Source organism: Ctenocephalides felis, unplaced genomic scaffold, assembly GCF_003426905.1.
Source record: "Ctenocephalides felis isolate EL2017-DRISC unplaced genomic scaffold, ASM342690v1 CF-g0.4_SCAFFOLD_00845, whole genome shotgun sequence".
Classification (NCBI taxonomy): domain Eukaryota; kingdom Metazoa; phylum Arthropoda; class Insecta; order Siphonaptera; family Pulicidae; genus Ctenocephalides; species Ctenocephalides felis.
The window spans coordinates 38,112,006-38,400,363 of record NW_020536999.1 but is presented as its reverse complement, the minus strand read 5'-3'; the positions used below and the strand labels follow the sequence as shown (position 1 = coordinate 38,400,363).

Below are 288,358 nucleotides of genomic sequence, written 5' to 3'. Positions count from 1 at the left end.
AACTTAGAACAAAAAAATAGATTTTTGAAAATTTAAAAAAAATTTGAAAACATTTTACCTTTCTGAAAAAATAGAATTTTTATATAATTTGAAATAATTTTAAAATTCTGAATTTTATTTCAGTGTGCGCCGCGTCGTAGTCTAACGGATAAACATTGGTACGGAACCCAGAGATTAACAAAATGTGTCCTTGTTATTAAAATATTTGATAATTTTATGTACATATGTCTAATGATCATTTTGTCCGCAAAATGGCTTTTTTAGGTTTTTTATTGGATCTTCTGGATCCAGATCTTCATTTCATCAATACAAATATAATGTTTTTTTAATCATTCAAATCGGTCTCTCCGTTCTCACAAAACTTTAATTACCATTTTTGGCACTTTTTGCCTGGTATCTTCTTGACGGCCAGCCTTTGCCGAAATCTAATCAGCATGTCTCCACATCAATAGGAATCGAATGTTTTTCGTTCGAAATCGTCGGCAAAGAAATGTATCCACGCATACATATACACACACACACATACATAATTTTTTTCAAAGTGTGCCAAAATGTTCAGTAACCTTTAAAACGTAAAGATATATAAAAATTTCCAGTTTAGATTTTTTTTGCAATTTCTATAATTCATGGTATGGGAAGTTAATAGGTATAATTTAGTTGTATGTATGTAATTGTATAGCGTAGTTAGTAAAAAAACAGATAGATAGCCTACGTCTGAATGGGTCATGTGTAATGGGTTTTACCTGAAAAGGTAAAAATTATAGTAGCCAGAATGATTTTAAATCACACTCTCTGATTTCTTTGCAGTTTCGATGCACGCAGGTCGTCCATCAGTTTTAAGTCGTCCCTACTATTCGCCGAGTAATTGCATCGAGTCGTCTTAACGCAAAGCATGTAATATACACACTATCCCTCGGAGCCACAGACCATAAAAACGGATTTTAAAGTTTAACTCAGGATTTGCGTATGTACTTATTTAACTTTATATTTTATTCTTGCAAAGCACAGCGGAGATCGCACGACGCTCGCATTTTGATATACTTGCATTTTTAATGCGTTCTTGCGAAAGCTTATATTAGAAAAGCTTGCCGAAGGTAGAAGAGGTACTTTGTTAATGTTGAATAGTTTATCATTTTAAATGAAGCACTATTCGTTATTTATATGCGGTTTCATTTCGAACTTAATGGAATATATTTCAAAACGTGAAATGCACATATATAAATAATGTTGAATAGAGCGGGGTTGAGGGTCTGCGGGTAAAAAGGCCCATTACCGATAACTCAAAACCAATTAATGTTAAGAATTTTTTTAACAACAATATTTGTAAGTAGAGGGAAAAGGATGTATAACTAGACATCAACTTCATTCTTTCCATGTTGGTATTAAGAGATAAAGGACAATGTTTGGAAATCCATATCAAAAGTATTTTTTTCTATTATTAGTTTTTTTTGGCCGTGAGCACTGTGGTGTACTTTACGAGACCTTAATATAACTTTAAGGTCTACGGTATTCAATGTTAAGATTCAATCGGTTCTTTTCATATAACTTCATAAAAACTTACATATGATTGAAGTTAAAAGGGTCATCGGAGCCATAATCCTGGCAAATGTGTAAACAATAAAAAAATAGTGAATGAAGAAGTGAATTAAGGTAGAAAAAGCAATTTTACAAGAGTGGTTGAATGAATAGTTATTCAAACTCTGCTGATGATGATTTCTGACAAAATATCAGATCCAGTATGTAGAGACGGGCTTACCATATCCAAAGCCGAATCGGTTAGGATTTGACTCCGCTTCAAAGAGGAGTTATATCCACTTAACAACTTCACAACTCCGACAACTTTAAAATATAATACTTGACACAAATGTGTTCTCTCTTGTGTTGTTAACATATCTAAGGATTTATTGAAACTATGGAAATAGTTCAAACATTTGTGTTCATTTTATTATAATAATTACCATTTATGCATTTCAATATGCATACAAATCTCAAATTGACAATAAACTTGAGAATCAAAATCAATTTTGTAATTATTATCGTATACAGAATATAGAATACAAAATAGAATTAGTTTGATACATTATATACCTGGAAAATCCTAAAACTGGCTGTGAGACGAGAAAAAGACCACTTTTTTAACCCAAATCTTTGTATTTGGTAATAAATCTCAAGCATATATTTGCACATATTAATAGATTTAGTACCAGTTTAGGGAAGTCAAATATAAGACATTGGACCTGTTGCCTCCTGGTTGCCCTATTTTACCCTGTCTATGGGGTAAAATGATCAGGTGATAAAATTATGAAAAACAAACAAAAAACACATTTCTACTATGATGAACTTGGAGTTTTAAAGAACATAGTTAGATAGTTGTTTAATTCATATGTGTTATTTGTTGTGATATGATTGATTTGAATAATATTCTTACCCTATGACAAGTTAAAAATATATCAAATATAGATAGACAAACCGTTAACTTAATTATAAATATATAAAAATTAACCCTGAACATAGCCCTTATAAAAAAACACCAATAAAGTTATGTTTTGTAACAAAGGCAGATACGCAGAATTGGTAATGTTGATTGTAACTTGATTGCTATTGAAAAATTAAACTAACATTGTAAATCAAATATTTTGGATCAGATTTGTATTAGTTTTGGGTAAGTTTTGCATAAGTAACCTATTTCTCTAGTTTTGGTATTATTTGTGTGCTCATTGTACTAACCAAAAGTGAAATATAATCTTCGAAAAATCTGCGAAATAACATAATTTAGCTTTGTCTAATTTAGATCAATTTTCAATACTAAAAAACAAATGACATGACAAAATAAATTGAGCAAAACCTAAACAATTGCGCATTTATTTATTATATCTCCTACAAAATAATTAAATGGCATCTAACATCCGTTTTCATAGGTATCAATAGTCTATAATTACGAAAGTAAGTCCGATGATTTAACGGATTCCGTTTCCTCATTGAAATTCAACTTGGGGCGAAGTCCCTTGAATCGTCCAATACGCCCTAATGTCATTTTAATCATGGTCGAATCGGCAGTCACGTCAATAATTTTTCGAAATTGTTAAATACTTCGTATAGGCATCATTATATACCCATCAAAAATCGTCATCATCGCAAAATGCAATGTGACAACGAATCGGTTAATGAAATATCGTTTCAATGGACGTTATTCGACACTTTTTGGATTAGGGAGAGGTCTGATGGAGAAAATACTCAAAATTTACTTAGAACATTTTGATAATTTTAGTAATTATTTATTAAGGTATGTATTCAATAATTTCGTTAAATATTTATCGCTTGGACATCAAAGTTTAGATTACCATAACTACTTTGAGATAATATTCTAAAGTTATTCAATTTTTTTTTAAAATACTTTTATAAGTTGCTTGCTTTATCGTTTTTTTTTGTTGCTCCATCTCTATGTGAAGAATTTTAAATATTACATTTTCTGCAATATGAGAAGTGGTTCAATTATAAAAATGAATTGAAGTCGCAAAAAGTAGGCCATAAACGTAAGTAAAAACCTATGTTTCTACTGCTTGACATCAGGCTGCAAAGGAAATTTTTATTATTACTATCTAATTATTTAATAACTTAAAGCATTTACGGACAACTTGATCTTTTTCTTCCAAAATCTATATTTGCCTAATATTAATATGAAAGTAATTATACTTGAAATATGTAAATAATGACTTAATTATTATTACGGGTTTAATTACGTTTTTATTATTTATGTCAAATTTTAGACAAACAATTATTATACCAATCTGGACCTACAGAATTGAGCTCTGGGGATGTACTTACAAATCAAATATAGCTATAATGCAGAGAACTCAGTCGAAAATACTTAATTCTCCATGATACGTGACAAATGAAACCATTCTGAATGTCCTATGCCGAATAATAAATTATGTAATAATTTATTCAATTTAATTTTCTCAGTGTTTGAATTTGGAAATTTATGAAGAAAAACAATAATTGTCTACTGCTTATTAGTAATATTTCATTAGTAGAAATAGTAATAGTTGGTATGCTATACAAAAAATTTAAATTTCTAATGGTACAGTACAATTTCAGATTAATGTTCTGTTATGTACCGGCTCTAGATTTTTGTGTAACAAAGTGATTGAAATAGTGACTATAATCGTATAAATATTTTTTAAAATTTTAGATGTCATATATTCTTTGCTACTTTCTATTGAATTTTTTGAGTAAGGTTTCATCCCTTTGAAAAACATTATTGTGCATATTGTTTTACAATCTTTCAATTTACTTTATTTAATAAGCTTATTGTTTGCAAAATTCTAACTTTATCTGATTTCAAAAACAAATATTCAAGTTTCATGAAAGACATAGACGAAACATAGTAATTCCAACCGAAGTCAACAATAGTTTAATCTAGTTCTTGTCGTAACTCGAGCTAATTTGATTTTAAATTTCAGTAAATTTCTACAAAATAATCGACATGCAACACCAGGTCTATTTTTTGCTGACGAGCAAACAGTTTTTGAGTTACAAATGCGTTTCATTTTCTAGTTTGACATGTAATTAAATTACGGCGCGAGCGTTGCGATGCTTTTGTACAGGTTTTTGCTAACGAGCTTCGCTTATATTAATTATGTTTCGGGTTAATGCGTGTTTTATACATGACAATTGACATCATAAAATTTATAAAATATACTTCTGTGATGATGAACATGCCAGGCGATACATACGAGTAAGTATACTTTTGTACTGCAGGATGCATAGATACAATATTGATATTTCACATTAATGATTTTTGGAAAAAAAATTAATTAATACGATACAAAACATAAAATGTTATTATTCGTCCAATTATTATATTCAATTCGTCCAAGATAAATTATCACAATTTGCGACATGCAATAGATAAACTGAATAAAATTCAGGATCTTGTCAGAAATCTTGTTCATTATTTAAGATCTGTTTTTTAATAATCATGTCTCATTGGTTTTATGCAATAGAAGTATTTACAATTGATACTGAAAATTCTGGAAGAACAATTTTGGAACCAGATCTGTAATTTTCATTACCGTCAAAAAAAATATGTTAGTGAATTGTAACTATTTTTAAATAAATTACAGATTTCCTGATAGTACAAACCTATTTTCATAAATATAGGAAAATCAAACAAGATTGGCATTGGCTGTGGTGAATAGCCTCAAGTTTGAATTTGTGAATTTACTGATACGTTAATTATTACTGAATTGTTTATTTTATATTATGAATTATGTTTTCTGTAAACTTATATAATATTTCCCTCAAGTTACCTAAGAACTACGTCACCAGACCAGTCTATTGTTATTTTATTGAAATCAGTTTCATCAGGACCGAATTTGCCGCATAAAACACCAATGTTATGGCAAGGCTTCTGTACTAATTCGTATTGTTGACAAAAGCCATGTGGTTGATATGCAGGAGTTTTCTCAAGTTGTCAAGTAGAACCTCTAGCCCAAAAACCTCGCAAATGTCAAAAGAAAACGATCTTAGATAACAGGGTTTCTGAAACAGCTTCATAACACACGAGTGACTTTGCAGTTTATTTGTAAAACGCCTGAATGGACAGAAAATACATGATATTTTGACAGTACTCAGTATGACTCAGAAGCATAATGCATGAAATTCGGAATGTTACATGGCCTTGTCGTAATATTGGTCTGTTGTGCAGCAGAATCGGAGTTGCAATAAGTCCTAAACCTATTAAAACCATGCATCTAAATAATAATTTGCCAACTTTGATATGATTTTATATATCAAAAGCTTTTTCGTGGATTTTTGGTAAACACTTTGATCTTTTCGGGGTTCCAGGTTCGATTCTTGATTAAGACAATTTGATGTCATGCAGTCGTAATATCAGTTTTGACATGGAAATATAATAGAAAATTAAGAACAGTTAGAATATATAGTATGCAAAAAATCAATGAAATCATAATTGTTTTCGTAAAGTAAATAATATCAGTAAAACCATCTTAAATCATTGAACTAAATTTTTATCTTGAATCTATTCTAGTATTGCTATCTATTCCCATCTATTCCGCCTTCTATTTATAATGTTGCATAAATCCTTGACGGTTTATGTATATAGAATATCAAAACATAATTGAAACATATTGAAAACGATATTGCATTGGAAAGCTTTAACGCTTCAAGTGTTCCGCAGTCCTCCGGCGAATGCAATTCTTGTGCGCAGAAGTGCATATGATGACGTTACAGGGAATTTATCAAGCCGGACAAGCAGAATCAGCGCTCTGTCCACAATCGTATGTGTAGCTTCGAAATAGTGTTGGGTCTGGATTTATAGAATTCGATATTGAGGTGATTGTAAACTAGTGGTATAAAGATTTCAGTCATAGGACAAATTCAATACAATATGCTGTTGATTTTTTGAAACCGCGTGCAGATAGTATAAAACTCGACTTTTGAATACTGACTTAAAAAAATTATAACTGATTTGTCCATACATAAATATAACAAACATTAGGGCTGTCGTTAACTTTCCGAAGGAGAAGTTTATGTTTTCAAAAAAAAATCCGATTTGCTAATTTTATATTTTCTCGACGCTTCAAGCCATTCTCAATCGAATGAGACCAAATTTGGAAAAAGTATGTGTGTGTGTATGTGAACAGATTTTTTGCCGTAAATCGACGTTTAAAAAAACTTAGAAGCCATTCGATGTATCTCAATGAGGATTATCGTTTGTCAGTTTTATGCGACGATCTGCCAAGCCAAAGTGTTAAACGTTTCGTCCACATTTAAGTTCATACTACCAAATCGAATTTGAAAAATCCAAAACAGTTCGAAAGATATTAGTTGGGAATGATACTGATTAGTTTTAAGTGAAAATCTACCGAGCCGTTTTCTTGTAAATAACAGTTGAAAAAAATTTAAGCCGATTTTTATGTAACTCTTTTTAGCGATATATATCATGGTCTTATAGAACTTACTGAAATATTACAGCCTTACGACAAGAAAATTAATCAAAGTTTGAGAAAATGGCTAGTTTTCTTGACGTTTGTTAAAATTAACAGTAGAAGATTTACTTAGTATAACGATAGAGTGCTTGGTCTTAATGAACATACTAAATCATTAAAGTCCTATGGAAACTGGTTCAATTATAAAAATTATTGATTATTGCAAATTTGCTTTTAGAAAATACTCCGAGTTAACGTATTTGTTCGTTTTTAATTATGTATAAAAAGTCCACTCGGAATACTTTTAATCACTCATAAATTCATTCATTTTTTATTGATACTTGCCTCAAGGCAAAATACTAATACTAACTAGTAAAAGAAAAGATTAAGCTCCAAATATAGATAGAGTAAAGATGAAGGTAAAGGTAAAGCAGAATTCTTATGTTCAGTTTCAGATATTGTATATTTAGATAAAGACAATAAAACAATAATATTTAGATTAAATGATACGATGTTAAGATTGATATGTTACTTCATTGTTGTTAAGATTATAAAGATGTTGCTTACTAAAATGTTGAGTTTCGTAATACTTAGATGAAGTTTGAGATAGTACCGATCTTGCTTGTTTGAAGTTTCAGTTGAACTAATTTAAACAGTTTTTCTAATTTTATGATAATTTTTGAATGTTTTATTTTTGGGAACAAGAGACTGCCCATTACATGCTTAATCAATCAAATATTGACCTACAATTTAGTTGGATTCAAGGAATCTAATTTCTTAGAAAATGTATAATTGATTAATTGACTGTTCATGGACATGGATGCATTACATGATAAAGGATTATATGACATTTTGAAACAGTGCTTTAAATGGGATTAGTTTTAATTATTGCTATCATGTATGAAGAGAATTAAAATATTTTAATACAACTTCTCTAGACCAGGATTGAGCCTTAAGCGTTAACAGCCACATTCACCGAAATTAGCAAAAATAGATAAAAGTAATAAAATAATGAATGATTTTGACCTAGTTTAGTTTAGGTTGCAAACGCAATTTTTTTCTTACTAAGCAGTAAATTATATAAACTTTTTTTATTTTTCGCAGCAAACTACACAATAACTACATTCAGCTACTGCTACAGATAATTTGATATGATAGCGTGTGAAGAATAGCTATCCTGCAATAACTCCTTCTGTAATTATAGCACTAGATTTCAATGTAATAATCAATTACAGTTTCTTCCCTTAAGTCGCTTTGGTGGTAAAGGCTTGAGCAGATCACACGCCAGTTGATTTGGATGTCGACTTAGCCGAGTCTTGTATCTGGAGCAAAATGGTTAATTTCTTCTTCCACAGATTATTTAGGTCTTGATATACTAGCCACTTTGGTACATATTTTGGAGCATTCACGATTTGTTTCAAAATTTTGTTCTGGAACCTATGTAAAATTGCTATGTTTGATTTACTGGCCGCACCCCATAGTTGTAGGCCGTAGGACCATATTGGTTTAATAATTGTCTTGTATGTTAGGAGTTTATTTCTAACAAAACTTGTGATTTCCAGCCCATTGACCAATCAAAATGCCTACGTGTCAGTTCGAGCAATTGGCGCTTCTTAATTATATATTCATGAATAAATTATTTTGATGCTATACCAATATAATATGGCATAATGTCGTATATTTAAGAACATATAGAGCATTTAAAAAGTAATACGATTTTCAAAGGCCTAATTAGATTTATTAAATTTTTATTGAAAATTTTTATTTAATGGAAAGAATAGAAGGCTGATATGTTTCACATCGGTCGATTTTCATGGGCAACCCTAACACCGATCTGGTTGTCATGTTAAAGTGTAACACTTCATATACGTCTGGCGATGTGAAATAACGTTGATATGCATTGCATACGCCATGTCATCGGGCTCTAACGCGTCCGACTCCAACATACAAGGTTTATATGCAAACATTCATAACACGGCGATAAAATATTGTTGCAATAAATGCATTTCAATAAATGAGAAGCAGTTAAATTAAAATAATTGATACGCAAGAGCTAATGGAAGCTGTTGACAAATGGAATTGTTTCTTCACGGTATTGAAAATAATTAGATCTGGATAATGCAATACCGCGTCTCAAGAAAAATTTAGTCATAGGGTAGAACGCCTTAAACTCCTTAACCCAACTAAATCACAGATCAGTTATTGTTGAGTAAGAATGAAATGGGGAGTCACTTGTATCCAATAAACCATTCAAAAAATAATGTAACAAATATATGAAAACTTTTTAAATTGGTATCAACTGAATCTCCTACTAAGTGAGATCAGCAATATCTCAATTTTCATTTAAGTAGAAAGTAACTCGAAATCTAATAAGCAAAAACTTTATAATCTTAACAACAAATAAGTAATATATCAATGTATCAATCTCAACATCGTATCATTTTATCAAAATATACAACATTTTAAACCATCTGTAAAAAATGTACCTATAAGATTTATATTTTGCATTGGTTGAGTAGGTAAGAAGCTATTATTTCGTAAATTTCATTTGAAATTGAAATATACATTAATTAATACAAGTAAGACATTAAATCTGTTTGCCCCCTAACTGTCCCAATTCACCCCATCTATGGGGTAAAAAGGACCAAATGACAATTGTTTGAGAAACAGCAGCAAAAAACATTTCTACAATAATAAATCAGCTGGGAGTTTTACTGAACATAATCAGATAGTTTTTTGTTGATACGTATTATTTGTTGTGATATAATTTGTTTGGTTCTTTCAATATAATTCCCAAAAGTCAAATGGGGTACTTCTGCCTCGTGATACCCTATGTTAGGTGAACAAAGATGCTGAAAAAAGATATATATATATATATATATATATATATTTACCACTACTCGAATGTTTTTATCATTGTCCTATTATTCCATAGGTCTAAGTTATCTCTGGCAATAAACTCCCGGAAATAGCAAATAGTAACAATATATAAGCATAAGGTCGACATTCCCATAAGGTAAGTCCCAAAGTCCTGGTACAATACTAACAACCACTTTTCTACACGCGCCCTTTACGTGAAAATTCGATGAAAAATATTCACAATACTTTGGCCGCCAAGCAAGGGAAAAAGTAGGTCGATTGAAATTTGATTGTGGAAATGTGATGCAGTAGACAGATCTATGCTGACCATATAAACTTCAATTTTAATAATTTGATAGCTATTATAATATATCGGGTAAATTGCAGTTTATGCTAAGAATAAATTATTTGAATGAGGCAAATTTGTAAACTACACTGTAGCAAAGCAAATGTCCAATGGTTCTATCCAGCTATGACGAAATATTTATAAAGTTATGAAAAGCTACTAAAGACATCTCAAAAAATAAATTTATCAAATATTACAATGACTTTGGTTTAAATATATTAGAATCATCAAATATATTAATACCCAAACCAGGACTACTAATACACACAGAGTCTAAAAAAATAAGGTAAGTATTTATTTATAGTTTTACAGCTACTAATATTTCATTCAGGAGCTTCATGAGAAAACATAATCTATAAAAATTGCAATGAACAAATGTACTTTGTCCTTAACAGGAAGCCTAAAAATGATATGGAACTCACTACAAAACATCAAAAATCATTACATTCCTTTAAAAAATAATATATATTCTATGATCTAAGCTATATTCGAAAAATAAATTGTGAATACTTATTTTCAAAATCATTTAAAAAATGGTGCAGTACAAAATCAAGATATTTATTTTCCAGACGTTTCGATTTGCTTTTTGGAAGCTTCCATATACTTTGCATAACTTTCTTATATAGTTAATTAATTATTGTAATATTCTATTTAGAAATAGTGCACAATACGAAGTTATTACAATATACGAGAATTCGAAAGAAAAGTATTATACAGTATAAAAGTAAGTCTTATTTTTCCTATTGAGAATTTTTTTTTTTTGCATCGTGTTGAAAGTGTTGGTCGTCCACTTAATTCCTCTATTCCCCGTGCGACCGACCCATGCTCGCGACCTTTTTAAGATTAACAGACCCGATAATTTTCTTGAATCTTTTCCTTTCGCTACGTCCGGACATAGTAATAGAAAAATAAAGGAAAAACATTTTACCCAGTAACCCAAAAACGAGCAGCTGAATGTTGTAGATGCAGAGCTAGAGAAATTTATTTTTGGACCAATTTAAAATTCTATTCAGGGTGATTTCCTAAATGCTTAAATCAGTTTCGTCATCAAACTCATACATAGATTAAATTTGTATGTAACTAGTCCAATTCATTTTAAACCTACTTATAATACTTATAATGAAATAAAATTATAAGTTGCTTAATTGTAATATCACTTTCACTTTATTATATTTTACTTCTTATATTATTTTATAATATTTTATTTTGAAAATAATCAGACAAAATTCTAACTAGTTATGAAAGGTATTTTGTTTGAAGACCAATTGCAAGAACATTCCAATATATGTGAATAATCAACTTATCAATAAGAATCTAGAGTTAGTTATTAGGTAAAATGTTAAACTTTTCATTTCAAAAAAAAATTTTCGTTTTCACAAAAAAATACAATACTGTTCAAAAAATGTAACAATCAAACAATTGACAGAAAGTAATGGCCTGACCGATCTTTGCCAAAAACAGATCAGGAACCCAATATCCGATGATACGAATGACTGTCCAAAATTGATCAAATTTTTTTTTTGCAAAAACTTTGACAAACAATTTTGAACTTTTTTTGCAAATTGTTTTGAAACTAATCAAATAGTTCAATTGTTTTTGAGAAAAAGTCGACAAAAAGTCAAAAATTTACTAAGATATAATTTGGAATCAAACGATTCAGAATAACGCCGAGAAAACATAATGTTAGGCAATTGGAGTTCCCTCGTCTTAAAAAAGTTGATGATATGTGAAATTGCTTTATTTTGTTTATTTTGTAATAAATACTGAATAAATATTCGATTTTATTGACAATTGAGTGCTGATTCTAAACGTAGACCCTTATTTATCACCAGCCCTCTTACCATAAGTGAAATTTCCCAAGGCGAAAACATAGGTGAATAGATTTTCTAGATTTAGAAGTTGTTTTCAACGAACTAAGTCGTAGGTACGTATATTTATTTGAAGGTTTACAGAAAAGTTGTTTTTTCTCTACGAAAATATATTTCGGATTTTGAAAGACGCGAAAAGTGGATACTATAAAGAGATTAGCATGTCTAAAGGTAGAAAACGAGGCTATTCATGTAAAGTTTCAATAGTATGGAGAAATATGCGCATTTACAATAGATTTCTAAATTTAGATGTTTCTTATATATAAGATCAAAAAAACTTAAATAATTTATAGTTCAGAAATATAATCAACACAACACGATATATTTGATTTAAATTTTTCTTTAATACTTTTTGTGTTTATATAAGTAAGTCTTTATATGAAAATTTACAGATCAGTTGTACAGTATAGTTTATATTAAAAATTTTACCTGTTATATGACATGTATAAATCTTTGCTGTGCACAATTGTCTTACCTGCAACAAAAAAAAAAACATTTAAAAATTGTGAAAAATGCTTAACTTAAATATAAATGTATCGAACAGCACTTTTTTGAAAATTCGCGGACTTCTTAATAGCTATTCCTAATATTTTGGCTTATAAACAGGATTAATTATATATATATATACATATATATATATATATATATATATATATATATATATATATATATATATATTACAAAAATTACAACACCACATTTTTACAGCATAGTTAATGTATATTTGGTGTTACATATAGCATACTAAAATATAAATATTTTGTTGTTAAAATAATTTATTCTAAGTAAACTCTCAAATAAAATTTAAATATTATGCATAATTATTCTAAAACAATATGGGTTTGTAACATTAAATAGCTGTAAAATGTAAAGTAGAATTATGTTACGGATATTAAAATTGAAACATTAAAATACATTAAAATTATACTTTAAGTTTTCTTCTAGAGCACAAAAACCTTTTTCCGCTTCATAATTGCGAAGTATCTATATATAAAGGTAGGTGAAAAGTTGGAGAGCTCGAAACGATTTTACAGAAAGATGGAACAATCACAAAAATATTTAAAAATTTATCAGCATAAAAAACATATATTTAGAAAAATTTGCATAATTAGGTATTTTATTAGGTAATTAGTATTGGCGACAAATAGCAAAAGAAAACGTATGTTATATGTTGCTTTTCAAATAAAACTAGTTATAATAACTATTATTTATTGCAAATATATATATATATATATATATATATATATATATATATATATATATATATATATTACCACACACACACATATATATATATATATATATATATATATATATATTTCATAAATACATCACACAAACATTTGAAAAATATGGTACAGATGAATATATTCATTTTTTTATTAAGCAAATATTTCTCTGATCTATTTAGTCAACCAAAAATATATTAATAAAATGGTATGATTTGCCGTGAATTATATTATATTTTTATTTCAAAAATAGGATTCTGAAATACAAAATTTATATTATATTTAATTTAGTAATATTTCATAAAATTTGATTATATTTGGTTATGAAAGGTTACCTTCTTTACATTTACTGTAATTTAAGAAATTAACAAGATTTTTGAATCCTTCAATTTATATGCAAAATAATGTTGCTCATTAATTCTTCAACATGTTTTTATAAATACATATTTATATTGTTTAGCCATTATTTATTCGATGAAAAAAGTAATTAATCAAAGTAATTACAAAAAAATAACTGTCTTAAGGCATTACTATAAATTCCAATGCAATCTGAATATATCATATATGTACCATAATAATGAATCTGTCAATGAATTATACCGATTATAGATATCTACTAAAAATAATATACTCTTTTTGTTAGATATGAAGTAAAAACAATTATTTTTGTAAAATTGATCACTCATTCAAATCATCGGGTTTTATTTTTTTTCAAATAATTTCAGCATGGATTTTATAATATTTTTCTTAAACATTTTCTCAGAAAGCAAAAAGTATGTTTTATAGTTTCAATAGGTCCTGAAATAGGCATTGTACTATAACAGTTTAAAAATTAATTTATTCATTATAATATTCCTCCATCTACTATTACAAAGCCCCACGTCTATGGAGGTAGCAGTCATCTAAATAGCGTATTATAATTTTTACACAAATGAAGTAATTTGCTCGAGCAGTGAGATGCGAAACAGTTTTTCACTTTTTTCCCATTTTCATATCCCACCCAGCGAAATAGATCTCGCGAAACTTCAACTAGCTTATTAATATTTGAATAGCTGAAATTACACCGGATGCTGCAGAATTTCAGATGGATTGTATTTAAATACTCTACTTTGTTGATGATGCATTATTATTAGATTTAAAGTGAAACTTAATTACTTCGTTCGGAGCCAAGAAATCGTATTAATTTTTCAAAGGTGAAAAAGTTTCGTTTGAATTGCCGTTACGCTTCTGAAATCGTTGTTTACGAGCCGTGTAAAATTTACAGAGTCTAATGAGAATAATTGAAATATATTCTGTGGTAATTAACTATTTTAATTTGGATTAAAATGTGAATTTGCAACATAGATTGTTCAATGATTGATGATTGAATGCTTCTTTGATGATTTTCCAAATGATTTTTTGATAAAATAATACTTTGATATATTAAATTAAATAAAATGTCATATTTCTTGAAACTGCTAGCTTCTAAAGCATGTCAATTTTAAATATCATAAAAAATATGTATTACTATGCATAATATAAATACTAGTTGGTATTGGTATTTTCCCTTGAGGCAAATTACATGAACTTCCCGATATGTGTCTAATAATCGACTTAATCAATAAAAAATATAATTTATAAGTGATTAAAAGTATTCCGAGTGGATTTATACACACACACATACTTTTCAAAATTTGGTCTCATTCGATTCAGAATGGTTTGAAACGTCGAGAAAACATAAAATTAGAGAATCGGATTTTTTTATGAAAACATAAATTTCTCCTTCAGGAAGTTAATAAATAAAATCAAATTTTATGGGAATATTTCTTGCTTAATTTTGATGTAAAAAGTAGATTATGTAGAGCTTTTTAAAGTTCCGGAAGAGCTTTTGCCACAAATTTTCAACATACACAATTCATCTATGAATTTCGGCGTATATGCCTTTACAATATATAGAATATCGCTATTTATGAAATTATGATCAAAATTATCTAAGAGTCATGAAGCTGTATTATGAAGTTTAAAATTCTAGCTTCACAAACATGTCAAATAATATTGTCAAATTTTATGTATTATCATGTATGTTATTAATATTTCTTGCTTAGTGATAATATGGAAACTAAAATATTTGAAGTTCTTCAGAATATTTTATGGAGGTTTTAGAAGCGATTTTGCTACGAATTTCTATTTCAGAGACAAAATCATCTATGCATTTTGCATATATTATTACTGAATATTTCAATATCTGAAAATCTAATCTATATTATCTAAGAGCAAGAGCTCTCAAACTGAATGAGAAAGTTTGAAGACTTGAAGAGCACATGTATTTGCAATTTGTTTTTAATAATTTTACTAAAATAAAACTCGGATGGAATCATATTTCAAAGCATATATGCAGTATAATGGAGACAAAAATCATTTTTTGATAATGACCACAGATTTGACTGAATAAATAATCAGTGAATCTCACATATATTCTTACAAAATATTGAATATTACTATATTAACAATTATAATCATTGTCATAATAAGTGATTCTAGTTTTATCCAAATTTCCAAGAAAAAAAATTATTTGCATGTTGAATTTTTCATTAATAAAACTCATCCAATGCAATTAAGTCTGACAAAAAATCCTGCGAAGATTGGAAAAGTAATTCCCATAGAATAAATACAGTTATCAAAAGTGAAACTAGGGTGGAACCATATTATGAAAAACGCATTTGCTGTAAAATACTGTTAGAAGCAGTCCGATATGAAAAAAGTATTTGCTGTAATTTGCTGTAAGTAGCAAAAGTAAAATCTACATTGACAAAAATATGCTAGGAAAATGAGAGAAATTTAAAGTTAAATATCATCCAGAGATGATGACAAAAGAGCATGTTGCATGTTGAATTTTTCATTAATAAAACTCATCCAATGCAATTAAATCTGACAAAAAATCCTGCGAAGATTGGAAAAGGAATTCCCATAGAATAAATCAGTTATCAAAAGTGAAACTAGGGTGGAACCATATTATGAAAAACGCATTTGCTGTAAAATACTGTTAGAAGCAGTCCGATATGAAAAAAGTATTTGCTGTAATTTGCTGTAAGTAGCAAAAGTAAAATCTACATTGACAAAAATATGCTAGGAAAATGAGAGAAATTAAAAGTTAAATATCATCCAGAGATGATGACAAAAGAGTGTGAGCGGAATGAAAAACATAAATCCTCACAATGTTTTGGTGCAGGATGTATATTTACTGTCATTATTATAATCAGTGCCAAAAACTTTGTTAAATTACAACATACATTTTATATCTTTCACATGTATTTGAAAGATGAAAATATGTAAAACAACATGACCAATTTAACAATTATTACAAAATTACAATATACAAAATTTATAAAGGATTTCTTCGTTTTGGTGCCAACAATGAAAGCAAAAAATTGTATTGTAAGTATAACATTTTCACATATATTTTAATGACACATGTTTGTAAAACAATATGTTAAAACATGCAATAATTGCATATTTTTTAATTTACTTAATTTTGTTCATGATCACCAGTCAGTCAGAGGATTTGAAACTAGGAGTCTTATTCTTAGAGAACCCAACAGTTGCCCTATATATATTTTTAAAATTTTTTACTATATTTTTTCTAATAGTCATGATATTAATTAATAATTAAGTAATTTCAGAAAGAATTACTTGCATTAGGAATCTTATTTTCCTCTTTATTTTCAGGTAAGAAATGGTATCACTACGCCATGTCAGGTATGAATATGTTTTTAAATAAATTGAAGAAGTTGTTTACCAAGACCCTGTCTATTACCTAAGATGAAGATACGAGTATGTCATGTGTGTATGTTTATTAAAGATATCACCTCGTGAGACAGGATAATTCATAACATAAAGATTTGCGCGTTCTGTCAACTCACCTATCTGGTATCTTATTCGGAGAACGAGATGCTGAGAGCAGAGAACGCTCTGATGCAGTAGGCTGATAGCTACAATTAAAACTCGGAGAGAAATGACTTAATTAAGAAAATTTTAATGCAAAATAATAAATTCAACTTGTTTTGACATCAATTAAATAGTATCACTTGGATATAAACGCAAGGAGATAGTTAATAAAAAATAAATAAATAAATAATCATTTTTGGTTCTATCGCAGAATTGTACTAATCAATAATTTATATGTTGTCTGTGTTATAAATATATACATATTTATAGAAAACACTTGAAATTATGATATCTCATTGATTATATTTGTTCAATGTATTACCAATACTAAATTATCATTTTTACTAAGAGACTATTATCAATGGATAATAATTTAATCGATTGTCCGAAATTTGCGATAAAATAGTCCGTAACAGAGTTGTCATGGCAACGCTATTTTGCGATCCTTTCTTTATATAAATTTGTAGTAATCCAGCAATGCAATTGATCAGAAAACATGCTTCAACGAGGAAGCTAAAAAATAATGGGCAAAAGACCTTCTAACATAATTGTAGCACTGCTTCTTTTCTCTAATCTCTAACAGAGATTATTTTCTACAAGTCGAAGAGACTTCTAAATGACCTTTTTAATGGATCACATAAATTCATAGAAATTTGTATTTATGATTGTCTATAATGAATAAATACAAAAAAATTGTAGTAGGAACTGCCAAAGTGCTATGTATCTGCCATAACAACTCTGAGTTACGTTCTATTTTATCAGAAAATTGGGTCATAAATCATCATTGTTTTGATCTCTATCGGGAAAATTATAGAAAATTATGGAAAATTATATTTTAGTATTTATTTAAGGATATTATTTTATTAATTATCATACCTATATAACTTATTTATATTTTAATCATTGCAGGCAATTTTATTTATTACCTAACTTAATTATTTTGTTTTCAAATTATATTAAGATTCATTTTCATTTAACTCGTATTTCAATTTCATCAATTTATAATATCACGATAAAAAACTTAATATCAAATCGTTTTGAATTTATAACATTTTCTTGAGACTGTAGCTCAATTCGCAAATTTCAAATAGTTAATTGAATTAAATTAGGTAAAGAGTTAGTGAGATCTAGATTCCAAATATTTCATTAAATAGTTGAAGCATTAGTACGAATTCTAATATAAAAAAATTTTCTTTAGGTATATCAACATAATTGATTTACGCTTAGTTTTCTAATTAGATAATTCAATAGAGTTATCAAACAAGATTAGTTTGTTATATCAATCAATCGTGATTTATATATAATTAAAAGGAATTTTATTTTATGTAGACAACCTGCCGCGCGAAACACATAACTGTGTTAAGCTTAATTGAAATATCTTTGCAGAAATGAAAATTTTCAATTCATTTTTTACGATGATGATTAAAATTGAATTATAATGATAAAAAGTTGCAAAACAATGTTTCTTAGTATAAATGCAATGCAATTGTTTTAAAATTTCTTATTTATAAATATATCGAAATAACTTGCATTTATTGCAATAATATTAGTTACACTTGTGATAAGTAAATTACTTAGAGGCAACACGGAAAGTAAAAAAGTAACAGTAAATGTTGAAATTGGCAATTTTAATAAAAACCAACTGATCCAATATTCACAGCTTTTCTAATAAAATTTGAAATCTAGCTCATTAGAGAAAATAAAATCTATTTAAAAATCTGCGGATTCCGTGTTTCTATGAAATTTATTTATACATACTTGAATACATATATATAAATATATTTAGAATTTCATAAAATGTACATTATTATTTTTTATAAAACTGACGCATAAATCTCATTGAACACACAAATCGATCACGAGAGATCTAACAAAGATTATATTAAAATACTAGTATATCAAGACTTGTCTAACTTCTTTAATGTATTTCTTCATTCACTAATTAAATGAGTAAGAATTTTTATCGTATCATCTTTGCAATAGTGACAGTTAACGATCTTGCGATCTCTTAATCAACTAAGAACTCATTCTGAATCGTAGAAAAACTTGTTCTAATTTTATTTTATTTATAGTGATCGATAACTCTAAATACTTTAATTAAAATCAATCATTAAATAAATGATGTTGGAATAGATCTTTGATTGTGAGTCAGGGGTAAAACTTAATAATAATAGATAAATAATATTGAATATGAACAAGAATTTAGGAATTTTGTTCTACTAATGAATTTAAAAAAATAGTATTGTAGAGATATTTCTGGTGATTTTGCATTGTGTATAAGAATTGCATCAATTTTTTTTATCAAATTTTGATGAATTTGTTAAAGTTTCAATTATTATTTATAATTATGTATTTTGTAGATACAATTGAGAAAACATTTTAAAGCTTATGCATTGAGCCTCAAATGGGATATGTTTGATAATCATTTTTTGTCAATTTTCATTTGCAATTTTATTCCTTCTTGAAGTTATAACCATATAAGTTAGATGTATTCAATTAAGATTTAATATTATAAATATTGGTTAACAAAATTGCTTAGTAATTATGTATCAAAATATGCAAGCAATCTCATGCATTTCGAATTGAATATATGAAGTATTATCAATTTATAGCAAATGTAACAGTGTACAAGTAATGAATAAAATCGCGTGAGCAAGTGTTTCATCTTCACACTGACATGTTTCCATGTCTTTAAACCCGCGGAATTTTAATGGTCAAGATAAAACGACCAGAAACACAAAATAAAAGTGAACCAATATACTTTTTGTTCAAGAACGATGCAATAAATTAAGATTTTTAAATAAAATCCCGATAATGTGTGAGACGCATTAATTATCTTCTGATAATCCGTTCAAAACACGTTGATATCAGAAGTTTAGGACGAAATGTCTGTGTCATTGGACTAGTTTTAGCCTATTTTTAATTTATTCTTATAAATCTTATGTGATATAGATAATATTGCAAATATGATCTTTTGGTTTCAAGTTTTTGTTACAATGGTAAAAAAATAAAATACTGTACTTATTTTAAATATAAATATAAAATACTGTACATATATCATTGTATTGTGATAGCTCAGGTTTTTGTGAGTAAAATCAAATATGTTTTGTAATCGACGAAATTATGGTCATGGAAGTTATAAATAATATTTTCATTTGCTTATATAAAGTACAATCTGTCATCATAAAGACATAACAACATTCTATAATTTCAAAAATCCGAGTCTCTTCTTTTTACTGATGAATCTTTTAGGGTGTTATTAGCAATTATTTTTAGTATACTTGATGTAGAAGTTGGGAGCTATTCACCTGTAACAGGGTTTAATTTTTTTCCTGGCCTTGTAATGCTTGAAAATAGTATTAAGTCATTTTGTCAAAAAATTGGACCAATATGAACAATTAAACAAAATTCCATCGAACACCTGCTGTGCAATAAAATTGATCGCAATCACTACTACGAGCATAAAGTTAATTGATTTTAGATAAAATGGATCCCCGAAAAACATGAAAAAAAAGATCCTCAAAATAAACTTTTCAAGGCGCGTAAAACGTTTGAACTGATTTTTGCGACAAGACTGTGGCAATGACGCTGAACATCTGACAAGATTGTTATTATTGATGTCTTCATGTACTTCAGTCGTGGAAAAGTGATAAAATTAACTAATTTTTAACTAAGGCCACTGTGTAATTTTGCATATATATTATTGTATTCGTGTTTCCCTAATAATACGAAATTAACAATTGTATATTATAAAGTACGTTCTTGACTAGCATTATATTTATTTTAGAAAATCTTGAGAATCGAGCACCTCATCGACTGTACAAGAGCCGAGAACATTAAAAAAATAACGAGCAAGTGCGTTTTATCTATCTGGGACATTTAAAAAGCTTAAAGGTTTTGATTGTCTTATTTATGTTCGACTGTTACGCCGACGTCGCATTTTTGTGACTTAAATTACGGTTAGAGGATCTCACGCATTATGACTCATGGGGCACCTTGGGTATTACGATGGGCTTGTTGATTTTCGAGCTATAAAGGCGGCCAATTTAAAGTTGTGAGCTGTCTAAATTGATATGATATTTATGGTCACAGATTTTTATTATACACAGATTATGAGGCGTAAAGTACCTACTTCAGTACTACGAATTTAGAAAAAATATTTTAATATAAAGTGAACTTAGATATAATGATAAATAAACCTTAGAAACACATTGGCATTAACAATTCTAAGCAAAAAGTGATGTCAGTACTTGTTAACATCAGGCTACAAGATACTGGCATTGTACTTTTGTTACGTAGTTATAAAATTTGTTAAAACTCTCCTTCGATAGTTCAGGTGGTTGGGTTATAATTTAACCCTTGTAGCTGTGGACTGTTTTAAACACTGATTTGTTTGTATATTATGTATTTGTTGCAGTTCTAATTACAATCACTGATTTGTTACTAAGTAAGTTATAATGAAAAAAGATATATTTATTTTCATTGGTTATTTACATGTTGTTAAGCGGACTTTACTTTTTGAAGTGAACAACTAGTTCCATTAAAACACTCCGATACTCCCTCTACCAGGGGTTGCAACAAGTCCGTGTAAAGCTTAATGCCCTGAAGTTTGTCACCTTCATGGCCAATATAATGAAACGAAAAAACGTCCGAACAGGCATTGACTTTTGATTAAAATCCCATAGCTCTAGCCCTTAATCTACGGATGTTTCAAAATTATATAATTCATTGATAATTGTTTCGTCTTTATTCTTAAGCTGCAATACCTATTTTTTAGATTGCATATTATATTATATTTGAATTATATTATTCTCAAAATTAAATGCTCTGAAATTGAATTAAATATATAACCTTATATTATCTTTGTTGGGTATTCTACATTCGTTACATCATCCTACATTGTCTACTATTAAATAAATAAATAAGTAAAAAACCCAATACTTTTTTGCTCCAGTATTTATGCTCACAAGTCAGTTTGATATTCGATTTACTGCGGTCAGTGGGTTAGAAGAGAATATGTTATATCAGTCTACCTTTATAAAACTAACAATAACAATTTCTTTTTATTGTCGGACTTGTAACGTTTTAATATCTCGTCCCGCTGACCACATGACGTTTCGCGAAGTGTGCGAACACATGCTCCGAGGAAAAAGGAATGCAAAACGATATAGATAGACGGAGGTCTCGTGAATATATTTATAGTTTCATCTTTATTTTGCGAATTATGGAGGAATATTATAATTTTATCATTAGTTGATTTCTCAATTCACACATTTTTTAACAAAAAAATAGAAGAAATTAATAAGTTGTTGAAATTGTCTTATGTTTTCAAATTTTCTGATGACTAAAACTATTTACTACTATAAATCAATAAAATTAAATTAAATCATTATGAATATCCACAATCAAAAAATAATCTCAAAGAAGTAAAGAAGAAGTTGTTTTTGCATATATTTATTGCCGATCAAAATTATACATTATTTTTTAAGACAATATGCTGGTATTTATGCATTTAAAGATTATATCTCCAATAATATATCTCCTTTTATTTGACATTTTATTTACCTTTTTTTTATTTTTGAGTAGGATTTATTCAGATTTCTCACTCAATTCTTTTAAATATTTGTTTGGGTGACCTGGTAATATTTCGTGGTATTTTCCTTAAATAAGTTAATATTGTTTTGTGTATTTATATTTTCTTAGGACTAAAACAACTCTTCGCCACAATAAGAACTTTAAATTCAAGTATATCCTCTACTAAGAATTTTTTTCATCGACATTACCTTGACTTCAGAAATATAGTCTGAGAATTGTCCCCCCCCAGTAATTTTTTGGTGATATTTATTGATCAATCGTAAATGACGTTTATCAAAGAAATTATAAGCTAGATGCAATACAAGTTTTAGAACAATACAGTAGCAAGTCAAATTTTAGAACTTTACACCTCCCAGGGACGGTTGTAACTAGCAAGAAAACATGTTAAAAACAATAGGTATAAACACCAAAATGGGTCATACGACATTTATTGTCGTAACAATAATATGTAACATAACACAACATGAACATTTAAACAAAGCATATGAATGAAATATAACAACATATAACAAAAAATATTTTTTTAAACAAAGTTAATAAATGTTCTTTGCAAAGCCTCTTTTTCTTGTATTAAATGTTCCTTTTCTTTTTGTTTTGTATTTTGTCTTATAATTAGTTAAGTTAGATTTTTTATCTGTTAAATATTCACCAAAAAAGGACAAGGAATACATGACACAACCATACCCACAACATTTGTCACAACCGTACCCACCGCACACCTTTGAAGAAAAAAATCATTAAGACCGATCTGAATTAGCTAAATTCCTGGATAATAACAAAGCAAAGTTACTTACTTTTGACTCTATAGAAGCAATGAGTGTACAGATCATTTTAATTTAACCAACTGCAAGCAATAATGTAAACTTGTTCAAACAAGCATACTTTATATTTCTACCTTTGGACCCTATCTTAAAATCAATATAGTTTAGCTGTAATGACGACCCTCTTCGCTACTTACATAAATATCATAGAATGTTATTTAAAAATCTGTCTTAAAAGATAAGTAAATTCAGTCTAGATGTAGAAAAGTCGCAGTTATATAAAGAAATAACAAACTAGGTTTCAGATCACTTTCTAGAAATTGTGCACTTGCATGTGTAAATCCAAAATTTAAGCTCTCTTTTTAACTGAATTTAACACTGTAGTTAATAAATATTTCCTATGATCTTAATATAAATTATGAAAATATTTCCTGAACATGCACGTTCAGAACCTGTACAAAGCAGAACAATCCATTGATAAATATGATAATAAACTAGCTATCAGCCACTTCTCTACAATAAAAAAATTGCACACTAAAAATTACGGTCCGCCGGTATAAAAAATCCCCAAAAAATATAAAACAAAAGCGATAAATGAAAATAAGGCGAGTGCGAAACAAAACAAAAGCAGACATCGTTAAAACGCTTTATCGCTCATAAGGCATAACGACACCGACGAGCAAGGTAGATTTTTACGAACGAAATCGAAATTCGGAGAACATCGCACGCGGAGCTGAGATCAGCTCGTTTGCGAATGCTTAAAAATGCCATGATGTTGACATCCGCAACTTTTTTAATTAAAAAGTCAATGAAATGAGAAACAATGGAATGATTTCGATGAGATAAGTGAGAAAGAAAAATTAAAAAAAAAATAATTTTCCAACCGAAAGAGTGGACTTTATCAAGAAAATACATATTGGACTTTAATGAAATTTACAGAAAATAAGACAACAGAATTTCCTTAAAGTTGCAACAAAAAGTCAATGATATTCGCATCAATATCATGTTGGCTCTGTTAGTGGATAATTGACTATGCTAAATTATATGCTGCATACGATTCCTTCATACGACTCAAGTTGTGCTTTCTTATTCGGGTATCTGTTTCCAATAATTTGATTTTTTTATAAGTTTCATGATTAATCAGTAGGTTGATATGTATTACGTAGGTATTTAAGTAAGCGCGGTTTTCAGCTTAGATGGTTTCAATTGGATTGGATCACGTGTCTAGATGTGAAATGCCTTTCATTAGAGAATTGTAGGTAGATTACATTCCTATCAGTATAATATAGTTTTTTGATTCATTGCGTAGTTTTGGTTTGGCGTTCATAAATATATGGATAATCAGATCGAATTTTTTTGTCATATTTTGTTTTTTATTCGTGCAAATGTAAGGACTCATCTTGAGCTTGCAAAAAATTATGAATTGTTTATGGTGACAAAGCCTTAAAAGACGGCCGCGTCAAAATTGTTTTGCTAAATTTCGTGCTGATGACTTTTGTTTCCTTTAGCATGAGATAATTTGGTGTATTTTTAAATATATATTCACTTCTTCCACTAATTAGTATTACATATATAATGAATGAACTCAATTGACACACAAACAGAATGTCATCTAAATAAATTACTAGGTAAGATTATAATCAACTGTAATGTTACTATTAAATAGTTACTATAAATAGTGGCTAGTAATTTTATCTTAAAATGCATTTTAAGCTAGGTGTAATTCAACGATGAAAATCGCTCTCTTCATAGAAGTTGACTAAGAAGGAATTGTCTAATTGGAAAGTCGAAACGGTGATTTTGCTATTTTACCATCATTTGATTTTAGTCAATTATTCGATCTTGATTAGGATGCTTTGCCATATGCATAGATACAGTCCTATACTTGCACTTTCTGATTACTTTTTGTTTCGATTTTTATAAAATTCTTTGAATTTTAAACAATTCAATGGTAACAAATTGTACGGTAAATAACGGTAATAAAAACCTGAAGTTTTATGAAAGTGAACTGATGTGGCTGCTTGAAAGATATTGATCAAAGGTATTGATCAAAAATGACAATACATTACAAATGATGATATTTAGATCTATGAGCGAAATATTTTTGATTTCCTAGCAGAAAGTGGTTGACTACTAGGTAGCTTAATTGACAAAGCTAATCAGCACGATACCCAACCAATATCCTTGAAATGGTTTTTGAATTTTCAAAATCGATTCAGTATGGTGAACTAGAACGTGGAGAAAAGATTTTACACTTTTTTGCTAATTACATAGAAATGGCTCGGCCTACCGTCGCGCAAAATATATAACTGCTAGTCCTCATCGAGGTACATCGAATAGCTTTAAATTTATTTATTATTTTATTGATTATTTCTGAAATCGGTTAAAATCGGTTTTTGAAAAAACATCGATGAAAGATAAAAAATTGGCTCACATACACACACAGATATCCATACATATACACACAACACATACACAGACTTTTTTAAATTTTGTTTCATTCGATTCAGAATGGCTTGAAACGTCGAGAAAAAATTAGCAGATCGGATTTTGTCGCGAAAATAATAAATTTTAGTAGTAATTTTTAAGAAATTTACTAATTAGTAATTTTTAATTTCACACATGTTTTATCTCCAGTGTATTTCAAACTAATGTCCCTAAAATACTTGCAAAGTACCACGTTTGGAACAAGCTCAAATTGCGTAATATGAATAATTATATTATTACATTTGTTGAAAAATAAATTTAATTTCTCCTTTACAAAACTTTCGGAAGCTCAATTTTCGAACATTTACCGCATTGGCAGCCGGTCCGTCCGCAAAGATCGTTTTGTTCATGATGAAACGAAAAGGCGAATGCTCGCATTTACGAGCAGTGCGCTCGATTATGTTATGAGTCGAATAATAAGAAGAAATAAAACCAAACAAAAGGCAATAACAAAGAGATTTCGCCTGCAAAAAAAATATAAACTCGATAACCCGAACTCGCGCCAACCACATGACTCCTAAATTGTACTGAATAAAAAAGAGAGTTTTTATAAGATTCGCTGCTTGGGGAAATAAAATGATGGAATGAGGTTTGAAACTTCTAAACCTAAATTGGTAATGAATCCAGTTTGTATTTCAAACTAATGATTTTAATTAACCCTTTGCTCTCGTATGTCTGCCTTTAGCCACCACGGCATATATGCATTCTTATATACAGAAGCACAGATGCATATAAAGTTAAAAAAAAAATTACATTTTGTTTACACATCTAATACTTTCGTAATGTATTCCTGCTGCTCTATCAAAAGGAATTAGTTCCAAGTTTTTTAGTTTTTTAGTTTTTATGAGATTTTTTATTACATTTAATATTAAAAAATATATACAATCTATAAATTGAATTAGTTCCGAGTAGTATGTTACCCATCTCCAAATTCCATTAGAGTTTAGGGGTTAATATTTGATATATCACATGACTCCATATCATGAGTATCATATTATATAATTTAATGTAATTTTTTTAGAATTATCAGATATTTAAATATTGATTTATTAGATTTTGCCATATTTGGATGAAAATGTTCCCCATTAAAATTATTCAAAATTGTCAAATGCTTAGTTCTCAAATTGTTCCATAATATAATGTTATGAAGTGATGAATTATTTCAGTTCACCAAAGGATGAAGATAATCAAATAATTCACAGACATAGACAGAAATCTACCGCTAATGTTTTTAAATCCTAATTATCCTAATTAAAATTGCTTATTAGGTTTTATTGAACAGGGTGGTGTATTGATAAAATGTACCATAAGTACTTTAAACAGCATAAGGTCAAATATCGTTTTAGATAGTTACTTTAAAATATTGAAATTAAATTTGTATATTTTCCATCATTAAAATGATTTCAAATTCTCAGTTAGTACATATTTGAACCGTTTTCATAAGGCCAAAAAATATAATTTAATGTCTTGTTATTCTTATACTAAATAAAGTCAATGAAGTAGTCGAAATTAATATAGTAGAACATTATAATTTGTGGTAACAAAGTTTCCCGAATATTTTTTATTAGAAAATATTTTTTTTGTGCAGCAAATGCAAACTTTATAGTCCTTGATATTTTATAGTTGAATGCAGTGGAGTTTCATTACAGATCCTTTACAGTTGACGAATAATAAAAACCTTTCTAAATTATAATTAAGTATTAGTTGATAATTTCTATTTTGCGGCCTAATATTATTCATTACAAAAAAATTAAAAAAAACATTTACTATGATGAGCATCATTGTTTTCAGTGTTCAAACTACTATTAGCAACACCCTCAAATGAATTTAGCGACTACCCGGAATATTTACAGCTTCATGATTTGCAATTTAGCGTGCTCTTATATTTCTATGCGCTGGAATAGAACAATACATTACGCTCTTTCCTAATTACTAGCGCGCAAAATTTATAACTTGTTTTGCCGATAAGAAAAGCGCAACTCCGTGTCGTATAAAATCCTTTCTGGAGTTTTATCAACAAAAGAAAATGGCAAGGAAAAGGGAAGGAAAGCTCGAACCAGTCCTATAAGGATTTGGAGAGTTGCGAAACATTTTGCTCGTTTTGTAGAGCAGAGGTTGAGCGTTAGAGAAATTGATATTGAAGAGTTATATTGGAAAAAGATATAAAAATTTATTATTATCTAAAAAAGTTATTTGTCTAATGTAAATACTACTTGTCTAATTCTGAATTCCTAAAAATATTATAAAATAAACTAACTAATATATAATTAAATAAACGTGATCTAGTGATCTTACCGTTTAGATATTTCTGTAAAGAAAACATGTAAAGTATTATACATCGTCTCAAAATTCTTAGTTTTTTCCCATATATTGCAACTTCGAATTCCGCACGGTGCGGTCTACAGGTAAGTTGTTATTGATAAATTCCAATTTTTGAAGTATAAATACAAAAATAAAGAAGTTTTTATAAATCAGTAAAAATCTTTTGGTCTTTACGCTTTGCTGTTATAAATTAATTTTTGAAAAACTTAACTAAACAAATGTATTATTAGTAAACCTTTTCAAAATATTTAAATTTACAAAACTTCAATGATTTTGAACATTAATTGATATTATATGAAGTATTGTTTACTCAATTTAGAAGTTTGCCTTTAGTATTCATGGTTGTTGACTTTATTTTATATATTTAATAACTATATTTAAAAGAGCATGTATATCTGTTTGTCTATGAGTGTGTCCGCTTTTCATGCATTTAGAAACTATAAATCCAATCGCCGATAAAATCTGAAAATTCTGAGGTATATCCCCGGAGAGGTTTCTGCATTGATTGAAACCTAGTGGGTTAGATTGGGCACAACAGCGACTTTTTTTAAATTTCCTGGGTCAATTTTTTTTTTACAAGGCGCATATAATAAATATATATAACTCTAATTTTCACACTATTACCACAAGACCCGACTTATCATAGAAAGAATTATAATATTAATTACATCATTTGTCATCTCGATTTTTAAAAAATCATGGAACCTCCAATTTTTACTTTTCTGCCACATTTCCCAATTCAATTTTCAACCAGCCGATAACTAGTCAGCTAGTATGATCTATTTTCAATACATTTTTCTTTAAAAAACAGGGCAGATTTCGCAAATATATATACTAGAACTTGTGCAATATAAAATCTAATTTTAAAGATTATACCTATTGTTAAATGATTTAGTGATTTTTATTAACTTCCCATAGGGTAAGTTATTGTAATTGTAAAAAAAAATGAAATTGAAAATTTTTGCATATTTTTGCCTTTGAACGTTTCTGAACATTTTGGCCCACCTTATAAAAAAAAGGGCTGAGAGCCAAACACCACTATTTCAATTAACTTTTCGATAACTAAAAAAATGTAAAAATAAATTTTAATCTTAAAATTCTTAAATTCTTTTCAACTGCATTTTAAGAATTTTCAGCCCTTAGTCTATTTTCTAGAATATCGCGTCGCTCTGGAGCATGTTCAAGCTCTTCGGTCCATTACACGTGCACATTCATCACTTGGCCTACACGCGTTAGCGGCCATTACGGATCCTAAACGGGGCCAATGAAGACAAACTAGCAGAGACCCTGCTAGTAACTCCTCCAGGCTATACAAATGTACTCCGCGCGTTTAGATACATTATATATAAACGTCTCCGTGCATTCACGCCTTTTTTTACATACACCTTTATCAAAATTAGAAAGATCCATTATTTAAGTAAATCTACTGGAAAATGATCAGAAGATGCAGTACTTTTTAACTGAAAATGGCTCAAATCTACTCATTTAGTTATTGATATGAAATATTATTATGATATGTTAGATAAATTATGAAGGTATGTTCTATTAAGTTAATAAAATTAAGATGACTATATTTTTTCAACTCAAAACCGGGACGGTAATTTTTAGTTATGCTAATCCGGGACGTAGAGGGGAGAGTGGTGAATGCTAAAAAATTTAATATGATTATTAAATATGATTACTATTTAAAATTGCAATGATAATCTGTATGAGTACTATATACAGAAGTACTATATATACAAAATACCGCAATGCTATATATTTCTTCAAGAAAGCACAACATCTATTATTTTAGAAAATTTGCAGAAAAGTTGCTAAGACTTTTAACCATGTAGTTTTTAAATCTCAAGATAGGTCTTAATTAAACCATCAAATCTCATCGTGCTTTCCTAAGACATGTACTCTAGTCTAGGGAATGCAATACCGGTATACGGAATTACCGGTAAACCGACCAATTTTTAGACGGTAATTTTACCGGTATTTACCCCGAAAATATCGGTATTTTCGGTATTTTTACATAAGCGCTATTTGATACAGAATACACTAAAGTATAAATTTCTCGGAACAAATGTATCTTTAAATTCCATATTCGCATAAACAGCTATATCTTCAAGTGATTCTATAGGATAAACAAATGTCAAATATTATCTCAACTCATCATTAAACTGAATATTTATTGCTTTACTAAGGACTTCATATCGTGTTACAATAAATACAATTAGACTGATAGATAGATGTTTGTTTCATCTTATGTAAAAATGTAACTGTTTTTTTAAGTAATATTTGCGTCAAAATATTTTATATCATACAGATTACCTCTGCGTAATCTTTATTTTTTTAATAATAATGTCAATACAAAACTTGGTATAAATTGCAATCGAAAATTTCAATAATTTGAAAATCAAAAACCACATACTATCAAAAAAATTTGTTGTATTGATTTTACAAATTGTTAGAATTTTAATATGCATCACCCAGTCTTTGGAATAATTTATTGCTTAGATCTGTTCCCGTAGTTACGCCGGTAAGTAAAGTCATAATTTCAAACCCAAGGTAATAAATGCAGCTATAAAGATGTCTGCTGTCGATAATTAGAATAAACCGAAAATGCACGCTCAAACGCCCTTAACATACCTTACCCGCGTTCTCGCACTATAAACGCCTAGAATAATATGCATTCTGAACCCTGAATATTGCTTTAACAAAAAGCAGGAAAGTTTGCAATGAGTAATTTAGATTATGACAGATTTTCAATATTTAGTCGATATATGAGCAGATAAAGCTTAAAGTACACAAAACAGTTCAATTATAAAGCCTTTTGCAACGTTATCTAAATGATAACTCTGGAGTATTACATAATTGGATAATATAGTCAATCAATGCGCTGTACAGTAACCTGGTTACATTTTTTATGAATTATAGTTTTGGTCTAATAACAGTATTATAATATAAACATGAGGTATTTCAACTTTGTCTTTCGTTAAAGATTAATGCTGAAACAATTTTATTCTAAAAAGAAGAATAAAGATAAGTTGAAAAGTATATACGAGAAGAAGAATAGGATTTAAATGATGAAGACGAGAAGAAGAATATAATTGTGTAGAAGTAATGTCGTAGGTGCCTGAATGCTAGAGCAAGCGAAGCCAAAAAAATAAAAAAGCACCTTTTTTTTAGGAATAATACATTTTAAAAATGTAATCTGTATTACATAATATCTCACTCCAGTGAGATGTAATAACTAGTAATTAATGCAGTTTGAGATTTCTAATCATTGCTAACTTTGTGGGCACACCATTATAATTTTGCTTCATGACCTTACGCTGGAACAATTATGTCACTTTTTCACACACATTTCATGAATCTTACACTTCTTGCCCAGCTATTTCAAGACCAGTATTCAAACTTTTATTATTTGAAATAAGATTTGCTTCGTTTCTGCATGATTGTTTGGTATTATATGGTTATACACAACAATGGGAAAACCCATCTCAAATATTCCTACTCTGAGATTTTTTTATGCATTACTGCATCAATCGAGTATTATTTAAACGATATTTAGCAAAAAAAAGAAAATAAATTATTAACTAAATATTGAAATATTTATTGAGGGTGTATGTGGTATTTGTGAACTTTATATGCACTTTATATGCACATGAATTTTTTAAAGTTGAACGCACGAAAATTTTGAGAGATTCTTATAGCGATTTAGCTTTGTCATAACCTGAAATATATATTTTTTAACTCTGTTCTATTCAGCAATCAGAAATACATAAGGATTCCTATAAGCTAAATTAAGAATATTTGAGAGAGATGTCTGAGAAGAACACCTGTGAGATCTTTTTAGTTTAACAATTGATAAGATAATGTTATATTGAAGCTAATCTAAGACTAACTAAAATATGTGTCATAATTTTGTCGAGCTCCTATTAACCACAGAATTATTAGACAATTTATAATCAAACAAGCATGAAAAAATAATCTTAAATAATCTTTTGAGTAGTAGTTTTATATACGTTTCTGCACCAAGCTAGTGGAACGAATTATATTTGAATAATATTTAACAAAAAAATCAGATAATAAATTTTTATCTAGTTAGTGCACAACCTTTTATCAAAAACCTAGAGTTTTAAAAATATTCTAGTGTAAGTATCTGTAGAGATTCCGACAGCTGTTCGTTTCTACTAGGACCTGCGATGTATGTCAGAATGTTCCCAAGTTTCCAATGACCCTTTGATAATTAGGCAATTATTAATTTTATTAAAGTCGTACATCGCATCCTCGATAATAACCATTCAGAAATCAATATGCATACAACGCAGCATTACGGGGAAAAGCGGTGCACCGATCCGATATTATATGTGCGGAGCGTATGGCGTATCGGAAGATTACGGGCTCTTAATCCCGTAAGCCGGACGGCCCTTATGCTTATAGGAAGCACACGGTCATCGATATTGTATAATATGCAGAATCAATGATGAACAATCAGGGGCTCACTGTGGCCACTTACGGCTAATACGAGGACGGGCAATAAGTTTTAGGCAGGTTAACATGTTGGCAAATATGGGATAAATTTGTTATTTGTACACACATCACGCACAAGGCGGTAACACTGATTAAAACTTGTTTGACGCTTCCTCGAGAATTAGTAGCAATGGGCTTCCAATCAGATGCTTCAAATCGGACTGTCTAGTACATTAAATGTTAATTTAAACATTTGTCTGCATGGAACTACTTTAATACGGTCCTTAAATACGATGATTTAGTCACAAAATCAAATCATAAAAGAAAAGAGCAAATGTTACAACCGACCACGTTGTAAGGTCTGTTGTGACAGGCATAAAAATAAGTTGAAAAATAATAGCTATAAACACCAAAATGGTTTATAACGACTTTTATTTTCAAAAATATATAACGCAATATACCAATCATTTAAACCATGCAGAAAATTGTTATATTGTATATAACAATATATAGCAAAGCATTTTTTTTAAAACTAGTTCTACAAGAAATCTTTGTGAAATATTATTTTTCTTCGTATTGAATTTTCCTTTCTCTTCCGTATTTTGTCTTAGTTATGTTAGATTTTGCTTTATGTTTTTACTCTTTACCGAAAAAGGACAAGACCCACAACCACATGCCACAACCGTATCCAACGAATAATTTTGGAAACAAATCAGTCATAACGATGACCTAAATTAACTACGCAATATATTATGCTAGTAATTAACAACTAAGGTTCAATTTACAGCAAAATAACTTACAAAGAATATTATTTATTGATTCTTTAAAAGCAGTGCGGTCTACAGACCTTGTTAACGTAGCGCTGACTCAATAAAATAATGAAAACTTGTTCAAACAAACATACTTAATCTGTCTTTCGTTCGACTCTAAATCAGTATAGTTTAGGAGTTATGACAACTGTCACTACCGTACACTGGCACAAACGTACCCAGTTTCCCCTATATAAAAAATTAATTTACTCCCTCCAGGTTCAAAATTCATCATCACGATCAACATGCTGTGATTTTTTTTTTTTTCTAATATTTTTGTTACTAAGGTGACAATACGTCCCGGTTTGGTCGGGACAGCCCGGATTTCCACCGTGGGTTGTCCTAAAAGCAATATTTTTTCCGAATTTCGTTTCTTTTCCCCCGGATTGTCGCGGGTTTTAAAAATATAGGTTTAAACTAAGTTACAAATATCCATCAAATATCTGAAAATAATATGAATAGAGCAGATGCTCATATGAAACAATATGTTATGAATGAGAAAATTTCCGAATGCAAAATACCGAAGTGTTAAAATAGCATCTCATATTAATAGTTTTGGACTTTTAAGTTCAATTTAACGAAAATTAGCAATTTTGCGCTTCCATTTTCAATTTTTCGAAAATTAGCTACCCTCGCCCAAAATAGGGCAATTCCAAGTTGCCGTCCCGCTTTTGACTTAGGAAAATATGGTATTACATGTTAATTGCATTTACATTTATATATTTTTGTTAATAATGTGTACCTTGGAATTTATTTCCCGAAAAATCGCTGATGTACTATACGACGTTACAACATTAAACGATTTTTCATCAATCACTAAATCAATAAATCAGAATCAAAATTTTTAGTTAATTAATTCTTGCTCAGTATTCTCAATATTTCAACTATTTAATATCAAACTAGTGCATGTGCGGCATCTAAATGCCATTAGTTGTTTATTAAAGACATATTTATATATTATATTTTCTCGAAAAAGTAATAAAAACTGCGGTCTCTGAACAAAATAAAAGAGGGCTTTTATATGCTCAGTAGCAGGCGCGCATAAATCGTACCCGTAGATATGTAATATGTAAATATTCTTTTTCGGCAACGAACGGGCTTGGATATCAATGTCCGCAGTTTTATTGAAAACTACTAAAACCCCACGGTAATAGAATTAAGTGTCTGGGATAGTATAGTAATGCATTCTACATGTTAATTTTATTGGCGCGGTTTCGTTCAAATCCTCTCGCGATATCGAAGTTCGAAAGTCGGATCATAGACGCCATCTGCCGTCTGTTGTGACAGATTTTGAGGGAGAAATACCGAGAATTATTATTATTATTATGTAGTAGTGCGTCCTACGAAATTACATGGGATGGACTCTGTATTACGGTTGTGTACAAACGGATTTGATGGCCGATTACTGTTTGACCGAAGCTGTTATTATGGCCTATTTATATATAAATCATGGATGGAAAGGAATGGATTTGGCACATGCAGAATTAATTGCGTTGATGTTCGACCATTAGTATAAGAGCTTTTGCATATCCTCAGCGTTAAAACTAGTAGGGAATTTAATTTGTAATGCAAATCTAATTTTTCAAATACATGAAAATATTAACTCGTTTAACTAAATTCCAACAAATGTATTTCTAGTCAAATTGAAGAAAAGTACATAAGTAGTTTTATAATATAGTTTATAACATGGTTTATAATAATAGTTGTGCAAATCTTTTTGCATATTATTTTTTATTTCATCGTAAATTAGTAGTTAGAGCTATGATAGTCCGAGATTTGATATCAAGCAGCAGTGGCATCGATTTTTACTTGGACAATAATTTGTTCTTGGTTTTGGCTTTCCAATGTGAGCAATATTTTTGACAACCTTTGAGAGTTGGCTGTTCTTTTGTTCGGATATGTACAAGCGTTAATGGCTTTATGAAATTTTAGGTTATTAATCATAATGTTCACAGTTCTCAACCTTAAGGGTTTTTTACTGTAGGTATTTTGATCGTTTGTCTTGACAATTATTTATCATTTGGCAATACATGTAACATAACAGAGTTAAATTATCGGTCTTGTGTGTATTTGCAACATATGCGTTTAACTAACAACTCATTATTATATTTTTAACCTCTACAATTCATAAACGCGCGTATATTTCGGCGATTTTCATAAACCGGCAACGAAAATATGTTAATAGAATTAATGGGTACTGTTTATTATATACTCTTATAAAAATTTTTTTTATAAAATATATAGGGTAGGCACAAAGACCAATTTGACTTTCAGTAATCATATTGTATAAATCATATGAACAATTTCTCAATACATAAACAGTTTCAATATTTTATTGTATGACTCTATATGTTTTTGATCTAGTATTTCGTCAGAAAATATTCATTAGCATGCTTAGAACTACTAATAATTTAACTTATTTCTTGTAAAATTGCTTAATTTTTTACCTGATTTGATCTTCCATTCATTATTTTCTATTTATCCTTTTGCAAGGGTAAAGTTTTTAGTTGGACCTTTTTACTGCACCCACCTTTTATAGACGTTGTATTGAAAAACTATTGAATCTAACTTAAAATAACAATTGTTATCAGTAAAACGTATGTAGTTATTAGTTAATTCAAATTAGCACAATAGTTTATAGGATCTTTCAGTTCAGAATTAGAAACTGTTTGTGTTTCTCTATCTACCAATAAAACTAACGTAGTTAGGTAGGTCAATTAAATAATTAATACAGAAAGAATATAATTCATAAATTCTATGTTTTAGGATCTCTGATGATTTTTATTGCGCATTAAAAAATCTTGCCTATTTAACTAAGAATTTTTTGCATCAATTAAGTGAATTAACTATTTCTCACCATTAATCATCAAAATACAATCCATTAAATTTTGAATAGATAAGGACAACAATTTGGATTGTTTTATTACTAACAAAATAATTTACTTAATACAACTAAATGCATATATTATAAACTAAAGTTACAATTTTGTGAATGGTGTATCAGACTATTAACTATATCGATAAGCATTCTACAGATTTTTTTCATAACTAACAAAAAAAATCTTAATACAACCATATAAATCTATCATTTAAAATTAGCAGAAATAAGTGAATATAGTATTTAGACTAACATTCTTTAAACCAAGGAGATAATTAAGAAAGGGCTGAAAATAATTAAATGCAGTGAAATATAAGTACTTCAACGTTTGATTTTAATAATTATAAACTTAATGTTTGACATTGTTATTAAAATAGCTTTATCTCATTTTCAATAATGAATATCTATTAGTTTTTGGTAATTCATTTTAACACGTGTTATTGATTGCCATTGATATGTGCTATAATGGTCATCTTTTCGAGCCATGGTCCAATATAATTCGGTACTGCCAACAACGTCCAAACGGCATAATTTTCGCATAATTCACGGCGGCATATTTCCGTGGCCCGGTTCCCTATAATAACGCGGATAACTCAATAACGCGTATCGCACGACCGGCGACCGAGGCACGCAATTTCGTTGCGGACCAACGCCGGTTTATGATAATCGCCGAAATATACGCGTTTATGAATTGTAGAGGTTAAAAATATAATACTAAGAAGTTTTTATTTAAACACATATGTTGCAAATACACAAGATCGATAATTTAACTTTGTTATGTTACATATATTGATAAATAATTATCAAGTTTACCAATCTAAATATGTACTTTCATATAAATGATGATTATTCAGATTTGTTTTATCGTTCGTTGTGATTTCATTTCGCAATTAGCATACTAATTAATAAAATTTTTACCCTTGCTGATTGAATAAAAACTAACTACACTTATATGACTTGCAAAATTTATTAATTGAACAAATCCAAACCCAAGGGTGCGCACAAATCCCTGTCCTATCCATTCATGTATTAGGCATTGTTTTCTGGTTGCGTTGGTAGATGTATCGTCTGCAATTATTAATTATTTTGCGGATGTGTTAGTCTGCAATAATTATTGTGTGAATATTCTTAATGGGCATAAGATATGAATGCAATTTGGTAATTAATCATCGCTTTCCACAATTTGAATACAATGTGCGGCTGCATCCATTAAATGAATGCGATTATGAATGATATAGAATAAAGTAAACAATATAGGAGGAAACATGCTTACGCGCTCTTAAGTGAAGATGTGTCAAGGCAAAGGGTTGAAATAATGAAATAATTCAGAATACACAAATGCACACATACGTATATATATATATATATATATATATATATATATATCTGTAGGCATTTGTCATACAAAAATATCTTGTCAAGTCTGCCGAAATTGTACAAAGGACACTGGTAAATTTTAATTGGTAAAATATATATATTTAAATAATTATTATTTATAATTTATTAATAATTATTATTTATTATAATTTTGGATAAATAATATATAATTCATTATGATTTAACTATTGCGAGTAAAATGCGAACAAATGTATTTTTGAGTTTTATGAAAATATATTTGAAATGTTTGTATTTATAATTCTAGAGTTATGACATAAGTTTAGTTGTAATTTTTTTATGATACATGTACACAGGTACATTAAAATCATTTTTAAGTATGCAATAAAACTAGAAAAAAATATTAATAGTTAGGCATAACTATTAAGAAAAAAACATGATTTTTTATAAAAATCAATTTGTTTCGGCTGAAGTTCTAGCATTTATACTATCGCTATAAATGGTTATAAAAGATCCATTCTAGATTTGTATGATTATTCAAATTAAATATACCCGCTTCAAAAAAATCTATAATATGTTTCATGTAATTAAAGTCGTTTTAATATTATATATTTTGGCTAGTTTCTCCAATATAAATTGAACTGCAATCTAAACAATTTGGTAAACTAGATTTATAAGACGTTGGATGTCAAAAGGATGTTTTGCATAGTAAAAAATTGCATAATTTCTACTATAATATGTTAAAAAAATCTATAATATGTTTTTCAGATGTCAGAAGAATTTATTTGATTAATAAAACAATTGCATATATAATACTATTATTAACTTCTCGTAGGGTAAGTTATAGTAATCGCAAAAAAATCAAAAATAATTTTTTTTATACATATAACTTTACCTTTCAAAGGTTTCTGAATATTTTGGCATGCCTTAGAAAAAATGGATGTATGTGTGTGTGGGTGTGTGTGCGGATACAAATTTTCGTCGACGATTTCGGGAACACCGATCAACCGATTTGAATAATTAAAAAAAACATTTGAAACGTATTAACAATGAGACGTGCTGATTAGTTTTTGACGAAGACAGGTCTAACCGTTCCGAAGATACGGGGCAAATAATGCCAAAACCGGTAACTCAGATTTTGAGAGAACGTAGCGTCCGATTTTGATAATTCAAAAACATTTTACTTGTATTAACAAGATGAAGAACTGATTAAGAAAGCAGGTCTAGCGGTCATAGACTCTCAATAAAAATAAATTACAAAAATGTCGTTTGGCGGTCAAAAATGTTTATAGGACATATGTACATCAAATTATCAGATATTTTATTGAGATTTTAATAATGTGTTCACATTTTGTGTAAATTTTTTTGGGTTCCGTACTCGGGTCTGGGAAGTTCCAGCAATTTGCCTTAAGGCACAATTTCATGCACCCCACTATTTGTTTATATGTTTATACAAGGAAATGATCCAACTTTTTATTATAAGTCACAACGGTGCCATACACGACTAGTTCCTGTTTGCCATCAGTCAGCCAAGCTGACACAAACAGTTTCGGTCGTTGCGTTGCGTTTATTTCGAATTATTATTCCCGACACAGAGTTCGCTGCAACACGACACATACAACACAATGAAACAGAGTCGTTGGATGTGTCGTGACGGGTATAAACGTCAATTGCGTTTACGGCGGCGGAGTTACACACTCGGCGTGATTATTTGAGCGGTACGTGAGCGAATTATATATCTAGAAATTATTATGTGCAAAATTGTGATCGACGAAGCTCTGTCCTTTTACGTGCACATAGTTAGGGAATTACATTTCTTCCTAAATCGTTGGAGGAAAAGATATCACTGACCAATATTAGACAATAATCTTAATAATAAGCTTAAATAAAAATGTATTCATGGTATGATTATTATTTTAATAATTACAGTTTAATTTATAGATCAATTATTTATTCATTTAATTCATTATAGACAAATAATTATTATTTATTGCGTGGAAGTGTATTTAATTTATAATTAGTTATTTTCAACTTATATAAAAATATATTAAAAAATATTGTTTACAAAAAAAAATAAAATGGCATATCATTAAATTTCCGCAAAAAGTCCAGGCTGACTTGATCGTCACATCACTCCGTGCTCAGTGTTGACGTCAAACCTGTTCGAAGGTGATCGGAAACACGTTGTATTTAATTGTATAAAGATTTAGTGTAGGGGAGTTGATCACTCTTACGGGGAGTTAGATCAATGTGGAAGTATATTCAATTTCAAATTATTTGTTACCAAACGATACAAAAAATATATTACAAAATATTATTTTCAAAAGTATATAAATATACGTAATATGCCTAATATTAAATGCGTAATATTGATATGACAACTAAAATTAGGCAATCAAGTCATTCAATTCAAGCCCTTAACACCCTGATCCGAATCATATTTTGCTTGATTGAAATCAACTCGTACCAAGACGAGAAACATTTACTTTGGTACAAAATGTATTAATATAAATTTTAATGAAAAAAAAAACAATAGAATCATGCGAACCATTCGTAAATAGATGTGGAAATACAACAATAGTTATTGCATTCTGATTATTTCATAATCAGGTCAATCACATTTTTTGTGATTCGAATCAATCGAGGCACTATGTATTTAGCTCCATAACTACATTTCTTGTTAATTTGTTGAAATGCAATTGAAATGCGTTGAAATAAACAAAAATGTATTGCTGCTTCAATTGAGTCCTCTAGTAGCCTTAATAAAATACTGAAACGCTTTTGGTACTTAGTAATTTGAAATTTGAAACATTTAGGATAATTTCACCGTTAACAAGTTAGTTGAAAAAATAAAAGCGTAAAACATTTACTAAGAATTTTTGTATATATTAAACTCCATCCATTACCATTCATATAAAGCACATAACAAATTACTTCCAAGCTCCGCCGTTTTCAAAAAATTATGTATTTCATTAAAACCGTGGAACCGGGTAACATTTCGTGTCATTGTGCTTTTAATACGCGAGTTAATTTTTCCATCCCGCAACCCACGGTCCACGGCAGTAGTTCATTTCTGATGTTTTATTTCTAATGACGCCGAGTCCTAATGCGCTTCTAGTTAAAGCAAAGACTTTTATGAACTCGTAAATATTTATTATTGCGTGTAATTACGAGGAGGATAAATCCCTTTTCGTAAGAAAGGTTGGTGCTTCTGAAGCGTTGTACGTGAGAAGTAGATAATTTGGGTAGTATATTCAGTCGTAGCTGCAGGAGCTGTGTTAGTTTCTACTTATATGACAACTGTATAAAAACATAAGCAAGGAGATAATGAAGGCAAAAAATATTAAACGAAACTCTCACTTATTATTCATATTACACTTTTCTATTTATTCAAAATATACGGGCTTTTTCGAGTGTTACGAGCTTTACATCCAAAGGTTTTAGGTCTGATACCCACCTTGGGCAGTGTAGTAGTTAAAAAGTATCATCACTACAGCTTATATGACTATTTTTTTAAGTAAAACTCCTTTAGGCGCGACTAGGATGTAAATCCGTACAAATGCAACGGAAGTGCGTTACGGCAGATAAGATAAGATAAGAGTAGAGTGCCAATGATTCGTCATTCGCCTCGATGATATCATTTCTTTACGGGTCCATCGATTAAATGTCGCGTATGTGAATAGAGATCTGTCGTTGTATGCGTACCGGCATCAACGCTGTATGCGTACCGGCGTCAACGTTGTATGCGTACCGATATCAAGAAGGAAATCGGCATAGATAAATTAACACTTTAAATGTAAATGAAAAAATGCCTGAATCAGAAGAATATTTTACTTTGTCCCCGGAAAATATTTAATGAAAATAATAAAACAAACGCAGCATTTGTGCCGTTTATGAAACATAAATTTATTGAAATAATTTCTATATTATTCGTAGTTTCTATAAATCTTGGAAGTTACTGAAATCGGAAATATTTTTTAAGCAAAACAGATATTACAGCTGTTCAAAGAATGAGATAATATCGCCAGTGAAAAAGTAAAAAAAAACTATCAGTCAATGAATGTATGTTAATTTTAATTACATGAAGTTCTTCAAACACAATTATTACACGATGAGTAAAGTTGCAAAAACAATATTTGTTTAGGTGTTGTTTAACATAATCCACTGTGTGAACACAAATAATTTATTAATCAGAAATTACATCATTTCTCTAATGAAGGTTTATTTCTAAATGCTAATTACAATGACAAACCGATCATGTCATATTTGAAGTGTGACTTTAATTACATTATTGTTTTTAAATATTACACAAATTTTTAATGATATTATTAATATATAATCTATAATTTATGATTATATAAATATGTATAATGGTTGACACTAATAGATATGTGCATCACGAGTGTTACCAAATTACTAATAAAAATTATTCAAAATTGTTATATGATGTATTTATTTTTACATAAATGCCATCTTGTACAGCAGCAAATAAGTTTTACTCCAAAATCGTTTTTTATTAATTAATCACATTTTTATTATTGACTTACCTACTATATAATCTTTAACTATCTTTCTTTCTATGTTTTACAACTCGGTATCACTAAAAATTCAAAAACAGCTAGAATTTGTCATCAATTATGAATCACCTGTTTGTTTATACAAATGAGTACATGGTAAAATTGTAAATTAGCTTCGTTAAATATTCTCGAAGCGTTTTATGAGGTTTTGCGACGTGTTTTCGGAAAAATAATTATTCGAGACCACAACACATCAGTATTCACAAAATTTGCAAGTGTCACATAGGTTTTCTCAAATGACGATTGCTTTGTTTGAAATACTGATTCATTGCAGTACTATTCAATGAAAATTAAAATTCATACCAAGTACTTATTATAGATCCAAGAGTATCAATATTCTAATTGTGAGTAATCAATACTTATTGTAATATTCGACAAATCAGGATTTCTAAATATATTTCAGTATATACCAGGTCAGTACTATATAAATGCAGAGAATGCAGACGCCAAATATATGTATATTTTAATTGAATTTCATAGTAGAACGTGCCGATTAACTAGTATGCTAATACAATAGGTATTATGTGCTATTTGTGATCCAATAACATATTACAAAGCCAATGTTCTAATTATGAAATGGAATGGATTAAAATCCCAGATGATTTCTTTATATTCTGTGGCATTAGTCAGGTTTATTGACTAATAATATATTAATTTTTATATTGTATTTTCATATAATAAAGCATTGAAAATATATAGTTTTTATATAACATAAAAAAGTGATAAGATTTATGATGATATCTTCACAAAAAATGTTGACCACAGTTTGTTAACAACTTGCAGAAAATGTTTGAAAACAGGCGTAGAACCAACATTTTTATTTTTAGATGATAGCCAAATCTAAACAATGGTTAATACAAATTATATCTATTAATTAACAAATTGCTTACATGTAAATAATATATTAGGTCCTTAAGTAAAATATTTATAATAATATGAGACTAGGTATAAATGAGCAAGATTTAAAATTATTATTGTTTTAAGAAAATCATAACAAAGCACCATGGCCTTAACTGTGGTGCTATAATAAACGAAATATTTTTTAGTATTTAATGATTTTGTATGTTTTTATTGTATATACGTAATTTAAAAAAAAGTCAGTAACTCTATTACGGTATAAGGCCAATTCGATTGAAATTGATACCCGGATTTAAGAAATAGCTAACATTTTGTTTAAATACTGTCATAAAGAAGTAATCCTGAGTAGAAGCAAATAATATCATATGAAAGTAGACCAACATCCTAATCCAGCAATGAAATTAATCGAAAAACAAGGTCCAACTAGAAGGCTCAAAAATGGCCAAAAGACCTACTAAATTTAAGTACTGTTTCTTTTACTAATACAGATTATTATGTACAAAAAAATCACTTCAGTGGGGGAGAGTTCTAAATGAATTCTAATATTGATTGGATCACAAAGGCTCATAGAAATTTGAATTTCATGTGTCATATTTTTTAACATAACTGTGTTTACATTATTATATATTTATGTAAAACAATTGCTATATAATATTTTTAGTCAGTATGGCTTACAAATATGTAAACTATAGCTTTCAGTCAGATTTCCGATAATAACTAATAAAATAACTCAGGAAATACTATATTAATTCCAATAAATGATTTTCATGGTATGTGTTGCTATCCTTATTATTTCCACATTATCCAGTTAATATTTTTAAAATATTCTCTGTGCATTTTATTTTTATAAATAATAATTTATCAATTACATACATCTGCATTCCATTTACTGCAAATCGCATCAATAACTTTCCGCAGTGACGTATGTAATAAGTTTAATTATCTGACGAGCGTTGTGACGCGAATTGGACATTCAATTCCCCAAAATGTCGTTGTAACATTAATATTGCAACAATGTAATTGTTGCCCGAGGTCTCGCGGGAAATCAAATGCGCGATTATCAGGACGACCTCAAATTTGCCTCCCGTTGTTGCACAGATAACACATGCGCCGGAATCGATTAATATGCACGGGTTTGCCATTCTAAGTGCATTCGATTCCAATGAGGAAATTAGAGAAATTAGGTCGTAATCACAATAATTAGGATGTCATGGAAAACATTTGTTCCTAGTTAGAATATTCGATGAATATTTACAGAAGAAAGAGAATACATTAAAACTACTTGATAAAATAACAAGAAGGATAAAGTTACAGGTACATGTACAAGAATGGGCTGAAAACTTTCCGACCTAAAAATGATACAAGAATTTTTTTCTTAATTTTTAATGTATATTTGTGCATTTGATCCTTATAACTCTAGACATTTCCCAGTTGTGCCGTTATTTCTGTAACCCATCCAAATAGTACTTGGCAAATTTCTGTGCAAAAAATGTCCACAAAATACAGTAGCCTCGCATGACAAAAATCTATGTCCTCCAAAGGCTGCTTTTAAATAAAAAATTGAAAGTACCTTGGAACCAGATGTAATGAGTAAGGTGGATGTTCAAGCAGTACCAATCGCAACTGGTAGATTTTTTCCACAGCAAAGACAACGGCGCGTTGTCTTGGTGAAACAGGATTTCTTTTTTTGGAAATGTGGTCATTTTCCGCAAATTATGTCTTTAGCTCGTCAAGTAATGATGCGTAGTATGCTTTTGTAATGGTTGCTTTTTTAGAGAAATCATTTTTCTAGGGAATATCTTATTGACAATGTCGTCATCAAATGTTACTGTTATTGAACAAAAAAATGGAGAATAAAAATAAATGAGAGCAAGTCTAACCATATAATGTTTATGGCCAAGCAATTTCAAGTACTGATTTTGCCAAATACAAATTGACAATATTAAAAATTAAATACTATAAAAATTCGAACCTCTGAACTATACTGGCTTCTGGAACACTAATCAACTTTATCTATTGACATTAAGCTAATAATTTACAAGATGGTAATAAAACCAATATGGACTTATGGCATGCACTTGTGGGACTGTGCGAGCAAATCAAACATAGTGCTAATGTAACGTACCTAAGCTAAAATATTAAGACAGCTTACTTATGTCCCATGGTTAGTTAGCATTAAGACCTTACACGACAATCTCCATATCGAATTTATTAATAGAGTTATAAAAAGCAACAATGTCCAGCATTTTCATAAGTTAGAACATCGTTCAAACCTTATAGTCACTCAGCTTCTTGAGATACTAATTTCAAACAGACTGAAGAAGAAGATTTAAGCACTTTCCTCGAAGGTATATAACTTATCTTTTTCGAAAAATCAGAAGCCAAAGAAGATATTCTTAATGATGAATGTGCAGTTAATCATTATATATCTGCCAAGTGACTACGTAAATTTTGCAAGTAAATATATATTGTGTTCTTGGTCAAAATAAAAAGAATTAACAATATAAGAACTGATGTCAGTGAGCAATATTGAATGCAGCTACCCTTTGAAAAAATCATATGAAAACGCACTGTTATAGCCTAACTGCCTTGTTCTAACTTAATAGTTATAAATCGACTCTTTTGTATATTTTTGTTAAAAATCTGAAAAAATAGTAAATCTATTTTTAAAAATTGAAGAAATTCATTCAAAATCTTGCATGCTTTCTACAACAATTTTAAAGGTGTTCGATATTGTTACGTTAAGTTATACGTTTAGGTAATACAGTCAATTTACCTGCATGTGATTTTTACCAAATAAATACATTTTATCACTAAATTGGTAAAACGCAATTTCGGCGGTTTAGATTTTAAATGAATTGCTTCAAATATTAAAAATGATAAGATAGCTATATTTTTTGAATTCTAATAACAATACACAAAATAGTCCACTATTAACTATTAGGATAGGCAATTAGACCGAGATTGCGTTTTGACAAGCTGGCGATTAAATTAATTTAGTTAGTGAAAACCAAATGTCAGGAAATTGAGTGCAATACGTTAGTGCAACAAACTCGTACATCATTTAAATTAATGAAACTAAATCTTTTCCAATATAACCAGTAAAATAATCCCATTTGCGCCAGATCACCTTATTAAGTATTTCCTACTATAGAAGTTGATATTACTCAGCCAATAATAGTAACAATAAGTATAATAAATGTTTTCAACACACGTAAAAGATTATGTAACTGCGTTCAAATTATTCGACTGTCGTTTACTTACGGCTGCGAACATAAATAGCATATTTTAGATTATCGTAATGTCTTTAACGACTTCGTGTTCAAATTCGCAGTAGATATTCAGCTCGGCTATCAGCAGGCATTAATCTGTGATGCCATTATATAGAGGAGAGTCGAAGAGCCGAAGAGCCGAGCCGTCGTGTGTGCACGGTCGTTACGCGTACAACCTAACCTAGTCTATTGCTAAAGTTTTGCTCACTGCGTTTCTGATGTTTGTTACTCCCAGATCTCGATTAACTTCCTTTATAACAAACACATACTAGAAATAGTGAAGGATCTGGAGACTTCAAGACACTGCCGATGATCACGTTTTCTTCTAAAAAATTTCAATGTAAAGATGACCATTAGCACTATAAAGTACAAGTCCTGCACAATTAGGCCACTAGTAAATTTTTAACGATCAACAGACTATAATCATCTGAAGTCATTAAAAATGCTCTTTTCTACAAAATTATGATTAGAGTACTTTAGACATATGTTGTAGAAATTTGGAGCTATGTAAGTAAAATTGGGAAATTGCTATCTCCATAAAATATTGTCCAAATCTCTGACATGAATCAACCGAGACGTAGCCGGTAAGAACGTGAACTAGCACAAACTATTATGAATTAGATCTAAACCTCAATTATTTACCTAAAAAACTATTATGAATTAGATCTAAACCTAATTATTTTCGTTTTACTATATTGGCCATGAAGGTGACAATCTTCATGGCATTGAGCTTTACACGGAATGGTTGCTACCCCTAGTAGAGGCGGTGGCGGAGTATTTTGATGGAACTAATTGTACTCCTTTATGAGTATTCACAAAATTTGCATGTGTCACATAGGTTGTCTCAACTGACTTTAGCTTTGTTTGAAATACTGATTCATTGCAGTACTATTCAATAAAAGTTAAAATTCATTATAAGGACTTATTACAAACTTAAGATTTTCAATATTCTAATGGTGAGTGATCAACACTTATTGTAATATTATACAAATCACAATTTCTAAACACATTTCAATAACGGTGGTTATACACCTAGTCAGTATTATACAAAAGCATAGAATGTAGTAACCAAATATATGTATTTTTTAAATGAATTTCATAGTAGAACATTCCAATTAACTATCATGGTAATACAAAGGTATTATGTACTATTTGTGATCCAATCTGGCCCAAGTGTCCTAATTTTCGATTGTGTTACTTGTATTTTTTATATTGGAATTGCTTGCGCACGCCCATAGCTCAATGCCGTATGTCCAGATTGGGATAATTATTGTTTTATAAAAAAATGAGTTTGTTTTCATAACACATATTTCAACTTTTGCCAATTAGCCAATACAACTCTTTGAACTTCTTCTCCATCTGTTTCCTTTTCATTTCAACCTAACGTGGCCTAATTTTTTCTTGTATTATATAATCAGATAAAATTCATGTGATATATATTTCTATTTTCTGTTCTTTATAATTTATGAAATCTTTACCAGTGTGTATCTTTTATATACGTTCAAATAATTTTCCACCGACTCCTGGTTTATTATATGGACATCCCAAGAGCTTGTCCAAGTTTCATTGTTTTGATAATGCTTAACCATTCGGTGAATCGATGGTTTTTATTACTAGTCTTGATAACATATAGCATCCAGGTAAATGAGATAAGTTGTTTCGGTTCAATTACATCAAATGATGTTTTGCAATAAGTCCGGATTTCGGTTCGGCTAATAGAGATTTTGATCAACTTAGTGGGAATTGATACTCATGTTAATTTAATTTGAATATAGATAACCGCGTGTTTTTGAGTATACTAAGAATTAATTAATGTAATTACTTCAATAATAGTAATAAAATGATAGAACGATACAAAATTGTCCAAATATTAATAATAGATCTATAAAATACAATTCTGAGTAGTATTGTCCAAACATGACCACAATTTGCAGTTCTAAAATTGCAAGAAGAAATAATTATTGGTTATGATTGAACTCAATTAAAATCTTCAAAATGCAACACAGCTTATGGCGACGGAGTATACTATTATTTTTCTATTATTCTAAGTTACTTTTATTTTTCTCTAGAAGAATTTACCTTTTTTAATTCATTTTGGAAAAATAAATAGGAATATTTGCAACTTACCACCACTTTAAATTGAGTTTCTCTATAAACATTGAATTTATCGGTTCGATTCAAAATCTTTATGGGTTAGAAGCAAAATGAATCCAACCAACCTCTGGTACGTGTGCAGTAGTTTTGTTCGCAATAGACATTACAGCAGTCAATAAAAAATAAATTAAAAGCGGCAGTCTGAATCATATTATATTACATGGAAATCCGTGATCGAGGAACGGAATATTGATACAGAAAGAAAATTGCATTTTGCGAATCCATTTCATTCCGAGCGAGCTGGATACGTTCTAATTTAAATATTTTATGGTTTTGTTCTGTGCCAAGATAGCGATTTTTTTTAATTTAATCGTAATGGGAAATTGGAACGTATTTTAAAATTGGAACTACGGAAGCACTGGTCACCTGGAAGACTTACTTGTGTTCGGTAAACGTACACACTTATAAAATTAATTGATTTTTCAAAACGATTTTAATTAAGATACATGACCAGGTTTTGTTTAATATACGCAATTTCAAACTCTACTAGAATAATAATCACATATTATTACCATAGCTGATTCATTTAGCTGAATAAAATTATTCTAAAAAGTACAAAGTTAAATATTGTTCATTACGTAAATTTTTTTCATAATGATTGACCATTAATTGATATGATTATAACATGTAAGTGACGTTGCAGTTTATGTGTAAAACGGCTGAATGCACAGCAAATTCATGGCATTTTGACAGTATTCAGTATGATTCAGTAGCATAATGTACGCAAGTTGGATTGTAACATAGCCTTGCCATAACATCGATCTGTTGTACGTCAAAATCGGCCCATGAATTTTGTTAATAATCATGTTTTGGTTATATTTGTGTACATATATTTCATTTAAAAATAAAAAAAAAATTCAATCAAATATAAAACATAATCTTTACTACATTATTTAAGTGACTGTTAATTCGGCTGGTTTAATAAATTTATTAGGTACTCTGCAAATAAATGATTGCAGTAGTTTCTCAGAACCAGATAAAGAAGATTAGTAATTAACCATAACTTTTAATTAAACTATCATGGAGAATTTAATTTACGTTCTAACTGTAACAGTACTTCAATAGACAACACCATCAAGATAAACGACTTTGGAACATCAAGATCTTGAGGCCGAAATTAGTTCAATAGTTTTATAAAACAAACTTTTTTAATTATCATTATAAAACCTTAAATATAGGGATCTCTTTGAAAAATTTAGAAAAAAATAATTATTTTATTCTAATAAAATATATGGCTTTTTTAATATATAATCTTACTGTATTTAATTCAATAAGCTTAAGACTTTTGAAGCTTTTGTATCTAATATTATTTACTATTTTTTGTAGTTATAGAAAATATAGCTCGCCTGTGAATTAGTGGTTATACTAATAGCTGCTTCCTATCAGAAATTACAGGTTTAATATCTGCGGAGACAGAATGACATCAAGTAGTAGTGCCATCAACTTTTACTTAAAAATATAGGTAGCTATATGTTTCCAAGTAAAAAATATTCCTTACCCGATATTGTTGCATCTAATAAATGAGCTACTACTATTAGACACATTCTAGCAATAAATTCATCAAATAATAAAAGGTCAACTTATGGATTGCTTCTGAAGCCAAGTTTTTAAGAAGTCATTACAAACAGTTTATATGATTACAATATTCTTATTAATATTTTTTTATTTTTTTTTAACAGCAATCAGAACTTAAGAGTCCTATGAGCTGTTGGGCTGATTTGTTTTTGGGCCATCTCTGTGTGAAAGATTGTATTATTACAATTTCTGTAATAGATCAAATATTTTATTGATGCAGAATGGCGAATGAGAGCTATTTTTATTTGGCAAAATATCGATTTCTATATTTTTAAGTGAAATCTGTTGTCACAGTTATGATGTCACCACTGCTGGACATCAGAACTCAACAGCAATCACAACTTGAGAGTCCTATAAGCTGTTGGGTTAATTTGACTGTGTCATCTTTTTGTGAAGGATTTTATTCTTACAATTACTGTAATAAATCAAATATGTTATTGATGCAGCTATGACAAACGAGGGCTATTTTTATTTTGAAACATTTTGATATCTAAATTCCCAAGTTAAAACTGATGTCACATTTATGATGTCACCACTGCTGGACATCAGAACTCAACAACAATCAGAAGCTGAGAGTCCTATAAGCTATTGGGCTAATTGAATTTGTCTCATCTCTGTGTGATATATTTTATTATTACGATTTCTGTAATAGATCAAATATTTTATTGATGCAGCTATGGCGAATGAGGGCTAATTTTATTTGGAAAAATATCGATTTCTATATTCCGAAGTAAAAACTGAAGTTACCACTGCTGGACATTAGAATTCAATAGCAATCAGAACTTGAGAGTCCTACAAGCTGTTGGGCTAATTTGACTTTGTCTTATCTCTGTGTGATAGATTTTATTATTACAATTTCTGTCCAGCAAATATCTTATTGATGCAGAAATGTCGTATGAGGGCTATTTTCACTTGGAAACATAATGATATCTATATTTTCGAACCCGGAACCTCTGATTCAGATTTATTCGCTCCAGCCGCTCACCTACGAGTTAGCCCTAATAACAAAGAAAATAGAAAACACTAGCAAGTTAAATCTAAATATTTAAAATGAATAAGCATGGCAACTTTTTTTTATTAGTTACAAGTGTGTATCAGTTAGAAATGTCCAAAATCAGTTAGAAATGTCTAAAAATGTTATCAGTTAGTATGTCTAAAAATCGATTTTTCCGTATTTTACCCCCCTGCATTTAAATTCGTAAGCTAGAAGTATGCGCTGCGACCGTTTTTCGGGCTGCAGTGGCTTTAACCTGTAAACTGAACAAATTACAGTGATTAAAACCTGAGTTATGCCGGCAAACCGAGCGTGAGAGGGGTGGCACCGAAAACCGCACATACAATTTACCCTACTAACCAAATTCTAACGACGGACACCCAAACTTTGCCAATATTTTTGAATTTTGAACATCGCATATGGGAAATAGTCTGAATTGCAGAGAGTTTAATCCTGTATCCGCACTGATGTAAATAAAGATTTTATTGGGTTCAAGTTTTAATGGTCAGTCAGTATGTTTAATATTCTTATATTTCAAAGTTTTATTGCATGTACGAGGTGTGTTCAAAAAGTACCCGGAATTACTAATAATTAAATTTCGCGGGTCTGGAGTGTCTGATTGTCAAAATTTTTTTTTATTGTGTTGGTATACATGCCCCTAAAGTATGATGAAATTTTCAGCTATATTCACTGTTTACTTTGTCTGTGGTAGTCGCTAAGGTTCGACGTGTTTTTCTGAGCTCGGCGATTTTTACAATGGAAGAATTGAAAAGTCAAAGAATTTGTATTAAATTTTGCGTAAAAAATGAAATAAAGTGTTGCAAAGTGCAAAAATTCACCAGATATGGCTCCGTGTGACTTTTTCCTATTCCCAAAGTTGAAGAGACCCATGAAAGGACGGCGGTTTTCCTCGATTGAAGAAAATCGCTGAGAGTGCTCAAGGACATATCAAAAAGTGAATATCAAGGGTGCTTCGAAAATTGGAAAAAACGCTGGCATAAGTGTATTATATCTGGGGGGGACTACTTTGAAGGGGACCACATTAATGTAGACGAATAAATAAATATTTTTTTGAAAAAACGAAAATTCCGGGTACTTTTTGAACAGACCTCGTATACATATGGTGGGCTATATTCATTTTATCCAACCTCAAAAGTCTAAATAATAATAATAAATTACAAAATAGTTATATACTTTATACACAAAAATATTGTGTACAAATAAGTTCAAATAGAAAAATGTAAAAAATATATACACGAAAGAAATTGAATTTAAAAAAATAATGAAATATACTGAAGCAAAAAATATTCTGATTTCAAAAAATTGGAAAAAGTAATAAATCGTGCGATTGTATTAAGAATATAAAGAGTATCGTTTTTAATTGCATTGAGTCAGCGCCCTACATTAAAATGATCTATAGATCGCATTGCTTTTGATTTTTATGACTGGTAGTATGATTAGATTAGATTTTATCTTATTTAATAGCTGTAGATAGAAAACAAATTCTACAAATTTTAGACGCTAATGGTTATAATTTAAAATCTTGCTATGTGTTACGGCTGGGGGTTGATTAGACCGTTTTGGAATAGCTTATTGTGTTTTGACTCAATAGCTATTCCCAGAAATTTGTAAAAGTAAGTATATTGAGGAAACAATTGAGATTATCTGCTTGGAAGGCGTCCCAGTCGCTCGCTCTAGGAATCGGATGCTGAAAAATGAATTGACTCCAAAAGCACAATATAAAACACTGATTGGTTCACACACAGATAACGCTCCGAAAATACAACAAACTCACACAGAAAAATAAGCGAACACCATAAATTAATAAACAAGAGAACTCAAAAACGCTTATGATTAGCGTTTATATACAAATCTTTTTTTTTCGGAATTCCCAGAGATTTAATATTGTCCCATTCTTACAAATGTAGTTTGTTCATGCCATCTACCGTCGTTCTGACGCTAGACTATGGGCAACCTGGCATCGGGCATCAAAAATATGTTTCCAATTGAAAATAAGTCTATTTTGGCCACTGCTTTGCGAAATGGCAATTGAAACTTTCTCATACAGATCTTCCGTGAATCGAGTTGGTGTTCAACTCAGCTTTCGGACCTGTCCTAGGGCTGTACTACCCCTTATTTAAATATACAACTTTAGGGATTAATTAACAATAATTCAAGTAGTATCGATTAGTAAAGCGTTCAATAAAATGGCTTTCATATAAAACAGAAATCAATTACAATAAAATCTTGTAGTAACTTTTGTATTCATTAGATATAGGTTTTTAGAACCATTGACTGTTTCCGCCTCTATTATAAACACGATGGTCTCATGGAATAATGCCGTGAGGTCGTTTGCTCTTCAAATTTACTCCCATTTGACGTCGCTCCGCTATTTGACTCTACGGCCGTTTAGCGTATCATTAATACTTATACTCTCGTACACATGCTCTACGCTGTTTTCCGACGTACACCATATACCTAGTCTGCTATTTTGTGTTTTCTCTTATTTTAACCCATTCAGAGTTGATACTTTGTTCCCGATATAAACATCCTATCTAGCTTGCACCAGGGATGGCCATCGTGTAATGAAAATCGACATTTGATAGTAAATTATTTATAATATTTATAATTATTTAAATAAAAGTTATGAATGAACTATAACAATATATAACGGAACATATGTTTTTAAATCTTTGTGAATTTTTTTTCTCTTATACTGAATTTCTTTCCTTTCTCCTTTGTATACTGTCTTAGTCAAGTTAGCTTTTTTATCTGTTTAAATTTTTACTTAAAAAGGAAAAGAAATACACGTCACAACCGTGTACATGAAATTTGTCACAACCGTACCCATCGCACACTTTTGAAAACAAATAACCATTATGACTGAGCTATATTATCTAAGAAAAAACTACTTAAGTAAATAACTACTTAGGTTCAACAATTAACGGTTATTATTAAAAGAATACCAAATTGAAAACTCACTTTAGACTTTTTAAAAGCGATTAGGTCTACAAATCATGTTAATGTAATGCATTGACTGCAAGCAATAATGAGAACTTGTTTGAAAAATCATACTTCATCTTGCTTATTTTGGATACAATCTCAAAATCTCTAAAGTTTAGCTGATATGACTACTTTCACTACTGTACTTTGACACAAACGTACCTCGTCTCCCTTACTTGATTTCTACAAACATTTTCTAATTTTTTGGTTGAAAGTATTTTTATTTATATCAGAAATATTTAACACGTTAATCGCCACGTTAGTCATACCCAGTAAACATTGTGTGACCTGAGCGGCGATAGGAATCTGAAATCCACAAGCTTGCCTTCAGCGCTACGATTTCTATGTGGAATTTATGTGGATTTCAGATTGCTACCGCCGCTCGGTGTTTACTGAGATATATGCCTGATGGTAAGAAGTTGTACATACTCAACTGCAATACATTGGGGAAAAAGCTCTAATGAATGATGTCAGTATATTTGTGACTAATTAGCAGAAATTTTGAAAAATATCTATAATACATCAAGTTTTGTTTACATTTTGCACTAAATTATCTAATATTAGTTACCAAGGCACATGTCAAACTTTTTCTGATATATTGTGGCGATTAACTTGTTGGTTATAGAAAGCTTCAGATGTTATGGATATAAAACTGTCTCTAATTTGGTGTATCTAGAAATGTAGTTATTCAAAAAATATTTTTAATAATCAACAGACCAAAACTTCTACAACTGATAATCGTCAGGAACAGGTATAATGGTCTCCTGCAACTGCGTTTCCACAGAACCATGCCTCTTGTGTTTTTGAGTGTGAATATAATATGTTGATATATACGTTTATATATATATATATATATATATATATATATGTATATATATATATACATTATATATTATTCAAATTATAATGGGACGACGGAACGAGCGGCGGCTAGTTTGCGAATCTGTGAAATGTCTCGGACGCGATGCTAAATGAGGCGAAAGGGTCAAGGAAGGCATTTTGTTTAGTCGACTGTATGAGTGGCGTTTGTTTGCGGCATTCAAACGAATTTGGATGCTCCAATTCGATGCAAAATATTGACCCACGCTGTAATATATTAGAGCAATAAAATCCAAATTAAATTGGACACGGTACAAATAGTCCAGTCACTTGGTCATTTTGCCGGTACAGTACTCCGGGAATTCTGAAAATTGGTAATCTTATAGATTTCGAGGTGCTCTTTACGAAAATCAACTTTGCCACCTAAAATTTGAACGGCAAGTTGCCGCCATATTGAAAAAATGGCGTCAAAAAACAGTTTTTTTAAAATATCTCCTTTCTGGCTCATTCTACGATAAAAGTATCTATGTACGAATTAAACTAGATAAAATTTCCTACAATTCTTTAGGAAACCGTTTTTATGCAAAATTGATAGTTTGAGAGTACGGCCCACTCAAAGTTTTTGCTGCTCTCGCCGTAGTATCAAATCTGTCCATACATGACAGCACTTTGAACTTGACCACATTTCTTCTAATAAATAAATATTTTCAATGTTAAATTAAGCGAATAAGATCTAGAAATAAATTAATTCAAATATTTTTCTGTTTTTTGGTGAGTTTTTAACGCTTCAAGCTACTTGAAGCTATAAGGTGCTATTTAAGCTGTAAGTATACCTATAGCTACTTTGCCATTGAAGTGTTAAAAAATTAGCAAAAAAAACGAAAAATATTTGAATTATTTTATTTCTAGATCTTATTCGCTTAATTTAACATTAAAAATATTAATTATTAGAGAGAATGTGGTCAAGTTCGAGGTACTGTCATATATGGAGAGATTTGATACTACGGTGAGAGCAGCAACGACTTTGAGGCGGCGGTACTCTCAAACTATCAATTTTACAAAAAACGGTTTTCTAAGGAATTATAGGAAATTTTATCTAGTTTAATTCGTACATAGATACTTTTATCGCAGAATCAGGCAGAAAGGAGATATTTTGAAAAAGCTGTTGTTTGACGCCATTTTTCCAATATGGCGGCAACTTGCCGTTCAAATTTGAGGTGGCAAAGTTGATTTTCGTAAAGAGCACTTCGAAAGCTATGAAATTACCAATTTTCAGAATTCCCGGAGTACTGTACGGGCAACAGCCTTTTTTTGCACCAAATGACTGGACTAAAACTAAGAAAACCCTTCGAAGTTTGACCAGCTCGTTAGAGTAATTAATTGAAAGTTTACATGAAATAAAATTTAGTATAAGGAAGTTGGAAAATTTAATATATTCTATGCATGTATATATATATATATATAAATGTATGTGTATAATAAATAAACAATAAATATCACACACTAAGTGTTGTTGATGTTTTGAATTGAATGAGAAAATGAGTGAGAGACTGCGATATAAATTTATTACCACATAAATGATCAAATAAATAAATGAACAAAATATTGAATAATTATTTGAATTAATATAAAATGAATAATTGAGTCAATAAGCAACATAATAATTATTAGTGAATAACTTATGAATAACAAATTAAATATGCAAATGAATTGTGAGTAATGAAATTAAATTGTAAATAAATAAGGGACTTAATAATTTGATGACTATATTAATACGCTTATTTAAAATTTAAATCAATTATCAAATATATAACATAAATAATATAAATGAATCAATAATTTTAATGAGAATTAATTAATTAGTAAATTAATACACAATTGAATATAATTAATAAATAATATAATTCATATACTGAGTGAATAAATCAATAAACAAGTGCATTTATAATTATTGTAATTTATCGAATCATAATATTTTATCATATTTATTTTATCATATTAATATTTTTATCATATTTTACGAATAATAACTTTAAATTCACACATATATATTGTGACGATAATCATAATTATCGTCGTATTGATAATTATTGTCGCCTGATAGTCGTCAATCGCAGGGTACACCATTCCCACCACTACCCCTAACTACCTATTGGTTCTTGGGGTTCATCAGTGAGACGCTCCGGAGATCCTGGCAATTAAGAAGTAACAGCCATCTAAGACGTATCCCATAGGCGAACGCCTTGGGATACGTTAGTGTTAGTTGTGTGTGTGTTGTGCAACAAGACAGGTCCAGCTTAAAGGTCAGATAATATAAATTATAAGCTATAGCTATTCTCCCCCATACACTCATATATTCATATAAGCATAAGATGTAAGAATAAGAAGTATTAGTTAGGGAACATTGACTGTATGCAAGTACAGTCAAGTTCCACAAATACATACGCAATGAATTATTAATTATTTAAATAGAGTTAGTTATGAAAGTAATCTTGGTTTCATTCGTATAGTAGCTACTAACCCCCACAGGTAATTACAGGTACTTTAGCGGGCGATTGGAGTGTTGAAGTAAGCCCTTCGTAAGGGGTTGCAAGGCTAAGATATAGTATTTGGCAGCCATTGCATACCCCAAGAAGGGGGGCTTCAACCCCCATTCGTCACAATGGTGGAAAACGCATTCGATCCCCAACTTACAATTTTTTATTTTATATTTAAATAATATTTAATAAAAAACCAAGCGAGTAGCTCCCACTGTATACGTGTTTCGGTTGTATTTTTAATGCGTTCGTAATTTTTATAGAAGTTGATAGAAATAAATCAAATTTTAAACGTCGCGAAAATTCTTTATGTGTGTGTATTTTTGTATGTGTATCGCTACATGTGTTTATCTGTAGTTTTGTTTCTTAAAAGCGCGCGTATCCCGATATTTTGAGATTACAAATCATTGATTTGTTTCTAAATAAGGCTGGAGTATTAAATTTTAATAGATGGTGTATTCTTATGTATTTGTTAAACATTATTATTTTTTTTTCGCGTTTTTTTTTGGTGCGTTGTAAATAGTTTTGAATATTCAATAGTATAAAATTTATAAAATAACAAAATTGTTTTTTTTTTCTAATCGAATTCAATTTATATTCTTGCTGTATTAAGTTAATTTTATTTTTTTTTTCCCAATTTTGTTTTACAGTATTACAAATTAATTAATTACTATGTTCGAATAGTAAGCAATAAAAAAAAAGAGTGCGCGTAAGGATCACACGCGATTGAAGTAAAACTTTTAATATTGTATGAGTAGGCAATTAAGATAAAAATAAAAAAAACATCATATTTGAATTTTAAAAATCATCTTTTAATAATCATATAACATCAATAATAATAAGATCTCCTGAGCATCGGCACAGCTGTCCTACTGATATTAAGAGTTTGAATATGATGTGAAGCTTTCTTCCTAATTTTGTTACCTATCTTACCGGGAAATTCAAACCATAAACGTAGAAGTTCATCATTATCGCCACGTTCTATGTACACTAATTTTCCCACACAACCATTAGCTAAGCCATCACTTACATCAATATTAGTTGTTATTATGTAAAATTTATTCAGAACTAAAATTATTCCATACGGCAAAGCCCCGGTATCAATAACCGATTTTTTTGAAACTGCTGACGAATGTATGATTGTTGATCTGTCGCATGGCAACCTACATAAATATCCGTGGCAGTAGATATTATTTTGTCTTCAACGAGATTCAATATAAATTTATTATATTCCATGGCACATTTATTCTCTAAGAAAAGTCTTATTCCATGAGGACATAATACAGCAACCTCTTCTTTTGTAAAAAAAACGTGATTCAATTAATGCAAGTTCATATAGGGTTTAGCGCTCGACTTACGCATGACATGACGGGAGTGGATACTCGCGACATCAGCGCTTACGGCGTCGTAGTGTTCAACTACACGTTGGCATTTTCGTTGCATTTGTACGGATTTACACCCGTGTCGCGCCTAAAAATTTTTACACCCATATCGCGCCTAAAGAAGTTTTACTTCAAAAAATAAATAAATAAAAATTATAAATTCACATAATCGTAGATGTAATTGCATTTTTTTTTCTTCATTTTATTCTTTCTATTATAAAAATCGCAATATATCCACAAAAATATTTTCAATTTTATAAAATAATATTCCAATCGTCGAATATATTTTTTCTCGTAAGCTCAGATATTTTGCTTTTGCGACACTTCAGCCAGCGCACATACGCGTGTACCACGCAAAACACATGGCCATTTTTCGGAGAAATTTAACTTTCAGCCTCTTTTCTAAGTGATTTTGACCTGTGCGCGAGTATGGGGTTCAAAATTTCATGCTCACCCTCAGTGATTGTTAAACGGTTTCGAAAATGTTCGCGCGCATAATGCATTTGTTTGTCATTTTTAATAAATTTTTTTAAACATAAGTACGGATATAAGTACAGATAAACACAAATAGTTATAGCGGTTTTCTTTTATTTTTGATTTAGTTTTCTTTTTATTCGCGGTGTTAACAAACCCTGTAATTACCAAATTTTTCGATTTTAAAGACGAATGAGGCAAGATTACTTTTTACTTTTACGCGCTATAAATAAAATAGTTAGGATAATTTAATTAAATTAAGGTCTACCATGAATTTTCTTAAAAAAAAAGTCTGTTTCTTATTTGTGATTTTTTTTTTAATTATTGGTTCAGAATATTATGTAGACCTAAAAGGTTGTAAAAAAATATTAAGTTTTTCTCTACTTATATAGATTAAATAGTTAGGATTTTCTAAATATGTTAACGTTTACTAGAAAAGAACTTGTTTTTCTTTTTTATGTTATCGTTGGCAAATTACTTAAACTCTTATGAGAGTTTAGCTAAATAAAAAATTTGTTAACTTTTTTTTTCAACTAGATTCATAGGATAAAAATTTTTACTTTTTATTTTATATAGGAAAATTTAATTTAAGTTGAAAATTATTTTATAATAATATTAATCAGTTTAAAAGTTTTTGAAAGTTATCTGAATAAGTCAAGTTTTTGTCACTTTTGTTAGTCAAGTGTAAGATTAGCAATTTAACACGGTGTAACAAATTGCTATTATCGTTGGTTTTATTTTTAAGTAATTTTACGGGGGAGAATTAGCATAAAGACTAACGTGCCTATGTGTAAAAGTGTAAGAATTTTGAGAAACTCACGGGGTGAGATGTTTGGCGCGTACGAAACGCGTGCAGAGAGTCAAAGTTTTTTTGAGCCAGGCAGACAGTGCCGAATCGGATTTGTTAGTTTAACAAGGACTTAGTTTTTGTTTCAAATAGTTGAAACATAGGCATGCTATTCACATCTGACCAGCTGGAGGGTTGTGTAATATATTTGTATTATGTAATTGGTTTGTAGTATTAGTATGTTTTTTATTCGTTTTTTTTTATATTGTAATGTCGTGTATTTTCGTGTTTTTTCAGTAGGGTGATGCAATAATGAATTTAGTTTTATCGATTTTAATATTGTACTTTTCTATTTTTTTTTTTTTTCGTTTTGTTTCTTGCGCGTATTAATGGCGTTCTCATTCCCGCCGGAACGTCATTGCTTAGTGCTCAATTCGCGGCTTCATCTAATTGATCTTATTTATTAATTAATAATAGGATACGACTTTTCACCATAATTCATAATGGCAGCTAAGGCGATCAGTTCGACCGACGATTATGCGGCTTGGAAACCAAAGGCCTAGAAAACCTTGGTTAAATAGAGCGGGTGGGCAGGTGACATTTCCCTTCGAAAAGTCGTATTTCTACGAACACAGAGACAATTGCAAAGGTAGAACCCGGATTTGCAATATACGTATTTGTAGTTCGGCAATTAGATGAACGTTCATGTATTGTTCGGAATGATACGTGAACGGCTAAAGGCATTTTCTTCGCTTTCTTTTTTTCGCTTTTTACTAACTATACTTTTTCATTGATCATACTAATTTATTTTTTTTTTTATACTAAGTTTTATGTTGCATTTTACTAACTTTAATATTTTACTATTTCATAATAAATTAGTTTTGTATCATACGCGTAACTTCGTTACTTTTACTGTTTTTATCCTACTTATCATTATTGCATTATCCGCTGTGTTCGCCATTTTTAATATGCTAGAATTTTGTTTTTTATATTTATATATTTATCGTTGTGTCGTTTTTTTCTTACCGCGCGTCGCGAAAGTTTTGGTTTGGTTTACGGATAGAGTTTATGGCCTATGTTACAAGGCGTTGAAGATAATGAGAGTATTGAGGGCAATTGTTAGTTGAAATGTTGAATATGTTAAGGTGCCCAAATCGTTTATGTATTATTTTTGTCGTATGTTTTTTTGTTCACTGATAATGTTATCGTAAATCAAACCAAACGAACGTTTGTAGTGTATCACCGCGTTTATACCGTCGGCGTTGTGTTTAATTTTCGTGACGCCCTTTTATATGGACAAATTACGATTTTATTTTTATTGAAAATACTTTAATTCTGTCTCGTCAATAGTTATTGGCTCGTGTTTTTGACCGCCCAATCCAGATTAAGGGATCCGATATGGCAAAAAGAGTTAATGAAAGGAGGAAATTAATAAAGGAAACAAGCAGGTACGAATTATTAGAGATAGGGCAAACTTGATGCTAAGAATCAAGAATAGGTATGTTTAGATAAACAAATATGTAAATCGAAGGATCGTGTCGTAGCCTTTACCATTTTTTTTAATTACTTATTTTCATTTTTTTTTCTTTTTCTCTTTACTTTTTATATGAATATCCCGGCTGCCGAGCGACGTAGCGCTAAGTCGTGGAGGGCCGAGGTATGCGATAGGGCACTCGCGGTAAACTAGTTAGACTCGACTCGCGAACGAGTACTACAAAATATCGCGAGAGCTCAACAAAAATGCCGAATTTGTAGTAGGCCAGTGGGTTGTTGAACACAGACGTTAGTTAAGATAGTTGATAAAGTATTATTCTGAGTTATAAAATTAGGCGTAAAGTTAGAAATAAGTACAAGTACGACACGGTCCACGTTAGCAGAATAAAAGAATATTTTGGTCGCAAACCAAGCTACTAAAAATATTTCTTTCACTTCGATTTTAGTTTTTTTTTAAATATATATAGGTACTTATATATAGATGTACATATGTAAATAATTAAACATAATTATAGTAATAGATTTAGATTTAGGATTCCACCCCCCCTTAGATAAGTCGTAAAATTAAGCGTTAGAATATAAGAAGACATATAAGGAAGCTATATTGGGATTTTCGGTTGTTGAGTATAGGTTAGTTGCAACAAGATATTATAAATATAAGTCTGCAGGCTTATATCGGGACGCCATATCGGATTTACGCTTTTGTTTTATGGTTATATATATGAGTTGAAAGCTGGGCCCAGTAGTCCACGAGCGAGGACCATTGAGATGTCCGAATCGATGGACGCGTACGGTTTCAATCGGGGAAACCGCCCTTAATCAACCCCGCAGCCGTCGAATTATTATGTGAATTATTATGTATTATGGATTATTATGGAATATGGTTGTGAAGGTACCTTCAGCGAAGACCGGGATGGCGACATAGGTCGCAGCACGCCATCTCCCGTCAAGGGGGCAATTTGGGGTACTTTTGTGCCGGGCTGAGGAACCCCAGGTGTGTCACGCTTACATAGGTGTTAAGTGTAAGTGCCATTTGTTTTTGGGTGGGCATAGACCAAGGATGTCAAACTCAAAGGTGCAATCGGGCCGCATAAGCAAGGTTTAACTCCAAGCGGGCCGCATAAGCAAGGGTTTAACTTCAAGCGGGCCGCAAAAAAACTATATATATATATATATATATATATATATGTGTGTGTGTATATATATATATATATATATATATATATGTGGTATTATTATATCTTTGAAATGAGTCTGTTGATTCGGGCAGTAGCACTAAATAAAAAAAAACTAAAGCAATTAGTAAATATGCTTCATTAATCCATGCGTTTCGATCTGCATCGAGACCGTCATTTAGTGAAACACTAATTCTTCCAAAACATAAATATATCTGTAATAATAATAATACATCCAATAATAAAACAAATTTAATAAAGAAGCAGATTTCTATTGCATATTTCTTTTTTTCCTCATTGAATTGTTATTTATTGCATATTATCATTTGTCAACATATGCGGACAGCCGGGCCGCAAAAATATCTGCTGCGGGCCGCATGCGGCCCGCGGGCCGCGAGTTTGACACCCATGGCATAGACGGTCGGTCTAGAGATATTATTATTGGTATGGGGCTCTGCGGGGGGAGCAATGAAGGAAAACTAGATCCTAGCCCCCATCTGTGGTCTTGTATTTGGGGGGCAATCACACCAGTAGAGGCTGAATTACTGTAAATGTCGCGCTCGTTAGTCATCTAGTGATTTAAGTAATCGAGTTTAGTTTAAAGCAAATGTAAATAAATTTTTTCTTATTGTTCATCGTCACATTAGTTATTTGTTTATGTTTTTACACGCGTTACTTTATATTGTCCATATCATCGGGCTCATCGATTCTGGCGAACTAATTTAGATTTCGAGTTACGTGTATTTCATAATAACTAATACTACAACCAAGAAAATAGGGAACAGCACACACACATAGGTTAAGTTTGTTTTCAAGATAGCGTGTTCCGAAAAAACTGTACAAAAAAACGTTCTCTTTTTGGTAACATTTTAATCCTTTAACGTGTAATCTTTTTTTTTGTATTGTAGCATTACGTATAGATAGATGCTAGTTTTTCTTTCGCATTTAATTTGAATAACGTCGCGGTTTGAAATTCATATAAGTACAGTTTTCTCAAACACGAGCTCTTGGAAAGCAAAATTAATTAAGTTCAGTTGAGGGTCAAATTGACCCATATAAATTTAGTTTGATATTTGTTTTAAAGATTATGGTTGTCGATTTATATTTTTTTTTATTGATTACTTGTTATGTTTTTTTTAATCGATTTTTTCTGTTTGTTGTCTATCAATCTTATTGATTAATAAATGGGGGAATAGCTAGCTAAGAACCCAAGACGACATGAATCTGACCGAAAGCACAATTACTGAAGGCACACACCCACAACTACAGTCTACGTTCAAACTCATATTAAGTAAACCAGGCTCTGGACGTACGGCCAACAATTATGGATACCGCTACGTTACATCGTTGAGAAGTAGCAACAATTTTTAAAGCCGAGGGCGGCTCTGGTGTGACAGGGGGGCGTGTGACGATAATCATAATTATCGTCGTATTGATAATTATTGTCGCCTGATAGTCGTCAATCCCAATGTACACCATTCCCACCACTACCCCTAACTACCTATTGGTTCTTGGGGTCCATCAGTGAGACGCTCCGGAGATCCTGGCAATTAAGAAGTAACAGCCATCTAAGACGTATCCCATAGGCGAACGCCTTGGGATACGTTAGTGTTAGTTGTGTGTGTGTTGTGCAACAAGACAGGTCCAGCTTAAAGGTCAGATAATATAAATTATAAGCTATAGCTATTCTCCCCCATACACTCATATATTCATATAAGCATAAGATGTAAGAATAAGAAGTATTAGTTAGGGAACATTGACTGTATGCAAGTACAGTCAAGTTCCACAAATACATACGCAATGAATTATTAATTATTTAAATAGAGTTAGTTATGAAAGTAATCTTGGTTTCATTCGTATAGTAGCTACTAACCCCCACAGGTAATTACAGGTACTTTAGCGGGCGATTGGAGTGTTGAAGTAAGCCCTTCGTAAGGGGTTGCAAGGCTAAGATATAGTATTTGGCAGCCATTGCATACCCCAAGAAGGGGGGCTTCAACCCCCATTCGTCACAATATATATATATATATATATATATATATATATATATATATATATATACATACATATGTATGTGAAACAGTAGAATCAATTAAAACCAAGAATTTTTTTACATATTGTTGATCAGGACATGTCAAAAACATAATCCTAATTGGTTTATAAAAATACACAGGAATTTATATATTGAAGTTATAAATGAACGAAGTTATAGATACTATATAAATAATAAAACTTAAAAATGAACAGGTGGCAATATGATATATAATAGAAAATATAAATGGATCATATAAAAATGTTGGATTAAATTTTTTTTAGTTGAATTGAAGTTTTTAAATGAAATTATTAAAAAGATTGGTAATTGGGAAAATCAAATCATTTGTCTGCATGATTAATAATGTATTAAAAATGCAAAATATATTTTTTCCTTTTTTTAATTTCAAATGAAGGTATATTTCGATTTATTTAAACGCATTTTTATTGGTTTTTTCTTGCTGTTGACAAGTATATTCTTCAAGGAAAATTGACAGAATTTTGTGAAGTATACTCCCTAATAAATTGTATTCCGCAATATATAATATAATTTATTGACATCCATTATTATTAATGACTTTAATAACAATTGTTCCAAAAAAAAATTCTATATCATATACATTTATACTTATTATACTAATCATTATGAGAATAAATCTCATTTACAAAAATATATTTAAGTTTGGATTGTTATTATTCAAATATTATTAATACATATTATCAATGACAAATAAAAAAACAAATATTGATTGTTTTTGCAGCATATCATTATGATATACAATGTCCCTATTACAGCTGAGAATTGTAATTTAACAAATTTGTTCTGAATGTCCTAAACTGGACAGTTAGTAAGTAAGTATAGTAAATATAAAAGAGAAATTATATATAAAAAAGGAAACAATTTTTTAACCATTGGCTAATGCATTCTTTTATAAAAAATAAATTCTCAAATTTCAAGATATACAGTATATTTTGAGTCTATATCAGTATTATAATAATTTGGAATTTTACCTTGAACAACATTTGACTTTGATTCTGATACTACACAAAAATGTAGTAGTTGTGCACTGTTCGATAAGTTTATTGGATAAACTATGAAATAATTAATATTATTCATTTATAAATAGTTACATAGCACGCGGGTTTAATAAAACAAAAATTATGTATAGTCACTCGGAAGCAAAAAAACTTCAGAGCATAGTCAAGTCAATCTAAAGAAGCTTAATAGGAGTAACAACTTAGCGAATCGCTGATTCCAAAAATACTCTACCACAAAATAAATTTGTTCAACAAACTGTTGACAATATTTTCCATAAATACATGCACTGTCCGATATTAATCTCGATTGATTGCTCGCAAGGACCATGTAATGATTTATTCCCATATTAATGACTATTATACGTGCATGGACTCGGAGCGGCGGCACTTGGTGGAAAAGCTCACCGAGGGAGAGAGGAGGAACGGCGACGAACTTTTAATAATGATTCATTGTTCGTTCGTTAAGCTCTCGTTGATTTTCGTGAATTAATCATACTTAGAATTACGCTGGTCTCGACTGCTTCAGAACTCGTTCCGCGCAGACACAGACCGCTTGTACGACGAAGTTTAAAAGCTCGTCATATCTAATATAAGGAAAGGTGCAGTGAATTAATCACAGATGATCCAACTTTTAATTATTTACCGGGTCTAAACTGTTTTTAAAAGATTTTCGCAAACTATAAAGTAAGGGTTAACAGAAAATTAATTAATGCATAGCGGTAAGTCTGTGAAAAATTGTGAATTACTGTTATCTGTCTATTTCAAAAGTGGCTATTGAAAAGCAACACAATGTTCTTTTCAGTTGACGCTATTTTTCGACACGTTAATGAGGAATTCTAGTATAGAGCAATGAATTTTAGGTCATTTTTAAAGTGTCGTAAAAAAAAGTAATGAATGTTTTTACTATCCATTTTTTTACCACTTGTTTATTAATATTATTAAAATACAAAATAAAAATAAAAAAGTTGAAAATTGTAAAAACTGGCAGCTGATGAAGTGGGTGGTCTCAAAAAATTGGCACCTTAGTCTTGACATGATTTCAGCCCTCCTAGCCATCAGAAATGCAAAAAATAAAAAGATTAATAATCTACAATGATGTCGCAATCGCCCGAACTGGCGATGAGTAAAAAAATTTTTTTTTACAAATTGGCGACAGTTTGAAAAAAGTGTTTTTTTACTGCTTTTTTGAGTTTCTCGAATTTTTTAAAAATAGTAAAAATAGGAATTTGGGGATAATCCTAGTTTGGCTATAGATAAGTTACAAACAAAACTCTCTGAACATTTCAAGTGAATCGGTCGATTAAAACTCGAGAAATTGTGTCAACAGTACTGAAAAAGTCTGTTCTGAGAAAAACGCATTTTAAGTTTTGCGTGAAGCCAAACTAGTATGGAGATCGAGCCAGTAAAATGCCTATATCTCCGAAGATAATTCAAATTTTCAAAAACCTGCTCGTAATCATATTCTTAGATAGTTAAACTTTGAAAATATGAAATATAAAAATCGATTTTTTTGAACTTCTACACTAAAATACCCCCTTAAAGGTAAAAAACCAGGTAAAGGTTGGGGTAGAGTAAAGGTAAAGGTAAATGTAAAGGTACAGGTAAAGGTAGAGTAAGGTAAAGGAACAAATAAAGGTAGAAGTACAGTGAAGGTAAAGGTAAAGGTACATGTAAAGGTAGAGGTAGAGTAAAGGCAGTGGTAAAGGACCAGGTAAATGTAGAGCTGGAGTGAAGGTAAAGGTAAAGGTAATTGTTTTTAATTAACTAGATTTTTTAATATTAATATATATTATTGACTTTCGAACCAAGTTAATTGGCATACAATTATTTTTATTTTTTTTACTCTTTATCTTTACCTTTACTCTAACTCTACTTTTACCTAGATCTTTACCATTACCTTCACTTCATCTCTACCTTCACTTTTACCTTTACTCTATCTCTTCCTTTACCTTTACATTTACTCTTGAGGTTATATATCTACATTACAGGAATGACTAAAATTATTGTGTAACTTGGCATTAAAATAAATTTAGCTATTGGAAATAAATTTGTTCTATAAATTGTAGGGTATAATTTCTAATATACAATTTTATTGAAAATATTTCAATATTTGTTTATATGTTACATGGTTTTACATCGCTAATTTGAATTTCACAGTATAATTAAAGAGTTAAGTGAGGGACTTGAGAATCAACATTTTATTTAAAGCAGTGATGTATAAACATTTTGGTATAGACTGTAGTGTAAATAAAAATAAATTTTTAACCAAATGGTAAATATCAGTATAGGTTATTAAAAAAAATTGAACTTTTGATTTGTAGACATGGGTACAGGACAACGTCTGTCGGGTCAGCTAGTATATATATATATATATATATATATATATATATAAATATTCATATTTATCTACAATGTGAATTCAATATACATCAAGTATTAAATTCTGATTACTCATTCATTCACGTACCTGTTCCACTTCCCATACGAATAAAAATATCTCATTTCTAATTGAGCCTGAATTTGACTTCCTGAATACTAAAATGAATACAATATAACATGTCTGCATATTTCTGATGGAAATACTTTTTCACAATTTTCCCGAGATATGGGCGTACAACATATTTGCCTCTCTAATAAGCCTCCGTCTGTATACACGGAGTAAAATGTACCGTGCGTACATTTTCCGTCCTATACGCGTGCCCACTTACACATCACAAATGTGATGTCATGAATTCTAGAATGCTTTTGAAGTACACATGAAGATTCCTCAAAGAGGAAAATTTATTTACTGGTTTTCATACCGACTGTGAAATCTATAGGAAGAGAATACTAGGTCAAGTAGATAAAAAACTAGCTGTAAGTGGAATTCTGTCTTAAGGCAATTAGGGCATCGTGCCTTAGGGCAAATTGCTGGAACTTCCCGTACCAAAAATTATTATTATTTTTTTAAAACGATTAACATTTTTGAAAAAAAATTACTTTGAAAAAATAAGATTTTTGAGAAACTATAAATTGGACAAAAAATTAGTTTTTTTCGAAAAAAAAAATTTTTTTAAAAAAAAATTTTTTTCAAAAATTTTTTTTTTTGAAAAAGTTTTATTTTTTCTTTATTTTGACATATTGTGGAAGATCTGAACTTTTTTTTCAAAGCAATCGTACTGCTTTAACTACATAGGGACAAAATATAAAGCGCGTAAACGCCGCGTCGCTGTCTAACGCATAAGCATTGGTACGGAACCGATAGGAATGTTAACAAAATGTATACTTATTGTTAAAATTTCTATAAAATATCTGATAATTTGATGTGCATATGATAATGATCATTTTTAATCGCCAAATGGCTCATTTTTTTACTTTTTCCTCTATATCTCCGAAACCGCTGGACCTACCTTCATGAAAGTTGTATCGATTCTTCATCTTGTCAATACAAATAAAATGTTTTTTGAATTATTAAAATCGGACGCTCCGTTCTCTTAAAAACTGAGTTACCGTTTTCGAAACTTTTTGCCCCCTATCTTCGGAACGGCTTGACCTGCCTTTGCCAAAAACTAATCAGCACGTCTCCTTATCAATACGGATCGAATGTTTTTTGAATTATTCAAATCGAATGATCCGTGTTCCCGAAATCGTCGACGAAAATTTGTATCCGCACATACATACACACACATACATACATACACACACACATACACACACACACACACACACACACACATACATCCATTTTTTCTAAGGTATGCCAAAATGTTCAGAAACCTCTGAAACGTAAAGATATATAAAAATTTTCATTTTCGATTTTTTTGCGATTACTATAACTTGCCCTACGGGAAGTTAAAAATTAAATGAAAATGTCTTATATGCTCAGATAGTTCTGAGGATGATCGATAAATCATTTGTTTTGAGATCTTAAATTTCTTGAGCAGAAATTTTGAATTCTCAAACTCTGACTAATTAAATAAATACTAAACATCAACTGGACAGTAGTTTTAATCCCAATATTCAACAACGTTTTCTTAGTAGCGTTTATCAAGTATAATTTAATCTCTATCAAATGTACGTTTAAATGTAATGTTTTCTCAATTAATTCTATTTAAATGAATCATATTCAATATTCTACATTTCATTAGGTTTTCTATTTTCAAAGTTTTGGTATCTGAATCTCTAAAATATACATTTTCGAAATTGAATAACACACTTTTAATAATGTAGGGTAATACACTTTTTAACTAGTTGTCAGTAGCATTTTGCCCTAATTTTATTTTTGTATACGTACACATGATTAAATTAATTAATATGAATTGAAATTAGGTTATTTAGGTAAAATGTTTAACTTTTATGTCAAAAATAACTTTTCCGTTTTCACTAAAAAATCATCCATTCGGTCTTTTAATTATACTTTTATTATTTGTATGTTAATAAATTAGTTAATTAATCTTGTTTAAAATCATTATTTTCATCTATTTCGTATTCTGGTAATGTATTATATTCAAGTATGACGTCAACTGTAATCAGTAGCTACCTAAGAAACACCACGAATGTACATATGCTTCTGATTAGAATCGCTTAGCTTATGGCGAAACTCTATTTTTTTTGGTTTTTATAATTAAATCGCTTATCGTAAGCCTAAAATATTTCATTATCCTATTCTAAAGTACGAAAGCTCCATCAAAATAAAAAAAAAATCAACAAAAAACGGCTCGGCCGATTTTTACTAAAAACTAATCAACGCGATTCCAATTCAATATAATTCGAACAATTTTTGTATTAATCCAGAATTGTAGGCTAAAACGTATACAAAAAAAAATTACACGTTTTTTATTAATTTCAAGGCCGATCGTCGCACAAACTATTAAACGCTAGACTTTATCGAGTTTTATGAAATGACTTTTAAATAGAATTTTTTCGCGAAAAAACATAAAATTCTCTTTCAAGGAGTTAAAAAATTATAATTTATGAAAATTATAATATTGATTTGAATCGAACAATATTTTCGTAATTATTTATGCAGAAATAGTATTATAAAAAAAGTTGTATCATAAATGTAGGACTTCATAAAAATTATAACATTAACTAGCCATTTTAAAGCTTTTTTTATAATTGATAGAAAGTTATTGCTTTTAGTGGAATCCGATAAATTTAAAATTCACTGCTAAAGAATTATTTAGTGACTCTTATAGATGATATATTCTATTCACTCATTAGTTGATATGTTAATAATTAATAATTCAGTAAATTAGGAGCTTTACATAAACGACATTTTATAAATACTTTTTTGTATGAAATTTTTCAATAAATTGATCACTTACCTTGTGTGTAGCTCATGCCTGCAGAAAGTCACGTACTTCCATATGAAAACATCACTTTTTGGATTGCAAGACCACTAATTGTCCACACTGAAAAAAATAAATATATTAGTAAACATACTATTAGTAAACTATTTTTTTAAAAAACTAAATTATATATTTATTAGTCTTATATATTAACCAATTTGAATATTAATATCCAGCAATTGTCAACAATCAATATTTAATAAAAACTTATTAATTTGTATCACAATCTTATATCTTTCTTGATAATAATGAGTTGTTAGGACATAGTGAAATAGTTCCAAAAAATCTATAGTGTGTAACAGGAAAAGAATATGTTGCAGTAGTACCGTTTAATATTTGATGCCAATGCGACAAGATTCGGCTCAGAAAACGTGACACTACACAACAAATATGGGCCACAAAAAGGACATTACATACGGTTCGAAAACACAGAGGCGGGCCTACATTAAAGATATCATAAGAAAAATCGTTTTATATGTATTAAATTCAGAAATCGAATTGAAAATTTGCCTTATTGATAGTTATACATTTTTATATGATTTTTTTATATATACATTATTTACATATCTCAGACAGACAGAAATGCCTGGTATGAGAGATTATGAAAAGAGTATTCATATTTTATATATACATTTCATTAATATAATATCTATTATAATTAATATATCTTTCTATAGCTCTTCAGTCTTCTTTGTCTTCAATTTCCTTAAAGTATTTCTTTATATTTCTTTTAAATTTATCGTCATCATTGGTCATCTTAATATTGTTTGGCAAATCATTATATATTTTACTAGTGCTCAATATGACATTTCCTCTCAACTTGTTTCTTCTATTGTGTTCAATATGAAAATTGTTATGTTGTCTAAATTTAAATTATTATAAACATAATTCAAACACTAAATCGCTATTTAGTACATGAATCATTACAGTACACAACATGCATTAAATTGAGAAATCAAATTGAAAATTAGCCTTATTAATATTTATACATTTTTAAATGCATTTTAAGAAATGAAAATCTAAATCATCATAAACATAATTCTAGCACTAAATCGCTGTTTGAATTGTTTATGACCATGAATCATTATAAATATTATTGACAGATTTTAGAGAATGTAAATGTCTTGTTTGCATTTATTAGATTTAATAAGTTAAATTTTTAAACGATAATGGCATATGTGGATATATTGTATTAATTTGTTTGTATAATTATTGTAAAACCTTTGTAGCTATAATGGATGTCATAGTCTGTTACCTTTAGTTTGGTGTAACTTTGATTAGATTTGATTATAATTGTACTAATGTAATTAGTTAAATAGATAATTAATTAACTATAATAGTAAATGGCAAATGTATGTATTACAAGAACAATTATATACTAAAAGTAACCTGTTTTTAAAACGATAGTAACTGTTGTGACGATTTATTGATTTATAGATAAAATTTAAATCATGAGCTTTTATAAAAATATTATAATTGTTTTAATATCATAACAAACTTGAATATAATTTTTTTTAATTCAAAATATATAAATGTATTTAACATACACTTTCTTATATAAAAATATTTTATAGGTTCTAAACAAAAAAAAATCTTAAGATGATATATCGGCTCAAAATAACTGTATGAATATACATGTTACCATGTTCCACCAAAATATAGTAAAACGGCTTAGTGTTAAAAATCAGATATTTTTCGAAAAAATTTCAAGAAAATTTATATTAATCGAAAATCGAAAATAATAATAACATTAAAGCTTATATAGCAAGTGCCCTATAGTATGTGACTAATGAAAACATTTCTAGGTACAGCATTATAAAACATGCTAAAATGTTAGCAAGGAAAATAGACGTAATACTAAATAGAATATAACACATTTATAAAGGTAATTTGGTTTTTTATAATACATTTTTTGAAGTGCTCTCTTATTCTTAACTTTATTATTATCATTTTTTAATGAGTTTAAAAAAATAAAATAAAAAATAGCTTTGAATTTTTGGTGGTAATCACTCTGATTAATTAGATATTAAAGTGAACTGTAAATTATAAATACCCTATCACCATAAGAAAAGTGAAAAAAGCAACAATTCAGTTTAGGATTTACAAGTATTGAATCAATTGTCGATTGATCCATCAGATTCAAATTTCAATCCGGATTTTATTTATTTTTCAATTGATATAATTTTTGTAACGATATAAATGTTGATTGTCAAATGGATTCAAATTTTAATCAGGTGGATTTTAATAGAAGTCGCGGCAACGCGAGGCTGAGTTTGCTAGTGTATATATATGTATATATATATATATATATATATATATACCGTGGAAAACGAGTCAGGTGATGCGAAACTACAGACTAGAAAACCGCAACCACGAGAGCACGTGCTGCAGGTGGAAATCGGATACGGAATAATTCGATAACGCGGAAGCAGGAAAAAACTTTTCTTTCCGAGAAATGGCACGACGACCCATATTTGATATCTAAATGTAATATGGAAAATAAAGCCTTCGGTTCTATATTTTTTACTATGGTAAAAAAATCTATGCTGAAAAATCTGTTTACAATTATAGTATCTACACAACTATTGATTCTCCTTCAAAAATTTACGTAGATTCAAATAATATGAAAAATGAAATACCTGCAGTAATAAGAAAAACTCGAAAATCTGCAGATGAAATCAAGATGGATAGTTCTGTTAGTACTAGAAAAAATGTAAGAACTAGGAAGTTTTGATTTTGTAAATACAGAAAGCTCAATATCTGAATCTGATCGAATGATTCTAACTAGATCCAGTAAAACTTGAAAATAGTTCGTCAGAATTACATTGTTATATTTTCAGTTATGTACTATTATGAACTAATTAAATTTAATTGTCCAAAATGCAAATACCATTCACCAATTGTTTTACTGCCATCAGAATTTGAAAAGGCGTTCGAAAATAGAAAGAGATATTTGACTTGGATAGATCAGACGTAGATTTTCATTAGATTAAAGCTACTAGCAAAAGATAATCGCAGTATGGTCTAATATGAAATAAAAAATGTAATAAATAGAAATCACAATACAGGCAATAGTATTTTCAAATCTTTATGAGATATTATTTATTTTTAATGTCTCATTATTTTTTTAGTTAAAAGCTATTTGATATTGATGAAAAGCTCCATATAGCTAATTCCCACATTAGTCTATAAATGATTTAAAACATACGACCAAAATGCCTCTCCGAATGTTGCGGTGTATCTCTAAATAACTTCAAATAAGGGAAAAGGGGAAAATTCCGCGAATTGAACAAAGACATATCTATTCCCTAGAACGCGATCTTCAAGTAGGTTGCGAGAACACGGTGGCTTGCGGTGAGCTGCTACAAATGCGGGCGGGAAATTTGAATGATTTAATCGTGAAGTGATTGCATTCAGGAGAGGGAGGTATGAGAAAACAGAATTTGTAGAAACATGTGGAATAAGTGGAATGATTACTAGAATTACTGTGATTACTTATTACGCAGTATCACGGCTTTTGAATAAATGAAGTTTGCTAATGAATAAATGATGCTTTGACTTAACTGACTTTTTCTTAAATTTTATTTTCAATAGCATACGGAATACAGGACAATCTATGAGCTATTTGCCTCATGTCATTCACTCGCACACACTTTCAAACACTGATCTGATGTGATCTAATAAATATTATATTGATAGTTAGAGAATCACTTCAATAAGTAATTCTATTATTGTGTTCATATAAAGTTGTGGTAGTTCTAAAGGGTCCTCCATATTATCTTTGGGCAGCTTCTGCATTAGTCTTCTTGAAATTTGTGTCTCAAAAAGAGTGACTGTAGAGTTTGTATGAAGTTCTACTGACATGGAACTAACTGTCGTGAATTTTATAGATAAACCCTCATACAGTCGTCTTATTTTTGACATAAATTCACTATCACAATTTTTGTAATACTGGTGAATTTTTTGATGCAGCAATGACGGGAGAAGGCTAGTTTTGCCTAGAAACATATTATTTCCGGGTAAACCGAGTTTGAGGTCAAACTCAAAACTAGAGTGTGCTCGTCCACGTTGCTAAAAAAAATATCCTGTGCTTTTACACGTATTTTCACGAATCTTGTTTTGTATGGAATATTTTAAAAAAATACTTGAGGCGAATGTCGGTGTCTTCAATTTAAAATAAACAATGACTCTCAATTGTTTTAAATTGTATTTCTATTTTTTTAATGTCGCAAACCCTGTACGATATCAATATTACAACTGATATGAAAACTTCAACATAGACTATGAAAATCGAAACAGAGAGGTAGACGATGATTCATTGCTCCCTAATTTCTTAAATAATTAAATTAAATGTCAACAATATATATTAATGCTAATTTATTCATAAGATGGTTAAATTTAGCGTTCATCATTATTTATTTCTTTTACTAGATAGCTTTAGAAAGCATCACCGAAAAGACTTGAAAATTCAACTATTTGAAAACATAATGATAAATACTATGTAGCTGCTAACAATAAATTGAGTATAATTAAATATAATGCTACTGGCACTAAATAGAACATACTTCTTTTATTTATGATATAAAGTAAAAAACATATAAGTGTAGAATTATATAAATTGAATTGTACATATTAAAATTAGTTATTTTAGTAATAGATTATAAACATTGATAACTTTAGTAAATGATCTGGAGTTAGAAGACATTAGTACTGTTGTTGAATTTAAATAAATCTAATGACTTAGGAATAAGGCACATGAAAGACCTAGAAATGTTAAATGATAACTCGTCAACAATTTAGTGACAATTGATTGCATCGTTACCATAATTTTAAATAAGAACAAAATACTTTAAATAAAACTACGTAAGGCAAGATGTTGTATGTTAAATTTATTCAGTAATAAATTGTTGACATATATACGCTCATCATAAGTTTTATATATTCTCAAATATAGATATTTTCAGATTGTTGCTAAACTTTGTTAATAGAATTGAAATTATTGCTAATAGTATAATACCAAGTAATCGATGCAGACTCAACCTTGAAACATTATTATGTAGACTCAAAAGCAATGCACATAAAATAATACCCCCAACAAATTAAAAATATTTTTAAACAACAAAAATCATTCTTTTTTGTTTTTTTTTGTTTTTTAAATTAATGATAAATATATGTATAATTTGATAGGATATTACCCATAAATTCCATGTAGAAATGAATTTTTATTAACGTTGCATCAATATACAGTTCACATCGGTCCATATACATACAAGCCAATATTGTTTACATATCGAAACTTCAACATTTTCTTAGATTGGCTTCAAATTATTATATACAATTTAAAAACTTATATTTGGCAAACTCATTTACTATTAACGATTATTTGGTTTGATTGATTTAGTTTAATTAAGAATAATAGATTACCAATAACGATTATTCGATTTAAAAAAAACGTCGAATAATTCTGTAAAGCTACTAAATATTTTTAAAGCAATGTACATTAAATATTTCTAAATTCAACTACTTTTATTATACGAGTGACCTGATGCCGATGTCCATATAATCAGGACTGCAATCTTTGCAAAGAGTGTAACATAGGCAAACACTACATAACGTGTATCAGTTGACATTTCCTGATTTATATAGACTCCATTAGCATAATGAAACGATGACATTAACTCACTGTACGAACGAATCGAGATATACATGGGAAGAGGACAAAGCAAGTATCAAAGTACGACCACGGTCCAATATGCTTGATGGACTAATATGTTCGACAGTTCTCAAACTATGCAAATAATAGTAAATTGATACCGGTTAATTTAATAATAATAATTTATTTGCAAATAGTACCTACAAAATAAGATTAATGTCATTAAGTTATTAAAAAATCTGAATCTTCCAAAGAATATTCCAACTTGGTTCACTCATTCAAACAAGTAGAAGTGCCCTCTGGAAGATCACCCAAATTCACTTGCAAGAACTTCCACCAAAATACTGCCAAGGATAGGTTGAGTTATTAATCTCAAAATCTCTATCAACGGTCATTTTTTTGGTTTATTGTTCAAAGCAAACTATACACAGTATAGCTATATATTATTACAGGTATATATCATTTGACAGCGTGAGAAGGGTCGCTATCCTACGATAGCACTTTCTTAGATATTATGTATTTTGATGTATAGTAAATCATTGCAGTTCTTTTTTAGACGCTTTGGTGGTGAAGGCTTGAGCAAGTCACATGCTAATTGGTTTGGATGACGACTTTGGCGAGCTTTGTATCTGAAGCAGTAATGATTAACTTTTTCTTCTATAGTTGGAATTCTGAGATCTTGATGTATTAACCAGTTGGGGACATATTTTGGAGCGTTCAAAAATTTCCTTTCAAAAATTTGTTTTGGAACCTCTGTATAATAGTTATGTTTGATTTACTGGCCGCACCCCATAGTTGTAGACCGTAGGACCATATTGTTTTAATAATTGACTTGTATATTAAGAGTTTATTTTCTATTGAGACTTGTGATTTCCAGACCATTAACCAATTAAGTTGCCTACGTGTTAACTTTCATATGATTTTGTTTTAAAACTTATTCTGATACTTAAAATTTTACTCTTAGTCTTTTTAGTAGAGATAAATAATTATTGTATGATAATATAAATTCAGTAAGACTACTTTTTTAGTTCTTTTTGACTTTAGTAATTTCAAGCCTGTTTTTTCGATTGACTAATTCTATGTTTACGTCATTCTAAATTATTCGAAACCAAAAGTAAAGAAAGTATGTGCGCATGTAAAGTGAAGTCTGACTCTTTATAGGAGTTTTCTAAAAAGATTCTGCACCAATTTAAAAAATTCAAAAGCCGCAAGCCGCAATTTAAAAAAAATGTAGTAAGTAGACAAATTTGGTCAATACTTTTCCCATTTTTCCAAAGGGTATCGGTTAGGATTTGTGTTGATTTGATTTTGGTAAAGATCAACCTGGCTGTTTCTTGGTAATAAATTGTTTTTTGAACGATTTTACTTGGAATAAAGATAGTATAATATAGTATAATACAAAGTTTAAATGTATAATAATAATAGTTTTAGCTATCATATTATACACTTCATGATCTAGCAGACCGTCCTGAATTATAATTGGCTTATAAAAATCATTGATATGAAGTAAACAAAAAGTCAAATAAATTCATTTAAAAATAAGTTTGAAATAAGTGGCATAATTTTTAAAGATGCATTTCTTATCGATTACTATATTATACTACATTGGTTAATTATTCTGTTTCTAATGATAATAAACGAGGATTTACTTATTATATTCATATAATATTCTTTCATCAATATTTTTTCATATTAAATTTAAATATCAAACTCGTATGTGATATAAAATTTATTGTATTATTTATTTTTTCACAACAATTTTGGTCAGATATTGCATTATATAAATAATGCAATTTCTATGATTTCCTATTCTTGCATTTGAAATGAACATGCACTGATTGAAACATAATCATTGGTTTTTATAACTGCATTCAGTCAAGAGTTAATTTAAATTTTAATATGACCTATTGTTTTAAAAATTTTGTGAATTATGTAAATTATGTAAATGTGTTAGATCATTTTATAATAATAATAAATGAGTATGAAATATAAAAAATAGTAAAAATTAGTTTGATTTTATGTAGTCCAAAAATATTTTAGACAGAAAAATAGGGTGGGTTCCAAATATTTTACGATATTATTATATTTAATACATAAAACTCATATTTGAGCAAGTGTTCGTGTCCTACACTCGATACATTAATTGGTACCCATCAATTTCACTGGATTTTATGTAAATACTTTTAATTTTCAATTATCTAGGACAAATGTGGTTTTAAATACTTTTACAGCTTGCAGTTCTAATTCCACGAAACAATCTTTTAATTTACTCGACAACTAAAAATTTCACCACTTATCTCTGGAAAGCTTTTAGAAGCGATTACGTGATGCATATTATCATCAGTAGTAGTTTCTAAAAATGCTTTGAGAGCCATAATGGAAGTGTAGTGCTTCTTGCGATAGGTCAGTTTATTGAAGCAAAAGCATAGCTACGATTTTGCGATGTTCTACGTACTCGGTGGCACTCGTAGCCGGCGTAGACGCGGCTTCAAAGGAACTGCTATAGTTCTTAAAGCTATGCACGCTCATATGGAGGGAAATGGATACTACAAGTAACTTGATCTTAAATAGATTATGAAATTAAGTTGATTATTAAATATATTGAAAATTATTTAGGCACTTAATTATTTATATAATGCATGAAAAACTTTTGGTATATGGCATGGTGCCTCAAGACAAATTGGAACTTTCCGTACCGTAACGAAATGTTTGAGGAATAATACATATTTTCAAATAGATTATTATACATACTGTAATATTGTCGAATAATTATATGAATTATTTATATACTGAATTGCAAAATCAAAATTATTTATTAGAAGTTTATAAATGAGCTTTATATCTTTAGCCAGAATTAAAATTAAAAATTGAATTATTTTCGATACGCAAAAATTTTCTTCGTTAATATTTTTTTTAAATTTGGGTAATTTTTTTCCCAAAAGCAATTGAATAATCAACACAAGCAGAAAGTTTTTTGATTCATTCAAATCGGATTCTTAGTTCTCTCAAAAACTGCCATTTCTTGCACATTCAGCTTTGTATCTTTGAAATGGCTTGACCTCCTTTGCCAAAAAATATTTCAAATCGTATACTCTGTTCTCTCAAAAACTCGATTTCTATTATCTGCACTTTTTACTCCGTATCTCCATAACGGCTGGACTTGCCTTTGCCAAAAACTAATCAGCACATATCATATATCAGCACAATAGAAATCGAATGTTTTTGAAACATTCAAATTGGTAGATCCGAGAACCCGAAATTCCATTTTTTTCTGAGGTATGCCAAAATGTTCATAAGCCTTCAAAACGTGAAGAAACATTTCAAAGTGATACAAACATTTTCAATTTCGATTGTTAGCCCATTACTATAATTTACCCTACGAAAAGTTAATAAATTATGGATTATGCTTAATTCACAGTAGCACTCGCAATTTTCCAAAAAATATTGAAGTTATAACGAAGCAACTTTAACATGTAACTCTTATTAAGCTGAAGCAAAAGCATTGCGTTTTTGTAAGAATAATGGCTCTATATTTCGTCATTTTTTTATATATTTTAGCACAATGATTTGAATGATATTACAGATTACAGATTTCAAATGAAATGTGCAAGAATCTGTGTTTTGATGAAAACGTAACACGATAATTGAGTCACTATAGATACATTAGACATCTATTCTATAATTTACACACATACTTTTTCTAAATTTTGTGTCAAACAATTCAGAATGACTTAAAACGCTAAGAAAACATAAAAATTGGATCTTCGTAAGAAGAATTTTTAGCGAAAACCTAAAAATTTTGGGAAGGTTAATAAAACAAAATTTTTAGTCTCTGCTAGAATCAAAGCAATTTTAAATAGTAACAAGTTTATCGCCACAATAATATCTGAAAAAAATTCACATGGGCTATGGTAACTTTATTGGATAATTAAAAAATTAAATTTAAATTAAATAATTAGAAATATATCAAGCATACTTAATGTAAAAAGAAATATTTTTCTGCCCAAATTCCTATAAAATAACTATTTGTTATGAAATACATATATAACTGACATGACCTTATTTTAAAACTTTTTCTCTAGACAAGTCAAGAAATTTTCAGGTTAATTTGTCAGACATATGTAAAACATGGCTCATGTAAAATTTCTTAGCGTCATACACAAATGACTGATATGGCAGTAAACGTGTTAAAATATTTATTATGGTTAGTCCTCATTGTGAACAAATATTGTAATATTGTATATTTTAGTTATAACTTCATCTATGTCATCGAAGTATGTAATATATTAAGGTGTTTGTTCAAAATTGTAGTTTGAATTGGAAGATTGCTAAATTTTCCGGGGTCAGATAGTTTATTCCATTTGGTATCTTATTTAGATCAGCCCTGCTACAAATGTATAATCTTCAGCATTATTAAGTTTCATTTATGGAACAGTATGGCAGTGGCATGGAAATTCAACTAGCGCAAATATTAATAATTTCGTTCTGTAATGATGCTCAGAAATGGAAGTAAGTGCCGAACATCGACTTGCGATATGCTGAACTTCCGATATAACGTCAAAGACTTGAGCTTTAAAAGCTCGTTTCAGAGTTGATTAACTGTATAGAGTCTACTTGAAATCCTTGCTAAGTCACTGACAAGGCGAGCATGCCAGTATTCGAGATCGATACTTAATTAGTGCTTTGTGCACTTGACATTTTATCAAAATGCGTCGCGATTATAGCAGTGCATGCTGGCAGCTTTTGCACTGTATTTCGTTTTTCAATTCACCTTCAAAAGGAATTGTGTGGCTATTTCAGTATGTGTATAGAGCGATGTCTACTACATCACAAATGAGAGCCTTAAAAAAACTGCATTGAAAGCAATTATCCAGAACTTTGTTCGTAAGAAAATTTCGCAACTTTAAATTAAGCTTAAATTTATCTTGCGCAAACACATTTCAAAACCCATTTTAAATCCATGTATTGATAAATCCTCAAGTTATTCGTAAACCTTAATGTAAAGGGACTTTAAGCTGATTTTATTTGCCTCTTCGGGAAAGAACGGGCTGAATACAAAAATAAACATCGATTAGATTTCTAGGTGAAGTATATTTTGTTTTAGACTAAAGCCACTTACCATAGGTGGCTTACGTCAGATGAACGTGTAATTATAGTTTCTCATTTTATTTTTCTAATATAGGTATTATGAATAACTAGGTGAAAGTGGCATTTGGCCTTGAGGCAAGTTGCATGAAGTTTTCAAAATATGTAATATTTGACCTAGTCAACCGAAATAGAGATTCAGATACTTAGATAAAATTTTCAACTGTTTATTTCGAAAATATAGTTTTTGCTTTCAATTAATAACGTTGCGATTTCCAATTGATTTTTCAGAAACACATTTAAATTATTTGTAATTATATTAATTATATCGTCAATTTTTTTTCAACTGTTAATTATAAGAACACGTGCCAGCAGATCTTTACAAAAAACTATCCAGTAGCTTTCCCATCGAATATCATTCAAACAGTTTTTCAATTTTTAAAATTTATTGTGGCTATAACGCGGCCAAACAATTTTTAATTTTTCTGCTTTTCACAAAGAAACGGCTTGGCTGATCGTCGCGCAAAACTGACAACCGCTAGTCCTTATCGAGTTACATCGAGCGGCTTTCAAATTTTTGAAAGCGACCCAGCCATTTTTGAGAAAACGTCGACGAAAGGTCAAAAATTTGTTCACATATATGTTTACAAACAAACATATATACTTTTTTTAAATTTAGTCTCATTCGATTCAAAATGGCTTGAAACTTTGAAAAAACATGAAATTAGAAAATTGGATTTTTCGCAAAAACAAACTTTTCTTCGGGAAGTTAATAAATCTTATTGAAATTAATCATCCATCATCAAGTTCTAATCGCAATTTTTATCTAGAAAATTTTCAAAATATTAATTATATTCAAATTATTATTTCAAAAGTAACTAAATATCCAAAAGCGTTCCTTGTATATCTGTGGATGATCATTAGCTATATGTGCTCATTTGATATGTTTATTAATGTAAGTTAAATAGATATATAATGATAATGAAATACAATAGTAAAAAACTCCCTTTTACAAATAAGAAGAGTTCATAGGATTTTTAAGTTCTGATAGATCTTCAAATAATATAAAAAATAAACAGAAGATTGACATATAATCTATAAATCACTAACCTATTCATATTTACTTGATGTTTCCAAAAGAAGTTAACCCTCTGGGGCATTACAGCAATATCTATAATATCATAATTAGTAGTATGTAAAATTTTATTACAAAGTGAAATATTTCATAAACGCTCTGATCTCTCAAAAACTGATATACTATTTTTGACACTTTTTTGTATCTCCGAAACAGCTGAACCTGTCTTTCCCAAAAACTAATTAGCACAACTTCGGAACAATACAAAGCGAATGTTCTTTAAATCATTCAAATCTATTAATCCGTTTTCCTGAAATCATCGACGAAAATGATTGTATTTTGTACACGTACACACACATATATATACATCATACATCTATTTTTTCTAATTATAAGGTATGCTAAAATGTTCATAAGCTTTTAAAACGTAATGAAATTCAGAAATTTTTATTTTCGATTTTTACTATAACTTACCCTACGGAAAGTTAAAAATATATATTCAATGTGCAGAATTTCCACAAAGTGTGTTATTATTTGACAGCATCTGTTTTATGTCAAAAACTATTAAACAGATTACAAATATTAACATATAAAAGCAAATAAAAGTTTTGTGCCAAACAAATAAAACTGACCGCGTCCCAGATGAGAGAACTGCATCATTACCGTTGCCTAAATGATTCCCACATACTCATCAGTCTTTTAACGAAGGACCGTAATGTTATTTCTCTTCGGCATTATGCGCTTCAAATATTCAAACTGCTCGCGCACCATATGCATAGTAGAAAGGTCTCGGGTAAAAAAAATACATAAATTCCTGTAAATTATTTCGTACATAAATGTTCTGACTATGTTCAAAATATAGTGTGCATATAATCTTTTGAATCAAACTGCGGGTTAATGATTATGATCGTTCTCATAGTTGATGAGTCCAATATTATCACACTAAAAAATGACGATATTGTAGGCAATCCATTAATTGTCCTTATTCTTGTTGAGATGTAGTTTATTTTTTTCTAGGAAACTGAATTAAACGGTATTTCATTCGATTCCGTTTCAGTCTTACAGAAGATAATTTTTACTGTATTTGATAATCAATTACGATATTTTTGTATATATTTTGAACAGCAATCAGAACATAAGAGTCTTATTGGGCTGATTTGACTAAATACTAGTCGGTTATACATATAACAGCACATACAGTTGTCCTATTTCTGTGTGATAAATTATTATTAAAATTTCTATAATAGGGTAAATATTTATTGATGCAGCAATGCTCGATTAGGGCTACTTTCACTTGAAAACGTATTATTTTTTATTTTTCGAAATTAAAAACGTTGTCAGTACTTCTTGACAACTCGCTGCACGATGATTAATATTTCACATCAAACGTAGAATTTAAAAATCCAATAAAAGCATGTTCAATGTGTTAAAATTTAGGATTGATATTTCAATATTAATCCTAATATTAACATTGTAGAACTCAATTTTCTAGGCTGGAAGAACTATTATATTAAAAATTTGTAAAAAATCTTCGAAAAGAAAAATAAACAATATCTATTCAGTGTTTTCATAAAACTTATTCAAACATTATTCAAAAAGTTCTTCGTTATTTAATAAAATAAAATATTCATACTTAATTATAGATAACAAACATAAACATTCAAATTTTATATTTTAAACTGGTAATTTCTATAATTATATTGCATTTTAAAAAATTATTGCTTGTTAAGTTGTAGCAGAAAAGATAATTCATTTCAAATTATTTTTTAAATTTTATCATTTTGCGTGTATTTATAAATGAAATATCCAGAACAAAATATTTGAAATTACATTAATAAAATAAATTTATGTATTTAACAACTATGAATCTTTAATTTTCGATTTATTTGCGGAAGTTTGATATGATTTTTTGGTTAATATTTTAAGATATGGTATATAATAATTGACCCTTGTTTCATAGTCTTTGGTTAAAAAACATATTTAGATCAAACGATTGATTCACAATTCAAAAAAAAAAATAGCAGAGTATAATTGCGAAATGTTAAATTGCTAATCAAAAAATAATAATTGAAAAAGTAAAAATTACTAATCAAAAAGTATTGATTGAAATAGTTAGAATTAAATTTTTTACCATAAATCCATAATAGTAATTTTTTCAGATGTTAAAAAAATCAACTAATGTCTAAGATCTTCTAAAATTGAGTGGATTGTTTTGAGATCTTAGAAAATATCAAGTGCACATTTTTTGTTTCGTTTCATTTTTTTTGCAAGGCTGCATCTGCAGCACTTCAATTACAATGTACGTTTACTAGCTCTCCGCCTATAATAGTTGCAAAGTAATTGTGCCAGTTGCTAATGCGCCGCTTTTCTGGGAAAACTGCGAGAGCTTTTCATATAATTTCGCCGCAATTAAAACATCGCGGGGCACAATGGAAACACAATTATTATTGCAGCGCCCGCCCTGTGTCCGACCATTGTGGCCGACTCCGAGTCGAGCAAACAGTAAAATGTTGGTTCTGGACGATGAAGTTTAATATGGAACGGTCACTCTAACAAATAATCATTTTCAAAACACCCAATTTATATAATATTATTTGCTAAATTTCGTAGAACGACGCAAATGTTGCGTTCAATCTGGGAAACATAGCTTGTGATAATTTGCTGTAGACAAACATGGAGGGTTGACATTAAAAGAATGATATAAGTTTGTTTATCAAAATATTAATGATATAATTTGCAAATTATTTTTAAAGTAGAATAGTTGAAATATATCGACAAAAACCACCAAACGCGAAAAAAATATTATACAAACTTTCAATTGCGGTTTCACTTGTTTGGTTGGTACTTATAGTGCAATCATAATCATTATAAATTTTTATCTTATATGGTGATTTTCAGGTTTCGGTGATTGTTATTATCATTCTAAATGATCCAGATTTTGTATCACTTAAATAAATAACTACAAACAAATAAAATGAAACTATAATTATGCAGCTGAACAAAGTTATATACTGTCATCAATTAACCTAGATTTGATCAAGTAAGCAAATGATGATGAAATAGAACAAATAGTTATAAAAATTCAAAAACTTATTATCAAGATAAAAATGAACATGTAGTTCATACCTTAGCTTATCATTCATTTAAAAATTAAACAAATAATTTTCCAAAATTCAAAACGAGCACTAACTAACTAATACTGACATTACACTTATCTAGATACATGAACAAAATAAATTAAATGTAATATTTTGTAATATGTGGCCACCATGTCAGATGCAGGTGCCAGAACATTGTCTGACCAATAGAATTTACACACCAACACAGGTCCGAAATGAAAAAATCAGTAATTTTTTATCTGAAGAATTTGTTATTTTGATTTCAGAACAAAACATGTATACAACTTTATAGTAAAATTACTGAAATTTTAGGCATTACAAAAAAAAAAAAAACATTAGATCATCAAACTTTAGATTATTATCACTATAAATAATTGATTCGAATCAGTATTAAAAACAACAAAGCGAATCGTGATGATATGTTTGTAAATCTTAATTTTTCTAAAACAATATTATTATATTTCGTTATTATAAAACGAAAAAATAATTCTTAGTAACAGATATTATAAATACTAATTCAAACAAATAAATTAGATTAAAAAAAATAAAATTATAAATTAAGAACTAAATTAGATAAAAAATAATGCATCTTTAAGACAGTATAGAAGATCATTAATTAATTTAACAAGTTGATTTGTATATCAATGACACACATCATATAAAACTTGTCTTAATTTCAAACCAAGAGCTATCTTAGGTATGAATTTGTAGCCATATTTCTAGATACAGTTAAATAATCAGAATATATTATACTAAAATAAATTAATGTTATTTGTCCTAAAATGACATTGTCGGTAACTTTTGAAAATATCAATATATTGCTATATTATTATTTGCATAATTCCCTACCTAATTTAAAAAAAAACATCACTATTTTTTATATAAAAAAATAAAACAAATTACTGCAACATGGATATATCTGCAACATGAATTGTACAAATATATTAAAATATTATTATTTACTATACTTTTTGAAACTACTTTATAATTTTATTACACCCCATGGGGTGTTCATAGAACCTACTTTAGGAAAATACATCTAGAATAAATAGGTACTTATTCATTTTCATCTTTTGATGTCCATATAATTTTCCAATGACGAAAACACGTTGTTTACAAACAAGTGCGACGTTAAAGTGAAATTTATGTATATAATATAAACTGTTTAGAGTTCGTATTCTCTATTTCTGTGCCGGCGTTGAAAACAATTAATGCGCAAATATTATAAATTGTCCGCCGTGTTCGCTCGTCCGCGCTCGCTCAATGGCCGAAGCAAGTTGCCGGGCAAAATGAAATTAGTTTCTGAAAAGGCGCATTATATGAAACTTTACATGAATCACACAAAATGGTGAGAAATTCGTCCACGTTAGGGAACCACATACATGATTGTGGAAACAAGGATACTGATTAATTTAAACGTAATTGTCATTTAGTGGTTCATACAAGTTAAATAAATCCTGCAAAATAAATTTAGTATTAACTAGATTTGGATACTTCGTAAAAATCATTAATATTTGTTATTACCATAATTTGATAATACCATAATATGTTGTTTAATTATCCGAAGGATAAGTTATTGAAATCGTCCAAAAATCGAAACTGAAAATTTTTGCAAGTTTTGCTACGTTTCGAAAGTTTCTGAACATTTTAGCATACCATAGAGAAAATGGATGTGTGTATGTATGTATGGATGGATACAATTCTTCGTCTTCGATTTCGGGTCGCACAGATCAGCCAATTTGAATAATTTAAAAAACATTCGATTCCTACTGATCGTGCTGATTAGTTTCTGGCAAAGACAGTCCGACTGTTTTGAAGATACGGAGCAAAGATGTGCAAAAAATGGCAGTTTTGGAGAGAAGTTCTGTTCATTTACATTTCATATTAACTTATATAAACGTCATCGTCCAATTTATAAAATCTTATATTTTGTCTATAAAATACGAATATTGAAAGTTGCAGTACTATATATTATAATCTATTTGAAAACATTTAATATTTTTCGAATATTTTAGTACGGTTCAGGAAGTTCCAGCAATTTGCTTTAAGGCACGATGCCATACAACATTAGTTTGCTTTTTTACAGTTTGTTGCTATTTTTTGATATTCACATATTTAGAAGATAAATCAAACAATAACTCAACATGTGCACTTTATTAAAAAATTAAATCGAAATTTGTTTTTCTTTTCAAAAATTAAACATTTTCCGGTGATTTGTTTTATTTATTTTATATATCTACAACTTGATTTTTTTCTAAAAAAAAATAAAAGAAATAAAAAAAATGCGAGCTTAAACTGATTTTGAATTTAGTGCCAATCTCAATTCTCTTAAGTTAATTTTCAAGTATTAATTAATTTTTTGAATAATCCTTAGTTCATGTTTTCTCCAAAATATCCCCATTGGGCACACGCATATGGACATCAAAAGTTCAACACAAATAAGTACTTGTTTATTTTATATGCATTTTTTTTAAGTATATTTTCACAAAATCATAATTTTCGCCATTGGAACATTATATAATCATCAAAAAATGAACGTTAATAAGTACCATTTATTCAAGATGTATATTCTTATAGTGGGTTCTGAACACCACCTGGGGTGTAATACAGAAATCATAAAAACTAGTGAACAATAATATTTTAAGATATTTGACGATCCATGTTGCGGATACATCTGTAAAAGTACTTGAATATTTTCTAAGAAAATAAAAAAAAATATGAAGGAATTTTTTAACTAATTTTGAATTTTGTACCGATAAATAAGCAATTTCAAATCCCTTAAATTAATCTTCAATTATTAATCAATTTCCTGAATAATTCTTAGTTTATGTTTTCTCCAGAATTTCCCCATTTTGCGCACGTATCAGTTTTTGTTCGTTAAAAAAAAGAAAATTGTTTATTTGAATTGTTTGATACTACAAATGTAAAAAGTATGAATGTTTTCTTTCTTGATGTTTTCTAAGATATAATAAATATATAATAATAAATAAAGAAAACAATCACCAATAAAATGTTCGAAGAATAATAACCATTGTTTTGAATACATTAAAATAATTATTATAAATTCTGTAAATTTTATCGTCGATTTTTATAAATCTAATATATCATAAATGCTTTCAAGAGTTTGTATTAAATATAAAGAAATATTGTTTGTAGAAATAATTTTTCTCACTATCAAACTTGCTCACCAGCTTTATATAGCACTCTTCGCTCATCATATAGGCTCATCTAATTCATTCACTATTCACAAAAAGTACAAAAAATATTCAAAAATTATATATACCTACGGTAGGAAAAAATAAATTTTCCGTATTTGCCAACATTTCTGCAAACATCACACTTATTTGCCATGTGTACCTTTGGTTTTAATATTCATACATATTATATTTGCGGAACTAACGAATGTCCGCGTCCGTAGAAACGGCCTCGGCGTTCGTTTTGCCTATTTATGCATGCAACAATTATTTTATTTGCATTATTTCGTTTGTATTTTGCCTACAACAAAAGTGATTATGTTATTTGAATATTCAAATTGAATATGTTGAGCAAATTGAATGATTTCATATTTAAACAGTCCGTTTGTGGAATTATTGTAGGCAAGGTAGGTAATCAGTAATTAGGTAGAAAGTTTCACGATCATGATATTTGATAATTACTAAAAATAATTTCTTAAAAAAATCGTAAAGCATTCAATTGCATATAAATATTTGTCCTGAATATATTTAGTTTTTCATATACATAAGTGATAAAATAAAATAATAAAACATGATACACTAAAGACGAATCAAATAATTGTGATACTTCAATTATGATTATGCAAAGTTGCCTAATTAATGGAAGTTATCACTAAAAGAATTTTGTAATGTTGGTATAAAATATTTAAAAACAGCATTTGAAATAATAATGCACTACCTAAACTGCATTATATACTCGTATTTTCTACCGCACTAAGAACTTGTTTAAAAAATTAATACAAAATTAAGTATTTTGTTTAATTCTATACTCATTAGTAATTTAGTATTGAGTATTCTATATCACTTTACTATTGAAAATTGCCTGAAATTGTAGTTACTGAAATATTATTTACTTGTAGTTCTTTGAAATTCTTAGTACGTCGTACTAATGGTATGAAATACTTTTACAATAACAAAATATTCAAAATACTTCTCCCATTTTGAAAAAATATAAAATCTATTACAAATCATGTCGGATTGTAGACAAGACCTTTATTATTAAAGACGATTTTTATAAGAATAATTCCAAAAAATAGAAATAAATACTACAGTGAAATTTATTTTGGTAAATAAGAATATTTTTGATTGCAACTGTTTTGAAGATAACTTCGAATAATACAATACAAGCTCACGTTTGTTAAACTGCATAGCAAATGCAAATTAAATGTTTGATTTTTTTTATTACAACTATTTACGAGTGACGATGTATTATGATTTTTATTTTCATTTTACCTAAATCATTGGTTATATCCAATTATAAAAATACAATTGCAAAGATACTTTTCTTACCACGCTACAAGACGATTTCAACCAATCACATCAACTCGCTTTGAATCAGCACAAATATGAGTAATATGACGATTCAGCATTTGTGGTGTAACGCATTTCCGTTGCATTTTCGCCGAGTTACTCCCTAGTCGGGCATATAAGAGTTTTACTTAAAAAATTATTATCCAACTTATCCAATATTTTTATTTATTTTTATGTAACCTTGCAATAATAAATAATTGACCAATAATTCCTGAAGTTACCAACTTTGCAGACTGATGGCAATTTTATTGCACAATTATTTCTATTTAGTCAAGATATATATTTTTCTTTATGCAAAACATCCCTGAAAGTGCCTTTCAGCCTACATTTCCGAAAAAATATGTGAGAAGTTGTTTGTAACACACGATTATTTCACAGCCTGAAGAAAATACGAATTTCTCTTCAACCCTAGTTCGTAAACAAGAAGATATATTATCATGCTTTATGTGGCGTATATATTTGCACCATTAGAAACAAAAAAATATAGTTCTGTATAGCTATAAAATAGCTCTGAAATAAATGATAAAATAATACCAATGTAAGCTAAAAGTATATTTATTTATAGGAGCCAACTATATTGTATTTATTCGTGAATTATTAGCTTCTATTTTTGCCATAGATTGTGAAACGGTTTTCAACATCAATTTGAAATATTATCGAACAAAAAAAAATTATCAATTGTTTAATAATAATAATAATATTTGATGCCTAATTCTGAAATGTTCACAATTATATATCTTTGTTTTTATTAATTAACAAACAATTAGGCATCTTAAGGTCTATAAAAAAATAACTTAGGGCGTGAAATTTTTCATTCTGGATTTTAGATTGCATACAATGTGTTTAACATGATAATTGATAATTAATATATGTTTTTAAATTTTGTATATAATACAAGTTTTTCTGATGGAATATTATTTCTACAATTTTGAAAGAAACATAAAGCACAGGAACAGTTATATTAAATTAATGTTTCTCATTGTGAAAATAGTTTGGCCGATTCAAATGAGAAAAAAATTAAGAAATTCTATTATCAAAATTTACACAAAATAACAAATATGAAAATGGCAACAAAATCTGAATCTACCATATATTTTCTTTGTTTTTTTTTTCTTAAATAAAAAAGAGAAAGTGGTCAAATATTTTAAAAATGTAATTACTAATTTTTCAAAGCTTGTAAATGTACAAATCATATTTTCATTGGGATATATATTTCTATTTTCTTATCTTATTAATTAGAGAATCTTAATTCTACAGTTTCATACACCTAACTAACTAATCCTTCCTATCATATAGTTGTATATAAATGAACATATTTGTGTATAAATGAGTAATAGTTATGTACTGAATGAAAATTTAACAAAAAAATACGATTGCTTATTGTTGAACTATAAATTTAATTTACTTTAAATAAATGTTAAAAAACTAATAATAAAATTATAAAGTATTTTACCATTTTACAATCCTGATTAAATGTGCTAAGCTCTGATGAAATTTGCCAATACACTTTTGTATGTTTTTTAATGCGGGGCCTTTCAAAGTTGATCTATATTAGAAAAAATTAATTTATAGTTCAGCAAAAGTCTTAATTCTTGAAAAGTTGCGTGAATTGTGTTGCTATTTTTACTGTGATACTAGAAATGTTATTAACTGTTACGGCTCTAAAGGTTAAATGAACAAAATTTATAAAAATTAACCGTAATAAACAAAAACTGATTGTAATTTCACCAAAGCTTCAAGTTGCACTTAAAAGCTCATAATTTCCGAACAACGTGAAAATTTTTTCTCTAATTTTTTTCAAGGCAGTTAAGGTCAATAATATAACCCAGTTTTGACTCAAATTTCCAAACACTCATAATATCCAAATAACGAGAACAATTTTTAAGTCTAAGGACAGTTAAGATCCTTAACATAATACAGTTTCGTCTTGACGGTAACTCCTGGGACACCCTATACATACATACATACATATACATACATATATATATATATATATATATATATATATATATATATATATATATTTGTATTCGCGTGTTTGTAATTTTGATTGATATAAAATTTAGCTATGAGTTTGCAATTGCACGAGTGTATAATTACCTTTGAAAAATACTGTAAAGTTCCTTGAGGCAATTTAAAAAAAAAATTCAAATAATTCTCAATAAATATATATGGTTCAATACACAACATAGAAAAGCTTTCCTATAATTACACTATTTAATAACATTGCAATATGCAAATATTTCCTAGTCTAAACCAGAATTAATTTTTACGCATAAATACATCGACCATATTCGCTATTTTCCCATAAAACAATTCATTTTTTATTGTTTTACCATTGAAATACATGATGGCAAGTTAATTTCGTATTATTATATACGCATGTGTCACTTTTTATCGATGTACAAGTTTGTGTATGGAAAAGTATATAAATTATAAAATAAATATTTCGCTATTCATAAACGCCGGGAAATGACGGCCATTCATCACTGGCTATATTGCGAATTGTGATGGAAACAAAACGGTCGATGCATTATTGGAAAAACTATGAAAAACTTCGCTGAATTATTAACAAAACTGAGGCCAATGTAACATCCATTTTGCATGCAACGTTACGTTAGGCAATTTTATTTTGGTTGCCGGGAATTGTAATGAATTATTTTGTATATAAATATACTGAAAATATTTCACTAAATCAAATGGAATTGGGTTACGGTGATTTTTTGGAAATATTCAGTATGATATGATATGATATGTTCATTCAATACTCGATACAGAAATTGTTTTGGAAAGAATGAAACTATATTGTATTAAATTAAAAAACTATTATTTTATTTAAAGCCTAAAACGTTAGCCAACTTTGGGAGACCAGCGCACCGGACTGAAGCAAAATTTACCCAATGATATCCCATTTAATAACTTTTATACTACATTTGTTTTCTTTAATTTTGTATTATTTTAAAGTAATACTTCTTTATGCGCGACTAGAGTTTAAATCCGTACAAATGCAACGGAAGTGCATTACGGCAGATAAAATAAGAGACGAGTACCAATGATTCATCATTCGCTTTCGATGATATACGGGTCGATTGTGATTAGTCGCCGTGTATGTGAATAGAGATCTGTCGTTGTATGCATATCGACATCAACGTTGCATGCGTACAGATATCGACAAGAAAATCGGCATAGATAAATAAACATTTTAAAGTTACATCGTAGTACAAATCTTGATGTAATGAAAAATGCCTGAATCAAAAGAATATTTTATCCTATTCCTTGAAAATAATGAAAACAATTAAACATTTGCACTAAACGTAAGTTTATTAATTAAAAACTATTTCTATATTATTTGTAGTTCCTATAAATCTTTAAAGTTAATAAAATAAAAATATTTTTATAGGCAAGACAAATATTACAGTTATTTAAAGAATGAGATTATATCGCCAGCGAAAAAGTAAAAAAAATACAAGCAGTCAATGGATGTATGTTAAGTTTAATTACATGAAGTTCTTCAAACTTCAATTTATTTTTACTTAAATGCCATCTTGTACAGTAGCAAATAAGTTTTACTTCAATCGCGTGTGAACCTTCTTTAATATTATTTTTCTATTTGATTTTGAGGAAGTATCTATAATAATCAAATTATAATGTTATCATTTTTTATTTATTTTATGTGTCTTTCAAATTGTAGATTAAATTGAATAAAATGAGCTTAAAGTATTACAATTACATAATTTTTTTCTAAAAAACAATTAGATCATCAATTTAAAAAAATAGTTAAAACGAGGTAGTTAAAGCAAGACTTGTTTTAATCATGAAAAAAACTATACAAAAAAAAGTTAAAATAGCTATAAACTATAATTTGTTGCAGTGTTATATCTTCTAATTCATTACAATCTCACATGTTTTTTGTAATAATTTTAAATATGTATTTTAATCTATATATTATAAAAACTATTGCAATAAATGAAATGAAACTGGCTTGCAGTGATTTTTTGAAAATATTTAGTTGTAAAAAATTTTAGATTTAAAAAAAAAGAGATGCTATACATATCTTATTTGAAATATATTACTTTTATTTATTAATATATTTATTTTGGTACGTGATGCAGAAAAGGATGTCTTGAACAAATTCAGATAGGTAGTATTATTTAAAAATGCAATTTTTGCCAAAAAAAGCAATTTCTGAACGTTGTGAATGAAAACGTTTACAAAGAAAGTAGTCAACAAATTATTGGTAGATTGATGATATGGCCAATTAACAAAAAATGTGATTAAACTAAAACATATAACCTTATTACTTTTATTTATTTATTATTGTAGTGCTAGCTTTTTCTATTTTCTAATAGCACCTAAGTCTGCTGTAATTAATCAATATTCAATTACTGTCGTGTATTTTTATGATTTTGTGAAAACTTATTCTTTACAATTTCTTATGCTAACATCTTTTTTGGTAAATAAAATATAATAAAATAATGCCTAAAATTGGGAAACTGTTATTTTGGAATGTTTTTAAAATAAATTGATAATAATTCAATTGATATACTGGTATTCTACGGGTATTGTTGTAATTGGGGGAAGAATCTAGTAGTTTATTTATAAAAAAAATAATAATAATATTAAATTGCGTCATTTTTTATTTTAGTGGTGTTTGATGTTGGCTATCTTGAATAGAAATCGAATTATCTTGTACGGGATATATATCATATTATTGTGAATGCATATATCAATTACATTTAGTGTTAATTTAACCTACATCAAAATTAAATTACGATTTCTATTTGGAGTTTATGCTGATTCATATACCTATATACTGAATCAGTCAGAACCTTTAGCGATGATTTGAGGATCATCGGTTAAGGTGTCCCTCCTTAAGGTGTCTGTCGAGGTTCGTTGAAATAGGTCAGAATTGGACCCGATTGAGAATCATATCTGAACAAGTCAGGTTTCTCTAATATAATAAAGTGTCAAATTTTATTACATTTTTTGATATCGGAACAACATATTTTTATGAATTTGGGTTGGATATTTTACACCTAGGAGAACTCAAATTTTATAAATATGTGCTTTATAAAAAACGCAAAATAATCGGACTCTATGAAGTATGACGTTATGTAATTATTTGGATTAATTGTATTAATGTTAAGAAACATATAAATCGGTGGTCGTTATTGTTTTATTTCATTTATTTAAAATATTCAAAAGTTTAATATTTGATGGAGTTGTGTTATTTATATGAGTTTACAGAAATTTGACAATAATAATAATAATTAATAAATATAAATAGTTATTTATGTGCAATATTCAGAACTAGAATTGATTAAGAGGATTAGATTATTATATAATATAATGTAAATTAAAGGCTGTGTTTTGTCCAACTTAATTTGAGAAATAAAGAAAGAGATTGTAGTACGACGTAAATCTATTATCTAGTACCATAATAATTATTATTAATAAAATTATTTCAGTCGTTATTGAAAATCATTAAATGATCTATGAAGATCATTTTTGAGGCATTTAGATTTCCTAAAGTAAACGTAGTTTTATAAATAAATGAACTATTAATAATTAATCAATTAATTGAGTATTTTTATTGTTAATTATTTTATAACAATAATATAAACCCAGTGTATCTAGATTCTATAAAAAATAGCTTTCTACAAAATTTGGTTTTTCATTAGTTTGACACCCTATAATTCCAAAGCTTAAATTCTCTGAATCATTTGAAAAAAAAAACAATATCTAAAAATATAGTGTAAAAATAATGGCCAATTAACATGTTCTAGTAAAAATCGCATCTAATAGTACCTGAGATAACTACTATCTTAACATTATATTTGATTAATATAAATGTCAATCAAAATAACTCATATACTGTAACCAATGTTCTGATTGATATTGATAAAAAAATTAAAAAAAAACATACCTAAAAATGTTCTAAAGCATCGAATGGAACGGCTTGAAAGAGGTTGAAAAAATAGAATAAGATTTTATTATATGATTTCCTCGTAAAATTATTAGGGACGGGTCAATATGTTCGAAAAATAGCTATATATTTTCTCATAACTGATTATAGAATAAAATATTATTGACCTAGATACGCACCACATAATTTACAGATTATTGAAATATAATAATAATAATATATTATGTATGAATATTTAGAATACTTTTCTTGTTGTTTTAACTTCTCAAAAATATGCTTTATTTAATCAGAAAATATGTAATATAAATATGTACATAGGCTTTTGTGTGGAATAAATATTTTAGTAAAATTAAGTTAGAAGATAATATGTTTAATTGGTAGAACAATCAAAATATATGTTCTATCATAACTATATAAATTGATAATGATGAGTAGTACGACACGTTTATATACTAAGTTAAACTTCAACTCGATTCAAGGAAAAATAGTCTGAGAGATTTTCTATTGCCATTTCACTGTAGTGGTAGTACCTGAAATGGGCTATTTACATTTAGAATGTTCAATCTTTATTTCCAAGTAGAAATTGATATCACTACTACATGATTATCGACAGCGCAAATACAAACTTACAAACCTATTCACACAAGAGAGTGCGCTTAATCGTTACGCCATAGAACACTTTATATAATGTTTATATTTATATATATATATATATATATATATATATATATTGTATATTGTTTATGTTGGAGAAAACAATGAGATCAATTTGTGCAAAGCAAGAAAAAACAAAGTATATTGATAAACAGAACTTGGAAATAAATAATAATGCAGAAAAACGAACGCTCTAAGAACTTCAAACTAACTTAGAATATTACGTTATACATGCTGACATCTCATTAAAATTATACAAAACAACTGAAATAGCATCTGAAAGTCAAAGCTTACATGTATACATAATGTATATGTAAATAACAACATACGAAGTATTAAAATGCACGCCAAGGAGAATTGCAAGCAAACAGAGAGAATTATAGTCTGAGGGCTGGTGGAATAATTTTAATTAGGAAAAAATAATTGATTGTATTTGTTAATTATGTATCTTTATTTCTTTCTTATGATTAAATTATGTGATTTAGAAAGTCGTATTATAAATAAATTAACACGTTTGCGGGCGTAAATGCTCATTCATTTTCAATGTAATACAGAATGATATTAATGGTATAGCATTCAAATTTTAAAATTAATTATTTTGAATTTAATATCATATAACCCTACATTTTTGTAATAATTGTATCTTTTTATTTGCTTATACTTATATCTGTCTGTCGAGATAAAGAATAACTGACTCTTTGTATTTTTACATTATCTTATCTTTTCCGTAATCACTAATTAGCTTTAACATCGCGTAAAATAGATGCATGATACTTCACGTAGATGTTATAGCATTCATAGTATTAAGTCATTAAAATATTATGATCTGACTACTCTTATAAAAGGCTTTTTTTCAATTTTTGTATCTTGCTGAAACATTTACTGTCTGCGAACGTGTTAATCTAATGGTTTATGTTTATTTTATTTATAAATAATTAATGCATGAATTTTATGAAAAAATTGAGATTATATTTAATTTTAATTCGAACATATTTATATATAATTAATTCTTCAGTTCTTTTTATTGGCTAAATTTATTTAAAATTTATTTTAAGCTTAATTAATCTGTAAAAATTTAATAAACTTTTTATTATTCTATTATTCTATATTAATGATTTTTATTATTTTTAATACAAAATCGTAAATAACAAGTGTAAACCGATAAAACAATAAAATTAACTGAAGTTGCCATTATTAACCAATTAACTAAAATAATTAAATAGTTATAAATATTTTTGATTTAAAAATACATACTTCTATATAAGATAATTTGTAAAATTTATACTTTAGGATCTAATAATTAGAATAATTGATAAATGTTTCTATAATTTTGAACTTTAATAGTATTTACTATGTTTTTTTTAAATATTAAATATAGATTTTCTTCTTTAAAATAGTTAATATTGTTATTGTTTTAAATATTATAAAATACTTCTTAATTCTACTAGCTATGTGTCTATTTGGTAACAATACAGGCTAACTATAAATACAAGATTCTTACCAAACGCTGTAAAATCCTTTGTAGATGTGCACAAAACTTTTAATATAATATTTAACTTACAACAATGCACATTGAAAGAATTTTTATTATTATTTAGATTGCATTAAAGTTCTCCGTTTTCTTTTAAAACGAAAAACTTATGGCGTTATTACGGAACAATGCTATATAGGTTCGTTTAAGAGTAAAGAACGCGCTCATATCGAAGAAAAAATTTAATTATAAAGATTTTTATATTACGGTCTTAAGTGCATTATCAAACACTTCTATATTTAAATTGGAATAGTTTGTCGCATTGAATTTTACAAAGTAAAGTTTTGTTTAATGTTTATTATATCACTTTTAATAGATCGTTGCACAAATTATATTTTCTTAGATTTAAAGTTTTAATGAAATTTAAAATAGTTGTACAGAGAGAGAAATGAATAATACGCTGGAGATCTCATACTTAAAATTCTCATAATAGATTCCTATATTTATTAAAAATATATATTTAAACATATGTACTATATTTTACTCACAATTGGTAAACAAAGTAATGTCTTCGTTCAATTACTTGTCATAGGTAATTATTAGAATTACTCGATATTAATAATTTGAATTCTTACCATTATTAAACTGATATAAAAAGATGTATAAAATATGAAGTAAAAATTTACGTTTCTAGTAATTTCAGTAAGTAATCTGTTATTACTTAATAAGTAATATTAAATTGTTTAATTGATTAATACATAATATGTTATTACTCAAAGTAACACAAAATATTTATGAAATAGGTCCTATTATTATCCAGGATGTTTATAAAAAACGCTACATAAACATTTGTCAAAATTAGTTGAATAAGGAATTGTAAATATCTCACGATTGATCTATTTACTAGTATATTCTAGATTCTAGTATATTCTGTCAATAAAAATTCAATTCAAAATTAACATTATTGAATTATTACTAAACGAAAGTAATTGAACATTTTAAGCTTCATATTTAACATCAAAACTAATGTCACTTTGCAGAATATATTTCAAAATTAATTCAAAATTAAATAGTAACTGTTTTACGATTGTACTAGTATGTAATATAGGCAATCATAAAAACTTATCTGTGAACCTAATTATTAAACTGACATAAAAAGATATATAAAATATGAATAAAAATTAACGTTTCTAGTAACTCCAGTAGGTCATCATTATTCAATTTTCTAATCAATTAATACATAAAATGCTAAAGCAAGTTCTTATTACTCAAAGTAATACAAAATATTTATGACATAGGTCAAAATTAATAGAACAGGGTAATATAAATAACTCACGATTGACCTAGTATATTCTCTCAATAAAAATTCAATAAAATATTAACCGAAAAAATAATATTGTTGTATTATTATTAAACAAAATTTATTGAATATCTTAAGATTCATTTTGAGCATAAAAGCTAATGACACTTTGAAGAATATATTTCAAAATTAATTCAATATTAAATAGCAACCGTTATACTATTATACGAGTATGTTCTATAAGCAATGATAAAATTTCATCTGTAAACCTAATGCCAGAAAATTCAATAAAATGTTTAAAGAAATTAAAATCAACGAAAACAATTGATTGTCTAAATGTTAATTTTGAACATCAAAGCTAAAGTCACTGTTGCAGAATAATTTCACAGAAATAATATATTTAATAATTTAATAATATGTATTGTACTATTTTTATATATTTGATTCTAAAAAAATTAAATTCTATTTGAAAAATATCTATTTATTAATTATATGAATTTGAGAAAAACTATATTTCTCTATTGAATTTTCATAATAATTGATCACAATTACTAAATGAATTTAAAAAAATATTTATATAATACTGACGAAAGATTAGCTAATAAAAACAAATGTACTTATTAAAATCATTAAAACACGTGTAAAGTTTAAGCTGTCAAAAACCAAAGACAAACACATGCGATTACATTTCATATTACATCTAAGCATCTCATAATCTGACGTGGCTGATCACTAACCACATCTTATGAACAATTTAGCCGGACCGAAATTAAATCTTATTTTTTATTTAAGACTTTTTTTTAATCCACGTAACTTTAATTCGTTCCGTTGAGTTTTTATTTTGGCTTCAGCGTCGAAAGAATTCGCCGCGCTACGCTGTAGCTCGCCGGTGACTACGTGCTACGGGCGCTGCCGTCAGGCGCGAGCCCGAGGCGCGCATGACGTCTGTGCCCCACCCCCACAGACAGAAGTCACACAACGACAAAAATTTGAAGAAAATTATGGAAGATTTGATTTTTTATTGCAGTTCAACTTCTACAATAATAGATTAGAATGAATAATCTTAACCTGTAAACTTTCATTTTTACTTGATCTATACTGTATGATCCATATAGAACTGGTGCATGTACTGACTTGAAACGTACTCAGTACGTCTAATAATGTTCAAATACAGGAATTTTGAGGAATATTACGGACGCAATTTTTTTTACTTTTAATTTTTATTTTTTTATTTTTATTTTTCACAATGACTACGAAATACTTTACGTAGGCGAAGTAAATTAATTAAAGATAGAAGCAGTACTCATAAATCAAAAATTGAGGATCATTCAAATGAGTTAGTATGGCCAGTTCTCAATGTTTCTCTTCCGTATAGAATTAGCACTCATAGATAAAAAAAGTGGATCACTCATGACTCAAAACTTGAAGATTCATTTTTTCTGTTTCACTTATTAAAGATAGAAGAAGTACTCGTAAATAAGGAATGGAGAATAATGCAAATGAGTTACTAATATTATAAATTTTTAGTGTTTCTTTGGCAATAATAAAAAGATAGAAGCATTACCCATAAACGATTATCCAAATGAGTTACTACGACCATTTTTCAATGTTTCTTCTCCAATAATTAAAGATAGAAGCAGTATCATACAATATTGATATTTGATTGAAATTCTTGTATCATGAAAAACTAACGATCGTCCAAATGAGTAACTAAGACTTGTTCTCAATGGTCTTATTCAAATAGTAAAATACAAAATAATTTATGTATCATGAAAAATTAAGCATCATCCGAATTAGTTATTAAGACCAGTACTCAATTTTCCTAACCCAACAATTAAAGATAGAAGTAGTATGTAGTATATTCCTGTTCTAGTTAATAAAACTAGAAGCAGTACTCATGAATGAAAAAATGTAGTTTATTCAAATGAGTTACAGAGACTTAGACAGGATTTCAAAGTTCTTATTTCACTAAGTAAATATGGAATAATATAGAAGAAAAAAAGAAGAAAATATAGAATTAATTGAAAATAGAAGCATTTGTCATGAATAAAAACAGAAGATCGCCCAAATTAGTTACTACGACCATTTCTCAATATTTCTCCTACAATAGTTATGGATACTAGCTGTACTCCTGTATCATGAAAAATTAAGAATAATCCAAAAGAGTTACTAAGACCAGTTCTCAATGTTCCTACTTTAGTAATTTAGGTTAGAAACACTACTAAATAAAATGAAAATGAAATTCAGAATCATCTGAGCTACTTAGATCAGTTTCCAATGTTCCTTTTTCCATAAATATGTAGAGAAGCTAATACTAATAAATCAAAAAATGATGATTATACGAATAAAATACTAAGACCAATTCTCAATGTTCCCATTACTATAATTAAAGGTAGAAGCAGTATTGATGGATAAAAAATTGAGGATCTATAGGAGAATGAGGTACTATGTTCTCAACGTTCCTGTTTCAGTAATTACAAATAGAAATATTACTCATATATATATATATATATATATATAATTATCGTTAGGGATCAACTAAGTCCTGTTTTCAAGGTTTCTGTTCCAGCAATTAATGATAAAAGCAGTACTCATAAATATAAAAATGAAGTTTAACCAAAAAAGTTACTGGAACCAATTCTTAATATTCTTGCTCAAACAAGACATAAAACATGTTGGCACTCACTGGGGTGATTTCTACACATTTTTTAAAAATAATATTAGGTTCATTTTAATCTTTTGATAACAACTTATACACTTGTAATATTTTGATTGCCATTTACTGTATCAGTAAAAAAGACTTGACAACTATTGTATTGAACATACATGCTTTTGATACGTGATTTAATTGACAATTTTTAGTGAAAGCTTTCACATTCTAACAAGGTCCCAGGTACGATACCTAAATATCAAGCAGTAGTAATATCGGAATGCAATTTTAAATATATTTTGAATGACAAATAATATTGATGATTTAATTAAATATAAACTAAATATAATTTTGAAAGTTCATTGCTGGATGCAATTGAAAAATTCATCAGATTATTTTAAAATTCATCATCTGAATTCATCAGATTTATTCTAAAAAATAAAATATATAATCTATGAATATGCTGATAGTTGGGTTGCCCCCCAAAAGCGACAAGTTAAGAAAAACTTATCTCAAAGGCTCATAAAAATGTTGAGTTATGATTGCTGTTCATAAATAAAATATTTAGAAAAACATTTAATACAAAAAAAATACTTCACTTTTAGGACCTATTGAATAGCTTGATTCATCTGATGTATTTTAGATCCAAATATATCTGAAATATTAATCAAATTTGTGTCCTTTTAGAATAGCATAATTATATAATCCAACATATTATAATTAATTATATTTATGTAAAATACAAGTACAACCTTATCACAAAATTTTTGAACTTTTATATAAATTCCATTTGCTAATATTGATTGAATTTTGATATGTGCGATTTACGAGCAAAAATCTACTAAACCTATCAATTTGTTAAAATATGATATTACGTATAGAATAATAATGAATTGTGAAATTTATTGTTCATTAACTTCAACAAGCACTCATAAATCGTCGTTTATTACCGCGCTTGCAATAATTATCATAACAAATAATATTGTTAATGCAATATAAACGTAAATCTACATATTAACACGATCTAATAAACAGATTTATATGTTATATGGCGCATTCAAAAACTTTACTCATCAACTTAAGGCTTACAAGGAGTAAGTTTTGTTATTCAATGCCGGGTAGTATAAAAGCATATAGTCGCAAAATATAGATCAGGATAAACTGTGATGTTTTATGTACAAGTTAATTAATTATTTTCAAAGGACGCTCTTCCGACTAAGATTGTGCACTAACTTAAATTTAATTTAAGTTTTATAATGTTTCAAGAGTATTTTAGAAAAGCTCATGATGGGATCAAAACAATATGAGTTTGTGATAATTACATTATTAATTTATTTTATGATAAGATTTAGGGATTATTTTGTCTTTAAGTTTCGAATTTCTACAGAATAACTTTATATCTTATGTAGTGTAGTGTTATAAAATATATAATTGATTATATTATAAACTAAATATTAAATGATCTTATTTTTCATATGGTTGATGTTGTACCACGGATACTATAATAATACAATTCTTTCTAAATTTGTTATACTGTTTAAAAAACTGCAATTTCCAAAACGTATAGATTATGTTAATACCATGAATAAATCACAAAGGCATGACATCAAATAGGATATTATAAAGTATAGGATGGGATATTAAAAACTTTTGGAGATTTTGAATTGTAGAAGTACCTAGTATATACCGTGTATTATATATTTTATTTAGTTATAATAATATTATTAATAATCTGATTGCAAAATTTAAGCTAGCTAAAAAATGAGTTATTACAGGTTTTTACTGTTGATCAAAGCTAGGCGTGGGTTTTTGCAAATTCTATTGATTATATCGTACGGGTCAAACATAAAAGCTTCGCTACATATATATCATTTGCACATAATTTGCGAACAATATGCTGTGTTCGCTTAAACAATGCCCATTCGCTGGCTTTATGAAGGATTGATGACGAACGACAATTGTTCGCGCCGGCTTTCGACAATGAAATGAAATGAAATCTATTAATTATGATCTGTTAATTAATGGAAGCCAATGACTAATTTGCAATCACATGGATTTATAGTGCTCATTATGCAGATATATTCATGTGATATTAAATATTATTGCTAAATGCAATGCTAGCTGGAAATTTTGTCATTGAATCAACCATATGCTATATTGTGATATGGGATATTAAAGAGGTATGAATATAATATGAACGGTAATGGTCACTCTGTAGTAGATTTTTTGACTAGAGTATCTACTTAGATACAGTGAAAATTAATAAAATTCATCAAATTATTCGCATTCGTACTCTGTTTGACCTCGATCACCCAATAATTTGATATCTCGTAGTAGGTTTAACCATTGATTTATGTATCTTAATGTAAAAACATTTTTTCAATTTTTTTAAATGAAAACAGGTATTTAATCTCTTAATATTTCGAATAGAAAAGATTTGCAAATATATAAACTAAAATATATGAAGAACAAATTTTGTATTTAGTTATCCCATTGAGAACCAGAAGTTAAGAATTTTTTAACAACAATATTTTAAAGAAGAGGGAAAAAGATCTTTAACCAGCCTTGATTCTTATGACGTTGGTATCGAGAAAACAACAGCAATGTTTGAAAATCTATAACAAAAATATTTTCCTTCGTTGTTAGTTTTTGTGGAAGTGAGCACTGTTCTTTAGTTTACGAGACCTTAATATAATTTTTAATTATACGTTATTTAATTGTTTCATGGAATGTATTTTTAATTTCAAGTTAGATTTAACAGTGTTTCCACATAACCACTATTAAAGCTTACACCTGGGTGGGGTAAAAAGAATTAACTACATTTTACCTTGGCAAAGGTGTAAGAAATAGAAAATAATTAAACACATAATAAAATTAATATAAATGAAAAATAAATAAGAGTAAGTATAACAATTCTTGTAAGATAAATTGAATAAATAATGATTTCAGCTTTGGTGATGAATATTTTTGCCAAAATATCAGTTCAAGGTTATTTACTGTGTTGTCTCTGTAAAAAATGCACACTTGAAGTTTATATTTTGCATTGGTTGAAAAATGTAGCTAGTAATTTGCAAAATTCCCTTCAAATTAAAATAAGACATTGGATCTGTTTGCCCCCTGGCTGCCTCAATTTACCCTGGTACAAAGCACCAGGTTACCATTTTTTGAAAAACAGCAAAAAAATGCATTTTTATAATAGTGAATAAGCGGGCTCTGACTAAACATAGTCAGATAGTAATTTTTTCTATGTATGTTATTTATTGTTATTTAATTGGTTTGATTTACACAATATAATTGAACCTTTGTAACAAAATAACAATGCAAGAAAATTCTGTTGCTAAGGATTGCTAAACATTGCCATTTTTCCCGATAACAACGTCAGAATAAGAAAAAGGTTGTGTCTGGTCATACATCAAATTTTTTCTACTTTCAAATATTGTTGTTAAATTTTTTTAAATTTTCTGGTCTTTGATGGTGGACCTTTTTACCAGGAGACCTTTAAGCTTAGCTCTACCTTATAATCTTATAGAATTATTAAAACATTTCAAGAGAGAAAAGTTTGTGAATTGAGCGTCGGTTAATCCCATCTCATTACTTGTATCGATCATCCCCGCCGTATTAATGAGAATAGATTAACATACAAAATTATGCAGATCGTCTGCAGACTGTTTGTTGATCAATGGCGGTCGCATTTAATTATTTAATCGACTCACACCCGAAATTTATGTGTCCGACAAGATGGGCCCAAGATCAACATCGCGACGAAGATTTACATAACCAAACAATGACTCCTTTTGTTTTCTTTAGAAGGGTGACCTTATGCACGAGTACAATATAATACTGTTGTTCTCAATGTAGATCTCAATGGCGATTTGAATTTAATGGATGCCGAAGTTGGAAATGTTTATTGAAATTGAAATTGTTGATTTTGTCAAGTCATTATATTTAATAGCTTTTGCCAAAGTGGCAATGGTATAAATTCTACTAATTATAGCAGAAAAAATAGTTGAAGAAATCAATGTTTTATTAAGTATTTATTATCATTAAATAGAGTATAATTTAGTTATCACTTTTTAACTTCCCGTAGAGTAAGTTATAGTAGTCGTCCAAAAATAGAAAATAAAAATGTTTGCATATCATCACGTATCAGAAGTTTCTGAACTTTTTGGCATACCTTAGAAGAAAAGGAGGTGTGTATGTCAGTGTGTATGTATGTATATATGTATAGATACAATTATTTGTCTATTCAAAAAATTGGTTCGCATTGACGTGAAGACGTGCTGATTAGTTTTTTTTTTGTAAGGACAGATCCAGCCGCTCTGGAGATATGATGCAAAAAGTGCAAAATAACAGTTATTAAGAGATCATCTGATTCAGAAAAGATTCTGTTTATGTTAATAGTGTGAAGAAATGATTAGTTTTTTGTAGAAGACAAAACATATTTTTTATTTCAACAATTCAATTTTTTTTTTAATTATACAGAATTCAATTCAATTTTAACTCATGCTGAAAACATTAAAAATTTCTCGAGTATCACATTGTGGTAGTGAAAGTTCCAGCAATTTGCCTTAAAGCACGATGCCATGCACAATTAGTTATAAAAGATGTAAAACTAGTGGGGTGTATAGCATCGTTCCTTAAGGCAAATTGCTGGAACTTTCCGTACCCTAACGAAATGATCGAGGAATATTAAATGGTTTAAAATAGATTATTATAAATATTGTAACATTGTCGAATATTTATAAGAGTTATATAAACTAAATTGGAAAGTTGAAATTATTTGTTTAAAATATATTAGTTTATATATTTTTGGGATCATTCAAATCGGATGCTCCGATCTCTCAAAAACTCGATTTCTATTTTCTGCACTCTTTGCTCCGTATTTCCTAATCGGCTGGACCTGCCTTTGCCAAAGACTAATCACCACATCTCCCTATCAATAGGAATCGAATGTTTTTTGAACCATTCAAATCGGTTGATCCGTGCACCCGAAAACGTGGACGAAAAATTGTATCTATACATACATACACACTCACACACACACACATCCTTTTTTCTGAGATATGCCAAAATGTTCAGAAACATTCAAAACGTCGAGAAATGTAAAAATTTTCAATTTCGATTTTTGGCCCACTACAATAACTTACCCTACAGGAAGTCAATAATAACTCAAGTATACATCTTAAAATTGAATAAGAATTCTCTGTATTGTCAATCATTAATGTTTTCCACTCTGGGCAAATCCTACCCGATATTTCCTGATATGTATTTGCAATGATCTACTAAAAAATCCAAATATTTAATTAATTATATTAGAAACTAACTTATAATTAGTCGCTACAATAATATCAGAATATTTTCACATGAGCTGTGGTAACTTTAATAGATAATTCAGTTAAAGATAAATAAAAAAATCTCATGTATTAAAGAAAAAGGTAGTTTGACAAAATTCCTGGAAAAACACTATTTTATGTGATGCATATATGACTGACATGACACATTGACTGAAACTATATACCATTTTATAATTATGTGTATTTTATTTTATTGTTTGTAAAAAGCAAAGAAAATTTAGGTTTTGTTACTGATAGACCAAGCTTTTGAAACTTTCATAAATACTTTTCAAAAGAAATAAATATAATAATATAATTATTTAAGTATTATGAATTAAGTTCTTAATTCCTATTAGTGTATACAAATGCAGAGACCAGTAAACCATATTTATTATTAGTTAATTTAATTAATTAATAAAAATAAGTTAATGTAATTGCATAATAATTAATAGCTTTTCGAATATATATTAAAATCACTAGAGTAATTCAGTTTGATTAATTCACTTTTAATATTTTTTCAAAAATTATTTGTATAGAGTTCCCAGTATTATCAATCACTTATCCGCCTAATCTCGGCTATTTAACAATCAGAGTACTCTGGCCGTGTATGCAAATGAAAGCTTTGGCGAGTCCATGCACAAAGCTACTTGTTGTATGCCATCAGAGGGAAGATATATTACAAGAACAGAGCAAAGGGGGGCCACTACTGTATGCCGCCGCTGCATTAGAGCGCGGAGGGCGTGTAATCTTATCGCCATATCTGCATACAGTGCCACTGTCCTCACCGGTCGAAACAAAAGCGGTGTTAGTCAGTGTCAGCCCCCATTGTTGTTAAGGTTAATGAGTTTCTGTTTTGTTTTCGATCTTCAGATTAGCTTTTTAAATCTATTAGAGCATTCGTTATATTTTCTAAGGAAGGAGTATGCACCTACTACCACCATCGGTTTATCAAAGATACTCTGAGATTTCAGTGTTGTAAGTTCTCGAGTAGATACTAAAGAACTAAACCATACTTTGAGCGGGGCTTAAAGGTCAGCAAGTAAATAGGTTTACCACCGATATCTTAAAAACAAGTATAGTTAGGAATGTTTCAACAAAAATATTTGAAAGTAAAGGGAAAAAGATATACAAATAGCCGATGCCTTGATTTTTACCACGTTGCTATCGGGAGATAAACGACAATGTTTGAAAATACATAACAAAAGTATGTTCCTTCATTGTTAGTTTTTTCGGTTGTGAGCAAATTTGCTTATTTTACAAGACCTGCACATCATTTTTAAGTATTTAATTTTTTCTTAAGATATATTATTAAATTGAATTTAGATTCAACCGTTTTTTAATATAGTTTTTATGAAAACTAACGAGTGGCTGGGGTAAGAAGTACCAACTAACCCTTTACCCTGATAAAGGTGTAAACAATATAAATAGTAAGTGAAAGTAAATTCAGTTAAAAAACGGTATTTTGTAAGAGGTAAGTTAAAAAAATATTTATCCCAGCCTTGCTAATGATTTGTTTTGATGAAATTACTACATCATGGTTATATATAGTACATTTTCTCTGAAAAAATAAACATGTGAAAATTATATTTTGCATTGTTGATTAATGCAACTATTATTTTGAAAAATCCCTTTAAAATTGAAAATAAACATAGGACTTGTTTACCCCGTGGTCGTCTATAGGATAAAAATGAGCAGGTTACAAATTTTGGAAATACGTCAAAACTAACATATTTTTAAGATAATTAATTAGTTGTTTGTTTGATATGAGTTAATTATTATAATATAATTGAGTCATTATCACTGAACTGAATTACCACTCACGCCCACATTAATTGTTATCTTAACCCTCCAGTATCAAAATCTTTTTCGGAATTGCAGACGTAAATATTCTTCTTGATCATCTGAATGAAAACGAATATACATATATGTAGCAATAAATATTACAGTGTAATCTGTATTGCCTATGAAACTATTTTCAATTTTAATTGCCTAAAAATATAAAATTATAATTATTTATTAGCGACGATGTATTATGGTATTTTGGCCTGAAAGTCACAGATATCATGTGATAAGACCATTTTGACCAATCATATTTGCTTTGAATGACGATAGTTAAGACCAATGACGAATTAGTATTTGCAGCGTAACGCATTTCCGTTGCATTTTCGCTGAGTTTTCCTCTAGTCGCGTCTAAAGAATTCTTACATCAATAATAGGTTACAGCAACCAATAAACTTTTTATTATACAAAGAAACTATAAAAGTAAAAAAACCACAAGAAAGAAAGGGTTATTAAAGTGTCGTTGGCTTCACTATGAATTGGTACATACATACGAAAAATAATTCTATATGAATTAGATTGGATCAAATAGTTTTAATGAACCATAACTGCAGTTATAAAAGTTTTACCTATAAATATTCAAAACAGTAATAAACGTTAATAGTTGAATTTTAGTATCGCAAATAAAAGTTTTCCTTTTTAATATTAATTGGCATAGTCATGCACTGAAATATATACTTGATATTGATAATATAATAATGTATTTTTGTGATATTGTTTTGGCAATAAAATTAATACTAATTAAATTCATAATTTGGTAATAGAATTAAGAAAATAATGACTATTTAACTCCATATCAGTATGGATTTTCAACATCATAAAAAATATCTATATATAATATAGATATTATATAGATTGCGTTACAAGGTTCAAGTTCACATTGAACAATTTAATACTAATAATGAATAATAGATGAAAGATAAAGATGAATGACAATATTCCATAAAATTCACTCTTCAACATTCCATATAATTCACTCATCAATAAAAAATCTTAAATCTCTTGAATCGATATACGATGCCCGCCCAAATCCTGTAATAAAATAGGGCGAGAATACAGAACAACGCATTCATCTTCTAATTAATTTGCTTAATTTTAACCGTCAAAGTTCATCTTTTTGTTCCTCCTTTCGGTTCAACTCTTTCCTCCGAACGACTTTATAGAATTTCAACGTCTTTACATCGCGGGAAGTTCCGAGTATCCTGAATTATTATCATTTACGGTCACCTCGACGAGGGAGGAAAATTATGGGAGCCGAAAATCAAGAGCTGATGTAGAATATATAGCAAAATTTATTTGTTTAAGTACTTTATCGTATTTAATTAGATATGGCAGAGTCGAGCTTAAAAATAATTATTAACACTTGATCGATACTTATTTAAAGAAGAGAGTAAAATATTACACATATTTCACCATCTTCTTTAAATTAGTATCGTCAAAGTGTTAATAATTATTTTTTACATATTTTTGATATGATGATAAAGGGACCTTTTTACCAAGCTCGTACGACCACCTCGATTCGTACGATCTCGCAATCTATTGTTTTGCTCTATTATTTAATATATAAATCCTGAGTAACATTTAAGTATCCATTATATAATTGTTTCATAAGCTGTATTGTTATTAAGTAGGATTCAACAGTTTTTTTTATATAACCTTTATAAAAGCTTACTTGTGGTTGGGGAAAAGGACCAACTAAACCTTTACTCTGGCAAAGGTGTAAAATATTAGGCAATTGTAAATGAAAATAAAAATAATGCACAAAGAACAATTCGAGAAACAAAGATATAAATTGAATGAGTAGTTATCCATACTCGGATAAATATAAGGAAGAACCCTATTACGTTTACGTGTTTATAAAGTGTGAGCTTTGTAAAAAATATGCCCATAAAATTTATTTTCTGTCTTGATTAAATAATATAGAAATAATCTCGTAAAATACTTTTAAAATTAAAAATTGGATATTATATCTTTTTATTTCCTGGACAAATGCCAAATTTTAGAAATATAGTGAAAAAACATATTGTTACAAGTAGGAATTAAGTGTAGTGCCATGCCCTCTTTATTAATGTATTATTAGATACGGTTAATATACACAAACAATTTTAATTATTTATTCAGTTCTCAATTTTAAAATAATTGCAATTTGTAGTTGCAATTTTATAATTTGTTTATTAACATCTATAAACAATGATATATACTAGCTAATATTTAATATGTCGATTAATAATTTTCTATAAGCTCTCAGTTTATTATTACGTTTGGTATGAGAAAATGGAGAATTCCTGATTACAACCGAGAGATGAACCGCTGTGGCATTGTTCATCAAATTTCTTCATAAAATATTTGACGCGGGACCAGGATTTTTCGCGCCTAAGAGAAGCGGCAAAAACGCGAATATTTAATTATACCTTTATTATTTTTAAATCTTTGAATAATTGATTAGTTTTTCAATAATTAATTGAATAATAAATTTAATGGCAAAATGAATTGATGGAGATATTAGTACAGGAAAATGTATTAATTATTTATTCTTGGTATATTGATACGATTATTATAATGCCTACAATTTTTTATATGATTTATTGGATTTATATGTTTTTTTACAATATTCTGTTCTCAACTAACAATTTTTTATAAGCATAATATATAATAATATATACCTGAATATAATATTTATATAATCCTCTGATATAACGTGCAGAATTTTTGGCCGTAATCGGCCTTTCGTTACAAAATTATGGGACCGATTCTGCCGCATAACAAACCAATGTTATGGCAAGGCTATATTATAAAGAACTTTCCATACAAATTCGTTCTAAATATTGATAAAACCCATATGGTTTCTGTGCAGTCAGACGTTTTTCTCAGGTTGGCCGATAGAAAACATAACCTAGAAACCGGACAAATGTCAAAAAAACAATGTTAGATAACATGGTCTTTATGACTCAGATTCATAACATACGAGTGATGTTGCAGTTTATGTGTAAAACATGACATTGAGCGCCGCGTCGCCGTCTAACGGATAAACATTGGTAAAAAACCCATAGGAATGTAAACAAAATTTATACTTATCGTTAAAATCTCTATAAAATAGCTGTCCATATGTCTAATGATCATTTTTGACCGCCAAACGGCATTTTTTTTTACTTTTTTACTAGATCTCCAAAACCCATAGACATGCCTTCATGAAAATATGATTAGTTCTTCATCTTGTTAATACAAGTAAAATGTTTTTTGAATAATTAAAATCGGACGCTCCGTTCTCTTAAAAACTGAGTTACCGTTTTTGGCACTTTTTGTCCCATATCTTCAGAACGGCTAGACCTCCCTTTTTTCTAAGGTATGCCAAAATGTTCAGAAGCTTTTGAAACGTAAAGATATATAAAAATTTCCATTTTCGATTTTTTTGCGATTACTATAACTTGCCCAACGGGAAGTTAATAAATCTAATATAATATCTCATAATTGGTATGGACTATTGACATGTTCAGGATTAAATCGCGATAATGGTGCAACTAGCAAACAAATTCTCGGTAAACTTTATTAGGATCTAGTGAAATTTTGCGAGAATTTGCACAAACGATTTACCAACCCGTATATCTCTAACCTATTCTAAATAGTTAAACCTGAAACCTGTACTAGTAATATCAACAGTTTGATAAACTGTTCGTCGTTCTAGTGATTCGCCTCATTGGACGATCTCCTCTCAACAAATAGACTTACCAGTGCGTAATTGCGCATGCAAATGCCGATAATACAAACACATGAGGTATGAGATGCAAATTTTGACAGACGAACTTGATATTAGCATTAGGATCACCATGAAAAATACAGTGAGTAAATAAACTAAGAAAGTTTTGTGTAACACACTTTTCAGGATAAGTTTCTCTCTCTACTTTTATGTATTTTTAGGCAATCTATTTGATATATATGTTGTAAAATAGTATCTATATTTATAAAACAATAATATCTATGAAATATTTGTTGTAAAATAGTTATAGAATTCAATACTATGCACATATTTAGAAACAAGTACTATTATTGCTGTAATATATAGTTTTATTGTTCCCTCTGTATAAATCTATAAAATATAAATCTTACTCATTGAGCTTATTAAAAAATTATGTATTCATCAAGAAATGGCAAATGGTGGTGGTTACAATAAAAACACCTCAATAGTAAAATAAATATTTAGGTGATATCAATATTAATGTCCATTTTTAATTTTTATTGTTGGGGTAAAATGAATTTTATCTTAGATGACGGTAGACTCTGTTTGGTTGTAGGTTTCGCTTTTTGTGGTGAGCAATAATTTTGTTAATTTACCAGTTAGCTTAAAGAGTAGTAAATTAAATGATAATTTGAATATTTGCCTTCGTATAAAATACTGAAATATTGCCCTTAAATACGATGGTTTAGTCACAAAATCAAATCAGTCAAAAAAAGTGCGAGTGTCATAAACTTCCACAGCCACAATAAGGGTGTGAGAGGCATAAACAAGTGCTACAAAAAATAAGTAAAACACCAAAATTGTTTTCAACGACTTTTATGGCTAAAAATATGTACCATAACACAACATGATCAGTTGTAGACAACTACAAAGCTTTATAGTATAATATAGTACTACATAATATTATAAAAAAATATACAAGCAATTAATAGACCGAAGGGTGATGCCATTTTTTAAGTTTTTCTATTTTTATAATGCTTTTTACTTTCTTCCTTTCTTTAGGATATTTTGTTCAGTTAGAATTCTCTTTATTTGTATAGTCTTTCAACTAAAAATTACATAAAAAACTTGTTACAAGCCTACCCACAAAATTTGTCACAGCGTACTCAAGACAAATGATGATAGTCATGATCGAGAAAATTGTCTTCGCAAAAAACAAATTGCTAATAGTAAATTAACAATGTTCAAATTACAATAAAGTAACAAACAGAGTAATATACAAGTAACAATTATTATTAAAAAGAACCAAAGAAAAAACAAGCTACATGAACTACCCGATATGTATAATTAATCGACTTAATCAATAAAAAATAATTTATAAGTGATTAAAAGTAGAGAGAGAAGAGTGGTTTTATTACACATAATTGAAAACGAACGACCACTCAGAGTATTTTAAATATCTAAAAGCAAATTTTCAAAAATCAATAATTTTTATAATTGAACCAGTTTCCATAGGACTTTAATGGTTTAGGATGTTCATTAAGACCAAGTACTCTATTGTTATACCAAGTAAATCGTCTAATTTCAATTTTCACAAACGTCTCATTTTTGTAAACTTTGATGAATTTTAAAAATTAAACTACTTGTCGTAAGGCATTAATATTTCAGTAAGTTCTATAAGAGCATGATATATCGCCAAAAAAAGTTCCATAATTATTTTTGACTCTTTAAAAGCAATATGTACTTCAAATCATGTAGGGCGCAGACTGAAGACAACAATTGGAACATGTTCAAAAAAATATACTACATCTTACTCCTTTTGGACTCTATCTCAAAACCAGTATATATTAGCCGTTATGACGACTGGCACAACCGTTCCCAGTCTATCCTACGATTATGATTTTTGTCCAAATCTGATTGTAAGAAGTTTTTTGAAAAAAAATTCGAAGAAAAATATTTTTTGAAAATTTATTTAAAAGCACCTAGATCACTAGATTTCACTTAGATCGTTTGCTCGAACCTGAATCGTTGAGCAAAAATTAAACAAAGTGATATCCAACTGAATGATTTTCTGCGTTAACTTTCATTGTTCGAGTAAAACTAATTTAATTCTAACACCGAGTCGAGTATATCGTCGGTGTTTCGGATTCGCATTTGGACGAGATTTACAGCTCGGCGTAAGAATTTCCATTAGCAAATGTTTAGTATGCATTCGCTTACAACACGTACAACGACTGTTAATGGCTGCTAATTACGAGAGAATACAAATAATACGCCCCGTACGATTTCTAAACGGCGTAAATTTTATTTAACGAGAAAACACTTGACGTTAAAATCGAGATTAACTTTTATATCTCGACAACAATGTCGATTATAAGGTGAAATGCGTGCTAGTTGAAACAGCTTTCAGGAAATTTATTTAGAGCTAATTTTTATTACGTCAGTTAAACTGGAATGTACAGATATCAACCTAAATATTTTTTCTCAAATGCCATGAAGGATGAATTTATAAAAACGTTTGTGAATTATGATCTTTTTACACTAATCTGACCATTTAGAGTTACAGATTTTTTTACAGCGGGTACAAAAAAGTATTTGAAACCCAAACTTTAGTATACCACCAATGCTCTCGGTGATTATAATAAAAAACCTTTTTTTGTGATGTTCAATATATAGTATGTATTGAACAAAACCATAATACATCGAATGAATAGCGCCAAAAAGTAAAAAATTTCACAATTTTTTTGCAAAATACTGCAGAGTATTTTATTATGATGTGTGTCTGTGTTTCTTCTCACATATAATGTTTCTCATAAATGTATGACTGTGTTAATAACTGTTTTTTTAATATAGCATCTAGATTGTTGTTGAAAAAATTTCACCGAATTTGATAAATTTAAATCAATAATTATATAAATCCGTAAAAGATTGAAACATAAAATCACGAGAAGTAAATTATACAAAAGAGATTTAGAAGGAGTAAAAGAATTTGACACTGTAGGTACACTATATTTATTTGATTTATAAAATGTATTGTTAATTTTATATCAGATTCAACATTTATAAAACCTCTATAAAACCTTAGACCTGGATGAGTAAAAAGGACCAACAGCACATATACTTTGACAAAGGCGTGAATAATAAAAAATAGCATTTAAAAGTAACTTAAGTAAAATAAAGCGATTTTACGTAGTTATTCCAATTCCGCAGATAAATATTTCTGACAAAATACCAGCTCAAGGTTATTTATAGTGCTATCTCTATAAAAATGCACCCATAAAATTTATATTTTGTATTGGTTGAAAAATGTAGTTATTATTTTGTAAAAACCCGTTAAAATTAAAATAGGAAATTGAAGGTGCTTGCACCCTGGTCGTTTCAATTTACGCCGACTATGAGATAAAAAGAACAAGGTTTCAAACTTATGAAAAACACCAAAAAACACATTTCTACAATGATAGTTTTCACAAGTAGCTGAGAGTTTTACTATACGTAGTCAGATAATTGTTTGTTTGATATGTGTTGGTTGTGGTGATATAATTGATTTGGTTTTTGCAATGTAATTGTTAAAAGTCAAATTGGACCTTTGTGACCCGCACTACCCTATACATGATTTAGGAAATAAATTTTATTTTCAACTTTGTTATATATAATATACAATACTTAATATAATTTTTTGGTTTAATATTTTATACGCAGCTATGCCCTTGATAGGCGATTTTTAGTTATCTATAAATCTAAGTGAATATTTGATATCATGCTGTCTGATATTGAGCTGAAAGAAGTTGAAATTGAAACCAGGTCTAGCCCACATTCTTAGCCGGCGTTTACGCCCCGGCAGGCTCAATTATTCTCGAATGACAAATAAAATACTCCAAGTTTTAAAATAGTATGTATCAATAAAATCAAACTTGAAATGTTAATTTACCGCCGTTGCTCGTAAACTCGAAAGCTCTCGGTCGGTTCTATTTCAGATAAACGTGCAAAACTTTGTCATGTGCGCTCACTCGATATTCATTCGCGATTCTCAGAGAGAAATACCCGTACCTACCCGTATTCGCACACGATTCGCGCAATTCGTTGCCGGTGTATTCCTGAATTAATTAAATCAATTAATTTGGAGGTGGTTCAGTTCGCAAAACTTTCCGTCGCCACGTCACATGTACCTTGGTCGGTGCAGCTTCCTAGGTACCTGCACGTCTAGTCGACCGAGGTAGTATTGGTGTAATACATAGAAGGTCTGCCATAATAGGATATGAAATTTTATTTATTATATAAATTTTGATTCTTTTTAGATGTATTTAATTTGGACGTGCTTGTCGTACTGGACGTAAACATAATTTTTAAAGTTTTCTTTTTCTATGCAAGGCTAGATTTAAATTTTTAGTTCATTTTAAATAACCTGGTTAAAAGCATTAGTGATAATATTTTTACTGGAAAATATATATGAAAATATGTTTTCAAGATAAAACAATATTTTTATCGTTATAACTGCAATGAATTTAATATATATATATATATATATATATATATATATATATATATATATTAGAAAAAAAAATGCAACAAAATAGATAGTAAGGGGTTTCTTTCTAAAAAGCGACCGGAAAAAGCTTTGTCTTGCTGCGGCTTACGGTATATTTTTAGTATGTTCTTCATTTTAATTCAATTTCAATACAGTCATATTTTATTTTGGAAGATTCGTTTTCAGTTGTTAGTATTTTGTGTCTAAGAATGGAAGTCTGTGAGAAAAGTAGTGTCTGCGACAGTTTTTGCTCCGGCTGCATAGTTATATTTAAGTGTGTTGTGCACGGCGGTGATTCTATGCTCAGTTGCTTCTGAAAATCCAGGTGGTACAATTCACACAGCGATGTACATATAAGTGTAATGTACAACTTTATAAATTTTCAAAGTAAATCCTTCGTTTCACTGAATATCGTGTTAAGGTATATACGGAGAATACGAATCTGAAATATTGTTCATGCAAATTTTTAGCGAATTGATAAAGTTTAAAATGGGTATTGTGTTCAATGATAAATATTGTTTTATATTCATATGTAATATATATTAGTTTATAAGATAGTTCCGAGTGCATATCTGAAAACTTCATCCTGATTATATGGTGAAAAGGTGTATGTTATGTTGACTAATGCATTTGCAACTAACGTGTGCAATTCAGAATTGAATTAAATATTTTCATAGCTTGCATGAGATACATATTATCTTTAATTCTTACCTATAAGTTCATAATATACAAGATGACCCAGACCTTGACGTCAAGCCGAAACGGGCTGATATTGTTGACCTTAACTGACCCAAAAAAAAAAATTACTCAAAAACTATCTCACATTGTTTGAAAATTATGTGCATGTGTAGTTGACTTTTATTAATTTTGTTTATTTAATCGTTCGATCCATAAACGCAAATAATGTTTGTAAAACACAGTAAAAAATATTAAAATTGCCCCAAGTTTTCAAAAATCAAGACTGTTTTCTTTCTTCGAACTATGAAATAAAATTTGCAATAGTTGGCACATTTAATCAGGATTGTAAAATTGTACAATACTTCATAATCTTATCGATAAATTTTATATTCTACTTTTTACTTATAACTTCATGATATACAACGTGTCCCAGACTTTGATATCAAGCCGAAATGGCGTAATAGTGTTGACCATAACTGTCCTGAAAAAAAAAAACTAGAAAAAATAAAGTCTCACGTTATTTGGAAAATATATAACTTTGGCATAATTATGACTCCTTTTCAGTTATTGTGTTTAACTTTCATTAATTTTGGTCATTTAAACTTTGGATCCGTAAACGTGAATAATAAACATTTCTAGGACCAATGTAAAAAAATATCAAAATTGGTCCATGTTTTCAAGAATCAAAACTTTTTGTCCTATTCGAACTAAGAATTCAAAATTTGCAAAAGTTGGCACATATATACTTCATAAATTCAGTATTGAAAAATTTCGAGTAAAAAATTTATTTAACGCGTAGCTGGAATACAAAATTCAATAGTAAATATTAGTTATAAAATGATATGAAAAGAATAGGAATATTAAGTTAATAAATGTGATTTTGGGATGTTTGAATTCAGCTATTTCTTAACTTCCATTGGGGTCAGTTGAATGATGAAATGAAAATTTTTGCATATCTTCACTATTCAGAACCTTGTAAATATTTTGGCATACCTAAGAAAAAACGAATGTATATGCGTGCGTGTGCGTATGGGTGTATGTGTGTGTATGTCATATGTATATGTGTATGTTTGGATACAATTTTCCGTTTCCGTTCACGGAACAACCGATTTGAATAATTAAAAAAACATTCGATTTGTACAGGTAGGAAGACGTGCTGACTAGTTTTTCACAAAGACAGGTACAGCCGTTTTGAAGATTCTCGTCCTATTTGAACCACTGAAAAAACATTAGATTTATATATTGATAGACAAGTCCAGAGCACTTTCAAAGATACGGGGTAAAAAGTAACATGAATGGCAATTTTGTGAGAACAGGGCGTCTGATTTGAATCATAAAACACATCACATGTATTGATAAAATGAATAATTTGAAAAAAAATCTAAATTTTCAAAAAATTCTAAAGCATTGAAAAATTTAAAATTCTGGTACGTTAAGTTCCAGCCTTAAGACACGATGCCATGCACCACTAGTTTCAAATTTGTATAGTAAACTGAACGACTATATATAGTAACCAAATAGTTTATCACCAGTAATAGAAAAAAGAAAATCTACTTAAAAAGTAAAAATATAATCTATCTTTTTACCCAGTTTTTCATTTTCAGCTAGCCTTATATACACGAATTTAGAACAAAATATTACTTTAGAATTTTCCGAGAGTGTACGGCGACGCAGCGTAATTTACGCAGCCGAATGGAATTCGCTAACGCGGTTGAGGGATTGCAGAAGAACTTCGTTTCTTCATTAACATAATGATGGGACAGTTTTATGATGATTTCTTCTCTCACAAAACTCTCTCACCAAAAACTCGACTTATAATGAGATAAAAACGCTGACGAAATATGAGAATAAATGTACATACCGAGTTTTAAAATCGAATCAGATTTTCATAATGACGAGCAGGCGTTGAAAAATGGCATGGGTATTAGGTTTAGCTAGTTATGTTTTTCATAAAAAATATTTATGGGCTTAAGTACTAATAATACAATTAAATGACAACAATATTTAAATGAATAGTACATCAAACGCAACATCTAATTTTCGAATGTTTGGAAAATGTTGTATGATAACTATAGTTATCATACAACATTTGCCAATAGTAATAATCAATAATGGTAATAGTAGAGGAAGTACGAGAAATTTTGGCATGGTGATTTCTTTCTTATGGACACTCACTTAAAAAGATTATTATAAGTAACAATCAATTTACTCATCTCTGTTTCATTCACTACCAGTAACATGGTCTTTCCAAACATAAATCATACAAAACCACACATAAGAAAAAAACATATTGAGATGCAAATTTTTCGAAAGACAGATCACAAATGAAAGGCTTGATCCTCTTTGAAACCATCATCTCAAAAAAAAAACTTCGCCGACCATAGGAAACTTACTTATGATAATTTTTTTTAGAAGATAGGTAAAATCCATAATTTGTTTTATCTTTTTACTAGATAAAATATTTTAAATAGTAAAATAATGCTGAATATATTTATTAAAAATTAGCATTAAATTGAAAAATTCAGGTCGTAAATTCACTCTAAGTCGACGCTTCATTATTTATATTACATTCTCTCTCACCGAAAAGTTAATGTTCCGTTCATTCTTGAGATTTTACGACGAAAATTATAATGAGATGAGTGCCAAAAAGTCTTGAAAGTTGGAATTGTTGATATTCAAAAAGGCTATATATAATATAAATTTGGAATAATTTAACTAATAAAATATAATAAAATTGATTAAATCGCCTTAAGTTAAAAAAGTTTATAGTGCTGCCCAAGATATAGTACTATCGATTCAATATAAATAATATTTGAAACAAAAATGTACTTTATAGAATTCATACGACATATATATATATATATATATATATATATATGTATATATATATAAAAATACATATTTATTTTCGTTATTGCATCTAAATTTAGATATCTTAAAATTTAGATTAGATCAGTTAATAAATGAGTGTGTATATTTAATTTTTTTTGTCTATATTACAAGATAGCTATTAGATCAAGCTGTCTTTTGGTCGATTTTCAAAAAACAAAGAACAGAAAAACTATAAGCTCAAAAATTTAATTTGATAAAAATATTAGATTTAAGTATTATACATATTTCAGGATACATCCAGTTCGATAACTTCAATTCTTACAAAAATTCAGATACATTTTTACTGATTATTTTAATATTTAAAACATTATTATAAATTAATTTTACAAAAATAACTTGCCTAATGCAATTCAACGCAAGCACCAAACAATATCCATACATTTAGCTTTGATGTGAAAAAAAGCTCAAAAATAATACTCTTTCCCGAAAACAAACATGTTTTGATACCGTTACAATGTAATAGATTCAGTTATCACCTTGACAATGTCTGGATGTTTTACGACTGTCTAAACTTTTCAAAATATTTCAAGTTATCAACCGCTACCCTGAATGATATTATGCAGAAAATAATGTAAAGACATGCTGTGTCTTTAAGCGCATTTAAAATTCGGTCGCAGCTGGCAGAAGAATAATTATGTATTTTACTGTCGCGAAACATTTGGTCTCTTTTCTGAAGTTTGTTGTACATTTTCCAAGTATTTGGTTGTTCGAATGCAAATATCGTTTCTACAGAGATTTTTTGAATCAAAGTGTTATGCTGAAATTTTTTGTAGTTGTGAAATACATGGTCTGTTCAAAAAGTACCCGGAATTACTAATAATTAAATTTCGCGGGTCTGGAGTGTCTGATTGTCAAAATTTTTTTTTATTGTGTTGGTATACATGCCCCTAAAGTATGATGAAATTTTCAGCTATATTCACTGTTTACTTTGTCTGTGGTAGTCGCTAAGGTTCGACGTGTTTTTCTGAGCTCGGCGATTTTTACAATGGAAGAATTGAAAAAGTCAAAGAATTTGTATTAAATTTTGCGTAAAAAATGAAATAAAGTGTTGCAAAGTGCAAAAATTCACCAGATATGGCTCCGTGTGACTTTATCCTATTCCCAAAGTTGAAGAGACCCATGAAAGGACGGCGGTTTTCCTCGATTGAAGAAAATCGCCGAGAGTGCTCAAGGACATATCAAAAAGTGAATATCAAGGGTGCTTCGAAATTTGGAAAAAACGCTGGCATAAGTGTATTATATCTGGGGGGGACTACTTTGAAGGGGACCACATTAATGTAGACGAATAAATAAATATTTTTTTGAAAAAACGAAAATTACGAAAACTTTTTGAACAGACCTCGTATATTTTAAACTTCAAAAGAAAGATTGAATATGTTTAGTAAAAGTATCCTCGAATCAAATAATGATAGTAATATAATTTTAATTTGCGTACAATATATATTTAATACGTTCGCGGACAGTAACAGTTTCAGCATGGCACAAAAATTGGCAGTTTTATTTTTAAATTGGTTGTGACATCTGAAATTTTATTAAACCACGTTTGCAAGGATTGAGAGATTATCATATTTTAATTGTCAAAAAAATTAAGAAAGAGGAATACACCCAATGGTAAACTTATGTACCAATCTACCATTATGTTGTATATATGTCATATATTAAAATATATCTTTTTTGAATAGAAAAAATGAAATAATTGTAAAATACATTGAATGCTATAGCATCCACGTCAAGCATTTCTCTTCTATTTTACGCAATGTGCTTGGCCAAGATAAGTAGAAACTACGGGAAAAAAGATAAGTTAAGATAAGACGAAACTACCAAAAGAATTAGTTAGTCATTACGTTGACTGGTATAATAATTACAAAAATATAAAATTGTATAAAAATAAATTCAGGACTTTGAAAATTTAATGCAATAGCTTTCACGACATTCTGTATTGCAATAAAAATGAATGCTAAAGCATTCACATCCGCGAACGTGTTAATCAATTGTTTAATTATACTTTTGATTGAAAAGAATAAAGGCTGTTTTCTACTGTTTTTATTATATTGATTTTGGAAATAAATTTAAATTGTACTATTGCATTGCTAAGATTATTCTTAAGATCAAAAAAAAACTGCTAGAGTCATACATTTTTTTATATTATCCTCAATTTCAAAAGTAAATATTTTTAATTTAATAAAAATTAAAAGTAGTTCAGTTTATTATTGGTTGTTATATTTGTTATATACAAAGATCAGGAGAAATTATATTTATTAAATTAAAATGTCTTAAAGATTAATGTTTATTATAATAATTAGTGTTAGATATGCCTAGATGGCGACGCATTTTTATATGAACGTTTTATGAGTGATAGTATGGATATAATGATTAGCTATGGATTATAATAACAAAAGAATAATAAATTTATAGTAGTAGAGAAGCAGTTAGATAGAGATCATAATGAAATATGTGCATATGGTGATATAGAGACAAATAATGTAATTAAGATAGTTATTAGAGGCAATTTATGTGTATTTACCCACAATGTGTATTATTAATACATTGAATTGATTAAAGTGTATTTTTGCTGCATTTTTCACAAATATTTAGTAATATGTTAGAGTAATTATAATAATAGTGAGTGTTTTTTCATATACTTTTTGTCTACTCATCATTTTTCAGAGCAAGATTTATATCATTGCCTTTCTTCTAGATCTCTCAATTAATTTTTTGATTTGTAACTGATAATATTCCCACATGGCTCCTCAGTTTAATATAATAAATGCAAAATATATTCATCTATATATGTAAAATTCCTACAAGGACCGCTCTCGGGCCTCTTATATCTGGGTCAATCAATGAAAATATATTCCGCAAAGTTTTTATTGCTTTACTCGAGCAATCGCGAGTGAAGGCACTCAAGAAATAATTGGTTAAAACTTATTAACTTTGTTTCTTATTATCGGGTTTTATATTATTCCATAACTCCCAGCCTAATGAGCCAATAAAGACGGATTTTGCCTCTTCTGGGATGTATATCATTAATGTAGGGATTGGCGTAACATATTTTGAATGCGGTTTCATGAAATATTATCTGAAAAGTGAAAGATAGATTTGTTAACACAAATTTTAACATTAGATTTTTGCATCAGATACCACTCATTTACGATAACACAAAATGGCGAAGTAATTTTTAACTTCCCGTATGGTATGTTATAGTAAACGCAAAGAAATCGAAAATAAAAATTTTTCGAATATCTTTACGTGCTAAGGGTTCCTGAACATTTTTTGGCATACCTTAGAAAAAATGAATATATGTGTGCGTGTATGTATGTGCGGATACAACTTTTAGTAGACTATTTCGAGAAAAGGATCGATCGATTTGAATGATTCAAAGATCATTTGATTCCTATTATTAGATATTTTATAGAAATTTTATTAATAAGAACAGTTATTGTGCACATTTATGTGAGTTCCGTACCTATGGTTACACGTTGGACTACGACGCGGCGCTTACGCGCTTGGATATTTCCACTCTAAAATATACATGCAGCGCGATTGCTTTGAAAAAATTCCATAATTTTCAAAAAAATCTAAATATAGAAAAATTAAATTGTTCAATAATTCAAATATTTCAAAATATCAAAATTCTCAACAATTGTTTTATCAGCTTTGAAAATGTTTCTTTTTTTTAAATGTTTTTGATGCGGGAAGTTCCAGCAATTTGTCTAAAAACACGATGCCATACACCACTAGTTTCAATTTATATTTATTTGAAAATAAAAAAAAAACAATATAAAAGCAACAATATTAAGTTTATTCGTTTCTATCTGTAGCTTAAATTTACTAAAACTACATATATTAGAATAGTAGGGAAAGTATACTAATTGCTATTTTTAATCATTTTTAGACTTGAATATTTAAAATAAAAATATTTATTACTTTAGTACTTCACAAATGTAGCAGGACATACCTACTAGCTCCCATTCAATGTTATTTATTAGTAATACAACCGTTATCATTTCTTCCTTGTCATTTGATTACAATGCCTCTTAACTTTGTGTACTTGACAATTTTAATATTCATTAGGGTTAATGCTTCAAATCTCATTGAAACACATAAAAGTAAAATATTTTCAACTCGAAAATCGGATTTCTGAGAAAATACATCCTAATAAGAAGTACATTTGATCTCATTTAAAACTAAAATTTAATTTAGAATTGGCTATCAATTTGTATAATAAATTATTAATAAAAAATTTAAAATGTTAATGATCAATAAAAATATATAATATTTTATTAATTAATTTAATTTGCAGATCAAAGTATTGGCACATAGAAATTGTAAACTTTTAATTTATTTTATCTGAAAAGGTTGAATAAATGCAATTACTTATATTAGTAAGTAAATAATTCAAAATTGAATAATTATACCAAGAATACTTGCTCTGAAGCAGAAAGTATAAAATTAATAACAAATTCATTAAACTTTCTGCATTAATATTATAATTCAATTTTATTAATTATTGTCCTAACGGCCGTTTATGCAAATTCGTAATTTTGCTGCCGACGTATTCTGAAATTATTTGAATAAATGAAATATACGCAACTATATATTCTGGCTCTAAATATAGTTCGATCGGCTTTATAATTTCATAAAACGCAGTTCATGTAATATCCAAGTTATAAATTTGTGCGTTGGCAATATGCATATATTTGTCGAGGCCGTAAAGTTAAACCACGAATACACCTAAAATTCAATATTATACCTACGATAATATAAATATAAACGGGAATCTGTATGTTACGAAGGTAGAAAGGGGGCTGGCAAAGAATTTTAAAGTTTGTTTATTAATATTGTCAAAGCTAACTGTTTAGTTTATTAAACTAAGCAAAAGCAAATAGATTTTCCATCACAACATAATGAGACGAGTAAAATATAAATCAAATATAAATTATCATTTAAAATTTCACAGATTTTTACATTTAATGTTTCGTCATGTAAATACTAATAACAAACAAAACAAAAACTTTTTAAAACTGTTAATGTTAAACACAAAATTATTGATATTGAATATAGTATCACCTTGATATTATAATATATTTTCAAAACTTTGTACAAAAGATTTATAAACTGGATAGCTGGATTACTATTAGTAAGTATAGTTTACTGTAATATAATTAGTTCTATATCAATAATAATTATTTTATATCAATAAGAATGTAAAATGTCACTTATTAAATTTAAAATAATAAAATAAAATAATCAATGTATAAGAAGAGTTTAATAAAATAGTTAAAAAAAAAATATGGAAAAATCGTTACTATTAAACAATTTTACAGCTGCATTTAAAAGCTATTGGGAGAAGTCCCATAACGCCGGACGGCACCTAGCGCACTCTATTTAACACGTATTATTTAAGCGAGTATAAATCTTTCCATATCAAAATACAAAAGAAAGGGGCGCGGGGGGCACAGAGGTACAGGATCACGCGCCAAGCCTCGCATTCCATCAATGTAGGTTAATTTAAAATGTCCGGTACTAGGTGCCACTTTTCATTTAAAAATCATATTTTTTATACCAAAGTTTGATTGATAGTATTAATTATTCTTCAGCAAGCGGTTTTGTTAATTTAGTTTGATTTCTAACTTTGTTATTTAACATAAATAATAAACATTTCATAAATTATTGTTTGATTTATTTATAACTAACCTTAGGTGTCCGTCACTAGAGGACTTCCCCCTTTAGTTTGGTTAATAACTATTCTAAATAATTCAGAAACATATTTTTACGATCAGTAAAAATCGATTTCAAAATAAACAATATAATAAAAACTATTTGTTAACTCTCTTTGAGCCGATTTTATTTTAAATCCATAAAATTATAGGAAACACAACTTTCTGTTTAACTAATTTAGAAAAAAAAAAACAAAATAATAATCGAACTTCTATTTGAACTAAACTATTATTTTGGCTTTAATGAACTATGTGACTTTCAAGTCTATAATGTCTATAACGTTTGCACTTTCGTGTATGAAAATATTATTTTTAGTTTAAATTCCTAAAATAACATAGAAGAGTGTTATTTCAGGTTGACAATGTTATTGAATTAGGATTCATCATAAAATTAAAAAATAATTCAAAAATAATTAAATAATTAAAAAATAAGGATAAAAAAATCATTTCAAATGGAATGTGATCTTGAAGTTTCAAGGAATGTGACCTTGAAGTTCTGCGGGCCCATAGAAGTTTAAAATATAATATAAAGTTAGTAGTAATGAGTTAAGTAATAATACTTAACGTATACTAATAAGTTTCAAAAGTCGGATTCGATTTAAATTTGATTATATTAAACTTTCTCACGAATTAATATTTCAAAATAAAATAATTCAATTTAATTATTCGGGTTTTTAATGTTTTAGTTTGTGTTCATTTAATGTGAAATTACTTTGCTGAAAGTTAAGTTAAGTTTAAAGTTAACATCCAACATATCGATTAACTATTTATTAGATTTAGACCTCCGACTATTCCATACCGACGAATATAATAATACAATTATATATCAATTGCGTTTGCAAGCATTTCCAGTAATTTTAAATCGGAGCGACGCCACCGCCGTAGGGTCCATGGCAATTCCGCACCAGGAATTTCGCAACGGTTTCATAATCGTATTGAATGGAAATTAATTTCGTAAATTATCTAGCACTAATGACGATTAATCATACTTAATGACGTTTCATTGTTTCAGCGGCGCAAATTTCAAACTGCGGTCGAATGCAGTTTTCGAGCCTTTCTCATAGTCGAACAGCCACCAGGTCAATACTGCAATCCGTAAATTGAGATAGTGCGTTTGGTAACCACAGATTCTCACTTAAATAAATAAATGGTGGTTTGTGGTATCGTGCCTTTTGTCTATTTACCTAGCAGTGGTGAAATGTGTAGAAATTGACACGTGGACGTGAATTCAAGTATTTGTATTAACAATTGAAAAAAAAAGTAAAAAAAAAGATTCTACAATACTCGAATTTGCTAGTGGCATTTTCATGTAATAGCAAATTTGCTACTACTTGATATATTATCAGTTACATTTTTAAAAGATTATAATAATTTTTCATAAATATGATTAATATAAGGCACAAAACTTACCATTGAATGATCATTACAAAAACAAACTTGTTGTAAATTTTATTAAAACTATTGGTTTTTAGTGTATTCAGTGCATCTGTCTGCTTTTGCAAAATGCATTTCAATGTCATATAACTATTCAGTTTAAACCATTCAGATAATTATTAAGGAAAGATATATTATTAAGGTACCTCGAGAATAAATACTTTTTCGTATAATAGACAATATGAAATGTTGTCTTATGATAGATGAAAAAAAATATTAACAAATTTTTTGAATTAAAATTTTGTTGGTGCGAAGAAAATAATGTAAAGTTATAATAATTATATTTTTTTATTTTATTATTCATTATAGACATGATTGTATAAATTGGAAAAAATGGTACGCAAATTAAAATAAGATGAAAAATACTGATTTTAAAATCATTTATTGTCGCTCTTTGCTTTATATTTTATATTACCAAATCTATCTGCCAAATATTAGGTGAAAAATAAATACTTTAAGTTTCTAATAACTAGCTAATCCATAATGAGTATTTGATATAAGCAAATTGAATTATCCAATATTTGGTATAAATTTTAATAATAAGCATATTTTGGATTGCTGTTCAACATTATTTTTCTAAGATGCAAATAGGTAAAATAATTATTAAATATCTAAAAGTGTTGAAATTTGCATCATTTAATTGCATATATTGAATAAATGTAAATTTTATAATGATATGAGTGAATTTTAAAAAAATAATATTTTACTGATAATTATTATCATCTTTTGAAAGAGTTAATCTGCTTGAATTAGAATATAGACAAACGTAAAATATTTATGAGAAAATTTTAACACGAATTGTTTATTTAATTTATATTTGTAAGTACAAAAACTAAAAAAATATAGACATGTTTGCACCAGATTGGTGATCGACTTCCCTTTGCTTATGAGTGAGTTACAGTAAGCATCCAAAAATCATAAATGAACATTTTCTGCTATCATCAAGTTTCAGTGTTTTCTGAACATTTTGGCATAACTTAGAACAAATGGATGTGTATGTATGGATACAATTTTTTGTCGTTTTTGGGAGTACCGCTCAACCGATTTGAATTATTCAAAAAGCATCTACTCCTATTGATAAGGAGATAAAGCTGATTAGTCTTTGACAAAAGTTCAGAGAATGGCAATTAAGTTTATTGATTTGAATTATTCAAAAAAGCATTGCACTTGTATTGACCTAATGAAGAATTGATTAGCTTTTGCAAAAGCAGATCCAGCGGTTTTGGAGATCCAGGAAAAAAAAATTAAAAATAATAACATAAGGGTTTGAAAATCAGATGTTTTATAATTTGAATCACCTGATATTATTAAAACTTTCAAGAAATTTCCAAATTTTCAAAAAATATTAGCTCACATAAAATATATATATTTTTTAAAAAAGCATTTTTTTCAATATTCAAATTTTTCAAATAGTTTCAAAATTTTTGAAAATGTTCAAAATATTTAAAATTCTCAAAATAATCTAATTTTTTCTTTTCTGATCTTTTAAAATTTTATAGTACGGCACGGGAAGTTTCAGCAATTTGCCTAAGGGCACGATGCCATGCACCACTAGTTCGTTAGTATGTGTCATAGTTCATTCATTCATTCATTGAAATTTCTAATAGCAAGTTCCTCTCTGCGTGCACATACGCGTAACTCACCGTGCGATTCCGGATTCCGGGCACGGTAACGTAGGCGCTAGTTTTTATCGTTTTCGGGCGTGGTCCGCGGCGGCTCCGGGTAACGGGTAACGAGTAATCTTTTTTTTTCTTTACTGTAATGTGTTCCTCTTACATTAGCACATTAGAAGTTTACCAATATAACTCGAACGCAATATAGAACCGGTGGCGAAGGTCTCGCACAGCCGCGCAGCGCCGACGAAGGACGGAATGGCATATGAAATTGCTAAGGAACGGTAATGAAACGGACGGTAAATTATTATATACTTAAAGCTCATAAGTGCTATACTATATAGTAGGCAGACAGGTATTTTTATACGGATTCGGAAAATTATACGAAGCGGTATAAGGGAAACTGGGCAAACAACATCAACATTCATAATTCATATTAAAATATATTTTTGTTTTAATGTTTTAGTCAAAACTATTATTAATTTTCCGTAGGGTAAGTTATAGTAATAGCAAATAATTTTAAATCGCAGAGAAAATTTTTACATATCTTTGCGCTTTAAAGGTTTTTGAACATTTAGGCAAACTTTAAAAAACTGGATGTATCTGCGTGTGTGTGTTTAGGAACACATTTTCGACTATAATTTCGGGAACACGGATTAACCAATTTGAATAATTCCAAAAACATTCGATTCGCATTAATGGAGAGACTGATTATAATTTTTGACATAGGTAGATCTATACGTTTCTAAGATAACAGAAAACGAATGACAAAAATGGTATTGCATTTTTAATAGAGAGCATAGCGTTTTATATGAATGATTTATATGAAAACATTATATTTGTATTAGCACAGTTAGCAAAGAAATTTAAAATAAGTGAAAATTTGTATATATCTTGGAATACTTTAGAAAAACTGGAAGTATATGTGTGTGTTCGGATACAAATTTTAGTCGACAATATCGGGAATACGGGTCAACCAATTAAAATCATTTCAACAACATTCGATTCGTATTAATGGGGAGACTGATTACCTTTTGGCAAAGACAGGTCCAGTCGTTTCGAAGATAACAGAAAAAAGTGTCAAAAACGATATTTTATTTTCAAGAGAGAGCAGAGCATCTTATAAGAATGTTTAAAAAAAAACGTTTTATTTCTATTAGCACAGTGATAGCAAAGAAACTTAAAAAAAGTGAAAATTTTTATATATCTTGGAATACCTTGGAACAACTGGATGTATATGTGTGTGTCTGTGTGTTCGGATACAAATTTTTGGCTACAATTTCGAGAACACGGATCAACAAAGGTAAATCATTCAAAAAACATTCGATCCGTATTAATGTGGAGACGTGCTGATTAGTTCTTGATAAAGGCAGGTTCTGAGATACGAGGAAAAAAGTGTCAAAAATGGTATCTCATTTTTTGAGAAGCAGAAGGTCATATGTTAATGTTTATTTGTATTGACAAATGATGAATTTTTTGGGAAGGCAGATCTATAGCGGTTACGAAAATCCATTAAAAAAATTTAAAAAAATTCAATTGGTCGGTTGAAAATGATCATAAGATTTTAATGATAAGAACAAATTTTGTTTACATTTCTGTGGGTTCCGTATCAATGGTTATACGTTAGAATGCGACGCGGCGATCACGCGCTTCTATATTTTGTTTCAACGCAGCTAACGTAGCGCGATTGCTTTGGAAAAAAGTTCATTATTTTCAAAACGTTTTAAAATATATAGAAATGAATTTTTCAAACGATTTTTTTCAGAAATTTTAAATTTCTCAAAAATTAATCTCTCCAACGCTCTAAAAAATTTGAATTTTTTTCTAAATTTTTACTAATTTGGCCTGAGGCACAATGCCAAACACCACTAGTATAGTTTCTATCTATCATTATATTCTAATTACAAATATAATTTTTATTTCCTTGCTCATTTACCATTTCCATCTATTTAAGACCGCAATTCTGCAAACTCTCCAATTTATATGTAAATCTCGCGAACGAAAGATTTATAGTCCGCATGTGTGTGCGTGTATGTGTAATTTTACATTCGCAACTAAATTTCATATAAACATTATCTCATACATAGAAAGAACAATTCTAATGGAATTATTATCTGCAAATACCCGACGATGCTAGGAAAATATTCACATAACTGTGAAACTTTCGTAATATATTATGAAAACCAATAGTTCTGCTTGATTATTAGTTGGAATTTTGAATAGATGATAATGAATGAAAAATAAGCGAAATGACTTTTAGTTATATAGAAATTTCATGTTACTTTTTACACTGACTTTACAAATTATGGTTAAATATAATTTAGTTTTATTGCTTTGGAGTTTTTCACTAGACATTACATGACTAGTAGTGAATTGTATCGTACCTTAAGGCAAATTTTTGAAACTTCCTGTACCTTAATAAAATAATCGAGAAATATTAAATGTTTTCAATTAGATTATTATAAATAATGTACCTTTCATTATTATTATTTTATAAAAAGTAAATAAACAAAACTTAATCCATCAAACTGAATTGGTTTAAAAAAAGGTTAGAATAATTAATTTGAAGTGTATAAGTGATGTTCAGAACTTCAGCTAGAATAAAAATTAAAATCCAAAATATTTTTCGATTTATACATTTTCTATTCACAAAAGCAATCGTTTCGTCAACACAGATTTTTTTTTTTAATATTCAAATAGGATTCTTAATCCTCTCATAAATTGCAATTTTTGCACATTCAGCTCTATAACTGCTAGACCTGCCTTTGCCTAAATATAATCACGACTTCTCCCCATCATTACAAATCGAATGTTTTTTGATAGTTGATCAGTTCTCTTAAGAACTGACAATTTTAGCACTTCTTGCTCAATATCGTCCTAGTCACTGGGCCTGTCTTTGCCAAAAACTAATCAGCACGTCTCCTTATCAATAGGAATTGAATGTTTTTTGAACCATTCAAATCGGTTATTCCGTACGACCGAAATCGTCGACCAAAAGTTGTTGACACAAACACACAAGTTTTATTTTTTTATGACGAATTTAATAAGTAGGAAGACAAATTTAAGAAGTAGCTAATTTTTGGTAAATGTATGAATAATTTGCACATCTTTAAAGATCTCTTATAACTTTAATTAATTTCAAAGCAAAGTTGATTATTATATCTATCATTTAGGTTATATACATTCATATATATATATATATATAATTCGTAATCATTAATAATAAATGTTTTATCCTCTAGTAATAGACTCCAATAGAATAGAATAAGCATTAATATTATTTCATTGTATATTTTTTAACAAAATTGAGCATTTGCAAATCATAATATTCATAAAATAATGATACTAATCATTTTTTAATGATTTCACAAATTATTAATCATTACTCAGGATGAGATTTGCATATTTTGTGGTGAAACAGATCTTTTAATGATTATTAGCAAAGCAAATAATCAAATATTTGAAAGAAGTTATTATTAAGCTTGCAAGTAGAGAAATAATGTAATAGTATACTGACATACTGATATCATAAACTATCTAGCTAGACTGTTGAAATTGAATAAATTGAATGATAAAATATCTACTTGGAAAATTTGTGTGTTGGTTTTTCGACCACAAGGTATTAAAAACGCTTTATGTTTGGATTTAAAAATTATTTATAAATATTGTAGTTAAAATTAATTATTTTTAGTGTATAATAAGCATAACCTAAATTGGTTATAATATTAAGCAAAGTCAGCAACTTTTAATTTTGTACTAAAGCTTTTCAAATTACAACTCTCACAAACAAGCCACTGTTCAATATTCTTTACTCTACAACCTTTATAATAATTTTATCTAATTTTTGGCATAAATCTCCATGCAACATCCGACCTATTTTAATCCTAAATTAAGCATAAAGTAAATTCTGAAGCTATTCATTTTGTATCGGACTTTTCTATCACTTCCATCCCGCTTTTGTTCGCTGCATCGAACTATTCGCAACAAAAGTTAACTCTTGATAGCAGACAGGTATGTTGTCGGCAGCGCAAGCTTTTTTAATTAAATTAAAACCACCGATAACAAATAGGATAGATATACAAACAGAAATAATCGAATGAATATAGAATGCCATTTGGCTAATTTCTGCTCGCAATTGGGTGGAACTTTTGGAATTTGGTAATTGTCGATTAACTGAATTTTTTGCAAGGTTTTTGATGATCTATATACACAAGATAAAACATAAATTATTCAAAACATTCAAGAATCACTCTATACGAAAAATAAATATAACTACAGTGATGTACTGCTTTATAGTGGTGAAAGCAAAAATAGAAAAAAATGCATTATCTAATTAAGTTACTGGAACAATTTTTTTTTTCATTTCTCTATTATGTATTTGATCTTCAGTCATGGTATTATATAGTAAGATTGACTATATATATGTCTTTATAAAGCAGCTAGATAAAAGATTCAAGTTCTGATATTTGAATATTCTATTTTAGAATCTTTAAACCTTAAATCTTTTATTTAATTTTTTTTTATAAATAATTAGATATGAAAATATTTATGCAACCTAATTTTATTTAGAAACAACCTATTTTTACAACCTATTTTTACAACCTATTTGTGTTTGACGAATATTCTTATATATTCCAAAAAAAATCACTAATTATCCACTCTTTTGGCTGGGCCACACCTATGCTCTCATCTGGAGCATTCATCATAAGATTTTCATTTTTTGACCAGAAAATACGAAAAATAGGGGTATGTAGTGACCGTTAGCACTCATACAGAACAAAATTAAATCATTAGAATAAATTACGTCAATTCTCACAAGAAATATCAATGTGTTCACTTCCGGTGCTGAGGGACTACTTAGTGTCCGGTGCTAAAGGACAGACAATTTCGTTCATTTGTTGGTACCTACTGAAATTGTTTAAAATATCTAATAATATTTTACCATTTTACGGATAACAAACAAGTGCATATTTTATTTTTGAATGCCACTAAAATATAAATGCATAGTCACACTAGAATTACTTCCATTGATATTTAGGAGACGCCGTGTTTTTGCGCCTAAAACAACAAAGGGTTGCTCCCGCCGTGGCCGTGTGCGTCACAGGTGAGTCTTGGCGCGTGATCCTGCACCGGTGTACACCCCGCGCCCCTTTCACTTGTATATCAAAATAAAAAGATTTATACTCGTCGAAATAATACGTGTTAAATAGAGTGTCCGGCTTTAGGTGTCGTCCGGCGTTACTGGAATTCCTCCTATATTATGAATGGAGAGAAAAAATCAATTTCATCAAAATTTTAGTTCTAACAAAGAGGTTCTGCAATTTATTTATGTCAATCAAAAACATTTGCATAAATGATTATTGCATTAACAAATAAAATACTCTCTTCAATTATTAGCACAAAACTTATATTAAATTGTAGATTATAATGAATAAACAAAAGGATTATTATATATTCTTTCTCATAATAGAGTTTTGTTTAAAACAGGTCAGTAGGTCATCGAGGAATTAGTCCTTGTATTGAATTGCTCTTATCGTTGGTCAGTTCATTGCAATTCCGCAAACAATACTATAAAACTGTTGAACAAAACTGAATTGAATCATGTAAAATAAACTACATAAATGTTGTTAGTATAGCTTTAGGTATACACCCATAAATACGTTTAAACCGTTTTGTTATAACCAATCGTGACGTTATTTTATTCATTTTAATAATTATAAGATTTTATATTCTATAGTCTATTATTAGAGATAGATTTTATATTCTAGTCTTATATTTTATAGTCTATTCAAAATCCAAAATTTTCAGCTAATTTGTATCTTAATATAACTTTATATAAACTTTATAAACTTCTATAAGAAATTATAATGTTTTGCAAAAATTTTAAGGCATGTATACTTTTTTATAATTATAAGATCTCTTGTTTTATGTACTACATATAACGATTAATATTACATGCTTCATTTATACATGAAGATGAATAATAAATAAATAATAAATTATTTAATGATAATAGAGATAATTATCTGCATTTAACATTATGCAACACTGTATAACCCAAGAGAATTGTGTGTGATTTCCGATTGCGTTATGTAACATCAGATGTACTCAACCTGAAGGATCAAAAGCTTTTATTTGAAAAAGGTTTAAATTGTTTAGAAATTAAATGTAGAAAAGTTCTCATACATTTATGTTGTATCTGTCTCAAATAGTTTTTTACATTAAGTCCTACTGAAGCGAATATGAACGTACAGCATTTGACTAAGGTAATAGTACACCAGAAAAATCCTAAAAATAATACGATTAAACTTGTTTTTGTACACTCAATTACGACCATATAATACGATAATTTTAAACAATCTGGTAAAAAAACTGAAGTCATAAAATGCAGAAGACAGTTAGAAATTTGCTAATTTATGATTTGATTTAAGACCACTATGGTACGCTAAATTTCATACTCTATTGAAGCTCTGATGTACGCTATATTTCAGTATATATTTTTTTTATATTTCATATTATTATTCATGAGTCTACAATTAAAATTATTGTATATCATCACGCTAACAATAAATGTTAACTGCATGAAATTCTCTAGTTCAAATTCAAGAAAGGTTGTCAATCAATGCTTGAATATGCATCATACCTCAACTACATATGCAGATGCATGTATGGAGAAACTAATTGGCATATACATATATATCTAATCATGTTAACTTGGATGGGCGACGCTTTAATCAAGTGAATAGATTATCATAAATTAACTATCGGCCGCAAACACCGGCGAGAGAGAGGCGCAGGTCGGTGAATTATGCTGCTACTTACGCACAATCTAACGACGTGGTATGAAGACTTCTAGTGTATATTGGATAAACATTTATTTATTGATTCATTTATTTACTTAAAGTGAATTAGTTTTCCACAATTGACTTTTCATAATAATTATTTTTGCAAATCACTTTAAAATAATTTTAATTAAGAACATTGATAAAAATTACTACCTCTACCAGAATCTTAATAATAATTATTACTAAGATTTACATAATTTATCAGAATTTATAACAAATTTACAATATATTCTTGAAAGATACAATATTCTCTAAATACCAAGTAATACTAAGATGAATATAATATTTATTTTTCACACAAAATGTGTAAAATAAAAATAATATTGAACCATGGGGATCAGCGAACCTTTGGGCGGTTGCATTAGATGGGGGCCCTTTTATAAAAGGCTACCTGGACGGCTATCATACGCGTCGATATATTTCAGGTAAGAAATAAGGCTTGGCAGCATGAATACAAAATCATAAAAGATTGTTATTTTATAATAAACAAAAAACTCTAAAATCACATTGGTATCTAGAATTCTTAGTTAATATCCGTATGGTCTGCAATTATCAAATTTACAATACTCAATTCTCAATGGCAGTTTTTTGCTTTTTCGTTTTATAATATAATATCTATAATTAATTAGAAAGGTTAATAATAGAGAAAATTATCATAAAGCAGTTAGAATTTACAGAAGAACTATAACTGAATTTAAGAGCAAATCCAAGACATTTTTTTCAAAGGAAATACGGATATTTGAAGGGGCGTCCATATGGCTGTTTGATCACAGTTTGGCAGCATGAATACAAAATCATAAAAGATTGTTATTATATAAAAAACAGAAAAAAACTCTAAAATCACATTGGTATCTATTATTTTTAGTTAATATCCGTAATGTCTGCAATTATCAAATTTACAATACTCAATTCTCAATGGCAGTTTTTTGCTTTTTCGTTTTTGCATAATATTATATCTATATATATTAATAATAAAAAAATATCATTAAGCAGTTAGAATTTACAGACCTATAAATGAATTTAAGAACTAATCTAAGACATTTTTTGTAAAGGATATACAGATATTTGAAGTCGCGTTCATATGTCTGTTTGATCACAGTTTGATAATACTGATTGATTTTTAAGTTTTACTGACTGATTTGAGTTTGGAAAATTATGTAATTAGTTGATGATTTATAAATGAAAGATATTTTGCATATCAAATTAAGATTAATAAATATTGCTATAGCAACGACCAAAAGACATAATAGAAATAAATCAGATTTTTTATTACTGGATATAATAAATGCAGGATACTAAATGAACTTATGAAACAGAACGCTTAAGCACTGGTTGCTACTGGTCAAGAAGTTCCAATTTTAAATATATATCTTCAAAATTACACATAAATTCCAGTACACGAGCAAAAGAGATGGTTTGAACCCGAACCTAGTGTTGAAGCATCTAAGGTTTCGTTAATTTTACAAAGGTATCTAAATGCTATAACGATTGGATAAAAAAATGGAGAATAAAAATAAATGAGAGCAAGCCTAACCATATAACGTTCACACTGAATAAAACAACATGCCCAGGCGTGCATTTTTATGGTCAATCTAGAGCGCAGACTGACGTGGCACCTTCACAATTAAAAGCACCTTCTGGGCTTCTGGGACGCAAGTCATTTCTATCTATTGACAATAAACTACTAATATACAAGGTGGTAATAAAACCAATATGGACTTATGGCATACAATTGTGGGGCCGTGCGGGCAAATCAAACATTGTGCTAATGCAACGTGCCCAGTCTAAAATATTAAGACAGATTACTGATGCTTTATGATTCGTAAGCAATAAGACCTTAGATTACGATCTTCATATTGAATTTATAAACAGAGTTATAAAAATCAACTTTGGCAAATATTTTCATAAACTAGAACATCATTTAAACTCAATAGTCATTCAGCTTCTTGAGACAGCAATTTTAAGAAGATTGAAGAAGAAGCTGCTCAATGATAATATTTACGAAATTTAGCATATCTTTGTCCATATGAATTGTATTGTTGATGTCACTTATTGGAATAATTCCCCAACTATGGATATAATACTTATCACAATAATTTATATGTGTGTTTGAAAGTGTGTGTGTATGTGTGTCAAATATAATCTATGACCATAATCAGAGTCGATGATTTGAATATGCTATGAGCATCTAAAATGTTGAAAATTATCAGTTTACCACCTATAATGTGGTACAAGCCTTAGAATTTAAGTCGGGGTTGGTATCCGGCCTGAGGTGCCATCGCACAAAATCTAATGACTTGCATATCTCTTGCTTCTTCGTAAAGTGCTTCCGAATATGGCGACTGATAAATCGACGGCCAGTGAAGCACCGCACCCCAAAAACTTCCGCAAATTATTCAAAGCCTACATACAACGAAAACGCCTCAAAGGATCACAAATACGACGGCTAAGTACCTCTAGAAAATTCCAGCGTTCTGCAGAATAAGGTAATGATACATTTTAATATTTATTTGGATGGATACCAAGTCATAACAAGATATTTAGTTCAAAGCATATATGGTAACTTAATGATTTTAAAAAACTTCACCTACGTTTATTCCTTATACAATAGGGGGTCAAATTCACTGGATAAAATAGAAATGTTATGTAATGGGTCTTTGATGTTGAATAACCGCTTGATCGTCATCACAAACTACCAAATAGCTCTATCTTTGTTGTTCGACCAAGCCTTTTGCACATAAAACCTAACCTCGAAATGGCATAAATCGGCGCATGTGTTATCAAAGTACACTTATGATAGTTTATAGTTTATAGTTTATAGTTTGGTGAAAAGTCTCAGACATAAAGAAATTTCACCTCCAAACGCTTTATTGTACGTTACATAATCATGAACATTACCACTCAATTTCTGAGTGACTTTGAACATGGGTAACGCGTATTTACGCTAAAATATGAAAAAACAAAACAAAAAATTAAATATATATATATCGGAGATCATGAAACCGCAAGTGACGCGATCCGAGTTCATCCCAAGTCTGGAATGAAAAGAAAAATTAGATATGTTCAGTTGAGACCAACTGAAACATTTTAGATAATCAATGCATGTTTTCAGAATATGATACACAATTTAATATCTTCGTTTTGGGCACCGTTAGAAGATCAGGAATAATAAATGCAATGTCGACAGTTGCTGATAGAAAATAGACTTGAATCAATCCTGTCCGTTAATGTGCGTCAAATTCTAATGTGGATCTGCAAAAAGGAAGAAGCGCAGTATCAAAAAAGAAATATACTAATAAATGAATTTGAATAAAAGATATTTTATATAGAAAGGGTTAGTAAAATTTATTAAATAATAAAATTTAGGGAAAAGATGACATGAATGAGAGGCATTAATGTTATCATAACACTTATGATAACATTAATATTTGACATTTGTGCCAGGAGATTAGATTCTATATATGTATCTTACTGTCTTAAATATTTTTATACTCTTGGATAACAAAAAATCGTTTTCAACTATATAGTACATTAATAAATCGCTTTTCCCTCATTTTTGTGACACTTCATCTATGTGATTTTATCCATTATATGGAATATGTTCATATTTCCATAATACACATGTGAAGTACGTTCCACTTATACACATCATTATTATTTGAAATTAAACTGTATGAAATAAATTATTAAGACAGTATGAAAACAATAAAAAGCCGGTAGAACAGTTTTTTATCAGCATAAATTAGTATGCCAAACTATATTGTTTGGAGCAAAGCTTTATTATGTTACATTAGTGAAATATGAATAAATAATTAGGTAGAAAAAATGCTAAACTCTTTGCAACTCTGTGTGCGGAAATTCGCTGTATAAAATTCGCAAACCATTTATAGTCGGAGAGGCAACGACATGTGGTATTTAAATTTTATAAAGACTATATATTGTGCAATAAATAAATTATTCTAATAAGAGGATTCTTATAAAATTATACTTTTGTTCTTTAAATCTTTACGTTTATTAATTTTTATATCAAAAGTTGATCTGATCTGATCAAAATCAATATTTTAACAAAACAGTACTAATAGATAATGAGCAAATAATATTTCTAGCTTAGATTAAAAATCATAGTTTCGAATTCTACTTTTTCGAAAGTTTGGATTAAAAATCTATTTTTGATTGAGTTATCAACCTATAAATGAGTAAGCTAAAAATGTTGGGTATACAATCTTAATTAAAAAGAATAGCAAAAAAATTACACTTATAGTATCATTGGGCAATGTAATTTTTTTCAGTATTTGTAGTTAGATACTAAAACCATTTTTATTTCTTGATATACTTAATATTTTTATGCAAATATTCTTAATATATAGTAAAATATATTCGTATGTTTATAAATTTTTAATTGATGCAATTTATACTATAAAATGAATATATAATTATGAAGTATGTAATAAAAATAAAGGATTTTGAGAAAAATAAATACAATTTTCTTCATATTATATACATTTAAAATTTGCTAACTATTTTTGTAGTTGACAAACATACTGTTTTTCAAAATCTGATGAGATTAATTTTTTTAGAAATAGTATTACAAATTATGAAATTAATAGAAATAAACCGCAAGCAAAATACTACTTGCGTATTAAAACATGAATCGTTATTCCAATTATTTTTTTTCAGAATTAAATTTAATTTCTTTATTAGAAGTACATCAAACCAGTAAACCTTCTACTAGTATTAAAATTATAAGAGACTTTTGTGAATAATATATCATCAATAATGATTACTCGTTTTTTGGCTCTGTCATACTTTTGTTGTATTCAATTAAAATAATTTCACTAATGAAATTTGATTCGGTGAAATATGAATATTTCAAACGTTTGCAGAATAATTTTTAATTTGCTTTATGGACATCGGATGGTAATTCTCACCGATTTTAATTGCCAAATAATTATATGGAAAAGGTACTTTGGCAAAAACATTTAACAGCAATTAATCAAACAAAATAAATGATTTTTAGTATAGGTTACATTCTTTATTGTTATCTATTTTTCTAATAATTCAAATATTACAACATGTGTTTCACAATCAGGGGTATTTCGTAGCCATCCTCGCGTTTATATTAAAAGGGATTATGTCATTAATCATAATAATAGTTCGATTTTGACCTCAAAGGGAAGGTTCTGAAATCACATACTACACTGTGTATAATATATATTATATGGGGTGCGATGAAGTATAGGTAGGTATTATTATCAAAATCTTAATTATAACTTCAGTGAACCATCAGCACGTAAATGTATTTTAATATCAGAACACATTGCCAGCTTTTGATGTAGAATATTATTATCTAACTAAAAAAATATATATTTGACAATTTATACTAACTTGTATATATCATCTTCACATAGTCCACAGAGTAGATACGAAATATTATGGTGAATACTAAGTAATTTACTAAGTAATTAACTCTAAATGAATATATTGAAAACAACGTAGTTATACAGATAATAAAAACTAACTTATTTAGATAGTACAAGTAAATGTAGAACAGCAAATGGAACCAATCACGTCAAAAAATATATAATTCTAGATCCTCCCCCCATGAAGTAATATCTGAAGCTGGTTTCCGTAGAGACAATAGACAAAAGATGAGCGTAGGTTTTAGTCGGTATTATACCCATGCGATTTTGAGCCCGACATACCCAGACAAAAGACCTAGTCTGGGATGCCTTAATGCATTTCCTTTGCTGAACAAAAAAATTGTACACAAAGTAGTTATATCTTTGAAAAATTAAAATTGAAATAAATTGAAGTTAAAAATTGTATTAAACACAGGAAAATCATACCTGAAATATAAGTGAGTTTTTGAAATTTTTTTTATACATAATTTAATATAAATTTTATAAAATTAATAAGAGTTAGCTACAGTTTATTTAAATCAGAATAACTTTTTTTTTATTATAGTGATATTGTTCAAATGCTAGAATTTTAGGCATTAATATCCAAAGATTTCTGATCTTTATATCAATCTTTTGCTTTTGCACGTTGATATGTATCGTAATTTTTCAATCTAAAATGGTGAATATATATGCAGCGCCTGGTAAAAATTTACTCAAATATTTTTCAGTTGAAAGCATCTAAATATCGAAAGTGGTAAATATAAAAATATTTCTAAATATAAGTAAAACATTAAACTGTGATGTAATATGTTACAATTGTGATGTTGAATGTTAAGTCTTTGAAATATGATATTGCCTATTTTGGCTTATGTGAACTCTTTTGATCTCTATAAAGGACGATTTAAAAAATATAGCATTTCATTATTTTAACATTATTGAAAATAAATACAGAAACAAAACGTACCTACAATTATTAGATATAATTTATATTAAAGCTACTTTTGAAATTTTTATTTATATAAAAAATAATATTTATCATAAACAATTTTTTAGCTAAAACTTAACCTTTTAGTTGAAATGTGAAGAAGTAATTTTTTAAATCGTAGGTTGCATTTAATGTGGACTTGTATCAACATCAACCTTGTGAGTTTTCTAACGTACGTTTCGAAAACCATATACATCCCGTCGTTTAGCTAATAATGTTCAAAGATTATTATAAAAATATTAAATAAAAGAATTCTAAGCAAATTTTGCATATCAACCTGTAAAACACCAACTAAATTATATTCAAGAAAAAACAATTATTTTGAAGTGGTTAATGACTTTGACAAATTATAGATAATGTGTGTCTAAAATACTAAATATAGAGTGGAATAGTAATCATGTTTGTTTTCTATCTATGTAAAAAGTGTCAAGAAAATTTCGTCTGACTCGTTTTTAATAAAATGCTAACCAGACACTTGTTTACGATCAACATAGGTGTGTTTAGAGCCCATATACACATAACGTTTAAGCATCGTTCCCGGTGACTATCAAATCTTAATGTCCCCAAATAACGCAGCGATCATGCTGTGTCACTTCACTTGATGGATGATACCACCTACCCATAGCAATCGTACTACTGTATCACTCGTCGTAAAAAATTATACCATTTACAGATTTTGGAAAAAAACGATATAATATACACATACTCAAATATACGCAAGCACTCATGAATACATATCTATGAGTGTATAAAATATTGAAAATCAAATAAAATGAGGTAATAGACTCTTGATTTTAATATAAATAATATTTAACTTTTCTTAGGGTGAGTTATAGTAATCGTAAAAAATCGAAAATTATATTTTTAATATATTTTGACGTTTCCGAGGTTTCTGAACATTTTGTCATATCTTAGAAAAAATGTATATATGTGTGTATGTGCGCGAATACAATTTTTTCCGACGATTTCGGGAACATAGTTCAACCGATTTGAATGATTCAAAAAATATTTGTTAATGATAAGGCGTGAAAGGTGCCAAATATGATTAATGACCTATTGATAATAATACAGGGTAAAAAGTGCCAAAAATGGTAATTCCGTTTTTGAGATAACGGAGCATCCGTAAATGATTGAAAAAATATATTACTTGTATTGACAAAATACGCAACTATAAGAGAAAATACATTTTTTAGGAAAGCAGGTTAGCGGTTTCGGAGACCGAGTAAAAAAAAACAAAAAAAGCCATTTGACGGTCAAAAATGATTATTAGATATATGCACATCAAATTATCAAATATGTATTTCATAAAAATTTTAATAATAACTACAAATTGTGTTTACATATCTATGGGTTCCACATCAATGTTTATCCATATACTAAGACGCGGCACTTGCGCGCTTTGATATTTTTTTATCTAAAACAACGAAGCCGATTGCTCAGAAAAAAAGTACAAAACTTAAAAAATAAACAAATTTTTCAAAAGTACAGTATTTCATTTATGCAATCGTACATTACCCGATAGATTCTTGATATTTAGGTTACAAAAACGTTATCAGTTCGAAATCGGACATAAAAATTGTGTTGAACTTAATTATAAATAATCCAATACTATATGGCGTAGAATAAATTAGTATTTAACATTGGTTTAATTATCCAAATCATGGACGAGTTAACTTCTAATGCAAGTCTCATAAGCTTCGTATATTATTTCCACATATCAAATTACATAATATATATTTATATATATATATATATATATATATATTTATATATATAGAAAGTCAAAAGATCTAACTTCTCAACAATATACAAAATTTTATTTTAATTTATTAGCTATTTTATTTAAAGTGAAAAAAAAATAGGAGACCATATTTTTTAGCACTACATTCATTTTATAAAAAATCACTATAACTATTCTATTCACATATTTGGAGTAAAAAAATAAAAACTTACAAATGACATGTTTTTACTAGCACAACCTTCATCGTGCGGGAAAAAAACATTAGAGCATGATGCAAGTAAAATCAATAGCAAACATCATGTTATTTTAGTTTTTTTTACTCTAGCATTTTTATTTACAAAGATTCTAGAAAATAAGTAACAACCCAACTTTTGTTGAAACTTGCCAACACCTTTTAGAACATTTTATTCGAAGTAGGGCCGCTCAAAGTTTACCAATTTTAAAATTTTTAGATGCATAGTACAACCCAAAGTCTTATTTCTTGAAAATATGGGACCATTGTGGTATTTTTTATTGCCCTTATTCATGGTTATGGTTCCATCGTTCAAATGAACAAGATTATTTGGAGTTAACCAGAATAAAAAAAATCGTTATAATTTTACCAAAGCTCTTGGTTGCAAGAGAAAGCTCATAAATCATAAAAAACGTGCGATAATTTTTTTCGGGAGAATTATAGTCTATCACCTCATTTCGGCTTCGATCAACGTCTGGGACTCGGTCAAACTCTCTCATTGATTCATAATATTTATAGTAATGTAAAATTAATATATTTTTCATATATTAAACAACTCTATAAGCTACGTTATAATTGGCAAGCTTTTAAATAATATTCAATTAAATTGTGCTACTATATGAAAATTAATAAATTAATTATTATATGTTAGAAATTTTGGTTTTCGAATGACTACATTACAACAATGCACTTAAGCTTTCTAATATAAATTTTTTAATGAGATTGAAACATCACTATTAATTATAATAAAAACCATTACAGCTGGTACAGGGCGAAAAATCCCAAACTCGGAGGAGAATCTCTCGAGCGGAACCGCCTCGTAATGAATTGCATTCACGGACCGAGTACAAGAGTAGTAGACGATGAGCAAGGGGATGGTAGCAATATAATATAATATATTCACAAATTAGTTTCAGTCACGGATGAGGTCAAACTATTAATCATTCACGGAGAAAATATAACATAAATGTATAAGTATAACCGAAAACCAAGTGGCGGGGGAATGGGATTGGAGAAGTAAGGGATGACACACAGGATCAAGCTTTTAGATGATATAAAATACTGAATACAATTATGATACTACACAAATGTATATATATATATATATATATATATATATATATATATATCTGAAATACATCAAATTAAAAATTGTGATATTGTCAAAATCTTTATTTTTAGTTCCACCTATATGATCTTCGGAAACAGAAACAAAATAAGAATTAAGAGTAAAAGCTACCTAAGTTAATGGAATTACAATTAAAAAGCAATGTTGAAAATACTTGCTTGTTTACTGTTCCAATAAATACTAAAACTAGTTAAATTCATTGTATTGTATTCATTGTATTTTTGTAATATACAAATTCTTTGTATATTACAATTTTCTATCCAATTGAAACTTCCAAAAACAGTTTGTTTTATTTAATTTTAAGATGTCAACAAAAAGAGACTGTTTTGAGAATGTTTTGAGGGAAAAATTATTTTAACGAAATGATTTTTAAAATACTGTTTAATATGACCTCTTAATTTTCATAGGGTGAGAATGTATCATTTCGCTTCAAAAAAGTTCAAACGTTTTAAAAATTCAAAAATCGTTCGAAATATATTGGTTGGGAATCGTGCTGGTAAGTTTTTGGTAAAGATCGGCCGGACCGTTTCCTTGTAATAAAGTGTTTTTTTCGACGATTTTAATAATTTTCTTTTTTTGGCGGTAGATTCCATTGTCTTATAGATCATCCTAAAATATTACGGCCCCACGACAACTCGTTTAATTTAAAAAAATCTTCAAAGTTTGCAAACATTTGTATAGTTTTTATGGCATTTGTCAAAATTAGACTTTTGATCGACGTTTTCTCAAAAACGCCTATTTCGATGAGAATGGTCGTTTCTCGGTTGTATGTGACGATCGGCCGAGCCGTTTCTTTGTAATTTATAAAAAAACTGTTAAACTTTCCACATTTAAGCCCATACTACCGAATCGATTTTAAAAAATCAAAAACTGTTCGATATTAGTTAGGAATGATACTGATTTGTTTTAGGTGAAAATCAACTGAGCCGTTTCCTTATAATTAACTGTTGAAAAAAATATATAGGCCGATTTTTATGAAACTTTTTTTGGACATACATGTCATGGTCTTGTAGAACTTACTGATATATTACGGTCTTACGAGAAGTAGTTTAACTTTGAAACTTCAAAAAAAATTGAGAAAAAGAGTAGTTTTTTTGACGTTTATTAAAATTAAAATTAGACGATTTACATGGTATAACGACAGAGTGTTCGTTCGTTTTCAATGATGTGTGACAAATCCACTCGAAATACTTTTTAACACTCATAAATTAAATTTATATTTTATTGATTAAGTCGATTATTTACACATATCGGGAAGTTCATGTAACTTGTCACAACTCAAAATATCAATACCAACTAGTTCAATAATTGTTCAAATTTATGCGTAGGTATTTTATTTATAAAAACTATTAGTTAAAAACTCTCAAACGTTCCTATAAAAACAATAAAAAATTCTTTAGCAAATAGTGCAAAAAACTTAGAAATCTAATATAATATTAATAATTTAATAAATAGTATATTTATATAAAATTAAAATTAATTCCGTGTTACTAGCAAAACACGTAGTATTTTTTCAATTCAAAAGTTATGTGCTAATGATATGTTATAATAATTACGTTTTGAATTTAAAGTCAATGAAATATCTACTGTAGCCTTAAAAGTTTATATGAATTGAATTATTCAATTCATATTCCCAAATTCCTATGTAAATAGAAAGTTATTTCATTACAGATAGCATTAAATACTTCAAATATTTGTTTTATATTTACAAAAACTATTGTTTCATATTTTACATAAAATCAATATAGCATTCCCTTTATTAATTCGAAGCTATAGGAAGTATCAAAAACCAAGCATCATCGATTTGCGATTTAAAACGTTATACATAAAATCAAAAAATACAATTTGATAAATAACCTTCTATTTATTTACTGCAAAAAACTCAAAATAAACACAGTTATCGCATATATCATCATTCTAAACGATGCGTCAATCAATCAATCCGTTGATTTTTGTCGCCCGGACACCCCTTTCGTTCATTTCTCATGGAGGTACGCAGACCGGCTTTGGCAGGCAGTTCTAGGTTGACGTTGATGTTTTCACTAATAGACTGGTCGTGCAAAACGCCTGATCAGAATCACGAATCCTAGTGATTCGAGGGAATTTAGCAAGTAATACTGCCTACTTTGGCAAAATGAAAGGGTAAATCAAAGAGGGAAAGGATAGATTCACTGCTTTTACAGTGATAATTAATGAGTATTTTATGTCGACATTTGTTCTGCGATGATTTAGGTTTGGAGTGCATCTGTTCACCGTAAGAATTGCAATAGAAATAAAAATAATTTTGTTTCCGGTATGTTGTCAAACTAAATTTAAACATAAGTAGACACACTTTATAAATGAAAATAATTAACTAGTTATAGTAGCATTTTGTAAGTGGCATTTTGCCTAAAAGTAAGGTGCATAAATTTCCCGACATCTATAAATAATCGAACTTAATCAGTAAAAAATCAATATATCAATTTAAGAGTTATTTATAAATATACTGAGTTCTAATAGGACACTTTAAATGTTAAACTATTGCAGATTATTCAATTTTGTAAAAAAATATTACATACTGGTTTAACATCAGATCATTACAAACAGGTTTCTAATACATCCATGGAGAAATTAATTCAAATTTTAGTTATTTTCGCAGGACTTGAGTATTTTAGTATGTTTATTAAAACCTTTGATTCGTACTCTATCATACAAAAATTAATTAAAACCACCAATTGAAAATTCTAACAATTAATTACAAAGATTTGGCCTATATTCACTCTTTATCAATAATGTAATCAGCAAGATTTTCAAATGATATCTTTCGAATAGTTGCTGAATTTTTAAAACCTTTTCAAGATTTTTGGCTAAGACGTAGACTTTAGACTTAAACGTGGATTTTCTGCTAATTCTAAAGAAAAAGCTCTGTAGATCCTGCTCGATCGTAAACTATTAAAAGCCCGCTGCTCAATTTTCCAAAAATAAATTTTAGAAATTAAACTACTTGTCGTAGTTGTTATATTTTAGTACGTTTTATAGTCCATGTCCATCTAAAGTTAGAAAACGTTTCATAAAAAAAGCTGATGCATTGTCTGTCGAACATATTCTAAATCAGATCTAGTAATTGATCATTGATAAGCTTCTGTTCAATGAAACTTCAGATGATTTGCTGTTTTTCATATGAGCAGTGTACATACTTCAGTAAAGTAATGTTTAATTAATTTTGAAAATAATATTTTAATTGTAATGAAACAGCAATAAAGCTAGTTAACTCTGAGAACAGCAGGATATTTATTAATATTTGCAAGAAAAGTATTTCTATGCACATTTATTTATTACAATTTATTTTTCTAGCTATTAAGTTGCTAGATACGTATTAACTTTATTAAATAAAATACTAGAACCAAAAATACTACTAATAAATATACAATAAATATTCAGTATACAAACGATATTGAAAAGTAGTCAATTTTTGTTACCTAGAATTTATGCAACAAATATAAAAAAATATGACTGAATTAATTTAGCTACTATAGAACTATATCATAAAAAATATGGCGGTGTTGTAAAAAAATCGGCAAACATTTGCAACAGCTACATAAGCCACCGGTGATGGCAATTGAAAATATGTTTCATATTTATTTGTCGTGCGGATTATGAAGAATCTTTCTCACAGAAGATTAGTTCTTGCATATATTAAATCTCAGTTCTCTATAAATTAAATAACGGTCTCTCGTGAATGGAGAATGCGTCAGTTTCACACCCCCTGTTAGATTTCTATTGTCACATTGCATATCAAATCGTAGTATTGATGAAAAGATATGTCGGGCGTTGAATTGATTAAATCAGAGAATCGGAAATATAAATATCGACGGCGTGTGATATTAAATAAAAAAGCTCATTTTTAGTAACTTTTTAGGTTACTTTAAGTATTTTATAATACTGATTTAATATAATAATGATTTTATAATGAAAATATAGGTATTTGTATCATATAGCATGATACTTTTCAAAATCATATTGCATTATGCTACAATATTGGAATACATTATATTATATTATAAAGCATTATACTTCTAATTCAAGACAAAATAGGATTGTTTGATTGAATATTGTCTTACTAATATACGACATGGGTACTATTTCATCAAAAACAAAATATTTACTTTTTCCATTGATAAGAACTTTTTTAATCAGAATAATCAGTATATAATTCAATACATATCGTACGTCCATGATGTTTTTAATCTCCCCGTCATAACACTCTTTCTGTTTCTATTCAGTCAAATCACATATCGCCGCCGCCCCAAAAATACAAAGAATTAGATCCCTCGTAATGAATAGGGGTTTCTTTTGTACGGAACGGTGCACACACAAAACATTGCATGCGAGATAATTAGAGCACTGATGGAAAAATACTAATTTTATTATATTAATAATTTATAGTACTTATAATTAATTAAATTTTTGAAGGCATTCCATTTCGACAGTAGTATTATTCCAATATAAGTTATAATAAAAAAGATAATTTACAAAATATTATAATATCACAAATGATTAGATTATTTATTATGACTACATAATTAGAAAAACTAATAGTAAATTAATAATATTAAAAAAAATAATGAAATGTTTTTTACCTATCTAAGCAAATGAATAATAAATTAATTAAGTGTACCGAATGGCAATTTTTATTGTTACTGAAAAATCTTTATAACATGTTACGATCTTCACAAAGAAAAATTTTCAGTAGTTAGAAAAAATCCGAACAAAACATTATTTTTTAATGACTGATATCTTTATTATTAGTATTTAATAAAAATATTACTATTATTAATAGAATCCTTATACTATACTTACTTACTTACTTACTTCCCGTAGGGCAAGTTATAGTAATCGCAGAAAAATCAAAAATAAAAATTTTTATATACCTTTACATTTCAAAATCTTCTGAACATTTTGGCATACCTTAGAAAAATTTGATGTATGTGTGTGTGTGCATGTATGTGTGTGTGTTCGGATACAAATTTTCGTAGACGATTTCGGGAACACCGATGAAGCGATTTGAATAATTTAAAAAACATGCGATTCGTATTGATGAGGTGATGTGCTGATTAGTTTTTGGCATAGGCAAGTCTAGCCTTTGAATTGCTCATGATATGTTGCTAAAATTTTTACGAAGAGAAATTCTTGAAACAATTGCTAGGAAGTGAAAAAAAGCATTATTTCTATATATTCTTTATTATTATTATCATCATCAGCATTATCAATACAATTTTTATTATTTATTTCTCTCAATTTCTTACATTTTTGGCATCTATCGTTGACATATGAAGTACAAAAGTAATTTTTGGCATCATATATGAGGAATATAAAGAATTACTTCTAAAAAAAACGTGTTTTTATTTTATATATAAAATATATTATTGTTTTACTTAAAATAATGTAAAATAATATTAGCACCTCAGGAATAATCTATTATATTATTTTTCCCCCAGCGCTGCTACTATGAACACATCACGTACTGTAGACGACCCTGTTATAAGGCCATTTCAGTAGGGGAGCAGAGAAAAATTAATTGCTTTTTAATATCACAGATACTTATCGCCGGACCCCAACGCCCAGAGTTTGACTCTGAAATAAGATACTATCTGTTTTAATCACAAATAAAAGGTTCCAGTTAGAATCCAAACAGATCTTTGAGGAAGATAGTGTCGATTATGTGATGAAATGATATATGTGCGATCGGTTGCATGTCATATGGTGAAGTGAATAAATTATTGTGATAGTAAAAAATAATTTGTAATAAATATAGGCGAAACTTCTTTTTGATTTCTCCAAAAGTTACTCAGTAATAATAATTATTACGTAAAAGACAATTGTGCACTTACATCTAAATTATTGTGTAGACAAGTCATTGTAAACCATTTTTATGTTTTATAGTAATAGCATTATGTTGTAAACTATTTTTCTAAGCAACTATATAAAAGCAATACTATTACCGATTAGCATTATGAGTGAACCGATATTGATTTATAATCCAATTATAAATTTTAAAATAGAGATAAATAAATGACGGTATGATAAGTTATAAAATCGTCCAAAATATGAAAATATTTTTTTTTGCAATAATATGGAAGTGAAAATACTCATTGAACTGAAAAACTTAGTAGAGATTTAAATCAAATAATAAAACTTAAATAATCATTTCCTTTTGCTATTCAATTATTATGCATGCATACAAGTTAAAAAACTGCAAGGGAGGCTTCTTGATGAAATAATAGATAAAATTCAACTGAATATTAAATGGATATATAATTAATTAAATTTAGCAGATGTCGCCACTTAGAAAGTGTAAGTTTGAAATTTATACAAATTATAGTCGATATTTGATGAAGCTCAAGATTGATTTATGAATTATTGATTGATATTCTACAAATCTTTGTTTTCTATGTATGAACGAATCTGTTTCTGTACACTTACAGATAAAATCGTTTTCTGTAATTGTACATAGGTTTTTTCAAATGCAACTTAGAGTAGAAACTAAGGTAAATTAATTGAAAACTGTTTGTAGGACACTTTAAAAATATTTGGTGCGACGAACCAGTTGATAGATATATGTGAGTTGATTAGATATAGTGAGAAAAATGACCTGATTGAAACCTGAATGAAAACACCCTGATTAAATATCCTTATAGTTTAGAAAAAAATGTGTTTAAATTTAATTAAGAACCGAAAAATTAAACAGGAAATTACTCCAATGATATATTTTATGCTTATTACAGAGTTAAAATTCTTTTTTCATTATTATCATGACATAGCTGTATCACTGTTTTTGCTTTTCTACTTAGTTTCTTCTTGCTTATATAATCAGTATATTATATAGAATATCAAGTAAATATGAATGCTACTATTTTGGTCCACATTTTTTTGGATTTGTGCTTTTGGATTTGTTTTTAGCACGTTTGTTTCGTAGATCATGTTTTATTTACATATTACAGCATTTCATTTATCAATCAAAATATTTAAATATGTCTTTATTGAATGTAAGAACATACTTGCTTCATAAGATTATCTAAATATCGTATCTAGACGTCTATTCCCTTCGGTTTTCCATTTATCGCAACATATCAGCTGAAACTGGAGCAAAACTAAACGAGTTGAAGTCTTCAATTATCCTGCGCCATGTTAGATGCAAAACCGGAGCAGAAGCAAAGCGGAGCAGTACTGCGTGTTTTGTTTGTTTTCCAGATTGTTAATTAGCACAATTAGTGTAATTCGATGCCGTTGCAGCCGATGAGTAGAGATAGTACTCTGCCAGTATAGTACTAGTAACTAGCGTTACACTGCGCGTGTAAGTTTACTGCGAATGCAAACACCGGGCGAAATGTTTCCTTGCGCAGATGTTTACGTTGCAAAAGAAACATCACTGATGACGCAGAGCACGAGTTGCCAGCAAATCAGATGACGATTGGTAAAAAATAGTGACATAAGTAACTAATATTAAGGGGGTATTCTACTGTAGAGTCATGAATTTCGCCCGGTTTTTGAAGCGCTGTATAAAGGAAACAAATAATATTTTTACTATCGATTTTTTTATCATTTGTTTATTGATATTTTATTATTATATAAAAAAATTATTAAAAAAAAATAATTAAAATTCACAAAGTTATGAGCCGTCAAAGTGGGGGTTCCCAAAAAAAGAGGGTGTCCTGGCGTACATGATTCCAACCCTCCTGGTGATTTGAAACATAAAAAATAGATGGATTCTTAATTATAATAGATGTCGCTATCGTATGAACCTTGGATAAGCTGAAAAAAAAATTTTTGTTCGAATGGCGGCAGTTTGAAAAAAAAATTAGTTTTTTTCATGTTTTTTTAACAATTCCAAATTTTAAAAAAATACTAAATGAAAAGTTATAGTTTTGGGCAAGGTCCATACGATAAAGCGATGTATAGAGAAGATCCTCTCCAAATTTGAAGTAAATCGGTTCATTAGAATTCGAGATATCCTTACCGCCAGCTCGAAAAAAGTAGTTCCGAGAAAAACGCGTTCAAAGTTTTGAGACAAGTCGGACCCGAACCGAGGCCACGTCACTAAAACGGCTATAACTCAGGAAATAATAATAATTTTGAAAAATTCTTTCAATGACATATTTTTGAATAACTAAACTTTGAAAATATGAAAAAAAATTTTTTTCGATTTTTTCAAAATTCTACAGTAGAATACCCCCTTAACCTTGCATAATATATTTATGAAAATTGTTAAAAAGAATAATACTTATTAGAATTTGTTAGCGTTACTATGTGCGGGTGTATGTATGTACTAGAGATGAGCTTATTATTTGTTTCGAAGTTCTCTTTTTAATATTTTTTGACTTACTCGAAACAATTTAAACCTCAACAAGTGAAAACATAGTTATAAGTATTATATATCTTTCTTAAAACTTTGTTTAACATTCAAACTTTTTCGTAATTAGTTTAGAATGATTCGATCAACATTTATTTCGTATATTGCGTAATAACTTTAGTGTCACCTAAGAATAAGAATAAAACTTAATATAATGATTCATTAACTTGTTAAAATTATTTTTGAAATTTATTAGTTCTTTATTGTCTTTTTTTTTGACTAACTGGCGATAGTATCATACAAACCTGAATCAGATATGGAAATATTAAGTCAATAAAAAGAGCAAAAATCATTAGATATTTTTTGTTAGATGCTGAAACTATTTACTGATTTAATTCTATTGACGTTTTACGTTTACTTTGTATAATTCTTTAAAACAATAATAAAACTTTGGACTTTTCATTTAATTTTAAAACGTATTTCAAAATGTCAATTTAATTTTTGACGTGCAATCCCATAACTAATCTGTTAAATTTTCTAGCAACATGAAAGAGAAATTATCATGGCGTTAATAGCAATTAAAATAGTAAAAACACAAACCAGTAATTTAGAAAAAATATGATCAATACATGAGACACTCCAGTATACCTATCTGACTAATTTTACAATAAATATAAAGATAAAAAAATAGTTCTGGAGTTGAGATACTCTTTTAATAAATATGATGATTTTATTTTAAACAGTTTAAACATCAAAGTACCAGAAAATTTGGTAATACGTTTTAAAATTCATTGAGAATTTATAAATTATGATACTAAAAACGATGGAATTAATTATTATGAAAAACTAAAGATAAGTATTTGTTTTATCTATAATTTATCTTTATAACTAGTTTTGTCATAAATTTATTAATTTATAAAATATGAAATTAAATATAATATTGGAAAATGATTAAAGTTTTTATATAAAATTATTTATAATTATTACTTGTAAGCAGTACAATTGTATGAAAATATTTTTAGTTATGAAAAAGATTATTATAAGATTTTTTTTTCTAAAAAAATAGTTTAATTTACGCCGAATTACATAAACTTCTTCGAATTTAAAAATTTGAGTATTAAAATTAATTCGATTTATCCATTTGTAATTGCTATCGGCATAGCGTAAAACAATGATGGTTTTTATAAGTAACTCTCATCCTGCATCAAATATTACACCTCCACGAATTTGTACACATATTACCTCCAAAATATACAAAATCTTATCTATTTTTTTGACATGTAGAAAATTTATTAAAATACATACTCCTCGTTACTTCTGCTTATGTTTCTAAATTTTACCAACGTCAACCTCTACACCTATATCCGACCTACATGTAACTAGGAATATTCATCTCCGTGGCACACATGTCGTATGGGAATTACCTTTTGAATTAATGACGCAATCACCTTTTGAATAACGCGCGCTCATGTCGCGTGACGTCATAGGACTGTGTGTCCAATAGGGTTTCCGGATGCGAGATGCTTTTAATAAAAGTCTCCTTATATTTTGCAAATATCTCATATTTATAAGAGAGCGATGGTCGCTTTTCAAAGAGGCAAGTTGCAAAAATTATGGATGCAGAGATGTAAAGGTAGATTTAAACAAATTGGATAGTTCTGGGTTTGTGACATGATGTTCTAGAATGAAAGAGTTGTAACAGATTTTTTTAATAATTTCTATTATATGTTGTGAAAAGACAAGATTGTATTTTTTTACGTTCACGAGAAAAGATTTATATGATCTGTTTTGCTAATATGATATTTTCTCAAGGTTTCAAGTAATTGAATCGATTGAGACCAAAATTAGAAAATGTTCTTCACAAAATTGCCAAAAAATTAAAAACCAATCAATGAATTTCGAAAAGGACTAGCGTTGATTAGTTAGTATTTTGAGAAAATAGGTTGAGTTTTTTTAGAATTTGCAGATTACTACAAAAAAAATTCTCTTAGTTATGTCCAAAATCTCAAACCGATTTTGAAACTTTTAGAACAGATAAAAAAAATTAATTAATAATCATGCTGATAGCTCTCTGGTGAAGATCGGTCAATCGGTTTCGTAGTAATTATTTATTGACAAAAATTGTTTTGACTATTTTGTTGTATATTTATATTGTGACAAATATCATATAGTCTTAATAATAAACAATTCCTTTTTGATAGTTTTTATGAAGCTTTATATGGTGATAAAAATCACGGTATTAAAGAACAGCGTAGAATCTTATAGGCCTACGAAAAGTGATTAAATTAAAAAAATCATCAAAATTGGAAATATCAGCTGTGTCAAAATTTCAAACTTCTATTGTTGAAATTATACATATATATATATATATATATATATATATATATATATAATATATATATATATATATATATATATATATATAGATATATATAAATATATATATATATATATATATATATATATATTATATATAATTATGTATACATATTGCAGAGCTTCGAACAAAGAATCTAACTAGTGGTGTATAGCATCGTGCCTTAAGGCAAATCGCTGAAACTTCCCGTAAGAATCATATAAAATGAATTACAAAATTGAAATTATTTATTTAAATTTTATAAGTGAGCTTTTGAACTTTATTCAGAATTAAAACTAAAATCTAAATTATATTCGATACACAAAAATTAAAAAAAAAAAAATCACAGAAAATTTCTTGAATCATTCAAATCGGATGTTCAGTTCTATCAAAAGTTGCCATTTTTGCACATTCAGCTCTATATCTCCAAAATAACTCGACCAGCCTTTGCCAAATACAGATCACTTATTCTTCCCATCAATAGAAATCGAATGTTGTTCGAACCATCCAAATTGGTTGATCCGTGCGACCAAAAACATAGACGAAATACTGCGGACATACAAAACTTACACACACACATCACTTTTTTCTGAGGTATGCCAAAATGTTCAGAAACCTGTGAAACGTGAAGATATGCAAAAATTTTCATTTTTGATTTTCGGCCCATTGCTATAACTTACTCTACGGGAAGTTAAAAAGTAATGAAAAAGAAAAAAAATTAAAAACCATCCACAGAAAGTAGCAGCATATATTTATACACTTCTTTTAATCTATGCCAAAACCAAAATGCCTTCACTAAAAACAAACAGATTCCACCCATTGAAAATATGAATGTGATTTGTTTTGAAATAACGTAATTGGTTAAACATTTCTCCACAAAAAATGATCCATAAACGCATATATATCCTAACACACCACTTCATCTTTGCTAAGTTTTGCCAAAACATTTAGATAATCTTGATATGCAAAATAACCTGTATAGTATTTATGTATAGAAGAATAGTCCATTCAAAGTTTTTTTAGCAATATCTATAACTTTAACGCTACATTAATATCAGTTTTGGACAATTTCCAGTACATTTCTATAGTTTTCTAGTATTTTCGTTTAAAGTTATTTTGACAAAAAAAGCTGAAATGAATTCAACATTTCATACAAAAGCCGATAATGCACGGGGCGCTGGAATATTATGCGCAACGGAATTTCCAATATTGGCAACGCTTCCGTTCGGAATGGACGCATCCGGTTTAACAATATCGGTAATATTAACGCGGAAGAAAATTATGTTTCGATAAAATACTATTTGAACAAAAACAGAAAATGGAACTATTTTAAAAAGGTGCGGTCATGTAGCATAAATTAAATGTTATAAAAAACCTCAAAGTAGTTCAATTGTGTAGTTTAAGAGGAAAATTCAGTAGAAAATGATCTAACATGACATCTGTAAATAAATCATGGTAAATGAGATATTAATTCAGTATTTGCACCAATACGTCAATCCAACGGCTGCATCAATTTCAAAAATGCCAATCCATTAAACTCGATAAGTACTCATTGATTAGTTTCATTCGACGGTCCTCCGAGCCGTTTCTTTATAATCAGCAGATAAGTGCAAAATGTGCTGACCACGGTTTTGCCACAAAACCTGATCCCATTTTCAAATTTCAAACGCTGTTCAAAAGTACTCAAGGCCTTCAAGGCCTATGAAAAAAGTATAATATAAATATTTATTAAAATTTGGAAAACTAAACCGTGCAAACCTTTTAAAAATTTTTCATCATAATTTGAAATATTGCAAAATTGAAAATCGCAATTCTCATTGATTAGGTCGATTATTTTCACATATCGCAAAGTTCATGCAATTTGCTATAAGGTAAAGTGTCACATACACCTAATTGAAATTTACTTTACTAATTATAGCAATTTAATTTTACTTGAATAACAAAAGGCCAAGATTGAAAATTTCTACGCTATAATCGTATATGCCAGTCATTCCCAACCTTTTATGGAAAGCCTCACCTTAAAGTTTCTAATAACATTATGCCTTCCCCCATACAAAATTTTGAACTTTGTTTTGAAAATTATTTTGTTCTTGAAGAAATGATCATGATAAGTTTTAAGAAGAAATTACTTTTAACATCATAAGTGAAATTTCAGAATATGTAATAAATAGTTGTATTTTATGAACGCAGTTACAGAAGTTAAGTTCCCCTTCGATAATTCAGGTTGTTAGGTTATAATTTAACCCTTGTAGCTGTGGACTGTATTAAACACTGATTTGTTTGTATATTATGTATCTGTTGCAGTTCTAATTACAATCACTGATTTGTTACTAAGTTATAATGAAAGAAGATATATTTATTTTTATTGGTTATTTACATGTTGTTAAGCGGCCTTTACATTTTGAAGTAAACAACTAGTTCCATTAAAACATTCCGCTACCCCCTCTACCAGGGGTAGCAACCATTCCGTGCAAAGCTTAATGCCCTGAAGTTTGTCACCTTCATGGCCAATATAATAAAACGAAAAGACGTCCGAACAATAGTTCTTAGTGATATTTTGCCATAAGGCAAGTTGCACGAACTTCTTGATATACGTAATAATATAGGTAGTGGATAGAACTAGATATTTAGCTATTCAGTTAAGTTTTTAACAACTTATAGTATTTGTAATTTTATTAATTATAAAACACGTGGTTTTATATCCTAAAAGCGCAGCCCTTTATTAGTACCAATTTTAATAAATTTAGACTCTATGCAATGTTGTTTACATAATGTTTACAATTAGAGACATGCAATAGATAAAAGTTTCAAATCAAAGTCATGATAATTAAATTAATTATTTATAATGTACATTAATTATTTATAATTGTGTTCCTTCAGAAAACTTAAAAATATATATTTAACTTATCTTAGGCAATACCTTTATTATTCTAACCAAGCTAATCTAATCTTTATTATTCGTGGCAGTGTGTATGCGTTCTAATTTGACCGAGTGCAAATTGCTTGCAACAACTTTATAATATTTGAAAATTTTTATGAGAAATTTGTATTCAATTGAAAATAACTTATTGATAGAATCAATTCACTTTAATGTGAAACGACAGCAAAAAAAAACTTGTCTAAAAAGGCTTCACTGAATTGACTTTGAATATTCTAGTTAATTATCATATTGTTTCTCATCATATTTAGAAGATTATATTTGGAATTAGGTGAATGAAAACAATAAAAAACTTTAATTTTTGATAATACGTCCCATTTAAATTATCTGTATGATTGATCCTTATTATAATTATAGTCCTTTAACCTTCCTCTGGATCTCTTAAGCCAATAACTTTAAGGACACAAAATTGTTTTGATGTTCTGGCAGTGCACCAGAATTCCCCGTCTCGCGGCATATTTGATTGCTGGAGGTTAGTCGGCACTCGGCAGTGTTATAGGAGTATAGCGGATGCCTCGCATGATTTGCATTGACCGATTAATCGCTATATTGCTTGTATAATATATGCCGGCTTGTTATATATTGGTTAGCAGAACTCACGGCATAGTTCAAAGGATAACCTCGGCCTCAACTGGCTGCCTATTCGATTGCCCGGGTTGCGGATGCGTCAGTTCCGTTACTTATTGCTAATTTCCATATGCTACTTCGATTCACCAAATGAAGTAAAATCATTTATACTGCTCAATTCGGTACATTTCATTTTTTTAAGTAAACATATAATTTCAAGTCGAATTATTTATAAATGATACAAATTCTATCTTTCACAGTATTTAATCCTAACAATTTTTAAAATTACCTGTTGTAAAAATGATTTTACCAATGTTGATAATTTAATTTTTAAAAGGTAAGTACAGAAGTTCGAGCAATAGATTAAAGCGGGGCTCAAAGATCCGCGCGTAAAAAGGTCCACCATGAATATTTCAAAAACAGGCAAAATTAAAAAAATAACAATATTTGAAAGTAGCAAGAAAAAAGGACCAACTAAGACCTTACACTTGGCAAAGGTATAAAAATTAGAAAAAAACAAATAAAAAAGTAATTAATTTAAAATAAGAATTTTTACAAAAATCTAATAAATTGTTATTCTAACTCTGCTGATGAATATTTCTGATAATATATAGACCATGAAGGTTAATTACAGCTAATTATCTTTGTAAAAATGCACCCACAAAATTTATATGTTGCTTGGTTAAATAATGTAGCTATTATTTTGTAATTACCCTTTTAAATTAAATTTAAGCTTGACCTATTAGACCCCTGGTCGTTCTAATTTACCCCGCCTATGGGGTAAGATCAAAATATTTTATTTGACATATTTTATTAAACATAAAACTTAAATATATAGTGCAGATGCTTTTTTTCTAGACTATTTTTATAGTTTTTTAGAGTAGTTAATTTGTCTTGTTCAATCTATATTCAAATGAAAAAAGATTATTGATTTTTTATGTATTTTTTGAATTTTTTAGAGATATAGTTAGCACACATTCAAATAGAAAAAAGATAGCAATTGTTGTTGTGATCGAATTTGTGAACATAGCATAAAATGAGATAATCGTTACCCCATTATCAATACTTATAATTATAATACTTAAATATATAATACTTATAATCATATAAAATAAGATATATTACACTGAAAAATACTCCGCGAGAAATGATTTCTCAAATAACTAAATTTTACTATTCTCGCTATAATACTAACTGAACCAATGAGAAACTTTTTGGGATTGTTAAGTGCATCTTTGTTAATTGCATGAAAGAAAGAACAAGTTTCAAGCCGCGCTGCCAGCGTTCGCTGTATATAATTGCATTGGAGTAATAAACTCTTAGTTTTTGTGTGAGAATACAAACTTTATGGACATTGAGTGTTCGATTTACTTAAAATAATAAAATGCAATTTAAAAATGTGATTTTCGTATGACGAATATAAGAATATTTTTAAAAAAGTATGAAAATATTCTAGCATCGGTTTCCAATACAAATGTGGTTATTAAAATTCATTTAGTTTCAAGTCTGAAGAATCATACTTTAAGTAATAGATATTTCATTAAAAGTTTAAATCACTTACCGAGAGTTCAGCCTCACAATATAATCGATATTCTGAAAAGAAAAGAATTGAACATTAGTTTGAATTGTTATATAAATTATACAGATTTACAATTACTTATATATGTATGTATATATCTACGTGTGTGTGTGCTTATATGCAGCCAAATGTTTAGTAGGTTCTATATTGATTTTAGGCCGCACGATGCCTAAGCCTAAGCTATCATAAATCAAGTCGGAAATGGCATTTAGTGAGCTTTCAACCCCTTGAACTGGCTAAATAAAGGACAGATATAAGTATGACCATATTGGTTTAAGTAGGTTAAGATCTAATGTATATATCTCATGTATATATAGAAGCACGTGTCACAAACCATGCCTTGATATCATTTTTGTATTAATAATTTCGCGAAAAGAAAACTTATGTTTTTGTCAGAAAATACGATTTGCAAAATGTAGAATTTACGCAATTGACAATAACAATTGGTCATATATTAAACCAGGTAATCATCGTTTTGTAGGTTAAAATTACTCAAAATAGTAAAACTAAGTTACAAATAAAACGTGTCAATTGATAATTTGTAAAATATAAAACTGACAAATATAAATAATTCCATACAGACAAATTTAATTGGTTCTATCCACGTGGAAAATATTTATTACAATGAATTGGGGTAAAATAATAGAACAAGCATATTATATTATTTGCAGTTGAAATATATAAATAAAAAGCGCATTGCGCATCCTGTCCTTCCAGTAAGCAATTGCAAATTTTATTATCATTTCCAAATGGTATAATATATATATATATATATATATATATATATATATATATATATATATATAAATACACAGACATCAGGGATAAATATTTCAGCAGTAAGTTGGTATGTCATGTATTTAATTCTCAACCTTCATTGCTTATAAACATGTAATTAAAATGATGATTTTAAGCAGAAGATTTTGATTTCACCGCTTCCAACAAACCCATTCCAAAGCAGAGCGTTGTGGTCTTAGACCATACTTAATAGACGGTCGTCAAATTACACTGTTAGTTCGTTAAGTACATACAAGAAGTAAGGGTTACTTTGAAGGGTATTTACTAATATAACTTGGGGTTAGCTCTTGATACAAGTTCACATTTACGCGCCCTGCAATTTGAAAGTCAATACCAAAGATCGTGCATTCCGGTCGCTTGGTTCAACGTCGAATATAATTGAAAATTATTATCTAATTGAACTTGATGCATGTACAACAAAATTTATAATAATTTGATCGCAGTAATTACAAATTTAAAATAATTAAGATGATAGTTTTAGTTTAATAAAATTGTAATAAAACTAATATATTATTAAATATACTTTCTATATTATGTTGAGGCTTCTTCTGAAAAATAATTAATAATATTATATACATATAATTATTAAAATGCTGTAAACATGTTTGAGTGTCTAAAGTACATGGCGTCTCCACCGTATCGCACAGTATGGAACTGCTTGAATTAGTATCAAAGTCATAAAATAACTAATCGACGGGATAGAAGTATCTTTTATCAATTTTACCAGTAAAAATATATTTTTTCTAGAGTAGCTTATGTACTCATACATAATCTACATAACTCATTTAAAACCAGTAACTAGTGAGCTCTACATTTTTTTGTCGTTTGTTTTGGTAATAAATATAAATAGTTTTCAAGGATTGCTGAAAAGTATATCTAATTATTTTGATATTACTTCTTAGTTTTGATATACTTCTTAGTTAATTCTTGCAGTGTTAAAATTTATAAACAGCGATATATATAAGTTTAGAGATTCGTGTATTTATAAATTCTTTTAATTATCTAAAAGCAATACTAGTTGGACATAATTGATTTTGCGTTACATCGGTTAGCAATTCCGTCATGTGTTTCAGAACGAGAAGTATTACATGAATTTCTGTACATTATATGCAAATACTTAATATTGAATTATATGCAACAAAGTTTTTCTCAATCTATTTAATAGATTTTATGTAATATTTTCATAATTACATAATTTCATAAAAACAATAACTGCTAACTAGTCTCACTAAGCTTTATTGAAATTATTAAAAAATTACCATGTGTTCACTCTTGAGTAAATGTTTATGTAAATTAAACATTTATAATAAAAAATAACAAAGACATATTTGCATGATTTTAGATAACATTTTATGTAACTGCAATAAATAAGTAAATTTTAATTTAAATAAAGCTAAAACATAATATATTTTTAACTGCAATTAAACGCGCGAATTAAATATAGATAAATTCTCATTTGTACTGTTATTATCCATTACTTGAAAAGTATCAAAACACTGTTAAGTAAGGTATTAGAGAATGATTAAATGTTTATATCACAGAAAAAAATCATTGATTCATATTTTATACGTCAATGTAATTACATTTTTTATTGTAAAAGATAAAAATCGATTTTTTTCCTAAATATATATTGCACAATATTTTAAAAATATGTGAGAAACATGTCTTTTTAATGGAAATGCATGACAAATCATAATCAATATTTAACCTAGTAAACTTAATGATTGAAGAAATATTATTATTGTTATAATCGACTATCACATATGAGCATTTAAAAATGTTAAATTAGATTTTTAAAATATTCCTCGCCAATCAAGCAATAAAAATGTCAGCAAAAACATCTAAAATTTTGTTGTTGAGATAAATATTAAATGTGTTAATCATCAGGTATATCAATTTGACTTCAATTTGTCGGGACTACGGAACTACATAGAAAAATGCAAAATATATTTTGAAAATACAGATATATTACTATTATAGTAAAAAACAAAGTTATCTGCATGATATGATAGTCAAACAAAGTCTACTTTATATTACAACGACGTTTCTCCACCAAGGACATTCTCTATTTCCCTACAAATGTGTCAGTCAGTCTAAAGCAGAGAAATCTTATGAGGAATGTAAATAGTATATCATAGTTATTAAAATCAGTTATATTATGGAAATTAAAAGCAATAAGTCAACTGTACTACATATAGACACTTTAAAGATCAAAGAAAATTTTTTTTAGAACAAGGACTACGTTTTTCTACCAAAAATATTCTCTGTTCACAAATGTGTCAGTCAGACAAAAGTGAAAGCATTTCATAACAAATATAAATCTGATATCAATTATTAAAATTATATAACACAAAACTGAACAAATCAATAATAACAATTCAAATAGATTATAGTTGCCACATATGGGCAACTTCAAGAGCCAAACAAAATATATTTAGAGCATGTGTCAGACAGTCAAAAGCTAAGTATTTCATAAGGAATATCAATCTGATTTCTAAATTATATATATTGTACAATTATACAATCAGATATATTACAAAATACGAAAAAATAATAATTAGGCATCTGCATGATAATTGTACACATGGGCATTTTAACGAAAAATGATTTAGAACACAAACGACATTTCTTGCTGCATAGGATATATCTGTATTTTTCTTTTTCTCTCGATGGATGCCGGTCAGTCAGAAGTGAGAACATCGATTGAGGAATGTAAATATGATATAAGTATTACTAAAGTAAGACACATTACGAAATAGGAAAAAAATAACTCAGCTGCAGGATAGTTACACCACATATGGGTACTTTCAAAGGTCAAACGAAAAATTATTCAGAACAAAAACGACGTTTCTCTTCACCAAGGATATTCTCTATTTCCCTTTAAAGGTGTCAGTCATTCAAAAGCGGACCGGTCTGGTAGTCAGATAGTCAGACCGTTTGCTGTTGGGGGAATCGCCTGATCACGCGATAACGCGAAGACTTCACGACTCTGAGCATCCGGTTGGAGCGAAGGAAGTCGAAAGAACGCGCCGCAACGTGCACGCGATGCTTCCTAGCATTATCCGATTTTCAAGGAAAAAGGAGACGTTCCTATATCGGCCACTCGCCCCGTTTTGCCTAGCATTCCAGATTGAAAGACTAGATAGCGTTTTGTGTATGAAAAGAAATATCTAGCCGAAGTAATGTAGTGGTGTATTATTTTGGAAAGAAAATCGTTAGTGCGATTGTTTGAAAAAAATTTCATTATTAGCTGGTATCAGCTGAGTGCAATGAAACATTTTTTTTCAAAGGCAATTATTTTGTTAAAATAAGTAGACAGTTTATTGAATCATTCAAATCGGATGCTTAGTTCTCTCAAAAACTGTTTTTGCCAAAAACTAATTACTACTTTCTCCCCATTATTATGTATTGAAAGATTTTTGGATAATTCAAATCGGATACGTTCTCTCAAAAACTCGATTTCTATTTTCTGCACCTTTTGATCCGTATCTTTGAAACGGCTGGACCTGGCTTTGTCCTAAAAAACTAATCAGTACATCTCCATATCAATAGCAATGTTTTTTGAAACATTCAAATCGACTGATCCGTGCGCCCGAAAATGTCGACAAAAAATTGTAACCATACATACATACACACACACATTATTTTTTTCTGAGGTATGCCAAAATGCTCAAAAACCTTCAAAACGAGAAGAAATGTAAAAATTTTCAATTTCGATTTTTGAACAATTACAATAACTTACCCTGCGGAAAGTTAATTAAGTCAGGATATATTTAAGTTTTATTTCGCTAATCATAAAACTCAAATTAAAGTATAGTACTAAATTTATCAACAATTGGCTTCGACATAATAAATTATAATTTAGATGGACTTTGTATAAAGCTACTTACCATTACCTTCGGTCTACAAGAGTATCAGAAATAAAGAAATTTTACAAGACACTTAAAATTTTTTTGAACGAAGTTGCTTTTTACGGTGTTGATAAATGAATAAGTTATTAATTATGAGACATTTTGATCCCAAGATCAGACTAAGTTAAACTTGACGTTCTAGACTAAGTAAATCTAAGACGGAGTCATAGTATTATCCTTAACTATCCTGGAAAAAAATCTCACGTTGTTTGAAAATTATGAGCTTTTAGGTGCAACCCAGAGGTTTGGTCAGATTATGACAATTTTTCGGTTATTGTAGTTGATATTAAATAAATTTGTTTGCCTAAACTTAAGAACCGTAACCGTGAATAACATTTCTACGATTATACTCAAAAACATTGACAAGAAATAAGAACTATGAATTTAAGATTTTTAAAACGCTTTTGAGAGGCCCTCATTAAACAAAAAATTAATAGAGTATGCGGGGAAGTTGCATTGATAATTGGCGCATTTAATTGGGTTTTGAGTAAAAAAAACTATAAAGGACATGATTTTCAATAGTGCATTTCACTCACAATTAGTTCAAATTCTGGCGTAATTTTACTTTAATAATACCTTATATTTGTAATAATAAATAAAATAAAATTACTCTGTAAATCTTAAGTTTTATACCTTTTTTAATAGAAAAGGGCATCATATCCCAATTATTTTAGTTTAAAGTCATTAAATCTAGTGTAAAATATTTTTAACATATCTTAAAGTATTTTAACAACTACTGTTCATAGTTCACGTCAAAATTATTAACGTCAATGCTTCATAATTCATAACAAAGTTTTTAGGCATGAACTAAGCAAAGCTAAATTTGAAGGAAATAGTTATTTTGGTAATGATTATCTCCGACTATATTTGTTATTTCTTGAATTTTCTCACAAATGCAACTTATGTAAAATTGTCATATAATATGAAATATCTAATATGTAATTTTTTGCTGTGATAATCCATGTTACCATAATAACACAGCAGTATGAAATTAACTGAAAACGCAGCACCTTTTCATTTTTATTAATAATTTAATTTAATGAAGATTGTTGATGCTATAAGTGATCTTGTCATATATCGCACAAAATAAGCAACCACATCTAAGCTCGGCTAATCTATAGAAAGCAAAAAAATATCTTATTTATTTATCTTCTGTAGCAATAAATGTCGCCAAAGCCGTAATCTTAATTTTCTTTAGGTCCGAGCGCGGAAGTTAATCATCGGACGTTCAGCGGCGACGCATCTATCAAAGTCCATTGTATTAACAATCACCGAGTTGAATAATGTAATATTAGCTTTGTAACCCACACTTGGAGGGACTAGGATTAATACGCCCACCTGAGTTTAGACAGGATAGTATTTTGCTAAGACACAACGAGTTTACCAAAATAAAAAGCAAGACGTAATCAGAAATTATATACAAAGTTGAATTTAAATCGGTAGTCATATAATTGCATCTAGAGTTAAACCTTGCTTTAACTATTTTTTTTCTTTCTTCAATATGGGTAGAGAAGGGGTTAAAGGTCCGCGGGTAAAAAGGTCCACCACTGATATCTCGAAAACCAGCCAAGTTATAAAAAATTCAACAACAATATTTCAAGGTATAGGGAAAAAGATGTATTACCAGCCATCACCCAGATACAATATTGCTATCGAGAGATAAAAGTAAATATTTTAAAATCTATAACAAGAGTTTTTTTGTTAGTTTTTTGGTTGTGAGCACTGTGGTTTAATTTACGAGAGCCTAATTTCATTTTTATACGTTATTTCATTGTTTTATGAGATATATTTTTAATTTTAAATTAGATTGAATAGTTTTTTTTCATTTAACATTTATAAAAGTTCCCACCTAGGTGGGGTAAGAAATTCTAACAGGAACTTTATCCTGGCAAAAGAGTGAAAAATAAAAATGTGAATAAAAAAGTAAATTAAGCTAAAAAAAGCTATTTTACAAGAGATAATTCTAACTCTGCTTTCTGAAAAATAGCAGATCGTAGTTATTTATTATCTCTATTTTATACAGAGATAACAAATAACTTCGATCTGCTATTTTTCACCCATGAAAATTATGTTTTTTCCAATCTTCATCTAATTACTGCATGAAAACAGTCACATTCAAATAACAGTGGGACAATCAACTATACTATTAGTGGTACATTTTAATAGATAATCAAAACCTAATCTCTAACTTTAATACAATGATTTAAATTACTATTTTATATCTTATATTTTCATTTAGTTAGTATTTTGCATTATTATTTTTTGCAAATATGATAATTAATACATGGCTTTAACCTTAATCCTATTACATCTCTGTCTATTTGAACAGTTCACGAAGCAAAGGGGATTCGGAGAGTTGTAGCTGAAATGACAATTTAATATTTAACGAGCTACATTTCTCTAGTTCCGTTAGCGTCGTTTCGTCTGATATTGTTTTGATATTTAATACGAAAATTTATCTAATTTATGAAAAATGATAATTGTAAATTGAATTGCGATCATTATAAAATAATATGATAAAACAATCTAAAAACCGATGAAACATTTATATAATGAAATAAATTGAAGAATAAAGTGAAAAAAGGAAGAAATAGATAAAAATGATAAAAGTAGAATACTCAGGAGTAGAAAGTGGAATGTCTAGAGTTAAGGGAAAGACATTGACAATAGATTATATTGTTTTTCTTTATATTTTAAAATCTAGTTCGAAATGCAAAAAAAAAATCAAATAAAACTTAAAAATATAATGAAAATCAGACATGAATCCCCATCCAAATCCTTTTTTTTACATTTTTTTTTATTAATTACAATCTGTCTTATACAAATGCATTCAGTAATTTTGGGTACATTTTCAATATACATCTATTCTAAACGGTTACTCATTAGTAATAAAAATAAATTGTTGTCTTGAAAAAACATCCCTCTGCATTTATAAATCAACTGGCAAAAAATCTTTTGGCTGAGAACATCCCAAGGAGGCAACGCGCAGATGAAATTTAATTTCATATCTATTTTCACTTTTTTTTTCTCTACTTTGTTTCTAATCCTACATTGAATTGTATTCTGTATTTGAAGTAAAAATAGCACTGTCTACTTCTATAAATATCATTTACATATCATTTAACTAAATATATTATTTTTAGAATTATTAGATCACCAAAGAGTGTAGTGTAGTCTAGTAGACTAGACTATATCAGTTGTAAATTTTATAGTAAAATAAATAGAAATGAATGAGTTGTAATGTGAATATTTTTAAACTTAGAATTATCTAGAAAAAGTTTTTAGGTTTTTAGATTTGCTATACGAGATTTTTTGTCCGATGCTTGATACAACAAATACATATCCAAAAGACATCAATCTAATATAAATATATGCGTGTGCGTGAATGTATACACATCTTAAAGAAGGATGTAAACATATATGGCAAATACATTAGCATTATTCTATTCGCAAAGTGGTCTCGTATTCTATTCACAAGATGTATCTTTAATGTTTAGTCCGAGGCAAGTGAGTGTTGCCACATGAGGAAACAAACTCGAAATTCCTCCTCCTGTATTCTATGTCGACAGAGAGCTCATAAAAACTATTAGCAAGAAAAATTTGATAGATTGCACTTTAGACGTCAGTATACACGAGAGGTCTCGTGTGTTGCTCTGCTCGAGTTTTTACTCAGCGCGGATTTTCAGTGATATATATAATATCAAGGAAAACATATTATAATGGCGCTAAGAAAGCTTCGCTAGAAAAATATATACATTCTATTGTAAAAACCACTATGAAATATCGTAAATAATGCTCAAATGTTTGCGTTGTTCAAATGAATTTTCCTAGAGTGTTTTGCACGCGCTTAATTCCGAGTTGCACATATGGGAATGTGGGATAGTAGGTCAGATGCCAACGATAAAGTGGAAATATTATTTTAATAAATCTATATTCAAATATTTAATTTCACATTTGAATCAATAACATAATATTTATAATTATTTTATGAAGTTTTTAATTTTTATTTAGAATTTGCTATTCAATTTTGGTGATGTTTGCTAATGTTAACTTTCTGCCAATATTCTCATTATTATTTTTATATTATTATTATGTTCTTATTATTATTCATATATTATTAGTAAGCCTTATAATTAAAACCAGAAACAGTTCTGGTATATGTACATATAAATGTATCAAAAATTGAGGATCAATCAAATTAGTTACTAATGTCAACTATAAGAACAACATAAGATATTATCTATGCTTAAATTAAATTTCTGGAATAATTTATATATATATATATATATATATATATATATATATACTTTTAAATAGTATTAGCTTTATTCCATTTTTCTCATAACAGCTTTAAAATTGTATTATTTTGATTGCTACTTAAAATATCAATAAGGAATTAAGGTAATTATAGTCAACTATCAATAGACAATTTTCGATAGCAGGTCAGATGCCAACGATAAAGTAAAAATATGATTTTAATAAATCTACATTCATATATTTAATATCACATTTGAATCAATAACATAATATTTATAATTATTTTATGATTTTTTTAATTTCTATTTAGAATTTGCTATTCAATTTTTGGTGATGTTTGCTAATTTGTTTACTTTCTGCCAATATTCTCATTATTATTCTTATATCTATTCTTATTATTATTCTTATATTATTAGTAGGCATAAAAATTAAAACCAGAAACAGTACTTGTAAATGATCAAATATATGTATCAAAAATGAGAATCTTTCAAATTGGTTACTATGGCCAGCTATAAGAATACATATGAGATGTTAGCTATGCCTTAATTGAATTTCTGGAATATTTTATATATAGTTTTTAAATAATATTAGCTTTATTTCATTTTTCTCATAACAGTCAAATTGTATTACATATTTTGATTGCTATTTAAAATATCAATAATAAAATTAAGGAAATTATATAATGCAGGTAGTGCATAAATCAACCATAAATAAACAAATTTCGATAATAAATTGTATTTTTTTAATATATATATATATATATATATATAATATTTGTTTATTTGTATGTTGTACTTTACTTTAACTATCAATATTATTTACCAAAATAATGCATCTGAAATCTGGTATAATATGTAGTATTTAGAATCAGTTATTTTATAGAAAAGTTTATTAAATATTATTAAATTCAAAACTAACGGTGGTTCAATGTTTAGTAATAATAAATTATTTTTGCAAATTTTATAGTATTTCTTATTAAGCATTTTGTTTTGTAAAAAAGTGATAAATAAAATGCCCGACAAAAAATAATTAATTAATAATTTTATGACTATGGAATAAAATCTTTGTAATAATCAACAGTATTAATACTTAACATTCACGTTAACCTTTTGTTTTGATTATTTTATTAGACAGCCTAATTTTATTAAATTTATATAAATATATTCATGTTATTCTTGTAAAATGATATTATTCAAAAAATAATAAAAATAGTGTTTATGGTATCGTGCCTTAAAGCAAATTGTTGGAAGATTGCTCCCGTAACATAATGAAACATTCGAAGAATAAAATTTAGTTAAACTTTTTTTTTGAAAATTAAACAAGAAATCATTTTGTCAACACAAGCAGAAAGTTTTATGAATCATTCAAATCGGATGATTAGTGCTCTCAAAAACAGCCACTTTTTGCATATCTTCGTAACGACTAGACCTGCCTTTGTGAAAATCTAATCAGCACTTCTCCTCATACATACATACATACACATTCATTTTTCTCAGGTATGCCAAAACCAAAAAACGTGAAGATATGCAAAAATTTCAACTTTAATTTTTGGACTATTACAATAACTCACCCTAAGGGAAGTTAATAATGTGATGTGAATGTAAAAGAAATAAATACTATTATGTTTCCTTTCGCCGTTTATGTTAGCGAATAACAAAAATTTAAATTTCTGCCTTGGTTTCATTGGTCAATTTCCGCTTTTCGATTTTCATTCACGTCTCTGCATTTATAGATTTCATTAGACTTATGACAATGCTGTTTGTGTAAAGTATTTTGCGGGCAATATAGTTTCTTGCATGCGAGCAAAACAAAATTCCATTTCTGGGCGAGCAGTCACATCAACGATATCTAAAGAGAATCTAAGGCAATCTCGAATTCTCTGAGAAACTCGCTTCTCAAGTTTTAGTAGACGCCAGTAAATCACAATCGCTAGAGCATTCAAAACCTCGGGCCGAATGCATAAATCTCGGAAAAGATTTCACTGAGCGCACATATAGGTATTTGACATTGCACTGAACATGAAGTTTTAGCTTTTAGGTAAAATATCACATATTTTGCACTTGGCGATAAAATTTCTGAATTGGCCACAAATAAGTCCATAAGAATGTCTAAGTGAAATTGAAATATTTAAGCAAGCATTCGAATACTATGTAGAGTGCAGTTTAAATCAGTATTCTGAACCTCATTTTTAATACAGTGCGATAGTAAAAATAATGATAAAAATGAGCATAAAAATACTTATTGTCAGCTATAGTAGAGCTTTAGAGAAAATATGCAGAATTTTCATCAGAAATGATACAAAGTTTAAAGCTTAAAAACAGAGTCACTGAACATCATAATAATCAGGCAAAAAATTAGAATAAAACTATGTAATTGCCTAGCTTTATTTTACTAATTAGTAAAATTCTACGTTGACCTAACTGTAAACATCAATGTAAAGAACTGTCGTTCTTGTTTTTTACTGATAATTGATTTAGGGGGCAATTTTATCGTAAAATAGACCAATGTTATGGCAAGGCTATACTATGGAGCAGTTTTCATACAAAATTGTAATAAATGTCATGCAAAGGTCATATTGTTGTTGTGCAGTCAGTCGTTTTAGAAAGAAATCCTAACCTCGAAAACGCACAAACGTCAAAAAACGATGTTATCATGACTTGATCTTTGTGATGTGGTTTAATAATATATGAGTGAAGTTGCATTTTATGTGTAAAACGTTTGATTGTACAGCAAATACAAAGCATTTTGGGAGTATTTTGTGCAACTTTGTATGAAAACTGGAACGTAATATAGTTTTGGCATATTATTGGCCGGTTTTACGGCAGAATTGGCCCAATAGTGCATTATGCAGCTGAATTTTTCTGTACGTTAAAAATAATAATAAGCAAATGCACTAAAATTAGACTTATTTTAGTTGAAGTAATGAAAATTGTTTTTGCATAGTCTTACAATAAAAATACACTTTTACATAAATTTACAATTTGTATGTAATGTGATACCGATTTTATTTGTTTTCCAGTAACATATTTGATTATGTATAAAAACTATTGATAACATATTTTTGTATTTAATATTGAATCGTGTTTAGACAATATAATCGCTTACAACCATTTCATGAAATTTAAAATAACAGTTTGAACAGTTTAACAATTTGACCACTTTTATTTGTATAAGTATCAATATTTTGTTTATGGAAGTATAATATTTGTCAAGTAATATAAAAATTAATTATTTAATAGTTTCTTACAATTTTTGGCGTGTATAAGGATTATTTGCTTATAAAGATTGTATTGATTTGTTTATTCATTTATGTTCAATGTCTGTGCAGGTATATATATATATATATATATATATATATATATGTGTGTGTGTGTGTGTGTGTATGTATATGTGTATGTGAATTGTCTACCTGCTCCGAGCTAATATATTCGAATGCATTTCGAAACCTTGCCTACAGAAAAGGCTGGACCATCGGTTTGATAGGTATATAAGAGGGACCATATAAGATATTGGTTTTTCGCCGTTTTCCATTGTAAGTATTTTACACCTGGTATAGTTGTGCGGAAAAAGATACTCTCTTTTCTCTCACGGCTCCCCTGAGGCTGCTATTTTCAATCAGACCTAGGTACATGCTAGTATCCGAATATAGAGACGAACTTGAAGAATTATAACAAGCATTTCTATTTAAAAAAACTTGTAAGTCTTTAATAGATAAATATCAACAAAATGTGAGCGGTAACAATTTTAAGAATAGATAATCACTCTTGAGAAAATTTTCTTTTAACAAATATTCAAGCATAAAAAAGTTAAATCTGTTTCATATAACATAGTATGGGTATTGTCTAATTTTTAATATTTTATAGAACATCCGGTTTGTATATGTTATTCAAATTTATGGGATGTTTTGTGAAAACAAATATTGAAAATCAATCATAAATTATTTCTGTTATTTTAAATTACCTATCTAACAGAAATGATCATTATTACAAAACCAGCATATTTTTAAAATCTCCAAAAAATCCCATTGAGAAAATCCGATTCTGCTTCTGCACCGCTTAGCCATTTATCGGAGTCACTTCAGAAAGGGTGTTGTGCCATAAAACATACACACATACATTACTAGAACTACCAATTTTTGCACATCTAAATATTCGTACCCATGAGCAAAACTACCTATTACCCATACATACTAGAAAATGCCAAGGCAAGGACCACAGGATGTTCCAAGGAAGATTTAGTGGCGTATTTGTTTGTGCCAGCAAATATCGACAAGAAATCATTTATTCTGTCGTAAGATATAGACTTGGATAAAGCTAAGTTAGTGATTTTTTTACGCAGATTTAAAAATCATTTACAAAATATTTTATGATTATATTATAATTGGTCACCGAATAAATTAATTGTATTACGTTTTAAAATTAAATAGGGTCAATATTTATTTAATCCAACAAATCTTAACAAAAAATCATCAATATGGCATAATCAATAGTTCCTTTAAACCATATTTGAATTTTAGTTGTTAAATTTGAAATATTTATATTTATCGTGCGATACTTATTTGCTGGTAAAAACGAATAGGCTAATTTTATTGTACAATTTCTTAAATTTAATTTGTTTGGTGAATGTTACATTCCTACAACTTGTATGAAAAATATAGATTTTCTAGTTGTCTTTAAATATCACGTTATAATTTGTAAATCAGTGTAACATTTGTATAATTGTATGCAATTTACCATAAATAAAAAAAATCTTGGTTCCACAAGCCCTCATTAAGCATTTCCACTTGATAATTATATAACATAATTACCAATCATTAGCATTAATAAATACATAATTATCCAACTCAAGTATGCAGATTTCCGAATGGTATTAATAATAATTCCATATCTGGAACGGGTTATAAATTTTATATCAAATCGATCATTCTAACTCATACATTTGTAATCAACTAAATTGAATATGTAAATAATATACACTGCCTAATTATAAATAATAATATTCGAGGATAATTACAACTCATTTAAATATTTATGTTCTAGCGAACAAAATAACTTAATTAGCGCCGAAATACAAACACAGTGGCAAATTGATAAACTGTACATAAATGCAATTGTGTATTCTATTCGCAACGGCGGTTAAAAGTTACACTTTGTGTTTAATTTGAAAAGTTTGCTTTTGTCAAACTATTCGATAATGGATAAATTAATAAAATTAGTATGGTAGAGAAAAATTAAGCCTACAATTGCGGACTCGCAAATAACAGGAATAAAAATATGTTCATGATGCATTACTAAATTTTATGCATAGTAATAATATTATAAATTATATTATTGAATAACTAGTGGGTGAAGACAAATTGTTGGAAACCGTATCATTATTTAAAAAAAATTAAAATTCTAGAAATTAAAAAAATATTTTGAGTATTAAAACATTTTTTGGGTATGTTTGAAACAAAATTTGTACTTCTTATTTATTATACTTATATAATTTCTATAAAACATCTAATAATTTTTTGGGTATATGTCTAATAATAATTTTTAACCGCCAAAAGACTTATTCATTAACTTTGCTTATTAGATCATGGTTAAAAAAATTTGCTCCTAAATCTGTTTTTTTATTAAGGAATTGATATCGACATTCCCGTTACTTTTATGATTTACAAAAAAAAAGATCATTTTATAAATTTATCTAACAAAGTTTTCAAAAATCACTCATTCAACTATAATGCTTTTAAAAATAAAGTTTATTTGAATATTTCTGGTCCATAAAAGATAATCATTAAGATGATTTCAGATGTTAACTTTAATACTATGTAATTCAGAATTTTCAAATCGACAATTTACATATTGGAATAGTACGAATACTAACAATATGATTATTAAATTTGATATTAATTTTCAAGAGAATTTTGAAGCAAACATGTAATCTACTCATTATTAGTTTAAGCTTTAACATTATTACATGTAATCTACTCATTATTAGTTTAAGCTTTAACATTATTACATTTGTAATAATGTACAGTTTCAGTTTTATATGAACTGTAAACAATTTTGTTATTCGCACTGTTCATTAAATTCTATATAAAATTTAATTTATATTATTATAAAAAATTGAATAAAAATTTAATTATGAAAGAAGCAAAGTAAAAACTACATGTATCATTTACTGTTCGTTAACATATTACCAATGATTAAATATTTTTGACTCTATTTACAATAATTGTTAATGTAATATATTCAATTTTATTGAATTAAACTGCACAAATGATCACGTATCGTAAACAACATTTTTATTATATATGCAAAGTAGATTTTATGCGCATCAAATTACATGCCTAATCGAAAACGCAAAACCATAAATGTTACGAAATATGTTAAAATCATAAATAAATGAATATAGAGAGATTTTTTATATATATATATATATTTGTAATGATATGAATTATTTCACTTAAATTACTTTTATTATATGCAATAATATAAATAATCAGACACAAGCATTAACTATACTCATGATAGAATTAATAAAAATTCAAATAACTAGTGGGGCGCATGGCATCGTGCCTTAAGGCAAATTGCTGGAACTTCCCGTACCAAAAATTATTTTTTTCAAAAGTATAACATTTTTGAAAAAAAATTACTCTGAAAAAATTAGATTTTTGAGAAACTATAAATTTTTGACAAAAACTTACTTTTTTTGAAAAAAAAAAGCCTTTTTGAAGAAAAAATTATTTTGAAATTTTTGAAAATTCTGAACTTTTTTTCAAAGCAATCGTACTACTTTAACTGCATAGAGACGAAATATTGAAGCGCGTAAGCGCCGCGTCGCCTTTTAACGGATAAACATTGGTACGCAACCCATAAAAATGTAAACAAAATTTATACTTATTGTTAAAATCTAATCTATCTGCATACGTCTAATGATCATTTTTACTAGATCTCCGAAACCGCTAGACTAACCTTTATGAAAGTATGATCAGTTCTTCATCTTGTTAATACAAGTAAAATGTTTTTTGAAATATTCAAATCGGACGCTCGGTTCTCTTAAAAGCTGAGTTACCGTTTTTGGCACTTTTTGCCCCATATCTTTGAAACGGCTAGACCTGCCTTCGCCAAAAACTAATCAGCACGTCTCCTTATCAACACAAACCGAATGTTTTTTGAATTATTCAAATCGCTTCATCCGTGTTCCCGAAATCGTCGACGAAAATTTGTATCCGAACACATACACACACACGCACACACACATACACACACATACATTCATTTTTCTAAGGTATGCTAAAATGTTCAGAAGGCTTTGAAACGTAAAGATATATAAAAATTTTCATTTTCGATTTTTTACTATAACTTGCCCTACGGGAAGTTAAAAATATTTATCGCGCCTAACCAAATTTTTACTTTGAAACGGCCAAAAACTAATCATCACGTCTTATCATTACAAATTAAATGTTTGTTGAATCATTCAAATCGGATGCTTTGTTATCCCAAAAATTCAATTTTCATTTCCTGCATTCTTTGCTTTATATCTCCGAAACAGTTGGATAGTTTGCCAAGCACATCTCCCTATCAATAGGAATCGATTGCTTTTTGAATATCTCAAATCGGTTGACTCGTGCTTCTGAAAACATAGACAAAATATTGTATCTATACATACGCACACAGACACACACACACACACATTCATACATCTATTTTCAAAAAACTCTAAAACGTAAAGATAAGCAAAAATTTTTATTTTCAATTTCTGGACGATTACAATAACTTACCCTACGGGATGTTAATAGCAACAAAATATTTCATTTCATTTTTCGTAAGTGTGAAACAATTGTAATCAAGCTTTTCATTTCGTCGTGATAAATTTCAATTATAAATTTTGGAAATACTGCAAAATAAATATAACAAATTTCAATTAACAATTTTTCACCACACCTTCTCTAAGTGTAAAATGTTGTAAATCAAGCCTTACATCTTTTCCTGAAGCACTTCAACTATAATTTTCGCGACCTGAGCTCGCGAGGCGATTTAAATTAATATATGTACGGCAAAGGAAAAGAATTATCTCTTTCGTTATCGGCTTAACTTGCTCGAAAAGAATACATCATGGTCGAGGATACCCGTACACCCTGTTTATTTATATTCTGCTTTATGGGATTATAACACATAACCAGCATGCGCGCCGAATAAAATTATGTTGCCATATTTTATGAGGCTTCTTGAAATTTAAGGGTAGTGTGCCATTCACTTAGGAGGAGACTTTGGACGCTTAGGTGTATGAATTTCAAGTTATTATTTTGATTTGATGAAACTTTCGAAATATATGTCTCATGAAATGTTTTTTCGTGAATTTCGGGATTTTCTGTGTTTTTTAGGATTTCATAGTATCAAAGCTGAACATATGCCTTATATTGGGTAAGACAATACTTCTATATAAAAGATATTTAACAGAATGATAATAATATTTGAAATAATATTGATAACGTTTAATAAATAAAACTGATAACGATTAAGATCCTTGTGATAACTATTAAGATAATACCAATCCAATGATAACGATCTATTAGAATGCCATGAACTGAACATATGCTTTATATTCGATAGCACAATAGTTTTCTATAAAGATTCTATCTTTAACAGAAAAATAGTAACTAAAAATATCAATAATTGGTATCATTTTAATAACTATGAAAATGATACTAACATATATTAACAATTGGCACCATTTCAACAACCATCAAGATGACACAAATTATTAATATTATTTCAATTAACATTATTTTTTTGTTAAAAAACTTTCAAAGAGAACTATTAACCTGCATCGTTAATAGAGCGTATGGTCAGCATATTTTTCATGCTTTTTAAAAACATAAAACAAAACTCATCATTTTATATTTCCAAAAATTGCAACAAGTTTCAAAGAAGGCCACCATTCTATCAGATACAAAATCACACCTTTCTTAGATTACTTTTTCACTTTTTTATTAGGTGTTTTATTTGAAATATACAATTTATAAAGTTGTAATGGTATTTTTTCGCAAACCATTTTTGTTCTGGATCCAAACGCAAAATTTTATGTAAATAATAATTAAGATTTTTTAAATATATATATATATATATATATATATATATATATATATATATATTTAATTCTCAAATGCATGATGTATAAGTTTTGAAATGAAGTAATGAGACTTTATATACCCTTATTAAAATCATTAGTGTGAAGGGATTTTAATGATAATTCATACAACTTGCAAAATTTTTAGGTAGAGCCTAATGGCTAAACTTATGTTATTTAGAACGTTATTACCCTTCTTAAGATGATATATATGTTTGATATTTAGATTTAGTTTGAACATTTTGCATACTTATTCAAGTTGGTATACATTTGAAGTTTTGAACAAAAACATTTTTTAACTATCACAATTTTTTCACAAATTAGAAAACGTTAAGAAAAAAAAAACTCTTACGATGATATAACTACAGATATATATATATATATATATATATATATATATATATATATATATATTAGAGATGGGTAACTCACTCCGGAGTTATCACTCCGATGCAACTCCTCCCTCGGAGTGAATCCGAGTGGAGTTGTCTCACCGGATTTGTCATATCCGACTTCCCTAAACTGGTACTGCGTTTTTGCTTTGGGAAGGAAGCTGTCGCTTTCTCGTCTCACAGGCAGTTTTATAACCTTTTAGGTATACGGTTTTTTTTCAGAAAATACGAAAATATTACTTCAAAGATAGAGAACAATGAAATTGTCTTCAAGTGTGAATAGCTCAAATGTATAGTTTATTGAATAGTAAGGGGTCATATTTCTATTATAATGATAATAAAATATACTGTTCAATTCCACTATGCTTTAATTTGTTCCTATACAAATATTTTGGACTCTATATTTTAAGTAGAAAACGGATTTATATATTTTAGCAAAGGTCAGAGTCGCATTTTCGTATTATGTTGCCTATTTATAGTATGACTGCCTAATAAGATATTTTTAGAAAGCTAGTTGCATGGCACATAAAGCTGTATGCTAAATTGATAGAAATCAGTTGCAATTCGCCTTGAACTTTGATATTTCTTATAGCAACTATTATCGATTATTTATTATTTTTAGAAAAACTATTTCAGTTATTGTATTCATATTTATGTATTATACTGAGTACATAATGATAATTAACTTGATCACTAATGTAATATCCAATAACATTACTCTCTATTGCAAGTATGAGCATAATAAGAAAAATATTTAATTTATTTATATACTCTTGCATTCAAGAAAAAAATGTGTTATTTATTAATGCAAATTATTTTGAAATTTAGTAAACTCAAATGAACTAATAAATATTGATCCTGATAATAGCTATTATTATATTCGTATAAATGAAAATATCCTGAAAAACCAACTTCGTGAAATAAAATATTCATAACAGAATAGAAAGGAATTTCCTCAAACAAACACCAATTTAAGTATAGTTATAAGGAAAAATCCGTTTTACTTTTATTTTTCGATTTCAACATTATAGAGAACTGTATCACTTAATATAATCCTTAGATTTATATTTTCTGAACGTATTATATAGATACATAATGAAAGATAATATGAGCTAGAAGATAGAAACATACATAAAATATGTATCGGATCTGTTTTTGATTTGTTAATTTGAATTACATATAAAATTATGAAAGTATGTTGAACTATTACTGATTATTTATTAGTAGTTGCATTATTGATTTAAATAAAAATATTGATTTGAATAGAAAATATTTTAATTAATTTATTCAGACGTGGTTTGAGGTACTTGTTACCCAAAACAACCTTTTTTCATCATTCAGTACTATAAATACACTTCAGTCTTCTCCAGATTTTTTCTCCCAACATAAATTCTGAACAAAAACACATTTCTTAATCACCGAAATCTGAAAATTTATTGTTAGTCGGCCTCGGATACATAAAATATAAAAGCTAGGCGTAGATAGTAGTCTATTGCGTTGATATAGTGTTATTTCTTTTCGTGAGGTCGTTTTAGGGTCGCATGATCAAGTTATTAGTGGTATTGAAAGAGGATTAAGTCTGGGATCCTCTGCCTCTAACGAATGAATAACAAATATATAGAACGATCGATTTTGGCGGCTAAAGATATTGAGAGGGTTTGCCCGAGATCAAATCAAGGACAGAAGGATTATCTTTGTATTTTAAATGGTATTGTATTTAGAATAAAATAGCAGTCTTAATGATCTGATACAACTTAATATATCATATTAAATAATGATAAGTTTTAAGTAAAATACTTCTTTCAATTATAATAATAGCTATTCTTTTCTGGCAACGAGTATTTGCATTTTTATGCCAAAATAAATAAGTCAAAATTGTGGATTCAATCTGGTTTTAGTTTATTCAAAGGTATAAAATTAAAAACTTAATTTTTTCAGTAAAATGCTATTTTTTAGTTATTTTTTATGTTACATTTATTTTATCTATTTGGTTCAACCTAAAAAATGTTGATCATAGAATTTATTTGAAAATCTTCAAGAATGAATAAAGAATATTGAAGAATGATTTTCAAATACAATATAATACATATATATATATATATATATATATAAATGTATATATTCTTAAAATGTTTAATTGCAGCCAAATAAACGAACTAAAAGTCAGTAAATTATTCAACCACTTATTGTGTACGTTTTTAGATTGTATGTGTGTCATCTTTCTGTAAAAAAAATTGTCTTGTTTTTGTGTATAATGAAAGAAAAATTAATAAAATGAAATGATAGTCTAAGAGTTGAATAATATTAATTATTTAGTTAGTAACATGATTACCAAATTGTTCACAAATATAAATATAATTGCGATCAATAAGCTCATAATTAAGTGGTATAAATATTTGTTTCAACGTCAAATAAAAAAAAAGTTAAGTTACTTTATATTAATATCTATTACTGGCAAAGTATTCGGGAAGGGCATCAACTAAAAATTACTTATATGAAGTAAGTAAATTAAAAATGTCAGCTTTAAAGATCACAAAACTGAACTTAATTGTATTCAGCTCATTCGTATAATGATGACGTAATCAACTGTCTATGAATTTTCTTGTTATTAATAATATTAAAAGATACATAAAAAAACAACTATTCCATATAAAGATGATCGAGTAACGGTTTTCAATCCAATATTTTAACCTATCGATTAGTTGTATGATTTATTTGATTGAGAATATATTATTAAAGTAGTATATTTGACAAGACTAAATAAATTAATTTGATTCAACATAAGCAATAAAAAATAACATTCAATTATAAATCCTGGAACAATTTAGTACAACACTATTAATACATTCGCCGACAGTAAAAATTTCAGAAAGTACAGCAATTGTTGTAAAATCCGAAATTTGATTGTAATTTAGGTATCCAAAATATTATATTTTAATCATTGCATTCGATGAATGCTATAGCATCCACGTCAAATATTTCGGTTATATAACGCAATTTGCTTGCCCAAGCCAATAATTACTGAAAAAGTTATCATAATACAAACAGATCTAAAAAATCAGTTAGTAATTACATTGACAGATATGACAGATATTCACAGATTATAATAACTAAACTAAGGTTAAAGAAAATTACATTCAAAATGATTGGCTTTAAAAGAATGATGTAGCGTCAATGATTCGATTCCTATTGATAGGGAGATGAGCTGATTAGTTTTTGACAAAGGCAGGTCTAGCAGTTACGGAGATACAGAGCAAAGAGTGGAGAAAATAGGAATCGAGTTTTTGAGAGAACGGAGCATCCGATTTGAATGATCTAAAAACATTCAATTAGCAATGATTAGGAGAAGTGTTTATTAGTTTTTGGCAAAGGCAGGCCCAGCCATTTCGAAAATACTGAGCTAAATGTGTAAAAAATGGTGGTTTTTGAGAGAACTAAGCGTTCGATTTAAATGATTCAAAGAACTTTCTGCTAGTCCTAACACAATAATTGATTTCGGAAAAAAAATTTGTTCAAAAAAAATTTTTTTTGTATATCGAAAATAATTCATTTTTTATTTATAATTTTGACTATAGTTCTAATATACTTTAAACAAATAATTTCAACTTTGCAATTCAGTTTATATAATTCTTATAAATATTATACAACGTTACAGTATTTATAATAATCTATTTGAAAACATTCAGAATTCCTCGAACATTTCGTTACGGTACGGGAAGATCCAGCAATTTGCCTTAAGGCACGATGCCATACACCCCACTAGTTATTTCTCTAAAATTACCTAATATTTTTGCAGCATCTTTGTTAAAGAAAAATGCGTTTCCTTTTACAAAGTAAAACTATTTATTCCTCTCTCAATATTATTATTTAGAAAATAGTCTCAAAAATAAATTCGCAGCTTTCGAAAGTTCAATTGTCGACCGAGCGCACTACAAACTATTTTGCAGGAATAGCCAGCCATAGTACGCATGGAAATGCGCGATCACATATTATTCCATGTGTGAAGCTCACACAGGACGAGCGCCTGAACAGGGCATTTGCACGGAAAGGATAAGCTTCGACCAGGGACGAACAAGAAATTTTATAAAGGATACACGAAAAAAGATTTATTATCATTATATATAAATATGTTGTAAAATTTCTGTTTTCTTCCTCCGTTTAGCTAAAAAAAATGTCTACGATGTTTCGTAGACTTAGAAACCCTCTTTTTTCAGAAACTGTAAAACTTCAATTTAAAAAAATAAACAAAAGAGTGCGCGTAAGGTTCACATGCGATTGAAGTAAAACTTATTTGCTACTGTGCAAGATGGCATTTATGTAAAAATAAATACATCATATAACAATTTTGAATAATGTTTATTGGTAATATGTTAACACTCGTGATGCACATATTTATTAGTGTCAACCATTAAATACATTTATATTATGATAAATTATATATTTATAATAACATTAAAAATATTTATAATATTTGGAAACAATAATGTAATTAAAGTCATACTTCAAATATGACATGATCGGTTTGTCATTGTAATTAGCATTCAGAAATGAACCTTCGTTAGAGAAATGAAGTAATTGCTGATTAATAAATTCTATAATATTCGTTTACACAGTGGATTATGTTAAACAACATCTAAACAAAAATTGTTTTCGCAACTTCACCCATCATGTAATTGTGTTTGAAGAACATTATGTAATTAAAATTAACATACATTCATTGACGGTTTGTATTTTATTTACTTTTTCGCTGACGATATAATCTCATTCTTTAAACAGCTGTAGTATATATATTAAAGTGAAATATACAAAAATTTAATACACAGTTTTATAATTATACTCTAGTATTTAAATCAAACTAAAATTTATATGAGTTTACTAATATAATTTTGTATTTGCTACCACTGTACAAAATACTTTGGTGAATGCTTTGGGTCGCGTTGGTTTTTAATAATATCTCTATTTGAATGCATTGTCGGTATAAAACGACGGAATCCCAATGCAATTCTGAATGCATAGAGAACCCTTTACATCTATATATATATATATATATATATATATATATATATATACAATCATTTTTTTGTATGAATAACTTATTCAAAATTTCACATAGGAGCTCATTCTAAAATTTAGCAATCTTTTTTGCAAATAATACAAGCTTTTTTGCAATAATTATTTTAACCGACGAGTCTGCAAATTCATAAACTTTTTTATAAGTCTTTCAGAAAATACACTTTTAAAATATAAAGTATATAAAAAATTAGCTAATCCTTGAGATGCTATAAATTATTACAACTTCACAGATTGGAAGCCTTTTAATGACTATGCTAATAAAACTATTATCAATATCATCCCAAATATTGAGTCTCTCTACCCCTATCTCTTATTCGATTATTCGAAATTGTGCACTCGGAGTGGTTTCAATAAAAGGTTTTCAATAGAAAGAATACATGTCTTTTTGCGTTTAGCTCTATGAATGTATATAGCATCTGCAACAGATGATAGCATGTTACACAAGCTTTTGCATTATTGTAAACTCATATTCTAAAGGTATATAATACTTTCGAGTATTACATTTCACTATATAAAGCGTCAATGCATTTGCTTTTCTTAAATCTTAGATTTGAAATTCATAATAAAATTATCATTCATAATAAAATTCATTCTTATTATATTTTTTGTAAATAGTGCAGCTTTAGATTACGCATTAATATACAGAATACATTTTATTGTTGTCATATATATGATTAATATTGTCGATGATAATTTATGCAATTTGTGGTACCTGCCAACGTTTGTTTAAAATCTTCTTCATATAGTTAATCAATGTATGCTCTAAGTATATGCTCTTTATCACGTATTTTTTTTATAATCAAGCCATAGAAGTAATTTACGTGTACAAATACTTATTGTTTACTATATTGTAGTATATAGTAAACAAACCTGCAACGTTTAAAATTATTATATAATATATCATAGTTAATTCGATGCAAAATGCATCATTTCATAAAAAAAATTATTTAATAATTTCTTGAAATTAATCAAGTGTATTAATTGATATAAAATATATGATACTATCAATTAAATTTTATTCCGAGGTTTGCTGTATTTTTAAATTTTGTAGCAGATATACAGGGTGATGCAAAAATTAATTTTGTTTTAATTAGCAACTGCGTTTTGAATTATGTTATAATATTAAATTAAATTAACTTTTATATAGAACTAAAAGTGAGGCAGTGCATTATTATTGTATAAAGCTACATATATAATACTGCATTTATATTTCGATTCTCAAATTATAGAAATGATAGTATGATACTAGTAATGTTAATGATACATAGAAATATTCTTATAAAAGGAATTTATCCTTTAGATCCTAAGTCGGTTCCATTAGCAGTCCGTTCGTGAATCAGAGGCGAGTTAAATTTTATCATGCCTTTTCCGGTTTCCGTTGGGGATTTCGGAAGTGGCCGGGCGTGGCAAATTACCCATACGATGGTAGGCGATGTAAATGATTCGAAACGTTTACAAACGAAGGAAAGTCGAATAAATTGGCAAAAGAAAATTTGTATGAAATAAGAAAGATATTCTCAGGTAGTGTATGTTTATATGAGACACTTGTGCAATCATGGAAATTGAAAGTATTCTTATTTAGATAGGTGTAATGATTTCCTAACTAATGTCGGATTTATAAAAGACAACCCAAACAGTGTTTTCATCTCGATTTGATGAATATTATTAATACAATTTCTGTAATAGTGTTGACTACTTTTATAGATGCAGTGATGCAAGGTGAGCGATATGTTTTCTTGAAAACATTTCTACCAATATTTCAATACCGATTTAAGTTAATGCAGATGTCACTACTGCTTGACATCAGGTTGCTCGAGGCGGGTATCGAAGCAACAAATAGTATAAAAGAGAAGTAATCAATCATACAAGAATATGAATAGTGGAAAATTTAAAACATATTTCCAGTACAAACTTGAGTTTACTTTTTGATGTTTCAAATAATATTTTTACTATAACACCAGTCAACTTAAATATATAATATGACCGTTTCTAAATTTTTAACAAAATCAATGATTTTATCTATATTGATATCAATAAGCACAATGGAATTTTATTAAAGAATTATTAATAGATATTCAATCAATAGTTTAGTAGTCATTCATTTTATTTGATAATTTTATTTAAAATATTGAAAAAACTAGCTATAATTGGAATTCTGTCTTGAGGCAATTAAGGCATCGTGCCTTAATTGCTGGAACTTCCCGTACAGTAACAAAATGTTCAAGGAATACTTAACCGTAATATTGTCTAATATTTTCAAAATTAAAAATAAAATCTGAATTATTTTCGATATACAAAAAAACCTAAGAAAAAAAAACATTTTTTTCCAAAATCAATTATTTTGTTAAAACAAGCAGAAAGTTCTTTGAATCATTTAAATTCGACGCTTAGTTCTCTCAAAAACTGCCATTTTTTGCACATTTAGCTCTGTATCTTCGAAAGGGCTAGGCCTGCCATTGCCAAAAACTAACAATCACTTCTCCCAATCATTACTAATTGAATGTTTTTTAGATCATTCAAATCGGATGCTCGGTTCTCTCAAAAACTCGATTTCTATTTTCTGCACTCTTTGCTATCGTACCATTATCTCCGTAACGGCTGAACTTTGGCCTTTGCCAAAAACTAATTGGCACATCTCCCTATCAATAGGAATCGAATGTTTTTTGAACCATTCAAATTGGTTGATCCGTGCGCCCGAAAACGTGGGCGAAAAATTGTATCCATACATACATACACACACACATCCATTTTTTCTGAGGTATGCCAAAATGTTCAGAAATCTTCAAAACGTCGAGAAAAATTACAATAACTTACCCTACGGGAAGTTAAAAAGAAGTTATAGAAACATATTCTTAAGGTATACATATATATGACCCAGTTAAGAACTCAAACAAACAAATATAAACAAAAAATTATAATTTAAAAAAATGTAATAGATTATCGTCGTAGTATTTTTAGCAATAATAAAATTTATCCCATCGCTAAAATGGGATTCGAAGTTTCAAATAATATTCGTAACAAGAGACACCGCAAAAATAGAATTTTAAATTCTTAACAACATTTACATCTATTTATATATAGATTTTAATAATCAATATATACCTTTGTTGATGAATAATTTATACATCATTTAATTTATTCAACTATCTATAATTATTTTTAAATACGTTGGGTGATGTAAAATATGGACTGAAATTTTCAAAAGTATATAGAAATATGTTGTTGAATTATGCATGTATGGAGAACACAGAAATTTGAAATATTCTATACTCTATGTTAAATACACAGCTAATTTAATTTAAAAATAAAATTAGAAAAATATTAAAATTCGCAGATATTTGTAAGAGTATTTCCTTTGATCTATGTGTGCTACGATAAGTCTGCAATGACACAGATAACCAGTCATAGAAATTAAAAATATTCTATAAATAAGCAATCATAAACGAAGGGAAAAAATATATATAGTCGATGATAATTTTACTAATATCTTTTCTTGTAATTCATGCACTACGATAAGTCTACGATTTCATATATATAATTAAAATTTTTCTATGAATTTTTTCAGACTCTCGTCTGCGTAAAGCATTATGTGATGCGTACGGAAAATATCCATTTCCATGCATAAGCAAAAAATAAGTTGTACGGTGAACTTTGTTTCCTAATATATGATGAAGTGGCGGATGGGAACACGCCTGTATTACACATAAATTATCAGGATAGCGAGAACTTTGTTGCCGGCAAAGTAAAGTGCCGACTCACCAGCGCAATAATATTACTGGTGTTAGTGGATGACGAGAGTGGAAGTGGAGTTGCAGCCTGGTCTAGATCGCAGAAATATTATTCCCGAGTGAAAATAATTCAAGTTTGTTTATTAACATCTTAAGTGGTTTCGCATCTTGTTTGTTAAATTTAAGGGGTAATTAACTGATAAATTTCGTATGCAATTTTGTATTAACTATTAGTTGAAATTATTATTATTTTGTATTTAAATATCTATCTAATACTGACATCTATTTTCTTTTATAATAATGCTTTAATTCAGTCCCACATTTGATTTTCTTTAGATGATAATGATTTCGAATTAAAGATATACACAACATGTGTATATCATTATTTGTAGCGGAAATATTACTCTACATACTCTTGGAGAAGTGATGCTGACATCATACGTTCGTTACCGAAGTTTTATTCTTCGGCAATTTTTGGAACGAATAAGAGTGACTAGGACCAATTGAAACGAAAGAATTATAGAATTCTAGAGCCTCCCCCATGAAGTAATACAAACTGTTTCATTAGGGACAAGAGACGAGAGGTAAGTGGAGGTTTTAGTCGTTATTACAACTAGGCGGTACTGAGCCCGGAATACCCCAGACAAAAGACCTAGCCTGGGACGCCTAAATGCATTTCCATCACTATACAAAAAAAACATATATATATATATAAATATATATATACATACAAGGTTTTGCATCTATATTGTCGAAATACTTATTTTGTAAATATTTATTTTGTACGTTTTCACACTACATATATATTTCTTACCATTCAAAATACAATCAAGTTAAACATTTTTACAAAAAAAAATTGAATAATATACATACCATTCCATAAATAACATAAATGAACGCAAAACTTAAAAAAAACATTCCCAAACAAAATAGGTAAATTTAGAATTAATTACTTAAATATTAAAATTGTATTAATAATAAATTAATTCTATAAAAATATTACTATTTTTGAAACGTTGAATTGATAAAACTTGTTATTATTGTATATAATTATTTATTTATTTATTTAAGCAAGCCGTAATCAATAATAACAGATATTATTTCAAACTCTTGTCAAGCTTATTCATAGTTAATATTAAAAGGATAGTAATTTTATAATAGTCATAGTAGCTGCACGAATTTTGCTTCTGAAAAAAAGAGCTGAAAAAAAGCATTCGAGCATTAGATACAATGTTCATCATCAAGTTCATTATATAATTGCAGCCAATCATTAAAATAAAAGAAACAATAAATATGAACTATTCATTTATACTTTCGACACGGTTGTGCATTATTATTCAACAATTTTCAAAAAATCCCACGATTGGCTGCAAATTAACACTCAAAAATATATATTGTAATATATATGTGTCTTCGTGCGTTTGTATGTGTGTAGCCTTATTAAATCCTAATGAATCCATGAAAATTCATAACGAAAACGCTTTCCAACAATATGAATTAACTCGCGTGACCTAATTTTGATTAAATTAGTTTCAACTTATCACGCTGATCAGAATTACGAAAGCAAATTGTGATCGCTATCAAGACTTCTTATATGAAATTAAGTGCTCGAAATATTTCAATTAATTACACTGAAAATTATAAACACTTTAAGCGTCAAAGAAAAATATAGAACTTATTACATAGGAATATATAATCAAATGGGAATAATTAATTTTAATACTGATAATGATAATGAATATAAATTAACATCACATAAGGATAATTTTTGGAGAACAGCTATTGTTAACAGTTCAGATTTTTTTATCAACTATCATTTTGGAAAAAACGTACGTCCAATATACATCGATTAAAATGTTTGATCCATATGGTTACTTTTTTAAGTTTAAGAGTTTAATGAAATTCAAATAAGAAAAAATGGGCAAGTCAAAGAAAGAAATAAAAATAAATGATCTTCAAAATGCATCTACTAAGTCATATCTTTGTACTGTTCTACTTCAATTCCATAGCTATTCTTTACCATGACAATTAATTACACAGTTCTGAAATAAATTCAAAGCATGCATCCAAGAAGGGGCCAGTTAGTCGAAAGGACCCCAGAAAAAACCTGCCAGTGGTCGTAAATCACGAGCGGAAGGAAGGAAGGAAACATAAGGCAGTCAACTGCGCTCGGACACATCCAGTATAGAACACTGTACATAGAGTAATGAGAATTCGCATATATGGAACAAACATCAGTGTCGCATCGAAATTAATTTAAATCTCAAATTATACTATTACATGATAATATTATATATATATATATGTACTTTTTTAAATTTATTATATAATATATATAAAACATGGATTTATTGTTTACTTTTTCCGAAATCTATTTTTAAATCCATTGTTCCTACCCAGTAAAATCGAAACTAAAATATTTTCCACATCTTCGCGTTTTGAAGGTTCCTGAACATTTAGGCATACCTTAGAAAAAATGATGTGTGTGTATGTGCGTGTGTTTTGTGTGTCTGCAATTTATCGTTCACGTTTTCAAACGCACGGATCAACAAATTTGAATGGTTAAAAAAACATTCGATTTCTATCGATACGGAGATGTGCTGATCAGTTTTTGGCAAAGGCAGGTCCAGCCATTTTGGAGATAGGAAGCATAAGGTGCAGAAAATGGCAGTTTTTAAAGGAACTAAGCTTCCGATTTGAATGATTCAAAAAACTTTCTGCTTGTTTTGACGAAACAATTTTTTGTGATTTTTGTTTCCAAATTTTTTTTATGTATCGAAATTAATTCGGAATTTATTTTAGGCTAAAGATCTGAAGCTCACTTATATGCTTTAAATAAATAATTTTAACTTTGCAATTCTTATAAATATTAGATAATGTCCTTAATTCTAAATCCGATTTATTAGACTTTGTTTGTTTACGTTTTTGTAATAAATATATGAATATCGTCGTTCAATTCATAAGCTCTTATATTTTGTCTATAAAATAAGAATAATAAAAGTTAGAGTATTTATAAAAATCTATTTAATATTCTTTGAATATTTCGTTACGGTACACAGGAAGTTCCAGCAATTTGCTTTAAGGGTCAACGTCATACACCACTAGTTACTTTTTGTTTTTACTAAGAATCTACTATATAAATTATTTTACATGATTACGAATTATATAAGTTTGTTACAGATTTACAATGTTTGTTTGGTGTTTGGTTTGATTGGTTTTCTGAAGGACCAATGATTTCTAAAACACTTTTATTGTAGTATTTTGTGTTTATTTTAATTTAACTATAAATTAAATTTGTATTTACAATGTCTTTGATGTAGTTTAAATTATATTCTCGAGCTTATTTAGAAATTATGTCGACTTTTCTTAATGTGCGTCCGTTTATAAATCTGTCGTATTAGACATATTAGTAGTATATTTTTGACTTTTTAGCATAGTCTATTCACAAAATACCACTATTATGGTCCAGTCCTTATCTGTTCATATGTCAACTTAATGGTTAGCACGGACAGCCATCTGGCGCGGTTACGATTAATGAATCCTTTGGTTCTTCGAGGCAAAATCCGTCGCGGGCCGTGGTCTCTTTGTCTGTTCCCGCCACTCGCCTCACTCATCGTGCAGCTCAAATGTATTGCACAAATTCACTTGTTCCAATCAAAGTAAAACATATTCGAAAACTGTATTTTGTTCTTATGACCATCTCATCGTTAACAAAAATATCAATATGTTATGACATATTGTTTTTATTACGTTCTGACGCCAAAGTTTACTTGAACGCCACATCACTTCTAGTGTTAAAGCCAAACCCATTCGAGAGTGATCGGAAACACGTTGTATTTAATTAGTGGCAGGACCGATCCAGTAGGAAGAGGAAGGATCCAGAGTGTAGGAATGTTATATAATTGAGGTCTTTTTATTTTCTAATATGTATATGTACTTCCTATATAAAAATCATAGAGCCGCTTTCTTCGAGTTGAATTTTAACACTTACGGGACGGCACCGATTTCAAAACAATTTACCGGCTGTAAACTTGAGTGTATGTTATGCAATATGTTCGATAAAAATTTGTGGTCATTGAAGGACATACGTTTATAATATTGATTTATTTTTGATCATTTTATAAAGAATGGTGACGTTCAAAACAATTTCCAAAATGCATTGCAGTTTTATTTTGACATGATTTACAATAAAATGTTGTTCGCCGCCTTTCTCCTGGTGCTTTTCTGTCAGAACAGACAATACAATACCTTTTTCTTTCTCTCGCATTTAGAATATTCCACTGATTAGTTAGTATATTTGTTCATTTTTGTGCTGCTATAATGGTTTGTTTTTTCTATTACATTGTCTAATAATTTATTTGTAAAATATAAAGTAAAATAATCTATTGAATGTCTTATATACTTGGTATTTGTAGTCGGGGTGTTTGTTGATGTATATCAAACTCGAATCTTGAAAGAGAATCGGCACATTCGCTAATGTCTTTCCGCTTTTCATTTAATTTGTCAAACTTCTTCTTCTTTTTTGTTGGTTGGATAATATCATCACATTCATCTCTATCTTCGGTGCAAATAGTAATTTCGTAAATTTGTCTGTATGAATGTCTATTTGAAACTCATCTTCACTACTGCTTAATTCACAAAATTTACCAGTCGTTTTGCCATATTTAAAAGCGCTCGGTCGTTTTAAATATTAAAAAAAAAGACTATATAGCAAAGAAAAAGGCTAAAAATACTACTAAAATAACTTAAAAAAGTGAGAAAGGTTCTTGTTTTCAATATTGACGCCAAATTTATTATGAATCCGTATAAGCAAAATCGCTAATATGAGTAGTTTTTTTCACATTATCGTAAAATAGCATATATTCTATTACATAATACTAAAATTTGCTTTCCTGAAACCTTGTCGACATCTTTATTTATATTTGACAAACATGCCATTTAAATTGAGTATTCGATTTCGCGATTCGATTTGAGTAACTAACATTTATCGAAGGCGTTAGGCTTCAGACATTTATGAACACATATTACAATCGATATATAGCACATTTCTAACGAAACCAATTAACGCCATCGTCGCCTCTGCATGTGTAGTTATATGTCAGACACGTAGGTAGGTGATCGGCAAAACGCTCCGAGCAGCGCGGCAACTGATCGCGAAATTTCCACAGGCTGCGTCCTGAACTTTACCAGGTTTATTAATTACAGTTTATTAATTTTGTCTCGGCGTATTGACTAATTTCACTAATTGCTGTACCGGTGAATCAAAATATGTTTAAGGTTACGACGTGTCTGTACGTTGTTAAAATTAATTGTTTAGAGAAATGTCGATATAATGTTACTCTGTAGGCGTTCCGCATTTTCGAGATAACTGATGTTTTTAACTTTTTTTTTTATTTACAATGAACTGCCTTCAGAATTTAAAGGTTGTATAAAGGTTGTGATAATTGTGACTGAACAACTACCATAATTTCCTCATCTATGGCTACTACTTTTAGATGCAACTCAAACAGTTGCTATATCTCTATATTTAATAAATATTAAATTATAAATGACAAATTTTCATCTTCCATGATGTAATAAATCTTGAAGTTTCTTGAATTAAAAATTACAATTTTTCGATTTTTAACTTTCCGTAGGGTAAGTTATTGTAATGGGCCAAAAATCGAAATTGAAAATTTTTACATTTCTCGACGTTTTGAAGGTTTTTGAACATTTTGGCATACCTCAGAAAAATGGATGTGTGTGTATGTATGTATGATTTGAATGGTTCAAAAAACATTCGATTCCTCTTGATAGGGAGATGAGCTGATTAGTTTTTGGCAAAGGCAGATTCAGCAGAGGTGAAGAGCAAAGATTGCAGAAAATAGAAATCGAGTTTTTGAGAGAACAGAGCATCCGATTTGAATGTTCTAAAAACATTCAATTAGTGATGATTTGGAGAAGTGTATCAGATTTTGGCAAAGGCAGGCCCAGCCATTTCGAAGATACGAAGCTAAATGTGCAAACAATTCGAGTTTTTGAGAGAACTAAGCGTCCGATTTAAATGATTCAAAGAACTTTCTGTTTGTCATAACAAAATAATTGATTTTAAAAAAAAATGTGTATATATATATATATTTATTTAGTTTTTTTTTTGTATATCGAAAATAATTCAGATTTTATTTTTAATTCTGACTAAAGTTGTAATATACTTTAAACAAATAATTTTAACTTTCGTGTCAGTTTATATAATTCTTATAAATATTAGACAATGTTACAATATTATATAATCTATTTGAAAACATTCAGTATTCCTCGAACATTTCGTTACGGTATGGGAAGTTACAGCAATTTGCCTTAAGGCAGGATGCCATATACCCCACTAGTTTTTTTTTTTTTTTTTTTTTTTTTTGAAAAGTAAAATTTAGAATTTTGGGGTTGAGTGTAGTTTATTAGTCATAAAGAAGAAGGAAATTTCAAGTATATCGGTCCAGCAAAAGCTAAGAAATGAAAAAAAATCGAGCACAAAACCTCGGAAAATCATTTGAACTTGATTTGAAATTTTGAAGTATATCAAAAAATAGATTTCTTAAAACTTCTAGGCTAGAATAATCCCTCAAGAAAGAATTTTAGGGTACAAATATGATATATTTCATAACAAATCAAAATATCTAATGTTGCCAATTTCACTTTTAGTAAAAAGGGTGCTTGAGCTTTGTTAAAAATGAAATAGAAAAAAACTAAATTGAGTACTGTTGTTAATTTTCTATTGTTTTGTTTCATTCACATGAATGCATAAGGATCAGTGTATAAATTTAGTGTTACAATATGTCAACAAAAATAAACCTTTAATTATTTTTTAAAATTATTTCATTGTCGTATTGTTTAAATGAATAAAATCTGGTTAAAAACTTCTCTCCTTTAGTAAGTGAGAAAATTACCAAATTTTAATCCATTACGAACAATGAATTCCTCATTTGCATCGCAGGTGTTCACTCTCAGTTGCATTGAAAATTTTCGTTCCTTCAGGTACTTACCAGATATCAGTATGATAAAAAGAAGTTTGCTGTCTAAGTTCGTTCGTTCAGAGTTTTGTGAGAGTTTGTTCATGCTCCTTCTGCAGAGGGAGTTTTATACAAGCGAATTTTCATCGCGATGAGAAGTTGGCGCTGAGAATTGTACGTCGTTTAATGGAAATAATCAGTCGATGCACTTTAATTAGTTTTTGAGGAGAGAGCCTCCTTGGTCGGTCGGTCGGTCTTCAGTTAGTTCGGTCTTTTATTCTGTTCACTTGGTAAAAGAAGAGCTAGTCGCATACAATTATATAAAATACTGTTTCGCAGTTATATCATTTGGTAATTTAGATTACGTTTAAAGGTCAAGAAACCAATAACTGTTGCATAATTCGAGAAAATTTTGATTGTAATGCGACTCAATTTCCTGACAATTGTAGTAAAAAATCAGTATATCTTTGAATCATACAAATCGGTTGATCCGTGTTCCCAAAATTGTTAACAAACAAAACATTGTAACTGTAACTTATCAATTTTTTGTAAGGTAGCCAAAATGTTTAGAAGACTTTGGAACATAAAGATAACTAATAATTTTTATCTCAGATTTTTTTGCTATATAACTATCTTACCCAACGAAATGATAATAATTGATAATTAAGTATACGTACAAAGTAAATTGTTGCTATTTTGACAGCAACAAAAAAATGTAAGCTTAAATATATTTTGAAAAATCAATGAGAAAGAAAAACAGTAACTAATAAAAAATAAACCAGATTAGAATTGCATAGTTAGTATAGGTAAGTTTTAATAAATGTCACTGCACATTGCTTTCCCAAGGAAATTAATAGGATAAAATTTTATGATTATGAAACTCACGAAATATTTGAAAAATATTGGAAAACCGCATGAAATATTAAATTACTTCTTGATCTACGTTTAATCAAAGAATATTGTGGTTTGAGGGTTGGGCAAAGTATGAAAAGTTTTATCAGACACACTGCACCTCTATAACGACCTCTGCGCCTCAGGCGTTTATGATGAAATGTGTTCTTAGTTACGCAGTTCGGCTGTTTGTTTCTGGGAAAATTACAGATTAAGAGAAAAATAACGTGAAATTATTCATATCTGTTGTATTGATTCTTTACGCCGATCTAAATGTCTTGTAAAAAAATCGTAAAAAAATAATAATAAGTATAAAGTCTTAAAATGTAGTATCAAAGTACGGCGGTATCCAAGTGCAAAGGGTTACATAAGTTTATCGCAGTCTTAGTACGTAACTAAGATTAACGACTTTAGTAATACTGTAAATAGATACTATTATGATGTACAAATAATATATTTGTACGTTTTATATGGACGAAATGGTAATGAAACTCAGTAAATTATTCATTACATGAAAATTGTAATAAGATGTAGTGATAGAAATACAAATCAAAATATTAAGTATAAAATAATGTAAGTCACATGAAGAATATAGTAAAAATTTGTTAATGTAAAACGAATTAAAATTATTTAATAACAAAGGATATTGATAATTTCAACAACTTAAAATAATATAGTATAATACACAACTCTATCATTCTACTATGACAAGTTCTCTGCATAACCCCATAAATTTCAATCTCCCGCCAGCCGGACTGACTATATACATGTTTCGCATCGTTTTTCGCATAATACACTTTCAGAGGCAAAATCTATTTCGGGAGAAGCAATTTTCTCCGTCGAATACATATTCCTATATCAATTATAAACTATTTAAAACTATAAAATTTGATTATCCCGCCAAGAAGCGATATTAAGCCAGCGGAGCCAGTGCGGACGGTATATGGCAGATAATAGTAACAGAGACAGTGGAAAATATTAAAATATTATATATATATATATATATATATATATATATATATATATATAGAATAAACATTATTTGTAACAGCTTACTTACTTAAATATTTCTTTATTTTTAAATTTCACATTCGACCGTTTTTTCGACGTTTCCATTCATACTAAACCGTTTGAGACCAAAATTGGAATAAGATGTAAACAAAAATTTGGACTATTTAGACATATAAAACTTAAATTTCTTTCCGTTATAAAATTTGCAAAAAACACCAAAATTTTTGTCAACGTTTTAGTGAAAAATCCTGCACTATTTTTTAAAAATTTAAAATTTATTTAAAAGATATCAATTAGGGATCGTGCTGATTAGTTTTTATCGAAAAACGTGCATTGCGTATGATAATAAAGTTCAAGGTCTAAGCGAACCCTCTACAATCTACAATATTAAAAATCCATGAAAAAAAATCATTGATTAAAGATTAATTTTTTTTCATAAAGTTTGCAATGATAACGCGCACTTTTAGAGAATACAAGCACATGTTTCGCAATAATAAATATTATAAGACTATTTGAAAGCAATTAATTAGAAATTACATTGATGAGTTTTTATTGATAACTTTGTTTTTGGAATCAACAGTTGACAATATTATTTACCTAGCTAAATCTCAGTTTTTATTGATAACGTCCATTATTTTCACATGTGGAAAAGTTGATACGATCTGTCACAAGGCAAGATGCTACTTATTCTGTTTTTGTTAAATTACAATCAATCAATATAATAAGTTTCGTAAAAAATATTTTACTTGGGTTGTTAAGTACTTACAATTAGTCTAAATTATTTATATATATTTATAGCTTGATAATCTGAATTAATGTATAAAACTATTTTTGATTACTTACGAGAAACATTTATGCAACCCTAAGTATACATAAAAAATACAAGAAAAAAATTAAAAAACATACGATATTTTTAGAAGCAGGTGCTATAAACAAATGTACACAGCGCATTATGGAAACTCTAACAGAGCTATATAATTTTAGGCACAAGAAGTAATTCTTGTTAAATAAAAATAATAAAAAATAGTTTTTTTGGATAAAAATGGCCACAAATATAAATATTTATGTACGATTCCACCAGATATTTGTCTATTATGAGAGGATATGCGTGAACGCGTGGAAAAGAGGAATAGGAAAATGATTGCTTCGGTTTAAAAGGGATAAAACAAAAAACGGTTTATTCGCGGATGAAGCTATTATTTTACAGAAAATTGCAAATGTGCCAGTTCAGAAAAGTTTAATTTCAGATATCCACACTTTTCTAAAAAGCAGAATACTAATTTTTGAATTTTTAATTACTTGATTCGTTCATTAGGCGTTACAATTTCAGACATTCCAAAAATATTAACAATAATCGTATAATCACAACTAACGTATCTTTAGAGACTAACGGAGGAACATTTTAAAAAGTGCTTGTAATTGAATGCTCTTTAAAACAAATTATTTATAGATCTGATTGTTTTGGTGTCCAAATGATTTTTTTAGATATTTTATTATATCGACAAATGTTAAAAACATCCTGTTAACCACTATTTTTATGATAACAATATTAGCTATACTAACAATGTAATTTATTTCAATTTTATCAATTACTTAAATTTTTTGCTCAAAATATGCTAAATTTTCACCTGTCTCTTAAATCAATTATTATTTTGAAATATTTGATTGAGATAAGAAGTAAAAGTGTAAAACTTAACTAAAATTAACTTAACTTAAAAGTGCTCAAAACTTAACTAAAATTTTAATCAAGTGAATATAAAATATTATATATAAAAATTAATATACGAATTTCATTTTCTTCGCCATGTGATTTGTAAAATGAATACTTTTTGCTGTATGTTGCAAAAAGTTTAGTATGTCTAAAATTGATACCACCTAATATTTATATTTAATTATAATCTCAATAATTCTTGTATTCTACGCTCCTCTACTAGTAGCTTCATTCATTATTATAAATCTCAAAAAATATTAAACCAAATATGATATTCAGTAGACAGCAGTTCTATTGTCAGTTAAAACCATTTCGGTATTTTTTCTAAGTTCATTCACTCGGTTTAGTATATTTCTTTTTAAAGTTTTGATAATGTTCAATGGAAAATAAAGAAAACAAGTTAAATGAACAAGAGGGTTAAACAGCTAAAGTTGTGAATATTTGGCATCTATCCAAATTAAAGAAAAATATAACATGAAGATGGGTGTCTGATAAAGTAAACATTGAAGGCAATAAGAACTACTTGAATTATAGAGTAAAAATAGTAAAAAATTGCAATGTAGAAATGATGAAACTAAATTTATCAAACCACAAAACTACCAGTTATTAGAATTATATATTCACATATAAATTGGGTACAACAATATTTAAAAAAATACTGTTTTTTTATTTTATTCGAAAGTTTTGTTATAAATATCCTTATAGAAATTGCAAATGAAATTAAGAAGAGTTTAGAAATTTATAACGTTTGAAAAATGTGACTATACAACCATTCAAATTTTAAAATTATTACCAATTGTATTGGGTATTATATGTTTTTTAAAAAAAGTTGTTATATAATATTAGTATGTTTCTTATGTTATAACGCTTAATAATTCACGAAAATGTAATATGATGAAAAAAAAATGTTTCACATATTTCAAACCTATTGATTGATATAGTTGGAACCGATTAATGTTGATCATTTATTTTATATAAGTAATTTCTTTATTACTAATTCTTGTTAAATTTTATTTCTAAAATCGGTAGGATATAATTATATTCACATAATTCACTCAAAAACACTCATTGATTTCATTTGAATCTTTAGGATTCTGTGCTTTGATAGTTTAAAAAAATATTTTCACCTAAGCAACTACACTCAATAATTTCTATATAATTATTATTAACAAGTAAATTATTATTAAGTCTTGGATTTTAAAGCATTTGTTCGTGGGCATTATTAATTATATATTTATATACCTATATAAATCTATGCACAAAATTTAAAAATTCTTCTCGGCAAACACTCCTTATGGAACTTTACAGCTAATAAAATTAACTTGCTTCATCCTGGTGCTTATGGATCTAAATCATCTAAATTAATTCGAGTTTGAACAAAGAAACTTCGCCAAAAAAAGCACACGAGGAAAAAGTATTCTAATAAAAACTTTTTTTTCATATTCATCTTGTTCTTTCCTTCTGTGTTCTTCCGAATGTATAGTAGTTTTTTCGCTTTTTCTTAGCGGCAAGTTCCTGACATCTATTGTTACAAGATGTAAGCGGATTCCAGCTAATTAAATTTTTAAAGAGTAGGAATGAATTTTATTTGGATTTTTTAAGTAGACATTAATATATGAATACTTTTAGTATAGTGTAGTTACTACTCTGTAGTACATTATAGAATATTAATTGAGAGATAATAATACTGAAATGTTGGGTTCAAGAAATAAACCTACAATGTATTTATATGAGAAACTAGTCTATATATATATATATATATATATATATATATATATATATATATATATATATATGCTATTCTGATACATCAGTATGAAACATCATTCTGTTATCTAGTTGGAAAATAGGGCTCTTCCATGCATCATCGAGTGAAACATCCCATTCAGCATATCTGTTGAATCTAAGATAAAGCTAACGGTTCATATCATAAAACAATTAAATAACGTAAATAAAGTCGATCTTTTTTCAGCGGACACTTAAGCCCTGATTCACACGATATTGATATTAATTTTTATACTTACATTTAATTTTTAATTTCGCAGTATCTATATATGATATAATTATATAATGAATATAGAAAATGTCTTCAAAGAAATCAAAATGATTGTTAAAAATGATCAGCACATAATAAAAAATAAATAAAACCCGTAAGAAAAATTTAAGCTCTTTCTCTATCTTAGAAAAATCTCAATCCAAATTAATTGAAAAACGTTCACTAAACTACACAAATCGAAATGATGAGAAAATTAGTTTGTCAAATGCTATGATTGTTTTAAACATTTTACAATTTTTGTAACCTTTTTCACATAATAAATATATGTTTATACATAGCAAGTTTTTTTTTATTAATTAATAAACAGCGATCAAAATTACATAAAATTTTATAAGCAATTCTGCTATGGTTTAACAACAACAAAAAATATATATAATAAATGTAATAACAATATAAATAATAATGATAATGATAATGATAACAGTAATAATAATAAAAATGATAATAATAATAATAATAATAATAATAATAATAATAATAATAATATAAAAATAAAAATAATAATAATAATAAAATAATAGTATCAAGATCACCACTTAAAGAAATAAATCTACTCAAGTAGATCTATGGGCCAGTTTAGCAAGTTTTATGAAAAAATTATTTGATTTAACTATAAGTAAAATATAAAATTATATTTACTTATATAATATTGTATCCGATTTTTATATCAGAATGAACTTATTATATTTTATTATTTTGATGATTGTGATTATATTTCTTGAACTTTTCGTAATTATGGCAGTATTTGGCAATTACACTTATTTTGCATTCCGATTAACTACTAGTCAATTACCACTTTATATATTTATTATTAATCGCCAAATTATAATTTATTGTTAAATCTATTCTTAGAATTCTGTGAGCTATTTGAATTTACTACTAGTAGACAACACAATAGTATTTTTTTCTATTTGGGATGCTATTTTGAACTTTACTTTTATACTTCACTCGTAAAGTGATATGATACTTTGCAGTAATGTTTTGAAAGGTACTTTTTAATCGAAAACAAGTTTGAGTCATTAATTTTAAGTATAAAGGGTTAGCTTTGACCTTAAAATTCTCTCGTTGCAGGGCCAAAGTAAAGGAACTTTAGAAATATCAGCCTTATCAAAATTAAAAGTTTCTATTTTTACGCATCTAAAGTCCTGAAATTCTCCTAAATTGCAGATTATTATAATTTTGCAGCAGTTGGCATTCATTCCAGTTGGATATTATTATGTAGAAAACATAACACTGGCGTAGCATGCAATGGCACCAACGATGTCATAAATGCAACGAGATCATTAAAACTGAAATAACTTGAAGACACTTGAAGATATGTATTTGCAAAGTTACACGAGAGCGCTCAAAACGTGCTTTATAGAGCGCTTAAGATATTTCTTAATTTACTAACTCCGACTCATATAATATGCGTCTATTTTGCATTCCTCATATGCCAAATTACGTTCTCAACGAGGCAAGTTTTTCAGTTCAATTATAATTTTACTGGCTGTAAATATTATTTAAATACGTATAATACTATTTTATAATCCCAATTAATTCTTTACAGGCATACCCAGAATAGAAACAAAGTTTCAAAAATAGAACCACTTACCACAGCTACATTATTTTATCATATCTACATTTACAATTAAAGTATTTAGATTTATATAATATCTAAACTAAGTTATTTTAGTAATAATTAGAATTCTCCAGTTAAAAGCTCACGAGAATGGCAAAAATTCATAAACATTATTCCAAAAGGCAAAGATCAAACTGAAAATTTTCATCAAAAATTTCAATAAATCCGATCATAAATATTATAATAGAATAGAATTGAATAGAATAAAGTAGCGCTATTGAGTATTAAATGCTAAACGTTCACCTATCTCTTAAACTAATTAATATTTTGAAACATTTGATTAAGATAAGAATTTTTGTAGTAAAAAGCTCAAAAGTTAATATTTTTTTTATTCAAGTGAATATATAACATGATGTATAGAAATTAATATACGAATGACATTTTCTTGGCCATATGATTTGTAGAATGTAAACTTTTTGTCATATGTTGTAAAAACTAGTAGAGGGAAGTCCCGTAACGCCGGACGGCATCTAGTGCCGGACACTATTTAACACGTATTATACAAGCGAGTATAAATCTTTCCATTTCAGAAAGGGGCGCGGGGGACACACGGGTACAGGATCACACGCCGAGCCTCGCCTGTTCATCAGTTTTAAATTATGTATATTTTTATTATATATGTTTTTTAATTTTATCAATTTATGATATACTTTAGAGTTTTTTTAACAAAGTTTTAAACTATTATCAATTTGATCTTTTCTACCCATTCAATTCGCTTCGCCCAAATAATCAAATATACAAAACAAGCATCTGCATTCGAATCATGCATCTTACTTTTATCAATATCGAAATGGAATTGTATGTATCGAGACATATAATATAAATTGAATAAAGTGTTCAGGAATATGCACCGGATCTAAGGATTTGAATTACATATATCAGAGAGCTCAGATGATTTTATATAGAAAGAAGTAACAACTACGCACTTTGAACATGATTGAGCTGATGAAACCATATCTGCAAGAAATATAACAGGACCGACTTGGATCTAAATTTATAAATTCAAATAAATAATTAACTTTTTTTGATTAAAAATGGTGATTAGACATATGCACATCAAACTATTAGATATTTTATAGAGATTTATATTTGTAGAATAAAGAATATACATTTTTGTTTACATTTCTAAGAGCATCGTAACATATTGTTTATCCAATAGATGGTGGCGCGGAATTTTATATAACATATTATCGAATATGTAAATATAAATTTATTTTCCGTCCAAATACAATTACAGACAAAAACAGCTTACGCGCTTAGATGTTTTGGAAAAACGTTCAAAACTCCCAAAATATTTCAAAATATACAAAAAAATCTTTTTATTTTCAAAAATTTCAATATTCTCAAAGATTAAACTTTTGTCAAAGTTTGAAAAAAATGAATTTTTTTATAAAATTTAATTTCTTGTACGAAAAGTTTCTTGAACAAATATTGAGCAAAAGCTATTTGCTCAAGGCATGTATAATACCAATTTCAATAATATATTTATTTTTTTTAAATATTCATTATTTATTATTAAATGATCAATCTAATAAAATTCAATGTCATGCTTGATATAAAAGTTTATTACTATTAAGAATTAAATTTTTTGCTAGCTTCTGAGTAAAACCTATATTGAAACTATCGATCTCTTGATATTTTTTCTAAATGAATTATATAGAAAAGAAATAAATCGTTAGAAAATTTATTTTTACTAATATTATATAATGATAATGGAATACTACACTGAATATCTTTTTGAGAAGATGTAAACTTCGTTTCAGAGCAATTCTCGTATATAGATTTTCTATCTTCGATTTCATCTTGACTTCATATATATCTTTATATATCTGTACAACAAATCCACTTCTAGGAAACTATGACACAGAATAATATTTCTGTTATTGTATTTGGACGAAAAATAAATTTATATTTACATATTCTATAATATGTTATATGAAATTGTAAACACATTTGTTACAATTACTGAAGTTTTAAAAGATCTTTTGGATCTTATTATTAACTTCCCGTAGGGCAAGTTATAGTAATCGTAAATAAATCCAAACTGAAAATTTTTATATAAAAAAGTGCCAAAAACGGTAACACGGTTTCTAAGAGAACGGAGCGTCCGATTTTGAAAAATCAAAAACAATTTACTTGTATTAACAAGATGAAGAACTGATAAAATTTTCATGAAGGCAGGTCTAGCGGTTTCGGAGATCTAGTAAAAAAAGTAACAAAAATGCCATTTGGCGGTCAAAAATGATCATTTAGACGTATGCACATCAAATTATTAGATATTTTATAGAGATTTTAACAATAAGTATAAATTTTGTTTACATTCCTATCGGTTCCGTACCAATATTTATCCGTTAGACGGCGACGCGGCGCTTACGCGCTTCGAAATTTTGTCTCTATGCAGTAAAAGCAGTACGATTGCTTTGAAAAAAGTTCAGAATTTCCAAAATATTTCAAAATAAATGTTTCTTCAAAAAGTCTTTTTTCAAAAAAAGTAAATCTTTGTCAAAAATGTATAGTTTCTCAAAAATCTATTTGTTTCAGAATAATTTTTTTTCAAAGATGTTAATCTTTTTAAAAAAAAAATTTTTTTGGTGCGGAAAGTTCCAGCAATTTGCCTTAAGGCACGATGTCATGCGCCCCACTAGTTTCATTATCAATCATTGCGCGTAGTTTGGGAGAATATTTAATAGAAAATATAATATAAATTAATATATTCAATATTTTTTCAATAGAACCAAATATAATTGTACAAATTTAGAAGGAAATTATCAAGCCAAAATGTTTCAATTTATTTAAATATTTTATTTTTAATGTCTATTATAAGAGAATTTAAACAGATCATCTTAAAATTATGAATTGTAATAGCCTTTCACAAAAATGTTCAGTATTTATTTCACAGTTAGTATTAAATTATTAATACAGATTAAATCTACATCAAATCTAATTAAACTTGGTGTATGTATATAAATAGAAACCAAACTATTAACTATGTATCCTTCTCCAACATATAACACACTTTATCATCCCTTGAAGATTTTTATCCGAGAGAACTGTATGATCTATAGTGTGTTTATACTTCAAGTGACACTTGAGAAAAATAACCAAGTCATATAAATAAGTGACAACCCATCCGGAACTTAGAAAGTTGCAAAAGTTTTTAATAGACTTTTGAACATATATCTTACATCGGCCTAGGGTTTAGAGAAAGCCGAAAGAATTTTCTTTCGAAATAAAAATGGATGTAATGATTTGTGAAATTATAGATTGGTATGTTGTAAGACTTTTCCACAACAGGGACATGAAGGAACTATAACAATGAAAATCTTGCCAAAGAGTCCTTTTATTTCAAAATCTCTTAGGAAAAGTTTATGTTTTAATCCTGAACCGATTTTAAAAAATCAAAAACTATTCCAAAGAAATAATTAGTTGGAAATCGCGCCGACTAATTAGAAGTAAAAATTGATCGACTTACTTAGTTGTTATTATTAGCAGATTTTGTTCCCGTTGTGGTAACAATCATACTACATCAGACTGCAAGAAACCTGAAAATGTATTAAATTTTTGTACAAATTGCGACGGAGATCATGCAGCTAGTTATCGTGGATGCCCAGCATATAAGAAGGTATATAATCAAAAATTTCCAAAAATGAATCATAATACACCACAAACGTTTATAAACCAAAAATCCAACAACAGACATACGGTTAATCCAACTATTACCACTAACCTATACCCGAATCTAAATCCAAATCAGATCGCTAATCAAGGTCACCCTCGAACATATGCACAGGCGTTAAATAACAACGTTAATCCAGAGTCTGCTTCAGGCATATCTGCAAGCTTCGCTCAGTTCATGCACGAATTCAAACAGATGTTTAATCAATTAATTCATCAAAATGGTGTGGTTTTAAACCTGCTAACAACTGTATTAAATAAAATTAATCCGTAATGGCTAAATTTATAAGAATTGCACTTTGGAATGCCAATGGGCTCCTACAGCACAAGCTAGAATTAACTACTTTCCTCACTTTGAATCACATTGACATAATGCTAATAAGCGAGACCCACTTTACTAGTTTCTCTTTCTGTAAGATTCCGAATTACACACTACACTATTGCAATCACCCGGATGATACGGCTCATGGAGGATCAGCCATACTTATTCGAAATACAATAGTTCACACCGAACTTCCTCCGTACCAAAAAGAACACCTACAAGCAACAACAATACTTGTCAGTATGCATCTTTACAAATTATCAATCTCAGCAGTGTACTGCCCTCCACGACATAATATCAAGCAAACAGATTTTGAACAGTTTTTCCATCAATTGGGTGCGAAATGTCTTGTAGGTGGTGATTTTAACTGCAAGCACACTTCTTGGGGATCACGTCTGATCACAAGCAAGGGTAATGAGCTCCTGAGAACCTTAAATAATAATAATTATTCATTTCTGTCCACTGGAACCCCGACATATTGGCCTAGTGATCCTCAAAAAATACCAGACCTGCTCGACTTCTTTATTTTGAATAACATAAATGAGAACGTGATGAATATTAAGCCATCATACGATTTATCCTCAGATCACTCTCCAATTGTTTTAACTATAGGAATAACAGTTATACAAAAAATAAATTCAAATATATTACATAGCAAATATACAAATTGGGAAACATTTCGAGAAGTTTTGAAAGAGCGAACAAATTTACATATCAGTCTCAAAAGCGACGCTGAAATTGACAAGGCTACTGAAGATTTGCTTCAACACATTAAGACTTCAATTCAAGAAGCAACTCCTAAAACTCAAGCATCACCTGCATTACAAGATATTCCGTTGGAAATCAAAGAACTTATTCGAAAAAAAAGACGTGCTAGAGCTAAATGGCAACAAAATCATAGACCTGACGATAAAAGTACAACAATAAACCTTGCAGAGAACTTAAAAGCAAACTTAGGCAAGTCAGAAATGAAAATTTTGAAAAGTACATTAATAATCTATCCAGATCAGATAACTCGATATGGAAAGCAGCTAGTAATGTGAAGAAGCCTAAATTCTTTTCTTCACCTATTAGAAAGTGCTAATGATCCTTGGGCAAGAAGTGAAGAAGACAAAGCGCACCTATTTGCTAAATACTTGTCTAATGTTTTTAAACCATTTGATTCCACCATTGATAAAGAGATTGAAGAAGAATTGCTTAAACCTCTACAGTCTTCACAATCTTTCAAACCTATCAAACCCAAAGAAGTCAACTCTCAAATTCAGATGTTAAATACAAGAAAATCGCCTGGTTTTGACAAAATAACAGCAAGGGCGTTGAAAGAACTTCCTAAGAAAACGATTGTTTTAATAACTTATATATTTAATGCCATACTAAGAGTAGAGTATTGGCCAAAATCATTTAAGACTGCCCAAATATTAATGATTCCTAAAAAAGGGAAAAACTTGACTGAGGTATCTTCATATAGACCAATATCCTTGCTTCCCGTAATATCTAAACTGCTTGAAAGGATCCTTTTGGACCATATCAACAACGAGCTTCCTTCAGATTGGATCCCCTATCATCAATTTGGCTTTAGACGTGAACATTCGACCACACAGCAAGTTCACAGGGTTATTGACACTGTACTCAAGTCATTTGAAAATAAGCAATTTTGTAGTGGTGTTTTCCTGGATGTTCGACAAGCATTCGATAAAGTTTGGCACCCAGGACTTTTATATAAAATTAAAACATACCTTCCATCCAGGTATTATGGGATTTTAAAATCCTATCTACAAAATAGGATTTTTCAAGTGAAAGTAAATCAAGTAACATCTGATTTTCACAAAATAATGTCAGGTGTTCCACAAGGTAGTATTTTTGGACCCTTCTTATATGTATTATACACAAAGGACCTCCCATTACTTGAAAATCTGACAATTGCTACATTCGCTGACGATATTGCCATACTAAGCAGTAATCACAGTGCTGATCAAGCTTCCCGACAAACGCAAGAACTTATCAATGAACTAGAAATGTGGCTTGCTAAATGGAAGATTTGCATAAATGAAACCAAATCAGTTCATATCACATTTACCCTGAGAGAGGGTACGTGTCCTCCAATTTATTTAAATAACGTCCAGATTCCGAAACAGAACATAGTGAAATATCTTGGTCTCCATTTAGATAGCAGACTTACTTGGAAAAGCCATATAAAAACAAAAAAGCAGCAAATAATGATCAAAATAAAAGAATTTGATTGGCTACTGCGTAAAAAGTCGAAGCTCTCTGTCGAAAATAAGTTGCTGCTATATAAATCGATTATTAAACCAATCTGGACCTACGGAATTGAGCTCTGGGGATGTGCTTACAAATCCAATATAGCTATAATGCAGAGAACTCAGTCAAAAATTTTACGTTCAATTCTTAATTCTCCGTGGTACGTGACAAATGAGACCATTCACAGCGACCTCAATATGAAAACGGTGCAATTAACGTTTTAAAGAAGTTAAGGAAAAATATAAGCGCAAACTGGACTCACATTTGAATCCTTCTATAGCTGACGTTACTCAACCTTTTGGCATTAGGAGGTTGAAACGACAATGGCCCTTAGACTTAGTCTTAGATTAGGTCTAATATATCATACTAATTGTAAAACTGAGAAGTTCTCATTGGAGTTCTTCTTAGGCATCACTCATAAATATTGTCATTTTAGCTTTTAGCAAAAACTATTCCAAAGAAATAATTAGTTGGAAATCGCGCCGACTAATTAGAAGTAAAAATTGATCGACTTACTTAGTTGTTATTATTAGCAGATTTTTTTTGAAAATTTTAATACTATTTTTAAATAATATAAGCATCAGAGAAGTGGTTGAATTATAAATTCATGAACATTTTGAATAATGTTCCACGCGTTTTGAACAAATAACATAGATAATATTACTTGAATGCTTTGATTAGTTTAAATGAAAAAGAAGAAGAACACACATAATAAAATTTTAGAAATTTTGGCGTCACAATTTTAAATGATACTTATAGATTAAGTCTGATTATTGATTGATGATTAATGATTAATTATATATACAAATTATATACAATATTAACACTAACACCTAGTTTTATTAATTACTTTATATGGTATATATTATAATAAAATTTAGTGAGTTAAATGTAGCTAACAAAATAAATATTAGGAACAACTAAAATCTATGACACAGAGACATTTATTAGAAATTATTTTGGTATTAGTTATTGAAAATTTAATTATCTTATTACTCTAGATATATAATTAACAAAAATGTATGAAATTGTGGAAATTTAAGAGATTGAAGATTTTTCAAACAAAATTAGAGTAAAATAGATATCTGATTTAAAGTAAATAAGATGAAACACCAATTGATGAATGTATATTATTAGAGAAACCATTCCATAAATATTCAGTTCGTTGTCTAATAAAAACGACTTATTTTCTGAAGAAAAATAAATAGAGAGAGTTTGCAAAAGTATGTGACATCTAATGAAGAATGCAAAATAATATAATGAAACGAATTAGATTCTACTAATTGTAAGAATATAATTATAAAAAATGAAAAAACAGAGAAAATGAGAATAAATTTTAGTAATGGGCATAATGATTTACAATAAGCTGCTACTAGGTATTAGAGAAGTTGGAAATAGAAAATTTTATAAATTACTATACTATAAAACACATTTTTTAAAGAGCATGTTTTTTACACTATTGATGAATATTTGAGTTATAACTTTTAGTAAATTATTCTGTTTCTTTCATCTAAAAGGCGAAACTTAGAATAAGGTTTTGAGTAAACATTTGTTTTTTTAATTATATGTCATTTAATATAGCATGTATTATTATCTATTAATTTGTGTACCATTAATATCTATAATTGTATAATATTATGTTGTATAAATATAAATAAATAAATAAATAAATAAATAAAATAAATAAATGGCTGACCAAGGTCAAGTGATTTGTATACTCATCGCCAGGAGATATCATTATATAAAGAATGTATGTAGATATTCGAAGTTTTCCGAACTCAAATAACAGAGAGTTGATAAAACCATCTAAGTACAAGTTATTATTAATAATTATAAGTTTCTGATTAACTGAAGCCTAATTAACTGTCAGAAGACGCATAAGTTTAACGTCAAATTAAATGCTTGTGTTCTTAGTTCAATATTCTATATTCATCGATTAATATGAAAATCCTCTTTGCATAGTTAAGTGTTTTCGCCACAAATGATTATGTTCACATGCGGGACAAGTTCCCGCAACACGGTCTGAATTTGGATAATCAAAGGATTTTCTTGACTTTGTATTTTCAATGCCAATCAAAACATAATGAGCTCAACAAAAGACAAACTTCTTGGCGCGAGAAATTTGCTACAAGTTCTCTGTCTGCTTCGATGCAATACACAACAATAACATGAGTAAAGCGGAACGATATAAACACATGTAGTGGTGAAGCTGAGGATAAAATTGTTCAGTTCCTACTTTCAATAAAAGCATCCAATTTCATCCATTAGGTACTTATTAAATTAGCATTAGGTACTCAATAAGTTCATAAATACTAGTATCACCTAGTCAAGAAAGAGCGTTTCAGAAGCACGAAATTTTGTTCTATAGACTTGAAGTTGTTTGGTTACTTCTTAAAGAACAGTGACATCAAATCATTAAAGGATTCAGTGACGCTTTCAGGTTTTTTAATTGCATTGCTAATCATTTGCACAATTGACATTTTCTAATATTAATAAAAGACATTATTTTCATCATTATAAAGAAAATTATACCGAATAAAAGGAGGCTCATCAAAAAAACTGCATATAGACCAAAAAAGTGTTTCCTTAGTCAACTGCTCATTGGGGAAATTCGTCCCTTTTATTAACTTCCCGATTTTTTTTATGTTTTCATAAAAAAGCCGATTCGCTAATTTTTGTTTTGTTATTCTGAATCAAATTAGACCAAATTTAGAAAAAGTATGTGTCAGTATGTGTGTGTGTGTGAACAGATTTTTCACCCTAAATCGACCTTTTCTCAAAAACGGCAGGACTGATTTCAAAAATTTAAAAGTTACTTTGAAAAATGTTATATACAAAATTTGTATCAAAAGTCGCTTTTGTAATGTGGTAAATCAATCAAGTCCATTAGGAATGGCTTTGGAATTAGCAAAATGGTAAATGAACATTGTACAAAATTTCTGTAGTTTATTAAAATGTTACCATTCATTTAAATCATTAAATAAAATCTAGAACTACGTACATCATATATGTAATCGTGACAGTATTTTCTTATAGCAGATGCTTGATAATTCAAAAAATAATACTTTTTTTAAAGTGTTTCGACGTTTTACAAGAAATTCAACATGGCGATAAAATGCACTTAACAGTCTTATGAAAACTTTTTATGTTATATACATTAATTAAAATTAAGAGTAGGTTTCAATTTTAGGACATACTATCACGTACTATGCACTATAGTTTTAGAGTTCGAGATAAATTAATTATATTTCAGTTATCATCTTTATATCAAATAACGTTTTGAAATTCTATACCTACTTACATTATATTACTTACATTTAACTGACCAATCTTAAATTTCAAATATTATTTTAATCTTATTCAATATTTACCAAATCAGAGATAAACTTCAATCCAGAAACTTATTCTTATGTATTTTGATGTGCTTACCTGAAATAAAAAGAAAAAGAAATTAATATATATATAAATATAATAACAAAACATAATATATATGAAAAAGATTTCTACAATTTTTATTATAAATTAGATACATAAACTATCCAGAGAAGACTTGATCAAGTGAATTAATTTATAGAAAGTCATCAGCGAGCTATTAAAAAATTCACTATAGTGCACTGTAATTAATATAATTACAGATATTATAAATGTGTTTGTGATTTATCAATTGGTAATCGCAATGTTTTGACTTAATTGAAAGCGAAAACTTGATTTTTTAAATAAATAATTAGAAATTTTATCTAAAAATCTAAATCCCAAATGCAATTGAATAAGTCAATTATTACACCGGAAGTTTTTGAAACTTGCCATAAGGCAAGATGCCAATTTTAATTAGTTTTTTTTTAAGTTTTCATTTATGTTTAATTTAGATTCAGAGATTATACAGTTCTGTCAAATACTCTGTGCTTTGAACTCACGAAATAGAAGTATAGACCAAATGATGACTCCTAAATATCTTCTTAGGAATTTGGATACTTGCTTTGAAAATAGCAGACTGTCCCACATTATATAGAACAAACCAAGAAAAAGTCATGTTTTCATAAAAAATAACAATTGGGTTTATAATTTATTGTTAATAACAAAAATCTTTGTTCCAAATTCAATACATGAATATATAACACAAACGCATCAATAGCACTATTTATTTTTAGTACATGAAACAAAATGTGTTGTATAAATATTACAATTATTTCTATTCATTATCACTTTTAGAATGAATTATATGTATAAGGTTAGTAAACTCAATATTTGCATATACATATGACCAATTAGAGGATTTAACGTGACATAAAATTTACTTTAAAACAAAAAATTCTTAGGTTATCCAACCTACAAGTTAATGATGGTTTGCAATGCAGAAAATGTATTTGCACGGTATTGAAGATTTGAAATAATATTGCAGTTATATTTATTATTAGATAAGAATTAGTTAACTATGATTTCTGCAATATTTTTCCCAACTCCTTGCCTAAGATTGCATGTAGTAGCTTTTAGAGCAAAATCACAGTTAGACTAACTTGCATGTATAATGCTCTCTAGTTGAAGTTGGTAGCTTTCGAGCAAGTTAATCAAGTGCATATAATGTGATCATGTTTTTTGGTGATGTGATTCTGTACAATCGTATTTCAGAATTATATATATATATATATATATATATATATATATATATATATATATATATATATATATATATACGTATAAACATATACATACATACATCTTTATAAGTTTTCTAGGCAAGCTTCCAATTAAAGGAAAAACAAAGTAAGAGCAACATTTTTCATTGTCTATCCTATTCTAATGATTCTATCTTACAAACGTTTCGAGATTTTACAAATGTTTAGAACTTATTTTAGATTTGTAATTTAGTTTCTAATAACTTTTTGTATTTTAGAAATATGTTTGATTTACATATAATTTAAAAATATTTAAAGTACTTTTATCCATGTATTTCAATAAAAAATATTCCAATATCACGATAAATTTCGAGCCACAGCACAAAGTGAATATACATATCTCCCTGTACCAAATGCGGGTTATAGCTTTTTAACAATGGCAAAAAAACGATTAGACGTCGATTGAAATTGCCTCGAGAGTCCCTTCTTGTCGACAAAAGAAAACTCTTAGGAATTTTATACATTTTTTGCGTAGACCACAACAACCTTATCTGTAAGCAAACACTCCTTTTTCTTGGATGCAGATAATAGGAGCGCTGGAAATAAAATTTTCATGATATTTTTATTTAGACTTGATTATTTGAAGATTTATTAGCACCAAATAACAGATTCTAATTGTGAAGTAAAATTGCATAATAAAATGAAAATGTATGTAAATTTATACTACTGCATTTATGTAAGCAATAGTAAACTTAAAAATGAAGAGAAATTAACAGAATTGTTATTAATAAAGAATAAATAATAAAAAATTGACATCCATGTAAGAATAATTGCTATGTATAAATTAAAAGAGTAATTATTTTGATTCTCCATTTTATTGACAATAATGAATTCGAGTTTATATCATATGCTTAATTTATAGAGGACCTTACGTTATTATTTGGCAATTTTTTTATATTAGTGTATTTATTTGAAGTGTACAGCAATCATCTACAGTTTTGTAGTTGTAGGTTTTTTCTATTATTTATTTTTTGAAATTATATTTTGTGAAAAGCGACTTGATCGTTGCAATAATTTAGACACTTTGGATGATTATTATTATTGGGTAAATTCTTGTATTGACTGCAAAAAATATTTGAATTCTATATATTTGCAGGATAAGAAATTTTTAATCATTTATAAACGATACTATATAAAATACTATTTGAAAAAAATTAAGTTCAATTAAAGTATGCAGTAAATGATTGATTTTCACCGTTGTTTGTTTGTATTTTCAAAAATATTTGTTAAGATCAAAGCTTCCTTCATTGATGTCTATTTCAGCTCTCTCACTATTTCTTTCAAGGAACAGCAATAAATAACGCATTTCGATACACAATATTTCATCATTACCGTCCATTGATAAAAGTCGACAAAAGAAGGGTATTACATAATCCACCACTTCGCGCAAAAAGTTTTAATTAAAATAAGTTCGATTAAAGAATTATGAATACACAAAGAAGTTTATTTTTCATCATGAACTGATTGGCGAAGTTGAGACGTTTCGTAAATCTTAATTGAATTTTTAATATAAACTTTGTAGATATTAGATATTTTTGTTGTAAAAGTTTATGTATTAATATCATTGATAATATTCATTCAAGTTGAAATAAGTTGTTACCTAAATGTGTTGAATTCATAATCTCATTTTATATATCTGTTTCGTATCATTGATAGAATACTAAAATTTAAGTCTGGACATATAGATATTTAAAAAAAATGTGTCTTAAAATAATAGCTATGAAGATTTATTATTAAATTATGATTTTTTTTGAATTTCAAAATATTTAAACTGTGGTCAAACTTATTGTTTAACTAGGCTACCAAATTAAAATCAGATATATACGGATGGTTTTACTTATTTTTTGTGATAAAAGCAAAATGTGATGCATTATGATGCTCAATTTTTCAAACAAAGTTTGATTCGTAAAAATAAATTTAATAGAGTTTAATATTAAAGACCTAGCCGAGAATTTAATACATTTTTTTTCTACAAACTTGTTATTTTTATTTCAAAAGTTTATATATTAATGAAATTATAATATTAATAATTATTATAGATACATATCTGTCTAATTAGACCATTGATGAACTTAATTACGAAATGAAAATTTAGATATAAACGGGTAACCTACTTGCTTTTTTTAAAATATAAGATATATGAAAAATGATCTGATTATTAATAAATAGATGGAGATAAGTATGAATAAACAAATCAAATTCATTTATTATTTCTGACACGCCATCTCAATAAATGAAATTTTGAAAAATTATACATATGTGAGAAAATTGTTGTGTTTGATTCGTTTTAAAGACAATTATGATTTTATAGAATAACATAATTTAGTTAAATTATAGAAAATCATAAAATGATATACAACTAGTGGTGTATGGCATCATGCCTTAAGGAAATTGCTGGAACTTCCCGTACCATAAATATTTGAAAAATAAATTAAAGTCAAAAAAATATTTAAAAAAAAGGATTTTTACCCAAAAAGGAATAGGGAAAAACAACAAGAATGTTTTTTGAATGATTCAAATCGGATGCTTAGTTCTCTCAAAAACTGCTACTTTTTGCATATTTAGCCCCGCATTTCCGGAACGGCTAAACCTATTTTTGCCAAAATCTAACCACCACTTCTTTCCGTCAATTGAATATTTTTTGGATCATTCAAATCGGATGCTCCGTTCTCTCAAAAACTCAAGTTTTATTTTCTGAACTCTTTGATCGATATCTCCGAAATGGCTGGACCGGTATTTACCAAAGACTAATCAGCACATTTCCCCATCAATAGGAACTAAACAATTCAAATCAGTTAATCAGGGATCATACGCCTAAAAACGTAGGCGAAAAACTGTACCTGTATATACATACACACACAGAGACACATACACACATCTATTTTTTCTAAGGTATGCCAAAATGTTCAGAAATCTCCAAAACGTGAAGATATGTAAAAAATTTCATTTTCGATTTTTGGACGATTACTATAACTTACTTACGGAAAGTTAAAAATATAATAGTTAATAGAATATAATAATCATTGAACACTTGCAAGAAATTTGTTATGGCACATAAGTATTTTGATAAACTAACAATAAGTATAATAAATCATAAAAATTTTAATGTATCTGAAAATAATGCTAAACAAATCACTAGCAACAGATCTATATAATTGAAAGATAACCGTTAAGATATATCATTCCTAACGAGACTAAACATATATTACAATGTTTTATGATTATCTTTTATGCTTTATTACGACTCTTGCTATTTTTATGGAAATATCAATATTAATGTCCGTCGATAAATCTGGCCGCTCTTCTGCTTTGCCATAGTTTACCCATACGAATAAATTGCTTTTCGTACATAAATTTCAGTTTAGGGCTATTATTCAGTATCCTTTCACAAATCTACCTCGGATACACTGGCAAAGGGTCTGGAAAAAGAACAGAAAACAGAAATGGATAAAATAGATTTCTGTGTTATGTATTGTTTCTAATAAATATCACCTAAAGCAGGAACGGTTTATCTATTTGAATGTTTTTTTGTTTTGTTTTGTTCATTCTGATATTGGAAGTGTTTTTAGGGAAAAGGCTACGCTTTCGTACGAAAACAACAAAACTTGAATAAACATCACGATATTTTTATTGTTTCGTGATCATTTAGTGAAATAGGAATGGAATTCGTTCAAAAAAGATTTCATACTAAGTCCCGCTTACTAAGATCAGGGCAGTACTTAGAGCAAAATAATAACTCTTCTTGTAAAATGCACTGGAATCATTTGCTATGTATGTACGAGTTGACTTGATAAGTTGTTTAAAAAATTGATAATTATACAATTGGGCAAAATTTGTATTTTATTTATGAAATAACATATAACACTAAATAAACAAAATTGCTACTCTTCATCTGAGTGTATCTACTCATTGATGCAGAATTAAGATAAACCAACAAAATATGGATTTTGCACGTGATATTTCGCAAAACTTTTCATTGACCTTTTTTCTTGATTGCATAATATTTATATTAATAATAACATACGTAAACTTTATCAACAATATGTTAAATATTTTCGAAGATCGTATTCAATTTTGGTTAAATCTATATTATTAAATTTTTTCCACATTAAGTCTTCTTTTTTACCAAATCAAATTTTGATGGATCTTTATAAGAGGAGCAGGATGACAAAGCGGGGCAGAAAAGTCCAATTTAACTTTGAGCAATTATATTGTAAAAACCAAATAAATAATATCACAATAAATAACAGATAACAAACAAACAAATATCTGACTAAGTTTAGTAAAATTCGCAGCTAATTCATCATTGCAGAATGTGTTTTTAGCTTTTTTTCAAAAATTTGTAACATGGTCTTTTTTGTCATATAGTCTTTTAATTTTATTATTATTTTTTATTTCAATTTTAAACGAATTTTGCAAAATAATAACTACATTGTACAACCAATGCAAAATATGGCTGTAAGTTTACTCTATTTAACATAATTTAATTTGTATTTGCTATTTTTTATTTTTTACACCTTTGCCAGGTAAAAGGTAAAGTTCGACTTTTTTAGCCCACACAGAAATAAGCTTTTACAGAGATTATATTGAAAACTGTACCTAGTTGAATCTACCTTGAAATCAACAATACATCTTATAAGACAATTAAATATCGTAGACTCAAAAATTATATTAGGGTCTCGCAAACTAAACCACAGTGCTCACAACTAAAAAACTAATAACGAAAAAAAAACTTTGGTTATGGATTTTTAAACATAGCTCTTTATAACAAGATCGTAAGAATAAAAATGATTGCTGGTTACACATTTTTTCCCTAATTTTCAAATATTGTTGTTAAAAAATTGGCAATATAATTTGTTTCTGAGATATGGTGGTGGTGGACCTTTGAGCCTCATTCTACCTTATATATATATATATATATATATATATATATATATATGCGTAGATATTTATTATATCTTGCACCGTTGGCTTATGGAACGATTCGTGAATTGATATCAGTGTCATTTCATCTACCCCTCGTTTTGATATAAATTCTTGGAGGATAAGTTCACTCGTCTTGCATTTTGCGAGATATATAACTTCTGCCCTTTACAATTTTGCTGTAAAATATTACATGCCTACTAAATAGATCAAGAGTCTAGGTAAAATATATTGTTCAAAAAATTAAATTATACCAACTATTCAGTGAAAATTTTTGCAACTATTTGAATCTTACATATTCATATAAAAATGAATCAATTTAAAAAATAATTACTTTTTGTATAAAAAATTAAAGTTGCGTACCTATATATGCATATTAAAATTTAAAAAATAATATAGCAATAATTTGAGTAGTTACAAATTTTGGTGAATAATTGAAGTAAAATTTATGACATAGCTTGTGTGAATTATACTCAAACTATATATTAATCGGATAGGTCAAAGGGATATGGACGGAGGGTCAATCGGATATGAACTTTTGTTGGAATCAACTCAACAAATAAAGAGATATATAAATGAATGAATAAACAAATAAATTTTATCATATGAACACATAAATGAACTAGTGATTAAACAAACATATTTATGCGATAAGTCCATATATATTTAATGCAATAAAAAAAACCTTTTTCACATCAATGAACTTTATAAGGGACAGCCATATTTATAAATACCACTTTAGGTGACAGACAACGTTGGGAAGACAACCAACAAGTCCAATATATTGGACTGTTGCTAATAATATTTATATTCGGATTTTTATTTCTATAGAAGTGCGAACATTATAGCCCGTAGCGACTTGAAAGTCACATATAGTTCATGTAAAACAAAAAAAAATTTTTTTTTCTCTATTAATTAGTGATTTTTTGCTAGTTTTTTTATTTGAAACAATTTGGCTCATATTTTATAACATTTATGATTTCAACATTTTTTAGGCTACCTGCCCTTATTTTATATTTATCGTTCCATGGAGTTTTTCTCATATCCTCTTGGTAACCGAGAAGTTCTGGTTCATCTTGATGACTCAGAAACAAATCTTTACGATAAGGTCGCGGCGTTAAGGAGGCGTAGAGTTGCGGGCGACGAAATATGATATTCGCTTTGGTGAAAACGAGTATTCTTTCAAAAACAACATGATATGCTAATGTGTAATGATAAAAATAAAATTTAGAAACAAATCTAACAAACGTTACGTATTGAAGATGAGCCATAACATGCTACTTATAAAAGTACAAATACACATTTTATTTTTTGTCTTAAATTGTACGATTCAAATAATTCGTTTTATAATACTTCCATATCTAGAAAAATAGTTAGTTTTTTTATTGCATCATATTATGATTGTCATCACAGTTTATATAAGATTTGATATGTATCACTTTTTTCAATAGAAACCGTAATCTTCAATAATTATAATTTTTAGGGTATCACAAATGCCTGTACAAATATACTGAAACGAATTCTTATTCATCTACGCTATAAGATCAATGTCATTTTTTCGCTATTATACAAGGTGTGTTCAAAAAGTACCCGGAATTACTAATAATTAAATTTCGCGGGTCTGGAGTGTCTGATTGTCAAAATTTTTTTTTTATTGTGTTGGTATACATGCCCCTAAAGTATGATGAATTTTCAGCTATATTCACGTTTTACTTTGTCTGTGGTAGTCGCTAAGGTTCGACGTGTTTTCTGAGCTCGGCGATTTTTACAATGGAAGAATTGAAAAGTCAAAGAATTTGTATTAAATTTTGCGTAAAAAATGAAATAAAGTGTTGCAAAGTGCAAAAATTCACCAGATATGGCTCCGTGTGACTTTTTCCTATTCCCAAAGTTGAAGAGACCCATGAAAGGACGGCGGTTTTCCTCGATTGAAGAAAATCGCTGAGAGTGCTCAAGGACATATCAAAAAGTGAATATCAAGGGTGCTTCGAAAATTGGAAAAAACGCTGGCATAAGTGTATTATATCTGGGGGGGACTACTTTGAAGGGGACCACATTAATGTAGACGAATAAATAAATATTTTTTTGAAAAAACGAAAATTCCGGGTACTTTTTGAACAGACCTCGTATAGTTATAGTACTACAAAAAGTATGAGATTGTGTTATTTAGATGTTAATAGATTTTTATGCATTTTTTTAATTAATTATATCACAAATCTAGGCTACTGTAAGTAGCCATTAATATTGGCGACATTAATAAAATTGTTCAATAATTGTGTTATACTGCGTGTAATGATAGTATTGGCTTAACTGTCCCAAGCAAAAAATTAAATAAAAAATGATCTTGCATTGTTTGGATATTATTTAAGTGCTTTTAAGATATTATTTAAGTGCTTTTAAGTGCAACCTAGAGCTTTTGTGAACTCATATGCATTTTTTGGTTATTGTGGTTAACTTAAATTAATTTCTTTTCTTTGAACTATAAAACAGTAACCGTGAATAATTTTTAAGAATTGAGCCTTTTTATAAACTATGGATTTAAAATTTTCAAAATCGGTCGACTTTGAGAGGTCCTTTAATGAGGCACACTTAATCAGAATTTTAAAATGGAGAAATACTTGATACTCTCATAATTGCAAGAAAAGAAGCAAGGGGGATGGATAGTGTCGCCTTAAGGCAAATTGCTAAAACTTTCTGTACCATAATTAAAAATCTTGGTACAGAACCAAAAGAAATTTACACAAAATGTGTACACATTATTAAAATCTCTATACCTGATAATTTGAAGTACATATGTTCAATAAACATTTTTGACCAACAAATGACATTTTTATAACTTATTTTTATTGAGATTCCATATCAAATGTTTCCAAAATCAAATATTTTTTGAATTATTCAAATCGGTTGATCGGTGTTCCCAAAATCGTCGACAAAAATTTGTATCCGTACACAAACACATATATACACACACAAACATCCATTTTTTCTAATGTATGCCAAAATATTCCGAAACTTTTGCAACGTAAAGATATATAAAAAAAATCATTTTCGATTTTTCTGCGATTACTATAACTTACCCTAAGGGAAGTTGATATTCTTTTGGTATAGAAACAAAATCTATAGAGAACATGATATAAGTGCATAGATGAATGTGTTTCTGCAGATTTCAATTTATAAATTTGGATGTATTTTTGTTCGAGGTAATAACATTATTTGGATATTTAGTACTCAATGCGTAGAAGTAAAAAAATATTCAAAATTGCGGAGTTTCATATCATTAACAGTAATAAAAACTGAAAAACGTTTATTTCTTAATACGAATTTTTTATCAACATGTATGTTTATATGTAAAAGCCATAATAGCTATACAGAAGGTCAAATTCCAATCAAATAAGTAAAATGCATCAATCACTATAAACACAAAGAATAATTTAGCACATAATCTCATATATAGTAAGTACTATACACACTTTTAAATAAAATAACAGAAAGGGTATCCGATACAGTCATCCGATTTTCTGATTTAACCTAATGGTGTGTGCAGAACCGTCTGACTTTTAAGTCGTCGCGTCTGCCCCGGTCTGGTCCCGGAGGGCGCCGTTGTTAGAGTCGCGTGTCATCGTGACGTGACGCGACGCTCGAATTGTGACACTAATGAAGCCGCGCCGAGCCGAGCAAAAGGGTTTAGGATTTTGGATTTTCTATTTCACACATGAGATTATCTTTTGTAGGATTGTAGCACTGCGAATAGTAGTTCATTTGTTATGTGTAAGACGCAAAAATAATCATGGAGGCTTCGGTGATAAACCTATATTCGACGTCTATTGTTTCATGAAGCATTAGTTGATTATTTAATGAGATAATATTTCTTGAAAGTAATATATTCAAATAAAACATTTAAATTTTCCCCTTACCCTTATCGAACCTATTCCATAAGCGCGACATTATAAATATTTTAAAATAATCAAATGCCGCTATACACGCGACATAAGGTAATTATAAGAGTTTCGGGCTATTCTTCCTATAATTTTCATTATGGGCACGAAACAGTTATGAGCATAAGTTTGAATATTGGTCAACAAGCAATATTAGACAAATTCCATTCTTTTCAAATCCAATAAAGAATTAGAGCAATAATAATACAAGAATAATTACGCAACTACACTTGCTCTGGAAATAAAACAGATTGTGGCGAGAATAACTCACTCAGTAGCGTTCTCGACTCACACGCTGGAGGAATTCGGTTCGAATCTCCAGTAATACCAGAAAGACTAAGAATTGTTAATTTGTAGAATACAAGAAAAAATTGTATTAGAAGTAAGAAAGAAAAAAGAAGTTTAGTTCAGAAGATGAGAAGAACATATTGAGAAACAAGAAGAGGAATGAAAATTGAATGGAATTGAAGAAAGAAAATTGAATGGAAGATTAGGATAGAAGAAGAGATAGTATATATATATATATATATATATATATATATATATATATATATATATATGATGAATGTATAGGAAGTATATATGTAAGAATTGTATAGAATATGATGAAAAATAATATGAATAATGTAGGTGGCTAAAATATTGTAAAGTGGAGGCCAATAAAATAAATTTAATTAAAAAAAATAAAAAAACAATAAAGCACATTTTCTTGAAACTCCGTCGACTTACTGGGCACAGTTTTAGGTATTGAGCTCGTTCGTTAAAGGTCAATATTTCCTAAAAATATATTTTGCTCCCCGCAGAGTAAAGTTATAGTAGCTACAAAAAAGTCTAAAATAAAATTTTCTGTACCTTTACGTCTCAAGGCTTTTTGAACATTTTGGCGTACTTTAGATAAACATTATGCGTGTGCGTAGGTATGTATGGATAGAATTTTCCGACCACGATTCTGAAAGCACAGATCAACCGGTTTAAATGACTTATAAAAAACATTCGCTTCGCATCGACGGAGAGTCCAGCCATTCGGAGATACAAGGCAAAAAGAGAAAAAAATACAATTTTTTAAAGAACAAGGCATCCGATTAGAATGATTCAAAAACATTCAGAATGAAGAAATTAGTAAGTTTTTCGAGAAAACAAGTCGAGTGAAGTTGTCTCACCGGATTTGTCATATCCGACTTCCCTAAACTGGTACTAAATCTGTTACTGCGTTTTTGCTATGGATATCTATATATATATATATATATATATATATATATATATATATATATATATACATTAACGTCGTCTTTTAATCTGTAAGCTCTTATATTTTGCTATAAAATACAAATAACGAGAGTTACAGAATTTTTAAAAATCTATTTGAAAGCATTCAAAACGATTATTAATTAATTATGGTTTAATTGTGATACTAAAAGTTACAGCAACTTTCATTAGGGCTCATTACCATGCACCACTAGTATTAAGTATTAAAATATTTTTAGGAGTACCATAAATGCAATAATTATCGTTCATAAGTATTTTACTAATATATTTCCATGACTTTGCCTTTAAATATGCATATTTAAGAGTATTTCTACTTCTATTTTCAGTTTTCATAAAGCATTTCAAGCAGTGACTGCAGCCTCGTGTGCCTTTCGCGATGTATTTAAAGTTATAACAAGCAATTACAGTGCTCTGATCGTATTTATTTTCTAAGAAGTGCTTTTGCTCTCGCTGCACCATCGCCAGTGTGATTTGTGTACTTTTGTTTATTAAAGTCTGAGTACGTTTCGTGCAAGTTTATGTGTGTTTTGCTCTACTTTTTATTATCGTACGTTTTATCTACTTACTTGCAAGAGCAAAATATTAAGTTCATATTCTTCTAGATAAAATGCATTTACTTGAGATATATTGTTTCGTTTGGAGATATTATGTGTGTAGGTAATGTAATAAAGAATATCTGAAGAATAATATTGCCTAAGTGAATATGTGTTCATAAAAAATGCAAAATAAGTCAAAAAGATTAGCTTTATGTGAGAAAATAAATAAGCGCTATTGAAAATTATTCTGAAAAAATTTTGAGAGCATGATGACCACACTATCTCGTCCCTTCATCTATTTTGTACGAAAATAAATATTTTTTGGAAAAGTAATTTTGCTGTCGAGAGCATAATCCTTCAGTACTTTAGTTCTGTAATTTACTGCAATACTTGATCAACTACATATTGACATAATTATTTATTTTCTTACCTAGTCATAAAGCATATTACACTCTAATAAATTATATTCATAGTTCACTCACTTATTGTTAATCATAAATTTCATAGATAATTGATTACTGTTATATTACTGTGATGAAAAAATTGAAAACTTATTGTATGTAACATTTTACCTTAAGGGGGTAAAAAATAAAAAAATTGAAAATTGTAAAAACTGGCAGCTGATGAAGTGAGTGGTTTCAAAAAATTGGCACCTCAGTCTTGACATTATTTCAACCCTCCTAGCCATCCGAAATAAAACTTTTTTAAAAATAGTAAATATTGGAATTTGGGGATAATCCTAGTTCAGGCTATAGATAGGTCTATAAACAAGACTCTCTGAACATTACAAGTGAATCGGTCGAGTAGAACTCGAGAAATCGTGTGAACAGTACTGAAAAAGTCTGTTCTGAAAAAAAAATCATTTAAAGTTTTGCTTGAAGCCAAACCAGTATGAAGACCGAGTCAGTAAACTGCCTATATCTTCGAAAATAATTCAAACACCATCTCGTACCCATTCTTAGATAGTTTAACTTTGAAAATATTAAATAAAAAAATCGATTTTTTTTAATTTCTACACTAAAGTACCCCATTAAATTAATCAATAAAAAGTATGACTTAGCTAGTACAAATAAAATTTGCATCTGTTCATTTCAAATCTAATCTGTGCAATTTCTAATTGATGTGTTTCAAACTAAAAATTAAAATTGTTTTCAAGTTCATTCTTTTAATAAGTGGATTTTAATATATTTTACGCACTATTAAAATTAATAAAATGATTATGGGCATATATTTATAAGGTAGGTTCAAGTATTCACATAATAATTAAGATAAATAAAATGAGCATGCTATCAAACGACCCTAGATACTGATCAGATTTTTTATGCTTTTTATGTTTTAACCTTCTTTAAAATTATGTCATTTTTAATCAATTTTGTAATATTGTATTTTGATAGTAATTTTTGATAGTACTTTGCTGTCTTTGCATAATTAATTTTAATGTAATTATTTAAATGAATATTTTTGTCTCTTTATCCATATATAAACTCAATTCTAGATGATTCGAAGCAGGTTTCTTCTAATTCGAATCATTCGATTCAGAAAATTTTCGATTTGTCGGATCACTAATAATTCATCTAGGATAATAGGGTAAAAGTTTGCCACATCAACATTTGAATACTAGAACAATTATATGTAAAATTAAAAATTTCACTCAAAGATTATTTATACATAATATAAAACATTAAAGCAAGGTTCTTGAATCTATTATATGTTTGAAATGTTCGACGTTGTTCGTTTGATATGACAAGATTATTTGAATGACTTTTGAAAGCATTGCGCAATAAAGGTTTGAATGTTTCTACGAATCGTTTTCTCGTGCTAAGGCAAAGCTTTTATCTTGATATATCCCAAAAGTGATGATTTCCAATATATCCTCTGTTAGCTATCTAGCCTAGCGCATTCGGTAAGTAAGCAAAGTAGCTCGCGAAACGCAAAGTTATTTATGCCGCTGCGAAGCCTTTCGTAGCAGTCCGTAATATATTCGCGAGACTTCAATGGAAATGCAAATGAGTCGAGCGAACGAGCTCACTTCGTCTGCTAAAGAAAAACTAACTATCATCGAGGAGGTGAGGTATATCTGTAGCGGCGCATGGAACTCTATTCTCTATCCTCCAGAGTGAAAAGTAAAGGACTGGCAAGAATGTTACCCAAAGAAGATTACATCCCCTTAAATAATGAAATGAACAAATAAATTGGATGAATAAACTAATGTTTCATAATATCGTGCCATTTAGACATTCATAGATATTGTATCGAGATTCTATCGAGTTTCATCGAGAATCATCGAAATTGTACGAAATTCATCGAGATTCATTGCGATTGTACGTGATTCATCGAGATTTTATCAAAATTGAACGAGATTCATCAAAATTGTACGAGATTGTATCGAGCTTCATCGAGATAATACAAGGTTCATCGAGATTCATGGAGATTGTACAAGATTCATCGAGATTGTATCAAGATTGTATCGAGATTGTATCAAGATTGTATCAAGATTGTATCGAGATTTATCGAGATTGTACAAAATTCATCGAGATTAAAACGAGGTTGTATCGAGATTGAACAAGATTCATCGAGATTGTACGAGATTCATCGCTATTGTACGAGGTTGTATAGATATTTATAGAAATTTATCGAATTTTATCGAAATTGATCGAGATTGAATGAGATTAATCGAGATTGTATCGAGATTGAACAAGATTCATCGAGATTGTATCGAGATTTAACGAGATTTAACGAGATTGTACGAGATTCATCGAGATTCATCGATGTTGTACGAGATACATCGATGTTGTACGAGATTCATCAAGATTGTACAAGATTAATTGAGATTGTACGAAATTCATTGCGATTGTACGTGATTCATTGAGATTTTATCAAACTTGAACGAGATTCATCAAAATTGTACGAGATTGTATCGAGTTTCATCGAGATAATACAAGGTTCATCGAGATTCATGGAGATTGTACAAGATTCATCGAGATTGTATCAAGATTGTATCGAGATTGAACAAGATTCATCGAGATTGTATCGAGATTGAACGAGATTCATCGAGATTCATCGATGTTGTACGAGATTCATCAAGATTGTACAAGATTAATTGAGATTGTACGAGATTATAACGAGATTCATCGAGATTGTACGAAATTCATCTAGATTAATCAAGATTGCACAAGATTCATCAAGATTGTATCGAGATTGAACGAGATTCATCGAGATTGTACGACATTCATCGAAATTGTATCGAGATTGTATCGAGATTCATCGATATTCATCGAAATTGAACGAGATTCGTCAAGATTGAACGAAGTGCATCGAGATTCATCGAGATTGTACGAAATTCATCGAGATTGTACGAAATTCATCGAGATTCATCGAGATTGTACAAGATTTATCGAGATGGTATCGAGAATCTTCGATATTAATCGAGATTGTACGAGATTCATCGAGATTGAACTGGATGAATTGCTGGAACCGTACAGAAAACTAAATTATTAAAAAAAACTTTGCAAAACATCGAAAAAATTAGATATTTAAAAAATTGAAGTTTTTGAAATAAAATGACTTTTATAAAAAAATGGATTTTTTACATATTTTGTTTTTTTTATATATAGATTTTTCATAGTTTGATTTTTTCGAAATTTTACACATTTTTTAAGCAATCGCGCTGCCTGCTTATGTGAAATGTTATTTGTTCACGAATTCTCCAATATAAACCAAAGAAAAATGTTTTTATTTTTATTAAGTAAGCAGCGATCAGAAAATGCAGCAAAAAGTAATAGAACTTATCAAAAGTGATCATCAAGTTTTCACAGAAAATGAACATTTGTAAATGTGAAGTTGAGTAATATTTTTGCATGAGCTACATCTAAAGGCTGTATGCTCTGATGTCGACCTAAAGAGAGTGCGCGTAATGAACAATGAAAATGTATGCATATTGCACAAAAGATTGAGCACCTATCCATTCATCGTGTTTATCATAAATCATTTACGTTACAATGGCTATTTTGCAAAGAGTACTAAGAAAACTGTTTATATATAATCAGTAATGGAATATTTAAAATAATAATTTTAAACAAGACCACCAAAAATATTATTTAATGAATTATAAAAACATAATAATCTGCAATTTTGGTATTTTGTTCATCTCATATTGATTGTTGTAAAATTAAATTAAATTCTAAATTAAGTAGAAATTAATTTTGTGTTACATGTAGGACCATTCTCCGACATAATTGCAATTTAACACAGCGTTGTTATAGCAACGATATGTTACACTCCAATCGTTTCCTCAATACATCCAAAGGGCTTTTTGAATCATTCAAATCAGTGCCTTGTTATCTCAAAGACTACAACTGTTTGCATACCTAGCTCCTTATCCTCAAAACAGCTGGACTTGTCTTTTTCAAAAACTAATCACCACTTTCCCCATCATTATAAATTAAATGTATTTAGAATCATTGAAATAGGTTGCTCCGCGCTCTCGAAAACTTGATTTATATTTTCCTCACTCTTTGCTTTGTACCTGTTTTTTCCAAAAACTTATCAGGTTTCACCTTTCATATAAATCGAATGTTTTTTTTTTGAATATTCCAAATCAGTTGATCCGTGCGCCCATAATTATGGACAAAAAATTGTATCTATACAAAAGACACACACACATCAATTTTTTTTAAGTTATGCCAAAACGTTTAGAAATCTTCGAAACTTGAAGACATGCACAAATTTTAATAAACAGATCAAGAAATAGAGAACAAAATTAAAATTTGTAAATAGGTAAATATACTACTTTGTTTCCAAAATGCTTCAAATATTCAGATCCATCAATTCCGAATATATTCAATTCAACGAGTGTTTTATGCCGGCTGTTTCTTTTTCGAAATGCATTGCAGATACAATAAGTCGATCGTATATCGTATTTTGTTGAAGAACGACCCTCTCGTTTAAACAGACGGTAAATATTTGAGATCCGGTGTCTTGTCTGAGCGTATGTCGCCGGTTGTTAAAACAAAACTGGGACAGCTTGCGAGATCTCGGTTTTATTATGAAGCGCGGAGCAGTTTGCAGCAGAGCGCGAACCGGCTAGCACCAGATGAATCGGTAAGTGCTTTTGTTCTATGACTAGATAAATGAAATATGCATGCGATCTCAGATTATTCTCTAGTGCTTCATTGACATTTCGTTTATTTTGCTAATACTCAGTGAAACAATTAAAATGATATTCATCACACAAAGTAAATTTCATGAAACATGAATATGACACAAATATCATACCTAAAAAGGTATTCTAGTGTAGAAATTTAAAAAATCGCTTTTTTTATTATTTCAAACTCTAGCTATTCAAGAATATGTGTGAAAGAGAATTTTTTTAAATTTAGGAGATACCGTTGTTTGATCAAGATAGTCCATTTCTGCTTCCTTCCTTTTGCGAAACTTTAAACGTGTTCTTAAACGTTTTTTTTACGATGCCCACGATTTCTCAAGTTCTACTAGACCGATTCACTTGATTTTTTTATAGAATCTTCTTTGTGGGCTTTTCTCGAGTATATACAAGCCTTATGCTCAAACTTCAGTTTTTACTATTTGTTTTTTTTTTAACTGAAAAACTCAAAAAAGTGATGAGAAATTGGTCCTTCTTTCAAACAGTCGTCATTTTGCAACATCATTGTATATTATCAATCTTATTATCCTTCATGTCGGATAACAAGGATAGGAGAGTTGCAATGGTGAGCACAGTCAAGTGCTAATTTTCTGAGATCTCCTCACTTCAATAACCGGTAATTTCCAAAAGTATTAAATTTTTTTCAATGAGTCAATTAAAATTTGTACATTTGCTATTAAGATGCCTGCAGTGAATGCACATAGAATTTCATTCAGAAAAAAATCTAAAAAAAGCGAAAAATTGTGGTGAGCATAGCACACTGGTAGCGTGTTTGATTCACACGACATGGATCTTCGGATCCTGTCGTGTGAATCGTGGTATTGATTTAGAATATAGAAAAAAAAATATATATAGTCAATTTGAAATCAAAGAAAAATTGTGTTGTTGAGTAGAATTTGAATAAAAATTAAGAAAAATATGAATATCTGAGTTCGAATAGCTGAATTGTATTAAATTAAATTGTATAAAAATTTGAATGCAAATAAATAAAAAATGTTGTAAGTGGCTAAATGCTCAGAGTAAGCGAGGCCAAATAAAAAAAAGGAAAAAAAAATGGTAAAAATGAGATCAAAACGCTTATATTAAATGCATATAAAATGAATAATTTAAAAAAATAAATATATTAAAGATCAACCTCACTTTATAATTAATTCGTTTTCGGACTAATTATAATCTAAAGAAAAAAAAATTTACTCCATGTAATGATGAACAGAAATGACAATACAACAGACCTTTGCCAATGCAGTCTGGTGAGCAAAAAGTCGATGCGTCTATTTCTGGATTATTTAGAACAAAAAAAATAATATAATAAAGATCATCCTCAACTATACTAATTAATGTTATTGCGCTAATTATAATCTATTTAAAACCGCATGATATTGAATAGAGAGTAACTGGTTATACTACAGACCTTTGCCAATGCAGTCTGACCAACAAACATACGATATCTCCCTTTCTGTACCTTTTCAGATAAAAATAGACAATACAATAAGGATCAGCCTCGCCTTCATGATTAATATGTTTTTTCGCTAATTACAATCTCTTTAAAAAAAAGAAATTGAAAACCGTATATTTCTGAACAGAAAGCAACTGGTTATACGACAGGCCTTTGCCAATGCAGTCTGATTAACAAACATATTATATGTCCCTCTTTAGACCTTTTCAGATAAAAATAAACAACATAATAAGGATCAACTTCGCCTTCATGATTAATACGTCTCTACGCTAATTACAATCTATTTAAGAAAAAAAATTGAAAACCGTGTATTTCTGAACAGAAAGTAACTGGTTATACGACAGATCTTTAACAATGCTGTCTGACCAACAAACAGTCGATATGTCCTTTTCTGAGCTATTTAAAAGAAAAAAAGACTATTCAATAAAATTCAACCTCACCTTTATAATAGATACATTTTTACGCTAATTAAAATTTATTTAAAGAAGAAAATGTTAAAACCGTATAATGCTCAACAAAAATAGTTACACGATAGACCTTTGCCAATGAAGTTTGTGACCAACAAAGACGTCCTTTTCTCCTAAACCAATTTCAATCACAATATCGAAAATTTGTCTAAATCGTAAGAACGTGAGCATGTATGTACCTCCTCTTAGTCCACGAATAACTCACAACGCATATCTTTATTCGTACAAATAGCGTCGGCCTGGAGAGCGGCGGTGGCAGAGCGTCAGGGCAACAAAGCATTCGCCGTTCAGTCATGAGGGTTATTCGCGACTACACTGATAACATTCACGACCCGCGGGCTTAAATCCCAACTATGCACACACATGTGTACGAATACCGTATGCACGTTGACGTTAACGGCTCTGTGTACATAGATAAATAGGGGCGGACTAGGGGATGAAAAAATTGAGGCATTGTACTTGTGCATTTCAATTAATGCGAGGTTTCTCGGATGAAAAAGCTAAGTTATGTTACTAATATTTTATGTTGACGCGGTGGACACTAAACAGTCAAAAAATCTAATTAAAACTAATTTCACATTTTAACCCTTTGAAGACGGGACGGTGTGTAGTAAACCTTACAGTGATGCCGTGAGTTCCTGCCGCCTTAGTCATTTAAAATTACCAATCCATATTTCTGGCACACTAACCCAATCGCAAATTATACACAAATATGTTTTATTTATATACACGTATTTTCCACAGGTTCGATTAAATATCCTTTAACTATTCAGCTTATTAACATCGAGTTCTTGGGCCATCGTCTTCCAAAAAACAAGATTGACTAGTCATCATCAGAAATAAAAAAAACATCCTAATTTATTTGTTGACTAAGAAAACGAAAGAACAAGACTAATAAAAATTATAGTCAAAAAACTTGATCCAATAAAATTGCATCTAATAGTACATACCCACCGTGGTAACTACTATCTATAATTATATTTTATTATTGTTATTCAAAGTAATTCATAACCTTCAACTAATGATATTAAGAAAAAAGTAAAAGAAAGAATTGAAATTGATTAAAATTAAAATGCTTCTCGGTTGTTCAGTAATATAATCTTATATGATGATCTGAACATAAATTTTGTATTTCCTAAAACTGCAAGATCATACTTATTTTTTAGTCGACACTAGTTTCCGGAAAGCAGAAACGAATATTACAAAAGGCAGTATTCAAATCATGGAACTTTACTGTTATATTTGGAGACTGAGCTGAATTGTTATCTGGTGAATCACTCATTGGAGTGACAACTATTGACATACTAAAATTTATCACAATAATTTCATATATGCATTTACAAGCCTGAGTGTATGTGTGTGAGTAAATGAAATGAATCAAATAGGCCATAGGATATGGTATTCTGATTGCTGTTAAAAATTAAGAAAAGAAAACCTGAATAAAAGAAATTTGTTTCATCAGGAGGTAAATCTTTAGCAAGTAGGATTGTGTAAAACGTTGTAATAAACATCCTAGGCAGTTTTTAAATGTTTTTTTTTTTTAAACAACTCATGCGACTACTCAACAAAAAAGACCAATAACGTAACATAGTTATCTTGTCCGATAATTGGTTCATAAAACTCATTGTACGAATTGAGTATTGATATTTGCTGCAATTGGCTTTGATACATGATTGATGCTTATAACAAAAAATGTGAGCAAACCATTTCTATATTAATAAATAAATAAATAAATATATATATATATATATACGAGTATATATATATATATATATATATATATAGAATTTATCATTCACTCAATTTATGGTAGAAACTAGAAATATTCAAACCATTAAATTGAATTGGTGAGTTCTGCGTTTTTATCATTTACCAAACTTATAAAAATTGATCAACTTTATGTAAATTTTTAATCTTCAATAAATAAATACTGTCATCCTACTTGATTTCTATAAAGAGATAGATTAGTCGAAATATTGTAAAACAAAAAAATATTCAATATTCTGAAATGAAAAATGGAAGAGGATCACCATGCATTTTGAGGTATTAGGTAACAACAAAATATAGAATGAATCTTTTTTTCCAACTTTTTTTGTATTGTGAAATAACAGCCTAGCAAGACATTTCAGTTAGGATTAAGAATTTATGAATTAACATCTAATAGAAAAAATGACACCACAGATTTTCTATTATAAAGTAAAATTTATAGGTGAAAGTACAATCTCACCAACTTGTTTTTAATTTACATTTTTACATAAATACTGTTGGAAGTTGTTGGTCAATGTTGCAACCAATATCTCGCTTTCAACATCTATCTAAAAACAACAAATATTTGAACATAATGCTTCTAGCCAATGCTGCATCCAACAGCTTGTTTGAGCATAATGAATTTAATAATCCGGTTAATAAAAAGCTGTGCCTCTGTCCATCATATGCATTGTGAGATATTCATGTAAGTACACAAGTTTTTTGTCAGGGTGAGCATGTGTGTGCGTGCTAGCTCACAAAACCCGCCCGTGACAGCTGACATATTCTTGTGTCGGGCGCTATCTCACTCTTTCTGCCGAGAGAAAAATTGTACCGGCGCGGACGGAAAACACAAATAGGCGCGCCTGTGTGTACGGATGTTCAGATATTTGGTTGTCCTAGTAGTCGCTCATATAGGAAGTCACATGTGATGGAATTGGTAAATAGGATGGTTATTTGGAGGCGGTTAATGTGTCAGAAAGAAATGCAAACCTATTAGATCTTTGTTATACTTCCGCTAATTAGTTTATAGAAATTAGTTGGTAGCCCATACCTACTACCAGTAACTTTTCTTGGAAGCTTCATATCAAAGTATTTCAAAATGTAGGTTTTCCGATTTATCTATTGATATATTATTATGTTACATATAGAAAGAAAATTGTTTAAATACCTGTTAGCGAATGTATAAACCGATTTTATTTTATTTTTTTTAATAATAATTAAGATTAATATTTTAATTAACGTGAGAAAACCTGGACAGCAACTATACAATTTCGAGGGGTTGACCAAAACTTCTGTTGAATGTCGCACATCCGCTGAGCCAGACTTACATGCGGTTCGACCGCTCGGTTCCGTTCAGACCAGAGTGTACATTTCATACGATGCAGTCGACACGACATTATGTCCAGTTTAGTTCGGAATTCACAGGCTAACCCGTCGTTTCAGTTGCGGTTTCAAAAGCAAAATGGTAGTTGGCAAAATGTAGAATTTCAAAAGTAGTTACCAATGAGAAGCATTGCAACTGGTACCGATTTTCATATCATATGAACAGATTTGGAATTTTTCGGCTCAATATTGAGAGTGGCCATATTTGGTTATGATTTCGTTTGTAGTAATTTAGTTCTTGTATGTTGTAATTCAAACTGACGAATCCTAACCTGCACGATTTACAAACTATAGAAACTATATGCACATTGCAACTTCAATAACAATATTACATTTCAGTATTATATTATAAGATGTGTTAACGAACTTATTGTTAGGTATAAGGTTTCAATATATTTTTAAAAATATTATTTATAACTTCATAGAATTAAAACTTCAAGCATCACTATATTTTGATTTGACAATATTACATAGTTTATATTTATATACCGAATATGATTAAAAAAAACAATAATCAAAACCTACTTACGTAATTTTACTACGACTTAGAGAAAACAAAACGATTCACGAAACGAAAGATCCGGTGGAGACGCCTTGTACTTTTGACAAATGACAATTCAATTCCTAACTTTGAAAATAAAAATGATTTGAAATTATTGTAATTTCTTACATTTGACTTCAATTTGAATATTAAATTAACTTTGTTAATAATAGCAAAATTTAAGAACAAATTATCCGTTTAGTTGTTAAGAAAAAATATTTCGTTAAATTATCACAAATCAGAAATCAAACAATATATATTACTTATACAAATGATTAAAAACTTTTCCGCAATACTAATTCAAAATATATTTCATTCCCATTATCCATTTACACTGATTAGCCCAGCGTATAATAAGACAAATGCGATTTCAGTAATTCACGTGTTCAATTCAGATAGTAATTTTCTACATATCGAAAACCGTTCATTTATCCACTATATAGGTATCTCGAGAATGGATAGTTAGTTTCTTCAAAGCACACACACACTTTTAGCATTCTGAGGATAGTTCATACATGACTATCCGTTCTTCGGCTCTTTCGCTCCGATTGTAACTTATTTTCGTTATCTCACTTGCCCACGGCATGATAACGACTTTGGAAAACTAATTCGAGTAATTTCTATCTCCGCTGCTTCATTTATCACTAATCGATTTTCTTATAACGTGCTGCTACCCCACGAGCTACTTTTACAATACCTGCACATCGTGGTGAAGATGTCGAATAATAATATTTTATAAATCAAGAGATTATAATTAATGCTATATTGGAAGCAAGCTGATTGTGCGAAAAAAAATTAAATTAATGTCATTATATTTGACATAATGTTTAAAATTGTTTATAAGTGCGCATTAGGTACAATTTGTAAATATTATATGTTATATAATACTTACAAATTGTACCTAATAAATTATATGATATATTGTTGAATGATGATTACGGTTATATTTATATAACAAATGAAAATATTGAAATACTCTAATATAAAAATAATTTTAAATTTTACCTATGATAAGCGAAGTAATTTGAAAAAAATCTACATCTGGAAGTGTTATGTCTTATGATATTGATATTGAAAACTATAAATTACATATATAATTCAGCAAAGCGAGGAAAAGGTCATGTTTACTTTGAAAATACATTTTAGTTCTTTATTCTCAACTGTTAATACTACTGCTTGGTATCAAACTGTAGGATGTCGGTATGAAACTTGAAACTTTGTGGTTCTAAGCCAGATCTCATAAGGATATACGAATATTGCGTTGTTGAATTTATGTATTTTTACATTATGTTTCCTTATTTCAGAATCAAACATGGCGCGGAAATTAGTATCTGAATTACTGTGAAATTACTTTTATGCAGAAAAATAGAATAAAACAGTTTTTATACTTCTGAATATGCATGGCAACCGATTGAAATACTGTTGATAATTATTGATTGAGATTTGCTTACGAATTAATAAAAATAATAAAATATTTTTATAAAAATAACTGAATAAGTAAATGCATTATTATACAATGTGTGCATAATGCCCCTATTTTATATCCAATCATTCAAGGATACGGACACTTTAAGCCGTCACCCACACTTCCGATCGTTTGAAGAGATACCGCGAAAAATGTCTTTGAATAAATCAAGCCGTTAGGATCGTCCGCGTGTGAGTAGTGGCACTATGCGATTTTGTTTGGCGCCGCATCATCAGTCAAGCGGATTCTTATCTGGGCATGAATAAAGAAACACAAGCGAAAAGTCGCGTGTGTAAGCCTTTATGTACGACCGACACGTCGCATCGTACACTCTTTATCTGTTGTTTGCGACCCATTTTGACCCGATTTGTTTGACGGGAAATTATATTTATTGCAAACTGTTTTTTATTCAGATTTCTGACACGGAAGTATATGGATACTTTGAACATAATGATTTGAATTTGAATGTTTTAAAATTTGAAACGGGATTGTCGTAGAAAGGGATTTTTATTTTGTAATTTACGATCGTAGTTGATATTACTTGTTGGTAGAGATTACGTTGTTTAATTAGAGGACTGAATTGGATTTATCTAGACACTTATATTATATTATAAATGATATTATTCAATTTTGAAACTATCCGTCATTTCTGTTAGAGTCTTTTAATATAGCCTAAGTAAAATATATGTAAGAACTAAAGATTAGTAACTCACTCCGGAGTTATCACTCAAATACAACTCCTCTCTCGGTATATTTGTATACATATTGAAAGGCATAAAATAGTAATTATCATAATAAAATGAACAAAAATGTTTGAATAATTTGTTAACTATTTCCAAAGTCTTAATAAATCCTCAGATATGTTACACTACATACACTAGAGAACATTTGTGTCAAGTATTATGTTTCAAAGTTGTCGGAGTTGTGGAGTTATTAAGTGGACATAACTCCTCTCTGAAGCGGAGTCAAATCCTAATCGATCCGGCTTTAGATATGATAAGCCCATCTCTAAGTATTAACAGGTATGTTATAGTGTCGTTTTAACAGTTTCATCAATGTTATAGACGCCTGAAATATGTATATCGCGTTTCAAATTAGATAAACTATATTAAAATCTTCAATATATTTTACCGCAGATTCAAACTATATTATGGACATTGAACTGTTCAAATAGAGCTAAGTAAAATGATGCCAAAACTACTCAACTGACAAATAATATTAAACAAAAAATTATCAAAGTGGTCAAAAAATACTTTCGTAATGTTAATTGGTACAAATAATAGAGTCCGGACTAACGTGTATACAAGCACAACATCGATTTTTCTATCTTTTACCAGTCTCGAATATGACTTTGAAAGTATTAGATAATTTATAAAAATTATTTGGAAGACATAACTAATAGTTTTTCTTAAAGTGATCTCTAGTAATCTTGGACAAAATATTGTATCCGACATAATACATACATACTACATATACCCAATTTGTTTTTGTGGTATTCCAGAATATTCAGAAGACCTTCAGATATTTTTCTTGAGATTGATAACCTACGGGGTGCTAGAAAATTATTTGAATGATAAAACTAACAGTTTTTTTAAAAAAGTAGTTTCGCAAATTCAGGCATAAAATTGTAGAGTTATAAGTGATTTTTGTATCAAGTTTATTAAGTTTTATTACATTACATAATGCTAATGTACGATATTATTGTACGGAATTACTGTCTGGAGCCATACCACTAATAAGAATATAAGAACGCTGAAAAGAATAATAAACAAAGCCATTAAAGCAACATACAATTATCCTCATCTGACTCCAAAAGTTGAACTAAATAAACAGAACAAATAACCTACCACTACACAAAACAATAGAAATCGAAAAATGCATTCTAATATATAAAATAAGAAATAATGAAATCAAAACATGTGCAACAATAGAAACAAACCAGGATATACATGAACATCACACTAGGCAGATTGAAAACTATCATATCAAACACTCTAAAACAGATATAGGACGTACTAGCCCCCTTAGAAGTGCAAGCAGCCTTTTCAACAAATTACCTACCGGAATAAAAATATTGACAGACTTAAATAAACTTAAAACTAAATTAAAAAACTATACCAGATTTAAACAAGATTGACCTCATTAGTTAAATATGACTCTTATACTTAATTTCTTATAGAAATCAAATATTTTAAAAAGAAGGTAGTACGAAATAGATTATATAATATATATATATATATATATATATATATATATATATGATTTTAAATGTTTGAAGCAATCCGTAATCTCTTATACCAGGTACCCCTGCCTGACTGAAATATGGAGATGTATATATTGCAAAATAAATAAATAAATAAAAATTAACCCCAAAAATGTTGGCCCATCTTGCTATTGTACCCTAACCTAATTAAATACCTGAATTTTACTAAGGTTATAAACAAGAGTTATATCTAATTTACATTACAAATACGCGGATAAGTAGAACACGTACATGAGTCAGTAATATGACGAGCGTCGGCATATAGTTCGGTAATCCCTTTAGTTTCCGAACAGTGGGTACCAATCAACGATGTATAATTTGCATCGGATGCAATACAACGAACAACTCCGGCAGTACGGGCCGCCGGAACTGAAGTAATCCGGGCAACGGGAAATAACATAATCTGCTATCACCTAACTCTCCTATGCGCCGAACCACTGAACGAACTCTGTTTGCACTATTCTACCCCCATGGTGTAACCTGAACTCTTCTCAATGACTTGCGGTCTAATAAATAGAGGATAAATTGTTTTAAATATTTACATTTAATTCGGACCCTGACAAATATATAACCTATATGATGATATGCTAAACGATATTTAATGTATTAGTTTCACAAAAAATGCAATGCAAATGCTTCTTCACGGAAATGCAATTTACTAATTTTATTAATTTAGTAGTGATTGACTACTCTAACCATGACGTTGATAAGGTTATAATATGCACTTTTATGTATAATGAAATTACTATCAAAATAAGTCAAAATAAATACTATAGGAATAAAATTTTATAGTATCACTACACGTTGCATCTATTTATTACTTTTTGATTATACCGTTTCGTTATATTTTTTAGAAAAAGTTCAAGCTTTGTGTCTCGTTTATTAGAAACCACCAACGACTAATCAAGCGGATTAAAAATGGCGACCATTCCAATAAATCTGAGCTTTATCGGAGTTAAGACCAATACCATCAGGTCACGCTATGTAGCAGATACACACTAGATATTGGATATATATATACATATATATATATATATATATATATATATATATATATATATATATAAATATATATTAGGGTGGTCCTTGATATGGACATTTTTGAATTTCCTTGCTCCTAAGGGCTCAAATGGTTCCAAATTGATAAAAAACAATTCTCTGAAAGTTTTAGCTATTAATATTGTCTTTCAGATAGAGCGCAATTCAGTCAAAGTTTTGTATGAAAATAGCATAAAAAATTTCAAAAGTGTTGCAAAGCGTCGAATTTTCAATAAAAAATGACACGAATTTTTACTTTTAATTTATTTGTTGCTAATTTATACCTAAAATTTTTTTTTTTTTAATATTGAAATTTTTTTTCATGCTATTTCTTTATGAAGTTTGATTGAATTGCGCACTATCTAAAAGTTAATATTAAGAGCTAAAACTAAAATTAATATGTTACATATTTCTAATTTCTAATTCTAAAATATAATCAAAAATTCTAAATTCTAAATTCTAATTCTAAAATATAATCTATTGCTATCTGAACTTTAATCAGAATCCTTAAAAACATTAAGATTTTTTTTTTTCAAAAAACAACCTCCCCCTACCTTGGTGATTAGGGCACTAATCAACTAGCATGATTATCAAATTAGTTCAATATATTTGATCAAAAAACATATTTTTTTAATACTTCCCTGCTAATTATAAAAACCAATTCTCGTGCATTATCATCTAAAAAGTGTCAATTGTCTTTTAAACTTTACTATCATGTTAAAAACTGGGCTACCGTTTGTTGGGGCGTTTTTTGCACCTCATCTTCGGAACGGCTAGACCTGCCTCCGCCAAAAACTAATTAGCATGTCTCCTTATCAATACGAATCGAATGTTTTTTTAATTATTCAAATCGGTTGATCGGTGTTCCCGAAGTCGTCACACAAACACACATTTATTCTAAGGCATGCCAAGATGTTCAAAAACCTTTGAAACGTAAAGATATATGAAAAATTTTTATATGATTACTATAGCTCACCCTACGGGTAAGTTAAGTTAAAGATAGTATTGAAAATTCATTTACTTCACTCAGAAATTTACAGTAAGCAAGTAAGTAAACATAATTATTTTATCATTTATGATATTTTTGTGCTATATCTGCTATTTTTTATACCTATATGTACACATTTAGTACACATATGCCTATATGTTTAAATACAACAAATGCAGGAAAACAATTAATATAGAATAAATGTAAAAATGTAACTACACTCTCACAATTCTGAGTGAAGAACTTTATTCATAAGCATATGTATTACTTATTTTATTTTAATAAATGAATGAAAAACCTTAAACACTTTGAAGACTAATTCAATTAAATTCAATTGTTTTTTTTCATTTCAATAATTGTCATTTGATTTTAAAAAAACTCAAGTTTGTTTTATGTAAATGCTGTACTAAAATACCTATAATTCCTTATTCCTATCGATAATTTGTGCCTCCAATAAATACTTCGTCCGGAGTCTGTTACATGCATGTTTCGAATGGCCACTTATCAACGTCAGTCTTTGTTCGGAATTCGGCAGTGTCTGATTTATCTACTACACGCCAGTACACCAGGAGTTGGAGTTAGAGAGTTGCTCTCACTTGACGACTTTTGGCAGTAGAGTAAAGAATTTCAGTTTTAGGAACTACTTTTTTTTTACTTTGCGCTTGTTTGGAATGGCCTGGTTCCGAAAACTGAACTTTTCGTTACATTGCAGATTTGTGCTTTGGTCGGTGTTATCTATCATTTGATGAGAAGCAAGCTGTCGCAGTTTTGTATAATGAACAAAATTGGACTTATTATTGAGAATGTCGTAGTGAAATCACTGATCTTCATCGTGCTTAAAAAAAATGATTTTGATTGTTGCTATATATATTTAAATATATATCTACTAACTGCAAGTGCTTGCGAATAACTGCTTTTGTGTGACATAAAAATTTTCATAGACGAAGGGTATTTATTTATAAAAACTTTACATATTTTACTCAATATGATAAGTATACTGAATATACTGATTTTAATTTACCGAAGGAAAATTTTGTTATGAAAATTTTAGGTTTACTTGGCATTTCAAAGCAGCATGTCATATGGTTTGAGAGCATGTCAGTAAAAACTTGATTTATTTTCTCAAATTGCAGCTCTGAGAGGTTTAAAAGACAATTGACACTTTTTAGTTTATTGAGCATGATAAAAAGCGCCAAAAACGGTAGCCCGGTTTTTAACATAACGGAGCGCCTGATTATATTAATAATCCAAACAACATTTCACTTGTATTGAACAACTGATTAAATTTTTGGGAAGGCAGATCCAACGGTCATTTGACGGTCAAATATGTTTATTGGACACATGTACATCAAATTATCAGATATTTTCTGGAGATTTTAATAATGTGCACACATTTTGTGTAAATTTTTTTTTTGGCTCCGTACCAAGATTTTTAATTACAAAACGGAAAGTTATAGCAATTTGCGTTAAGGCACAATGCTAGGTACTCGACTAGTTTAAATATATTTCATAAAGGTTCTATGCAATGCAAATAACTCGAATATCCCTCATTTGAAGATTAATGTGAAGACACATTTACATATTGTTAATCTACAGGAATTAAGATTACAAAATTTATTGATACAATAATTTCACCTTCATTTTTTTGATATATTTAATAAAGTTTATATGAAAATCGTAGAAAATAGTTGAAATTTCTCTCAATAGAATATAAGAATGTGCATGTATAAATCACCACTATTATTTATAATTAAGTGATAAACGCTTCATAAAGCGCTTAGTAATTTAATACAAACTCCATTATTGTTTTAATTAGTATTTCAAAGCATTTTTAGTTTTTATTCATTATTCATATACTTAATCAGAAAAGTAAGCAAATTAATCGGTAATATCAAAAAAGCCCCATAACAAAAAAAAAACTAAAATAAAAATATAAAACTGAACTGAATATAATTTAAATTGCTTTGTGTTTTATTGCAAATTTAACTAAGTTAACTCCAATCATACATAAGGAATACCATAAATTAATTTGTAAAAACTAAAATGATTTTCAATAACAAAAAAATATGGAGTCAAATGATAAAAAATATAAAGAAAATGGTATTCGAGAAAAGTATAATATATCAAAACCATATTCCAATGGAGATTAGGATGCAATGCTTTTTTCATTTTTGCAAAACATGATAAAAAGAAGATCTTTACTATGAATATAATATTTTCTTCAAATGACCTTTGACTTACACAACAAACTTCCCTGTTATATTTAAATTAATCTATTCACACTATTATTTTCAATAACTATCGCATGAATATAATTTTATACAAAAGGAAAGAAATCAAAATATCTCCATAAATCAATTCTTATATTCGCATGTTGAAAACCATTTAAGCTTCTCTAAGCCGAGGCGTAGGCAGATAGGTATGCACGATATTATCTTAAAATAATGAAAATGTGGTGAAAAGCTTTTACAAATTACGTGATGTAGGAAAATGTAGCAAAAATAATAGATTTCACGACGGGGTATTAATTTATATAAAAACGATTAATTTTCTTATTACGAAACTACAAGGTAAATGGACAGTTATACCAGAAATATACTAGAAATGTACGTTTGGAAACCATATGAACTAATGTAGGTTTAGTTATAACATTATATTTATTCAGTAAACTAAATATACGTAAATACGTAAAGTATCTTGTAATACGCTTTAATTAATTAGACAATTATGAAGTAGTTATTGTGTACATTTAAAATTTTGCTTAGCTGTTATAAATTAAGAAAGCAGTCAGACAGACTCATTTTTAGAGTTATTTTAGCACAAAATACCATTAAATGGAACTTTCTTTGTTGTATCTAACTTTGTCACATTTCTTCTTTAAATAATGTTACTCTATTGTGTCCTTAGAGTCACGCGAATTGAACTCTCGATTTGATATATGGTGGACTAAGAGAGATATGATCGTCTCACAAAACTAAAAGCAATTTTAGAAAGAGAGCCAGTCGATTTTATTATTTATTACACAAATAAATTATTATTATAACTTGTACAAACTAGTGTACTTAAATAAAATGTCAAACATTCTAGGTTCCATTACCGGTTATTTTAGTAAGGTGTAAATAAAAAATAAGATAAAGTTAGTTATAAAAATACATGTGCACATTACGAACAATTAATTTAACAAATTAGCAAAAGAAAACAAAAATAATTTTTGAATGTAGTTCATTCATCCATAAGATTGCCAAAACGATTTTCAAGCATTGCCATTATTGAAAAAATGATTGTTTTAATTTTTCTTTAACTCGATTAGATTATGTTATAAAAATAAAATGATGTATGATATTGTCAGTGTAAGTATTATGATAAAAAAAAATTAAAAATAATACTAATAATTATAAAAACATTTTTAAATCCAGTATTTTGTCGTTCGAATCTTGTCATCATGGACTGATACATATTTGAATATTATTAATGATTTTATGACTTAAATCTTACAGTCTGAATATATTCGTCTCCTTTATTTTTTTTTTGAACTAAAATCAGATTTGAAATATTTTCAAATCTGATCTTTTCTAAAATATTTTTAAAGCCAGGTCTCAATAACAAAAAAGATATACGAGAAAGAAAAATGATGGCTTATATCCTCCCTTAGATTTAATTAGAAAATCACTAATTGTAGAGTGTGAGTGTAAATTTGGATTATTTGATTGCATTTATAATGCAAATATAAAAAAGTAGAACTACTTTTAAATTTATTTCAGTTTAGTTTCAAATTAAAATAAATGAAAACGTTTTATAATGATTAAAAGTGATTTGAAATTTCACATCTTAGCAATTTCTCTATTCTATACATATCTAATGATCCTGATAATTAGCAGTAAAATTACCAAAAAGAAGGGTGGACGTTTTTTTAGCAAACGATGAGTAAAGAACTTATAAAACAAATGATGGTTATAACAATACTTAACTGCTATAAAATGTATTAATTTCTTTATAAATATTGCATGAGGTCGTAGTCTACACAAATTCTTTATTGATTTAACTTTATTCCCAAGGCTTTTGCCATTATCGTTTGCTAGTCGATTGCTCCTCAATGAAATTTGGAACAAAGTACATACGTATAATTGAGAATAAGATGATCTTCTATAGAAAAATGAATGTAACTTTTAAACTCTTGGTCGGAGTCGATTGTCAAGGGAGAAAGAAAATATGAGAAATGAAAAAGTTTAAATGTTTAACTTGGAAATATAATATAACTTGGTTTTGTTAGAGATAAAAGTGTGTATTCTATAAAGCGCTTACTTGAATTAAATGCAACATTTTCAGTAAATACATTGAATGTTATAAATTAGTTTTAATTGCATGCATTATTTTGATATGTTTTTTATCCAAATTCCAACAAATTATTGATATACAAATATTTGAAGAACCGTTTAGTTTAAAATAGCAATAGTGATCAACTACAAATATTAATTGAATATTCTCAGTACGATTATGACGATACTTAAGCTTTATACCTAGTTTAATAGTCTGTAAAATTCATTATACACTTGTTTGTGTAAAAATCATGTGCAAAAACTATGCAGAAAAAATTTCTTTGGTATTGTAATGTGTTATTAATGATGTAAAATGTTTTTAAAACACGATTAGTAAATCTGCCGCAAGAATATAATTTCTACAAATTATTTAAAAGATACAATTTTACTGAATTTTGAATTTGAGATTTATTTTTTTTCTGATCTATGATTTGCTGAATATATAACGATAAATTAAATTAAATAGCTATTTTTCATAATAAATTCGTTCAAATTATTGCCTTAGTAATCAATTTTTTAAATTTAATAATTTGTAACATTCAGGATACCCACTTATGTTTTTTTATTTAATTTTTTATGTAATATTATTAAAGCTGGAACTATTCAAAAACATTTTTCTTTTGTCATTTTAATCGTAAGAATGTGATAAATGATATGTGAAATTTTTAAATATAAATGACGTTAAAAACATTTGCAACATTAATATAATTTTTCAAAAATTATTTTAAATAGAAAGATTTAATTATTTTGAATGAGATTTATGGCTGTCTAAAATTTAGTAATTCAGTAATCATGATTTAGACTCTAAATCATGATTACTGAATGCTTAAAATTAAATGGATGCATAAAATACTTAATTCAGAAATAATCTAATAAAAACTCGTTTTGAATGAATTATTGCTATTTATTTTTATTGATTTGTTTTGTTATATATAATTCTGCTATTATTAACTTGCCGTAATTCACAGTAATCACAAAAAAATCGGAAATGAAAAATTTTGCTTATCTTTCAGGAGTTTTTGAACATTTTGGCATACTTTTACAAAAAAAAAAACTATGTATGTGTTGTGTGCATATTATGTATGTATGTATGTATGTGCGTGTGTGCATGAATGTGGGTGTGTATGTATGTGCGGATACAATTTTTCATCGACGGGTAATGTGTACCCATAAAAAAATGAATGAAGAAATTTATACTTATTAATATAATCTGTATGCAATATCTCATTATTTGCTGTGCTTATGATGTAATATCATAAGCACAGCATCATTTTTGACCGACAAATGGCTTTTTTTATTGGAATTTTAACATCGCTGGACCTGCATTTCTGAAATTTTAATCAGTTCCTCATTTTCTCAATACAAGTAAGTATATTTAGGTAAAATTTAAATTATTTAAGTTGAATTGGTATTCAATTCTCACTTTGATTCAAATTGTGTTTCTAAATTATAAATTGCAATGCCAATTTAGAAGGCAAACAGTGGAAAACTTTTGACTATTTGGCAGTGTTAGTATGGCCTTTGTGAAGTGACACTTTAAATCCAAAATGATTGTTTTTCATCAAAGCATTTCGAGTCCCGAATATGGACTAAAATATGCAGTTCATATCCTCTTCAAATAAAATCAAAATTACATTTATTGTGTAATGATCAATTCACAGTTGGCAATCGTATAATAAAATGAAAGTACATAAATTTGAAAATTGAATCTATGTTGCAAAGATTTAATTTACTATTCAATATAAATCACTAACTTATTTGTAATAATCTCTATAACTCCATATTACAAACGAAGATCTATAACATTACACATACCCATGCGAATCCGGACCGGGCAACTAGTTATAATTGTATAAACCTGTAAGCACTCGTAATAATATTTCATACAATCGTTCTTAATATGTCTACATAGTTAATTATTCACGAAGCTAGCATAAAATCGTATCATTTCCGAGTGTTCCGTCATAACATGGAATGAAAAGAGTCGGCAATGGATGCCATAGAGCATTCACATGTTGGCAAATGCTTTTACTGTAATTGCAGTTGCAATTACCTATCCCTCGCATACAGTAGTAGTATAGTAAACTCTATGTACGTACACTGTATTATCTACTTCGTGTTTGATTTTACAACTCTATCAATGATTAGAAAACGCGTTAGCTGAAAAGGATGACCGGGATAAAGGATCGAAACCTGATTTGCACTAATTAAATTATAAATGCAAAAAATCTTCAGTATGCTATTCATTTCTATTTAATAAAACTTTATCTCGCGGATTGGCAAGAGTGCAATAGAATACTAATCAGAAGTGGTTCCATGATGGATATTTTGGATAGCAAGGATTGGATTTGGATAGCAAAACATGTTTTCAACTGAAAATAGGCATTACCGAGAATCGATAAAAATATATCATCAGTATTTTTTGCAGAAATTGTAATACTAAATTCATATAGGGTTGCCATCACTAAAAAAATATGTGGTTTACGATGTCCGCATAACACTTTACAAAACTCGTTTACACTAGATTTACGGTCTACGGATGTTGATTATATACCTATTGTTATTGAAGTGAGATCATATAAGAAAATATTTTTTTAAATAGGTCCAAGTCGATTTAAATGAAATGTTCAATGTTAAAAAATAAATAATAAAAATATTTTTACCATTGGATTTGTCAAAACTGAGTTATATTGACGCTATGCGTTAATATCTGATAAATTTCTATGAGAGATATCGGGTGTTTAATCAGATATTGTTCCAAGTTTATACCCTCCATGGGCAACTTAATGTCAAACAGTAGTGACATCGGTTTTCATTTGGAAATTCAGATAGCAGTATGTTGTTATCTATATTCATTGTCAACAATAAAAGAATTACGGGCGATTGGAGTGTTGAAGTAACCCTTTCGTAATGGGAATGCAATTCTAGAATATAATATTTGGCAGCCATTGCATACCCCAAGAAAGGGAGCTTCAACCCCACTTGTCACAATTATATATCTTTCCCAAAATTGCACAAAAGCTCATAGGACTCGTTAAGTTCTGATTATAATAACTAGGCAAATTGCTGAAACTTCTCGTACCAGAATTAAATATTCAAGGCAAAAAATCAGTAATCAATGAATCTTGATCAATGATTAATAATAAATGTTTTGAACATTTTCAAATAGATAAGTATAATCACTATATATTTTATCGTTCACATAATTACAATGACGACCTCAAATCTCGAGAATGTGTTACATTAGCAAGAGATGCCAAATGAATCCATCTGGGGATAAGTTTCTTACGATTAGAACAACGCATTTGAAAGTATAAAAAATTTGAAAGTATAAAACTTTGTATATTTTCGATAATTTCGAAAAAAAAAATCTGAAAATTTTGAAATTAATTTAACCGTACAAATTAACTTTGAAAATAATAAAAATCTTGATACGGGACCCAGCAAAATAGTTTCAAAATTAGTACTCATTTTTAAATTCTCTATAAAGTATCTGATAATTTATTGTGCATGTCTATGTGCATAATCGTTTTTTAATGGCGCTCCGTTCTCTCAAAAACTGAGTTACTATTTTTGGCACTTTTTACTTATCGTATCTTTGAAACGGCTGGACCTGTCGCATTAAATATCTAAATTTGCATATAAACAATTCAATAAATGAAGTTCAACGGAAATTTATGGAATATCTACATTTAAAAAGCAACAAAACTTATGCTGAGCATTGTTTTGATCACAATATGCTTCTAAATTAATTTAATATTCTGTCTTTTGCTACATGTCGTTTTAGTGGCCGTATTTATTTATTTATTTATTTATTTATTCATAAGCAAGCCGTAATCAATAATAATAGATATTATTTCAGGCTCTTGTCAAGCTTATTCATAGTTAATATTAAAAGGATAGTAATTTTATAATAATCATAGTAGCTGCACGAATTTCGCTTCTGAAAAAAAGAGCTGAAAAAAAGCATTCGAACATTAAATACAATGTTCATCATCAAGTTCATCATATCAAAGTCTATTTGACCACCAGTCAAGCTCAAAAATTTCAATTTTAAAGAATTTTGTAACAATGTTTTCGAGTCCTCAATTTTTAAAATATCTTTTAAGAATTATAGAATCTATTTACAAAACTTTTTAAGTTACCTATCATACTTATGTTTATTAATTTTCAATTTTTAACAAGTACCATATATACCAAATTTAACATATTACCACATTTTTTCTTATTTGGTTGCATATATTGTTTGTGTTATATTCAATTTATAGTTATTACTTACTAGTATATTATTATTAATTAATATTATACTATGCAGCTATACGTTATTATAAATGTCCTTCTAGAGCTACTCTGTGACCTACGAAAAAAATGAAAATAATATAAAACAACAATGTATCCTTAGTCGACTATAAATTTTGAGTTTTTTAATTTTAAAGCTTTCATATGCCTATTTATTATAAAAAATCCTAAAACTCAATTTCAGGTTAAATTGTATTGGTCTGAGAACTGGGTTGATCAATTCTCCTAAACATCAAAACCCTCATAGGTCATTTAACCAAAGAATTCGTAAAACTGCACCAATTCCTGGTTGATTTTTTATTTTCAGGTTGATCTCTTCAAATATGCATCGCAAACAAACAAGCAACCGCCGAGCACAATAATTCGGTTCGGTTTTAGCGGTGCGGATTACGTAATAAACTAAAAACTTCTCTGGGCGCGTTGAAATGAATTTCCTACCCCATTCAACCCCCACGTTGTTCTGCCCTGCTCGGAATTTCAGCTCCGGTATAAGTTACGATAGCCGAGTCGTAAATAATATGAAGGCAACGAAACTTCCAATTTACTAGAGGCAAACTTCAACTTTCCAAAGCTCAAACAACATGCAATGCAAATTTCGTTAGCGGGCTAAATGATTTTTAACAAAGGGGGTGGTTCTCAAATCAATCGAAAATATCGGAAAATAGATTAAGTAGTTTGAACCATTAGGATCTTTTCTGAGCCATCAAATTTTACTGATGTATTTATGTAATCATCATGGATTTGTAAACTTTAGCTCAAAGATATTTTTATGTTATCTGGACAAACTATATTCAATTATTTCTTGTAATACAGATAAATTAATAAAGTACTTAAAATCTTATTGTCCAGTAAGCGATTTTTTTAATTATTATTTTTGAAAATATAATTAATTTTATTTAGTAAAACCCTTTAAAAAAATTAAAAAATATTATATTAAATACAATACCATAAGTTTATGCCAAATTTAGTTTTCAAGATGTTGCAATAAAAGAGACAGTATGTCAACACAATATAAATACTGCATCATATTATGTATCATTTGCATTAGAGAAAATTATTTTAGACACTAGTTTTAAAACACTGCTCCTGGAAAACTGGCACAAAACATAATTTTTCAGGAACAAATATTATATTTAAAATATGAATTAAAACCATTGTTCTCATTATTTAGTTCATTTAAACTTAACAAATCAGAAGGTATAAACGGCTACTCTTTTTAAAAGTTAATTCTCAAAGTGATAAATTCAAAATGACAAGTTTTATTTACTTGCTTTTGAAAGTTTTATAGAAGACATATTGTTAACACAATATAAAAAAAAGTGCGCTATAATTCTGCATTGAAATATAATAATTTAGGAACTATTATCTTATTAGTCTCTAATCACTTAGAAAATTTATTCAATGAGATCCAGAAATAAATCTTAATTGTATTCTATTCTGCTAAAATAATTAATTTTATCTTCATAGCAAATGAAAATAAACCAATTACTGAATACATTTTCTATTTATAAGTTAGTCATAATTCTTACTATCAAAAATGAGAATATATTTGAAATTTTATTTGCAAGTTATTGACAAATAAAATTATATGTTGCACTTATAATTAGAAGTATTTATCTCTCATAAAATTGATCAATGGCTTAATGTGAATTCTTAGATTTTAGATAATTTGCATATTGTTTTGTTTTTAATAGATTAGATTTAAAAGCCTAACAATGTTTAACTTCTCGTAGGGTAAGTTATAGCAACCGCAAAAAAATTGAAAATGAAATTTTTTATATATCTTTACGTTTCAAAGGTTTCTGAACATGTTGGCATACCTTAGAGAAAATAGATGCATGTATGTGTGTGTTCAAATACACGTCGACAATTTTTGGAACACAATTCAACCGATTGCAATAATTCAAAAAACATTCGATTCCTCTTGATAAGGAGACGTGCTGATTGGTTCTTGGTCAAAGCGGGTTCAACCGTTTCGAAGATTCAGAGCAAAAAGTACCAAAAATAGTAAGTCGTCTACGCAGCACGATTACTTAGAATAAAAGTTCAAGATTTAAAAAAAGTTTCATAACATAAAAAAATTCAATTTGTTTCAAAACTCTCAAAAATCTAATTTTTTCAAAAACGTTCGGTAAATTTCTTGGTTCTTCTTCCGAAGTAAATTCTTAATATATACAATATATAAAATTTTTGTTGTATTTTTTTATTTATGATCAAAATAAGCATATACAATGTTATTCTCAAAATGTTGAGTCTTTTACCGCTAAGGTATAAAATTTAAAAGAACAAATGAAATTTTACTCTTATGTTATTTTCATAAGAAACTTTGGTTGAAGTGCGGACTATCTTATAGTCAATATTAAGATCTAAATCTGTCAGATTTTTTATCAATTTGGATGCATTTGAACCTCTGGGAGCAAAAAAAATGAAAATATCTATATTGAGGACTACCCTAATATATATATATATATATATATATATAATGATTAACGACAATCCGATCCATCCCTGCAAAGCCATCTTCGCGAACGGCGAATGCACCATTGAGTTGAATCAAAGAATTATGCGTCTGCTTTCCGGCCGAACTGTCACAAGTAGATGATATTAAACTAATGGCTATCATCATGCTCGATAACTTCTGATGTATTAACACAAAATGTTATTGTATTAAAGGAAAATTCTGTAAATTGAGTTATTCGAAATGAATTATTAATATTTCTTCATTCCGACGTATAAAACCAAAATAAAGTTAGCCATCATTGTGCTGTAAAAGCAGAATTTTGTTGTACATTTATTGGTGATTAAAATTGATAGAATTTATATAATGAAATCGTAAAAAACTAATACATATGCTATATGACAAAAAATATAAAGATGTTTACAAGTGCGTTAAGTAATGAACAGAAATTTTTGCTGCTGATGAAATTATGTCATTAATAATTGGCTAAACGCATCTTATATGCAAATCAATGAAGGAATAAATTGATTCAATTAATGATTCAGTAGACAGGAATTAATTTTATTATTCTGTTGCGAGAGCAGTAAAATCCAGTAAAAATATGTTATTTGTAAACTTCTAGAGTTTGACATGATGATGAAAATATTTAGAACGATTACTATGTGCATCGATAAGGTGTAAGTAAATTGTAAATTGCAAAAACTTCCCGATATGTGAGAATAATTGACTTGATCAACAATATTAGAAATTTCGTTAATTAGATAAAGTTTTCAACCGATTTTTTAAAATTCAGCTTTTGCCTCTACTAAATACCAATCAGTGTCATTTTAAAATGATATGTTTCAAACAAACTAATAATGTTGATAATAGAATTTATTAAAGTGCATATACACGAGCTTGTATGTTTTCAAAGCGCGGCTCATTATTCCCAAACTTTAATAAATTTTAAATCAAACCACATGTTGTAGGACTAAAATATTATAAGTTTAAAAATATTTTTTTAAGTTTCTGTATTTTCAAAAACTTTTCAGACTTTTTTACGAAAACGTGTGCAGAAATTGTTACGCTTTTCGCTAAAATTATCTGGTCAATCATTTAGAAAAATGAGTTCTTATACGAACAGCCAAAAAATAGCTTATATACACTCATACACACACATGTACTCATTCTGAGTTTTGTCTTAAACAAACAGAAATGGCTAAAAGATAAACATAACCTTCAGAAAGTAAAGAAAGTTGCAAGTGCATGGAATTAATTATTAATTATACAGAAAACTGACCATAACAATTTGAAAGAAGTAGTGACATGTAATTAATTTGTTTAATATTGGTTTAAAATATAAAAATTGGAAAAAAATAGAAAGCTAAAACAAGTTCACTTTCTGATTAAGTGTTGCAATAACTCCGATAGTTTGCCTACTTCTACAACTGTTTTTTTTTTTCATTTCTTGTCGACTCAAATTCCAATTCAATATCCAAATCATTATTCAAAATATTCATTACTTTCTGCAATTAAAAATTTATAATCATGAAAAATGTTAATTTATGAAAATACATCCGAACACAATTGACTTTTTTACCGATAACAGTAACCACCCCTATCACGTCGAACGAAATTTAAAACAAAAAAGCGTGGTATAAATCGCTAACGCGCAATAAGTATACAGTATAAAATTGACAAAATTGTATGTCGTTATATCGTTGTACATTCATTCATTCCATTGCCGAATGTACAGGCAGTTTGGTGCGGTGTAATTATTTAAAATAGCCGTTCGGTCTCGCAATCAAATATTCATGAGTCAAAACCCTACACCCGCGCCCGGTTCGGCGCTCCGGGCCGATGCTCGGTATGTGTTTTGTGTGCGCGGGCCAGACGAGCGGCTATAGGAAAAACTACTTACTCCGAATAAATTTTGTAATAAAAATTATCAATTTTATTTTTTTAATAATGTAAAAATAATTTAAAGTAATTGATTTAACAAATCAGAACAATTATTTATAAAATACGTGCAGCTAGTGGTACATAGCATCGTGCTTCAAGGCAAATTGCTGAAACTTCCCGTACCAAACATGAAAATTTTTATCTATACGGAACCCATAGAAATGTAAACAAAATACATACTTATTATTAAAATATCTGATAATTTGATATGCATATGTATAATGATCATTTTTGACCGCTAAATATCATTTTTTACTTTTTGCTTTGAAACCACAAGACATGTCTTCGCAATAATTTAAACGGTATTTTATTTTGTCCATACAAATAACATGATTTTTGAATTATTCAAATCGGACGCTCCGTTCTCTCGAAAACTGAATTACCACTTTTGGATCTTTTTGCCTCGTATCTTAGAAACGGCTGGACCTGCCTTTGCCAAAAACTAATCAGCACGTTTCTTTATCAACAAAATTTGAATGCGTTTTGAATTATTCCAATCGGTTGATCCGTGTTTCCAAAATCGTCGCCGAAAATTTGTATCCGCACATTTACACACACATACATGAATTTTTCTAACAATGAGGTATGCCAAAATATTCAGAAACCTCTGAAACGTAAAAATATATAAAAACTTTCATTTTCGATTTTTTGCGATTTCTATAACTTACCCTACAGGAAGTTATTAAGTTTAAAATGTAATGAAAAATAAATAGTTTATTCAATCTTTTGAAGGTATCACGAAATTTTGAATAAATACACTATCACAAAATAAATTGACTATTTGTATTTTGTATATTATCTCTTAATATTAAACATATATATCAAATGAATTTAAAAACAATTTTTCGTCATATACATGTTAAAGCTAGAGTTTTCCCAAGTTTTCACCAAGAAAAACTATCACAGAAGGAAAATTACAAATTAATTCTCCTCTAATTACCAATTAGTTCCTTATCGTATTTATAATGGCAATAATCGATAACTCGTCTTATTTTTCAAATATAAGTTAGTGAATGTGCAATTTGAATTTTAATAAGAGTTCAATTTAGAAAAATCAAAATAACAAAAGTACCTGAAGAATTTGAGATATAAATTCTTCAAACGAGGAATATATTAACTAATATATTGAATAACTCAATTTTTGGTTGAAAGATGAGGCCTAAATTAGATATCTTAAGTAATACTAGATTGAATATAGCGTTGAAATAAATATATAGACAAATAGTTCTATCTGAATATTAATCGTTAATGAATGACTTACTTAGAAAATACCAAATTAAATTTATATTTTTTTTGAGAATAATTATATTATAATTTTAATATAAATCGCGATAAAAAATTCAGATTTTAGATTGATTGATCAAAAATATAAATATTTTTATTTTGCATTTTGACAACATTGATCTTAGTTTTTCAATTCCAAATCAAATGAGATGCTAGCTCTACTCCACTTTTTTTACTATTACTTAAAAATTTAAAAAAGCATATGGTCGTAAACAAAATTGTTCAATAAGCATAAGATTCCAATTTTCAAACTATATTAAACTTTTTTATTCAATATATGAGTAAATTGTGAACAAGACGTTGTACTATAAGTCTATTTATGTAGCAATAGTATAGTTCGCCAATCGTTTCAATTGACCGAAATACCAACAAAGCTTCATAGAATTGAAAAATTCGTTTGTTATTAGTAGATCAGACTTACTAGGAAAATAAATTAATAAGTAAATCAAGCCAAGAAAACAACTTGTGAAAAAAAATAAAATAAAACCAATGAAACCCAGATCACATACCACAAATTTTTGTGCTTTGATGAGAATATTTTAATATCATTTAAGTATGAAGGATCATTCATATTTTCCGATAGCTAATAACAAAGAGGACATGAAACCCAATTTCGTATTTGAAAATCACATCTGCGACCGATCCTTCGCGGTTCATTAAACTTCGTAAAGCGCCATCTCTACGGCCAATCAAAATCAAAGTCGAATTAAGTCAGAAAATCTGAATACACACAGAGACCCTTCCCTGTGTGCTCGGCAAATCAGCCATGTAAATTTGTTTATGGCGCCATTATTCGTGGATTTTATCCCTCTGATAATTTACCGCTAGCCTACGGCTATCACGTCAATTTCGAATTTCAGCTACCGCCCGAACGCTTGGTGGCAGCGGATTCAGGCGCCGGGATACAATATTAACATGGATACATTAATATTTTTTACATCATTTATAGACATTAATAGATTCGTATTAATAAATTGAAATATTGATGTATTGAGAGTCTAAAGATTCAATTGTATTACATGTATATAAAATACGAGATATAGGGTAGAGCGGGTCTTTAAGGTCCGCGGGTAAGAGGTCCACCACCGATATCTCTAAAACAAGTGAAGTTAGGATTTTTGTAACAACAATATTTGAGAGTAGAAAAAAAAGATGTAAACTATCAACAATTAAACGGCCAAATAAAAACTAACACGTCGGTGATAAACTGCACCTTTACCTTGGAAAAGGTTAAACAATGAGAAAGAGTAAATTAAAAAGTGTATTAAGTTAAAAAAAAAACAATTTTACAAGAGATAAGTTAAATGAAAATTATTCCTGTTGATTTTTTTATGAAATACCACATCAAGGTTATATACAGAATTATCTCTGCAAAATATGTACCAATGAAATTTATATTTTGCATTAGTTGAATAATTTAGCTATTATTTCGTAAAATCCCTTTGAAGTCAAAATTACACATTGGACATGTTTGCACCGCATCCTTCTCTTTTTACCTGAGTAAAAAAGTTTTACAAATTTAAAAAAAAAAAACAGAAAAACAACAAATTTCTAAAATGGGGAGCAATTAGCTGGCAGTTTTACTGACTCTAGTCAGGTAGTTGTTTATTTGATGTGTGTTATTTCTTGTATTATAATTGGTTTGGTTTTCACAATGTAATTGCTCAAAGTCACATTGGACGTCTTCTTTTACCGGGGTACGAAGGTTTTGCAATTTTTTTAAAAGACAGAAAAACCACATATTTCTAAAATGATGACTTAGCTAAGAGTTTTACTGAACATAGTCAGATAGTTGTTTCTTTGTTATGTGTTATTTATTGTGATATATTTGCTTTGGTTTTCACAATATATTTGCTCAGTCATATTGGATCTTTGTGCCTCGCTCTACGCTATATATTGTATCCTCATTGTAATATTTATTATATTATATGTTGTTGACAACTTTTGCATGCTTGTTTAAATATAACCTTTTCTAAATATTGCTCGTTTGCAATTTATTATTATAATTATGATCAGTATGATATTAGCAAAGAATAATTTTTCTGAACTTATAATTGTTTATTATTATTATTTCATAATGTAATGATATTATGTAATATAACGATGATATCCTTGTCCATCACTGCTTTATTTTTCCGATGAAGTGATAAACCCAATGATACGAGATTCGACTTCAATTTTATAAGAAACTTTATAATTGCACAACGGCTCACCCTGATATAAGCGGATCTTACGTTCTCCCGCAGCGTATAATCGAAGGTATTTGTTTAAACTTTTTGATACCTGGGGAAAACTTTATATTTAGCTATTAAATTTAAAATGATAATATCTTTGATACTTTGCAAAGTGTAATTACAGATAAGTTTAATATCAGGAAGTTGATTGATGGATAAAGATGATAAGCATCAGAGGTTACATAAATGCATTCTGTGTTTCGAGTAGGTTCTTCTCCCTGTAGATTTCATACAAAGTTGCCTCTAGCGAAATTTTATATAAAATCTGCAAGAATTGTAATTGTATATATTACAATTATTAAATAAACATTATAACATAAATAATAAAAAAAATAAAAAGATACAATTCATTTAATATTATTAATATTTATAACAAATTTCCACACTTTTGAAATTTTGTAAACAATTAATTTTTTGCTAATATGTAAAATCAAATAAAAGTTGATAAATAAATGCATTTTTCGCAAGGCGGGGCACAACGGTCCATTTTTACTTTGAGCAATTATGTAGTAAAAACCAAACCAATTACGTATATCAAATGAACAACTATCTGCCTATGTTCAGTGTAACTCTCAGCGGATCATTATGGAAATATGAAAATTTTATAATGAATTTAAAATATTTGTAACCTGGTCTATTTTACCCCATAGGTCAATGAGTAAACATATCATTTTGTAAAATAAAAAAGTGCATACACATAGTGCAACATAATTGTTATTTGACCAAGATTTTTGAATAAATTTTAATCAATATTAAATATTATTCAGTTTTAGTAAATTTGGGTATTGCTGAGTATTAGTTCAAATAAATTTATATTCAATATACAGTACTTTGTATACATGTATATAAATTTAAATATATATATATATTAATTTTTTATATAAAAATATATTCAGAAGATTTGCAGTTTGATTTAATACTTTTATTCATATATACATCATTTATCTTTCATCATAGATAAAAAATCATTTATACACAAAACTATACATAGCTCACATATATTTCACAACAAAAATTTTAAATAAATCACTTAACAACAAATTCATTTGGAAGAGTTTTTAGGATCTTGTTTTGTTGTAACAAAATTATAATTGGGTATTGGTATTAATACTTTCATTAAATCAGAAGCGTGGTCAACGTGTTCGGAAAATTCAGTTAGTTCGTGGTTTTATAGAGATACTATACAAGAATTTCTGAATTTGAGGATTTCATAATTATAATGATCCTAAAAAAAATAAAATTTAAAAAACTTAAATTTAGATTGTTGATGATTTTGCCAAAACTGTCATTTATTAAGCAGAAGAGAATTACTTCCTAAAATATCGAGGTATGAAATTTAAAAAAATAGTAATTATTATTTGGATGATTTCGTTTGAATTGAATTGAGTTTGGAGATAGGCTCATTTTTTAAGAGTATTTCAATTTAACTTTTCTCATATTGTTGTATATTCATTTTTACACAGTATGAATTATAATGGCAATGATAAAGAATATAATAACATGAATTTTTATAAAAATGGTCCATATTATTATAGCATATGATAAGAATTGTAAAACTTCTTCACAATTTCAACCATTATCTGATAAATATTCATAAAGCATAATATAAGATTATCCATCTACGTACTTTTAACAGAGAGCGCTTTATAAATCATGTAATGAGTACCAATATTAAATAAACCGAAACAAATATAAGAATCCTCGAGACACTTAATTTTAATATACAGAGTATATGATAATGAAAAAAAATTCGCACGAGAAAAAGTAGCAAAGTTATATTCTCTCACAGGAACTAGTTATAAGCTTCACTAAAGAATCCGCTAGGTAGTACCTACAGTTCGGTATTATAACTTCGGTAATGTAAAAAGTTTAAAGTTTTCCGTGCAGCCGATGCACACGATGTACATTATATACTGTGTTTCCTCCGGCGCGCCCGGCTATTTAATAACTATGTTGTTCATTATAAGTACTCGGATATCTTTTATTCATATCGAAGCTGATGATATGTGAATAGACGATATTTGAAAATTTATGAGCTGCCATTACATTTTATTCGATCAAAACATGGTAAAGGATAATTATTACAAAATTCATAGAAGTTTATATACCATTTATCAACTATTTATAACATTACTAGAAACAAATAGATTTTGGTATAAACAATTTTAATAAAATATTGTAATATGAATAAATATAATTTAGTTTGTTGATTATTATCAGCTTTATTTAAAAATAAGTAGTCCAAAATGTGATTCATCAAAATTTTTGATAATTATATAACAATTTAATATGAGGAGTTGTTCACCAGAGTATTCAATGAGTAGTCAAAAATGTGAATAACCAAAATTATTGATAATTATATTCCACTTTTATATGAGGAGTTGTTAACCAGAGTGGTCAAATATGGAAAATTATATGCTATTTTTATGGCTTTATTCATTATTCGTTCTAGTTATTTGGCTCCATGTTGTTATTCCATATAAAATTATAGGTGCTATTTGCGTTTTAAGAATTAGTATCTTTTTATCTGATCATTCCATAAATCAGGGCAAATTGAGAACTATGAGGATATGATTTTACTAAATAATGCTGCTAAACTGGAATAAACATAATATTTATACATGTCGTTAAATGTTTCAGGTTTTACGAAAAACCAGAGTGGACTATGGTGCTTCTATTTAATTTATATAATAAAAAATCAAGTACAACATAGTAGAGACAATAGGTAAGTAGTATGTCAACTGACTAGAGATAATATAAAAATATTGAAACAATTGCAATTTTTTGACACGGTTTATTGGCCTGCAGGTATTTTTGGGATGGTCCACTCTGATTGCCAACTCATCATATATTTTAATATATGACAAATTAAAATATTTATAGGAAGTTACAGTAATGCTGTGATAATTAAATAATAACGAATAAAATAAATAATAAAGTTATCTATATTCACAAACATACTTTAATTTTGTTGCAAAAATACAAAATTTATCAATTAATTTTTATTTTTTAGTAAGAGTTTAGTAAACATTACACGCAAAGTATTGATAGTTTTGTTTTTTGTTTTGAAGCTGATTATAATAAAAAAAATATATCTGGCTTGATTGGGTACAGCTAGTTATATATAAAAAAGCAACATTGTCAGACAGTAGGATGCATGCAATAATTTTATCAAACTGTCTTTCTAAATTCTTGATATCACATTTCTATAAATCTAATAAAATGTAGAAGATAATTACTACATCTTTTATTCATATTAATGCTATTAAAATGCGATAATTTGATTCATAGCAAAAACAACCTCTAAATTGTAAATAATTCCAAAATATTTTATATTTTCCTATCGGGCCAAATGCAAATCAAGCATATTCGATATGGGCCGATGTCGTCCGGCATATCATGTTGTGTTTTGGATTAACATACGTGTGACGGGAACGCTGGATGTCAGTTCAGGGATCAACTGTAAACCATACTGAATTATTTCAGCGACGGAATCAAACCAGAATATCATGCGAACAAACCACAAAACGCGAACACTATCGACTCAATCAGTGATGGATTCGTGTATGCCACAAAATGATATTGCATTATTATTATTGGTATTCAGGCAAAAAAATAGAAGAAGTCATGTAGACAGATAGACTGGTAGACTGATGATAAACAGGTCAGCTAGTCAACAAGTAGAAAAGTAGATAGGTAGGCAGGTAAACAGATGAATAGGTATTCAGGTAAACAGATGAATAGGCATTCAGGTAAACAAATTAATAGATATACAGGTAAACAGGTTGCCATGCAAACACGTGAGTGAATAGGCAGGTAAACGCTTAGACTAGAGAATAAATAGATAAAATCAGACAGATTGTCAGGCAGACAGGTAGATTATATATAAATTATCTATATGTAGACTAGTGGTGCATTGCATCGTGTCTTAAGGTAAATTGCTAGAACCTCCTGCACCAGAATATATATTTTCAAAAAAAAATTAATAATCATTAAATATTGATCAATGATCAATAACAATTGTTTTAAATATTTTCAAAGAGATAATTATAATTACTATATATTTATTTGTTCAAATAATACACACAGTGATGAGCTTATCGCTCAAAACACTTAAAAATGTCAACATTAAGAAGAGGTGCCAAATGAATTCATCTGAGGATATATTTCTTACGATAACAAAAACGCATATGAAAAATATACATTTTTAATTGTAAATTTAAAATTTTGATTCAAACTAGAAAAATTTGTTTTTTTTCTTTTCTGTAAATTATGAAATTTGTTTGGACCGTATAATTGAACTTTAAAAATTTTGGTAAAAAAAACATAATTCTTCTAAAATTAGTACTCATGTTTAAAGTCTGTATAAAATATTGGATAATTTGATAATGTGCATATGTCTAATGATTGTTTATTTTAGACTGCCAAATATCCTCTTTTTTACATTTTTTTCTGTATCTCCTAAACCGACCTGCCGCTCAAAAAATTGATCAATTCTCATTTTGTCAATACAAGTCAAATGTTTTATGAATAATTCTAAACGGGCGCTCCGTTACGTCAAAAACTAAATTACCATTTTTGTCACTATTGCCTCGTATCTTCAAAACGGCTGGACCTGTCTTTGCCAAAAACTAATCAGTACGTCTTTGCATTAATAGAAATAGAATTTTATTGAATCATTCAAATCGGTTCCATGCGCACGAAATCGTGAACAAAAAATTGTATCCAAACATAGATACATACATACATACGCACACACACACGCATACATCTATTCTTTATAAGGTATGATGACGTACACCCCAGGGGAAGTTGTAAAATATTTATTAAATCGATTATTTACACATATCAAAAAGTATATATGCATTTTGACACAAAAAAATATCACTTACAACTTGTTATTAAATATTTGGTTCGAAACCTTAGGAAATATGGAGACAAAAATAGTTACCAATACATGCAGATAATCTTGGCAAATCTACAATTCGCTAGTAATAACTCCAGGTAACATTGAGCAAACTCCATCACAATTTGTGATTTGCTAAAATGTACTGCTGATCAATTTCTGCAAAATGAAATTTATTGGAAGTTAATTGAATTCATCGGTCGGTAGAATCGACTACACCCATTCGAATTACGCCAAAACGCATCGCTCTCTCTGTATTGCATTAGAGGAAACTGCATGACTGTATCAGCAATCGGTAGGATATATGCAAAACGCTGACACGTTATTAACACGACAAGCGTCAAACGCACATATCGACTAGAATTCACGCCCACATGACTGATATCGAATATATTCTTTAGCAAAAATTGCAATTGCTTACCCGAAATATGCAGAAATTAGAATTTATAGACGACGTAGGTGGAAAGGTTCAAGGTAATAAAATAATTTATGCGAATATCATTTAAAGCGGTATGAAAAGCAAAAATTGAAAAATATCTTGTACTAACAATAAGCAAATATTTCTTATAACACATCAACTGTTTTAAAAAAATATTTTTTTTTGATATTCTCGATTTTTTTAAAATAGTAGAAATCTGAAATTTGGGGATGAACCTAGGTCGTACTGAATAAAAATCTATAAAAAAGGACTGTGAAAGTTGCAAGTAAATCGATCCAGTAGCAGTTGTGAAATCGTGAACATAGTAAAGAATAAGACAGAGTTTGAAGAAAAACGCATCTGAAGTTTTGAGAACGAAGGAAACAGAAGAATTATCGTGGTCCAAAAGCCATATCTCTAAATATAATTTAAATTTTGAGAAAATACCCTTGAACACATATTCTTTGATAGTCAAATTTTGAAAATACAAAAAAACAAATTCGGTTTCTTAAAAATTCTAAGTCAGAATACCTCTTTAAGATTCATATATTTATTTGAAATATTTCATACGGATTATCGTGACTAACCAGCAGCTATCAATAAATATTACATAAAAATTTAGAAAAAATGTTACTCAACCTACTAAAAATTACTGTCATAATGTAAATTATGGCCCATAACTTATGGGCATACAAATTGAAACTAATAGATGATAGAAAAATACATTATCAGATTGCGGATATGGGAATGCATGTAACTATAGATGAATTGAAAAATAAGTAAAAAAGTAAAGGTGGCTAAAATAGATTTATATTTAAATAGAGATTAAGATACCCGAATAAATATGGATAAAAAATAGAAAAAGAAGTTAGTTATAGATACTGATACGAGATGAATGATTAATGGCCAGGCAGATGAGAATGATGAAATAAATAAATAGATAGATAAATGAATAGAAATTAAGATTATAAATTTTGATGAACTAGTGTAAAGTGAATTATATCGTAATATTAGCAGAAATTAATTGAACGTAATAACTATCATAAATGTTACAGAAAGCCGCCTATAAGTTTTTTTGTGAATATTAAATCTGGATCCTATTCTGAAGTATTTAAATTGACTTTTCTGTAATTTTAACTAATATTAAGTTTGGCCATCTTTTTAACACATACGGAACGGCACCGATTTCAAAACAATCTACTGTACCGACTGCAAACTTGATTTCACAATTTGTTTGATAAAAATTTGTAGTCATAGAAGGACATAATTTATTTTTGATCATTTTATAAAGAATAGTAACGTTTAAAGCAATTTTCCATCATGCACAGCGGATGAGATGCTTTTCTGTCAGAAGAGGCTATACAATTCCAATTTCTTTCTCTTGCATTTAGAACATGCCACTAATTTAGTCAGTATATTGTCTGAGAACGATGTAGATGAAAATGTTTGAGATATTCGAAAATCACCTCAACTGATTTACAAGACGTTTTACAAAATTGTGGTGGCATTGGTTTTTGTTGTTTTTCTTCTACTGCTTAATTCACAAAATACGCCAGTAGTTTTGCCATATTCAAAAAAACGACTATATAGCAAAGAAAAAGGCTAAAAATACTTCCAAAATAACTAAATTATTTTCAAAATACATCACTGTTTATCACTGCTATATGTAATCTATTCAACATTTTGGTGCAAACTGAGTCATTGTTTATAAAATAACCTGTACCTCACAGATAGCCTAACAGAGTACGTTGTCCACTCAGGTGAATAGCCATCCCCAAGGAGTTAAAACTCGATGTTCTCTACTTTTATATTTAGCACACTGATCAAACCTATGAACCTACATGACAACAATCGACATTTTTATTTTTTAACAGCAATCAGAATTTTACGTCCTATGAGCTGTTGGACTGAAACTTCTCCTTACTTTGTATTTTTAGATGGTAACCCAATTGTTAATCCATCGATATTTGATGATTTTTGTTATTAGAATTAATCTAATAGGGCTGACTTTTTATTGGTGCAGCAACGCCGGGCAAGGGCTATTTTCACTTGAAAACATATTGCTATCTATATTTTCAAGTGATATTCGTTGTCACTGCTGCCTGACAACAGAGTGCTCGAAGTGGGTATCGAACGCGGGACCTCTAAAACAAGCCCCGTCGCTCTTAACCGCTTACCTACGGGCGAGCCCCAACAATAGACATTTAAATCATATGTTTTGAATTCAGCATAACCTATTATGTGATTATATTTATACACTTATTGCTCAAATTCATACAATTTAAAAAACGATAAAAAATGAAAAACAAGCCACATCTCAGCCAGTGGTGCATGACATTGTGCCGTAGGGCAAGTAGCTAAAATTTCTCGTACTGTAATTAAACATTCGAAAAATAAAAATAATATTGATAGTAACACAACCAAAGTGTAATCGACTAAATATCTTTCTATATACAAAGGAACATTTTCTTATTGATTAACCCTATCATCTAATATTGTTCCTGATCCATACCAATATCAATAATACCAGGTAGGTAATCGTATCAAAATTATCATAATCTGTTCATATAGATTCATATAGAGAACCCATAACATCTAAACTGTGCTTGTTCCATTTCCGATTGATAACGTAATTTTCTCGCCAATCAGCGATCGCCGTCCGCTGAATTATAGTTTAGCCCATTAGCTGATTACACACGCAGTGCCCTATACCGTTTGCTGTGCTCTACGTGGTGCTATGTACTCGGTTGCTCTGTGCTCTCTATTTGAATGTACACCACACATGGACATGTGTGTTGGTAAATAATTTGATATAAATTACTACTCGTACCATTGGACTGATTATATAGCGTTTACGATATAATATATGACGGGCTGCATTCATCATAGGATTTTGTGTCATTCGAGATTTATGTACTGCTGTTTTATCGCAAAAAATGTACTTAATTTCATGATGTTACATGTTATGTAATTAATTAGTTTTATCTGGTTGGGGAATAAAAAATTTTGATAATATTTCCCGGGTTTTTAAATTATTGCTGAAAATTCGGTGGAATGTTATTGTATTGAATATTTGAAAAAAATTCAAGGCAAAGCGTGAAGAGATATTAATTATTGGTTCTCTTCTTGATATGTAAAAACAACCACTTTTTAAGATTTATTGATTTTATTTCAAATTATAACTTGCATGATTGAGTGTTGATTTTTTAGTCTGAACCTGTTGGCGGTTTAATCATGACTGAATCTTTCATTTTACCTGATTCGACCATTATTGTACGATAAGGTTGAATTTATAAAAGTTTTGTATAAATGCTAGATTTGGTACTAACTTACAAACTTACAAACTTATCTTGATAAAGATCTAACATAAAATATTATAATAATACATAATGGTTCTCAACAAGCGCTACAAAATAGTTCAAGCTCATAGAGGTTAGAGTATAAATATGACACAGTTAATCAATATTGATTCAATTTTGAAATATTATTGTTCATATGTTAGTATCAGTTGGCTCATTAAACTTTGCATGGACTTTTGTCTTGTCAGAATCTAGGTAAAATTGTTTGGTGGTAAAATGCCCCCTACAACTTATTTTTGTACTGTAGTTAGCCTCTTTATTTTAAATATATTTTCAAATTCAAAAAAAAAAATTTTTCAATAATTGTTATCCTAATTGCCAATGATGAAAGCTTTATACGCATGACGAATAAACTCGTCAATACACAAAAATTTGCCACTTTTTATGGTCAGTAATAATAGTAGTCTAGCCTACGAAAAGATGCACTTACGTACATGTATATAATATCAGAAATATTAAATATTATATATATATATATATATACATATATTATTATTGTATTTTATCAATATAATAATTTTAGTTGAAGATAAACTAAATAGTTGTACAATATATTTTATTAATGAACTATAATAGAATAAATTAATAGAAAAAACTATCATAATATGCACATGTGCTCTAAATACTACTGAACTTCAGTAAAGCCTTTAGAATTTCAAAATTCGAATCCATTATAATTAGTGCAAAGCATTTATTTATCATGTATACAAATATTAAAAAAATGGTTGTCTAGTCAATTCTAATTTCAATCAATTCTAATCAATTTTTTTTATCATATTTTTTTCAATAAATCTTGCTAATTTTATAAGAACATCATTTGATCCCTATTTCCGCACTAGAATCTAGAACCATGTCAATGTTTACCCTTATATTCTTTACTTAATTGCAAATTTATGTTTCACTCTATATTGCATTAATAATTTAATACTATTAAGATATTTTTATCGAATCATGCTGAAAAAATTTATAGTATGCTAATGTCAATCGAATATTTTTTTTTACCTAATCTACTTTGTAGGTATTTTATGGTTTGAAATAATCTGTTAATAAGTACTCCTATTATCTATCAAAAATGTGCGCTCAAATTTTTTTGTAAGTGAATTCTCAAATCAAGTGGCAGATGAAATCAAATCAAATCCCTCAGAGAACTCGGTCAGCTATTCGAAATTTGCTGCTAAATTGCGATAAATGTTCAATTGACATAGTTTTACGGAATCGTTCATTTTCGTTTCTCTTTGAAGAGTTGAAATGCGGATAAAAGCCGCAAAGAAAATCATTCAGGAGCCATCAGTACGCTGGATAGGAAAAACGCACACGCATCGCAGCCACAGAGGTACGGAGTTTCATTATACAGAACACCGATTTTGTAAGAAAAACTGTTTCAAAGACGTACGGATATATACAGGAAACGATTTAATTGATACATCACGAAGTTTTGAGATGGTCTAAAATTAAGCTAGTATTCATAATTAAAATTTGCTAATATAGGAGTGAGGCAGCCACAGGTAGAAAAAATCTATTAACCAACTATCTTTTATCATGTCTATCATTTCTTCACCAACTCTTGTACTTTCAATTTCTCTTACTAAGTCCAAGACTTTTAAATTCACCTATATATCTACTAACCATTAACAGTGTGGGAGTAGTAAAGTATATTAAAGTATAAACTCCCAACGTATAAAAAATATATAAATTTTATTCGTTATAAAATATTCTGATATGAAAATATAAAATGACAAGTCCAATGTTTTTTTTTTACAAATCATGACTAGCTGCCTGATCCCCACAACAGAATAATAAAGTTTATTATATAATCACTATTTTTATATATTGATAATATCGTTGTAATAATAGATACAAAAAACATCTATTTTTTTGAAATAATATAAAATATCTGAAGGCATCTACGCCACTGTGCCTAACTTAAGAATGAGATAGTCCCAAAACTCCTATTAACCTTATCAAATACTCTCACTTGTACAGTCGTGCCCGTGGCGCACGGCTCGGAGAGTTCAAGGCACAAACGGCAATGCCAAAGATTTTTCCGAACGTCTAATCATTTTCCCATACTACGATTCTTCGATTCGCAGGTGGCTTTTCTGATACCGCACAATATCATAAACGTAGAGCTGAATTGCGATTAGACTATTATGATTTCAATTTTGACAACACAAAGAAATTTATATTATTTTATTTTAATCATATTTTTCACTCTCATATCTTAATCGTAATCATAACCTTACGTCCTATAAGCTGTAGAGCTGAACTTTTCCATACTTGTTAACTCAATGAGTAATCCATCAATATTTGATGATTTCATTACTAGAATTTATCTAATAGTTCTGACTTTTTATTGCTGCAGCAATTCCGGATAAAAGCAATTTTCGCTTGTAAACATATTGCTATCTATATTTCTAAGTGAAAATCGTTGTCACTGCTGCCTGATAATTGGCTGTTAGAAGTGCGTTTCGAACTCGGAACCTCTGAATCAAGCCCCTTTGCTTTTAACCGCTTACCTATGGGCGAACCTATATTCATATTTGCCATAAAAAATATTTTGATTATTTTCTTCATGAATTGTGACTTGAAAAAAGTTTTCATAATTGATAGTTTAAGTAACAAAAAATGTGTAATGGCAAAGGTTTTCTGTTTTATTTATAATATCTGTACAATATTTCATCTATAATTGAAAAATATGTTTGCTTCATGAAACAATCGTTTGCAGACAATACTATTAGCCTCCTCCAAAAATCGAGACTAATGAGCCGATTCTGTCGTAAAATAGAGCAATGCTATGGCAAAGCGATGTTACGTTCCAATTATACACAAAATGCTACTAAATACTGTCATAAGCAATGTATTTCATGCGCAATAAGGCATTTTACACATAACATTTAACTTCATTCAGGTGATATAAAACAATAGTTCAAAGAACCAGATATGATAACATCGTTTTTTTAGACATTTGTGCATTTTCTAGGTTAGTTTTTTATCTAAATCGCCTGAGTGCACAGCAATCATATTTTGATTTTGATTTTGACAGTTTTTAGTACTACTTTATATGAAAACTGCTACATAACAGTCTTCTTATAACATTGGTCTATTTCACGGCAGAATGTATTCCTTAGATTGCTAGACAGTAGCGTTCTCTTTTTCGCGAAATATAATATAGTAATTTTACTTAGATTTTATAATTTAAATACGGTTTTATTGTAAATATACTCATTGTTATTATGTCAATATTATATTATCGCTATTAATATCGATACTACTTCTTAATAAATTTAGTTTTGTATATCAACTTTGTTTGTAAGCCATTGTAATTATGTCAATATTATATTATAGCTATTAATATCGCTAGTATTTCTTAATAAATTTATTCTTGTTTGTCAACTTTGTTAATGATAAAGTTGATATTCTAATTTTGGAATAATGCTAGAGTGTCAGGAATTTTTTACGACGTGCTAGTTAGTTTTTGGACAAGGCAGGTTCAGATGTTTCGAAGATAATAATGGTAACTCAGTTTTTGAAAGACCGCAGCGTCCGATTTTAATAATTCAAGAACAATTTACTTGTATCGTCAAAATGAAAAATTTTGAGAAGGCAGGTATAGCGGTTACGGAAATCGAGTGAAAAAAAGTGAACACAATGCCACTTGGGGGATCAAAAGCGATCATTAGCTATATGCACATTGAATTATAAGATATTTGATAGAGATTCGAAAAAAAGTTCAAAGTTTTCAAAAGATCTAATTTTTCGAGTCATTTTTGTTTAAAAAATTTCAAAATTTTCAAAAATTTCATTTCTCCAGAGTTGTCAAAAAATTGAAAGGCTCTTTTAAGAAGTTTTATTTTTAGTACGGAAAGTTCCAACAATTTTCCAAAGGCACGATGACATGCACCACTAGTTTTATTCCATTATCCGAATTATTCCTATCAGCTATCGCTCTATTCTTTTTTCCCAGTCTCCTAAGACGCGTGAGGATTTTCTTTGATTCTCTTCTCTGGGTGGAAAAGGATTCCAAAAACTCGAAGTCTCAGAACCGAACGCCCCATTCGTTAAATCGTGGCAAGGGGATCTTGATATTGGTTTCTTTCATTGCAAATTATCCGTGACTAAGATCACACAATGAGATGATGCCAGACCAAGTCGGTAGGTCTGGAGAAACGCACTAGGGAAGATAGGTGGACGCAAAGTCGTGTTTGTGTGGAGAGAAAAAGGTGATGAAAATAGTATTGAAACTTAGAAAATAAAAACTACTGTTAATGCAACTTCTAATTACTAATTATAAAAGAATTTTTCAATTGTAAAAAAAAATATTTTTGTCTATTTGTTAATGGAAATCATAATAATGAACAATCTTGTCATTCAAAATGAGGGTGTGAAAAAAAAATAAATATAGAACAAAACTAGAAAAAATAAGAAGTAAAAATAAAATTCAAATATAATAACCCAATAAAGAGGTAGAAATAGGCATACAAAAAATTTAATCGATTGGCAGTGCATAGTTATTACTACACATATTAAATTATCACTGATCGTAGACGTTTTAAAATTAGAAGTAAAGATAATGTGTGCAACTAAAAAAATATGATCATACAATCAAAATCGATCTGAGCTATAAAAATATTCACAAAAATACATTAGTTACATAATGTTACATAAGTAAGATTGTATAATTGTTACAGAAGCTTCAGACAATATTTCCGAATACTGTGAATTTAAATAAATTGAATAACTGGATATTTTGTTATGTGAACTTAAATTCATCGATTTTTTTATAACGGGCATATAGAATAATGTAGGAATTTCAACAAGTTCAATTCCTAACAAATTTTAAGTTTTGTTTTGACAATAATATAATGATGCAGGTTTAGAACGTTACTGAATAAATTATAATTATACTGAATAAATATTAAGACAATCTTATTGTTAGTGTTAAAGTTTCAGTGTTTTCTGATAATTATTTATTGCGAAGTATATTTCAAACACTCTTTAAGTGAAGAAGTTTAATTTTTATTTATTTATTATTCACAGTATATTTCAAAAATCAGATTATAAATACAATCTATCAGCTGAAAGTGAATGTTGAAAATCAAAATAATGAAAAAAGGAAGGAAAATGAAAGGATTAAATAAATTAATAAATGATAATCAAATAATGAAAATATTAATAAGGTTAACAATAATAATATCAATAATAATAAAAAATAATTATAAGTAACTTGTGTGAAACATTTTTGTTCTGTATAACAGAAGAGAAAAAAAGAGTGAAAAAATAAAAATTAAATATAAATCTATTCAAACTACTGTATTATTAAAGGATTATTCGTAATATGATCAGCACTACTATTTCCAATTTGCATTAAAGAAATTTGTACACCGTATAAGTTTTTCGATGGGCCGTGAAGGATTCAGAAAGTTTTGATTGGTTGTTTGGAAATGGATGACATTTCTGAAAAGTTTTGGGTATAGAAAAGTCTACGAGGTCTATAGAGGAAACGACTAGATTTTATTATACATAATTATGTACTCGAGGGACTATAATCTTTACCTTACAGCGGTAATACATTTTGCAAAAAGCCTTTTAAAATTATAACTAAATACTATTAAAAAAACATAATTAGTACCCAAATTTCTCACAGTATAATTAGTTTTTTTTACTTTTTGAAAAAATATTTGTTCCATTTATGTTCCTATAAGTTCATATATATACCGGCACATTCAGTAAAAAGATATACAAAAATGCGGTTTACTAGAAAGAATTTTTAATCTTAAGATGATGTTTCTAATAGATTTATTTTAAACAAATTGAGAGTATTATTTAATAGTTTGAATAAATTCTTGATACTTCAAAGAATTCAACTATTATATTAACTGTGACAAAAAATCAATAAAAATGTGATTCAGATACAACTTCTATAAGCCAAATACCAATCGATTTAGGATTTGTGTATTGAAATTCTCTATTTCTACATCCTTTCTGATGAATTACGCCTGTATTTTAATTTTTCTATTTATTTTTTCTAGTTTTGTTTCATATTCAGTTTTTTCTCTCATCCTCATTTTGTATAACAAGACTGCTTCCGTTAACAAATAGACAAAAATATTTTTTTACAATTGAAAAATCCCTTTGTTGAAATGAAACAAATACTAAAATCCCTGTTACAACATCGTATTATTTCTGGTAACAAATACCTCTATATATTTCTATTCTAGTAAATGATTTCACATCCTATAACTTGGACCAAATTCAATTCTGAAGATTTTGTCCCAGACAAAGGCGCAGAGTTCCCGTTAGTTGTACAGTGGGCGCTTCCTGCATCCAACGAACCCGGCAAATTTGAATTCAATTTATAATTTGAATTTGAATCGGGACGAGAGACCGTTTATGGGACGTGATGTCGGCGAACTGACTACTAGTTTAGGCAAAACTTTTGAATAGATCCCGAGCCGAAATATTCAAAGTTCAAAGATATTTTGATATGTTGATGATTCCTTTAATTTAAAAAAAGAACACAAATGGTAACAGAAAAGTTTAATCTAACTAGTGGTGTATGGCATCGTGCTTTAAGGCAAATTGCTAGAACTTCCCGTACTGTAATGAAATATTTGAGAAATATTAAATGTTTTCAAATAGATTATCATAAATACTGGAACTTGTATGTGTTTACAAAAAAGTGTATAAACAAAATTGAATCAATCAAATTTAAAATGAAGGACATTGTCTTATTTGTAAGAATTATATAACAGAATATCAAAGTTAAATTATATTTTTTTGAAGTATATTAGAGAGCTTTAGAACTTTAAACAAAATTAAAATTAAAATCCGAATTATTTTCGATATTAAATTTTTTTTTTGAAAAAAAAAAATTTAAAACAAAAAAAACACCAAAAACAATTGTTTTGACAATACAATTTTGAATCGTTCAAATCTTATGCTTATTTCTCTCAAAAACTGTCATTTTCTGCACATTTAGCCCAATATCTCCTAAACTTTTCATTATTTTAGGGAAAAAAACTTAAAAAATTCTAGTAAAAATTTGTAGATTCAATCTCGATTTAGCAAATAGTGGCAATTCGTAAATCTTCAGAAGACATGAATTCCTCGATGTAATAGTAAGATATAGTAAGTATATTTATATAAATTATAACATTTTTAAATATAGATTAATAAAGCTCTTAGGAATAAATTAAGTTTAAAAAGCAGTTAAAGAAAAGTGAGCTTCATCATGAATATGCTGATAGAGACAAATAGTATCAAAATATTTGCAACATTATAGAACAATTAAGAACAAAAAAAAAATGCTTCTAATTTATTAATTCTGACTGAAATAATAGATATTATTTGTATTTATAAAAAATTAATTAATAAGTAAATAGTTAAAATTATATAATTATCAATAAAATATTGCGAATTTTATATCGAATAGAAAAACAACTACTGAATTGTTTTTTTTTCAATATGCCCTTGTTGTATACAATGTCCCTTTTCGGCCGAATATTGTAAATTCATCAAATTTATTGAATGTTCTTTGCTGGACAGTTGTAAATAGAAGAGATAATAAAAAATGAAAAAAATGTTTTAAATCCTTAATCTTAAAGAGGCTCAGATTCTCAAATAATGTTTCTCTAAAGTTGTTTGTGACATGTAATTAAATTTTGATAGATTTAATTCATGAAACAGTTGTGTTATATTAAAAAAAATAGTTACTTCAAAAATATAAGCAGATATTTACATTACAATTCGAAATATAATTACTTACAATTAGAATCAGCAAGTTCAAATATTGTTTAATAGTTGTGCATTATCCGAATAAACGACGAAGTTTAGTAATTTCGACATAAATAATGCTTATTATGGTTATAACTCGTAATACCTCTTGTTGCTCTATAGTTTGCAGTTTCTTGGAAAATTGTAAGGAGAAAATATATAAGAGAACAGCTGAATACAGAAGAGTTTAGTAAAGTTCAAAAATCAAGATGTAGTAATTTGAATCATGAGAGTTGAATTACATTGAATAAAATAAAACGCAGTAGAATATTTTAACTTTATATATATTTATATATATATATATATATATATATATGTATATATATATATTAATTTTGTATTAATTCTTAATCCTGACTTACCAATATAAGCTCGTTTTATTATTATGGCACATTTGTTTAATGTTCACATAGTACAAAAAACTGCACTGAGTTGTACAAATCACAGTTTGTTCTTTTATATAAAAACACTTTTGTAATTATCACTACTTATCACAAGTTCTTCTTAAAGTAGCAATAAATTCATTCGCGTAAATGTTTTTCTGTAATTATAACGCCAAAAGAATAAAATATATTTATTAAGAAAATTTTTGATAAAAATCTTAGTAATATTAACAATTTGTAATAAATAATAATAGAAGTGCTATTTAACGGTTGTTAAACGTAAAATATTACTTTTCGACAATATTTAAATATGTACTGACAATCATAAAAGTGGTTAACAAAAAATCTTCAAAAATTAATTAAAAATTAGTTCATATGCATAACATAAAAATTATTCATATGCTAGTTGTACTTATTACCAAAACAAACCGATTGTTTCAAAATTGTTCAGAATTCTATAAAAATGCCATAGAATATATAACTGTTATTAAATGATAGCGAGTATTATTACTTAAATATATTTACTCTTTGATGTGATATTAGGATAACAAAATTAAAAAAAAAAATCAATTACTAAAGTGATTGGTTTTAGGGAATTTAATAAAAATTAACTGTTATTAATCTTATGAAAAAACATATTTTTTACTGAAACAAACTTTTAATTTAAACACATGTAATAAAAAATATTTACCAAACGTTTATTTGAATTCTAAATTAGATTGAAACAAAATTTTAAACTCAATGGCGCATATTGAGAATGAAATAAAAAAAATATTTAAGAAAAGTTTGAATTAATATTACTCGCAATAAAAGTACTCAACGAACGTTTATTTGCGATCTAAACTGAATTCTAGCATAATTTTAAATATAATGCCATTGTTCAAACTAAAGTTGATATGAAAAAAATCTCAGTAAACACAAAATTATTAATTTTTCAGTTCGATAGGTAATAAGTCTTTTAGTAATAAAATATCCAAAAATTATTTGAAAAATTAGTACGATTATCAAACACTGATTAATTCAAAGAACGCATAATTTGCCAATGTAAAAATTTTAAAAGGGCAATGATTTTTATCCAAAATTATAACTTTATTACTAAGCTAATTATTTAGTTTATTTAAAAAAAACTTGTTTTTATAACTATTAAGATCATATAAATTAAACAAAAATTGTTGATCTCTCGTTCAAAATAATTTTACAAAAATTTAAATACCTGAAGCACTACTAATATAAAAATATTCATTACATGTCTCTATATTAATCTTGTGCCTAAGCGCGAATTGGTATTTCCCACGTGCAAAGTAGTCTACGCGTTCGCTACGATTTGCTACGATTTAGCTACGTTCGGTTACATTAAATTTGCTAAGAGACCTGTTATCCGTACTGCTGCGCGTACGGTACTGAATCGTAGCACACCTGAGCCCCACAGACAGTCACTGTCTTATGCAATTGCATCCTTTACTTGCGCCGTGATGCAAACCCCCAGAATTGCATTCCTATGCGATACGCGTCGGAAAAAAATTCTAGTCAAATGAGGGTAATAGATTATGAGGTGCTTTAACAAATTAAATTAATCAAATCTTATTATGTGCATTTTTGTCTAACTATTACTTATATGCAAAGATACAAAATAGTAAGGTTTTCTATTTGAACATTTGGTCATCTTCACACTCGTAAATTTTCTGCTGAGCATATATATTTACTAATATTTGATCATGACGTTTATCCTTTTTCACAAATATTGTTAAAAATCTCTGCTCGTCTTATTTATTAATAGATCACAGAATAAAAAAAAATAAAAAAAAATTGTTCAACAAATACTGAAGTATATATTTAAGAACTAAGTTCAATGAAAATATTCTTTATAGTGGTGAAACTTAAAAAAAAACGAAGAAATTGATTTTTACTTACTAGACTTGAAATATCAAGTGTGATATAATTTTCTATTATGAATATCATATAGCAAAGCATTTGCTGGACTATTATGATTTTATCTGCCCGTTGTATTTTTGTAGTAGTATTTTTGACTTCGACTATGAATCTCTTCTCTGAAAAAAATTGTTCCTCGATTTTTCTACAGTAATGATTTGTTTAAGTATAAAATAGTAAAATAATTTTGAAAACAACATTTTGCAAAAACAAATAACAAAATATAAAAGAAAAGTATTAAAGCGAAAAAAACAACACACAGTTCAGTTCAATTTACTCAATAATTATGATAATATAAATAAAACTAGGGCGTTGTGATGAGCGTGGTCAACTGATGTTAAGGATGGGGGTTGATTAGACCCTTTCGGAATAGCTTATTGAATTTGACTCAATAGCTATTCCGAGGATTTTGTACAATCGAGTATATTAATAATATACTAGATGTTATCTGCTTTAAAGGCCCAATCGGATGGTGACTTCGTCCGGAATTCACATATCGCTGTAGGAATTGTATGCTGAGAAAGGAATTGACTTCAAAAGCCCAAATAAGGAACACTAGTTGCGATTAGTAAAGTATTTATTTACACAAATAACATCTAATACTCTATAAATTTAATAAAACTCATACGGAAAATCCAGCGAACAACGTACATGACAAGCGAGATCTCATAAAAACGCTCATGATTAGCGTTTATATGCAAAATCTTTTTCTTTCGGGATTGCCATAAATATTGTCTAATTCTTACACATGTAGTTTGCTCGGGAACTGAATTTTTAACTGAAATTTTAACATAAATTACTTTGTCAAACTATACGAATCATTATGTTTTTTATCATTATCACTTATGTTTTTTTTAAAATAACGGTCAACATACAGTGAGCTATTGCAAAATAAATAAAAATGTATTTTGAAATATGATAAAAAATATCGTAGGCCACACTCCAGAGAGAGAAGTCAAAGGTTTTGATGAACTAATGTTTGTTATAAAATGATTATAAAGTATCAATAGTACTATTTCCGAATAGTATATACTGCCCGATAGTATATATGTAGTCAATTTGAAGATTACCCACTAGAATATATACTTTGAACTATGATATATTGAGTAGAACCTTGCATATTACAAAATTTTTGGATAATAAAACCAAAAAGCATTTTTGCACTTTGTTCAGAGCATTTATGTTTGTAGTCTTATTAGGATTAAAGAGGTGTGGTCTTCCACTATACAAAAGATATTTGAAATTGTAAAAATAAAGTATTATGAAAATGTGATAAAATAATACTTTGCGCACATAAAATTTTGTTAAACAACTAGTAACTGATGCAGTTTTATTTTTTACTTATGTAAAACTGTACTTATATAATTAACGATAAAAAAATCTACCATCTAGTTACTAATTTTCGGTGTTTTTACATATTACATGTTCCACTTTTAATAATATTGCATCATTTATCTAGAAATTGTTTTGTCAATTTAAATAAGTTTTTTGCTGATTTTCACTCTAATACATATCTTTCTGTACTGTAAATCTCTTTCCAACGGAAAAGTCCAAACCAATAATCGAGAAAAGCTATAAATCAAACGGGTTCAAATTTACATAAACATTCGATGAAACTCGGCGCAATTAACGCAGCGAGATTAAAATATTCGAATTCAAGGCATTTTGATTGAAATATCTGAGGGCGCAAAACAATGAACGAGGTAAAGGAATTTCATTATATATTTTTTTATATTTATGCGGTATATACTTCTTATATCTTAACTTATTTAAATAAATTATATACTTTAATTTACATATTAATTTATGATACGTGAGATATAACAAAATAATTGCACTATTCTTGCATTTTAATCCAAAATGTGATGGCTTATAATTATATAAATTATTGAAAATTTTGAAAACATGCGAATTAAAAAATTATAATATATCGAAAATGGCAGAGTTTTAGTTTACACAACACTGAGTAATGATTTAGCAGCACAACTTAAAATCATCGTTTTTTCATCACCATTATCAACACAAATAGTGCCAAAATATCTATTATTCCGCGTAATTTTGTTATTAATTTCACGCAGGTTTTTGAACATTTTGTGTATGTCTGCAGAAACATTTTTTTGTGATTTGACTGGTTAAAAAAATATTCGATTCCTTTTGATGAGGAGACGTGCTAATCAGTTTTTGACGAAAACAGGTACAGCGGATTCGGGGAGATAGAGCAAAAAGTGCTAAAAATGTTAGTTTTTAAGAGAACCGATCAACCATATTGAATGATACAAAAAAACATTCGATTTGTAATGATGGGAAGAAGTGGTGATTAGATTTTGGTAAAGGCAGGTCGATTAAAGCAACAATGCAGCAATTCCAAATTATATGAAAGGAGAAAAAGTTCATTCATTTATGTTTAGCTATTTTTTACACACGTAATCACGTTCAAATTATAGTAGTTTCAATAAAAATGAAAAGTCAAAAATTGAAGTATAATCAAAATTTTTAGAAAAAAATCCGGGTATTAGTAATTCACGAGTAGGCAATCATATGCCAAAACTATATTTGACATATAATATGTATTAATACTGCTCGAAATATTATTTTCTATTGTTAAAAAAATATTGTTCAGAATTATTTCAGCTTAAAATAGATCAATTTAAATGTATACACCTTACATATATGTCAGTCTATTTTCTATAAGTAATTAACCCATTATAATTTTACGAAATGTTATTTACCTTGAACTATTTCATACATCTTTCTTTTATTATTCGCGTAATTTTAATTCAACGTTACATTTTCTTTTGGGGCAAAAGTAAATCTTTAATTTCTTCAATTATCATAACTTATCATAATTGAGAAACTAAAATTAATGAATGCCATTGAAATATATAACCAGAGCAAACTATAACGCAAAGTTCATTTCCTCCGAGCGCAGTTTTACAATCTAATTATTTTTATTTAATCTTGCTGAATGAAGTATTTTACGACTCCGAGACGAAAATTACGAGTTATGATCTTTAAGCACTGTGACGAACAATTTCTTTAACAGAGATTTAATGTACATAGGAGGCAGTATTATACTTACAGTTAATTGATATTTTAATCAAGGAAAGAATGATTTAAAATTAAAGTTAACATTGGACTTATAGGATATTTCATGTATCAAGGCATTTATACGTTGCGAATTGTTATATCTAGAAAAATGTTTCATTCAATCAAAAATTAATCGAATATTTGAATTAATTTTTATGAATTTATTTTATAAATTCATGTATGATATGACTATCACTCTTTAAAATAATTTTCTATATTACACTATCATTTGATATTTTTGGCATATATATTTCATGTATATAAGAATTATACTACATGCTATATGTAGTTTACAATAAATCGCATTTAGGATATATTATTTTAATAATCGAGCCAAAATCAACAAATATCTGCAATATTGTCACGATTGTTTTTATTGTAAGTTTAATTAAAAGTGCTCGAATCGAGTCCTGGTACTATATCCAAAAATTAATTGTAAAAATTACAAATTAAAAATTTAAATTGCGAATATACTTGAAATCGAGATACTATTAACATAAAATAGGATTTCCATGATTATAAGAAATAATGACCTGATATAATTTGGAATACGATACATATTTTTATGATATTCCTGGTAGAAATGTAGAATACGATATATATATTTTAATTTATTTATTCATTTATTTATGGCTTAATACGATATAAAAAGTTGAAATTGAAAATCAAACAAAAATAAAAGTAACTAAATGCTGTAAGGAGCCAAATCAATGAAAAGTTACCAAAAAAAATTAAATGCATCGGTCTTTTTGTGCTATGTTAATTTTTACTTACGTTGAGGAAATAGTAAAGTAACTGAAGTCTTACTAGTTTTACAAGAAATCTTGTAAAATATATATGTAAAATTATGAATTGCATTCTTCCCAATATTTATTATTAATTAACGGTATATTCAAATTTGAATTACCAAATGCCCATAAACTACCCTTCAATATAAATCTGTTTCTTTTATAAATTCAATATAAAAATAAAAACACTATTAAAATCCTTATTAGTTCTACTACACAAATTATAAAAATAAAAATGTAAAATTGATAAATTGTAATAATGCTATTTTAAGTAATATCGAACGTTACACTTCAATTTGTCTAACTAATTATACTTATGAAGTAGTTTTATTATGAAAATTATGCATTTTTCCTTATATATTCCTTATATAATGTGTAATATCATTAAAGATAACAAAATGCAAATAATATTTAAACTCTTATTAGCTCTTCCCATTAATTCTAATGATTTAAATTATATCCAATGCTATATTTATTATTATTTATTAGACTTGCCTCACTATTGCACTATTAAACTAATATTTGTATTCCGCATGTTAAAATTCCAAATGTTAATTATCATTTAAGATAATAATAAAATAAGAATTTAAATTCATTAATTCTACTATGGATCTTGTGTAAAGAAAAATGTACAATTGTAAATAGCATTAGTTCAACTATTTTGAATAATATTCAAAAATTTACTAATATTGAAATATGACATTGTTTGTTTCAAGGGTAGTTTTTGGTAAAATCATGACTTCTGTTCAGTATTGTCCTCTTTCCACATAAAAATATATTTATACGTTTCGCTTCAGTTATCAGTGTTTGGCGCCCTTGAATTTGGAGCTGAGATTAATTAGATGGGGGTGAAGTGAGACATCCCCAGGCGCTCTTTGACTGATCGCATACGACTACGGATGCGGGCAAGATGCATTTTTCCAGAAAATAAAATATGAATATAACAAATATATTTAAATTTAATAATAAAATTTAAACAAATTTCTTACATTAACAATTGATGAGTCTATAATTTTAATTTAATAGTTAATACTAATGCATCGGTATAATTAAAGAGGTTTCGATTATAAAGTGCAAACCAGAAAATCAGAATTATATTTATGAGTTGAAAAAAATTTTATAAAAAAAATAAACAATGAGTTTAAAATTTTAATTCAAGTTCAGTTCTACCGCATAGAGGTTTGGATTTGTATGCGCTATCTAATCAAATCTAATGAATATAAATAAGATATTTTTGTACAAGATTTCAAGAATTTTTTATAATAGTATATAATATATAGAATTATTTGAAGCAACTTGCTTTTCATAAAAAACATTTAAACAACTATCATTTTTTTAATTTAAAAATATACAAAACTACCTTATAAAATTTTGGTGTATAATTAACAAATCTCAAAAGGACTGATTTAATCAAAATTATGTTTAAATATGTTTGTAGTGTGAATACTATTTTTGCTTTTGAATAAAGAGCAAAAAAGCGGAAGGGAGATATTTGACAACCTAATATTTGTATACTTTCATTTGGCTCTTTACAATTTTATTTTAATCGAATTAATTGAATGGCAAAAACAAAATATATACAATAGTGAAGAAAAAAAGTTAAGATAATTTTGTTAGCAGGTTCCGTATACGAAATATATGAATAAAACTTCATTAATTCCATTCCGATGTTCAGTTTAAGTTTGAGTGTCAAGTAAAATGGGTAACTTCGGTTGTTTTTATAACACTAAAAATTTCGGAATTTATTCATTACTTATTTGCCATGTTGTAAATGTTGAGACAAACAAGTTCACATTTTTTTAAAATAGCACAAACAAGTTATTGGACAATTATAAGCTAAACTAAAATCGCTATACTGGTGGGCATCTCATAATCAACTGAATTTCCAAAATTGTGCAAGATCTATATTGCTTGTAGTATATTCAGCATAAAACTTTTGATCAAAATTGGTCCAAACTATTCAAACCCGACAAAATGTTCAGCTCCTGCGTCTCAATCAAGAAAAAAGTTGCTTCAAATGTTAACCATTAATAAACAAACGTCAGAAACCAGTGTCAAACAACCTACAAATTTTAGCAAGTAGATAATCCTAAAAAACGTGAAACATTATTCGAAATCTTAGGAAGAGATATCAAATTTTAAAACAAGTTATTGAACTTTGTAATTTGTTCACATGTTGAACTTGGATGATGTATTTAATTAAGTAGCTAGAACTATATTATAATAATGTCTTGAAACAGTTAAAAGATACTTGAAAAAATTGAATTTTAATAATTTCATTCCAATGTTTATCGAAATGCTCATTATCAATTAATTATAATAATCTGCATCAAATAAATTGTCGAGTTAAAACTTAAACACACTGAACATCAAAGTATTTCTCTTGATATTTTGTTTTAGAATTTTACACCAATACATCAGTTAGTTAAAATTTTCTGATTCAATATAAGTTAAGTATATTTGTTACTGGATCATCTACTACGATCCAAATTCTATCCCAGCCAACATGATAAATTTTGTGAGGGTAACAATTTTTACCAAACTATCATTTCGTAGACGAGTAAAAGAATAAAGGGGACAAAACAGGCGCGTGAACTGAATAACAATAACATCGCTTCCATTGAAAGAAGAAAATATGATTAATGTAGTTAGGTGTATCATTGATTCATATATTTTTCTGCACGTCTCGACGAGAGATATCCTTCTTATGAGGAATTGTATATAAGACATTAAATGACAATTTAAAGACGTAATATATTAATCACTCTGTATAATACATCTAATATTTCTGCTTTGCATTTATAAAAAATACCGCAGCCCAATTTAAATATCTTCGTGATATTCACTTAATGTGTTATATATCACAACAGACCAACGTTATGGCAAAGCCATGTTATGCTCCAACTTGCATTCATTATGCTAGTGAAACATACTGAATACTGTTAAAATGCCATGTATTTGCTGTGCATTTAGGCATTTAGGCGTTTTATACATAAACTGCAACGTCACTCTTATGTTGCAAAGCTGGGTCAGAAAGACCCTGATATCTAAGATCGTTTTTTGACATTTGTGCGGTTTCTAGGTTAGATTTTCTATCTGACAACCTGAGATAAACGCCTGAGAGAAACGCCTGACTACACAGCAACCACATGACTATTGGAAGTATTTAGTATGGAAAGTACTTCATAACATAGCATTGGTCTGTTGAGCGGCAGAATTGGCCCATGTAGAAAATAAGAGGATTTTTTCATTTCCATGTTTGGTTGTATTTTATAAATAATTGGTAAAGTATCCAAATCGTTTTGAACATTAAGGCAGTATGTATATGAAGTAACATCATTTGAAATCGATATTAGCATGTGATCATACTATTAAATCTAAAAAATATCTGAAACTACTCACCGTAAGCGAAGAAGCACCGATCCTTTTGGGACATCATATTCCCAATTTGTTGTCTAAAATAGAAACAATGTGTTTGAAATATAAGACCAGAAAATCATAAAAATCATTTGGAATCGAAAATACTGTAGTAGGAATCAATCAAAATTGATTAAAGTTAGTATCATTTGTATTTACCTCTCGATTCTCAGAAGCGAGCCCCCGTCGGAAATCCTGGTCACTGAATAGACGACAATTTATTTACACTAAAATCACGACACACATTTATTTTGAAGTAAAAAATACTAATTCACACTGCACTAAATAAATTTACTTTTGAAAACAAGTAAAAAGTCGGCCACCAAAATAGCGCTAAAAATCGGAATTAATTACTAATTTACAAGCACTGCACTAAACAAAAAAAAAATTACATAAAAAAACAGACACCAAAATATCACTAAAAGTCCGAATTAATCACCAACTTTAGAGAATATGTATAAAAACTGACATCAACATAGTTTGAAATGAGTTGAACACACTGAAACGCACTCGATAGTACCACTGCATTATGTTTACAAATTAAACAACGCAAATCTGAAACAAAAATTATAAAATCTTTAACATAATATTGTTTTAATATATGTTTTGATGCATTTTTACAATCAACATAAAATGATAAACTTTTCCTGAAGGAACTATTTGAATAAACATCGAAAATATATTTGTATGTCTCGTACATATATTTGGGGCAAAACGTAAGTACTGCTGTGAAGTAAATTAAAATAGTTAAAAATAAATTATAATGAACGGATTATAATAACAAGTTTGTGTAATTGCATTAATTACAATAATATATGTATTTGAAATATAATTATATTCCTGTAGGGTAAGTTATTGTAATGGGTCGAAAATCGAAATTAAAATTTTTTACATTTCTCGACGTTTTGAAGGTTTCTGAACATTTTGGCATACCTCAGAAAAAATTGATGTGTGTGTGTATGTATGGATACAAATTTCCAGCCACGTTTTCGGGCGCACGGATCAACCGATTAGAATGGTTCAATAAATATTCGGTTCCTGTTGATAGGAAGATGAGCTGATTAGTTTTTGGCAAAGGCTGGTCCAGCAGTTACGGAGATAAAGAGCAAAGAGTGCAGAAAATACAAATCGAGTTTTTGAGAGAACGGAGCATCCGATTTGAATGACCTAACAACATTCAATTAGTAATGATTGGGAAAAGTGTTTTAGTTTTTTGCAAAAGCAGGCCCAGCCATTTCGAAGATACGGAGTTAAATATGTAAAAAATTGCATTTTTTGAGAGAACTAAGCGTCCGATTTAAATGATTCAAAGAACTTTCTGCTTGTCTTAACAAAATAATTGATTTTGGAAAAAAAATTTGTTTATTTTTTTTTTTTTTAATTTTTTGTATATCGAAATTAATTCAGATTTTATTTTTAATTCTGACTATAGTTTTAATATACTTTAAACAAATAATTTCAGCTTTGCAATTCTGTTTATATAATTCTTATAAATATTAGACAATGTTACAATATTTATAATAATCTATTTGAAAACATTCAGTATTCCTCGATGCCACACACCCCACTAGTTATTTTCCTGGAACGACCTGCCAAACTCCCACAAAATAACAGAATTCAAAATTCAATGCGATTGAGAACCATTCATGTACCCGTATGTGAAAAAATACCAAATTTAAAAGAATATTACAGGATTATAATATATACATCAATAACCATCATTCAAATTAATAGAATTAATATTTGATTATCATTAAATATATATTATTGCTCATGAGAACTACACTCCTCATTTATTTTTTATTTTTCATGGCTTACTTGCTATTTTTATTATCCTGGGGCGACCTACCAATATCCTACAAAATAACAGAACTCAAAATTAAATGCGATTGAGAACCATTCATATACCCGTATGTGAAAAAATACCAAATTTAAATAAATATTACTGGATTATAATAAATACATCAATAACCATCATTCAAACTAATAGAATTAATATTTGATTATCATTAAATATATATTATTGCTCATGAGACTTACGTGCACCACGCGGTTTGGCATATTCACGATGATAAAAAATTGTTAAAAATAATACACAAAACAATTAAACAATGTCGATTAATGTAAGTACTTAATACTTGAACGATTAAATAAATAAATACGCTGATGTAAACGGATTAAGAAAAAATATAACGCGGACCGACAGCACTTCGACGCTGAGATGTTAATTCCTCGAAGGAAAACATTTTGAAATAAATTGTAATGAACGTATTATGATAAATTTTTGTAATGGTATTATTTGTAATATTACAATAATATTTATATTTGAATTATAATTTTCCTATTTACATTGAATTTTTTAAATACAATAAGAAAGCAAGCCTGCCAATCTATTTCTGTCAAAACAAACCACATTTATTTTTTTATTTTTCACGGCTTACTTGCTATTTTTATTATCCTGGCACGACCTGCCAAACTCCCACAAACTAGAAGAACTCAAAATTCAATGCGATCGAGAACCATTCATATACCCGTATGTGAAAAAATACCAAAAAATAAATATTACTGGATTATAATAAATACATCAGTAACCATCATTCAAACTAATAGAATTAATATTTGATTATCAATAAATATATATTATTGCTCATGAGACTTACCTGCACCACGCGGTTTGGCATATTCACGATGATAAAAATATGTTAAAAATAATACACAAAACAATTAATCGAAGTCGATTAATATAAGTCCTTAATACTTGGTTAACGATTAAACAAATAAATACGCGGATGTAAACGGATTAAAAAAAATATATATCGCCGACCGACAGCACTTCGGCGATGTGATGTTAATTCCTCGACGGCTGCAGCGAGAAGACCTTCACCGCACCAATGTCGATTTGATAATGTAAAAACGAAGACAGAACAATTTTTTTAATGTTGGATTAGATATGTTGGACAATTGCATTGTGATTAGTTCATATGCAGATGTCGATTCTATCAGTTAACAACTATTTGACAGTTCACCTGAGTGTGTTGTCTTCAATTGTGCAAAAAGGGATGTTTTCGGTAAGCGCGCCGCCACGAGCGAATACGATGATTCATCGTCTGGCAATTCGATTTCGTACTAAATCATGAATACAGTAGTATGTATGTTGGTTTAACTCCCTAGCATTGCTGATAATATGTATTAAATTTTCAAATTAAATAAAAATGAATTTAATCTGTACAAATATAAAATTAAAATTAAATGAAATAAGAATACTAAATTATAATAAAATTTTTATTTGATGTATATTAAAATTACTATATTTGGCACAAATATATGATAAAAAGGATTGGTATTTACAATCAATTGAAAGATATCTCAATGAGAAATATGAAGAAGGTAGATGCAAAATAATACATACAACGATGCTCAAAGTTGCCAGTGTTCATACAAAAGTTCTTAATACTTGTAACTATATCTTTATAATTATTAATTTTATCATTTTTTTTGTCTTTAGA

At 28.5% G+C, this 288,358-nt stretch overlaps 1 long non-coding RNA gene across 1 annotated transcript; it reads right to left on the bottom strand.

Moving 5' to 3' along the window:
* Positions 1–71,302: 71,302 nt before the first annotated feature.
* LOC113363209 lies at positions 71,303–286,920 on the bottom strand. The gene is made up of 5 exons (XR_003365874.1): positions 286,893–286,920; positions 285,012–285,407; positions 284,838–284,890; positions 162,594–162,625; positions 71,303–71,390 (listed from the first exon to the last, which is right to left on the bottom strand). It is a non-coding gene; the product is annotated as an uncharacterized LOC113363209 (long non-coding RNA).
* Between the last annotated feature and the right edge of the window lie 1,438 nt (positions 286,921–288,358).